Source organism: Equus asinus, chromosome 21, assembly GCF_041296235.1.
Source record: "Equus asinus isolate D_3611 breed Donkey chromosome 21, EquAss-T2T_v2, whole genome shotgun sequence".
Classification (NCBI taxonomy): domain Eukaryota; kingdom Metazoa; phylum Chordata; class Mammalia; order Perissodactyla; family Equidae; genus Equus; species Equus asinus.
Window position 1 is genome coordinate 6,417,334 of NC_091810.1, and position 288,358 is coordinate 6,705,691.

Genomic DNA, 288,358 nt, shown 5'->3' on the forward strand with positions numbered 1-288,358 from the left:
TGTAGCTGTTTAGAAACATCTTCATGTAAGACTTATTAAACATTCCTTTGCAGGAATGACAGAATCTCTAAACATTCACTCATTGAATGAACACAGGGATGAAAGCAGTTTTCTTGTAACTGTTGAGGAACATCTTCATATAAAGCTTTTCAAGCATTTCAGTATATGGCATACAGCATGGCCATACCCTTCTTACAAGGAAAGAAGGTTGTGTTTAATAGCTTTCAGGTAGATTATTAGGAGCATTTTTATGTAAGACCTATTGAACATTTAACTACAGGCATGACAGAATATCTATTACATCCATTCAATGAAAGAACACTATGGTGAAAGTGGCTTGGTTTGACTGTTAAGGAAGATCTTCATTTAAGTCCTTTTCAGCATTTCTGTATATGCCATACTAAACGGCTGTCACTATCTTATGATGAAATTATTCTGTCCTGAACACGTCTTGTTGGATTCTATTTAGGAACATCTTCATATAAGACCTCTCTAACATTTAAGCATATGCCATACAGAATGGCTCTCACTTACTTACAGTTAAAGGACACTGTGCTAAACCCGGCTTGCTGGCGGCTGTTTGAAACCTCTTCATATAAGACTTATTAAACATTTCACTACAGGCATGACAGACTAGCTATAACACTCGTTCACTGAAAGAACACTGTGGTGAAGCCAGATTACTTCTGGCGCCTTGGGAATGTCTTCGTATAAGGCTCTTCAAACACTTCATTATGCCTACAGAATGGCTATCGCTTCCATATCCAGAAAGAACGTTCTGATGAAACCAGTGGCTCTTTATGAGCATTTCATTTATGTCTTATCAAACGTTTCTCTACAGCCGCAACATGATATCCATAACATTCATTCAAGGAAACCACACTATGTTGAAAAAGCTTGCTTGTAGCTGTTCAGGAACACTCTCACCTAAGACATCAAATAGTTCTCTTGAGGCATGACAGAATACGTATAACATTCATTTTCTGAATGAACACTGTGGTGAAAACACCTTGCTTGCAGCTGTTTAGGGGAATCTTCAAATAAGTCCTATCAAACATTTCACTACGGGCATGATGGAATATCTATAACATTCACTCATTGAAAGAATGCTGTGGTGAAACCAACTTCCTTGTAGCTTTTAAGGAACATCTTCATGTAAGTCTTTTCTAGCATTTCAGTATGAGCCATAGAGAACAGCTATACTTTCTTAAAATGAACAAACATTGTACCTAACTCAGCTTTCAGGTAGACTTATAGTAACATTTTCATGTAAGATTTATTGAAAATTTCACAACATGTGCGACAGAATATCTATTACATTAATTCAATGAAAGATCACTATTGTGAAACCAGCTTGCTTGTATCTCTTTAGAAATACACTCATATAAGTCTTTTCTGACATTTCAGTGTATGCCATACAAAGTAACTATCACTTTATTACAATGAAAAGTCAGTGTGCTGATCCCAGCTTGCAGGTAGCTGTAGGAACCTTTTCATATATGATATAAAACATTTCACTACAGCTATAGGAGACTATATATATAAAGTTTATTAAATGAAAGAACACTGTGGTGTAACCAGATTGCTTGTAGCTATTTAGGAGTATCTTCATACAAGTCTTTTCAAACATTTCAGTGTATTCCATCCAGAATGGTTATCACTTCCATAAAATGAAAGAACGATGTTAAGAACCCAGCTGGAAAGTTGTCTTTTAGAAATATCTTTTTATAAGTCTTAACAAATATTGCGCTATGGTCATGACAGAATGATTTTAATATTCACTCAAGGAAAGAAGGATGAGCTGAACCCTTGTTTCCTAGTATCTGTTTAGGAAGAACTTCATAAAATACTTAAAAAATTACACTACAGACTTGAAAAATATCCATAAGATTCAGACACTAAAGGAACTCTGGTGAAACAAATGTGCTTACAGCTGTTTAGGGGCATATTCACATAAGACAGTTCAAACATTTCAGCATATGCCCTACAGATGACCTATCAATTACTAACAATGTGAGAACACTGTTCTAAGCCCAGTTTGCGGGTAGCTGTTTAGGAACATGTTCATATAAGACTTAACAAACATTTCATTGCATGTGGGACAGAATATATATAGCATTTGTTCACTGAGAGAAAACTGTGGTGAAACCATCTTACTTGCAGCCATTAAGGATCATCTTCGTATTAGTCATTATAACCATTTCAATATTTGCTGTTCTGATTGAATATGAGTTTCCAACAATGAAAGAAACACTGTGCTGAATCCAGCTTGCAAGTAAGTTTTAACTAACACTTCACTACAAGTGTCACAGAATATCTGCAATATTGTTTCACTGAAAGACCTCTGTGGTGAAAGCATCTTGAAGCTATTATTAGGAACATTTGTATTTAAGACATTTCTCACATTTCAGTATATGCCATAATGAATGGGTATCATTTTCCTACAATGAAAGAACACTGTGCTAAATAGAGCTCACAGATAGCTATCTAGGAACGTTTTTACATAAGACTTATCAAACATTTTACAATAGTCGTGACAGAATATACATAACATTCAGTCACTGAAAGAAAACTGTGGAGAAACAATCTTGCTTGTATATATTTAGAAACTTCTTCATGTTCACCATTTCAAGCATTTCCATATAAGACATACTGAATGAATATCACTTTGAGACAATGATATAACGTGCTGAAGCCAGATTGCAGGCAGCTGTTTAGGAACCTTTTCATAAGAGACTTATCATACATTTCACTACAAAGTATCTATTACATCCATTCAGTGAAAGAACACTATTGTGAAGCCAGATTGCTGGTAGCTAATTAGGAACATCTTGATATAAGGCTTTTCTAATATTTCAGTTTATGCCAAACAGAATGACTATCATTTTCTTAAAATGAAATAACACTGTGTTGAACTCATCTTGCAGGAAGCCATTTAGGGTTTCTTCATACAAAACACCAAACATGTCACTACTGCTCTGACAGAATCTCTGTAAGATTCCTTCACTGAGGAACACACTCTGGTGAAACCAGATTGCTCATAAGTTTTTAGGAATATCTTTATATAAGGCTATTCAAACACATCATATGCTATACAGAATGATGATCACTTCCATTAAATTAAACAACATTGCGATGCAACCAGCTGGCACATGCTATTTATGAACATTTTGTGTGTGTCTTATCAAACGTTTCTCTGCAGCCACAATGTGATAATTATTGCATTCATTCAATGAAATACTGTGTTGAAAAAGCCTGCTTGTGGCTGTTTAGAAACATCTTCATGTAAGTGTTCATGCAAGCCTTATCAAACATTTCACTACAGGCATGACAGAATATCTATAACATTCAATGTCTGTAAGAACACTGTTGTGAAACCATTTTGCTTGTAGCTACTTAGGGACATCTTCATAAAACTTATCCAGCATTTCACTACGGGTGTGATAGACTATCTATAACATCCATTCACTGAAAGAACATTGTCTGGCAAACACCTAGCAAGTAGCTCTTAAGGAACATCTTCACATATGCCATTTCAAACATTTCAGTATATGCCACAAGGAACGGCTATCACTTTCTTACAATGAAAGAGCATTGTGCTTAATCAAGCCAACAGGTAGCTGTTTAGGGATATTTTCACATAAATCATATCAAACATTTGACTACAGATGTGACAATGTCTATAACATTTGTTATCTGAAAGAAAATTATGCAAAAACCATCTTCTTTTCACTGTTTAGGAACATCTGCACATAGTACACTTCAAATACTTAAGTATATTCCACACAGAGCGACTATCATTTTCACAAAATGAAAGAACACATGCTGAATCCAGTTTATGGGTAGCTGTTTAGGAACATCATATATCAAATATTTCACCACAGATGTGACAATATCTAGAACATTCATTCACTGAAAGAACACTGTGAAGAAACCATCTTGCTTGTTAGCTGTTTAAGAATATAAATAAAAGGCTCTTCAAACATATCACTTTATGCCATACAGAATGGCTATCATCTCCATAGCCAGAAAAGAATACTGTGATGAACCCAGCTTGCAAGTAATTGTTTATTAATATTTTGCTCAAGTCTTATCAGACATTTGCCTACAGTCATGACAGGATATCTTTAATGTCTATTCAATGTAATAACACTGTATTTAAAAGAATTTCCTTGTAGCTGTTTAGAAACATCTTCATGTAAGACTTATTAAACATTCCTTTGCAGGAATGACAGAATCTCTAAACATTCACTCATTGAATGAACACAGGGATGAAAGCAGTTTTCTTGTAACTGTTGAGGAACATCTTCATATAAAGCTTTTCAAGCATTTCAGTATATGGCATACAGCATGGCCATACCCTTCTTACAAGGAAAGAAGGTTGTGTTTAATAGCTTTCAGGTAGATTATTAGGAGCATTTTTATGTAAGACCTATTGAACATTTAACTACAGGCATGACAGAATATCTATTACATCCATTCAATGAAAGAACACTATGGTGAAAGTGGCTTGGTTTGACTGTTAAGGAAGATCTTCATTTAAGTCCTTTTCAGCATTTCTGTATATGCCATACTAAACGGCTGTCACTATCTTATGATGAAATTATTCTGTCCTGAACACGTCTTGTTGGATTCTATTTAGGAACATCTTCATATAAGACCTCTCTAACATTTAAGCATATGCCATACAGAATGGCTCTCACTTACTTACAGTTAAAGGACACTGTGCTAAACCCGGCTTGCTGGCGGCTGTTTGAAACCTCTTCATATAAGACTTATTAAACATTTCACTACAGGCATGACAGACTAGCTATAACACTCGTTCACTGAAAGAACACTGTGGTGAAGCCAGATTACTTCTGGCGCCTTGGGAATGTCTTCGTATAAGGCTCTTCAAACACTTCATTATGCCTACAGAATGGCTATCGCTTCCATATCCAGAAAGAACGTTCTGATGAAACCAGTGGCTCTTTATGAGCATTTCATTTATGTCTTATCAAACGTTTCTCTACAGCCGCAACATGATATCCATAACATTCATTCAAGGAAACCACACTATGTTGAAAAAGCTTGCTTGTAGCTGTTCAGGAACACTCTCACCTAAGACATCAAATAGTTCTCTTGAGGCATGACAGAATACGTATAACATTCATTTTCTGAATGAACACTGTGGTGAAAACACCTTGCTTGCAGCTGTTTAGGGGAATCTTCAAATAAGTCCTATCAAACATTTCACTACGGGCATGATGGAATATCTATAACATTCACTCATTGAAAGAATGCTGTGGTGAAACCAACTTCCTTGTAGCTTTTAAGGAACATCTTCATGTAAGTCTTTTCTAGCATTTCAGTATGAGCCATAGAGAACAGCTATACTTTCTTAAAATGAACAAACATTGTACCTAACTCAGCTTTCAGGTAGACTTATAGTAACATTTTCATGTAAGATTTATTGAAAATTTCACAACATGTGCGACAGAATATCTATTACATTAATTCAATGAAAGATCACTATTGTGAAACCAGCTTGCTTGTATCTCTTTAGAAATACACTCATATAAGTCTTTTCTGACATTTCAGTGTATGCCATACAAAGTAACTATCACTTTATTACAATGAAAAGTCAGTGTGCTGATCCCAGCTTGCAGGTAGCTGTAGGAACCTTTTCATATATGATATAAAACATTTCACTACAGCTATAGGAGACTATATATATAAAGTTTATTAAATGAAAGAACACTGTGGTGTAACCAGATTGCTTGTAGCTATTTAGGAGTATCTTCATACAAGTCTTTTCAAACATTTCAGTGTATTCCATCCAGAATGGTTATCACTTCCATAAAATGAAAGAACGATGTTAAGAACCCAGCTGGAAAGTTGTCTTTTAGAAATATCTTTTTATAAGTCTTAACAAATATTGCGCTATGGTCATGACAGAATGATTTTAATATTCACTCAAGGAAAGAAGGATGAGCTGAACCCTTGTTTCCTAGTATCTGTTTAGGAAGAACTTCATAAAATACTTAAAAAATTACACTACAGACTTGAAAAATATCCATAAGATTCAGACACTAAAGGAACTCTGGTGAAACAAATGTGCTTACAGCTGTTTAGGGGCATATTCACATAAGACAGTTCAAACATTTCAGCATATGCCCTACAGATGACCTATCAATTACTAACAATGTGAGAACACTGTTCTAAGCCCAGTTTGCGGGTAGCTGTTTAGGAACATGTTCATATAAGACTTAACAAACATTTCATTGCATGTGGGACAGAATATATATAGCATTTGTTCACTGAGAGAAAACTGTGGTGAAACCATCTTACTTGCAGCCATTAAGGATCATCTTCGTATTAGTCATTATAACCATTTCAATATTTGCTGTTCTGATTGAATATGAGTTTCCAACAATGAAAGAAACACTGTGCTGAATCCAGCTTGCAAGTAAGTTTTAACTAACACTTCACTACAAGTGTCACAGAATATCTGCAATATTGTTTCACTGAAAGACCTCTGTGGTGAAAGCATCTTGAAGCTATTATTAGGAACATTTGTATTTAAGACATTTCTCACATTTCAGTATATGCCATAATGAATGGGTATCATTTTCCTACAATGAAAGAACACTGTGCTAAATAGAGCTCACAGATAGCTATCTAGGAACGTTTTTACATAAGACTTATCAAACATTTTACAATAGTCGTGACAGAATATACATAACATTCAGTCACTGAAAGAAAACTGTGGAGAAACAATCTTGCTTGTATATATTTAGAAACTTCTTCATGTTCACCATTTCAAGCATTTCCATATAAGACATACTGAATGAATATCACTTTGAGACAATGATATAACGTGCTGAAGCCAGATTGCAGGCAGCTGTTTAGGAACCTTTTCATAAGAGACTTATCATACATTTCACTACAAAGTATCTATTACATCCATTCAGTGAAAGAACACTATTGTGAAGCCAGATTGCTGGTAGCTAATTAGGAACATCTTGATATAAGGCTTTTCTAATATTTCAGTTTATGCCAAACAGAATGACTATCATTTTCTTAAAATGAAATAACACTGTGTTGAACTCATCTTGCAGGAAGCCATTTAGGGTTTCTTCATACAAAACACCAAACATGTCACTACTGCTCTGACAGAATCTCTGTAAGATTCCTTCACTGAGGAACACACTCTGGTGAAACCAGATTGCTCATAAGTTTTTAGGAATATCTTTATATAAGGCTATTCAAACACATCATATGCTATACAGAATGATGATCACTTCCATTAAATTAAACAACATTGCGATGCAACCAGCTGGCACATGCTATTTATGAACATTTTGTGTGTGTCTTATCAAACGTTTCTCTGCAGCCACAATGTGATAATTATTGCATTCATTCAATGAAATACTGTGTTGAAAAAGCCTGCTTGTGGCTGTTTAGAAACATCTTCATGTAAGTGTTCATGCAAGCCTTATCAAACATTTCACTACAGGCATGACAGAATATCTATAACATTCAATGTCTGTAAGAACACTGTTGTGAAACCATTTTGCTTGTAGCTACTTAGGGACATCTTCATAAAACTTATCCAGCATTTCACTACGGGTGTGATAGACTATCTATAACATCCATTCACTGAAAGAACATTGTCTGGCAAACACCTAGCAAGTAGCTCTTAAGGAACATCTTCACATATGCCATTTCAAACATTTCAGTATATGCCACAAGGAACGGCTATCACTTTCTTACAATGAAAGAGCATTGTGCTTAATCAAGCCAACAGGTAGCTGTTTAGGGATATTTTCACATAAATCATATCAAACATTTGACTACAGATGTGACAATGTCTATAACATTTGTTATCTGAAAGAAAATTATGCAAAAACCATCTTCTTTTCACTGTTTAGGAACATCTGCACATAGTACACTTCAAATACTTAAGTATATTCCACACAGAGCGACTATCATTTTCACAAAATGAAAGAACACATGCTGAATCCAGTTTATGGGTAGCTGTTTAGGAACATCATATATCAAATATTTCACCACAGATGTGACAATATCTAGAACATTCATTCACTGAAAGAACACTGTGAAGAAACCATCTTGCTTGTTAGCTGTTTAAGAATATAAATAAAAGGCTCTTCAAACATATCACTTTATGCCATACAGAATGGCTATCATCTCCATAGCCAGAAAAGAATACTGTGATGAACCCAGCTTGCAAGTAATTGTTTATTAATATTTTGCTCAAGTCTTATCAGACATTTGCCTACAGTCATGACAGGATATCTTTAATGTCTATTCAATGTAATAACACTGTATTTAAAAGAATTTCCTTGTAGCTGTTTAGAAACATCTTCATGTAAGACTTATTAAACATTCCTTTGCAGGAATGACAGAATCTCTAAACATTCACTCATTGAATGAACACAGGGATGAAAGCAGTTTTCTTGTAACTGTTGAGGAACATCTTCATATAAAGCTTTTCAAGCATTTCAGTATATGGCATACAGCATGGCCATACCCTTCTTACAAGGAAAGAAGGTTGTGTTTAATAGCTTTCAGGTAGATTATTAGGAGCATTTTTATGTAAGACCTATTGAACATTTAACTACAGGCATGACAGAATATCTATTACATCCATTCAATGAAAGAACACTATGGTGAAAGTGGCTTGGTTTGACTGTTAAGGAAGATCTTCATTTAAGTCCTTTTCAGCATTTCTGTATATGCCATACTAAACGGCTGTCACTATCTTATGATGAAATTATTCTGTCCTGAACACGTCTTGTTGGATTCTATTTAGGAACATCTTCATATAAGACCTCTCTAACATTTAAGCATATGCCATACAGAATGGCTCTCACTTACTTACAGTTAAAGGACACTGTGCTAAACCCGGCTTGCTGGCGGCTGTTTGAAACCTCTTCATATAAGACTTATTAAACATTTCACTACAGGCATGACAGACTAGCTATAACACTCGTTCACTGAAAGAACACTGTGGTGAAGCCAGATTACTTCTGGCGCCTTGGGAATGTCTTCGTATAAGGCTCTTCAAACACTTCATTATGCCTACAGAATGGCTATCGCTTCCATATCCAGAAAGAACGTTCTGATGAAACCAGTGGCTCTTTATGAGCATTTCATTTATGTCTTATCAAACGTTTCTCTACAGCCGCAACATGATATCCATAACATTCATTCAAGGAAACCACACTATGTTGAAAAAGCTTGCTTGTAGCTGTTCAGGAACACTCTCACCTAAGACATCAAATAGTTCTCTTGAGGCATGACAGAATACGTATAACATTCATTTTCTGAATGAACACTGTGGTGAAAACACCTTGCTTGCAGCTGTTTAGGGGAATCTTCAAATAAGTCCTATCAAACATTTCACTACGGGCATGATGGAATATCTATAACATTCACTCATTGAAAGAATGCTGTGGTGAAACCAACTTCCTTGTAGCTTTTAAGGAACATCTTCATGTAAGTCTTTTCTAGCATTTCAGTATGAGCCATAGAGAACAGCTATACTTTCTTAAAATGAACAAACATTGTACCTAACTCAGCTTTCAGGTAGACTTATAGTAACATTTTCATGTAAGATTTATTGAAAATTTCACAACATGTGCGACAGAATATCTATTACATTAATTCAATGAAAGATCACTATTGTGAAACCAGCTTGCTTGTATCTCTTTAGAAATACACTCATATAAGTCTTTTCTGACATTTCAGTGTATGCCATACAAAGTAACTATCACTTTATTACAATGAAAAGTCAGTGTGCTGATCCCAGCTTGCAGGTAGCTGTAGGAACCTTTTCATATATGATATAAAACATTTCACTACAGCTATAGGAGACTATATATATAAAGTTTATTAAATGAAAGAACACTGTGGTGTAACCAGATTGCTTGTAGCTATTTAGGAGTATCTTCATACAAGTCTTTTCAAACATTTCAGTGTATTCCATCCAGAATGGTTATCACTTCCATAAAATGAAAGAACGATGTTAAGAACCCAGCTGGAAAGTTGTCTTTTAGAAATATCTTTTTATAAGTCTTAACAAATATTGCGCTATGGTCATGACAGAATGATTTTAATATTCACTCAAGGAAAGAAGGATGAGCTGAACCCTTGTTTCCTAGTATCTGTTTAGGAAGAACTTCATAAAATACTTAAAAAATTACACTACAGACTTGAAAAATATCCATAAGATTCAGACACTAAAGGAACTCTGGTGAAACAAATGTGCTTACAGCTGTTTAGGGGCATATTCACATAAGACAGTTCAAACATTTCAGCATATGCCCTACAGATGACCTATCAATTACTAACAATGTGAGAACACTGTTCTAAGCCCAGTTTGCGGGTAGCTGTTTAGGAACATGTTCATATAAGACTTAACAAACATTTCATTGCATGTGGGACAGAATATATATAGCATTTGTTCACTGAGAGAAAACTGTGGTGAAACCATCTTACTTGCAGCCATTAAGGATCATCTTCGTATTAGTCATTATAACCATTTCAATATTTGCTGTTCTGATTGAATATGAGTTTCCAACAATGAAAGAAACACTGTGCTGAATCCAGCTTGCAAGTAAGTTTTAACTAACACTTCACTACAAGTGTCACAGAATATCTGCAATATTGTTTCACTGAAAGACCTCTGTGGTGAAAGCATCTTGAAGCTATTATTAGGAACATTTGTATTTAAGACATTTCTCACATTTCAGTATATGCCATAATGAATGGGTATCATTTTCCTACAATGAAAGAACACTGTGCTAAATAGAGCTCACAGATAGCTATCTAGGAACGTTTTTACATAAGACTTATCAAACATTTTACAATAGTCGTGACAGAATATACATAACATTCAGTCACTGAAAGAAAACTGTGGAGAAACAATCTTGCTTGTATATATTTAGAAACTTCTTCATGTTCACCATTTCAAGCATTTCCATATAAGACATACTGAATGAATATCACTTTGAGACAATGATATAACGTGCTGAAGCCAGATTGCAGGCAGCTGTTTAGGAACCTTTTCATAAGAGACTTATCATACATTTCACTACAAAGTATCTATTACATCCATTCAGTGAAAGAACACTATTGTGAAGCCAGATTGCTGGTAGCTAATTAGGAACATCTTGATATAAGGCTTTTCTAATATTTCAGTTTATGCCAAACAGAATGACTATCATTTTCTTAAAATGAAATAACACTGTGTTGAACTCATCTTGCAGGAAGCCATTTAGGGTTTCTTCATACAAAACACCAAACATGTCACTACTGCTCTGACAGAATCTCTGTAAGATTCCTTCACTGAGGAACACACTCTGGTGAAACCAGATTGCTCATAAGTTTTTAGGAATATCTTTATATAAGGCTATTCAAACACATCATATGCTATACAGAATGATGATCACTTCCATTAAATTAAACAACATTGCGATGCAACCAGCTGGCACATGCTATTTATGAACATTTTGTGTGTGTCTTATCAAACGTTTCTCTGCAGCCACAATGTGATAATTATTGCATTCATTCAATGAAATACTGTGTTGAAAAAGCCTGCTTGTGGCTGTTTAGAAACATCTTCATGTAAGTGTTCATGCAAGCCTTATCAAACATTTCACTACAGGCATGACAGAATATCTATAACATTCAATGTCTGTAAGAACACTGTTGTGAAACCATTTTGCTTGTAGCTACTTAGGGACATCTTCATAAAACTTATCCAGCATTTCACTACGGGTGTGATAGACTATCTATAACATCCATTCACTGAAAGAACATTGTCTGGCAAACACCTAGCAAGTAGCTCTTAAGGAACATCTTCACATATGCCATTTCAAACATTTCAGTATATGCCACAAGGAACGGCTATCACTTTCTTACAATGAAAGAGCATTGTGCTTAATCAAGCCAACAGGTAGCTGTTTAGGGATATTTTCACATAAATCATATCAAACATTTGACTACAGATGTGACAATGTCTATAACATTTGTTATCTGAAAGAAAATTATGCAAAAACCATCTTCTTTTCACTGTTTAGGAACATCTGCACATAGTACACTTCAAATACTTAAGTATATTCCACACAGAGCGACTATCATTTTCACAAAATGAAAGAACACATGCTGAATCCAGTTTATGGGTAGCTGTTTAGGAACATCATATATCAAATATTTCACCACAGATGTGACAATATCTAGAACATTCATTCACTGAAAGAACACTGTGAAGAAACCATCTTGCTTGTTAGCTGTTTAAGAATATAAATAAAAGGCTCTTCAAACATATCACTTTATGCCATACAGAATGGCTATCATCTCCATAGCCAGAAAAGAATACTGTGATGAACCCAGCTTGCAAGTAATTGTTTATTAATATTTTGCTCAAGTCTTATCAGACATTTGCCTACAGTCATGACAGGATATCTTTAATGTCTATTCAATGTAATAACACTATATTTAAAAGAATTTCCTTGTAGCTGTTTAGAAACATCTTCATGTAAGACTTATTAAACATTCCTTTGCAGGAATGACAGAATCTCTAAACATTCACTCATTGAATGAACACAGGGATGAAAGCAGTTTTCTTGTAACTGTTGAGGAACATCTTCATATAAAGCTTTTCAAGCATTTCAGTATATGGCATACAGCATGGCCATACCCTTCTTACAAGGAAAGAAGGTTGTGTTTAATAGCTTTCAGGTAGATTATTAGGAGCATTTTTATGTAAGACCTATTGAACATTTAACTACAGGCATGACAGAATATCTATTACATCCATTCAATGAAAGAACACTATGGTGAAAGTGGCTTGGTTTGACTGTTAAGGAAGATCTTCATTTAAGTCCTTTTCAGCATTTCTGTATATGCCATACTAAACGGCTGTCACTATCTTATGATGAAATTATTCTGTCCTGAACACGTCTTGTTGGATTCTATTTAGGAACATCTTCATATAAGACCTCTCTAACATTTAAGCATATGCCATACAGAATGGCTCTCACTTACTTACAGTTAAAGGACACTGTGCTAAACCCGGCTTGCTGGCGGCTGTTTGAAACCTCTTCATATAAGACTTATTAAACATTTCACTACAGGCATGACAGACTAGCTATAACACTCGTTCACTGAAAGAACACTGTGGTGAAGCCAGATTACTTCTGGCGCCTTGGGAATGTCTTCGTATAAGGCTCTTCAAACACTTCATTATGCCTACAGAATGGCTATCGCTTCCATATCCAGAAAGAACGTTCTGATGAAACCAGTGGCTCTTTATGAGCATTTCATTTATGTCTTATCAAACGTTTCTCTACAGCCGCAACATGATATCCATAACATTCATTCAAGGAAACCACACTATGTTGAAAAAGCTTGCTTGTAGCTGTTCAGGAACACTCTCACCTAAGACATCAAATAGTTCTCTTGAGGCATGACAGAATACGTATAACATTCATTTTCTGAATGAACACTGTGGTGAAAACACCTTGCTTGCAGCTGTTTAGGGGAATCTTCAAATAAGTCCTATCAAACATTTCACTACGGGCATGATGGAATATCTATAACATTCACTCATTGAAAGAATGCTGTGGTGAAACCAACTTCCTTGTAGCTTTTAAGGAACATCTTCATGTAAGTCTTTTCTAGCATTTCAGTATGAGCCATAGAGAACAGCTATACTTTCTTAAAATGAACAAACATTGTACCTAACTCAGCTTTCAGGTAGACTTATAGTAACATTTTCATGTAAGATTTATTGAAAATTTCACAACATGTGCGACAGAATATCTATTACATTAATTCAATGAAAGATCACTATTGTGAAACCAGCTTGCTTGTATCTCTTTAGAAATACACTCATATAAGTCTTTTCTGACATTTCAGTGTATGCCATACAAAGTAACTATCACTTTATTACAATGAAAAGTCAGTGTGCTGATCCCAGCTTGCAGGTAGCTGTAGGAACCTTTTCATATATGATATAAAACATTTCACTACAGCTATAGGAGACTATATATATAAAGTTTATTAAATGAAAGAACACTGTGGTGTAACCAGATTGCTTGTAGCTATTTAGGAGTATCTTCATACAAGTCTTTTCAAACATTTCAGTGTATTCCATCCAGAATGGTTATCACTTCCATAAAATGAAAGAACGATGTTAAGAACCCAGCTGGAAAGTTGTCTTTTAGAAATATCTTTTTATAAGTCTTAACAAATATTGCGCTATGGTCATGACAGAATGATTTTAATATTCACTCAAGGAAAGAAGGATGAGCTGAACCCTTGTTTCCTAGTATCTGTTTAGGAAGAACTTCATAAAATACTTAAAAAATTACACTACAGACTTGAAAAATATCCATAAGATTCAGACACTAAAGGAACTCTGGTGAAACAAATGTGCTTACAGCTGTTTAGGGGCATATTCACATAAGACAGTTCAAACATTTCAGCATATGCCCTACAGATGACCTATCAATTACTAACAATGTGAGAACACTGTTCTAAGCCCAGTTTGCGGGTAGCTGTTTAGGAACATGTTCATATAAGACTTAACAAACATTTCATTGCATGTGGGACAGAATATATATAGCATTTGTTCACTGAGAGAAAACTGTGGTGAAACCATCTTACTTGCAGCCATTAAGGATCATCTTCGTATTAGTCATTATAACCATTTCAATATTTGCTGTTCTGATTGAATATGAGTTTCCAACAATGAAAGAAACACTGTGCTGAATCCAGCTTGCAAGTAAGTTTTAACTAACACTTCACTACAAGTGTCACAGAATATCTGCAATATTGTTTCACTGAAAGACCTCTGTGGTGAAAGCATCTTGAAGCTATTATTAGGAACATTTGTATTTAAGACATTTCTCACATTTCAGTATATGCCATAATGAATGGGTATCATTTTCCTACAATGAAAGAACACTGTGCTAAATAGAGCTCACAGATAGCTATCTAGGAACGTTTTTACATAAGACTTATCAAACATTTTACAATAGTCGTGACAGAATATACATAACATTCAGTCACTGAAAGAAAACTGTGGAGAAACAATCTTGCTTGTATATATTTAGAAACTTCTTCATGTTCACCATTTCAAGCATTTCCATATAAGACATACTGAATGAATATCACTTTGAGACAATGATATAACGTGCTGAAGCCAGATTGCAGGCAGCTGTTTAGGAACCTTTTCATAAGAGACTTATCATACATTTCACTACAAAGTATCTATTACATCCATTCAGTGAAAGAACACTATTGTGAAGCCAGATTGCTGGTAGCTAATTAGGAACATCTTGATATAAGGCTTTTCTAATATTTCAGTTTATGCCAAACAGAATGACTATCATTTTCTTAAAATGAAATAACACTGTGTTGAACTCATCTTGCAGGAAGCCATTTAGGGTTTCTTCATACAAAACACCAAACATGTCACTACTGCTCTGACAGAATCTCTGTAAGATTCCTTCACTGAGGAACACACTCTGGTGAAACCAGATTGCTCATAAGTTTTTAGGAATATCTTTATATAAGGCTATTCAAACACATCATATGCTATACAGAATGATGATCACTTCCATTAAATTAAACAACATTGCGATGCAACCAGCTGGCACATGCTATTTATGAACATTTTGTGTGTGTCTTATCAAACGTTTCTCTGCAGCCACAATGTGATAATTATTGCATTCATTCAATGAAATACTGTGTTGAAAAAGCCTGCTTGTGGCTGTTTAGAAACATCTTCATGTAAGTGTTCATGCAAGCCTTATCAAACATTTCACTACAGGCATGACAGAATATCTATAACATTCAATGTCTGTAAGAACACTGTTGTGAAACCATTTTGCTTGTAGCTACTTAGGGACATCTTCATAAAACTTATCCAGCATTTCACTACGGGTGTGATAGACTATCTATAACATCCATTCACTGAAAGAACATTGTCTGGCAAACACCTAGCAAGTAGCTCTTAAGGAACATCTTCACATATGCCATTTCAAACATTTCAGTATATGCCACAAGGAACGGCTATCACTTTCTTACAATGAAAGAGCATTGTGCTTAATCAAGCCAACAGGTAGCTGTTTAGGGATATTTTCACATAAATCATATCAAACATTTGACTACAGATGTGACAATGTCTATAACATTTGTTATCTGAAAGAAAATTATGCAAAAACCATCTTCTTTTCACTGTTTAGGAACATCTGCACATAGTACACTTCAAATACTTAAGTATATTCCACACAGAGCGACTATCATTTTCACAAAATGAAAGAACACATGCTGAATCCAGTTTATGGGTAGCTGTTTAGGAACATCATATATCAAATATTTCACCACAGATGTGACAATATCTAGAACATTCATTCACTGAAAGAACACTGTGAAGAAACCATCTTGCTTGTTAGCTGTTTAAGAATATAAATAAAAGGCTCTTCAAACATATCACTTTATGCCATACAGAATGGCTATCATCTCCATAGCCAGAAAAGAATACTGTGATGAACCCAGCTTGCAAGTAATTGTTTATTAATATTTTGCTCAAGTCTTATCAGACATTTGCCTACAGTCATGACAGGATATCTTTAATGTCTATTCAATGTAATAACACTGTATTTAAAAGAATTTCCTTGTAGCTGTTTAGAAACATCTTCATGTAAGACTTATTAAACATTCCTTTGCAGGAATGACAGAATCTCTAAACATTCACTCATTGAATGAACACAGGGATGAAAGCAGTTTTCTTGTAACTGTTGAGGAACATCTTCATATAAAGCTTTTCAAGCATTTCAGTATATGGCATACAGCATGGCCATACCCTTCTTACAAGGAAAGAAGGTTGTGTTTAATAGCTTTCAGGTAGATTATTAGGAGCATTTTTATGTAAGACCTATTGAACATTTAACTACAGGCATGACAGAATATCTATTACATCCATTCAATGAAAGAACACTATGGTGAAAGTGGCTTGGTTTGACTGTTAAGGAAGATCTTCATTTAAGTCCTTTTCAGCATTTCTGTATATGCCATACTAAACGGCTGTCACTATCTTATGATGAAATTATTCTGTCCTGAACACGTCTTGTTGGATTCTATTTAGGAACATCTTCATATAAGACCTCTCTAACATTTAAGCATATGCCATACAGAATGGCTCTCACTTACTTACAGTTAAAGGACACTGTGCTAAACCCGGCTTGCTGGCGGCTGTTTGAAACCTCTTCATATAAGACTTATTAAACATTTCACTACAGGCATGACAGACTAGCTATAACACTCGTTCACTGAAAGAACACTGTGGTGAAGCCAGATTACTTCTGGCGCCTTGGGAATGTCTTCGTATAAGGCTCTTCAAACACTTCATTATGCCTACAGAATGGCTATCGCTTCCATATCCAGAAAGAACGTTCTGATGAAACCAGTGGCTCTTTATGAGCATTTCATTTATGTCTTATCAAACGTTTCTCTACAGCCGCAACATGATATCCATAACATTCATTCAAGGAAACCACACTATGTTGAAAAAGCTTGCTTGTAGCTGTTCAGGAACACTCTCACCTAAGACATCAAATAGTTCTCTTGAGGCATGACAGAATACGTATAACATTCATTTTCTGAATGAACACTGTGGTGAAAACACCTTGCTTGCAGCTGTTTAGGGGAATCTTCAAATAAGTCCTATCAAACATTTCACTACGGGCATGATGGAATATCTATAACATTCACTCATTGAAAGAATGCTGTGGTGAAACCAACTTCCTTGTAGCTTTTAAGGAACATCTTCATGTAAGTCTTTTCTAGCATTTCAGTATGAGCCATAGAGAACAGCTATACTTTCTTAAAATGAACAAACATTGTACCTAACTCAGCTTTCAGGTAGACTTATAGTAACATTTTCATGTAAGATTTATTGAAAATTTCACAACATGTGCGACAGAATATCTATTACATTAATTCAATGAAAGATCACTATTGTGAAACCAGCTTGCTTGTATCTCTTTAGAAATACACTCATATAAGTCTTTTCTGACATTTCAGTGTATGCCATACAAAGTAACTATCACTTTATTACAATGAAAAGTCAGTGTGCTGATCCCAGCTTGCAGGTAGCTGTAGGAACCTTTTCATATATGATATAAAACATTTCACTACAGCTATAGGAGACTATATATATAAAGTTTATTAAATGAAAGAACACTGTGGTGTAACCAGATTGCTTGTAGCTATTTAGGAGTATCTTCATACAAGTCTTTTCAAACATTTCAGTGTATTCCATCCAGAATGGTTATCACTTCCATAAAATGAAAGAACGATGTTAAGAACCCAGCTGGAAAGTTGTCTTTTAGAAATATCTTTTTATAAGTCTTAACAAATATTGCGCTATGGTCATGACAGAATGATTTTAATATTCACTCAAGGAAAGAAGGATGAGCTGAACCCTTGTTTCCTAGTATCTGTTTAGGAAGAACTTCATAAAATACTTAAAAAATTACACTACAGACTTGAAAAATATCCATAAGATTCAGACACTAAAGGAACTCTGGTGAAACAAATGTGCTTACAGCTGTTTAGGGGCATATTCACATAAGACAGTTCAAACATTTCAGCATATGCCCTACAGATGACCTATCAATTACTAACAATGTGAGAACACTGTTCTAAGCCCAGTTTGCGGGTAGCTGTTTAGGAACATGTTCATATAAGACTTAACAAACATTTCATTGCATGTGGGACAGAATATATATAGCATTTGTTCACTGAGAGAAAACTGTGGTGAAACCATCTTACTTGCAGCCATTAAGGATCATCTTCGTATTAGTCATTATAACCATTTCAATATTTGCTGTTCTGATTGAATATGAGTTTCCAACAATGAAAGAAACACTGTGCTGAATCCAGCTTGCAAGTAAGTTTTAACTAACACTTCACTACAAGTGTCACAGAATATCTGCAATATTGTTTCACTGAAAGACCTCTGTGGTGAAAGCATCTTGAAGCTATTATTAGGAACATTTGTATTTGAGACATTTCTCACATTTCAGTATATGCCATAATGAATGGGTATCATTTTCCTACAATGAAAGAACACTGTGCTAAATAGAGCTCACAGATAGCTATCTAGGAACGTTTTTACATAAGACTTATCAAACATTTTACAATAGTCGTGACAGAATATACATAACATTCAGTCACTGAAAGAAAACTGTGGAGAAACAATCTTGCTTGTATATATTTAGAAACTTCTTCATGTTCACCATTTCAAGCATTTCCATATAAGACATACTGAATGAATATCACTTTGAGACAATGATATAACGTGCTGAAGCCAGATTGCAGGCAGCTGTTTAGGAACCTTTTCCTAAGAGACTTATCATACATTTCACTACAAAGTATCTATTACATCCATTCAGTGAAAGAACACTATTGTGAAGCCAGATTGCTGGTAGCTAATTAGGAACATCTTGATATAAGGCTTTTCTAATATTTCAGTTTATGCCAAACAGAATGACTATCATTTTCTTAAAATGAAATAACACTGTGTTGAACTCATCTTGCAGGAAGCCATTTAGGGTTTCTTCATACAAAACACCAAACATGTCACTACTGCTCTGACAGAATCTCTGTAAGATTCCTTCACTGAGGAACACACTCTGGTGAAACCAGATTGCTCATAAGTTTTTAGGAATATCTTTATATAAGGCTATTCAAACACATCATATGCTATACAGAATGATGATCACTTCCATTAAATTAAACAACATTGCGATGCAACCAGCTGGCACATGCTATTTATGAACATTTTGTGTGTGTCTTATCAAACGTTTCTCTGCAGCCACAATGTGATAATTATTGCATTCATTCAATGAAATACTGTGTTGAAAAAGCCTGCTTGTGGCTGTTTAGAAACATCTTCATGTAAGTGTTCATGCAAGCCTTATCAAACATTTCACTACAGGCATGACAGAATATCTATAACATTCAATGTCTGTAAGAACACTGTTGTGAAACCATTTTGCTTGTAGCTACTTAGGGACATCTTCATAAAACTTATCCAGCATTTCACTACGGGTGTGATAGACTATCTATAACATCCATTCACTGAAAGAACATTGTCTGGCAAACACCTAGCAAGTAGCTCTTAAGGAACATCTTCACATATGCCATTTCAAACATTTCAGTATATGCCACAAGGAACGGCTATCACTTTCTTACAATGAAAGAGCATTGTGCTTAATCAAGCCAACAGGTAGCTGTTTAGGGATATTTTCACATAAATCATATCAAACATTTGACTACAGATGTGACAATGTCTATAACATTTGTTATCTGAAAGAAAATTATGCAAAAACCATCTTCTTTTCACTGTTTAGGAACATCTGCACATAGTACACTTCAAATACTTAAGTATATTCCACACAGAGCGACTATCATTTTCACAAAATGAAAGAACACATGCTGAATCCAGTTTATGGGTAGCTGTTTAGGAACATCATATATCAAATATTTCACCACAGATGTGACAATATCTAGAACATTCATTCACTGAAAGAACACTGTGAAGAAACCATCTTGCTTGTTAGCTGTTTAAGAATATAAATAAAAGGCTCTTCAAACATATCACTTTATGCCATACAGAATGGCTATCATCTCCATAGCCAGAAAAGAATACTGTGATGAACCCAGCTTGCAAGTAATTGTTTATTAATATTTTGCTCAAGTCTTATCAGACATTTGCCTACAGTCATGACAGGATATCTTTAATGTCTATTCAATGTAATAACACTGTATTTAAAAGAATTTCCTTGTAGCTGTTTAGAAACATCTTCATGTAAGACTTATTAAACATTCCTTTGCAGGAATGACAGAATCTCTAAACATTCACTCATTGAATGAACACAGGGATGAAAGCAGTTTTCTTGTAACTGTTGAGGAACATCTTCATATAAAGCTTTTCAAGCATTTCAGTATATGGCATACAGCATGGCCATACCCTTCTTACAAGGAAAGAAGGTTGTGTTTAATAGCTTTCAGGTAGATTATTAGGAGCATTTTTATGTAAGACCTATTGAACATTTAACTACAGGCATGACAGAATATCTATTACATCCATTCAATGAAAGAACACTATGGTGAAAGTGGCTTGGTTTGACTGTTAAGGAAGATCTTCATTTAAGTCCTTTTCAGCATTTCTGTATATGCCATACTAAACGGCTGTCACTATCTTATGATGAAATTATTCTGTCCTGAACACGTCTTGTTGGATTCTATTTAGGAACATCTTCATATAAGACCTCTCTAACATTTAAGCATATGCCATACAGAAGGGCTCTCACTTACTTACAGTTAAAGGACACTGTGCTAAACCCGGCTTGCTGGCGGCTGTTTGAAACCTCTTCATATAAGACTTATTAAACATTTCACTACAGGCATGACAGACTAGCTATAACACTCGTTCACTGAAAGAACACTGTGGTGAAGCCAGATTACTTCTGGCGCCTTGGGAATGTCTTCGTATAAGGCTCTTCAAACACTTCATTATGCCTACAGAATGGCTATCACTTCCATATCCAGAAAGAACGTTCTGATGAAACCAGTGGCTCTTTATGAGCATTTCATTTATGTCTTATCAAACGTTTCTCTACAGCCGCAACATGATATCCATAACATTCATTCAAGGAAACCACACTATGTTGAAAAAGCTTGCTTGTAGCTGTTCAGGAACACTCTCACCTAAGACATCAAATAGTTCTCTTGAGGCATGACAGAATACGTATAACATTCATTTTCTGAATGAACACTGTGGTGAAAACACCTTGCTTGCAGCTGTTTAGGGGAATCTTCAAATAAGTCCTATCAAACATTTCACTACGGGCATGATGGAATATCTATAACATTCACTCATTGAAAGAATGCTGTGGTGAAACCAACTTCCTTGTAGCTTTTAAGGAACATCTTCATGTAAGTCTTTTCTAGCATTTCAGTATGAGCCATAGAGAACAGCTATACTTTCTTAAAATGAACAAACATTGTACCTAACTCAGCTTTCAGGTAGACTTATAGTAACATTTTCATGTAAGATTTATTGAAAATTTCACAACATGTGCGACAGAATATCTATTACATTAATTCAATGAAAGATCACTATTGTGAAACCAGCTTGCTTGTATCTCTTTAGAAATACACTCATATAAGTCTTTTCTGACATTTCAGTGTATGCCATACAAAGTAACTATCACTTTATTACAATGAAAAGTCAGTGTGCTGATCCCAGCTTGCAGGTAGCTGTAGGAACCTTTTCATATATGATATAAAACATTTCACTACAGCTATAGGAGACTATATATATAAAGTTTATTAAATGAAAGAACACTGTGGTGTAACCAGATTGCTTGTAGCTATTTAGGAGTATCTTCATACAAGTCTTTTCAAACATTTCAGTGTATTCCATCCAGAATGGTTATCACTTCCATAAAATGAAAGAACGATGTTAAGAACCCAGCTGGAAAGTTGTCTTTTAGAAATATCTTTTTATAAGTCTTAACAAATATTGCGCTATGGTCATGACAGAATGATTTTAATATTCACTCAAGGAAAGAAGGATGAGCTGAACCCTTGTTTCCTAGTATCTGTTTAGGAAGAACTTCATAAAATACTTAAAAAATTACACTACAGACTTGAAAAATATCCATAAGATTCAGACACTAAAGGAACTCTGGTGAAACAAATGTGCTTACAGCTGTTTAGGGGCATATTCACATAAGACAGTTCAAACATTTCAGCATATGCCCTACAGATGACCTATCAATTACTAACAATGTGAGAACACTGTTCTAAGCCCAGTTTGCGGGTAGCTGTTTAGGAACATGTTCATATAAGACTTAACAAACATTTCATTGCATGTGGGACAGAATATATATAGCATTTGTTCACTGAGAGAAAACTGTGGTGAAACCATCTTACTTGCAGCCATTAAGGATCATCTTCGTATTAGTCATTATAACCATTTCAATATTTGCTGTTCTGATTGAATATGAGTTTCCAACAATGAAAGAAACACTGTGCTGAATCCAGCTTGCAAGTAAGTTTTAACTAACACTTCACTACAAGTGTCACAGAATATCTGCAATATTGTTTCACTGAAAGACCTCTGTGGTGAAAGCATCTTGAAGCTATTATTAGGAACATTTGTATTTAAGACATTTCTCACATTTCAGTATATGCCATAATGAATGGGTATCATTTTCCTACAATGAAAGAACACTGTGCTAAATAGAGCTCACAGATAGCTATCTAGGAACGTTTTTACATAAGACTTATCAAACATTTTACAATAGTCGTGACAGAATATACATAACATTCAGTCACTGAAAGAAAACTGTGGAGAAACAATCTTGCTTGTATATATTTAGAAACTTCTTCATGTTCACCATTTCAAGCATTTCCATATAAGACATACTGAATGAATATCACTTTGAGACAATGATATAACGTGCTGAAGCCAGATTGCAGGCAGCTGTTTAGGAACCTTTTCCTAAGAGACTTATCATACATTTCACTACAAAGTATCTATTACATCCATTCAGTGAAAGAACACTATTGTGAAGCCAGATTGCTGGTAGCTAATTAGGAACATCTTGATATAAGGCTTTTCTAATATTTCAGTTTATGCCAAACAGAATGACTATCATTTTCTTAAAATGAAATAACACTGTGTTGAACTCATCTTGCAGGAAGCCATTTAGGGTTTCTTCATACAAAACACCAAACATGTCACTACTGCTCTGACAGAATCTCTGTAAGATTCCTTCACTGAGGAACACACTCTGGTGAAACCAGATTGCTCATAAGTTTTTAGGAATATCTTTATATAAGGCTATTCAAACACATCATATGCTATACAGAATGATGATCACTTCCATTAAATTAAACAACATTGCGATGCAACCAGCTGGCACATGCTATTTATGAACATTTTGTGTGTGTCTTATCAAACGTTTCTCTGCAGCCACAATGTGATAATTATTGCATTCATTCAATGAAATACTGTGTTGAAAAAGCCTGCTTGTGGCTGTTTAGAAACATCTTCATGTAAGTGTTCATGCAAGCCTTATCAAACATTTCCCTACAGGCATGACAGAATATCTATAACATTCAATGTCTGTAAGAACACTGTTGTGAAACCATTTTGCTTGTAGCTACTTAGGGACATCTTCATAAAACTTATCCAGCATTTCACTACGGGTGTGATAGACTATCTATAACATCCATTCACTGAAAGAACATTGTCTGGAAAACACCTAGCAAGTAGCTCTTAAGGAACATCTTCACATATGCCATTTCAAACATTTCAGTATATGCCACAAGGAACGGCTATCACTTTCTTACAATGAAAGCGCATTGTGCTTAATCAAGCCAACAGGTAGCTGTTTAGGGATATTTTCACATAAATCATATCAAACATTTGACTACAGATGTGACAATGTCTATAACATTTGTTATCTGAAAGAAAATTATGCAAAAACCATCTTCTTTTCACTGTTTAGGAACATCTGCACATAGTACACTTCAAATACTTAAGTATATTCCACACAGAGCGACTATCATTTTCACAAAATGAAAGAACACATGCTGAATCCAGTTTATGGGTAGCTGTTTAGGAACATCATATATCAAATATTTCACCACAGATGTGACAATATCTAGAACATTCATTCACTGAAAGAACACTGTGAAGAAACCATCTTGCTTGTTAGGTGTTTAAGAATATAAATAAAAGGCTCTTCAAACATATCACTTTATGCCATACAGAATGGCTATCATCTCCATAGCCAGAAAAGAATACTGTGATGAACCCAGCTTGCAAGTAATTGTTTATTAATATTTTGCTCAAGTCTTATCAGACATTTGCCTACAGTCATGACAGGATATCTTTAATGTCTATTCAATGTAATAACACTGTATTTAAAAGAATTTCCTTGTAGCTGTTTAGAAACATCTTCATGTAAGACTTATTAAACATTCCTTTGCAGGAATGACAGAATCTCTAAACATTCACTCATTGAATGAACACAGGGATGAAAGCAGTTTTCTTGTAACTGTTGAGGAACATCTTCATATAAAGCTTTTCAAGCATTTCAGTATATGGCATACAGCATGGCCATACCCTTCTTACAAGGAAAGAAGGTTGTGTTTAATAGCTTTCAGGTAGATTATTAGGAGCATTTTTATGTAAGACCTATTGAACATTTAACTACAGGCATGACAGAATATCTATTACATCCATTCAATGAAAGAACACTATGGTGAAAGTGGCTTGGTTTGACTGTTAAGGAAGATCTTCATTTAAGTCCTTTTCAGCATTTCTGTATATGCCATACTAAACGGCTGTCACTATCTTATGATGAAATTATTCTGTCCTGAACACGTCTTGTTGGATTCTATTTAGGAACATCTTCATATAAGACCTCTCTAACATTTAAGCATATGCCATACAGAATGGCTCTCACTTACTTACAGTTAAAGGACACTGTGCTAAACCCGGCTTGCTGGCGGCTGTTTGAAACCTCTTCATATAAGACTTATTAAACATTTCACTACAGGCATGACAGACTAGCTATAACACTCGTTCACTGAAAGAACACTGTGGTGAAGCCAGATTACTTCTGGCGCCTTGGGAATGTCTTCGTATAAGGCTCTTCAAACACTTCATTATGCCTACAGAATGGCTATCACTTCCATATCCAGAAAGAACGTTCTGATGAAACCAGTGGCTCTTTATGAGCATTTCATTTATGTCTTATCAAACGTTTCTCTACAGCCGCAACATGATATCCATAACATTCATTCAAGGAAACCACACTATGTTGAAAAAGCTTGCTTGTAGCTGTTCAGGAACACTCTCACCTAAGACATCAAATAGTTCTCTTGAGGCATGACAGAATACGTATAACATTCATTTTCTGAATGAACACTGTGGTGAAAACACCTTGCTTGCAGCTGTTTAGGGGAATCTTCAAATAAGTCCTATCAAACATTTCACTACGGGCATGATGGAATATCTATAACATTCACTCATTGAAAGAATGCTGTGGTGAAACCAACTTCCTTGTAGCTTTTAAGGAACATCTTCATGTAAGTCTTTTCTAGCATTTCAGTATGAGCCATAGAGAACAGCTATACTTTCTTAAAATGAACAAACATTGTACCTAACTCAGCTTTCAGGTAGACTTATAGTAACATTTTCATGTAAGATTTATTGAAAATTTCACAACATGTGCGACAGAATATCTATTACATTAATTCAATGAAAGATCACTATTGTGAAACCAGCTTGCTTGTATCTCTTTAGAAATACACTCATATAAGTCTTTTCTGACATTTCAGTGTATGCCATACAAAGTAACTATCACTTTATTACAATGAAAAGTCAGTGTGCTGATCCCAGCTTGCAGGTAGCTGTAGGAACCTTTTCATATATGATATAAAACATTTCACTACAGCTATAGGAGACTATATATATAAAGTTTATTAAATGAAAGAACACTGTGGTGTAACCAGATTGCTTGTAGCTATTTAGGAGTATCTTCATACAAGTCTTTTCAAACATTTCAGTGTATTCCATCCAGAATGGTTATCACTTCCATAAAATGAAAGAACGATGTTAAGAACCCAGCTGGAAAGTTGTCTTTTAGAAATATCTTTTTATAAGTCTTAACAAATATTGCGCTATGGTCATGACAGAATGATTTTAATATTCACTCAAGGAAAGAAGGATGAGCTGAACCCTTGTTTCCTAGTATCTGTTTAGGAAGAACTTCATAAAATACTTAAAAAATTACACTACAGACTTGAAAAATATCCATAAGATTCAGACACTAAAGGAACTCTGGTGAAACAAATGTGCTTACAGCTGTTTAGGGGCATATTCACATAAGACAGTTCAAACATTTCAGCATATGCCCTACAGATGACCTATCAATTACTAACAATGTGAGAACACTGTTCTAAGCCCAGTTTGCGGGTAGCTGTTTAGGAACATGTTCATATAAGACTTAACAAACATTTCATTGCATGTGGGACAGAATATATATAGCATTTGTTCACTGAGAGAAAACTGTGGTGAAACCATCTTACTTGCAGCCATTAAGGATCATCTTCGTATTAGTCATTATAACCATTTCAATATTTGCTGTTCTGATTGAATATGAGTTTCCAACAATGAAAGAAACACTGTGCTGAATCCAGCTTGCAAGTAAGTTTTAACTAACACTTCACTACAAGTGTCACAGAATATCTGCAATATTGTTTCACTGAAAGACCTCTGTGGTGAAAGCATCTTGAAGCTATTATTAGGAACATTTGTATTTAAGACATTTCTCACATTTCAGTATATGCCATAATGAATGGGTATCATTTTCCTACAATGAAAGAACACTGTGCTAAATAGAGCTCACAGATAGCTATCTAGGAACGTTTTTACATAAGACTTATCAAACATTTTACAATAGTCGTGACAGAATATACATAACATTCAGTCACTGAAAGAAAACTGTGGAGAAACAATCTTGCTTGTATATATTTAGAAACTTCTTCATGTTCACCATTTCAAGCATTTCCATATAAGACATACTGAATGAATATCACTTTGAGACAATGATATAACGTGCTGAAGCCAGATTGCAGGCAGCTGTTTAGGAACCTTTTCATAAGAGACTTATCATACATTTCACTACAAAGTATCTATTACATCCATTCAGTGAAAGAACACTATTGTGAAGCCAGATTGCTGGTAGCTAATTAGGAACATCTTGATATAAGGCTTTTCTAATATTTCAGTTTATGCCAAACAGAATGACTATCATTTTCTTAAAATGAAATAACACTGTGTTGAACTCATCTTGCAGGAAGCCATTTAGGGTTTCTTCATACAAAACACCAAACATGTCACTACTGCTCTGACAGAATCTCTGTAAGATTCCTTCACTGAGGAACACACTCTGGTGAAACCAGATTGCTCATAAGTTTTTAGGAATATCTTTATATAAGGCTATTCAAACACATCATATGCTATACAGAATGATGATCACTTCCATTAAATTAAACAACATTGCGATGCAACCAGCTGGCACATGCTATTTATGAACATTTTGTGTGTGTCTTATCAAACGTTTCTCTGCAGCCACAATGTGATAATTATTGCATTCATTCAATGAAATACTGTGTTGAAAAAGCCTGCTTGTGGCTGTTTAGAAACATCTTCATGTAAGTGTTCATGCAAGCCTTATCAAACATTTCCCTACAGGCATGACAGAATATCTATAACATTCAATGTCTGTAAGAACACTGTTGTGAAACCATTTTGCTTGTAGCTACTTAGGGACATCTTCATAAAACTTATCCAGCATTTCACTACGGGTGTGATAGACTATCTATAACATCCATTCACTGAAAGAACATTGTCTGGCAAACACCTAGCAAGTAGCTCTTAAGGAACATCTTCACATATGCCATTTCAAACATTTCAGTATATGCCACAAGGAACGGCTATCACTTTCTTACAATGAAAGAGCATTGTGCTTAATCAAGCCAACAGGTAGCTGTTTAGGGATATTTTCACATAAATCATATCAAACATTTGACTACAGATGTGACAATGTCTATAACATTTGTTATCTGAAAGAAAATTATGCAAAAACCATCTTCTTTTCACTGTTTAGGAACATCTGCACATAGTACACTTCAAATACTTAAGTATATTCCACACAGAGCGACTATCATTTTCACAAAATGAAAGAACACATGCTGAATCCAGTTTATGGGTAGCTGTTTAGGAACATCATATATCAAATATTTCACCACAGATGTGACAATATCTAGAACATTCATTCACTGAAAGAACACTGTGAAGAAACCATCTTGCTTGTTAGCTGTTTAAGAATATAAATAAAAGGCTCTTCAAACATATCACTTTATGCCATACAGAATGGCTATCATCTCCATAGCCAGAAAAGAATACTGTGATGAACCCAGCTTGCAAGTAATTGTTTATTAATATTTTGCTCAAGTCTTATCAGACATTTGCCTACAGTCATGACAGGATATCTTTAATGTCTATTCAATGTAATAACACTGTATTTAAAAGAATTTCCTTGTAGCTGTTTAGAAACATCTTCATGTAAGACTTATTAAACATTCCTTTGCAGGAATGACAGAATCTCTAAACATTCACTCATTGAATGAACACAGGGATGAAAGCAGTTTTCTTGTAACTGTTGAGGAACATCTTCATATAAAGCTTTTCAAGCATTTCAGTATATGGCATACAGCATGGCCATACCCTTCTTACAAGGAAAGAAGGTTGTGTTTAATAGCTTTCAGGTAGATTATTAGGAGCATTTTTATGTAAGACCTATTGAACATTTAACTACAGGCATGACAGAATATCTATTACATCCATTCAATGAAAGAACACTATGGTGAAAGTGGCTTGGTTTGACTGTTAAGGAAGATCTTCATTTAAGTCCTTTTCAGCATTTCTGTATATGCCATACTAAACGGCTGTCACTATCTTATGATGAAATTATTCTGTCCTGAACACGTCTTGTTGGATTCTATTTAGGAACATCTTCATATAAGACCTCTCTAACATTTAAGCATATGCCATACAGAATGGCTCTCACTTACTTACAGTTAAAGGACACTGTGCTAAACCCGGCTTGCTGGCGGCTGTTTGAAACCTCTTCATATAAGACTTATTAAACATTTCACTACAGGCATGACAGACTAGCTATAACACTCGTTCACTGAAAGAACACTGTGGTGAAGCCAGATTACTTCTGGCGCCTTGGGAATGTCTTCGTATAAGGCTCTTCAAACACTTCATTATGCCTACAGAATGGCTATCGCTTCCATATCCAGAAAGAACGTTCTGATGAAACCAGTGGCTCTTTATGAGCATTTCATTTATGTCTTATCAAACGTTTCTCTACAGCCGCAACATGATATCCATAACATTCATTCAAGGAAACCACACTATGTTGAAAAAGCTTGCTTGTAGCTGTTCAGGAACACTCTCACCTAAGACATCAAATAGTTCTCTTGAGGCATGACAGAATACGTATAACATTCATTTTCTGAATGAACACTGTGGTGAAAACACCTTGCTTGCAGCTGTTTAGGGGAATCTTCAAATAAGTCCTATCAAACATTTCACTACGGGCATGATGGAATATCTATAACATTCACTCATTGAAAGAATGCTGTGGTGAAACCAACTTCCTTGTAGCTTTTAAGGAACATCTTCATGTAAGTCTTTTCTAGCATTTCAGTATGAGCCATAGAGAACAGCTATACTTTCTTAAAATGAACAAACATTGTACCTAACTCAGCTTTCAGGTAGACTTATAGTAACATTTTCATGTAAGATTTATTGAAAATTTCACAACATGTGCGACAGAATATCTATTACATTAATTCAATGAAAGATCACTATTGTGAAACCAGCTTGCTTGTATCTCTTTAGAAATACACTCATATAAGTCTTTTCTGACATTTCAGTGTATGCCATACAAAGTAACTATCACTTTATTACAATGAAAAGTCAGTGTGCTGATCCCAGCTTGCAGGTAGCTGTAGGAACCTTTTCATATATGATATAAAACATTTCACTACAGCTATAGGAGACTATATATATAAAGTTTATTAAATGAAAGAACACTGTGGTGTAACCAGATTGCTTGTAGCTATTTAGGAGTATCTTCATACAAGTCTTTTCAAACATTTCAGTGTATTCCATCCAGAATGGTTATCACTTCCATAAAATGAAAGAACGATGTTAAGAACCCAGCTGGAAAGTTGTCTTTTAGAAATATCTTTTTATAAGTCTTAACAAATATTGCGCTATGGTCATGACAGAATGATTTTAATATTCACTCAAGGAAAGAAGGATGAGCTGAACCCTTGTTTCCTAGTATCTGTTTAGGAAGAACTTCATAAAATACTTAAAAAATTACACTACAGACTTGAAAAATATCCATAAGATTCAGACACTAAAGGAACTCTGGTGAAACAAATGTGCTTACAGCTGTTTAGGGGCATATTCACATAAGACAGTTCAAACATTTCAGCATATGCCCTACAGATGACCTATCAATTACTAACAATGTGAGAACACTGTTCTAAGCCCAGTTTGCGGGTAGCTGTTTAGGAACATGTTCATATAAGACTTAACAAACATTTCATTGCATGTGGGACAGAATATATATAGCATTTGTTCACTGAGAGAAAACTGTGGTGAAACCATCTTACTTGCAGCCATTAAGGATCATCTTCGTATTAGTCATTATAACCATTTCAATATTTGCTGTTCTGATTGAATATGAGTTTCCAACAATGAAAGAAACACTGTGCTGAATCCAGCTTGCAAGTAAGTTTTAACTAACACTTCACTACAAGTGTCACAGAATATCTGCAATATTGTTTCACTGAAAGACCTCTGTGGTGAAAGCATCTTGAAGCTATTATTAGGAACATTTGTATTTAAGACATTTCTCACATTTCAGTATATGCCATAATGAATGGGTATCATTTTCCTACAATGAAAGAACACTGTGCTAAATAGAGCTCACAGATAGCTATCTAGGAACGTTTTTACATAAGACTTATCAAACATTTTACAATAGTCGTGACAGAATATACATAACATTCAGTCACTGAAAGAAAACTGTGGAGAAACAATCTTGCTTGTATATATTTAGAAACTTCTTCATGTTCACCATTTCAAGCATTTCCATATAAGACATACTGAATGAATATCACTTTGAGACAATGATATAACGTGCTGAAGCCAGATTGCAGGCAGCTGTTTAGGAACCTTTTCATAAGAGACTTATCATACATTTCACTACAAAGTATCTATTACATCCATTCAGTGAAAGAACACTATTGTGAAGCCAGATTGCTGGTAGCTAATTAGGAACATCTTGATATAAGGCTTTTCTAATATTTCAGTTTATGCCAAACAGAATGACTATCATTTTCTTAAAATGAAATAACACTGTGTTGAACTCATCTTGCAGGAAGCCATTTAGGGTTTCTTCATACAAAACACCAAACATGTCACTACTGCTCTGACAGAATCTCTGTAAGATTCCTTCACTGAGGAACACACTCTGGTGAAACCAGATTGCTCATAAGTTTTTAGGAATATCTTTATATAAGGCTATTCAAACACATCATATGCTATACAGAATGATGATCACTTCCATTAAATTAAACAACATTGCGATGCAACCAGCTGGCACATGCTATTTATGAACATTTTGTGTGTGTCTTATCAAACGTTTCTCTGCAGCCACAATGTGATAATTATTGCATTCATTCAATGAAATACTGTGTTGAAAAAGCCTGCTTGTGGCTGTTTAGAAACATCTTCATGTAAGTGTTCATGCAAGCCTTATCAAACATTTCCCTACAGGCATGACAGAATATCTATAACATTCAATGTCTGTAAGAACACTGTTGTGAAACCATTTTGCTTGTAGCTACTTAGGGACATCTTCATAAAACTTATCCAGCATTTCACTACGGGTGTGATAGACTATCTATAACATCCATTCACTGAAAGAACATTGTCTGGAAAACACCTAGCAAGTAGCTCTTAAGGAACATCTTCACATATGCCATTTCAAACATTTCAGTATATGCCACAAGGAACGGCTATCACTTTCTTACAATGAAAGAGCATTGTGCTTAATCAAGCCAACAGGTAGCTGTTTAGGGATATTTTCACATAAATCATATCAAACATTTGACTACAGATGTGACAATGTCTATAACATTTGTTATCTGAAAGAAAATTATGCAAAAACCATCTTCTTTTCACTGTTTAGGAACATCTGCACATAGTACACTTCAAATACTTAAGTATATTCCACACAGAGCGACTATCATTTTCACAAAATGAAAGAACACATGCTGAATCCAGTTTATGGGTAGCTGTTTAGGAACATCATATATCAAATATTTCACCACAGATGTGACAATATCTAGAACATTCATTCACTGAAAGAACACTGTGAAGAAACCATCTTGCTTGTTAGCTGTTTAAGAATATAAATAAAAGGCTCTTCAAACATATCACTTTATGCCATACAGAATGGCTATCATCTCCATAGCCAGAAAAGAATACTGTGATGAACCCAGCTTGCAAGTAATTGTTTATTAATATTTTGCTCAAGTCTTATCAGACATTTGCCTACAGTCATGACAGGATATCTTTAATGTCTATTCAATGTAATAACACTGTATTTAAAAGAATTTCCTTGTAGCTGTTTAGAAACATCTTCATGTAAGACTTATTAAACATTCCTTTGCAGGAATGACAGAATCTCTAAACATTCACTCATTGAATGAACACAGGGATGAAAGCAGTTTTCTTGTAACTGTTGAGGAACATCTTCATATAAAGCTTTTCAAGCATTTCAGTATATGGCATACAGCATGGCCATACCCTTCTTACAAGGAAAGAAGGTTGTGTTTAATAGCTTTCAGGTAGATTATTAGGAGCATTTTTATGTAAGACCTATTGAACATTTAACTACAGGCATGACAGAATATCTATTACATCCATTCAATGAAAGAACACTATGGTGAAAGTGGCTTGGTTTGACTGTTAAGGAAGATCTTCATTTAAGTCCTTTTCAGCATTTCTGTATATGCCATACTAAACGGCTGTCACTATCTTATGATGAAATTATTCTGTCCTGAACACGTCTTGTTGGATTCTATTTAGGAACATCTTCATATAAGACCTCTCTAACATTTAAGCATATGCCATACAGAATGGCTCTCACTTACTTACAGTTAAAGGACACTGTGCTAAACCCGGCTTGCTGGCGGCTGTTTGAAACCTCTTCATATAAGACTTATTAAACATTTCACTACAGGCATGACAGACTAGCTATAACACTCGTTCACTGAAAGAACACTGTGGTGAAGCCAGATTACTTCTGGCGCCTTGGGAATGTCTTCGTATAAGGCTCTTCAAACACTTCATTATGCCTACAGAATGGCTATCACTTCCATATCCAGAAAGAACGTTCTGATGAAACCAGTGGCTCTTTATGAGCATTTCATTTATGTCTTATCAAACGTTTCTCTACAGCCGCAACATGATATCCATAACATTCATTCAAGGAAACCACACTATGTTGAAAAAGCTTGCTTGTAGCTGTTCAGGAACACTCTCACCTAAGACATCAAATAGTTCTCTTGAGGCATGACAGAATACGTATAACATTCATTTTCTGAATGAACACTGTGGTGAAAACACCTTGCTTGCAGCTGTTTAGGGGAATCTTCAAATAAGTCCTATCAAACATTTCACTACGGGCATGATGGAATATCTATAACATTCACTCATTGAAAGAATGCTGTGGTGAAACCAACTTCCTTGTAGCTTTTAAGGAACATCTTCATGTAAGTCTTTTCTAGCATTTCAGTATGAGCCATAGAGAACAGCTATACTTTCTTAAAATGAACAAACATTGTACCTAACTCAGCTTTCAGGTAGACTTATAGTAACATTTTCATGTAAGATTTATTGAAAATTTCACAACATGTGCGACAGAATATCTATTACATTAATTCAATGAAAGATCACTATTGTGAAACCAGCTTGCTTGTATCTCTTTAGAAATACACTCATATAAGTCTTTTCTGACATTTCAGTGTATGCCATACAAAGTAACTATCACTTTATTACAATGAAAAGTCAGTGTGCTGATCCCAGCTTGCAGGTAGCTGTAGGAACATTTTCATATATGATATAAAACATTTCACTACAGCTATAGGAGACTATATATATAAAGTTTATTAAATGAAAGAACACTGTGGTGTAACCAGATTGCTTGTAGCTATTTAGGAGTATCTTCATACAAGTCTTTTCAAACATTTCAGTGTATTCCATCCAGAATGGTTATCACTTCCATAAAATGAAAGAACGATGTTAAGAACCCAGCTGGAAAGTTGTCTTTTAGAAATATCTTTTTATAAGTCTTAACAAATATTGCGCTATGGTCATGACAGAATGATTTTAATATTCACTCAAGGAAAGAAGGATGAGCTGAACCCTTGTTTCCTAGTATCTGTTTAGGAAGAACTTCATAAAATACTTAAAAAATTACACTACAGACTTGAAAAATATCCATAAGATTCAGACACTAAAGGAACTCTGGTGAAACAAATGTGCTTACAGCTGTTTAGGGGCATATTCACATAAGACAGTTCAAACATTTCAGCATATGCCCTACAGATGACCTATCAATTACTAACAATGTGAGAACACTGTTCTAAGCCCAGTTTGCGGGTAGCTGTTTAGGAACATGTTCATATAAGACTTAACAAACATTTCATTGCATGTGGGACAGAATATATATAGCATTTGTTCACTGAGAGAAAACTGTGGTGAAACCATCTTACTTGCAGCCATTAAGGATCATCTTCGTATTAGTCATTATAACCATTTCAATATTTGCTGTTCTGATTGAATATGAGTTTCCAACAATGAAAGAAACACTGTGCTGAATCCAGCTTGCAAGTAAGTTTTAACTAACACTTCACTACAAGTGTCACAGAATATCTGCAATATTGTTTCACTGAAAGACCTCTGTGGTGAAAGCATCTTGAAGCTATTATTAGGAACATTTGTATTTGAGACATTTCTCACATTTCAGTATATGCCATAATGAATGGGTATCATTTTCCTACAATGAAAGAACACTGTGCTAAATAGAGCTCACAGATAGCTATCTAGGAACGTTTTTACATAAGACTTATCAAACATTTTACAATAGTCGTGACAGACTATACATAACATTCAGTCACTGAAAGAAAACTGTGGAGAAACAATCTTGCTTGTATATATTTAGAAACTTCTTCATGTTCACCATTTCAAGCATTTCCATATAAGACATACTGAATGAATATCACTTTGAGACAATGATATAACGTGCTGAAGCCAGATTGCAGGCAGCTGTTTAGGAACCTTTTCCTAAGAGACTTATCATACATTTCACTACAAAGTATCTATTACATCCATTCAGTGAAAGAACACTATTGTGAAGCCAGATTGCTGGTAGCTAATTAGGAACATCTTGATATAAGGCTTTTCTAATATTTCAGTTTATGCCAAACAGAATGACTATCATTTTCTTAAAATGAAATAACACTGTGTTGAACTCATCTTGCAGGAAGCCATTTAGGGTTTCTTCATACAAAACACCAAACATGTCACTACTGCTCTGACAGAATCTCTGTAAGATTCCTTCACTGAGGAACACACTCTGGTGAAACCAGATTGCTCATAAGTTTTTAGGAATATCTTTATATAAGGCTATTCAAACACATCATATGCTATACAGAATGATGATCACTTCCATTAAATTAAACAACATTGCGATGCAACCAGCTGGCACATGCTATTTATGAACATTTTGTGTGTGTCTTATCAAACGTTTCTCTGCAGCCACAATGTGATAATTATTGCATTCATTCAATGAAATACTGTGTTGAAAAAGCCTGCTTGTGGCTGTTTAGAAACATCTTCATGTAAGTGTTCATGCAAGCCTTATCAAACATTTCACTACAGGCATGACAGAATATCTATAACATTCAATGTCTGTAAGAACACTGTTGTGAAACCATTTTGCTTGTAGCTACTTAGGGACATCTTCATAAAACTTATCCAGCATTTCACTACGGGTGTGATAGACTATCTATAACATCCATTCACTGAAAGAACATTGTCTGGCAAACACCTAGCAAGTAGCTCTTAAGGAACATCTTCACATATGCCATTTCAAACATTTCAGTATATGCCACAAGGAACGGCTATCACTTTCTTACAATGAAAGAGCATTGTGCTTAATCAAGCCAACAGGTAGCTGTTTAGGGATATTTTCACATAAATCATATCAAACATTTGACTACAGATGTGACAATGTCTATAACATTTGTTATCTGAAAGAAAATTATGCAAAAACCATCTTCTTTTCACTGTTTAGGAACATCTGCACATAGTACACTTCAAATACTTAAGTATATTCCACACAGAGCGACTATCATTTTCACAAAATGAAAGAACACATGCTGAATCCAGTTTATGGGTAGCTGTTTAGGAACATCATATATCAAATATTTCACCACAGATGTGACAATATCTAGAACATTCATTCACTGAAAGAACACTGTGAAGAAACCATCTTGCTTGTTAGCTGTTTAAGAATATAAATAAAAGGCTCTTCAAACATATCACTTTATGCCATACAGAATGGCTATCATCTCCATAGCCAGAAAAGAATACTGTGATGAACCCAGCTTGCAAGTAATTGTTTATTAATATTTTGCTCAAGTCTTATCAGACATTTGCCTACAGTCATGACAGGATATCTTTAATGCCTATTCAATGTAATAACACTATATTTAAAAGAATTTCCTTGTAGCTGTTTAGAAACATCTTCATGTAAGACCTATTAAACATTCCTTTGCAGGAATGACAGAATCTCTAAACATTCACTCATTGAATGAACACAGGGATGAAAGCAGTTTTCTTGTAACTGTTGAGGAACATCTTCATATAAAGCTTTTCAAGCATTTCAGTATATGGCATACAGCATGGCCATACCCTTCTTACAAGGAAAGAAGGTTGTGTTTAATAGCTTTCAGGTAGATTATTAGGAGCATTTTTATGTAAGACCTATTGAACATTTAACTACAGGCATGACAGAATATCTATTACATCCATTCAATGAAAGAACACTATGGTGAAAGTGGCTTGGTTTGACTGTTAAGGAAGATCTTCATTTAAGTCCTTTTCAGCATTTCTGTATATGCCATACTAAACGGCTGTCACTATCTTATGATGAAATTATTCTGTCCTGAACACGTCTTGTTGGATTCTATTTAGGAACATCTTCATATAAGACCTCTCTAACATTTAAGCATATGCCATACAGAAGGGCTCTCACTTACTTACAGTTAAAGGACACTGTGCTAAACCCGGCTTGCTGGCGGCTGTTTGAAACCTCTTCATATAAGACTTATTAAACATTTCACTACAGGCATGACAGACTAGCTATAACACTCGTTCACTGAAAGAACACTGTGGTGAAGCCAGATTACTTCTGGCGCCTTGGGAATGTCTTCGTATAAGGCTCTTCAAACACTTCATTATGCCTACAGAATGGCTATCACTTCCATATCCAGAAAGAACGTTCTGATGAAACCAGTGGCTCTTTATGAGCATTTCATTTATGTCTTATCAAACGTTTCTCTACAGCCGCAACATGATATCCATAACATTCATTCAAGGAAACCACACTATGTTGAAAAAGCTTGCTTGTAGCTGTTCAGGAACACTCTCACCTAAGACATCAAATAGTTCTCTTGAGGCATGACAGAATACGTATAACATTCATTTTCTGAATGAACACTGTGGTGAAAACACCTTGCTTGCAGCTGTTTAGGGGAATCTTCAAATAAGTCCTATCAAACATTTCACTACGGGCATGATGGAATATCTATAACATTCACTCATTGAAAGAATGCTGTGGTGAAACCAACTTCCTTGTAGCTTTTAAGGAACATCTTCATGTAAGTCTTTTCTAGCATTTCAGTATGAGCCATAGAGAACAGCTATACTTTCTTAAAATGAACAAACATTGTACCTAACTCAGCTTTCAGGTAGACTTATAGTAACATTTTCATGTAAGATTTATTGAAAATTTCACAACATGTGCGACAGAATATCTATTACATTAATTCAATGAAAGATCACTATTGTGAAACCAGCTTGCTTGTATCTCTTTAGAAATACACTCATATAAGTCTTTTCTGACATTTCAGTGTATGCCATACAAAGTAACTATCACTTTATTACAATGAAAAGTCAGTGTGCTGATCCCAGCTTGCAGGTAGCTGTAGGAACCTTTTCATATATGATATAAAACATTTCACTACAGCTATAGGAGACTATATATATAAAGTTTATTAAATGAAAGAACACTGTGGTGTAACCAGATTGCTTGTAGCTATTTAGGAGTATCTTCATACAAGTCTTTTCAAACATTTCAGTGTATTCCATCCAGAATGGTTATCACTTCCATAAAATGAAAGAACGATGTTAAGAACCCAGCTGGAAAGTTGTCTTTTAGAAATATCTTTTTATAAGTCTTAACAAATATTGCGCTATGGTCATGACAGAATGATTTTAATATTCACTCAAGGAAAGAAGGATGAGCTGAACCCTTGTTTCCTAGTATCTGTTTAGGAAGAACTTCATAAAATACTTAAAAAATTACACTACAGACTTGAAAAATATCCATAAGATTCAGACACTAAAGGAACTCTGGTGAAACAAATGTGCTTACAGCTGTTTAGGGGCATATTCACATAAGACAGTTCAAACATTTCAGCATATGCCCTACAGATGACCTATCAATTACTAACAATGTGAGAACACTGTTCTAAGCCCAGTTTGCGGGTAGCTGTTTAGGAACATGTTCATATAAGACTTAACAAACATTTCATTGCATGTGGGACAGAATATATATAGCATTTGTTCACTGAGAGAAAACTGTGGTGAAACCATCTTACTTGCAGCCATTAAGGATCATCTTCGTATTAGTCATTATAACCATTTCAATATTTGCTGTTCTGATTGAATATGAGTTTCCAACAATGAAAGAAACACTGTGCTGAATCCAGCTTGCAAGTAAGTTTTAACTAACACTTCACTACAAGTGTCACGGAATATCTGCAATATTGTTTCACTGAAAGACCTCTGTGGTGAAAGCATCTTGAAGCTATTATTAGGAACATTTGTATTTGAGACATTTCTCACATTTCAGTATATGCCATAATGAATGGGTATCATTTTCCTACAATGAAAGAACACTGTGCTAAATAGAGCTCACAGATAGCTATCTAGGAACGTTTTTACATAAGACTTATCAAACATTTTACAATAGTCGTGACAGAATATACATAACATTCAGTCACTGAAAGAAAACTGTGGAGAAACAATCTTGCTTGTATATATTTAGAAACTTCTTCATGTTCACCATTTCAAGCATTTCCATATAAGACATACTGAATGAATATCACTTTGAGACAATGATATAACGTGCTGAAGCCAGATTGCAGGCAGCTGTTTAGGAACCTTTTCCTAAGAGACTTATCATACATTTCACTACAAAGTATCTATTGCATCCATTCAGTGAAAGAACACTATTGTGAAGCCAGATTGCTGGTAGCTAATTAGGAACATCTTGATATAAGGCTTTTCTAATATTTCAGTTTATGCCAAACAGAATGACTATCATTTTCTTAAAATGAAATAACACTGTGTTGAACTCATCTTGCAGGAAGCCATTTAGGGTTTCTTCATACAAAACACCAAACATGTCACTACTGCTCTGACAGAATCTCTGTAAGATTCCTTCACTGAGGAACACACTCTGGTGAAACCAGATTGCTCATAAGTTTTTAGGAATATCTTTATATAAGGCTATTCAAACACATCATATGCTATACAGAATGATGATCACTTCCATTAAATTAAACAACATTGCGATGCAACCAGCTGGCACATGCTATTTATGAACATTTTGTGTGTGTCTTATCAAACGTTTCTCTGCAGCCACAATGTGATAATTATTGCATTCATTCAATGAAATACTGTGTTGAAAAAGCCTGCTTGTGGCTGTTTAGAAACATCTTCATGTAAGTGTTCATGCAAGCCTTATCAAACATTTCACTACAGGCATGACAGAATATCTATAACATTCAATGTCTGTAAGAACACTGTTGTGAAACCATTTTGCTTGTAGCTACTTAGGGACATCTTCATAAAACTTATCCAGCATTTCACTACGGGTGTGATAGACTATCTATAACATCCATTCACTGAAAGAACATTGTCTGGCAAACACCTAGCAAGTAGCTCTTAAGGAACATCTTCACATATGCCATTTCAAACATTTCAGTATATGCCACAAGGAACGGCTATCACTTTCTTACAATGAAAGAGCATTGTGCTTAATCAAGCCAACAGGTAGCTGTTTAGGGATATTTTCACATAAATCATATCAAACATTTGACTACAGATGTGACAATGTCTATAACATTTGTTATCTGAAAGAAAATTATGCAAAAACCATCTTCTTTTCACTGTTTAGGAACATCTGCACATAGTACACTTCAAATACTTAAGTATATTCCACACAGAGCGACTATCATTTTCACAAAATGAAAGAACACATGCTGAATCCAGTTTATGGGTAGCTGTTTAGGAACATCATATATCAAATATTTCACCACAGATGTGACAATATCTAGAACATTCATTCACTGAAAGAACACTGTGAAGAAACCATCTTGCTTGTTAGCTGTTTAAGAATATAAATAAAAGGCTCTTCAAACATATCACTTTATGCCATACAGAATGGCTATCATCTCCATAGCCAGAAAAGAATACTGTGATGAACCCAGCTTGCAAGTAATTGTTTATTAATATTTTGCTCAAGTCTTATCAGACATTTGCCTACAGTCATGACAGGATATCTTTAATGTCTATTCAATGTAATAACACTGTATTTAAAAGAATTTCCTTGTAGCTGTTTAGAAACATCTTCATGTAAGACTTATTAAACATTCCTTTGCAGGAATGACAGAATCTCTAAACATTCACTCATTGAATGAACACAGGGATGAAAGCAGTTTTCTTGTAACTGTTGAGGAACATCTTCATATAAAGCTTTTCAAGCATTTCAGTATATGGCATACAGCATGGCCATACCCTTCTTACAAGGAAAGAAGGTTGTGTTTAATAGCTTTCAGGTAGATTATTAGGAGCATTTTTATGTAAGACCTATTGAACATTTAACTACAGGCATGACAGAATATCTATTACATCCATTCAATGAAAGAACACTATGGTGAAAGTGGCTTGGTTTGACTGTTAAGGAAGATCTTCATTTAAGTCCTTTTCAGCATTTCTGTATATGCCATACTAAACGGCTGTCACTATCTTATGATGAAATTATTCTGTCCTGAACACGTCTTGTTGGATTCTATTTAGGAACATCTTCATATAAGACCTCTCTAACATTTAAGCATATGCCATACAGAAGGGCTCTCACTTACTTACAGTTAAAGGACACTGTGCTAAACCCGGCTTGCTGGCGGCTGTTTGAAACCTCTTCATATAAGACTTATTAAACATTTCACTACAGGCATGACAGACTAGCTATAACACTCGTTCACTGAAAGAACACTGTGGTGAAGCCAGATTACTTCTGGCGCCTTGGGAATGTCTTCGTATAAGGCTCTTCAAACACTTCATTATGCCTACAGAATGGCTATCGCTTCCATATCCAGAAAGAACGTTCTGATGAAACCAGTGGCTCTTTATGAGCATTTCATTTATGTCTTATCAAACGTTTCTCTACAGCCGCAACATGATATCCATAACATTCATTCAAGGAAACCACACTATGTTGAAAAAGCTTGCTTGTAGCTGTTCAGGAACACTCTCACCTAAGACATCAAATAGTTCTCTTGAGGCATGACAGAATACGTATAACATTCATTTTCTGAATGAACACTGTGGTGAAAACACCTTGCTTGCAGCTGTTTAGGGGAATCTTCAAATAAGTCCTATCAAACATTTCACTACGGGCATGATGGAATATCTATAACATTCACTCATTGAAAGAATGCTGTGGTGAAACCAACTTCCTTGTAGCTTTTAAGGAACATCTTCATGTAAGTCTTTTCTAGCATTTCAGTATGAGCCATAGAGAACAGCTATACTTTCTTAAAATGAACAAACATTGTACCTAACTCAGCTTTCAGGTAGACTTATAGTAACATTTTCATGTAAGATTTATTGAAAATTTCACAACATGTGCGACAGAATATCTATTACATTAATTCAATGAAAGATCACTATTGTGAAACCAGCTTGCTTGTATCTCTTTAGAAATACACTCATATAAGTCTTTTCTGACATTTCAGTGTATGCCATACAAAGTAACTATCACTTTATTACAATGAAAAGTCAGTGTGCTGATCCCAGCTTGCAGGTAGCTGTAGGAACCTTTTCATATATGATATAAAACATTTCACTACAGCTATAGGAGACTATATATATAAAGTTTATTAAATGAAAGAACACTGTGGTGTAACCAGATTGCTTGTAGCTATTTAGGAGTATCTTCATACAAGTCTTTTCAAACATTTCAGTGTATTCCATCCAGAATGGTTATCACTTCCATAAAATGAAAGAACGATGTTAAGAACCCAGCTGGAAAGTTGTCTTTTAGAAATATCTTTTTATAAGTCTTAACAAATATTGCGCTATGGTCATGACAGAATGATTTTAATATTCACTCAAGGAAAGAAGGATGAGCTGAACCCTTGTTTCCTAGTATCTGTTTAGGAAGAACTTCATAAAATACTTAAAAAATTACACTACAGACTTGAAAAATATCCATAAGATTCAGACACTAAAGGAACTCTGGTGAAACAAATGTGCTTACAGCTGTTTAGGGGCATATTCACATAAGACAGTTCAAACATTTCAGCATATGCCCTACAGATGACCTATCAATTACTAACAATGTGAGAACACTGTTCTAAGCCCAGTTTGCGGGTAGCTGTTTAGGAACATGTTCATATAAGACTTAACAAACATTTCATTGCATGTGGGACAGAATATATATAGCATTTGTTCACTGAGAGAAAACTGTGGTGAAACCATCTTACTTGCAGCCATTAAGGATCATCTTCGTATTAGTCATTATAACCATTTCAATATTTGCTGTTCTGATTGAATATGAGTTTCCAACAATGAAAGAAACACTGTGCTGAATCCAGCTTGCAAGTAAGTTTTAACTAACACTTCACTACAAGTGTCACGGAATATCTGCAATATTGTTTCACTGAAAGACCTCTGTGGTGAAAGCATCTTGAAGCTATTATTAGGAACATTTGTATTTGAGACATTTCTCACATTTCAGTATATGCCATAATGAATGGGTATCATTTTCCTACAATGAAAGAACACTGTGCTAAATAGAGCTCACAGATAGCTATCTAGGAACGTTTTTACATAAGACTTATCAAACATTTTACAATAGTCGTGACAGAATATACATAACATTCAGTCACTGAAAGAAAACTGTGGAGAAACAATCTTGCTTGTATATATTTAGAAACTTCTTCATGTTCACCATTTCAAGCATTTCCATATAAGACATACTGAATGAATATCACTTTGAGACAATGATATAACGTGCTGAAGCCAGATTGCAGGCAGCTGTTTAGGAACCTTTTCCTAAGAGACTTATCATACATTTCACTACAAAGTATCTATTACATCCATTCAGTGAAAGAACACTATTGTGAAGCCAGATTGCTGGTAGCTAATTAGGAACATCTTGATATAAGGCTTTTCTAATATTTCAGTTTATGCCAAACAGAATGACTATCATTTTCTTAAAATGAAATAACACTGTGTTGAACTCATCTTGCAGGAAGCCATTTAGGGTTTCTTCATACAAAACACCAAACATGTCACTACTGCTCTGACAGAATCTCTGTAAGATTCCTTCACTGAGGAACACACTCTGGTGAAACCAGATTGCTCATAAGTTTTTAGGAATATCTTTATATAAGGCTATTCAAACACATCATATGCTATACAGAATGATGATCACTTCCATTAAATTAAACAACATTGCGATGCAACCAGCTGGCACATGCTATTTATGAACATTTTGTGTGTGTCTTATCAAACGTTTCTCTGCAGCCACAATGTGATAATTATTGCATTCATTCAATGAAATACTGTGTTGAAAAAGCCTGCTTGTGGCTGTTTAGAAACATCTTCATGTAAGTGTTCATGCAAGCCTTATCAAACATTTCACTACAGGCATGACAGAATATCTATAACATTCAATGTCTGTAAGAACACTGTTGTGAAACCATTTTGCTTGTAGCTACTTAGGGACATCTTCATAAAACTTATCCAGCATTTCACTACGGGTGTGATAGACTATCTATAACATCCATTCACTGAAAGAACATTGTCTGGCAAACACCTAGCAAGTAGCTCTTAAGGAACATCTTCACATATGCCATTTCAAACATTTCAGTATATGCCACAAGGAACGGCTATCACTTTCTTACAATGAAAGAGCATTGTGCTTAATCAAGCCAACAGGTAGCTGTTTAGGGATATTTTCACATAAATCATATCAAACATTTGACTACAGATGTGACAATGTCTATAACATTTGTTATCTGAAAGAAAATTATGCAAAAACCATCTTCTTTTCACTGTTTAGGAACATCTGCACATAGTACACTTCAAATACTTAAGTATATTCCACACAGAGCGACTATCATTTTCACAAAATGAAAGAACACATGCTGAATCCAGTTTATGGGTAGCTGTTTAGGAACATCATATATCAAATATTTCACCACAGATGTGACAATATCTAGAACATTCATTCACTGAAAGAACACTGTGAAGAAACCATCTTGCTTGTTAGCTGTTTAAGAATATAAATAAAAGGCTCTTCAAACATATCACTTTATGCCATACAGAATGGCTATCATCTCCATAGCCAGAAAAGAATACTGTGATGAACCCAGCTTGCAAGTAATTGTTTATTAATATTTTGCTCAAGTCTTATCAGACATTTGCCTACAGTCATGACAGGATATCTTTAATGTCTATTCAATGTAATAACACTGTATTTAAAAGAATTTCCTTGTAGCTGTTTAGAAACATCTTCATGTAAGACTTATTAAACATTCCTTTGCAGGAATGACAGAATCTCTAAACATTCACTCATTGAATGAACACAGGGATGAAAGCAGTTTTCTTGTAACTGTTGAGGAACATCTTCATATAAAGCTTTTCAAGCATTTCAGTATATGGCATACAGCATGGCCATACCCTTCTTACAAGGAAAGAAGGTTGTGTTTAATAGCTTTCAGGTAGATTATTAGGAGCATTTTTATGTAAGACCTATTGAACATTTAACTACAGGCATGACAGAATATCTATTACATCCATTCAATGAAAGAACACTATGGTGAAAGTGGCTTGGTTTGACTGTTAAGGAAGATCTTCATTTAAGTCCTTTTCAGCATTTCTGTATATGCCATACTAAACGGCTGTCACTATCTTATGATGAAATTATTCTGTCCTGAACACGTCTTGTTGGATTCTATTTAGGAACATCTTCATATAAGACCTCTCTAACATTTAAGCATATGCCATACAGAATGGCTCTCACTTACTTACAGTTAAAGGACACTGTGCTAAACCCGGCTTGCTGGCGGCTGTTTGAAACCTCTTCATATAAGACTTATTAAACATTTCACTACAGGCATGACAGACTAGCTATAACACTCGTTCACTGAAAGAACACTGTGGTGAAGCCAGATTACTTCTGGCGCCTTGGGAATGTCTTCGTATAAGGCTCTTCAAACACTTCATTATGCCTACAGAATGGCTATCACTTCCATATCCAGAAAGAACGTTCTGATGAAACCAGTGGCTCTTTATGAGCATTTCATTTATGTCTTATCAAACGTTTCTCTACAGCCGCAACATGATATCCATAACATTCATTCAAGGAAACCACACTATGTTGAAAAAGCTTGCTTGTAGCTGTTCAGGAACACTCTCACCTAAGACATCAAATAGTTCTCTTGAGGCATGACAGAATACGTATAACATTCATTTTCTGAATGAACACTGTGGTGAAAACACCTTGCTTGCAGCTGTTTAGGGGAATCTTCAAATAAGTCCTATCAAACATTTCACTACGGGCATGATGGAATATCTATAACATTCACTCATTGAAAGAATGCTGTGGTGAAACCAACTTCCTTGTAGCTTTTAAGGAACATCTTCATGTAAGTCTTTTCTAGCATTTCAGTATGAGCCATAGAGAACAGCTATACTTTCTTAAAATGAACAAACATTGTACCTAACTCAGCTTTCAGGTAGACTTATAGTAACATTTTCATGTAAGATTTATTGAAAATTTCACAACATGTGCGACAGAATATCTATTACATTAATTCAATGAAAGATCACTATTGTGAAACCAGCTTGCTTGTATCTCTTTAGAAATACACTCATATAAGTCTTTTCTGACATTTCAGTGTATGCCATACAAAGTAACTATCACTTTATTACAATGAAAAGTCAGTGTGCTGATCCCAGCTTGCAGGTAGCTGTAGGAACCTTTTCATATATGATATAAAACATTTCACTACAGCTATAGGAGACTATATATATAAAGTTTATTAAATGAAAGAACACTGTGGTGTAACCAGATTGCTTGTAGCTATTTAGGAGTATCTTCATACAAGTCTTTTCAAACATTTCAGTGTATTCCATCCAGAATGGTTATCACTTCCATAAAATGAAAGAACGATGTTAAGAACCCAGCTGGAAAGTTGTCTTTTAGAAATATCTTTTTATAAGTCTTAACAAATATTGCGCTATGGTCATGACAGAATGATTTTAATATTCACTCAAGGAAAGAAGGATGAGCTGAACCCTTGTTTCCTAGTATCTGTTTAGGAAGAACTTCATAAAATACTTAAAAAATTACACTACAGACTTGAAAAATATCCATAAGATTCAGACACTAAAGGAACTCTGGTGAAACAAATGTGCTTACAGCTGTTTAGGGGCATATTCACATAAGACAGTTCAAACATTTCAGCATATGCCCTACAGATGACCTATCAATTACTAACAATGTGAGAACACTGTTCTAAGCCCAGTTTGCGGGTAGCTGTTTAGGAACATGTTCATATAAGACTTAACAAACATTTCATTGCATGTGGGACAGAATATATATAGCATTTGTTCACTGAGAGAAAACTGTGGTGAAACCATCTTACTTGCAGCCATTAAGGATCATCTTCGTATTAGTCATTATAACCATTTCAATATTTGCTGTTCTGATTGAATATGAGTTTCCAACAATGAAAGAAACACTGTGCTGAATCCAGCTTGCAAGTAAGTTTTAACTAACACTTCACTACAAGTGTCACGGAATATCTGCAATATTGTTTCACTGAAAGACCTCTGTGGTGAAAGCATCTTGAAGCTATTATTAGGAACATTTGTATTTGAGACATTTCTCACATTTCAGTATATGCCATAATGAATGGGTATCATTTTCCTACAATGAAAGAACACTGTGCTAAATAGAGCTCACAGATAGCTATCTAGGAACGTTTTTACATAAGACTTATCAAACATTTTACAATAGTCGTGACAGAATATACATAACATTCAGTCACTGAAAGAAAACTGTGGAGAAACAATCTTGCTTGTATATATTTAGAAACTTCTTCATGTTCACCATTTCAAGCATTTCCATATAAGACATACTGAATGAATATCACTTTGAGACAATGATATAACGTGCTGAAGCCAGATTGCAGGCAGCTGTTTAGGAACCTTTTCCTAAGAGACTTATCATACATTTCACTACAAAGTATCTATTACATCCATTCAGTGAAAGAACACTATTGTGAAGCCAGATTGCTGGTAGCTAATTAGGAACATCTTGATATAAGGCTTTTCTAATATTTCAGTTTATGCCAAACAGAATGACTATCATTTTCTTAAAATGAAATAACACTGTGTTGAACTCATCTTGCAGGAAGCCATTTAGGGTTTCTTCATACAAAACACCAAACATGTCACTACTGCTCTGACAGAATCTCTGTAAGATTCCTTCACTGAGGAACACACTCTGGTGAAACCAGATTGCTCATAAGTTTTTAGGAATATCTTTATATAAGGCTATTCAAACACATCATATGCTATACAGAATGATGATCACTTCCATTAAATTAAACAACATTGCGATGCAACCAGCTGGCACATGCTATTTATGAACATTTTGTGTGTGTCTTATCAAACGTTTCTCTGCAGCCACAATGTGATAATTATTGCATTCATTCAATGAAATACTGTGTTGAAAAAGCCTGCTTGTGGCTGTTTAGAAACATCTTCATGTAAGTGTTCATGCAAGCCTTATCAAACATTTCACTACAGGCATGACAGAATATCTATAACATTCAATGTCTGTAAGAACACTGTTGTGAAACCATTTTGCTTGTAGCTACTTAGGGACATCTTCATAAAACTTATCCAGCATTTCACTACGGGTGTGATAGACTATCTATAACATCCATTCACTGAAAGAACATTGTCTGGCAAACACCTAGCAAGTAGCTCTTAAGGAACATCTTCACATATGCCATTTCAAACATTTCAGTATATGCCACAAGGAACGGCTATCACTTTCTTACAATGAAAGAGCATTGTGCTTAATCAAGCCAACAGGTAGCTGTTTAGGGATATTTTCACATAAATCATATCAAACATTTGACTACAGATGTGACAATGTCTATAACATTTGTTATCTGAAAGAAAATTATGCAAAAACCATCTTCTTTTCACTGTTTAGGAACATCTGCACATAGTACACTTCAAATACTTAAGTATATTCCACACAGAGCGACTATCATTTTCACAAAATGAAAGAACACATGCTGAATCCAGTTTATGGGTAGCTGTTTAGGAACATCATATATCAAATATTTCACCACAGATGTGACAATATCTAGAACATTCATTCACTGAAAGAACACTGTGAAGAAACCATCTTGCTTGTTAGCTGTTTAAGAATATAAATAAAAGGCTCTTCAAACATATCACTTTATGCCATACAGAATGGCTATCATCTCCATAGCCAGAAAAGAATACTGTGATGAACCCAGCTTGCAAGTAATTGTTTATTAATATTTTGCTCAAGTCTTATCAGACATTTGCCTACAGTCATGACAGGATATCTTTAATGTCTATTCAATGTAATAACACTGTATTTAAAAGAATTTCCTTGTAGCTGTTTAGAAACATCTTCATGTAAGACTTATTAAACATTCCTTTGCAGGAATGACAGAATCTCTAAACATTCACTCATTGAATGAACACAGGGATGAAAGCAGTTTTCTTGTAACTGTTGAGGAACATCTTCATATAAAGCTTTTCAAGCATTTCAGTATATGGCATACAGCATGGCCATACCCTTCTTACAAGGAAAGAAGGTTGTGTTTAATAGCTTTCAGGTAGATTATTAGGAGCATTTTTATGTAAGACCTATTGAACATTTAACTACAGGCATGACAGAATATCTATTACATCCATTCAATGAAAGAACACTATGGTGAAAGTGGCTTGGTTTGACTGTTAAGGAAGATCTTCATTTAAGTCCTTTTCAGCATTTCTGTATATGCCATACTAAACGGCTGTCACTATCTTATGATGAAATTATTCTGTCCTGAACACGTCTTGTTGGATTCTATTTAGGAACATCTTCATATAAGACCTCTCTAACATTTAAGCATATGCCATACAGAAGGGCTCTCACTTACTTACAGTTAAAGGACACTGTGCTAAACCCGGCTTGCTGGCGGCTGTTTGAAACCTCTTCATATAAGACTTATTAAACATTTCACTACAGGCATGACAGACTAGCTATAACACTCGTTCACTGAAAGAACACTGTGGTGAAGCCAGATTACTTCTGGCGCCTTGGGAATGTCTTCGTATAAGGCTCTTCAAACACTTCATTATGCCTACAGAATGGCTATCACTTCCATATCCAGAAAGAACGTTCTGATGAAACCAGTGGCTCTTTATGAGCATTTCATTTATGTCTTATCAAACGTTTCTCTACAGCCGCAACATGATATCCATAACATTCATTCAAGGAAACCACACTATGTTGAAAAAGCTTGCTTGTAGCTGTTCAGGAACACTCTCACCTAAGACATCAAATAGTTCTCTTGAGGCATGACAGAATACGTATAACATTCATTTTCTGAATGAACACTGTGGTGAAAACACCTTGCTTGCAGCTGTTTAGGGGAATCTTCAAATAAGTCCTATCAAACATTTCACTACGGGCATGATGGAATATCTATAACATTCACACATTGAAAGAATGCTGTGGTGAAACCAACTTCCTTGTAGCTTTTAAGGAACATCTTCATGTAAGTCTTTTCTAGCATTTCAGTATGAGCCATAGAGAACAGCTATACTTTCTTAAAATGAACAAACATTGTACCTAACTCAGCTTTCAGGTAGACTTATAGTAACATTTTCATGTAAGATTTATTGAAAATTTCACAACATGTGCGACAGAATATCTATTACATTAATTCAATGAAAGATCACTATTGTGAAACCAGCTTGCTTGTATCTCTTTAGAAATACACTCATATAAGTCTTTTCTGACATTTCAGTGTATGCCATACAAAGTAACTATCACTTTATTACAATGAAAAGTCAGTGTGCTGATCCCAGCTTGCAGGTAGCTGTAGGAACCTTTTCATATATGATATAAAACATTTCACTACAGCTATAGGAGACTATATATATAAAGTTTATTAAATGAAAGAACACTGTGGTGTAACCAGATTGCTTGTAGCTATTTAGGAGTATCTTCATACAAGTCTTTTCAAACATTTCAGTGTATTCCATCCAGAATGGTTATCACTTCCATAAAATGAAAGAACGATGTTAAGAACCCAGCTGGAAAGTTGTCTTTTAGAAATATCTTTTTATAAGTCTTAACAAATATTGCGCTATGGTCATGACAGAATGATTTTAATATTCACTCAAGGAAAGAAGGATGAGCTGAACCCTTGTTTCCTAGTATCTGTTTAGGAAGAACTTCATAAAATACTTAAAAAATTACACTACAGACTTGAAAAATATCCATAAGATTCAGACACTAAAGGAACTCTGGTGAAACAAATGTGCTTACAGCTGTTTAGGGGCATATTCACATAAGACAGTTCAAACATTTCAGCATATGCCCTACAGATGACCTATCAATTACTAACAATGTGAGAACACTGTTCTAAGCCCAGTTTGCGGGTAGCTGTTTAGGAACATGTTCATATAAGACTTAACAAACATTTCATTGCATGTGGGACAGAATATATATAGCATTTGTTCACTGAGAGAAAACTGTGGTGAAACCATCTTACTTGCAGCCATTAAGGATCATCTTCGTATTAGTCATTATAACCATTTCAATATTTGCTGTTCTGATTGAATATGAGTTTCCAACAATGAAAGAAACACTGTGCTGAATCCAGCTTGCAAGTAAGTTTTAACTAACACTTCACTACAAGTGTCACAGAATATCTGCAATATTGTTTCACTGAAAGACCTCTGTGGTGAAAGCATCTTGAAGCTATTATTAGGAACATTTGTATTTAAGACATTTCTCACATTTCAGTATATGCCATAATGAATGGGTATCATTTTCCTACAATGAAAGAACACTGTGCTAAATAGAGCTCACAGATAGCTATCTAGGAACGTTTTTACATAAGACTTATCAAACATTTTACAATAGTCGTGACAGAATATACATAACATTCAGTCACTGAAAGAAAACTGTGGAGAAACAATCTTGCTTGTATATATTTAGAAACTTCTTCATGTTCACCATTTCAAGCATTTCCATATAAGACATACTGAATGAATATCACTTTGAGACAATGATATAACGTGCTGAAGCCAGATTGCAGGCAGCTGTTTAGGAACCTTTTCCTAAGAGACTTATCATACATTTCACTACAAAGTATCTATTACATCCATTCAGTGAAAGAACACTATTGTGAAGCCAGATTGCTGGTAGCTAATTAGGAACATCTTGATATAAGGCTTTTCTAATATTTCAGTTTATGCCAAACAGAATGACTATCATTTTCTTAAAATGAAATAACACTGTGTTGAACTCATCTTGCAGGAAGCCATTTAGGGTTTCTTCATACAAAACACCAAACATGTCACTACTGCTCTGACAGAATCTCTGTAAGATTCCTTCACTGAGGAACACACTCTGGTGAAACCAGATTGCTCATAAGTTTTTAGGAATATCTTTATATAAGGCTATTCAAACACATCATATGCTATACAGAATGATGATCACTTCCATTAAATTAAACAACATTGCGATGCAACCAGCTGGCACATGCTATTTATGAACATTTTGTGTGTGTCTTATCAAACGTTTCTCTGCAGCCACAATGTGATAATTATTGCATTCATTCAATGAAATACTGTGTTGAAAAAGCCTGCTTGTGGCTGTTTAGAAACATCTTCATGTAAGTGTTCATGCAAGCCTTAGCAAACATTTCACTACAGGCATGACAGAATATCTATAACATTCAATGTCTGTAAGAACACTGTTGTGAAACCATTTTGCTTGTAGCTACTTAGGGACATCTTCATAAAACTTATCCAGCATTTCACTACGGGTGTGATAGACTATCTATAACATCCATTCACTGAAAGAACATTGTCTGGCAAACACCTAGCAAGTAGCTCTTAAGGAACATCTTCACATATGCCATTTCAAACATTTCAGTATATGCCACAAGGAACGGCTATCACTTTCTTACAATGAAAGAGCATTGTGCTTAATCAAGCCAACAGGTAGCTGTTTAGGGATATTTTCACATAAATCATATCAAACATTTGACTACAGATGTGACAATGTCTATAACATTTGTTATCTGAAAGAAAATTATGCAAAAACCATCTTCTTTTCACTGTTTAGGAACATCTGCACATAGTACACTTCAAATACTTAAGTATATTCCACACAGAGCGACTATCATTTTCACAAAATGAAAGAACACATGCTGAATCCAGTTTATGGGTAGCTGTTTAGGAACATCATATATCAAATATTTCACCACAGATGTGACAATATCTAGAACATTCATTCACTGAAAGAACACTGTGAAGAAACCATCTTGCTTGTTAGCTGTTTAAGAATATAAATAAAAGGCTCTTCAAACATATCACTTTATGCCATACAGAATGGCTATCATCTCCATAGCCAGAAAAGAATACTGTGATGAACCCAGCTTGCAAGTAATTGTTTATTAATATTTTGCTCAAGTCTTATCAGACATTTGCCTACAGTCATGACAGGATATCTTTAATGTCTATTCAATGTAATAACACTGTATTTAAAAGAATTTCCTTGTAGCTGTTTAGAAACATCTTCATGTAAGACTTATTAAACATTCCTTTGCAGGAATGACAGAATCTCTAAACATTCACTCATTGAATGAACACAGGGATGAAAGCAGTTTTCTTGTAACTGTTGAGGAACATCTTCATATAAAGCTTTTCAAGCATTTCAGTATATGGCATACAGCATGGCCATACCCTTCTTACAAGGAAAGAAGGTTGTGTTTAATAGCTTTCAGGTAGATTATTAGGAGCATTTTTATGTAAGACCTATTGAACATTTAACTACAGGCATGACAGAATATCTATTACATCCATTCAATGAAAGAACACTATGGTGAAAGTGGCTTGGTTTGACTGTTAAGGAAGATCTTCATTTAAGTCCTTTTCAGCATTTCTGTATATGCCATACTAAACGGCTGTCACTATCTTATGATGAAATTATTCTGTCCTGAACACGTCTTGTTGGATTCTATTTAGGAACATCTTCATATAAGACCTCTCTAACATTTAAGCATATGCCATACAGAAGGGCTCTCACTTACTTACAGTTAAAGGACACTGTGCTAAACCCGGCTTGCTGGCGGCTGTTTGAAACCTCTTCATATAAGACTTATTAAACATTTCACTACAGGCATGACAGACTAGCTATAACACTCGTTCACTGAAAGAACACTGTGGTGAAGCCAGATTACTTCTGGCGCCTTGGGAATGTCTTCGTATAAGGCTCTTCAAACACTTCATTATGCCTACAGAATGGCTATCACTTCCATATCCAGAAAGAACGTTCTGATGAAACCAGTGGCTCTTTATGAGCATTTCATTTATGTCTTATCAAACGTTTCTCTACAGCCGCAACATGATATCCATAACATTCATTCAAGGAAACCACACTATGTTGAAAAAGCTTGCTTGTAGCTGTTCAGGAACACTCTCACCTAAGACATCAAATAGTTCTCTTGAGGCATGACAGAATACGTATAACATTCATTTTCTGAATGAACACTGTGGTGAAAACACCTTGCTTGCAGCTGTTTAGGGGAATCTTCAAATAAGTCCTATCAAACATTTCACTACGGGCATGATGGAATATCTATAACATTCACACATTGAAAGAATGCTGTGGTGAAACCAACTTCCTTGTAGCTTTTAAGGAACATCTTCATGTAAGTCTTTTCTAGCATTTCAGTATGAGCCATAGAGAACAGCTATACTTTCTTAAAATGAACAAACATTGTACCTAACTCAGCTTTCAGGTAGACTTATAGTAACATTTTCATGTAAGATTTATTGAAAATTTCACAACATGTGCGACAGAATATCTATTACATTAATTCAATGAAAGATCACTATTGTGAAACCAGCTTGCTTGTATCTCTTTAGAAATACACTCATATAAGTCTTTTCTGACATTTCAGTGTATGCCATACAAAGTAACTATCACTTTATTACAATGAAAAGTCAGTGTGCTGATCCCAGCTTGCAGGTAGCTGTAGGAACCTTTTCATATATGATATAAAACATTTCACTACAGCTATAGGAGACTATATATATAAAGTTTATTAAATGAAAGAACACTGTGGTGTAACCAGATTGCTTGTAGCTATTTAGGAGTATCTTCATACAAGTCTTTTCAAACATTTCAGTGTATTCCATCCAGAATGGTTATCACTTCCATAAAATGAAAGAACGATGTTAAGAACCCAGCTGGAAAGTTGTCTTTTAGAAATATCTTTTTATAAGTCTTAACAAATATTGCGCTATGGTCATGACAGAATGATTTTAATATTCACTCAAGGAAAGAAGGATGAGCTGAACCCTTGTTTCCTAGTATCTGTTTAGGAAGAACTTCATAAAATACTTAAAAAATTACACTACAGACTTGAAAAATATCCATAAGATTCAGACACTAAAGGAACTCTGGTGAAACAAATGTGCTTACAGCTGTTTAGGGGCATATTCACATAAGACAGTTCAAACATTTCAGCATATGCCCTACAGATGACCTATCAATTACTAACAATGTGAGAACACTGTTCTAAGCCCAGTTTGCGGGTAGCTGTTTAGGAACATGTTCATATAAGACTTAACAAACATTTCATTGCATGTGGGACAGAATATATATAGCATTTGTTCACTGAGAGAAAACTGTGGTGAAACCATCTTACTTGCAGCCATTAAGGATCATCTTCGTATTAGTCATTATAACCATTTCAATATTTGCTGTTCTGATTGAATATGAGTTTCCAACAATGAAAGAAACACTGTGCTGAATCCAGCTTGCAAGTAAGTTTTAACTAACACTTCACTACAAGTGTCACAGAATATCTGCAATATTGTTTCACTGAAAGACCTCTGTGGTGAAAGCATCTTGAAGCTATTATTAGGAACATTTGTATTTGAGACATTTCTCACATTTCAGTATATGCCATAATGAATGGGTATCATTTTCCTACAATGAAAGAACACTGTGCTAAATAGAGCTCACAGATAGCTATCTAGGAACGTTTTTACATAAGACTTATCAAACATTTTACAATAGTCGTGACAGAATATACATAACATTCAGTCACTGAAAGAAAACTGTGGAGAAACAATCTTGCTTGTATATATTTAGAAACTTCTTCATGTTCACCATTTCAAGCATTTCCATATAAGACATACTGAATGAATATCACTTTGAGACAATGATATAACGTGCTGAAGCCAGATTGCAGGCAGCTGTTTAGGAACCTTTTCCTAAGAGACTTATCATACATTTCACTACAAAGTATCTATTACATCCATTCAGTGAAAGAACACTATTGTGAAGCCAGATTGCTGGTAGCTAATTAGGAACATCTTGATATAAGGCTTTTCTAATATTTCAGTTTATGCCAAACAGAATGACTATCATTTTCTTAAAATGAAATAACACTGTGTTGAACTCATCTTGCAGGAAGCCATTTAGGGTTTCTTCATACAAAACACCAAACATGTCACTACTGCTCTGACAGAATCTCTGTAAGATTCCTTCACTGAGGAACACACTCTGGTGAAACCAGATTGCTCATAAGTTTTTAGGAATATCTTTATATAAGGCTATTCAAACACATCATATGCTATACAGAATGATGATCACTTCCATTAAATTAAACAACATTGCGATGCAACCAGCTGGCACATGCTATTTATGAACATTTTGTGTGTGTCTTATCAAACGTTTCTCTGCAGCCACAATGTGATAATTATTGCATTCATTCAATGAAATACTGTGTTGAAAAAGCCTGCTTGTGGCTGTTTAGAAACATCTTCATGTAAGTGTTCATGCAAGCCTTAGCAAACATTTCACTACAGGCATGACAGAATATCTATAACATTCAATGTCTGTAAGAACACTGTTGTGAAACCATTTTGCTTGTAGCTACTTAGGGACATCTTCATAAAACTTATCCAGCATTTCACTACGGGTGTGATAGACTATCTATAACATCCATTCACTGAAAGAACATTGTCTGGCAAACACCTAGCAAGTAGCTCTTAAGGAACATCTTCACATATGCCATTTCAAACATTTCAGTATATGCCACAAGGAACGGCTATCACTTTCTTACAATGAAAGAGCATTGTGCTTAATCAAGCCAACAGGTAGCTGTTTAGGGATATTTTCACATAAATCATATCAAACATTTGACTACAGATGTGACAATGTCTATAACATTTGTTATCTGAAAGAAAATTATGCAAAAACCATCTTCTTTTCACTGTTTAGGAACATCTGCACATAGTACACTTCAAATACTTAAGTATATTCCACACAGAGCGACTATCATTTTCACAAAATGAAAGAACACATGCTGAATCCAGTTTATGGGTAGCTGTTTAGGAACATCATATATCAAATATTTCACCACAGATGTGACAATATCTAGAACATTCATTCACTGAAAGAACACTGTGAAGAAACCATCTTGCTTGTTAGCTGTTTAAGAATATAAATAAAAGGCTCTTCAAACATATCACTTTATGCCATACAGAATGGCTATCATCTCCATAGCCAGAAAAGAATACTGTGATGAACCCAGCTTGCAAGTAATTGTTTATTAATATTTTGCTCAAGTCTTATCAGACATTTGCCTACAGTCATGACAGGATATCTTTAATGTCTATTCAATGTAATAACACTGTATTTAAAAGAATTTCCTTGTAGCTGTTTAGAAACATCTTCATGTAAGACTTATTAAACATTCCTTTGCAGGAATGACAGAATCTCTAAACATTCACTCATTGAATGAACACAGGGATGAAAGCAGTTTTCTTGTAACTGTTGAGGAACATCTTCATATAAAGCTTTTCAAGCATTTCAGTATATGGCATACAGCATGGCCATACCCTTCTTACAAGGAAAGAAGGTTGTGTTTAATAGCTTTCAGGTAGATTATTAGGAGCATTTTTATGTAAGACCTATTGAACATTTAACTACAGGCATGACAGAATATCTATTACATCCATTCAATGAAAGAACACTATGGTGAAAGTGGCTTGGTTTGACTGTTAAGGAAGATCTTCATTTAAGTCCTTTTCAGCATTTCTGTATATGCCATACTAAACGGCTGTCACTATCTTATGATGAAATAATTCTGTCCTGAACACGTCTTGTTGGATTCTATTTAGGAACATCTTCATATAAGACCTCTCTAACATTTAAGCATATGCCATACAGAAGGGCTCTCACTTACTTACAGTTAAAGGACACTGTGCTAAACCCGGCTTGCTGGCGGCTGTTTGAAACCTCTTCATATAAGACTTATTAAACATTTCACTACAGGCATGACAGACTAGCTATAACACTCGTTCACTGAAAGAACACTGTGGTGAAGCCAGATTACTTCTGGCGCCTTGGGAATGTCTTCGTATAAGGCTCTTCAAACACTTCATTATGCCTACAGAATGGCTATCACTTCCATATCCAGAAAGAACGTTCTGATGAAACCAGTGGCTCTTTATGAGCATTTCATTTATGTCTTATCAAACGTTTCTCTACAGCCGCAACATGATATCCATAACATTCATTCAAGGAAACCACACTATGTTGAAAAAGCTTGCTTGTAGCTGTTCAGGAACACTCTCACCTAAGACATCAAATAGTTCTCTTGAGGCATGACAGAATACGTATAACATTCATTTTCTGAATGAACACTGTGGTGAAAACACCTTGCTTGCAGCTGTTTAGGGGAATCTTCAAATAAGTCCTATCAAACATTTCACTACGGGCATGATGGAATATCTATAACATTCACTCATTGAAAGAATGCTGTGGTGAAACCAACTTCCTTGTAGCTTTTAAGGAACATCTTCATGTAAGTCTTTTCTAGCATTTCAGTATGAGCCATAGAGAACAGCTATACTTTCTTAAAATGAACAAACATTGTACCTAACTCAGCTTTCAGGTAGACTTATAGTAACATTTTCATGTAAGATTTATTGAAAATTTCACAACATGTGCGACAGAATATCTATTACATTAATTCAATGAAAGATCACTATTGTGAAACCAGCTTGCTTGTATCTCTTTAGAAATACACTCATATAAGTCTTTTCTGACATTTCAGTGTATGCCATACAAAGTAACTATCACTTTATTACAATGAAAAGTCAGTGTGCTGATCCCAGCTTGCAGGTAGCTGTAGGAACCTTTTCATATATGATATAAAACATTTCACTACAGCTATAGGAGACTATATATATAAAGTTTATTAAATGAAAGAACACTGTGGTGTAACCAGATTGCTTGTAGCTATTTAGGAGTATCTTCATACAAGTCTTTTCAAACATTTCAGTGTATTCCATCCAGAATGGTTATCACTTCCATAAAATGAAAGAACGATGTTAAGAACCCAGCTGGAAAGTTGTCTTTTAGAAATATCTTTTTATAAGTCTTAACAAATATTGCGCTATGGTCATGACAGAATGATTTTAATATTCACTCAAGGAAAGAAGGATGAGCTGAACCCTTGTTTCCTAGTATCTGTTTAGGAAGAACTTCATAAAATACTTAAAAAATTACACTACAGACTTGAAAAATATCCATAAGATTCAGACACTAAAGGAACTCTGGTGAAACAAATGTGCTTACAGCTGTTTAGGGGCATATTCACATAAGACAGTTCAAACATTTCAGCATATGCCCTACAGATGACCTATCAATTACTAACAATGTGAGAACACTGTTCTAAGCCCAGTTTGCGGGTAGCTGTTTAGGAACATGTTCATATAAGACTTAACAAACATTTCATTGCATGTGGGACAGAATATATATAGCATTTGTTCACTGAGAGAAAACTGTGGTGAAACCATCTTACTTGCAGCCATTAAGGATCATCTTCGTATTAGTCATTATAACCATTTCAATATTTGCTGTTCTGATTGAATATGAGTTTCCAACAATGAAAGAAACACTGTGCTGAATCCAGCTTGCAAGTAAGTTTTAACTAACACTTCACTACAAGTGTCACGGAATATCTGCAATATTGTTTCACTGAAAGACCTCTGTGGTGAAAGCATCTTGAAGCTATTATTAGGAACATTTGTATTTGAGACATTTCTCACATTTCAGTATATGCCATAATGAATGGGTATCATTTTCCTACAATGAAAGAACACTGTGCTAAATAGAGCTCACAGATAGCTATCTAGGAACGTTTTTACATAAGACTTATCAAACATTTTACAATAGTCGTGACAGACTATACATAACATTCAGTCACTGAAAGAAAACTGTGGAGAAACAATCTTGCTTGTATATATTTAGAAACTTCTTCATGTTCACCATTTCAAGCATTTCCATATAAGACATACTGAATGAATATCACTTTGAGACAATGATATAACGTGCTGAAGCCAGATTGCAGGCAGCTGTTTAGGAACCTTTTCCTAAGAGACTTATCATACATTTCACTACAAAGTATCTATTACATCCATTCAGTGAAAGAACACTATTGTGAAGCCAGATTGCTGGTAGCTAATTAGGAACATCTTGATATAAGGCTTTTCTAATATTTCAGTTTATGCCAAACAGAATGACTATCATTTTCTTAAAATGAAATAACACTGTGTTGAACTCATCTTGCAGGAAGCCATTTAGGGTTTCTTCATACAAAACACCAAACATGTCACTACTGCTCTGACAGAATCTCTGTAAGATTCCTTCACTGAGGAACACACTCTGGTGAAACCAGATTGCTCATAAGTTTTTAGGAATATCTTTATATAAGGCTATTCAAACACATCATATGCTATACAGAATGATGATCACTTCCATTAAATTAAACAACATTGCGATGCAACCAGCTGGCACATGCTATTTATGAACATTTTGTGTGTGTCTTATCAAACGTTTCTCTGCAGCCACAATGTGATAATTATTACATTCATTCAATGAAATACTGTGTTGAAAAAGCCTGCTTGTGGCTGTTTAGAAACATCTTCATGTAAGTGTTCATGCAAGCCTTATCAAACATTTCACTACAGGCATGACAGAATATCTATAACATTCAATGTCTGTAAGAAGACTGCTGTGAAACCATTTTGCTTGTAGCTACTTAGGGACATCTTCATAAAACTTATCCAGCATTTCACTACGGGTGTGATAGACTATCTATAACATCCATTCACTGAAAGAACATTGTCTGGCAAACACCTAGCAAGTAGCTCTTAAGGAACATCTTCACATATGCCATTTCAAACATTTCAGTATATGCCACAAGGAACGGCTATCACTTTCTTACAATGAAAGAGCATTGTGCTTAATCAAGCCAACAGGTAGCTGTTTAGGGATATTTTCACATAAATCATATCAAACATTTGACTACAGATGTGACAATGTCTATAACATTTGTTATCTGAAAGAAAATTATGCAAAAACCATCTTCTTTTCACTGTTTAGGAACATCTGCACATAGTACACTTCAAATACTTAAGTATATTCCACACAGAGCGACTATCATTTTCACAAAATGAAAGAACACATGCTGAATCCAGTTTATGGGTAGCTGTTTAGGAACATCATATATCAAATATTTCACCACAGATGTGACAATATCTAGAACATTCATTCACTGAAAGAACACTGTGAAGAAACCATCTTGCTTGTTAGCTGTTTAAGAATATAAATAAAAGGCTCTTCAAACATATCACTTTATGCCATACAGAATGGCTATCATCTCCATAGCCAGAAAAGAATACTGTGATGAACCCAGCTTGCAAGTAATTGTTTATTAATATTTTGCTCAAGTCTTATCAGACATTTGCCTACAGTCATGACAGGATATCTTTAATGTCTATTCAATGTAGTAACACTGTATTTAAAAGAATTTCCTTGTAGCTGTTTAGAAACATCTTCATGTAAGACTTATTAAACATTCCTTTGCAGGAATGACAGAATCTCTAAACATTCACTCATTGAATGAACACAGGGATGAAAGCAGTTTTCTTGTAACTGTTGAGGAACATCTTCATATAAAGCTTTTCAAGCATTTCAGTATATGGCATACAGCATGGCCATACCCTTCTTACAAGGAAAGAAGGTTGTGTTTAATAGCTTTCAGGTAGATTATTAGGAGCATTTTTATGTAAGACCTATTGAACTTTTAACTACAGGCATGACAGAATATCTATTACATCCATTCAATGAAAGAACACTATGGTGAAAGTGGCTTGGTTTGACTGTTAAGGAAGATCTTCATTTAAGTCCTTTTCAGCATTTCTGTATATGCCATACTAAACGGCTGTCACTATCTTATGATGAAATTATTCTGTCCTGAACACGTCTTGTTGGATTCTATTTAGGAACATCTTCATATAAGACCTCTCTAACATTTAAGCATATGCCATACAGAAGGGCTCTCACTTACTTACAGTTAAAGGACACTGTGCTAAACCCGGCTTGCTGGCGGCTGTTTGAAACCTCTTCATATAAGACTTATTAAACATTTCACTACAGGCATGACAGACTAGCTATAACACTCGTTCACTGAAAGAACACTGTGGTGAAGCCAGATTACTTCTGGCGCCTTGGGAATGTCTTCGTATAAGGCTCTTCAAACACTTCATTATGCCTACAGAATGGCTATCACTTCCATATCCAGAAAGAACGTTCTGATGAAACCAGTGGCTCTTTATGAGCATTTCATTTATGTCTTATCAAACGTTTCTCTACAGCCGCAACATGATATCCATAACATTCATTCAAGGAAACCACACTATGTTGAAAAAGCTTGCTTGTAGCTGTTCAGGAACACTCTCACCTAAGACATCAAATAGTTCTCTTGAGGCATGACAGAATACGTATAACATTCATTTTCTGAATGAACACTGTGGTGAAAACACCTTGCTTGCAGCTGTTTAGGGGAATCTTCAAATAAGTCCTATCAAACATTTCACTACGGGCATGATGGAATATCTATAACATTCACACATTGAAAGAATGCTGTGGTGAAACCAACTTCCTTGTAGCTTTTAAGGAACATCTTCATGTAAGTCTTTTCTAGCATTTCAGTATGAGCCATAGAGAACAGCTATACTTTCTTAAAATGAACAAACATTGTACCTAACTCAGCTTTCAGGTAGACTTATAGTAACATTTTCATGTAAGATTTATTGAAAATTTCACAACATGTGCGACAGAATATCTATTACATTAATTCAATGAAAGATCACTATTGTGAAACCAGCTTGCTTGTATCTCTTTAGAAATACACTCATATAAGTCTTTTCTGACATTTCAGTGTATGCCATACAAAGTAACTATCACTTTATTACAATGAAAAGTCAGTGTGCTGATCCCAGCTTGCAGGTAGCTGTAGGAACCTTTTCATATATGATATAAAACATTTCACTACAGCTATAGGAGACTATATATATAAAGTTTATTAAATGAAAGAACACTGTGGTGTAACCAGATTGCTTGTAGCTATTTAGGAGTATCTTCATACAAGTCTTTTCAAACATTTCAGTGTATTCCATCCAGAATGGTTATCACTTCCATAAAATGAAAGAACGATGTTAAGAACCCAGCTGGAAAGTTGTCTTTTAGAAATATCTTTTTATAAGTCTTAACAAATATTGCGCTATGGTCATGACAGAATGATTTTAATATTCACTCAAGGAAAGAAGGATGAGCTGAACCCTTGTTTCCTAGTATCTGTTTAGGAAGAACTTCATAAAATACTTAAAAAATTACACTACAGACTTGAAAAATATCCATAAGATTCAGACACTAAAGGAACTCTGGTGAAACAAATGTGCTTACAGCTGTTTAGGGGCATATTCACATAAGACAGTTCAAACATTTCAGCATATGCCCTACAGATGACCTATCAATTACTAACAATGTGAGAACACTGTTCTAAGCCCAGTTTGCGGGTAGCTGTTTAGGAACATGTTCATATAAGACTTAACAAACATTTCATTGCATGTGGGACAGAATATATATAGCATTTGTTCACTGAGAGAAAACTGTGGTGAAACCATCTTACTTGCAGCCATTAAGGATCATCTTCGTATTAGTCATTATAACCATTTCAATATTTGCTGTTCTGATTGAATATGAGTTTCCAACAATGAAAGAAACACTGTGCTGAATCCAGCTTGCAAGTAAGTTTTAACTAACACTTCACTACAAGTGTCACAGAATATCTGCAATATTGTTTCACTGAAAGACCTCTGTGGTGAAAGCATCTTGAAGCTATTATTAGGAACATTTGTATTTAAGACATTTCTCACATTTCAGTATATGCCATAATGAATGGGTATCATTTTCCTACAATGAAAGAACACTGTGCTAAATAGAGCTCACAGATAGCTATCTAGGAACGTTTTTACATAAGACTTATCAAACATTTTACAATAGTCGTGACAGAATATACATAACATTCAGTCACTGAAAGAAAACTGTGGAGAAACAATCTTGCTTGTATATATTTAGAAACTTCTTCATGTTCACCATTTCAAGCATTTCCATATAAGACATACTGAATGAATATCACTTTGAGACAATGATATAACGTGCTGAAGCCAGATTGCAGGCAGCTGTTTAGGAACCTTTTCCTAAGAGACTTATCATACATTTCACTACAAAGTATCTATTACATCCATTCAGTGAAAGAACACTATTGTGAAGCCAGATTGCTGGTAGCTAATTAGGAACATCTTGATATAAGGCTTTTCTAATATTTCAGTTTATGCCAAACAGAATGACTATCATTTTCTTAAAATGAAATAACACTGTGTTGAACTCATCTTGCAGGAAGCCATTTAGGGTTTCTTCATACAAAACACCAAACATGTCACTACTGCTCTGACAGAATCTCTGTAAGATTCCTTCACTGAGGAACACACTCTGGTGAAACCAGATTGCTCATAAGTTTTTAGGAATATCTTTATATAAGGCTATTCAAACACATCATATGCTATACAGAATGATGATCACTTCCATTAAATTAAACAACATTGCGATGCAACCAGCTGGCACATGCTATTTATGAACATTTTGTGTGTGTCTTATCAAACGTTTCTCTGCAGCCACAATGTGATAATTATTGCATTCATTCAATGAAATACTGTGTTGAAAAAGCCTGCTTGTGGCTGTTTAGAAACATCTTCATGTAAGTGTTCATGCAAGCCTTAGCAAACATTTCACTACAGGCATGACAGAATATCTATAACATTCAATGTCTGTAAGAACACTGTTGTGAAACCATTTTGCTTGTAGCTACTTAGGGACATCTTCATAAAACTTATCCAGCATTTCACTACGGGTGTGATAGACTATCTATAACATCCATTCACTGAAAGAACATTGTCTGGCAAACACCTAGCAAGTAGCTCTTAAGGAACATCTTCACATATGCCATTTCAAACATTTCAGTATATGCCACAAGGAACGGCTATCACTTTCTTACAATGAAAGAGCATTGTGCTTAATCAAGCCAACAGGTAGCTGTTTAGGGATATTTTCACATAAATCATATCAAACATTTGACTACAGATGTGACAATGTCTATAACATTTGTTATCTGAAAGAAAATTATGCAAAAACCATCTTCTTTTCACTGTTTAGGAACATCTGCACATAGTACACTTCAAATACTTAAGTATATTCCACACAGAGCGACTATCATTTTCACAAAATGAAAGAACACATGCTGAATCCAGTTTATGGGTAGCTGTTTAGGAACATCATATATCAAATATTTCACCACAGATGTGACAATATCTAGAACATTCATTCACTGAAAGAACACTGTGAAGAAACCATCTTGCTTGTTAGCTGTTTAAGAATATAAATAAAAGGCTCTTCAAACATATCACTTTATGCCATACAGAATGGCTATCATCTCCATAGCCAGAAAAGAATACTGTGATGAACCCAGCTTGCAAGTAATTGTTTATTAATATTTTGCTCAAGTCTTATCAGACATTTGCCTACAGTCATGACAGGATATCTTTAATGTCTATTCAATGTAATAACACTGTATTTAAAAGAATTTCCTTGTAGCTGTTTAGAAACATCTTCATGTAAGACTTATTAAACATTCCTTTGCAGGAATGACAGAATCTCTAAACATTCACTCATTGAATGAACACAGGGATGAAAGCAGTTTTCTTGTAACTGTTGAGGAACATCTTCATATAAAGCTTTTCAAGCATTTCAGTATATGGCATACAGCATGGCCATACCCTTCTTACAAGGAAAGAAGGTTGTGTTTAATAGCTTTCAGGTAGATTATTAGGAGCATTTTTATGTAAGACCTATTGAACATTTAACTACAGGCATGACAGAATATCTATTACATCCATTCAATGAAAGAACACTATGGTGAAAGTGGCTTGGTTTGACTGTTAAGGAAGATCTTCATTTAAGTCCTTTTCAGCATTTCTGTATATGCCATACTAAACGGCTGTCACTATCTTATGATGAAATAATTCTGTCCTGAACACGTCTTGTTGGATTCTATTTAGGAACATCTTCATATAAGACCTCTCTAACATTTAAGCATATGCCATACAGAAGGGCTCTCACTTACTTACAGTTAAAGGACACTGTGCTAAACCCGGCTTGCTGGCGGCTGTTTGAAACCTCTTCATATAAGACTTATTAAACATTTCACTACAGGCATGACAGACTAGCTATAACACTCGTTCACTGAAAGAACACTGTGGTGAAGCCAGATTACTTCTGGCGCCTTGGGAATGTCTTCGTATAAGGCTCTTCAAACACTTCATTATGCCTACAGAATGGCTATCACTTCCATATCCAGAAAGAACGTTCTGATGAAACCAGTGGCTCTTTATGAGCATTTCATTTATGTCTTATCAAACGTTTCTCTACAGCCGCAACATGATATCCATAACATTCATTCAAGGAAACCACACTATGTTGAAAAAGCTTGCTTGTAGCTGTTCAGGAACACTCTCACCTAAGACATCAAATAGTTCTCTTGAGGCATGACAGAATACGTATAACATTCATTTTCTGAATGAACACTGTGGTGAAAACACCTTGCTTGCAGCTGTTTAGGGGAATCTTCAAATAAGTCCTATCAAACATTTCACTACGGGCATGATGGAATATCTATAACATTCACTCATTGAAAGAATGCTGTGGTGAAACCAACTTCCTTGTAGCTTTTAAGGAACATCTTCATGTAAGTCTTTTCTAGCATTTCAGTATGAGCCATAGAGAACAGCTATACTTTCTTAAAATGAACAAACATTGTACCTAACTCAGCTTTCAGGTAGACTTATAGTAACATTTTCATGTAAGATTTATTGAAAATTTCACAACATGTGCGACAGAATATCTATTACATTAATTCAATGAAAGATCACTATTGTGAAACCAGCTTGCTTGTATCTCTTTAGAAATACACTCATATAAGTCTTTTCTGACATTTCAGTGTATGCCATACAAAGTAACTATCACTTTATTACAATGAAAAGTCAGTGTGCTGATCCCAGCTTGCAGGTAGCTGTAGGAACCTTTTCATATATGATATAAAACATTTCACTACAGCTATAGGAGACTATATATATAAAGTTTATTAAATGAAAGAACACTGTGGTGTAACCAGATTGCTTGTAGCTATTTAGGAGTATCTTCATACAAGTCTTTTCAAACATTTCAGTGTATTCCATCCAGAATGGTTATCACTTCCATAAAATGAAAGAACGATGTTAAGAACCCAGCTGGAAAGTTGTCTTTTAGAAATATCTTTTTATAAGTCTTAACAAATATTGCGCTATGGTCATGACAGAATGATTTTAATATTCACTCAAGGAAAGAAGGATGAGCTGAACCCTTGTTTCCTAGTATCTGTTTAGGAAGAACTTCATAAAATACTTAAAAAATTACACTACAGACTTGAAAAATATCCATAAGATTCAGACACTAAAGGAACTCTGGTGAAACAAATGTGCTTACAGCTGTTTAGGGGCATATTCACATAAGACAGTTCAAACATTTCAGCATATGCCCTACAGATGACCTATCAATTACTAACAATGTGAGAACACTGTTCTAAGCCCAGTTTGCGGGTAGCTGTTTAGGAACATGTTCATATAAGACTTAACAAACATTTCATTGCATGTGGGACAGAATATATATAGCATTTGTTCACTGAGAGAAAACTGTGGTGAAACCATCTTACTTGCAGCCATTAAGGATCATCTTCGTATTAGTCATTATAACCATTTCAATATTTGCTGTTCTGATTGAATATGAGTTTCCAACAATGAAAGAAACACTGTGCTGAATCCAGCTTGCAAGTAAGTTTTAACTAACACTTCACTACAAGTGTCACGGAATATCTGCAATATTGTTTCACTGAAAGACCTCTGTGGTGAAAGCATCTTGAAGCTATTATTAGGAACATTTGTATTTGAGACATTTCTCACATTTCAGTATATGCCATAATGAATGGGTATCATTTTCCTACAATGAAAGAACACTGTGCTAAATAGAGCTCACAGATAGCTATCTAGGAACGTTTTTACATAAGACTTATCAAACATTTTACAATAGTCGTGACAGACTATACATAACATTCAGTCACTGAAAGAAAACTGTGGAGAAACAATCTTGCTTGTATATATTTAGAAACTTCTTCATGTTCACCATTTCAAGCATTTCCATATAAGACATACTGAATGAATATCACTTTGAGACAATGATATAACGTGCTGAAGCCAGATTGCAGGCAGCTGTTTAGGAACCTTTTCCTAAGAGACTTATCATACATTTCACTACAAAGTATCTATTACATCCATTCAGTGAAAGAACACTATTGTGAAGCCAGATTGCTGGTAGCTAATTAGGAACATCTTGATATAAGGCTTTTCTAATATTTCAGTTTATGCCAAACAGAATGACTATCATTTTCTTAAAATGAAATAACACTGTGTTGAACTCATCTTGCAGGAAGCCATTTAGGGTTTCTTCATACAAAACACCAAACATGTCACTACTGCTCTGACAGAATCTCTGTAAGATTCCTTCACTGAGGAACACACTCTGGTGAAACCAGATTGCTCATAAGTTTTTAGGAATATCTTTATATAAGGCTATTCAAACACATCATATGCTATACAGAATGATGATCACTTCCATTAAATTAAACAACATTGCGATGCAACCAGCTGGCACATGCTATTTATGAACATTTTGTGTGTGTCTTATCAAACGTTTCTCTGCAGCCACAATGTGATAATTATTACATTCATTCAATGAAATACTGTGTTGAAAAAGCCTGCTTGTGGCTGTTTAGAAACATCTTCATGTAAGTGTTCATGCAAGCCTTATCAAACATTTCACTACAGGCATGACAGAATATCTATAACATTCAATGTCTGTAAGAAGACTGCTGTGAAACCATTTTGCTTGTAGCTACTTAGGGACATCTTCATAAAACTTATCCAGCATTTCACTACGGGTGTGATAGACTATCTATAACATCCATTCACTGAAAGAACATTGTCTGGAAAACACCTAGCAAGTAGCTCTTAAGGAACATCTTCACATATGCCATTTCAAACATTTCAGTATATGCCACAAGGAACGGCTATCACTTTCTTACAATGAAAGAGCATTGTGCTTAATCAAGCCAACAGGTAGCTGTTTAGGGATATTTTCACATAAATCATATCAAACATTTGACTACAGATGTGACAATGTCTATAACATTTGTTATCTGAAAGAAAATTATGCAAAAACCATCTTCTTTTCACTGTTTAGGAACATCTGCACATAGTACACTTCAAATACTTAAGTATATTCCACACAGAGCGACTATCATTTTCACAAAATGAAAGAACACATGCTGAATCCAGTTTATGGGTAGCTGTTTAGGAACATCATATATCAAATATTTCACCACAGATGTGACAATATCTAGAACATTCATTCACTGAAAGAACACTGTGAAGAAACCATCTTGCTTGTTAGCTGTTTAAGAATATAAATAAAAGGCTCTTCAAACATATCACTTTATGCCATACAGAATGGCTATCATCTCCATAGCCAGAAAAGAATACTGTGATGAACCCAGCTTGCAAGTAATTGTTTATTAATATTTTGCTCAAGTCTTATCAGACATTTGCCTACAGTCATGACAGGATATCTTTAATGTCTATTCAATGTAGTAACACTGTATTTAAAAGAATTTCCTTGTAGCTGTTTAGAAACATCTTCATGTAAGACTTATTAAACATTCCTTTGCAGGAATGACAGAATCTCTAAACATTCACTCATTGAATGAACACAGGGATGAAAGCAGTTTTCTTGTAACTGTTGAGGAACATCTTCATATAAAGCTTTTCAAGCATTTCAGTATATGGCATACAGCATGGCCATACCCTTCTTACAAGGAAAGAAGGTTGTGTTTAATAGCTTTCAGGTAGATTATTAGGAGCATTTTTATGTAAGACCTATTGAACTTTTAACTACAGGCATGACAGAATATCTATTACATCCATTCAATGAAAGAACACTATGGTGAAAGTGGCTTGGTTTGACTGTTAAGGAAGATCTTCATTTAAGTCCTTTTCAGCATTTCTGTATATGCCATACTAAACGGCTGTCACTATCTTATGATGAAATTATTCTGTCCTGAACACGTCTTGTTGGATTCTATTTAGGAACATCTTCATATAAGACCTCTCTAACATTTAAGCATATGCCATACAGAAGGGCTCTCACTTACTTACAGTTAAAGGACACTGTGCTAAACCCGGCTTGCTGGCGGCTGTTTGAAACCTCTTCATATAAGACTTATTAAACATTTCACTACAGGCATGACAGACTAGCTATAACACTCGTTCACTGAAAGAACACTGTGGTGAAGCCAGATTACTTCTGGCGCCTTGGGAATGTCTTCGTATAAGGCTCTTCAAACACTTCATTATGCCTACAGAATGGCTATCGCTTCCATATCCAGAAAGAACGTTCTGATGAAACCAGTGGCTCTTTATGAGCATTTCATTTATGTCTTATCAAACGTTTCTCTACAGCCGCAACATGATATCCATAACATTCATTCAAGGAAACCACACTATGTTGAAAAAGCTTGCTTGTAGCTGTTCAGGAACACTCTCACCTAAGACATCAAATAGTTCTCTTGAGGCATGACAGAATACGTATAACATTCATTTTCTGAATGAACACTGTGGTGAAAACACCTTGCTTGCAGCTGTTTAGGGGAATCTTCAAATAAGTCCTATCAAACATTTCACTACGGGCATGATGGAATATCTATAACATTCACTCATTGAAAGAATGCTGTGGTGAAACCAACTTCCTTGTAGCTTTTAAGGAACATCTTCATGTAAGTCTTTTCTAGCATTTCAGTATGAGCCATAGAGAACAGCTATACTTTCTTAAAATGAACAAACATTGTACCTAACTCAGCTTTCAGGTAGACTTATAGTAACATTTTCATGTAAGATTTATTGAAAATTTCACAACATGTGCGACAGAATATCTATTACATTAATTCAATGAAAGATCACTATTGTGAAACCAGCTTGCTTGTATCTCTTTAGAAATACACTCATATAAGTCTTTTCTGACATTTCAGTGTATGCCATACAAAGTAACTATCACTTTATTACAATGAAAAGTCAGTGTGCTGATCCCAGCTTGCAGGTAGCTGTAGGAACCTTTTCATATATGATATAAAACATTTCACTACAGCTATAGGAGACTATATATATAAAGTTTATTAAATGAAAGAACACTGTGGTGTAACCAGATTGCTTGTAGCTATTTAGGAGTATCTTCATACAAGTCTTTTCAAACATTTCAGTGTATTCCATCCAGAATGGTTATCACTTCCATAAAATGAAAGAACGATGTTAAGAACCCAGCTGGAAAGTTGTCTTTTAGAAATATCTTTTTATAAGTCTTAACAAATATTGCGCTATGGTCATGACAGAATGATTTTAATATTCACTCAAGGAAAGAAGGATGAGCTGAACCCTTGTTTCCTAGTATCTGTTTAGGAAGAACTTCATAAAATACTTAAAAAATTACACTACAGACTTGAAAAATATCCATAAGATTCAGACACTAAAGGAACTCTGGTGAAACAAATGTGCTTACAGCTGTTTAGGGGCATATTCACATAAGACAGTTCAAACATTTCAGCATATGCCCTACAGATGACCTATCAATTACTAACAATGTGAGAACACTGTTCTAAGCCCAGTTTGCGGGTAGCTGTTTAGGAACATGTTCATATAAGACTTAACAAACATTTCATTGCATGTGGGACAGAATATATATAGCATTTGTTCACTGAGAGAAAACTGTGGTGAAACCATCTTACTTGCAGCCATTAAGGATCATCTTCGTATTAGTCATTATAACCATTTCAATATTTGCTGTTCTGATTGAATATGAGTTTCCAACAATGAAAGAAACACTGTGCTGAATCCAGCTTGCAAGTAAGTTTTAACTAACACTTCACTACAAGTGTCACGGAATATCTGCAATATTGTTTCACTGAAAGACCTCTGTGGTGAAAGCATCTTGAAGCTATTATTAGGAACATTTGTATTTGAGACATTTCTCACATTTCAGTATATGCCATAATGAATGGGTATCATTTTCCTACAATGAAAGAACACTGTGCTAAATAGAGCTCACAGATAGCTATCTAGGAACGTTTTTACATAAGACTTATCAAACATTTTACAATAGTCGTGACAGACTATACATAACATTCAGTCACTGAAAGAAAACTGTGGAGAAACAATCTTGCTTGTATATATTTAGAAACTTCTTCATGTTCACCATTTCAAGCATTTCCATATAAGACATACTGAATGAATATCACTTTGAGACAATGATATAACGTGCTGAAGCCAGATTGCAGGCAGCTGTTTAGGAACCTTTTCCTAAGAGACTTATCATACATTTCACTACAAAGTATCTATTACATCCATTCAGTGAAAGAACACTATTGTGAAGCCAGATTGCTGGTAGCTAATTAGGAACATCTTGATATAAGGCTTTTCTAATATTTCAGTTTATGCCAAACAGAATGACTATCATTTTCTTAAAATGAAATAACACTGTGTTGAACTCATCTTGCAGGAAGCCATTTAGGGTTTCTTCATACAAAACACCAAACATGTCACTACTGCTCTGACAGAATCTCTGTAAGATTCCTTCACTGAGGAACACACTCTGGTGAAACCAGATTGCTCATAAGTTTTTAGGAATATCTTTATATAAGGCTATTCAAACACATCATATGCTATACAGAATGATGATCACTTCCATTAAATTAAACAACATTGCGATGCAACCAGCTGGCACATGCTATTTATGAACATTTTGTGTGTGTCTTATCAAACGTTTCTCTGCAGCCACAATGTGATAATTATTACATTCATTCAATGAAATACTGTGTTGAAAAAGCCTGCTTGTGGCTGTTTAGAAACATCTTCATGTAAGTGTTCATGCAAGCCTTATCAAACATTTCACTACAGGCATGACAGAATATCTATAACATTCAATGTCTGTAAGAAGACTGCTGTGAAACCATTTTGCTTGTAGCTACTTAGGGACATCTTCATAAAACTTATCCAGCATTTCACTACGGGTGTGATAGACTATCTATAACATCCATTCACTGAAAGAACATTGTCTGGAAAACACCTAGCAAGTAGCTCTTAAGGAACATCTTCACATATGCCATTTCAAACATTTCAGTATATGCCACAAGGAACGGCTATCACTTTCTTACAATGAAAGAGCATTGTGCTTAATCAAGCCAACAGGTAGCTGTTTAGGGATATTTTCACATAAATCATATCAAACATTTGACTACAGATGTGACAATGTCTATAACATTTGTTATCTGAAAGAAAATTATGCAAAAACCATCTTCTTTTCACTGTTTAGGAACATCTGCACATAGTACACTTCAAATACTTAAGTATATTCCACACAGAGCGACTATCATTTTCACAAAATGAAAGAACACATGCTGAATCCAGTTTATGGGTAGCTGTTTAGGAACATCATATATCAAATATTTCACCACAGATGTGACAATATCTAGAACATTCATTCACTGAAAGAACACTGTGAAGAAACCATCTTGCTTGTTAGCTGTTTAAGAATATAAATAAAAGGCTCTTCAAACATATCACTTTATGCCATACAGAATGGCTATCATCTCCATAGCCAGAAAAGAATACTGTGATGAACCCAGCTTGCAAGTAATTGTTTATTAATATTTTGCTCAAGTCTTATCAGACATTTGCCTACAGTCATGACAGGATATCTTTAATGTCTATTCAATGTAGTAACACTGTATTTAAAAGAATTTCCTTGTAGCTGTTTAGAAACATCTTCATGTAAGACTTATTAAACATTCCTTTGCAGGAATGACAGAATCTCTAAACATTCACTCATTGAATGAACACAGGGATGAAAGCAGTTTTCTTGTAACTGTTGAGGAACATCTTCATATAAAGCTTTTCAAGCATTTCAGTATATGGCATACAGCATGGCCATACCCTTCTTACAAGGAAAGAAGGTTGTGTTTAATAGCTTTCAGGTAGATTATTAGGAGCATTTTTATGTAAGACCTATTGAACATTTAACTACAGGCATGACAGAATATCTATTACATCCATTCAATGAAAGAACACTATGGTGAAAGTGGCTTGGTTTGACTGTTAAGGAAGATCTTCATTTAAGTCCTTTTCAGCATTTCTGTATATGCCATACTAAACGGCTGTCACTATCTTATGATGAAATTATTCTGTCCTGAACACGTCTTGTTGGATTCTATTTAGGAACATCTTCATATAAGACCTCTCTAACATTTAAGCATATGCCATACAGAATGGCTCTCACTTACTTACAGTTAAAGGACACTGTGCTAAACCCGGCTTGCTGGCGGCTGTTTGAAACCTCTTCATATAAGACTTATTAAACATTTCACTACAGGCATGACAGACTAGCTATAACACTCGTTCACTGAAAGAACACTGTGGTGAAGCCAGATTACTTCTGGCGCCTTGGGAATGTCTTCGTATAAGGCTCTTCAAACACTTCATTATGCCTACAGAATGGCTATCGCTTCCATATCCAGAAAGAACGTTCTGATGAAACCAGTGGCTCTTTATGAGCATTTCATTTATGTCTTATCAAACGTTTCTCTACAGCCGCAACATGATATCCATAACATTCATTCAAGGAAACCACACTATGTTGAAAAAGCTTGCTTGTAGCTGTTCAGGAACACTCTCACCTAAGACATCAAATAGTTCTCTTGAGGCATGACAGAATACGTATAACATTCATTTTCTGAATGAACACTGTGGTGAAAACACCTTGCTTGCAGCTGTTTAGGGGAATCTTCAAATAAGTCCTATCAAACATTTCACTACGGGCATGATGGAATATCTATAACATTCACTCATTGAAAGAATGCTGTGGTGAAACCAACTTCCTTGTAGCTTTTAAGGAACATCTTCATGTAAGTCTTTTCTAGCATTTCAGTATGAGCCATAGAGAACAGCTATACTTTCTTAAAATGAACAAACATTGTACCTAACTCAGCTTTCAGGTAGACTTATAGTAACATTTTCATGTAAGATTTATTGAAAATTTCACAACATGTGCGACAGAATATCTATTACATTAATTCAATGAAAGATCACTATTGTGAAACCAGCTTGCTTGTATCTCTTTAGAAATACACTCATATAAGTCTTTTCTGACATTTCAGTGTATGCCATACAAAGTAACTATCACTTTATTACAATGAAAAGTCAGTGTGCTGATCCCAGCTTGCAGGTAGCTGTAGGAACCTTTTCATATATGATATAAAACATTTCACTACAGCTATAGGAGACTATATATATAAAGTTTATTAAATGAAAGAACACTGTGGTGTAACCAGATTGCTTGTAGCTATTTAGGAGTATCTTCATACAAGTCTTTTCAAACATTTCAGTGTATTCCATCCAGAATGGTTATCACTTCCATAAAATGAAAGAACGATGTTAAGAACCCAGCTGGAAAGTTGTCTTTTAGAAATATCTTTTTATAAGTCTTAACAAATATTGCGCTATGGTCATGACAGAATGATTTTAATATTCACTCAAGGAAAGAAGGATGAGCTGAACCCTTGTTTCCTAGTATCTGTTTAGGAAGAACTTCATAAAATACTTAAAAAATTACACTACAGACTTGAAAAATATCCATAAGATTCAGACACTAAAGGAACTCTGGTGAAACAAATGTGCTTACAGCTGTTTAGGGGCATATTCACATAAGACAGTTCAAACATTTCAGCATATGCCCTACAGATGACCTATCAATTACTAACAATGTGAGAACACTGTTCTAAGCCCAGTTTGCGGGTAGCTGTTTAGGAACATGTTCATATAAGACTTAACAAACATTTCATTGCATGTGGGACAGAATATATATAGCATTTGTTCACTGAGAGAAAACTGTGGTGAAACCATCTTATTTGCAGCCATTAAGGATCATCTTCGTATTAGTCATTATAACCATTTCAATATTTGCTGTTCTGATTGAATATGAGTTTCCAACAATGAAAGAAACACTGTGCTGAATCCAGCTTGCAAGTAAGTTTTAACTAACACTTCACTACAAGTGTCACAGAATATCTGCAATATTGTTTCACTGAAAGACCTCTGTGGTGAAAGCATCTTGAAGCTATTATTAGGAACATTTGTATTTAAGACATTTCTCACATTTCAGTATATGCCATAATGAATGGGTATCATTTTCCTACAATGAAAGAACACTGTGCTAAATAGAGCTCACAGATAGCTATCTAGGAACGTTTTTACATAAGACTTATCAAACATTTTACAATAGTCGTGACAGAATATACATAACATTCAGTCACTGAAAGAAAACTGTGGAGAAACAATCTTGCTTGTATATATTTAGAAACTTCTTCATGTTCACCATTTCAAGCATTTCCATATAAGACATACTGAATGAATATCACTTTGAGACAATGATATAACGTGCTGAAGCCAGATTGCAGGCAGCTGTTTAGGAACCTTTTCCTAAGAGACTTATCATACATTTCACTACAAAGTATCTATTACATCCATTCAGTGAAAGAACACTATTGTGAAGCCAGATTGCTGGTAGCTAATTAGGAACATCTTGATATAAGGCTTTTCTAATATTTCAGTTTATGCCAAACAGAATGACTATCATTTTCTTAAAATGAAATAACACTGTGTTGAACTCATCTTGCAGGAAGCCATTTAGGGTTTCTTCATACAAAACACCAAACATGTCACTACTGCTCTGACAGAATCTCTGTAAGATTCCTTCACTGAGGAACACACTCTGGTGAAACCAGATTGCTCATAAGTTTTTAGGAATATCTTTATATAAGGCTATTCAAACACATCATATGCTATACAGAATGATGATCACTTCCATTAAATTAAACAACATTGCGATGCAACCAGCTGGCACATGCTATTTATGAACATTTTGTGTGTGTCTTATCAAACGTTTCTCTGCAGCCACAATGTGATAATTATTGCATTCATTCAATGAAATACTGTGTTGAAAAAGCCTGCTTGTGGCTGTTTAGAAACATCTTCATGTAAGTGTTCATGCAAGCCTTATCAAACATTTCACTACAGGCATGACAGAATATCTATAACATTCAATGTCTGTAAGAACACTGTTGTGAAACCATTTTGCTTGTAGCTACTTAGGGACATCTTCATAAAACTTATCCAGCATTTCACTACGGGTGTGATAGACTATCTATAACATCCATTCACTGAAAGAACATTGTCTGGCAAACACCTAGCAAGTAGCTCTTAAGGAACATCTTCACATATGCCATTTCAAACATTTCAGTATATGCCACAAGGAACGGCTATCACTTTCTTACAATGAAAGAGCATTGTGCTTAATCAAGCCAACAGGTAGCTGTTTAGGGATATTTTCACATAAATCATATCAAACATTTGACTACAGATGTGACAATGTCTATAACATTTGTTATCTGAAAGAAAATTATGCAAAAACCATCTTCTTTTCACTGTTTAGGAACATCTGCACATAGTACACTTCAAATACTTAAGTATATTCCACACAGAGCGACTATCATTTTCACAAAATGAAAGAACACATGCTGAATCCAGTTTATGGGTAGCTGTTTAGGAACATCATATATCAAATATTTCACCACAGATGTGACAATATCTAGAACATTCATTCACTGAAAGAACACTGTGAAGAAACCATCTTGCTTGTTAGCTGTTTAAGAATATAAATAAAAGGCTCTTCAAACATATCACTTTATGCCATACAGAATGGCTATCATCTCCATAGCCAGAAAAGAATACTGTGATGAACCCAGCTTGCAAGTAATTGTTTATTAATATTTTGCTCAAGTCTTATCAGACATTTGCCTACAGTCATGACAGGATATCTTTAATGTCTATTCAATGTAATAACACTGTATTTAAAAGAATTTCCTTGTAGCTGTTTAGAAACATCTTCATGTAAGACTTATTAAACATTCCTTTGCAGGAATGACAGAATCTCTAAACATTCACTCATTGAATGAACACAGGGATGAAAGCAGTTTTCTTGTAACTGTTGAGGAACATCTTCATATAAAGCTTTTCAAGCATTTCAGTATATGGCATACAGCATGGCCATACCCTTCTTACAAGGAAAGAAGGTTGTGTTTAATAGCTTTCAGGTAGATTATTAGGAGCATTTTTATGTAAGACCTATTGAACATTTAACTACAGGCATGACAGAATATCTATTACATCCATTCAATGAAAGAACACTATGGTGAAAGTGGCTTGGTTTGACTGTTAAGGAAGATCTTCATTTAAGTCCTTTTCAGCATTTCTGTATATGCCATACTAAACGGCTGTCACTATCTTATGATGAAATTATTCTGTCCTGAACACGTCTTGTTGGATTCTATTTAGGAACATCTTCATATAAGACCTCTCTAACATTTAAGCATATGCCATACAGAAGGGCTCTCACTTACTTACAGTTAAAGGACACTGTGCTAAACCCGGCTTGCTGGCGGCTGTTTGAAACCTCTTCATATAAGACTTATTAAACATTTCACTACAGGCATGACAGACTAGCTATAACACTCGTTCACTGAAAGAACACTGTGGTGAAGCCAGATTACTTCTGGCGCCTTGGGAATGTCTTCGTATAAGGCTCTTCAAACACTTCATTATGCCTACAGAATGGCTATCGCTTCCATATCCAGAAAGAACGTTCTGATGAAACCAGTGGCTCTTTATGAGCATTTCATTTATGTCTTATCAAACGTTTCTCTACAGCCGCAACATGATATCCATAACATTCATTCAAGGAAACCACACTATGTTGAAAAAGCTTGCTTGTAGCTGTTCAGGAACACTCTCACCTAAGACATCAAATAGTTCTCTTGAGGCATGACAGAATACGTATAACATTCATTTTCTGAATGAACACTGTGGTGAAAACACCTTGCTTGCAGCTGTTTAGGGGAATCTTCAAATAAGTCCTATCAAACATTTCACTACGGGCATGATGGAATATCTATAACATTCACTCATTGAAAGAATGCTGTGGTGAAACCAACTTCCTTGTAGCTTTTAAGGAACATCTTCATGTAAGTCTTTTCTAGCATTTCAGTATGAGCCATAGAGAACAGCTATACTTTCTTAAAATGAACAAACATTGTACCTAACTCAGCTTTCAGGTAGACTTATAGTAACATTTTCATGTAAGATTTATTGAAAATTTCACAACATGTGCGACAGAATATCTATTACATTAATTCAATGAAAGATCACTATTGTGAAACCAGCTTGCTTGTATCTCTTTAGAAATACACTCATATAAGTCTTTTCTGACATTTCAGTGTATGCCATACAAAGTAACTATCACTTTATTACAATGAAAAGTCAGTGTGCTGATCCCAGCTTGCAGGTAGCTGTAGGAACCTTTTCATATATGATATAAAACATTTCACTACAGCTATAGGAGACTATATATATAAAGTTTATTAAATGAAAGAACACTGTGGTGTAACCAGATTGCTTGTAGCTATTTAGGAGTATCTTCATACAAGTCTTTTCAAACATTTCAGTGTATTCCATCCAGAATGGTTATCACTTCCATAAAATGAAAGAACGATGTTAAGAACCCAGCTGGAAAGTTGTCTTTTAGAAATATCTTTTTATAAGTCTTAACAAATATTGCGCTATGGTCATGACAGAATGATTTTAATATTCACTCAAGGAAAGAAGGATGAGCTGAACCCTTGTTTCCTAGTATCTGTTTAGGAAGAACTTCATAAAATACTTAAAAAATTACACTACAGACTTGAAAAATATCCATAAGATTCAGACACTAAAGGAACTCTGGTGAAACAAATGTGCTTACAGCTGTTTAGGGGCATATTCACATAAGACAGTTCAAACATTTCAGCATATGCCCTACAGATGACCTATCAATTACTAACAATGTGAGAACACTGTTCTAAGCCCAGTTTGCGGGTAGCTGTTTAGGAACATGTTCATATAAGACTTAACAAACATTTCATTGCATGTGGGACAGAATATATATAGCATTTGTTCACTGAGAGAAAACTGTGGTGAAACCATCTTACTTGCAGCCATTAAGGATCATCTTCGTATTAGTCATTATAACCATTTCAATATTTGCTGTTCTGATTGAATATGAGTTTCCAACAATGAAAGAAACACTGTGCTGAATCCAGCTTGCAAGTAAGTTTTAACTAACACTTCACTACAAGTGTCACAGAATATCTGCAATATTGTTTCACTGAAAGACCTCTGTGGTGAAAGCATCTTGAAGCTATTATTAGGAACATTTGTATTTAAGACATTTCTCACATTTCAGTATATGCCATAATGAATGGGTATCATTTTCCTACAATGAAAGAACACTGTGCTAAATAGAGCTCACAGATAGCTATCTAGGAACGTTTTTACATAAGACTTATCAAACATTTTACAATAGTCGTGACAGAATATACATAACATTCAGTCACTGAAAGAAAACTGTGGAGAAACAATCTTGCTTGTATATATTTAGAAACTTCTTCATGTTCACCATTTCAAGCATTTCCATATAAGACATACTGAATGAATATCACTTTGAGACAATGATATAATGTGCTGAAGCCAGATTGCAGGCAGCTGTTTAGGAACCTTTTCATAAGAGACTTATCATACATTTCACTACAAAGTATCTGTTACATCCATTCAGTGAAAGAACACTATTGTGAAGCCAGATTGCTGGTAGCTAATTAGGAACATCTTGATATAAGGCTTTTCTAATATTTCAGTTTATGCCAAACAGAATGACTATCATTTTCTTAAAATGAAATAACACTGTGTTGAACTCATCTTGCAGGAAGCCATTTAGGGTTTCTTCATACAAAACACCAAACATGTCACTACTGCTCTGACAGAATCTCTGTAAGATTCCTTCACTGAGGAACACACTCTGGTGAAACCAGATTGCTCATAAGTTTTTAGGAATATCTTTATATGAGGCTATTCAAACACATCATATGCTGTACAGAATGATGATCACTTCCATTAAATTAAACAACATTGTGATGCAACCAGCTGGCACATGCTATTTATGAACATTTTGTGTGTGTCTTATCAAACGTTTCTCTGCAGCCACAATGTGATAATTATTGCATTCATTCAATGAAATACTGTGTTGAAAAAGCCTGCTTGTGGCTGTTTAGAAACATCTTCATGTAAGTGTTCATGCAAGCCTTATCAAACATTTCACTACAGGCATGACAGAATATCTATAACATTCAATGTCTGTAAGAACACTGTTGTGAAACCATTTTGCTTGTAGCTACTTAGGGACATCTTCATAAAACTTATCCAGCATTTCACTACGGGTGTGATAGACTATATATAACATCCATTCACTGAAAGAACATTGTCTGGAAAACACCTAGCAAGTAGCTCTTAAGGAACATCTTCACATATGCCATTTCAAACATTTCAGTATATGCCACAAGGAACGGCTATCACTTTCTTACAATGAAAGCGCATTGTGCTTAATCAAGCCAACAGGTAGCTGTTTAGGGATATTTTCACATAAATCATATCAAACATTTGACTACAGATGTGACAATGTCTATAACATTTGTTATCTGAAAGAAAATTATGCAAAAACCATCTTCTTTTCACTGTTTAGGAACATCTGCACATAGTACACTTCAAATACTTAAGTATATTCCACACAGAGCGACTATCATTTTCACAAAATGAAAGAACACATGCTGAATCCAGTTTATGGGTAGCTGTTTAGGAACATCATATATCAAATATTTCACCACAGATGTGACAATATCTAGAACATTCATTCACTGAAAGAACACTGTGAAGAAACCATCTTGCTTGTTAGCTGTTTAAGAATATAAATAAAAGGCTCTTCAAACATATCACTTTATGCCATACAGAATGGCTATCATCTCCATAGCCAGAAAAGAATACTGTGATGAACCCAGCTTGCAAGTAATTGTTTATTAATATTTTGCTCAAGTCTTATCAGACATTTGCCTACAGTCATGACAGGATATCTTTAATGTCTATTCAATGTAATAACACTATATTTAAAAGAATTTCCTTGTAGCTGTTTAGAAACATCTTCATGTAAGACTTATTAAACATTCCTTTGCAGGAATGACAGAATCTCTAAACATTCACTCATTGAATGAACACAGGGATGAAAGCAGTTTTCTTGTAACTGTTGAGGAACATCTTCATATAAAGCTTTTCAAGCATTTCAGTATATGGCATACAGCATGGCCATACCCTTCTTACAAGGAAAGAAGGTTGTGTTTAATAGCTTTCAGGTAGATTATTAGGAGCATTTTTATGTAAGACCTATTGAACTTTTAACTACAGGCATGACAGAATATCTATTACATCCATTCAATGAAAGAACACTATGGTGAAAGTGGCTTGGTTTGACTGTTAAGGAAGATCTTCATTTAAGTCCTTTTCAGCATTTCTGTATATGCCATACTAAACGGCTGTCACTATCTTATGATGAAATTATTCTGTCCTGAACACGTCTTGTTGGATTCTATTTAGGAACATCTTCATATAAGACCTCTCTAACATTTAAGCATATGCCATACAGAAGGGCTCTCACTTACTTACAGTTAAAGGACACTGTGCTAAACCCGGCTTGCTGGCGGCTGTTTGAAACCTCTTCATATAAGACTTATTAAACATTTCACTACAGGCATGACAGACTAGCTATAACACTCGTTCACTGAAAGAACACTGTGGTGAAGCCAGATTACTTCTGGCGCCTTGGGAATGTCTTCGTATAAGGCTCTTCAAACACTTCATTATGCCTACAGAATGGCTATCGCTTCCATATCCAGAAAGAACGTTCTGATGAAACCAGTGGCTCTTTATGAGCATTTCATTTATGTCTTATCAAACGTTTCTCTACAGCCGCAACATGATATCCATAACATTCATTCAAGGAAACCACACTATGTTGAAAAAGCTTGCTTGTAGCTGTTCAGGAACACTCTCACCTAAGACATCAAATAGTTCTCTTGAGGCATGACAGAATACGTATAACATTCATTTTCTGAATGAACACTGTGGTGAAAACACCTTGCTTGCAGCTGTTTAGGGGAATCTTCAAATAAGTCCTATCAAACATTTCACTACGGGCATGATGGAATATCTATAACATTCACTCATTGAAAGAATGCTGTGGTGAAACCAACTTCCTTGTAGCTTTTAAGGAACATCTTCATGTAAGTCTTTTCTAGCATTTCAGTATGAGCCATAGAGAACAGCTATACTTTCTTAAAATGAACAAACATTGTACCTAACTCAGCTTTCAGGTAGACTTATAGTAACATTTTCATGTAAGATTTATTGAAAATTTCACAACATGTGCGACAGAATATCTATTACATTAATTCAATGAAAGATCACTATTGTGAAACCAGCTTGCTTGTATCTCTTTAGAAATACACTCATATAAGTCTTTTCTGACATTTCAGTGTATGCCATACAAAGTAACTATCACTTTATTACAATGAAAAGTCAGTGTGCTGATCCCAGCTTGCAGGTAGCTGTAGGAACATTTTCATATATGATATAAAACATTTCACTACAGCTATAGGAGACTATATATATAAAGTTTATTAAATGAAAGAACACTGTGGTGTAACCAGATTGCTTGTAGCTATTTAGGAGTATCTTCATACAAGTCTTTTCAAACATTTCAGTGTATTCCATCCAGAATGGTTATCACTTCCATAAAATGAAAGAACGATGTTAAGAACCCAGCTGGAAAGTTGTCTTTTAGAAATATCTTTTTATAAGTCTTAACAAATATTGCGCTATGGTCATGACAGAATGATTTTAATATTCACTCAAGGAAAGAAGGATGAGCTGAACCCTTGTTTCCTAGTATCTGTTTAGGAAGAACTTCATAAAATACTTAAAAAATTACACTACAGACTTGAAAAATATCCATAAGATTCAGACACTAAAGGAACTCTGGTGAAACAAATGTGCTTACAGCTGTTTAGGGGCATATTCACATAAGACAGTTCAAACATTTCAGCATATGCCCTACAGATGACCTATCAATTACTAACAATGTGAGAACACTGTTCTAAGCCCAGTTTGCGGGTAGCTGTTTAGGAACATGTTCATATAAGACTTAACAAACATTTCATTGCATGTGGGACAGAATATATATAGCATTTGTTCACTGAGAGAAAACTGTGGTGAAACCATCTTACTTGCAGCCATTAAGGATCATCTTCGTATTAGTCATTATAACCATTTCAATATTTGCTGTTCTGATTGAATATGAGTTTCCAACAATGAAAGAAACACTGTGCTGAATCCAGCTTGCAAGTAAGTTTTAACTAACACTTCACTACAAGTGTCACAGAATATCTGCAATATTGTTTCACTGAAAGACCTCTGTGGTGAAAGCATCTTGAAGCTATTATTAGGAACATTTGTATTTAAGACATTTCTCACATTTCAGTATATGCCATAATGAATGGGTATCATTTTCCTACAATGAAAGAACACTGTGCTAAATAGAGCTCACAGATAGCTATCTAGGAACGTTTTTACATAAGACTTATCAAACATTTTACAATAGTCGTGACAGAATATACATAACATTCAGTCACTGAAAGAAAACTGTGGAGAAACAATCTTGCTTGTATATATTTAGAAACTTCTTCATGTTCACCATTTCAAGCATTTCCGTATAAGACATACTGAATGAATATCACTTTGAGACAATGATATAATGTGCTGAAGCCAGATTGCAGGCAGCTGTTTAGGAACCTTTTCATAAGAGACTTATCATACATTTCACTACAAAGTATCTGTTACATCCATTCAGTGAAAGAACACTATTGTGAAGCCAGATTGCTGGTAGCTAATTAGGAACATCTTGATATAAGGCTTTTCTAATATTTCAGTTTATGCCAAACAGAATGACTATCATTTTCTTAAAATGAAATAACACTGTGTTGAACTCATCTTGCAGGAAGCCATTTAGGGTTTCTTCATACAAAACACCAAACATGTCACTACTGCTCTGACAGAATCTCTGTAAGATTCCTTCACTGAGGAACACACTCTGGTGAAACCAGATTGCTCATAAGTTTTTAGGAATATCTTTATATAAGGCTATTCAAACACATCATATGCTATACAGAATGATGATCACTTCCATTAAATTAAACAACATTGTGATGCAACCAGCTGGCACATGCTATTTATGAACATTTTGTGTGTGTCTTATCAAACGTTTCTCTGCAGCCACAATGTGATAATTATTGCATTCATTCAATGAAATACTGTGTTGAAAAAGCCTGCTTGTGGCTGTTTAGAAACATCTTCATGTAAGTGTTCATGCAAGCCTTATCAAACATTTCACTACAGGCATGACAGAATATCTATAACATTCAATGTCTGTAAGAACACTGTTGTGAAACCATTTTGCTTGTAGCTACTTAGGGACATCTTCATAAAACTTATCCAGCATTTCACTACGGGTGTGATAGACTATCTATAACATCCATTCACTGAAAGAACATTGTCTGGAAAACACCTAGCAAGTAGCTCTTAAGGAACATCTTCACATATGCCATTTCAAACATTTCAGTATATGCCACAAGGAACGGCTATCACTTTCTTACAATGAAAGCGCATTGTGCTTAATCAAGCCAACAGGTAGCTGTTTAGGGATATTTTCACATAAATCATATCAAACATTTGACTACAGATGTGACAATGTCTATAACATTTGTTATCTGAAAGAAAATTATGCAAAAACCATCTTCTTTTCACTGTTTAGGAACATCTGCACATAGTACACTTCAAATACTTAAGTATATTCCACACAGAGCGACTATCATTTTCACAAAATGAAAGAACACATGCTGAATCCAGTTTATGGGTAGCTGTTTAGGAACATCATATATCAAATATTTCACCACAGATGTGACAATATCTAGAACATTCATTCACTGAAAGAACACTGTGAAGAAACCATCTTGCTTGTTAGCTGTTTAAGAATATAAATAAAAGGCTCTTCAAACATATCACTTTATGCCATACAGAATGGCTATCATCTCCATAGCCAGAAAAGAATACTGTGATGAACCCAGCTTGCAAGTAATTGTTTATTAATATTTTGCTCAAGTCTTATCAGACATTTGCCTACAGTCATGACAGGATATCTTTAATGTCTATTCAATGTAGTAACACTATATTTAAAAGAATTTCCTTGTAGCTGTTTAGAAACATCTTCATGTAAGACTTATTAAACATTCCTTTGCAGGAATGACAGAATCTCTAAACATTCACTCATTGAATGAACACAGGGATGAAAGCAGTTTTCTTGTAACTGTTGAGGAACATCTTCATATAAAGCTTTTCAAGCATTTCAGTATATGGCATACAGCATGGCCATACCCTTCTTACAAGGAAAGAAGGTTGTGTTTAATAGCTTTCAGGTAGATTATTAGGAGCATTTTTATGTAAGACCTATTGAACATTTAACTACAGGCATGACAGAATATCTATTACATCCATTCAATGAAAGAACACTATGGTGAAAGTGGCTTGGTTTGACTGTTAAGGAAGATCTTCATTTAAGTCCTTTTCAGCATTTCTGTATATGCCATACTAAACGGCTGTCACTATCTTATGATGAAATTATTCTGTCCTGAACACGTCTTGTTGGATTCTATTTAGGAACATCTTCATATAAGACCTCTCTAACATTTAAGCATATGCTATACAGAATGGCTCTCACTTACTTACAGTTAAAGGACACTGTGCTAAACCCGGCTTGCTGGCGGCTGTTTGAAACCTCTTCATATAAGACTTATTAAACATTTCACTACAGGCATGACAGACTAGCTATAACACTCGTTCACTGAAAGAACACTGTGGTGAAGCCAGATTACTTCTGGCGCCTTGGGAATGTCTTCGTATAAGGCTCTTCAAACACTTCATTATGCCTACAGAATGGCTATCACTTCCATATCCAGAAAGAACGTTCTGATGAAACCAGTGGCTCTTTATGAGCATTTCATTTATGTCTTATCAAACGTTTCTCTACAGCCGCAACATGATATCCATAATATTCATTCAAGGAAACCACACTATGTTGAAAAAGCTTGCTTGTAGCTGTTCAGGAACACTCTCACCTAAGACATCAAATAGTTCTCTTGAGGCATGACAGAATACGTATAACATTCATTTTCTGAATGAACACTGTGGTGAAAACACCTTGCTTGCAGCTGTTTAGGGGAATCTTCAAATAAGTCCTATCAAACATTTCACTACGGGCATGATGGAATATCTATAACATTCACTCATTGAAAGAATGCTGTGGTGAAACCAACTTCCTTGTAGCTTTTAAGGAACATCTTCATGTAAGTCTTTTCTAGCATTTCAGTATGAGCCATAGAGAACAGCTATACTTTCTTAAAATGAACAAACATTGTACCTAACTCAGCTTTCAGGTAGACTTATAGTAACATTTTCATGTAAGATTTATTGAAAATTTCACAACATGTGCGACAGAATATCTATTACATTAATTCAATGAAAGATCACTATTGTGAAACCAGCTTGCTTGTATCTCTTTAGAAATACACTCATATAAGTCTTTTCTGACATTTCAGTGTATGCCATACAAAGTAACTATCACTTTATTACAATGAAAAGTCAGTGTGCTGATCCCAGCTTGCAGGTAGCTGTAGGAACATTTTCATATATGATATAAAACATTTCACTACAGCTATAGGAGACTATATATATAAAGTTTATTAAATGAAAGAACACTGTGGTGTAACCAGATTGCTTGTAGCTATTTAGGAGTATCTTCATACAAGTCTTTTCAAACATTTCAGTGTATTCCATCCAGAATGGTTATCACTTCCATAAAATGAAAGAACGATGTTAAGAACCCAGCTGGAAAGTTGTCTTTTAGAAATATCTTTTTATAAGTCTTAACAAATATTGCGCTATGGTCATGACAGAATGATTTTAATATTCACTCAAGGAAAGAAGGATGAGCTGAACCCTTGTTTCCTAGTATCTGTTTAGGAAGAACTTCATAAAATACTTAAAAAAATTACACTACAGACTTGAAAAATATCCATAAGATTCAGACACTAAAGGAACTCTGGTGAAACAAATGTGCTTACAGCTGTTTAGGGGCATATTCACATAAGACAGTTCAAACATTTCAGCATATGCCCTACAGATGACCTATCAATTACTAACAATGTGAGAACACTGTTCTAAGCCCAGTTTGCGGGTAGCTGTTTAGGAACATGTTCATATAAGACTTAACAAACATTTCATTGCATGTGGGACAGAATATATATAGCATTTGTTCACTGAGAGAAAACTGTGGTGAAACCATCTTACTTGCAGCCATTAAGGATCATCTTCGTATTAGTCATTATAACCATTTCAATATTTGCTGTTCTGATTGAATATGAGTTTCCAACAATGAAAGAAACACTGTGCTGAATCCAGCTTGCAAGTAAGTTTTAACTAACACTTCACTACAAGTGTCACAGAATATCTGCAATATTGTTTCACTGAAAGACCTCTGTGGTGAAAGCATCTTGAAGCTATTATTAGGAACATTTGTATTTAAGACATTTCTCACATTTCAGTATATGCCATAATGAATGGGTATCATTTTCCTACAATGAAAGAACACTGTGCTAAATAGAGCTCACAGATAGCTATCTAGGAACGTTTTTACATAAGACTTATCAAACATTTTACAATAGTCGTGACAGAATATACATAACATTCAGTCACTGAAAGAAAACTGTGGAGAAACAATCTTGCTTGTATATATTTAGAAACTTCTTCATGTTCACCATTTCAAGCATTTCCGTATAAGACATACTGAATGAATATCACTTTGAGACAATGATATAATGTGCTGAAGCCAGATTGCAGGCAGCTGTTTAGGAACCTTTTCATAAGAGACTTATCATACATTTCACTACAAAGTATCTGTTACATCCATTCAGTGAAAGAACACTATTGTGAAGCCAGATTGCTGGTAGCTAATTAGGAACATCTTGATATAAGGCTTTTCTAATATTTCAGTTTATGCCAAACAGAATGACTATCATTTTCTTAAAATGAAATAACACTGTGTTGAACTCATCTTGCAGGAAGCCATTTAGGGTTTCTTCATACAAAACACCAAACATGTCACTACTGCTCTGACAGAATCTCTGTAAGATTCCTTCACTGAGGAACACACTCTGGTGAAACCAGATTGCTCATAAGTTTTTAGGAATATCTTTATATAAGGCTATTCAAACACATCATATGCTATACAGAATGATGATCACTTCCATTAAATTAAACAACATTGTGATGCAACCAGCTGGCACATGCTATTTATGAACATTTTGTGTGTGTCTTATCAAACGTTTCTCTGCAGCCACAATGTGATAATTATTGCATTCATTCAATGAAATACTGTGTTGAAAAAGCCTGCTTGTGGCTGTTTAGAAACATCTTCATGTAAGTGTTCATGCAAGCCTTATCAAACATTTCACTACAGGCATGACAGAATATCTATAACATTCAATGTCTGTAAGAACACTGTTGTGAAACCATTTTGCTTGTAGCTACTTAGGGACATCTTCATAAAACTTATCCAGCATTTCATTACGGGTGTGATAGACTATCTATAACATCCATTCACTGAAAGAACATTGTCTGGAAAACACCTAGCAAGTAGCTCTTAAGGAACATCTTCACATATGCCATTTCAAACATTTCAGTATATGCCACAAGGAACGGCTATCACTTTCTTACAATGAAAGCGCATTGTGCTTAATCAAGCCAACAGGTAGCTGTTTAGGGATATTTTCACATAAATCATATCAAACATTTGACTACAGATGTGACAATGTCTATAACATTTGTTATCTGAAAGAAAATTATGCAAAAACCATCTTCTTTTCACTGTTTAGGAACATCTGCACATAGTACACTTCAAATACTTAAGTATATTCCACACAGAGCGACTATCATTTTCACAAAATGAAAGAACACATGCTGAATCCAGTTTATGGGTAGCTGTTTAGGAACATCATATATCAAATATTTCACCACAGATGTGACAATATCTAGAACATTCATTCACTGAAAGAACACTGTGAAGAAACCATCTTGCTTGTTAGCTGTTTAAGAATATAAATAAAAGGCTCTTCAAACATATCACTTTATGCCATACAGAATGGCTATCATCTCCATAGCCAGAAAAGAATACTGTGATGAACCCAGCTTGCAAGTAATTGTTTATTAATATTTTGCTCAAGTCTTATCAGACATTTGCCTACAGTCATGACAGGATATCTTTAATGTCTATTCAATGTAGTAACACTATATTTAAAAGAATTTCCTTGTAGCTGTTTAGAAACATCTTCATGTAAGACTTATTAAACATTCCTTTGCAGGAATGACAGAATCTCTAAACATTCACTCATTGAATGAACACAGGGATGAAAGCAGTTTTCTTGTAACTGTTGAGGAACATCTTCATATAAAGCTTTTCAAGCATTTCAGTATATGGCATACAGCATGGCCATACCCTTCTTACAAGGAAAGAAGGTTGTGTTTAATAGCTTTCAGGTAGATTATTAGGAGCATTTTTATGTAAGACCTATTGAACATTTAACTACAGGCATGACAGAATATCTATTACATCCATTCAATGAAAGAACACTATGGTGAAAGTGGCTTGGTTTGACTGTTAAGGAAGATCTTCATTTAAGTCCTTTTCAGCATTTCTGTATATGCCATACTAAACGGCTGTCACTATCTTATGATGAAATTATTCTGTCCTGAACACGTCTTGTTGGATTCTATTTAGGAACATCTTCATATAAGACCTCTCTAACATTTAAGCATATGCTATACAGAATGGCTCTCACTTACTTACAGTTAAAGGACACTGTGCTAAACCCGGCTTGCTGGCGGCTGTTTGAAACCTCTTCATATAAGACTTATTAAACATTTCACTACAGGCATGACAGACTAGCTATAACACTCGTTCACTGAAAGAACACTGTGGTGAAGCCAGATTACTTCTGGCGCCTTGGGAATGTCTTCGTATAAGGCTCTTCAAACACTTCATTATGCCTACAGAATGGCTATCACTTCCATATCCAGAAAGAACGTTCTGATGAAACCAGTGGCTCTTTATGAGCATTTCATTTATGTCTTATCAAACGTTTCTCTACAGCCGCAACATGATATCCATAATATTCATTCAAGGAAACCACACTATGTTGAAAAAGCTTGCTTGTAGCTGTTCAGGAACACTCTCACATAAGACATCAAATAGTTCTCTTGAGGCATGACAGAATACGTATAACATTCATTTTCTGAATGAACACTGTGGTGAAAACACCTTGCTTGCAGCTGTTTAGGGGAATCTTCAAATAAGTCCTATCAAACATTTCACTACGGGCATGATGGAATATCTATAACATTCACACATTGAAAGAATGCTGTGGTGAAACCAACTTCCTTGTAGCTTTTAAGGAACATCTTCATGTAAGTCTTTTCTAGCATTTCAGTATGAGCCATAGAGAACAGCTATACTTTCTTAAAATGAAACAACATTGTACCTAACTCAGCTTTCAGGTAGACTTATAGTAACATTTTCATGTAAGATTTATTGAAAATTTCACAACATGTGCGACAGAATATCTATTACATTAATTCAATGAAAGATCACTATTGTGAAACCAGCTTGCTTGTATCTCTTTAGAAATACACTCATATAAGTCTTTTCTGACATTTCAGTGTATGCCATACAAAGTAACTATCACTTTATTACAATGAAAAGTCAGTGTGCTGATCCCAGCTTGCAGGTAGCTGTAGGAACCTTTTCATATATGATATAAAACATTTCACTACAGCTATAGGAGAATATATATAAAGTTTATTAAATGAAAGAACACTGTGGTGTAACCAGATTGCTTGTAGCTATTTAGGAGTATCTTCATACAAGTCTTTTCAAACATTTCAGTGTATTCCATCCAGAATGGTTATCACTTCCATAAAACGAAAGAACGATGTTAAGAACCCAGCTGGAAAGTTGTCTTTTAGAAATATCTTTTTATAAGTCTTAACAAATATTGCGCTATGGTCATGACAGAATGATTTTAATATTCACTCAAGGAAAGAAGGATGAGCTGAACCCTTGTTTCCTAGTATCTGTTTAGGAAGAACTTCATAAAATACTTAAAAAATTACACTACAGACTTGAAAAATATCCATAAGATTCAGACACTAAAGGAACTCTGGTGAAACAAATGTGCTTACAGCTGTTTAGGGGCATATTCACATAAGACAGTTCAAACATTTCAGCATATGCCCTACAGATGACCTATCAATTACTAACAATGTCAGAACACTGTTCTAAGCCCAGTTTGCGGGTAGCTGTTTAGGAACATGTTCATATAAGACTTAACAAACATTTCATTGCATGTGGGACAGAATATATATAGCATTTGTTCACTGAGAGAAAACTGTGGTGAAACCATCTTACTTGCAGCCATTAAGGATCATCTTCGTATTAGTCATTATAACCATTTCAATATTTGCTGTTCCGATTGAATATGAGTTTCCAACAATGAAAGAAACACTGTGCTGAATCCAGCTTGCAAGTAAGTTTTAACTAACACTTCACTACAAGTGTCACAGAATATCTGCAATATTGTTTCACTGAAAGACCTCTGTGGTGAAAGCATCTTGAAGCTATTATTAGGAACATTTTTATTTGAGACATTTCTCACATTTCAGTATATGCCATAATGAATGGGTATCATTTTCCTACAATGAAAGAACACTGTGCTAAATAGAGCTCACAGATAGCTATCTAGGAACGTTTTTACATAAGACTTATCAAACATTTTACAATAGTCGTGACAGACTATACATAACATTCAGTCACTGAAAGAAAACTGTGGAGAAACAATCTTGCTTGTATATATTTAGAAACTTCTTCATGTTCACCATTTCAAGCATTTCCGTATAAGACATACTGAATGAATATCACTTTGAGACAATGATATAACGTGCTGAAGCCAGATTGCAGGCAGCTGTTTAGGAACCTTTTCATAAGAGACTTATCATACATTTCACTACAAAGTATCTATTACATCCATTCAGTGAAAGAACACTATTGTGAAGCCAGATTGCTGGTAGCTAATTAGGAACATCTTGATATAAGGCTTTTCTAATATTTCAGTTTATGCCAAACAGAATGACTATCATTTTCTTAAAATGAAATAACACTGTGTTGAACTCATCTTGCAGGAAGCCATTTAGGGTTTCTTCATACAAAACACCAAACATGTCACTACTGCTCTGACAGAATCTCTGTAAGATTCCTTCACTGAGGAACACACTCTGGTGAAACCAGATTGCTCATAAGTTTTTAGGAATATCTTTATATAAGGCTATTCAAACACATCATATGCTGTACAGAATGATGATCACTTCCATTAAATTAAACAACATTGTGATGCAACCAGCTGGCACATGCTATTTATGAACATTTTGTGTGTGTCTTATCAAACGTTTCTCTGCAGCCACAATGTGATAATTATTGCATTCATTCAATGAAATACTGTGTTGAAAAAGCCTGCTTGTGGCTGTTTAGAAACATCTTCATGTAAGTGTTCATGCAAGCCTTATCAAACATTTCACTACAGGCATGACAGAATATCTATAACATTCAATGTCTGTAAGAAGACTGCTGTGAAACCATTTTGCTTGTAGCTACTTAGGGACATCTTCATAAAACTTATCCAGCATTTCACTACGGGTGTGATAGACTATCTATAACATCCATTCACTGAAAGAACATTGTCTGGAAAACACCTAGCAAGTAGCTCTTAAGGAACATCTTCACATATGCCATTTCAAACATTTCAGTATATGCCACAAGGAACGGCTATCACTTTCTTACAATGAAAGCGCATTGTGCTTAATCAAGCCAACAGGTAGCTGTTTAGGGATATTTTCACATAAATCATATCAAACATTTGACTACAGATGTGACAATGTCTATAACATTTGTTATCTGAAAGAAAATTATGCAAAAACCATCTTCTTTTCACTGTTTAGGAACATCTGCACATAGTACACTTCAAATACTTAAGTATATTCCACACAGAGCGACTATCATTTTCACAAAATGAAAGAACACATGCTGAATCCAGTTTATGGGTAGCTGTTTAGGAACATCATATATCAAATATTTCACCACAGATGTGACAATATCTAGAACATTCATTCACTGAAAGAACACTGTGAAGAAACCATCTTGCTTGTTAGCTGTTTAAGAATATAAATAAAAGGCTCTTCAAACATATCACTTTATGCCATACAGAATGGCTATCATCTCCATAGCCAGAAAAGAATACTGTGATGAACCCAGCTTGCAAGTAATTGTTTATTAATATTTTGCTCAAGTCTTATCAGACATTTGCCTACAGTCATGACAGGATATCTTTAATGTCTATTCAATGTAGTAACACTGTATTTAAAAGAATTTCCTTGTAGCTGTTTAGAAACATCTTCATGTAAGACTTATTAAGCATTCCTTTGCAGGAATGACAGAATCTCTAAACATTCACTCATTGAATGAACACAGGGATGAAAGCAGTTTTCTTGTAACTGTTGAGGAACATCTTCATATAAAGCTTTTCAAGCATTTCAGTATATGGCATACAGCATGGCCATACCCTTCTTACAAGGAAAGAAGGTTGTGTTTAATAGCTTTCAGGTAGATTATTAGGAGCATTTTTATGTAAGACCTATTGAACATTTAACTACAGGCATGACAGAATATCTATTACATCCATTCAATGAAAGAACACTATGGTGAAAGTGGCTTGGTTTGACTGTTAAGGAAGATCTTCATTTAAGTCCTTTTCAGCATTTCTGTATATGCCATACTAAACGGCTGTCACTATCTTATGATGAAATTATTCTGTCCTGAACACGTCTTGTTGGATTCTATTTAGGAACATCTTCATATAAGACCTCTCTAACATTTAAGCATATGCCATACAGAAGGGCTCTCACTTACTTACAGTTAAAGGACACTGTGCTAAACCCGGCTTGCTGGCGGCTGTTTGAAACCTCTTCATATAAGACTTATTAAACATTTCACTACAGGCATGACAGACTAGCTATAACACTCGTTCACTGAAAGAACACTGTGGTGAAGCCAGATTACTTCTGGCGCCTTGGGAATGTCTTCGTATAAGGCTCTTCAAACACTTCATTATGCCTACAGAATGGCTATCACTTCCATATCCAGAAAGAACGTTCTGATGAAACCAGTGGCTCTTTATGAGCATTTCATTTATGTCTTATCAAACGTTTCTCTACAGCCGCAACATGATATCCATAACATTCATTCAAGGAAACCACACTATGTTGAAAAAGCTTGCTTGTAGCTGTTCAGGAACACTCTCACCTAAGACATCAAATAGTTCTCTTGAGGCATGACAGAATACGTATAACATTCATTTTCTGAATGAACACTGTGGTGAAAACACCTTGCTTGCAGCTGTTTAGGGGAATCTTCAAATAAGTCCTATCAAACATTTCACTACGGGCATGATGGAATATCTATAACATTCACTCATTGAAAGAATGCTGTGGTGAAACCAACTTCCTTGTAGCTTTTAAGGAACATCTTCATGTAAGTCTTTTCTAGCATTTCAGTATGAGCCATAGAGAACAGCTATACTTTCTTAAAATGAACAAACATTGTACCTAACTCAGCTTTCAGGTAGACTTATAGTAACATTTTCATGTAAGATTTATTGAAAATTTCACAACATGTGCGACAGAATATCTATTACATTAATTCAATGAAAGATCACTATTGTGAAACCAGCTTGCTTGTATCTCTTTAGAAATACACTCATATAAGTCTTTTCTGACATTTCAGTGTATGCCATACAAAGTAACTATCACTTTATTACAATGAAAAGTCAGTGTGCTGATCCCAGCTTGCAGGTAGCTGTAGGAACCTTTTCATATATGATATAAAACATTTCACTACAGCTATAGGAGACTATATATATAAAGTTTATTAAATGAAAGAACACTGTGGTGTAACCAGATTGCTTGTAGCTATTTAGGAGTATCTTCATACAAGTCTTTTCAAACATTTCAGTGTATTCCATCCAGAATGGTTATCACTTCCATAAAACGAAAGAACGATGTTAAGAACCCAGCTGGAAAGTTGTCTTTTAGAAATATCTTTTTATAAGTCTTAACAAATATTGCGCTATGGTCATGACAGAATGATTTTAATATTCACTCAAGGAAAGAAGGATGAGCTGAACCCTTGTTTCCTAGTATCTGTTTAGGAAGAACTTCATAAAATACTTAAAAAATTACACTACAGACTTGAAAAATATCCATAAGATTCAGACACTAAAGGAACTCTGGTGAAACAAATGTGCTTACAGCTGTTTAGGGGCATATTCACATAAGACAGTTCAAACATTTCAGCATATGCCCTACAGATGACCTATCAATTACTAACAATGTGAGAACACTGTTCTAAGCCCAGTTTGCGGGTAGCTGTTTAGGAACATGTTCATATAAGACTTAACAAACATTTCATTGCATGTGGGACAGAATATATATAGCATTTGTTCACTGAGAGAAAACTGTGGTGAAACCATCTTACTTGCAGCCATTAAGGATCATCTTCGTATTAGTCATTATAACCATTTCAATATTTGCTGTTCTGATTGAATATGAGTTTCCAACAATGAAAGAAACACTGTGCTGAATCCAGCTTGCAAGTAAGTTTTAACTAACACTTCACTACAAGTGTCACAGAATATCTGCAATATTGTTTCACTGAAAGACCTCTGTGGTGAAAGCATCTTGAAGCTATTATTAGGAACATTTGTATTTGAGACATTTCTCACATTTCAGTATATGCCATAATGAATGGGTATCATTTTCCTACAATGAAAGAACACTGTGCTAAATAGAGCTCACAGATAGCTATCTAGGAACGTTTTTACATAAGACTTATCAAACATTTTACAATAGTCGTGACAGACTATACATGACATTCAGTCACTGAAAGAAAACTGTGGAGAAACAATCTTGCTTGTATATATTTAGAAACTTCTTCATGTTCACCATTTCAAGCATTTCCGTATAAGACATACTGAATGAATATCACTTTGAGACAATGATATAATGTGCTGAAGCCAGATTGCAGGCAGCTGTTTAGGAACCTTTTCCTAAGAGACTTATCATACATTTCACTACAAAGTATCTGTTACATCCATTCAGTGAAAGAACACTATTGTGAAGCCAGATTGCTGGTAGCTAATTAGGAACATCTTGATATAAGGCTTTTCTAATATTTCAGTTTATGCCAAACAGAATGACTATCATTTTCTTAAAATGAAATAACACTGTGTTGAACTCATCTTGCAGGAAGCCATTTAGGGTTTCTTCATACAAAACACCAAACATGTCACTACTGCTCTGACAGAATCTCTGTAAGATTCCTTCACTGAGGAACACACTCTGGTGAAACCAGATTGCTCATAAGTTTTTAGGAATATCTTTATATAAGGCTATTCAAACACATCATATGCTGTACAGAATGATGATCACTTCCATTAAATTAAACAACATTGTGATGCAACCAGCTGGCACATGCTATTTATGAACATTTTGTGTGTGTCTTATCAAACGTTTCTCTGCAGCCACAATGTGATAATTATTGCATTCATTCAATGAAATACTGTGTTGAAAAAGCCTGCTTGTGGCTGTTTAGAAACATCTTCATGTAAGTGTTCATGCAAGCCTTATCAAACATTTCACTACAGGCATGACAGAATATCTATAACATTCAATGTCTGTAAGAACACTGTTGTGAAACCATTTTGCTTGTAGCTACTTAGGGACATCTTCATAAAACTTATCCAGCATTTCACTACGGGTGTGATAGACTATCTATAACATCCATTCACTGAAAGAACATTGTCTGGAAAACACCTAGCAAGTAGCTCTTAAGGAACATCTTCACATATGCCATTTCAAACATTTCAGTATATGCCACAAGGAACGGCTATCACTTTCTTACAATGAAAGCGCATTGTGCTTAATCAAGCCAACAGGTAGCTGTTTAGGGATATTTTCACATAAATCATATCAAACATTTGACTACAGATGTGACAATGTCTATAACATTTGTTATCTGAAAGAAAATTATGCAAAAACCATCTTCTTTTCACTGTTTAGGAACATCTGCACATAGTACACTTCAAATACTTAAGTATATTCCACACAGAGCGACTATCATTTTCACAAAATGAAAGAACACATGCTGAATCCAGTTTATGGGTAGCTGTTTAGGAACATCATATATCAAATATTTCACCACAGATGTGACAATATCTAGAACATTCATTCACTGAAAGAACACTGTGAAGAAACCATCTTGCTTGTTAGCTGTTTAAGAATATAAATAAAAGGCTCTTCAAACATATCACTTTATGCCATACAGAATGGCTATCATCTCCATAGCCAGAAAAGAATACTGTGATGAACCCAGCTTGCAAGTAATTGTTTATTAATATTTTGCTCAAGTCTTATCAGACATTTGCCTACAGTCATGACAGGATATCTTTAATGTCTATTCAATGTAGTAACACTGTATTTAAAAGAATTTCCTTGTAGCTGTTTAGAAACATCTTCATGTAAGACTTATTAAGCATTCCTTTGCAGGAATGACAGAATCTCTAAACATTCACTCATTGAATGAACACAGGGATGAAAGCAGTTTTCTTGTAACTGTTGAGGAACATCTTCATATAAAGCTTTTCAAGCATTTCAGTATATGGCATACAGCATGGCCATACCCTTCTTACAAGGAAAGAAGGTTGTGTTTAATAGCTTTCAGGTAGATTATTAGGAGCATTTTTATGTAAGACCTATTGAACATTTAACTACAGGCATGACAGAATATCTATTACATCCATTCAATGAAAGAACACTATGGTGAAAGTGGCTTGGTTTGACTGTTAAGGAAGATCTTCATTTAAGTCCTTTTCAGCATTTCTGTATATGCCATACTAAACGGCTGTCACTATCTTATGATGAAATTATTCTGTCCTGAACACGTCTTGTTGGATTCTATTTAGGAACATCTTCATATAAGACCTCTCTAACATTTAAGCATATGCCATACAGAATGGCTCTCACTTACTTACAGTTAAAGGACACTGTGCTAAACCCGGCTTGCTGGCGGCTGTTTGAAACCTCTTCATATAAGACTTATTAAACATTTCACTACAGGCATGACAGACTAGCTATAACACTCGTTCACTGAAAGAACACTGTGGTGAAGCCAGATTACTTCTGGCGCCTTGGGAATGTCTTCGTATAAGGCTCTTCAAACACTTCATTATGCCTACAGAATGGCTATCACTTCCATATCCAGAAAGAACGTTCTGATGAAACCAGTGGCTCTTTATGAGCATTTCATTTATGTCTTATCAAACGTTTCTCTACAGCCGCAACATGATATCCATAACATTCATTCAAGGAAACCACACTATGTTGAAAAAGCTTGCTTGTAGCTGTTCAGGAACACTCTCACCTAAGACATCAAATAGTTCTCTTGAGGCATGACAGAATACGTATAACATTCATTTTCTGAATGAACACTGTGGTGAAAACACCTTGCTTGCAGCTGTTTAGGGGAATCTTCAAATAAGTCCTATCAAACATTTCACTACGGGCATGATGGAATATCTATAACATTCACTCATTGAAAGAATGCTGTGGTGAAACCAACTTCCTTGTAGCTTTTAAGGAACATCTTCATGTAAGTCTTTTCTAGCATTTCAGTATGAGCCATAGAGAACAGCTATACTTTCTTAAAATGAACAAACATTGTACCTAACTCAGCTTTCAGGTAGACTTATAGTAACATTTTCATGTAAGATTTATTGAAAATTTCACAACATGTGCGACAGAATATCTATTACATTAATTCAATGAAAGATCACTATTGTGAAACCAGCTTGCTTGTATCTCTTTAGAAATACACTCATATAAGTCTTTTCTGACATTTCAGTGTATGCCATACAAAGTAACTATCACTTTATTACAATGAAAAGTCAGTGTGCTGATCCCAGCTTGCAGGTAGCTGTAGGAACCTTTTCATATATGATATAAAACATTTCACTACAGCTATAGGAGACTATATATATAAAGTTTATTAAATGAAAGAACACTGTGGTGTAACCAGATTGCTTGTAGCTATTTAGGAGTATCTTCATACAAGTCTTTTCAAACATTTCAGTGTATTCCATCCAGAATGGTTATCACTTCCATAAAATGAAAGAACGATGTTAAGAACCCAGCTGGAAAGTTGTCTTTTAGAAATATCTTTTTATAAGTCTTAACAAATATTGCGCTATGGTCATGACAGAATGATTTTAATATTCACTCAAGGAAAGAAGGATGAGCTGAACCCTTGTTTCCTAGTATCTGTTTAGGAAGAACTTCATAAAATACTTAAAAAATTACACTACAGACTTGAAAAATATCCATAAGATTCAGACACTAAAGGAACTCTGGTGAAACAAATGTGCTTACAGCTGTTTAGGGGCATATTCACATAAGACAGTTCAAACATTTCAGCATATGCCCTACAGATGACCTATCAATTACTAACAATGTGAGAACACTGTTCTAAGCCCAGTTTGCGGGTAGCTGTTTAGGAACATGTTCATATAAGACTTAACAAACATTTCATTGCATGTGGGACAGAATATATATAGCATTTGTTCACTGAGAGAAAACTGTGGTGAAACCATCTTACTTGCAGCCATTAAGGATCATCTTCGTATTAGTCATTATAACCATTTCAATATTTGCTGTTCTGATTGAATATGAGTTTCCAACAATGAAAGAAACACTGTGCTGAATCCAGCTTGCAAGTAAGTTTTAACTAACACTTCACTACAAGTGTCACAGAATATCTGCAATATTGTTTCACTGAAAGACCTCTGTGGTGAAAGCATCTTGAAGCTATTATTAGGAACATTTGTATTTGAGACATTTCTCACATTTCAGTATATGCCATAATGAATGGGTATCATTTTCCTACAATGAAAGAACACTGTGCTAAATAGAGCTCACAGATAGCTATCTAGGAACGTTTTTACATAAGACTTATCAAACATTTTACAATAGTCGTGACAGACTATACATAACATTCAGTCACTGAAAGAAAACTGTGGAGAAACAATCTTGCTTGTATATATTTAGAAACTTCTTCATGTTCACCATTTCAAGCATTTCCATATAAGACATACTGAATGAATATCACTTTGAGACAATGATATAACGTGCTGAAGCCAGATTGCAGGCAGCTGTTTAGGAACCTTTTCCTAAGAGACTTATCATACATTTCACTACAAAGTATCTGTTACATCCATTCAGTGAAAGAACACTATTGTGAAGCCAGATTGCTGGTAGCTAATTAGGAACATCTTGATATAAGGCTTTTCTAATATTTCAGTTTATGCCAAACAGAATGACTATCATTTTCTTAAAATGAAATAACACTGTGTTGAACTCATCTTGCAGGAAGCCATTTAGGGTTTCTTCATACAAAACACCAAACATGTCACTACTGCTCTGACAGAATCTCTGTAAGATTCCTTCACTGAGGAACACACTCTGGTGAAACCAGATTGCTCATAAGTTTTTAGGAATATCTTTATATAAGGCTATTCAAACACATCATATGCTATACAGAATGATGATCACTTCCATTAAATTAAACAACATTGCGATGCAACCAGCTGGCACATGCTATTTATGAACATTTTGTGTGTGTCTTATCAAACGTTTCTCTGCAGCCACAATGTGATAATTATTGCATTCATTCAATGAAATACTGTGTTGAAAAAGCCTGCTTGTGGCTGTTTAGAAACATCTTCATGTAAGTGTTCATGCAAGCCTTATCAAACATTTCCCTACAGGCATGACAGAATATCTATAACATTCAATGTCTGTAAGAACACTGTTGTGAAACCATTTTGCTTGTAGCTACTTAGGGACATCTTCATAAAACTTATCCAGCATTTCACTACGGGTGTGATAGACTATCTATAACATCCATTCACTGAAAGAACATTGTCTGGAAAACACCTAGCAAGTAGCTCTTAAGGAACATCTTCACATATGCCATTTCAAACATTTCAGTATATGCCACAAGGAACGGCTATCACTTTCTTACAATGAAAGAGCATCGTGCTTAATCAAGCCAACAGGTAGCTGTTTAGGGATATTTTCACATAAATCATATCAAACATTTGACTACAGATGTGACAATGTCTATAACATTTGTTATCTGAAAGAAAATTATGCAAAAACCATCTTCTTTTCACTGTTTAGGAACATCTGCACATAGTACACTTCAAATACTTAAGTATATTCCACACAGAGCGACTATCATTTTCACAAAATGAAAGAACACATGCTGAATCCAGTTTATGGGTAGCTGTTTAGGAACATCATATATCAAATATTTCACCACAGATGTGACAATATCTAGAACATTCATTCACTGAAAGAACACTGTGAAGAAACCATCTTGCTTGTTAGCTGTTTAAGAATATAAATAAAAGGCTCTTCAAACATATCACTTTATGCCATACAGAATGGCTATCATCTCCATAGCCAGAAAAGAATACTGTGATGAACCCAGCTTGCAAGTAATTGTTTATTAATATTTTGCTCAAGTCTTATCAGACATTTGCCTACAGTCATGACAGGATATCTTTAATGCCTATTCAATGTAATAACACTATATTTAAAAGAATTTCCTTGTAGCTGTTTAGAAACATCTTCATGTAAGACTTATTAAACATTCCTTTGCAGGAATGACAGAATCTCTAAACATTCACTCATTGAATGAACACAGGGATGAAAGCAGTTTTCTTGTAACTGTTGAGGAACATCTTCATATAAAGCTTTTCAAGCATTTCAGTATATGGCATACAGCATGGCCATACCCTTCTTACAAGGAAAGAAGGTTGTGTTTAATAGCTTTCAGGTAGATTATTAGGAGCATTTTTATGTAAGACCTATTGAACATTTAACTACAGGCATGACAGAATATCTATTACATCCATTCAATGAAAGAACACTATGGTGAAAGTGGCTTGGTTTGACTGTTAAGGAAGATCTTCATTTAAGTCCTTTTCAGCATTTCTGTATATGCCATACTAAACGGCTGTCACTATCTTATGATGAAATTATTCTGTCCTGAACACGTCTTGTTGGATTCTATTTAGGAACATCTTCATATAAGACCTCTCTAACATTTAAGCATATGCCATACAGAATGGCTCTCACTTACTTACAGTTAAAGGACACTGTGCTAAACCCGGCTTGCTGGCGGCTGTTTGAAACCTCTTCATATAAGACTTATTAAACATTTCACTACAGGCATGACAGACTAGCTATAACACTCGTTCACTGAAAGAACACTGTGGTGAAGCCAGATTACTTCTGGCGCCTTGGGAATGTCTTCGTATAAGGCTCTTCAAACACTTCATTATGCCTACAGAATGGCTATCACTTCCATATCCAGAAAGAACGTTCTGATGAAACCAGTGGCTCTTTATGAGCATTTCATTTATGTCTTATCAAACGTTTCTCTACAGCCGCAACATGATATCCATAACATTCATTCAAGGAAACCACACTATGTTGAAAAAGCTTGCTTGTAGCTGTTCAGGAACACTCTCACCTAAGACATCAAATAGTTCTCTTGAGGCATGACAGAATACGTATAACATTCATTTTCTGAATGAACACTGTGGTGAAAACACCTTGCTTGCAGCTGTTTAGGGGAATCTTCAAATAAGTCCTATCAAACATTTCACTACGGGCATGATGGAATATCTATAACATTCACTCATTGAAAGAATGCTGTGGTGAAACCAACTTCCTTGTAGCTTTTAAGGAACATCTTCATGTAAGTCTTTTCTAGCATTTCAGTATGAGCCATAGAGAACAGCTATACTTTCTTAAAATGAACAAACATTGTACCTAACTCAGCTTTCAGGTAGACTTATAGTAACATTTTCATGTAAGATTTATTGAAAATTTCACAACATGTGCGACAGAATATCTATTACATTAATTCAATGAAAGATCACTATTGTGAAACCAGCTTGCTTGTATCTCTTTAGAAATACACTCATATAAGTCTTTTCTGACATTTCAGTGTATGCCATACAAAGTAACTATCACTTTATTACAATGAAAAGTCAGTGTGCTGATCCCAGCTTGCAGGTAGCTGTAGGAACCTTTTCATATATGATATAAAACATTTCACTACAGCTATAGGAGACTATATATATAAAGTTTATTAAATGAAAGAACACTGTGGTGTAACCAGATTGCTTGTAGCTATTTAGGAGTATCTTCATACAAGTCTTTTCAAACATTTCAGTGTATTCCATCCAGAATGGTTATCACTTCCATAAAATGAAAGAACGATGTTAAGAACCCAGCTGGAAAGTTGTCTTTTAGAAATATCTTTTTATAAGTCTTAACAAATATTGCGCTATGGTCATGACAGAATGATTTTAATATTCACTCAAGGAAAGAAGGATGAGCTGAACCCTTGTTTCCTAGTATCTGTTTAGGAAGAACTTCATAAAATACTTAAAAAATTACACTACAGACTTGAAAAATATCCATAAGATTCAGACACTAAAGGAACTCTGGTGAAACAAATGTGCTTACAGCTGTTTAGGGGCATATTCACATAAGACAGTTCAAACATTTCAGCATATGCCCTACAGATGACCTATCAATTACTAACAATGTGAGAACACTGTTCTAAGCCCAGTTTGCGGGTAGCTGTTTAGGAACATGTTCATATAAGACTTAACAAACATTTCATTGCATGTGGGACAGAATATATATAGCATTTGTTCACTGAGAGAAAACTGTGGTGAAACCATCTTACTTGCAGCCATTAAGGATCATCTTCGTATTAGTCATTATAACCATTTCAATATTTGCTGTTCTGATTGAATATGAGTTTCCAACAATGAAAGAAACACTGTGCTGAATCCAGCTTGCAAGTAAGTTTTAACTAACACTTCACTACAAGTGTCACAGAATATCTGCAATATTGTTTCACTGAAAGACCTCTGTGGTGAAAGCATCTTGAAGCTATTATTAGGAACATTTGTATTTAAGACATTTCTCACATTTCAGTATATGCCATAATGAATGGGTATCATTTTCCTACAATGAAAGAACACTGTGCTAAATAGAGCTCACAGATAGCTATCTAGGAACGTTTTTACATAAGACTTATCAAACATTTTACAATAGTCGTGACAGAATATACATAACATTCAGTCACTGAAAGAAAACTGTGGAGAAACAATCTTGCTTGTATATATTTAGAAACTTCTTCATGTTCACCATTTCAAGCATTTCCATATAAGACATACTGAATGAATATCACTTTGAGACAATGATATAACGTGCTGAAGCCAGATTGCAGGCAGCTGTTTAGGAACCTTTTCCTAAGAGACTTATCATACATTTCACTACAAAGTATCTGTTACATCCATTCAGTGAAAGAACACTATTGTGAAGCCAGATTGCTGGTAGCTAATTAGGAACATCTTGATATAAGGCTTTTCTAATATTTCAGTTTATGCCAAACAGAATGACTATCATTTTCTTAAAATGAAATAACACTGTGTTGAACTCATCTTGCAGGAAGCCATTTAGGGTTTCTTCATACAAAACACCAAACATGTCACTACTGCTCTGACAGAATCTCTGTAAGATTCCTTCACTGAGGAACACACTCTGGTGAAACCAGATTGCTCATAAGTTTTTAGGAATATCTTTATATAAGGCTATTCAAACACATCATATGCTATACAGAATGATGATCACTTCCATTAAATTAAACAACATTGCGATGCAACCAGCTGGCACATGCTATTTATGAACATTTTGTGTGTGTCTTATCAAACGTTTCTCTGCAGCCACAATGTGATAATTATTGCATTCATTCAATGAAATACTGTGTTGAAAAAGCCTGCTTGTGGCTGTTTAGAAACATCTTCATGTAAGTGTTCATGCAAGCCTTATCAAACATTTCCCTACAGGCATGACAGAATATCTATAACATTCAATGTCTGTAAGAACACTGTTGTGAAACCATTTTGCTTGTAGCTACTTAGGGACATCTTCATAAAACTTATCCAGCATTTCACTACGGGTGTGATAGACTATCTATAACATCCATTCACTGAAAGAACATTGTCTGGAAAACACCTAGCAAGTAGCTCTTAAGGAACATCTTCACATATGCCATTTCAAACATTTCAGTATATGCCACAAGGAACGGCTATCACTTTCTTACAATGAAAGAGCATCGTGCTTAATCAAGCCAACAGGTAGCTGTTTAGGGATATTTTCACATAAATCATATCAAACATTTGACTACAGATGTGACAATGTCTATAACATTTGTTATCTGAAAGAAAATTATGCAAAAACCATCTTCTTTTCACTGTTTAGGAACATCTGCACATAGTACACTTCAAATACTTAAGTATATTCCACACAGAGCGACTATCATTTTCACAAAATGAAAGAACACATGCTGAATCCAGTTTATGGGTAGCTGTTTAGGAACATCATATATCAAATATTTCACCACAGATGTGACAATATCTAGAACATTCATTCACTGAAAGAACACTGTGAAGAAACCATCTTGCTTGTTAGCTGTTTAAGAATATAAATAAAAGGCTCTTCAAACATATCACTTTATGCCATACAGAATGGCTATCATCTCCATAGCCAGAAAAGAATACTGTGATGAACCCAGCTTGCAAGTAATTGTTTATTAATATTTTGCTCAAGTCTTATCAGACATTTGCCTACAGTCATGACAGGATATCTTTAATGCCTATTCAATGTAATAACACTGTATTTAAAAGAATTTCCTTGTAGCTGTTTAGAAACATCTTCATGTAAGACTTATTAAACATTCCTTTGCAGGAATGACAGAATCTCTAAACATTCACTCATTGAATGAACACAGGGATGAAAGCAGTTTTCTTGTAACTGTTGAGGAACATCTTCATATAAAGCTTTTCAAGCATTTCAGTATATGGCATACAGCATGGCCATACCCTTCTTACAAGGAAAGAAGGTTGTGTTTAATAGCTTTCAGGTAGATTATTAGGAGCATTTTTATGTAAGACCTATTGAACATTTAACTACAGGCATGACAGAATATCTATTACATCCATTCAATGAAAGAACACTATGGTGAAAGTGGCTTGGTTTGACTGTTAAGGAAGATCTTCATTTAAGTCCTTTTCAGCATTTCTGTATATGCCATACTAAACGGCTGTCACTATCTTATGATGAAATTATTCTGTCCTGAACACGTCTTGTTGGATTCTATTTAGGAACATCTTCATATAAGACCTCTCTAACATTTAAGCATATGCCATACAGAAGGGCTCTCACTTACTTACAGTTAAAGGACACTGTGCTAAACCCGGCTTGCTGGCGGCTGTTTGAAACCTCTTCATATAAGACTTATTAAACATTTCACTACAGGCATGACAGACTAGCTATAACACTCGTTCACTGAAAGAACACTGTGGTGAAGCCAGATTACTTCTGGCGCCTTGGGAATGTCTTCGTATAAGGCTCTTCAAACACTTCATTATGCCTACAGAATGGCTATCACTTCCATATCCAGAAAGAACGTTCTGATGAAACCAGTGGCTCTTTATGAGCATTTCATTTATGTCTTATCAAACGTTTCTCTACAGCCGCAACATGATATCCATAACATTCATTCAAGGAAACCACACTATGTTGAAAAAGCTTGCTTGTAGCTGTTCAGGAACACTCTCACCTAAGACATCAAATAGTTCTCTTGAGGCATGACAGAATACGTATAACATTCATTTTCTGAATGAACACTGTGGTGAAAACACCTTGCTTGCAGCTGTTTAGGGGAATCTTCAAATAAGTCCTATCAAACATTTCACTACGGGCATGATGGAATATCTATAACATTCACTCATTGAAAGAATGCTGTGGTGAAACCAACTTCCTTGTAGCTTTTAAGGAACATCTTCATGTAAGTCTTTTCTAGCATTTCAGTATGAGCCATAGAGAACAGCTATACTTTCTTAAAATGAACAAACATTGTACCTAACTCAGCTTTCAGGTAGACTTATAGTAACATTTTCATGTAAGATTTATTGAAAATTTCACAACATGTGCGACAGAATATCTATTACATTAATTCAATGAAAGATCACTATTGTGAAACCAGCTTGCTTGTATCTCTTTAGAAATACACTCATATAAGTCTTTTCTGACATTTCAGTGTATGCCATACAAAGTAACTATCACTTTATTACAATGAAAAGTCAGTGTGCTGATCCCAGCTTGCAGGTAGCTGTAGGAACCTTTTCATATATGATATAAAACATTTCACTACAGCTATAGGAGACTATATATATAAAGTTTATTAAATGAAAGAACACTGTGGTGTAACCAGATTGCTTGTAGCTATTTAGGAGTATCTTCATACAAGTCTTTTCAAACATTTCAGTGTATTCCATCCAGAATGGTTATCACTTCCATAAAATGAAAGAACGATGTTAAGAACCCAGCTGGAAAGTTGTCTTTTAGAAATATCTTTTTATAAGTCTTAACAAATATTGCGCTATGGTCATGACAGAATGATTTTAATATTCACTCAAGGAAAGAAGGATGAGCTGAACCCTTGTTTCCTAGTATCTGTTTAGGAAGAACTTCATAAAATACTTAAAAAATTACACTACAGACTTGAAAAATATCCATAAGATTCAGACACTAAAGGAACTCTGGTGAAACAAATGTGCTTACAGCTGTTTAGGGGCATATTCACATAAGACAGTTCAAACATTTCAGCATATGCCCTACAGATGACCTATCAATTACTAACAATGTGAGAACACTGTTCTAAGCCCAGTTTGCGGGTAGCTGTTTAGGAACATGTTCATATAAGACTTAACAAACATTTCATTGCATGTGGGACAGAATATATATAGCATTTGTTCACTGAGAGAAAACTGTGGTGAAACCATCTTACTTGCAGCCATTAAGGATCATCTTCGTATTAGTCATTATAACCATTTCAATATTTGCTGTTCTGATTGAATATGAGTTTCCAACAATGAAAGAAACACTGTGCTGAATCCAGCTTGCAAGTAAGTTTTAACTAACACTTCACTACAAGTGTCACAGAATATCTGCAATATTGTTTCACTGAAAGACCTCTGTGGTGAAAGCATCTTGAAGCTATTATTAGGAACATTTGTATTTAAGACATTTCTCACATTTCAGTATATGCCATAATGAATGGGTATCATTTTCCTACAATGAAAGAACACTGTGCTAAATAGAGCTCACAGATAGCTATCTAGGAACGTTTTTACATAAGACTTATCAAACATTTTACAATAGTCGTGACAGAATATACATAACATTCAGTCACTGAAAGAAAACTGTGGAGAAACAATCTTGCTTGTATATATTTAGAAACTTCTTCATGTTCACCATTTCAAGCATTTCCATATAAGACATACTGAATGAATATCACTTTGAGACAATGATATAACGTGCTGAAGCCAGATTGCAGGCAGCTGTTTAGGAACCTTTTCCTAAGAGACTTATCATACATTTCACTACAAAGTATCTGTTACATCCATTCAGTGAAAGAACACTATTGTGAAGCCAGATTGCTGGTAGCTAATTAGGAACATCTTGATATAAGGCTTTTCTAATATTTCAGTTTATGCCAAACAGAATGACTATCATTTTCTTAAAATGAAATAACACTGTGTTGAACTCATCTTGCAGGAAGCCATTTAGGGTTTCTTCATACAAAACACCAAACATGTCACTACTGCTCTGACAGAATCTCTGTAAGATTCCTTCACTGAGGAACACACTCTGGTGAAACCAGATTGCTCATAAGTTTTTAGGAATATCTTTATATAAGGCTATTCAAACACATCATATGCTATACAGAATGATGATCACTTCCATTAAATTAAACAACATTGCGATGCAACCAGCTGGCACATGCTATTTATGAACATTTTGTGTGTGTCTTATCAAACGTTTCTCTGCAGCCACAATGTGATAATTATTGCATTCATTCAATGAAATACTGTGTTGAAAAAGCCTGCTTGTGGCTGTTTAGAAACATCTTCATGTAAGTGTTCATGCAAGCCTTATCAAACATTTCACTACAGGCATGACAGAATATCTATAACATTCAATGTCTGTAAGAACACTGTTGTGAAACCATTTTGCTTGTAGCTACTTAGGGACATCTTCATAAAACTTATCCAGCATTTCACTACGGGTGTGATAGACTATCTATAACATCCATTCACTGAAAGAACATTGTCTGGCAAACACCTAGCAAGTAGCTCTTAAGGAACATCTTCACATATGCCATTTCAAACATTTCAGTATATGCCACAAGGAACGGCTATCACTTTCTTACAATGAAAGAGCATTGTGCTTAATCAAGCCAACAGGTAGCTGTTTAGGGATATTTTCACATAAATCATATCAAACATTTGACTACAGATGTGACAATGTCTATAACATTTGTTATCTGAAAGAAAATTATGCAAAAACCATCTTCTTTTCACTGTTTAGGAACATCTGCACATAGTACACTTCAAATACTTAAGTATATTCCACACAGAGCGACTATCATTTTCACAAAATGAAAGAACACATGCTGAATCCAGTTTATGGGTAGCTGTTTAGGAACATCATATATCAAATATTTCACCACAGATGTGACAATATCTAGAACATTCATTCACTGAAAGAACACTGTGAAGAAACCATCTTGCTTGTTAGCTGTTTAAGAATATAAATAAAAGGCTCTTCAAACATATCACTTTATGCCATACAGAATGGCTATCATCTCCATAGCCAGAAAAGAATACTGTGATGAACCCAGCTTGCAAGTAATTGTTTATTAATATTTTGCTCAAGTCTTATCAGACATTTGCCTACAGTCATGACAGGATATCTTTAATGTCTATTCAATGTAATAACACTGTATTTAAAAGAATTTCCTTGTAGCTGTTTAGAAACATCTTCATGTAAGACTTATTAAACATTCCTTTGCAGGAATGACAGAATCTCTAAACATTCACTCATTGAATGAACACAGGGATGAAAGCAGTTTTCTTGTAACTGTTGAGGAACATCTTCATATAAAGCTTTTCAAGCATTTCAGTATATGGCATACAGCATGGCCATACCCTTCTTACAAGGAAAGAAGGTTGTGTTTAATAGCTTTCAGGTAGATTATTAGGAGCATTTTTATGTAAGACCTATTGAACATTTAACTACAGGCATGACAGAATATCTATTACATCCATTCAATGAAAGAACACTATGGTGAAAGTGGCTTGGTTTGACTGTTAAGGAAGATCTTCATTTAAGTCCTTTTCAGCATTTCTGTATATGCCATACTAAACGGCTGTCACTATCTTATGATGAAATTATTCTGTCCTGAACACGTCTTGTTGGATTCTATTTAGGAACATCTTCATATAAGACCTCTCTAACATTTAAGCATATGCCATACAGAATGGCTCTCACTTACTTACAGTTAAAGGACACTGTGCTAAACCCGGCTTGCTGGCGGCTGTTTGAAACCTCTTCATATAAGACTTATTAAACATTTCACTACAGGCATGACAGACTAGCTATAACACTCGTTCACTGAAAGAACACTGTGGTGAAGCCAGATTACTTCTGGCGCCTTGGGAATGTCTTCGTATAAGGCTCTTCAAACACTTCATTATGCCTACAGAATGGCTATCACTTCCATATCCAGAAAGAACGTTCTGATGAAACCAGTGGCTCTTTATGAGCATTTCATTTATGTCTTATCAAACGTTTCTCTACAGCCGCAACATGATATCCATAACATTCATTCAAGGAAACCACACTATGTTGAAAAAGCTTGCTTGTAGCTGTTCAGGAACACTCTCACCTAAGACATCAAATAGTTCTCTTGAGGCATGACAGAATACGTATAACATTCATTTTCTGAATGAACACTGTGGTGAAAACACCTTGCTTGCAGCTGTTTAGGGGAATCTTCAAATAAGTCCTATCAAACATTTCACTACGGGCATGATGGAATATCTATAACATTCACTCATTGAAAGAATGCTGTGGTGAAACCAACTTCCTTGTAGCTTTTAAGGAACATCTTCATGTAAGTCTTTTCTAGCATTTCAGTATGAGCCATAGAGAACAGCTATACTTTCTTAAAATGAACAAACATTGTACCTAACTCAGCTTTCAGGTAGACTTATAGTAACATTTTCATGTAAGATTTATTGAAAATTTCACAACATGTGCGACAGAATATCTATTACATTAATTCAATGAAAGATCACTATTGTGAAACCAGCTTGCTTGTATCTCTTTAGAAATACACTCATATAAGTCTTTTCTGACATTTCAGTGTATGCCATACAAAGTAACTATCACTTTATTACAATGAAAAGTCAGTGTGCTGATCCCAGCTTGCAGGTAGCTGTAGGAACCTTTTCATATATGATATAAAACATTTCACTACAGCTATAGGAGACTATATATATAAAGTTTATTAAATGAAAGAACACTGTGGTGTAACCAGATTGCTTGTAGCTATTTAGGAGTATCTTCATACAAGTCTTTTCAAACATTTCAGTGTATTCCATCCAGAATGGTTATCACTTCCATAAAATGAAAGAACGATGTTAAGAACCCAGCTGGAAAGTTGTCTTTTAGAAATATCTTTTTATAAGTCTTAACAAATATTGCGCTATGGTCATGACAGAATGATTTTAATATTCACTCAAGGAAAGAAGGATGAGCTGAACCCTTGTTTCCTAGTATCTGTTTAGGAAGAACTTCATAAAATACTTAAAAAATTACACTACAGACTTGAAAAATATCCATAAGATTCAGACACTAAAGGAACTCTGGTGAAACAAATGTGCTTACAGCTGTTTAGGGGCATATTCACATAAGACAGTTCAAACATTTCAGCATATGCCCTACAGATGACCTATCAATTACTAACAATGTGAGAACACTGTTCTAAGCCCAGTTTGCGGGTAGCTGTTTAGGAACATGTTCATATAAGACTTAACAAACATTTCATTGCATGTGGGACAGAATATATATAGCATTTGTTCACTGAGAGAAAACTGTGGTGAAACCATCTTACTTGCAGCCATTAAGGATCATCTTCGTATTAGTCATTATAACCATTTCAATATTTGCTGTTCTGATTGAATATGAGTTTCCAACAATGAAAGAAACACTGTGCTGAATCCAGCTTGCAAGTAAGTTTTAACTAACACTTCACTACAAGTGTCACAGAATATCTGCAATATTGTTTCACTGAAAGACCTCTGTGGTGAAAGCATCTTGAAGCTATTATTAGGAACATTTGTATTTAAGACATTTCTCACATTTCAGTATATGCCATAATGAATGGGTATCATTTTCCTACAATGAAAGAACACTGTGCTAAATAGAGCTCACAGATAGCTATCTAGGAACGTTTTTACATAAGACTTATCAAACATTTTACAATAGTCGTGACAGACTATACATAACATTCAGTCACTGAAAGAAAACTGTGGAGAAACAATCTTGCTTGTATATATTTAGAAACTTCTTCATGTTCACCATTTCAAGCATTTCCATATAAGACATACTGAATGAATATCACTTTGAGACAATGATATAACGTGCTGAAGCCAGATTGCAGGCAGCTGTTTAGGAACCTTTTCCTAAGAGACTTATCATACATTTCACTACAAAGTATCTGTTACATCCATTCAGTGAAAGAACACTATTGTGAAGCCAGATTGCTGGTAGCTAATTAGGAACATCTTGATATAAGGCTTTTCTAATATTTCAGTTTATGCCAAACAGAATGACTATCATTTTCTTAAAATGAAATAACACTGTGTTGAACTCATCTTGCAGGAAGCCATTTAGGGTTTCTTCATACAAAACACCAAACATGTCACTACTGCTCTGACAGAATCTCTGTAAGATTCCTTCACTGAGGAACACACTCTGGTGAAACCAGATTGCTCATAAGTTTTTAGGAATATCTTTATATGAGGCTATTCAAACACATCATATGCTATACAGAATGATGATCACTTCCATTAAATTAAACAACATTGCGATGCAACCAGCTGGCACATGCTATTTATGAACATTTTGTGTGTGTCTTATCAAACGTTTCTCTGCAGCCACAATGTGATAATTATTGCATTCATTCAATGAAATACTGTGTTGAAAAAGCCTGCTTGTGGCTGTTTAGAAACATCTTCATGTAAGTGTTCATGCAAGCCTTATCAAACATTTCACTACAGGCATGACAGAATATCTATAACATTCAATGTCTGTAAGAACACTGTTGTGAAACCATTTTGCTTGTAGCTACTTAGGGACATCTTCATAAAACTTATCCAGCATTTCACTACGGGTGTGATAGACTATCTATAACATCCATTCACTGAAAGAACATTGTCTGGCAAACACCTAGCAAGTAGCTCTTAAGGAACATCTTCACATATGCCATTTCAAACATTTCAGTATATGCCACAAGGAACGGCTATCACTTTCTTACAATGAAAGCGCATTGTGCTTAATCAAGCCAACAGGTAGCTGTTTAGGGATATTTTCACATAAATCATATCAAACATTTGACTACAGATGTGACAATGTCTATAACATTTGTTATCTGAAAGAAAATTATGCAAAAACCATCTTCTTTTCACTGTTTAGGAACATCTGCACATAGTACACTTCAAATACTTAAGTATATTCCACACAGAGCGACTATCATTTTCACAAAATGAAAGAACACATGCTGAATCCAGTTTATGGGTAGCTGTTTAGGAACATCATATATCAAATATTTCACCACAGATGTGACAATATCTAGAACATTCATTCACTGAAAGAACACTGTGAAGAAACCATCTTGCTTGTTAGCTGTTTAAGAATATAAATAAAAGGCTCTTCAAACATATCACTTTATGCCATACAGAATGGCTATCATCTCCATAGCCAGAAAAGAATACTGTGATGAACCCAGCTTGCAAGTAATTGTTTATTAATATTTTGCTCAAGTCTTATCAGACATTTGCCTACAGTCATGACAGGATATCTTTAATGTCTATTCAATGTAATAACACTGTATTTAAAAGAATTTCCTTGTAGCTGTTTAGAAACATCTTCATGTAAGACTTATTAAACATTCCTTTGCAGGAATGACAGAATCTCTAAACATTCACTCATTGAATGAACACAGGGATGAAAGCAGTTTTCTTGTAACTGTTGAGGAACATCTTCATATAAAGCTTTTCAAGCATTTCAGTATATGGCATACAGCATGGCCATACCCTTCTTACAAGGAAAGAAGGTTGTGTTTAATAGCTTTCAGGTAGATTATTAGGAGCATTTTTATGTAAGACCTATTGAACATTTAACTACAGGCATGACAGAATATCTATTACATCCATTCAATGAAAGAACACTATGGTGAAAGTGGCTTGGTTTGACTGTTAAGGAAGATCTTCATTTAAGTCCTTTTCAGCATTTCTGTATATGCCATACTAAACGGCTGTCACTATCTTATGATGAAATTATTCTGTCCTGAACACGTCTTGTTGGATTCTATTTAGGAACATCTTCATATAAGACCTCTCTAACATTTAAGCATATGCCATACAGAATGGCTCTCACTTACTTACAGTTAAAGGACACTGTGCTAAACCCGGCTTGCTGGCGGCTGTTTGAAACCTCTTCATATAAGACTTATTAAACATTTCACTACAGGCATGACAGACTAGCTATAACACTCGTTCACTGAAAGAACACTGTGGTGAAGCCAGATTACTTCTGGCGCCTTGGGAATGTCTTCGTATAAGGCTCTTCAAACACTTCATTATGCCTACAGAATGGCTATCGCTTCCATATCCAGAAAGAACGTTCTGATGAAACCAGTGGCTCTTTATGAGCATTTCATTTATGTCTTATCAAACGTTTCTCTACAGCCGCAACATGATATCCATAACATTCATTCAAGGAAACCACACTATGTTGAAAAAGCTTGCTTGTAGCTGTTCAGGAACACTCTCACCTAAGACATCAAATAGTTCTCTTGAGGCATGACAGAATACGTATAACATTCATTTTCTGAATGAACACTGTGGTGAAAACACCTTGCTTGCAGCTGTTTAGGGGAATCTTCAAATAAGTCCTATCAAACATTTCACTACGGGCATGATGGAATATCTATAACATTCACTCATTGAAAGAATGCTGTGGTGAAACCAACTTCCTTGTAGCTTTTAAGGAACATCTTCATGTAAGTCTTTTCTAGCATTTCAGTATGAGCCATAGAGAACAGCTATACTTTCTTAAAATGAACAAACATTGTACCTAACTCAGCTTTCAGGTAGACTTATAGTAACATTTTCATGTAAGATTTATTGAAAATTTCACAACATGTGCGACAGAATATCTATTACATTAATTCAATGAAAGATCACTATTGTGAAACCAGCTTGCTTGTATCTCTTTAGAAATACACTCATATAAGTCTTTTCTGACATTTCAGTGTATGCCATACAAAGTAACTATCACTTTATTACAATGAAAAGTCAGTGTGCTGATCCCAGCTTGCAGGTAGCTGTAGGAACCTTTTCATATATGATATAAAACATTTCACTACAGCTATAGGAGACTATATATATAAAGTTTATTAAATGAAAGAACACTGTGGTGTAACCAGATTGCTTGTAGCTATTTAGGAGTATCTTCATACAAGTCTTTTCAAACATTTCAGTGTATTCCATCCAGAATGGTTATCACTTCCATAAAATGAAAGAACGATGTTAAGAACCCAGCTGGAAAGTTGTCTTTTAGAAATATCTTTTTATAAGTCTTAACAAATATTGCGCTATGGTCATGACAGAATGATTTTAATATTCACTCAAGGAAAGAAGGATGAGCTGAACCCTTGTTTCCTAGTATCTGTTTAGGAAGAACTTCATAAAATACTTAAAAAATTACACTACAGACTTGAAAAATATCCATAAGATTCAGACACTAAAGGAACTCTGGTGAAACAAATGTGCTTACAGCTGTTTAGGGGCATATTCACATAAGACAGTTCAAACATTTCAGCATATGCCCTACAGATGACCTATCAATTACTAACAATGTGAGAACACTGTTCTAAGCCCAGTTTGCGGGTAGCTGTTTAGGAACATGTTCATATAAGACTTAACAAACATTTCATTGCATGTGGGACAGAATATATATAGCATTTGTTCACTGAGAGAAAACTGTGGTGAAACCATCTTACTTGCAGCCATTAAGGATCATCTTCGTATTAGTCATTATAACCATTTCAATATTTGCTGTTCTGATTGAATATGAGTTTCCAACAATGAAAGAAACACTGTGCTGAATCCAGCTTGCAAGTAAGTTTTAACTAACACTTCACTACAAGTGTCACAGAATATCTGCAATATTGTTTCACTGAAAGACCTCTGTGGTGAAAGCATCTTGAAGCTATTATTAGGAACATTTGTATTTAAGACATTTCTCACATTTCAGTATATGCCATAATGAATGGGTATCATTTTCCTACAATGAAAGAACACTGTGCTAAATAGAGCTCACAGATAGCTATCTAGGAACGTTTTTACATAAGACTTATCAAACATTTTACAATAGTCGTGACAGACTATACATAACATTCAGTCACTGAAAGAAAACTGTGGAGAAACAATCTTGCTTGTATATATTTAGAAACTTCTTCATGTTCACCATTTCAAGCATTTCCATATAAGACATACTGAATGAATATCACTTTGAGACAATGATATAACGTGCTGAAGCCAGATTGCAGGCAGCTGTTTAGGAACCTTTTCCTAAGAGACTTATCATACATTTCACTACAAAGTATCTGTTACATCCATTCAGTGAAAGAACACTATTGTGAAGCCAGATTGCTGGTAGCTAATTAGGAACATCTTGATATAAGGCTTTTCTAATATTTCAGTTTATGCCAAACAGAATGACTATCATTTTCTTAAAATGAAATAACACTGTGTTGAACTCATCTTGCAGGAAGCCATTTAGGGTTTCTTCATACAAAACACCAAACATGTCACTACTGCTCTGACAGAATCTCTGTAAGATTCCTTCACTGAGGAACACACTCTGGTGAAACCAGATTGCTCATAAGTTTTTAGGAATATCTTTATATGAGGCTATTCAAACACATCATATGCTGTACAGAATGATGATCACTTCCATTAAATTAAACAACATTGCGATGCAACCAGCTGGCACATGCTATTTATGAACATTTTGTGTGTGTCTTATCAAACGTTTCTCTGCAGCCACAATGTGATAATTATTGCATTCATTCAATGAAATACTGTGTTGAAAAAGCCTGCTTGTGGCTGTTTAGAAACATCTTCATGTAAGTGTTCATGCAAGCCTTATCAAACATTTCACTACAGGCATGACAGAATATCTATAACATTCAATGTCTGTAAGAACACTGTTGTGAAACCATTTTGCTTGTAGCTACTTAGGGACATCTTCATAAAACTTATCCAGCATTTCACTACGGGTGTGATAGACTATCTATAACATCCATTCACTGAAAGAACATTGTCTGGAAAACACCTAGCAAGTAGCTCTTAAGGAACATCTTCACATATGCCATTTCAAACATTTCAGTATATGCCACAAGGAACGGCTATCACTTTCTTACAATGAAAGCGCATTGTGCTTAATCAAGCCAACAGGTAGCTGTTTAGGGATATTTTCACATAAATCATATCAAACATTTGACTACAGATGTGACAATGTCTATAACATTTGTTATCTGAAAGAAAATTATGCAAAAACCATCTTCTTTTCACTGTTTAGGAACATCTGCACATAGTACACTTCAAATACTTAAGTATATTCCACACAGAGCGACTATCATTTTCACAAAATGAAAGAACACATGCTGAATCCAGTTTATGGGTAGCTGTTTAGGAACATCATATATCAAATATTTCACCACAGATGTGACAATATCTAGAACATTCATTCACTGAAAGAACACTGTGAAGAAACCATCTTGCTTGTTAGCTGTTTAAGAATATAAATAAAAGGCTCTTCAAACATATCACTTTATGCCATACAGAATGGCTATCATCTCCATAGCCAGAAAAGAATACTGTGATGAACCCAGCTTGCAAGTAATTGTTTATTAATATTTTGCTCAAGTCTTATCAGACATTTGCCTACAGTCATGACAGGATATCTTTAATGTCTATTCAATGTAATAACACTGTATTTAAAAGAATTTCCTTGTAGCTGTTTAGAAACATCTTCATGTAAGACTTATTAAACATTCCTTTGCAGGAATGACAGAATCTCTAAACATTCACTCATTGAATGAACACAGGGATGAAAGCAGTTTTCTTGTAACTGTTGAGGAACATCTTCATATAAAGCTTTTCAAGCATTTCAGTATATGGCATACAGCATGGCCATACCCTTCTTACAAGGAAAGAAGGTTGTGTTTAATAGCTTTCAGGTAGATTATTAGGAGCATTTTTATGTAAGACCTATTGAACTTTTAACTACAGGCATGACAGAATATCTATTACATCCATTCAATGAAAGAACACTATGGTGAAAGTGGCTTGGTTTGACTGTTAAGGAAGATCTTCATTTAAGTCCTTTTCAGCATTTCTGTATATGCCATACTAAACGGCTGTCACTATCTTATGATGAAATTATTCTGTCCTGAACACGTCTTGTTGGATTCTATTTAGGAACATCTTCATATAAGACCTCTCTAACATTTAAGCATATGCCATACAGAAGGGCTCTCACTTACTTACAGTTAAAGGACACTGTGCTAAACCCGGCTTGCTGGCGGCTGTTTGAAACCTCTTCATATAAGACTTATTAAACATTTCACTACAGGCATGACAGACTAGCTATAACACTCGTTCACTGAAAGAACACTGTGGTGAAGCCAGATTACTTCTGGCGCCTTGGGAATGTCTTCGTATAAGGCTCTTCAAACACTTCATTATGCCTACAGAATGGCTATCGCTTCCATATCCAGAAAGAACGTTCTGATGAAACCAGTGGCTCTTTATGAGCATTTCATTTATGTCTTATCAAACGTTTCTCTACAGCCGCAACATGATATCCATAACATTCATTCAAGGAAACCACACTATGTTGAAAAAGCTTGCTTGTAGCTGTTCAGGAACACTCTCACCTAAGACATCAAATAGTTCTCTTGAGGCATGACAGAATACGTATAACATTCATTTTCTGAATGAACACTGTGGTGAAAACACCTTGCTTGCAGCTGTTTAGGGGAATCTTCAAATAAGTCCTATCAAACATTTCACTACGGGCATGATGGAATATCTATAACATTCACTCATTGAAAGAATGCTGTGGTGAAACCAACTTCCTTGTAGCTTTTAAGGAACATCTTCATGTAAGTCTTTTCTAGCATTTCAGTATGAGCCATAGAGAACAGCTATACTTTCTTAAAATGAACAAACATTGTACCTAACTCAGCTTTCAGGTAGACTTATAGTAACATTTTCATGTAAGATTTATTGAAAATTTCACAACATGTGCGACAGAATATCTATTACATTAATTCAATGAAAGATCACTATTGTGAAACCAGCTTGCTTGTATCTCTTTAGAAATACACTCATATAAGTCTTTTCTGACATTTCAGTGTATGCCATACAAAGTAACTATCACTTTATTACAATGAAAAGTCAGTGTGCTGATCCCAGCTTGCAGGTAGCTGTAGGAACCTTTTCATATATGATATAAAACATTTCACTACAGCTATAGGAGACTATATATATAAAGTTTATTAAATGAAAGAACACTGTGGTGTAACCAGATTGCTTGTAGCTATTTAGGAGTATCTTCATACAAGTCTTTTCAAACATTTCAGTGTATTCCATCCAGAATGGTTATCACTTCCATAAAATGAAAGAACGATGTTAAGAACCCAGCTGGAAAGTTGTCTTTTAGAAATATCTTTTTATAAGTCTTAACAAATATTGCGCTATGGTCATGACAGAATGATTTTAATATTCACTCAAGGAAAGAAGGATGAGCTGAACCCTTGTTTCCTAGTATCTGTTTAGGAAGAACTTCATAAAATACTTAAAAAATTACACTACAGACTTGAAAAATATCCATAAGATTCAGACACTAAAGGAACTCTGGTGAAACAAATGTGCTTACAGCTGTTTAGGGGCATATTCACATAAGACAGTTCAAACATTTCAGCATATGCCCTACAGATGACCTATCAATTACTAACAATGTGAGAACACTGTTCTAAGCCCAGTTTGCGGGTAGCTGTTTAGGAACATGTTCATATAAGACTTAACAAACATTTCATTGCATGTGGGACAGAATATATATAGCATTTGTTCACTGAGAGAAAACTGTGGTGAAACCATCTTACTTGCAGCCATTAAGGATCATCTTCGTATTAGTCATTATAACCATTTCAATATTTGCTGTTCTGATTGAATATGAGTTTCCAACAATGAAAGAAACACTGTGCTGAATCCAGCTTGCAAGTAAGTTTTAACTAACACTTCACTACAAGTGTCACAGAATATCTGCAATATTGTTTCACTGAAAGACCTCTGTGGTGAAAGCATCTTGAAGCTATTATTAGGAACATTTGTATTTAAGACATTTCTCACATTTCAGTATATGCCATAATGAATGGGTATCATTTTCCTACAATGAAAGAACACTGTGCTAAATAGAGCTCACAGATAGCTATCTAGGAACGTTTTTACATAAGACTTATCAAACATTTTACAATAGTCGTGACAGAATATACATAACATTCAGTCACTGAAAGAAAACTGTGGAGAAACAATCTTGCTTGTATATATTTAGAAACTTCTTCATGTTCACCATTTCAAGCATTTCCATATAAGACATACTGAATGAATATCACTTTGAGACAATGATATAACGTGCTGAAGCCAGATTGCAGGCAGCTGTTTAGGAACCTTTTCCTAAGAGACTTATCATACATTTCACTACAAAGTATCTGTTACATCCATTCAGTGAAAGAACACTATTGTGAAGCCAGATTGCTGGTAGCTAATTAGGAACATCTTGATATAAGGCTTTTCTAATATTTCAGTTTATGCCAAACAGAATGACTATCATTTTCTTAAAATGAAATAACACTGTGTTGAACTCATCTTGCAGGAAGCCATTTAGGGTTTCTTCATACAAAACACCAAACATGTCACTACTGCTCTGACAGAATCTCTGTAAGATTCCTTCACTGAGGAACACACTCTGGTGAAACCAGATTGCTCATAAGTTTTTAGGAATATCTTTATATAAGGCTATTCAAACACATCATATGCTATACAGAATGATGATCACTTCCATTAAATTAAACAACATTGCGATGCAACCAGCTGGCACATGCTATTTATGAACATTTTGTGTGTGTCTTATCAAACGTTTCTCTGCAGCCACAATGTGATAATTATTGCATTCATTCAATGAAATACTGTGTTGAAAAAGCCTGCTTGTGGCTGTTTAGAAACATCTTCATGTAAGTGTTCATGCAAGCCTTATCAAACATTTCACTACAGGCATGACAGAATATCTATAACATTCAATGTCTGTAAGAACACTGTTGTGAAACCATTTTGCTTGTAGCTACTTAGGGACATCTTCATAAAACTTATCCAGCATTTCACTACGGGTGTGATAGACTATCTATAACATCCATTCACTGAAAGAACATTGTCTGGCAAACACCTAGCAAGTAGCTCTTAAGGAACATCTTCACATATGCCATTTCAAACATTTCAGTATATGCCACAAGGAACGGCTATCACTTTCTTACAATGAAAGCGCATTGTGCTTAATCAAGCCAACAGGTAGCTGTTTAGGGATATTTTCACATAAATCATATCAAACATTTGACTACAGATGTGACAATGTCTATAACATTTGTTATCTGAAAGAAAATTATGCAAAAACCATCTTCTTTTCACTGTTTAGGAACATCTGCACATAGTACACTTCAAATACTTAAGTATATTCCACACAGAGCGACTATCATTTTCACAAAATGAAAGAACACATGCTGAATCCAGTTTATGGGTAGCTGTTTAGGAACATCATATATCAAATATTTCACCACAGATGTGACAATATCTAGAACATTCATTCACTGAAAGAACACTGTGAAGAAACCATCTTGCTTGTTAGCTGTTTAAGAATATAAATAAAAGGCTCTTCAAACATATCACTTTATGCCATACAGAATGGCTATCATCTCCATAGCCAGAAAAGAATACTGTGATGAACCCAGCTTGCAAGTAATTGTTTATTAATATTTTGCTCAAGTCTTATCAGACATTTGCCTACAGTCATGACAGGATATCTTTAATGTCTATTCAATGTAATAACACTGTATTTAAAAGAATTTCCTTGTAGCTGTTTAGAAACATCTTCATGTAAGACTTATTAAACATTCCTTTGCAGGAATGACAGAATCTCTAAACATTCACTCATTGAATGAACACAGGGATGAAAGCAGTTTTCTTGTAACTGTTGAGGAACATCTTCATATAAAGCTTTTCAAGCATTTCAGTATATGGCATACAGCATGGCCATACCCTTCTTACAAGGAAAGAAGGTTGTGTTTAATAGCTTTCAGGTAGATTATTAGGAGCATTTTTATGTAAGACCTATTGAACATTTAACTACAGGCATGACAGAATATCTATTACATCCATTCAATGAAAGAACACTATGGTGAAAGTGGCTTGGTTTGACTGTTAAGGAAGATCTTCATTTAAGTCCTTTTCAGCATTTCTGTATATGCCATACTAAACGGCTGTCACTATCTTATGATGAAATTATTCTGTCCTGAACACGTCTTGTTGGATTCTATTTAGGAACATCTTCATATAAGACCTCTCTAACATTTAAGCATATGCCATACAGAATGGCTCTCACTTACTTACAGTTAAAGGACACTGTGCTAAACCCGGCTTGCTGGCGGCTGTTTGAAACCTCTTCATATAAGACTTATTAAACATTTCACTACAGGCATGACAGACTAGCTATAACACTCGTTCACTGAAAGAACACTGTGGTGAAGCCAGATTACTTCTGGCGCCTTGGGAATGTCTTCGTATAAGGCTCTTCAAACACTTCATTATGCCTACAGAATGGCTATCACTTCCATATCCAGAAAGAACGTTCTGATGAAACCAGTGGCTCTTTATGAGCATTTCATTTATGTCTTATCAAACGTTTCTCTACAGCCGCAACATGATATCCATAACATTCATTCAAGGAAACCACACTATGTTGAAAAAGCTTGCTTGTAGCTGTTCAGGAACACTCTCACCTAAGACATCAAATAGTTCTCTTGAGGCATGACAGAATACGTATAACATTCATTTTCTGAATGAACACTGTGGTGAAAACACCTTGCTTGCAGCTGTTTAGGGGAATCTTCAAATAAGTCCTATCAAACATTTCACTACGGGCATGATGGAATATCTATAACATTCACTCATTGAAAGAATGCTGTGGTGAAACCAACTTCCTTGTAGCTTTTAAGGAACATCTTCATGTAAGTCTTTTCTAGCATTTCAGTATGAGCCATAGAGAACAGCTATACTTTCTTAAAATGAACAAACATTGTACCTAACTCAGCTTTCAGGTAGACTTATAGTAACATTTTCATGTAAGATTTATTGAAAATTTCACAACATGTGCGACAGAATATCTATTACATTAATTCAATGAAAGATCACTATTGTGAAACCAGCTTGCTTGTATCTCTTTAGAAATACACTCATATAAGTCTTTTCTGACATTTCAGTGTATGCCATACAAAGTAACTATCACTTTATTACAATGAAAAGTCAGTGTGCTGATCCCAGCTTGCAGGTAGCTGTAGGAACCTTTTCATATATGATATAAAACATTTCACTACAGCTATAGGAGACTATATATATAAAGTTTATTAAATGAAAGAACACTGTGGTGTAACCAGATTGCTTGTAGCTATTTAGGAGTATCTTCATACAAGTCTTTTCAAACATTTCAGTGTATTCCATCCAGAATGGTTATCACTTCCATAAAATGAAAGAACGATGTTAAGAACCCAGCTGGAAAGTTGTCTTTTAGAAATATCTTTTTATAAGTCTTAACAAATATTGCGCTATGGTCATGACAGAATGATTTTAATATTCACTCAAGGAAAGAAGGATGAGCTGAACCCTTGTTTCCTAGTATCTGTTTAGGAAGAACTTCATAAAATACTTAAAAAATTACACTACAGACTTGAAAAATATCCATAAGATTCAGACACTAAAGGAACTCTGGTGAAACAAATGTGCTTACAGCTGTTTAGGGGCATATTCACATAAGACAGTTCAAACATTTCAGCATATGCCCTACAGATGACCTATCAATTACTAACAATGTGAGAACACTGTTCTAAGCCCAGTTTGCGGGTAGCTGTTTAGGAACATGTTCATATAAGACTTAACAAACATTTCATTGCATGTGGGACAGAATATATATAGCATTTGTTCACTGAGAGAAAACTGTGGTGAAACCATCTTACTTGCAGCCATTAAGGATCATCTTCGTATTAGTCATTATAACCATTTCAATATTTGCTGTTCTGATTGAATATGAGTTTCCAACAATGAAAGAAACACTGTGCTGAATCCAGCTTGCAAGTAAGTTTTAACTAACACTTCACTACAAGTGTCACAGAATATCTGCAATATTGTTTCACTGAAAGACCTCTGTGGTGAAAGCATCTTGAAGCTATTATTAGGAACATTTGTATTTGAGACATTTCTCACATTTCAGTATATGCCATAATGAATGGGTATCATTTTCCTACAATGAAAGAACACTGTGCTAAATAGAGCTCACAGATAGCTATCTAGGAACGTTTTTACATAAGACTTATCAAACATTTTACAATAGTCGTGACAGAATATACATAACATTCAGTCACTGAAAGAAAACTGTGGAGAAACAATCTTGCTTGTATATATTTAGAAACTTCTTCATGTTCACCATTTCAAGCATTTCCATATAAGACATACTGAATGAATATCACTTTGAGACAATGATATAACGTGCTGAAGCCAGATTGCAGGCAGCTGTTTAGGAACCTTTTCCTAAGAGACTTATCATACATTTCACTACAAAGTATCTGTTACATCCATTCAGTGAAAGAACACTATTGTGAAGCCAGATTGCTGGTAGCTAATTAGGAACATCTTGATATAAGGCTTTTCTAATATTTCAGTTTATGCCAAACAGAATGACTATCATTTTCTTAAAATGAAATAACACTGTGTTGAACTCATCTTGCAGGAAGCCATTTAGGGTTTCTTCATACAAAACACCAAACATGTCACTACTGCTCTGACAGAATCTCTGTAAGATTCCTTCACTGAGGAACACACTCTGGTGAAACCAGATTGCTCATAAGTTTTTAGGAATATCTTTATATAAGGCTATTCAAACACATCATATGCTATACAGAATGATGATCACTTCCATTAAATTAAACAACATTGCGATGCAACCAGCTGGCACATGCTATTTATGAACATTTTGTGTGTGTCTTATCAAACGTTTCTCTGCAGCCACAATGTGATAATTATTGCATTCATTCAATGAAATACTGTGTTGAAAAAGCCTGCTTGTGGCTGTTTAGAAACATCTTCATGTAAGTGTTCATGCAAGCCTTATCAAACATTTCACTACAGGCATGACAGAATATCTATAACATTCAATGTCTGTAAGAACACTGTTGTGAAACCATTTTGCTTGTAGCTACTTAGGGACATCTTCATAAAACTTATCCAGCATTTCACTACGGGTGTGATAGACTATCTATAACATCCATTCACTGAAAGAACATTGTCTGGCAAACACCTAGCAAGTAGCTCTTAAGGAACATCTTCACATATGCCATTTCAAACATTTCAGTATATGCCACAAGGAACGGCTATCACTTTCTTACAATGAAAGAGCATTGTGCTTAATCAAGCCAACAGGTAGCTGTTTAGGGATATTTTCACATAAATCATATCAAACATTTGACTACAGATGTGACAATGTCTATAACATTTGTTATCTGAAAGAAAATTATGCAAAAACCATCTTCTTTTCACTGTTTAGGAACATCTGCACATAGTACACTTCAAATACTTAAGTATATTCCACACAGAGCGACTATCATTTTCACAAAATGAAAGAACACATGCTGAATCCAGTTTATGGGTAGCTGTTTAGGAACATCATATATCAAATATTTCACCACAGATGTGACAATATCTAGAACATTCATTCACTGAAAGAACACTGTGAAGAAACCATCTTGCTTGTTAGCTGTTTAAGAATATAAATAAAAGGCTCTTCAAACATATCACTTTATGCCATACAGAATGGCTATCATCTCCATAGCCAGAAAAGAATACTGTGATGAACCCAGCTTGCAAGTAATTGTTTATTAATATTTTGCTCAAGTCTTATCAGACATTTGCCTACAGTCATGACAGGATATCTTTAATGTCTATTCAATGTAATAACACTGTATTTAAAAGAATTTCCTTGTAGCTGTTTAGAAACATCTTCATGTAAGACTTATTAAACATTCCTTTGCAGGAATGACAGAATCTCTAAACATTCACTCATTGAATGAACACAGGGATGAAAGCAGTTTTCTTGTAACTGTTGAGGAACATCTTCATATAAAGCTTTTCAAGCATTTCAGTATATGGCATACAGCATGGCCATACCCTTCTTACAAGGAAAGAAGGTTGTGTTTAATAGCTTTCAGGTAGATTATTAGGAGCATTTTTATGTAAGACCTATTGAACATTTAACTACAGGCATGACAGAATATCTATTACATCCATTCAATGAAAGAACACTATGGTGAAAGTGGCTTGGTTTGACTGTTAAGGAAGATCTTCATTTAAGTCCTTTTCAGCATTTCTGTATATGCCATACTAAACGGCTGTCACTATCTTATGATGAAATTATTCTGTCCTGAACACGTCTTGTTGGATTCTATTTAGGAACATCTTCATATAAGACCTCTCTAACATTTAAGCATATGCCATACAGAATGGCTCTCACTTACTTACAGTTAAAGGACACTGTGCTAAACCCGGCTTGCTGGCGGCTGTTTGAAACCTCTTCATATAAGACTTATTAAACATTTCACTACAGGCATGACAGACTAGCTATAACACTCGTTCACTGAAAGAACACTGTGGTGAAGCCAGATTACTTCTGGCGCCTTGGGAATGTCTTCGTATAAGGCTCTTCAAACACTTCATTATGCCTACAGAATGGCTATCACTTCCATATCCAGAAAGAACGTTCTGATGAAACCAGTGGCTCTTTATGAGCATTTCATTTATGTCTTATCAAACGTTTCTCTACAGCCGCAACATGATATCCATAACATTCATTCAAGGAAACCACACTATGTTGAAAAAGCTTGCTTGTAGCTGTTCAGGAACACTCTCACCTAAGACATCAAATAGTTCTCTTGAGGCATGACAGAATACGTATAACATTCATTTTCTGAATGAACACTGTGGTGAAAACACCTTGCTTGCAGCTGTTTAGGGGAATCTTCAAATAAGTCCTATCAAACATTTCACTACGGGCATGATGGAATATCTATAACATTCACTCATTGAAAGAATGCTGTGGTGAAACCAACTTCCTTGTAGCTTTTAAGGAACATCTTCATGTAAGTCTTTTCTAGCATTTCAGTATGAGCCATAGAGAACAGCTATACTTTCTTAAAATGAACAAACATTGTACCTAACTCAGCTTTCAGGTAGACTTATAGTAACATTTTCATGTAAGATTTATTGAAAATTTCACAACATGTGCGACAGAATATCTATTACATTAATTCAATGAAAGATCACTATTGTGAAACCAGCTTGCTTGTATCTCTTTAGAAATACACTCATATAAGTCTTTTCTGACATTTCAGTGTATGCCATACAAAGTAACTATCACTTTATTACAATGAAAAGTCAGTGTGCTGATCCCAGCTTGCAGGTAGCTGTAGGAACCTTTTCATATATGATATAAAACATTTCACTACAGCTATAGGAGACTATATATATAAAGTTTATTAAATGAAAGAACACTGTGGTGTAACCAGATTGCTTGTAGCTATTTAGGAGTATCTTCATACAAGTCTTTTCAAACATTTCAGTGTATTCCATCCAGAATGGTTATCACTTCCATAAAATGAAAGAACGATGTTAAGAACCCAGCTGGAAAGTTGTCTTTTAGAAATATCTTTTTATAAGTCTTAACAAATATTGCGCTATGGTCATGACAGAATGATTTTAATATTCACTCAAGGAAAGAAGGATGAGCTGAACCCTTGTTTCCTAGTATCTGTTTAGGAAGAACTTCATAAAATACTTAAAAAATTACACTACAGACTTGAAAAATATCCATAAGATTCAGACACTAAAGGAACTCTGGTGAAACAAATGTGCTTACAGCTGTTTAGGGGCATATTCACATAAGACAGTTCAAACATTTCAGCATATGCCCTACAGATGACCTATCAATTACTAACAATGTGAGAACACTGTTCTAAGCCCAGTTTGCGGGTAGCTGTTTAGGAACATGTTCATATAAGACTTAACAAACATTTCATTGCATGTGGGACAGAATATATATAGCATTTGTTCACTGAGAGAAAACTGTGGTGAAACCATCTTACTTGCAGCCATTAAGGATCATCTTCGTATTAGTCATTATAACCATTTCAATATTTGCTGTTCTGATTGAATATGAGTTTCCAACAATGAAAGAAACACTGTGCTGAATCCAGCTTGCAAGTAAGTTTTAACTAACACTTCACTACAAGTGTCACAGAATATCTGCAATATTGTTTCACTGAAAGACCTCTGTGGTGAAAGCATCTTGAAGCTATTATTAGGAACATTTGTATTTGAGACATTTCTCACATTTCAGTATATGCCATAATGAATGGGTATCATTTTCCTACAATGAAAGAACACTGTGCTAAATAGAGCTCACAGATAGCTATCTAGGAACGTTTTTACATAAGACTTATCAAACATTTTACAATAGTCGTGACAGAATATACATAACATTCAGTCACTGAAAGAAAACTGTGGAGAAACAATCTTGCTTGTATATATTTAGAAACTTCTTCATGTTCACCATTTCAAGCATTTCCATATAAGACATACTGAATGAATATCACTTTGAGACAATGATATAACGTGCTGAAGCCAGATTGCAGGCAGCTGTTTAGGAACCTTTTCCTAAGAGACTTATCATACATTTCACTACAAAGTATCTGTTACATCCATTCAGTGAAAGAACACTATTGTGAAGCCAGATTGCTGGTAGCTAATTAGGAACATCTTGATATAAGGCTTTTCTAATATTTCAGTTTATGCCAAACAGAATGACTATCATTTTCTTAAAATGAAATAACACTGTGTTGAACTCATCTTGCAGGAAGCCATTTAGGGTTTCTTCATACAAAACACCAAACATGTCACTACTGCTCTGACAGAATCTCTGTAAGATTCCTTCACTGAGGAACACACTCTGGTGAAACCAGATTGCTCATAAGTTTTTAGGAATATCTTTATATAAGGCTATTCAAACACATCATATGCTATACAGAATGATGATCACTTCCATTAAATTAAACAACATTGCGATGCAACCAGCTGGCACATGCTATTTATGAACATTTTGTGTGTGTCTTATCAAACGTTTCTCTGCAGCCACAATGTGATAATTATTGCATTCATTCAATGAAATACTGTGTTGAAAAAGCCTGCTTGTGGCTGTTTAGAAACATCTTCATGTAAGTGTTCATGCAAGCCTTATCAAACATTTCACTACAGGCATGACAGAATATCTATAACATTCAATGTCTGTAAGAACACTGTTGTGAAACCATTTTGCTTGTAGCTACTTAGGGACATCTTCATAAAACTTATCCAGCATTTCACTACGGGTGTGATAGACTATCTATAACATCCATTCACTGAAAGAACATTGTCTGGCAAACACCTAGCAAGTAGCTCTTAAGGAACATCTTCACATATGCCATTTCAAACATTTCAGTATATGCCACAAGGAACGGCTATCACTTTCTTACAATGAAAGAGCATTGTGCTTAATCAAGCCAACAGGTAGCTGTTTAGGGATATTTTCACATAAATCATATCAAACATTTGACTACAGATGTGACAATGTCTATAACATTTGTTATCTGAAAGAAAATTATGCAAAAACCATCTTCTTTTCACTGTTTAGGAACATCTGCACATAGTACACTTCAAATACTTAAGTATATTCCACACAGAGCGACTATCATTTTCACAAAATGAAAGAACACATGCTGAATCCAGTTTATGGGTAGCTGTTTAGGAACATCATATATCAAATATTTCACCACAGATGTGACAATATCTAGAACATTCATTCACTGAAAGAACACTGTGAAGAAACCATCTTGCTTGTTAGCTGTTTAAGAATATAAATAAAAGGCTCTTCAAACATATCACTTTATGCCATACAGAATGGCTATCATCTCCATAGCCAGAAAAGAATACTGTGATGAACCCAGCTTGCAAGTAATTGTTTATTAATATTTTGCTCAAGTCTTATCAGACATTTGCCTACAGTCATGACAGGATATCTTTAATGTCTATTCAATGTAATAACACTGTATTTAAAAGAATTTCCTTGTAGCTGTTTAGAAACATCTTCATGTAAGACTTATTAAACATTCCTTTGCAGGAATGACAGAATCTCTAAACATTCACTCATTGAATGAACACAGGGATGAAAGCAGTTTTCTTGTAACTGTTGAGGAACATCTTCATATAAAGCTTTTCAAGCATTTCAGTATATGGCATACAGCATGGCCATACCCTTCTTACAAGGAAAGAAGGTTGTGTTTAATAGCTTTCAGGTAGATTATTAGGAGCATTTTTATGTAAGACCTATTGAACATTTAACTACAGGCATGACAGAATATCTATTACATCCATTCAATGAAAGAACACTATGGTGAAAGTGGCTTGGTTTGACTGTTAAGGAAGATCTTCATTTAAGTCCTTTTCAGCATTTCTGTATATGCCATACTAAACGGCTGTCACTATCTTATGATGAAATTATTCTGTCCTGAACACGTCTTGTTGGATTCTATTTAGGAACATCTTCATATAAGACCTCTCTAACATTTAAGCATATGCCATACAGAATGGCTCTCACTTACTTACAGTTAAAGGACACTGTGCTAAACCCGGCTTGCTGGCGGCTGTTTGAAACCTCTTCATATAAGACTTATTAAACATTTCACTACAGGCATGACAGACTAGCTATAACACTCGTTCACTGAAAGAACACTGTGGTGAAGCCAGATTACTTCTGGCGCCTTGGGAATGTCTTCGTATAAGGCTCTTCAAACACTTCATTATGCCTACAGAATGGCTATCGCTTCCATATCCAGAAAGAACGTTCTGATGAAACCAGTGGCTCTTTATGAGCATTTCATTTATGTCTTATCAAACGTTTCTCTACAGCCGCAACATGATATCCATAACATTCATTCAAGGAAACCACACTATGTTGAAAAAGCTTGCTTGTAGCTGTTCAGGAACACTCTCACCTAAGACATCAAATAGTTCTCTTGAGGCATGACAGAATACGTATAACATTCATTTTCTGAATGAACACTGTGGTGAAAACACCTTGCTTGCAGCTGTTTAGGGGAATCTTCAAATAAGTCCTATCAAACATTTCACTACGGGCATGATGGAATATCTATAACATTCACTCATTGAAAGAATGCTGTGGTGAAACCAACTTCCTTGTAGCTTTTAAGGAACATCTTCATGTAAGTCTTTTCTAGCATTTCAGTATGAGCCATAGAGAACAGCTATACTTTCTTAAAATGAACAAACATTGTACCTAACTCAGCTTTCAGGTAGACTTATAGTAACATTTTCATGTAAGATTTATTGAAAATTTCACAACATGTGCGACAGAATATCTATTACATTAATTCAATGAAAGATCACTATTGTGAAACCAGCTTGCTTGTATCTCTTTAGAAATACACTCATATAAGTCTTTTCTGACATTTCAGTGTATGCCATACAAAGTAACTATCACTTTATTACAATGAAAAGTCAGTGTGCTGATCCCAGCTTGCAGGTAGCTGTAGGAACCTTTTCATATATGATATAAAACATTTCACTACAGCTATAGGAGACTATATATATAAAGTTTATTAAATGAAAGAACACTGTGGTGTAACCAGATTGCTTGTAGCTATTTAGGAGTATCTTCATACAAGTCTTTTCAAACATTTCAGTGTATTCCATCCAGAATGGTTATCACTTCCATAAAATGAAAGAACGATGTTAAGAACCCAGCTGGAAAGTTGTCTTTTAGAAATATCTTTTTATAAGTCTTAACAAATATTGCGCTATGGTCATGACAGAATGATTTTAATATTCACTCAAGGAAAGAAGGATGAGCTGAACCCTTGTTTCCTAGTATCTGTTTAGGAAGAACTTCATAAAATACTTAAAAAATTACACTACAGACTTGAAAAATATCCATAAGATTCAGACACTAAAGGAACTCTGGTGAAACAAATGTGCTTACAGCTGTTTAGGGGCATATTCACATAAGACAGTTCAAACATTTCAGCATATGCCCTACAGATGACCTATCAATTACTAACAATGTGAGAACACTGTTCTAAGCCCAGTTTGCGGGTAGCTGTTTAGGAACATGTTCATATAAGACTTAACAAACATTTCATTGCATGTGGGACAGAATATATATAGCATTTGTTCACTGAGAGAAAACTGTGGTGAAACCATCTTACTTGCAGCCATTAAGGATCATCTTCGTATTAGTCATTATAACCATTTCAATATTTGCTGTTCTGATTGAATATGAGTTTCCAACAATGAAAGAAACACTGTGCTGAATCCAGCTTGCAAGTAAGTTTTAACTAACACTTCACTACAAGTGTCACAGAATATCTGCAATATTGTTTCACTGAAAGACCTCTGTGGTGAAAGCATCTTGAAGCTATTATTAGGAACATTTGTATTTGAGACATTTCTCACATTTCAGTATATGCCATAATGAATGGGTATCATTTTCCTACAATGAAAGAACACTGTGCTAAATAGAGCTCACAGATAGCTATCTAGGAACGTTTTTACATAAGACTTATCAAACATTTTACAATAGTCGTGACAGAATATACATAACATTCAGTCACTGAAAGAAAACTGTGGAGAAACAATCTTGCTTGTATATATTTAGAAACTTCTTCATGTTCACCATTTCAAGCATTTCCATATAAGACATACTGAATGAATATCACTTTGAGACAATGATATAACGTGCTGAAGCCAGATTGCAGGCAGCTGTTTAGGAACCTTTTCCTAAGAGACTTATCATACATTTCACTACAAAGTATCTGTTACATCCATTCAGTGAAAGAACACTATTGTGAAGCCAGATTGCTGGTAGCTAATTAGGAACATCTTGATATAAGGCTTTTCTAATATTTCAGTTTATGCCAAACAGAATGACTATCATTTTCTTAAAATGAAATAACACTGTGTTGAACTCATCTTGCAGGAAGCCATTTAGGGTTTCTTCATACAAAACACCAAACATGTCACTACTGCTCTGACAGAATCTCTGTAAGATTCCTTCACTGAGGAACACACTCTGGTGAAACCAGATTGCTCATAAGTTTTTAGGAATATCTTTATATAAGGCTATTCAAACACATCATATGCTATACAGAATGATGATCACTTCCATTAAATTAAACAACATTGCGATGCAACCAGCTGGCACATGCTATTTATGAACATTTTGTGTGTGTCTTATCAAACGTTTCTCTGCAGCCACAATGTGATAATTATTGCATTCATTCAATGAAATACTGTGTTGAAAAAGCCTGCTTGTGGCTGTTTAGAAACATCTTCATGTAAGTGTTCATGCAAGCCTTATCAAACATTTCACTACAGGCATGACAGAATATCTATAACATTCAATGTCTGTAAGAACACTGTTGTGAAACCATTTTGCTTGTAGCTACTTAGGGACATCTTCATAAAACTTATCCAGCATTTCACTACGGGTGTGATAGACTATCTATAACATCCATTCACTGAAAGAACATTGTCTGGCAAACACCTAGCAAGTAGCTCTTAAGGAACATCTTCACATATGCCATTTCAAACATTTCAGTATATGCCACAAGGAACGGCTATCACTTTCTTACAATGAAAGAGCATTGTGCTTAATCAAGCCAACAGGTAGCTGTTTAGGGATATTTTCACATAAATCATATCAAACATTTGACTACAGATGTGACAATGTCTATAACATTTGTTATCTGAAAGAAAATTATGCAAAAACCATCTTCTTTTCACTGTTTAGGAACATCTGCACATAGTACACTTCAAATACTTAAGTATATTCCACACAGAGCGACTATCATTTTCACAAAATGAAAGAACACATGCTGAATCCAGTTTATGGGTAGCTGTTTAGGAACATCATATATCAAATATTTCACCACAGATGTGACAATATCTAGAACATTCATTCACTGAAAGAACACTGTGAAGAAACCATCTTGCTTGTTAGCTGTTTAAGAATATAAATAAAAGGCTCTTCAAACATATCACTTTATGCCATACAGAATGGCTATCATCTCCATAGCCAGAAAAGAATACTGTGATGAACCCAGCTTGCAAGTAATTGTTTATTAATATTTTGCTCAAGTCTTATCAGACATTTGCCTACAGTCATGACAGGATATCTTTAATGTCTATTCAATGTAATAACACTGTATTTAAAAGAATTTCCTTGTAGCTGTTTAGAAACATCTTCATGTAAGACTTATTAAACATTCCTTTGCAGGAATGACAGAATCTCTAAACATTCACTCATTGAATGAACACAGGGATGAAAGCAGTTTTCTTGTAACTGTTGAGGAACATCTTCATATAAAGCTTTTCAAGCATTTCAGTATATGGCATACAGCATGGCCATACCCTTCTTACAAGGAAAGAAGGTTGTGTTTAATAGCTTTCAGGTAGATTATTAGGAGCATTTTTATGTAAGACCTATTGAACATTTAACTACAGGCATGACAGAATATCTATTACATCCATTCAATGAAAGAACACTATGGTGAAAGTGGCTTGGTTTGACTGTTAAGGAAGATCTTCATTTAAGTCCTTTTCAGCATTTCTGTATATGCCATACTAAACGGCTGTCACTATCTTATGATGAAATTATTCTGTCCTGAACACGTCTTGTTGGATTCTATTTAGGAACATCTTCATATAAGACCTCTCTAACATTTAAGCATATGCCATACAGAATGGCTCTCACTTACTTACAGTTAAAGGACACTGTGCTAAACCCGGCTTGCTGGCGGCTGTTTGAAACCTCTTCATATAAGACTTATTAAACATTTCACTACAGGCATGACAGACTAGCTATAACACTCGTTCACTGAAAGAACACTGTGGTGAAGCCAGATTACTTCTGGCGCCTTGGGAATGTCTTCGTATAAGGCTCTTCAAACACTTCATTATGCCTACAGAATGGCTATCGCTTCCATATCCAGAAAGAACGTTCTGATGAAACCAGTGGCTCTTTATGAGCATTTCATTTATGTCTTATCAAACGTTTCTCTACAGCCGCAACATGATATCCATAACATTCATTCAAGGAAACCACACTATGTTGAAAAAGCTTGCTTGTAGCTGTTCAGGAACACTCTCACCTAAGACATCAAATAGTTCTCTTGAGGCATGACAGAATACGTATAACATTCATTTTCTGAATGAACACTGTGGTGAAAACACCTTGCTTGCAGCTGTTTAGGGGAATCTTCAAATAAGTCCTATCAAACATTTCACTACGGGCATGATGGAATATCTATAACATTCACTCATTGAAAGAATGCTGTGGTGAAACCAACTTCCTTGTAGCTTTTAAGGAACATCTTCATGTAAGTCTTTTCTAGCATTTCAGTATGAGCCATAGAGAACAGCTATACTTTCTTAAAATGAACAAACATTGTACCTAACTCAGCTTTCAGGTAGACTTATAGTAACATTTTCATGTAAGATTTATTGAAAATTTCACAACATGTGCGACAGAATATCTATTACATTAATTCAATGAAAGATCACTATTGTGAAACCAGCTTGCTTGTATCTCTTTAGAAATACACTCATATAAGTCTTTTCTGACATTTCAGTGTATGCCATACAAAGTAACTATCACTTTATTACAATGAAAAGTCAGTGTGCTGATCCCAGCTTGCAGGTAGCTGTAGGAACCTTTTCATATATGATATAAAACATTTCACTACAGCTATAGGAGACTATATATATAAAGTTTATTAAATGAAAGAACACTGTGGTGTAACCAGATTGCTTGTAGCTATTTAGGAGTATCTTCATACAAGTCTTTTCAAACATTTCAGTGTATTCCATCCAGAATGGTTATCACTTCCATAAAATGAAAGAACGATGTTAAGAACCCAGCTGGAAAGTTGTCTTTTAGAAATATCTTTTTATAAGTCTTAACAAATATTGCGCTATGGTCATGACAGAATGATTTTAATATTCACTCAAGGAAAGAAGGATGAGCTGAACCCTTGTTTCCTAGTATCTGTTTAGGAAGAACTTCATAAAATACTTAAAAAATTACACTACAGACTTGAAAAATATCCATAAGATTCAGACACTAAAGGAACTCTGGTGAAACAAATGTGCTTACAGCTGTTTAGGGGCATATTCACATAAGACAGTTCAAACATTTCAGCATATGCCCTACAGATGACCTATCAATTACTAACAATGTGAGAACACTGTTCTAAGCCCAGTTTGCGGGTAGCTGTTTAGGAACATGTTCATATAAGACTTAACAAACATTTCATTGCATGTGGGACAGAATATATATAGCATTTGTTCACTGAGAGAAAACTGTGGTGAAACCATCTTACTTGCAGCCATTAAGGATCATCTTCGTATTAGTCATTATAACCATTTCAATATTTGCTGTTCTGATTGAATATGAGTTTCCAACAATGAAAGAAACACTGTGCTGAATCCAGCTTGCAAGTAAGTTTTAACTAACACTTCACTACAAGTGTCACAGAATATCTGCAATATTGTTTCACTGAAAGACCTCTGTGGTGAAAGCATCTTGAAGCTATTATTAGGAACATTTGTATTTAAGACATTTCTCACATTTCAGTATATGCCATAATGAATGGGTATCATTTTCCTACAATGAAAGAACACTGTGCTAAATAGAGCTCACAGATAGCTATCTAGGAACGTTTTTACATAAGACTTATCAAACATTTTACAATAGTCGTGACAGAATATACATAACATTCAGTCACTGAAAGAAAACTGTGGAGAAACAATCTTGCTTGTATATATTTAGAAACTTCTTCATGTTCACCATTTCAAGCATTTCCATATAAGACATACTGAATGAATATCACTTTGAGACAATGATATAACGTGCTGAAGCCAGATTGCAGGCAGCTGTTTAGGAACCTTTTCCTAAGAGACTTATCATACATTTCACTACAAAGTATCTGTTACATCCATTCAGTGAAAGAACACTATTGTGAAGCCAGATTGCTGGTAGCTAATTAGGAACATCTTGATATAAGGCTTTTCTAATATTTCAGTTTATGCCAAACAGAATGACTATCATTTTCTTAAAATGAAATAACACTGTGTTGAACTCATCTTGCAGGAAGCCATTTAGGGTTTCTTCATACAAAACACCAAACATGTCACTACTGCTCTGACAGAATCTCTGTAAGATTCCTTCACTGAGGAACACACTCTGGTGAAACCAGATTGCTCATAAGTTTTTAGGAATATCTTTATATAAGGCTATTCAAACACATCATATGCTATACAGAATGATGATCACTTCCATTAAATTAAACAACATTGCGATGCAACCAGCTGGCACATGCTATTTATGAACATTTTGTGTGTGTCTTATCAAACGTTTCTCTGCAGCCACAATGTGATAATTATTGCATTCATTCAATGAAATACTGTGTTGAAAAAGCCTGCTTGTGGCTGTTTAGAAACATCTTCATGTAAGTGTTCATGCAAGCCTTATCAAACATTTCACTACAGGCATGACAGAATATCTATAACATTCAATGTCTGTAAGAACACTGTTGGGAAACCATTTTGCTTGTAGCTACTTAGGGACATCTTCATAAAACTTATCCAGCATTTCACTACGGGTGTGATAGACTATCTATAACATCCATTCACTGAAAGAACATTGTCTGGCAAACACCTAGCAAGTAGCTCTTAAGGAACATCTTCACATATGCCATTTCAAACATTTCAGTATATGCCACAAGGAACGGCTATCACTTTCTTACAATGAAAGAGCATTGTGCTTAATCAAGCCAACAGGTAGCTGTTTAGGGATATTTTCACATAAATCATATCAAACATTTGACTACAGATGTGACAATGTCTATAACATTTGTTATCTGAAAGAAAATTATGCAAAAACCATCTTCTTTTCACTGTTTAGGAACATCTGCACATAGTACACTTCAAATACTTAAGTATATTCCACACAGAGCGACTATCATTTTCACAAAATGAAAGAACACATGCTGAATCCAGTTTATGGGTAGCTGTTTAGGAACATCATATATCAAATATTTCACCACAGATGTGACAATATCTAGAACATTCATTCACTGAAAGAACACTGTGAAGAAACCATCTTGCTTGTTAGCTGTTTAAGAATATAAATAAAAGGCTCTTCAAACATATCACTTTATGCCATACAGAATGGCTATCATCTCCATAGCCAGAAAAGAATACTGTGATGAACCCAGCTTGCAAGTAATTGTTTATTAATATTTTGCTCAAGTCTTATCAGACATTTGCCTACAGTCATGACAGGATATCTTTAATGTCTATTCAATGTAATAACACTGTATTTAAAAGAATTTCCTTGTAGCTGTTTAGAAACATCTTCATGTAAGACTTATTAAACATTCCTTTGCAGGAATGACAGAATCTCTAAACATTCACTCATTGAATGAACACAGGGATGAAAGCAGTTTTCTTGTAACTGTTGAGGAACATCTTCATATAAAGCTTTTCAAGCATTTCAGTATATGGCATACAGCATGGCCATACCCTTCTTACAAGGAAAGAAGGTTGTGTTTAATAGCTTTCAGGTAGATTATTAGGAGCATTTTTATGTAAGACCTATTGAACATTTAACTACAGGCATGACAGAATATCTATTACATCCATTCAATGAAAGAACACTATGGTGAAAGTGGCTTGGTTTGACTGTTAAGGAAGATCTTCATTTAAGTCCTTTTCAGCATTTCTGTATATGCCATACTAAACGGCTGTCACTATCTTATGATGAAATTATTCTGTCCTGAACACGTCTTGTTGGATTCTATTTAGGAACATCTTCATATAAGACCTCTCTAACATTTAAGCATATGCCATACAGAATGGCTCTCACTTACTTACAGTTAAAGGACACTGTGCTAAACCCGGCTTGCTGGCGGCTGTTTGAAACCTCTTCATATAAGACTTATTAAACATTTCACTACAGGCATGACAGACTAGCTATAACACTCGTTCACTGAAAGAACACTGTGGTGAAGCCAGATTACTTCTGGCGCCTTGGGAATGTCTTCGTATAAGGCTCTTCAAACACTTCATTATGCCTACAGAATGGCTATCGCTTCCATATCCAGAAAGAACGTTCTGATGAAACCAGTGGCTCTTTATGAGCATTTCATTTATGTCTTATCAAACGTTTCTCTACAGCCGCAACATGATATCCATAACATTCATTCAAGGAAACCACACTATGTTGAAAAAGCTTGCTTGTAGCTGTTCAGGAACACTCTCACCTAAGACATCAAATAGTTCTCTTGAGGCATGACAGAATACGTATAACATTCATTTTCTGAATGAACACTGTGGTGAAAACACCTTGCTTGCAGCTGTTTAGGGGAATCTTCAAATAAGTCCTATCAAACATTTCACTACGGGCATGATGGAATATCTATAACATTCACTCATTGAAAGAATGCTGTGGTGAAACCAACTTCCTTGTAGCTTTTAAGGAACATCTTCATGTAAGTCTTTTCTAGCATTTCAGTATGAGCCATAGAGAACAGCTATACTTTCTTAAAATGAACAAACATTGTACCTAACTCAGCTTTCAGGTAGACTTATAGTAACATTTTCATGTAAGATTTATTGAAAATTTCACAACATGTGCGACAGAATATCTATTACATTAATTCAATGAAAGATCACTATTGTGAAACCAGCTTGCTTGTATCTCTTTAGAAATACACTCATATAAGTCTTTTCTGACATTTCAGTGTATGCCATACAAAGTAACTATCACTTTATTACAATGAAAAGTCAGTGTGCTGATCCCAGCTTGCAGGTAGCTGTAGGAACCTTTTCATATATGATATAAAACATTTCACTACAGCTATAGGAGACTATATATATAAAGTTTATTAAATGAAAGAACACTGTGGTGTAACCAGATTGCTTGTAGCTATTTAGGAGTATCTTCATACAAGTCTTTTCAAACATTTCAGTGTATTCCATCCAGAATGGTTATCACTTCCATAAAATGAAAGAACGATGTTAAGAACCCAGCTGGAAAGTTGTCTTTTAGAAATATCTTTTTATAAGTCTTAACAAATATTGCGCTATGGTCATGACAGAATGATTTTAATATTCACTCAAGGAAAGAAGGATGAGCTGAACCCTTGTTTCCTAGTATCTGTTTAGGAAGAACTTCATAAAATACTTAAAAAATTACACTACAGACTTGAAAAATATCCATAAGATTCAGACACTAAAGGAACTCTGGTGAAACAAATGTGCTTACAGCTGTTTAGGGGCATATTCACATAAGACAGTTCAAACATTTCAGCATATGCCCTACAGATGACCTATCAATTACTAACAATGTGAGAACACTGTTCTAAGCCCAGTTTGCGGGTAGCTGTTTAGGAACATGTTCATATAAGACTTAACAAACATTTCATTGCATGTGGGACAGAATATATATAGCATTTGTTCACTGAGAGAAAACTGTGGTGAAACCATCTTACTTGCAGCCATTAAGGATCATCTTCGTATTAGTCATTATAACCATTTCAATATTTGCTGTTCTGATTGAATATGAGTTTCCAACAATGAAAGAAACACTGTGCTGAATCCAGCTTGCAAGTAAGTTTTAACTAACACTTCACTACAAGTGTCACAGAATATCTGCAATATTGTTTCACTGAAAGACCTCTGTGGTGAAAGCATCTTGAAGCTATTATTAGGAACATTTGTATTTAAGACATTTCTCACATTTCAGTATATGCCATAATGAATGGGTATCATTTTCCTACAATGAAAGAACACTGTGCTAAATAGAGCTCACAGATAGCTATCTAGGAACGTTTTTACATAAGACTTATCAAACATTTTACAATAGTCGTGACAGAATATACATAACATTCAGTCACTGAAAGAAAACTGTGGAGAAACAATCTTGCTTGTATATATTTAGAAACTTCTTCATGTTCACCATTTCAAGCATTTCCATATAAGACATACTGAATGAATATCACTTTGAGACAATGATATAACGTGCTGAAGCCAGATTGCAGGCAGCTGTTTAGGAACCTTTTCCTAAGAGACTTATCATACATTTCACTACAAAGTATCTGTTACATCCATTCAGTGAAAGAACACTATTGTGAAGCCAGATTGCTGGTAGCTAATTAGGAACATCTTGATATAAGGCTTTTCTAATATTTCAGTTTATGCCAAACAGAATGACTATCATTTTCTTAAAATGAAATAACACTGTGTTGAACTCATCTTGCAGGAAGCCATTTAGGGTTTCTTCATACAAAACACCAAACATGTCACTACTGCTCTGACAGAATCTCTGTAAGATTCCTTCACTGAGGAACACACTCTGGTGAAACCAGATTGCTCATAAGTTTTTAGGAATATCTTTATATAAGGCTATTCAAACACATCATATGCTATACAGAATGATGATCACTTCCATTAAATTAAACAACATTGCGATGCAACCAGCTGGCACATGCTATTTATGAACATTTTGTGTGTGTCTTATCAAACGTTTCTCTGCAGCCACAATGTGATAATTATTGCATTCATTCAATGAAATACTGTGTTGAAAAAGCCTGCTTGTGGCTGTTTAGAAACATCTTCATGTAAGTGTTCATGCAAGCCTTATCAAACATTTCACTACAGGCATGACAGAATATCTATAACATTCAATGTCTGTAAGAACACTGTTGGGAAACCATTTTGCTTGTAGCTACTTAGGGACATCTTCATAAAACTTATCCAGCATTTCACTACGGGTGTGATAGACTATCTATAACATCCATTCACTGAAAGAACATTGTCTGGCAAACACCTAGCAAGTAGCTCTTAAGGAACATCTTCACATATGCCATTTCAAACATTTCAGTATATGCCACAAGGAACGGCTATCACTTTCTTACAATGAAAGAGCATTGTGCTTAATCAAGCCAACAGGTAGCTGTTTAGGGATATTTTCACATAAATCATATCAAACATTTGACTACAGATGTGACAATGTCTATAACATTTGTTATCTGAAAGAAAATTATGCAAAAACCATCTTCTTTTCACTGTTTAGGAACATCTGCACATAGTACACTTCAAATACTTAAGTATATTCCACACAGAGCGACTATCATTTTCACAAAATGAAAGAACACATGCTGAATCCAGTTTATGGGTAGCTGTTTAGGAACATCATATATCAAATATTTCACCACAGATGTGACAATATCTAGAACATTCATTCACTGAAAGAACACTGTGAAGAAACCATCTTGCTTGTTAGCTGTTTAAGAATATAAATAAAAGGCTCTTCAAACATATCACTTTATGCCATACAGAATGGCTATCATCTCCATAGCCAGAAAAGAATACTGTGATGAACCCAGCTTGCAAGTAATTGTTTATTAATATTTTGCTCAAGTCTTATCAGACATTTGCCTACAGTCATGACAGGATATCTTTAATGTCTATTCAATGTAATAACACTGTATTTAAAAGAATTTCCTTGTAGCTGTTTAGAAACATCTTCATGTAAGACTTATTAAACATTCCTTTGCAGGAATGACAGAATCTCTAAACATTCACTCATTGAATGAACACAGGGATGAAAGCAGTTTTCTTGTAACTGTTGAGGAACATCTTCATATAAAGCTTTTCAAGCATTTCAGTATATGGCATACAGCATGGCCATACCCTTCTTACAAGGAAAGAAGGTTGTGTTTAATAGCTTTCAGGTAGATTATTAGGAGCATTTTTATGTAAGACCTATTGAACATTTAACTACAGGCATGACAGAATATCTATTACATCCATTCAATGAAAGAACACTATGGTGAAAGTGGCTTGGTTTGACTGTTAAGGAAGATCTTCATTTAAGTCCTTTTCAGCATTTCTGTATATGCCATACTAAACGGCTGTCACTATCTTATGATGAAATTATTCTGTCCTGAACACGTCTTGTTGGATTCTATTTAGGAACATCTTCATATAAGACCTCTCTAACATTTAAGCATATGCCATACAGAATGGCTCTCACTTACTTACAGTTAAAGGACACTGTGCTAAACCCGGCTTGCTGGCGGCTGTTTGAAACCTCTTCATATAAGACTTATTAAACATTTCACTACAGGCATGACAGACTAGCTATAACACTCGTTCACTGAAAGAACACTGTGGTGAAGCCAGATTACTTCTGGCGCCTTGGGAATGTCTTCGTATAAGGCTCTTCAAACACTTCATTATGCCTACAGAATGGCTATCGCTTCCATATCCAGAAAGAACGTTCTGATGAAACCAGTGGCTCTTTATGAGCATTTCATTTATGTCTTATCAAACGTTTCTCTACAGCCGCAACATGATATCCATAACATTCATTCAAGGAAACCACACTATGTTGAAAAAGCTTGCTTGTAGCTGTTCAGGAACACTCTCACCTAAGACATCAAATAGTTCTCTTGAGGCATGACAGAATACGTATAACATTCATTTTCTGAATGAACACTGTGGTGAAAACACCTTGCTTGCAGCTGTTTAGGGGAATCTTCAAATAAGTCCTATCAAACATTTCACTACGGGCATGATGGAATATCTATAACATTCACTCATTGAAAGAATGCTGTGGTGAAACCAACTTCCTTGTAGCTTTTAAGGAACATCTTCATGTAAGTCTTTTCTAGCATTTCAGTATGAGCCATAGAGAACAGCTATACTTTCTTAAAATGAACAAACATTGTACCTAACTCAGCTTTCAGGTAGACTTATAGTAACATTTTCATGTAAGATTTATTGAAAATTTCACAACATGTGCGACAGAATATCTATTACATTAATTCAATGAAAGATCACTATTGTGAAACCAGCTTGCTTGTATCTCTTTAGAAATACACTCATATAAGTCTTTTCTGACATTTCAGTGTATGCCATACAAAGTAACTATCACTTTATTACAATGAAAAGTCAGTGTGCTGATCCCAGCTTGCAGGTAGCTGTAGGAACCTTTTCATATATGATATAAAACATTTCACTACAGCTATAGGAGACTATATATATAAAGTTTATTAAATGAAAGAACACTGTGGTGTAACCAGATTGCTTGTAGCTATTTAGGAGTATCTTCATACAAGTCTTTTCAAACATTTCAGTGTATTCCATCCAGAATGGTTATCACTTCCATAAAATGAAAGAACGATGTTAAGAACCCAGCTGGAAAGTTGTCTTTTAGAAATATCTTTTTATAAGTCTTAACAAATATTGCGCTATGGTCATGACAGAATGATTTTAATATTCACTCAAGGAAAGAAGGATGAGCTGAACCCTTGTTTCCTAGTATCTGTTTAGGAAGAACTTCATAAAATACTTAAAAAATTACACTACAGACTTGAAAAATATCCATAAGATTCAGACACTAAAGGAACTCTGGTGAAACAAATGTGCTTACAGCTGTTTAGGGGCATATTCACATAAGACAGTTCAAACATTTCAGCATATGCCCTACAGATGACCTATCAATTACTAACAATGTGAGAACACTGTTCTAAGCCCAGTTTGCGGGTAGCTGTTTAGGAACATGTTCATATAAGACTTAACAAACATTTCATTGCATGTGGGACAGAATATATATAGCATTTGTTCACTGAGAGAAAACTGTGGTGAAACCATCTTACTTGCAGCCATTAAGGATCATCTTCGTATTAGTCATTATAACCATTTCAATATTTGCTGTTCTGATTGAATATGAGTTTCCAACAATGAAAGAAACACTGTGCTGAATCCAGCTTGCAAGTAAGTTTTAACTAACACTTCACTACAAGTGTCACAGAATATCTGCAATATTGTTTCACTGAAAGACCTCTGTGGTGAAAGCATCTTGAAGCTATTATTAGGAACATTTGTATTTGAGACATTTCTCACATTTCAGTATATGCCATAATGAATGGGTATCATTTTCCTACAATGAAAGAACACTGTGCTAAATAGAGCTCACAGATAGCTATCTAGGAACGTTTTTACATAAGACTTATCAAACATTTTACAATAGTCGTGACAGAATATACATAACATTCAGTCACTGAAAGAAAACTGTGGAGAAACAATCTTGCTTGTATATATTTAGAAACTTCTTCATGTTCACCATTTCAAGCATTTCCATATAAGACATACTGAATGAATATCACTTTGAGACAATGATATAACGTGCTGAAGCCAGATTGCAGGCAGCTGTTTAGGAACCTTTTCCTAAGAGACTTATCATACATTTCACTACAAAGTATCTGTTACATCCATTCAGTGAAAGAACACTATTGTGAAGCCAGATTGCTGGTAGCTAATTAGGAACATCTTGATATAAGGCTTTTCTAATATTTCAGTTTATGCCAAACAGAATGACTATCATTTTCTTAAAATGAAATAACACTGTGTTGAACTCATCTTGCAGGAAGCCATTTAGGGTTTCTTCATACAAAACACCAAACATGTCACTACTGCTCTGACAGAATCTCTGTAAGATTCCTTCACTGAGGAACACACTCTGGTGAAACCAGATTGCTCATAAGTTTTTAGGAATATCTTTATATAAGGCTATTCAAACACATCATATGCTATACAGAATGATGATCACTTCCATTAAATTAAACAACATTGCGATGCAACCAGCTGGCACATGCTATTTATGAACATTTTGTGTGTGTCTTATCAAACGTTTCTCTGCAGCCACAATGTGATAATTATTGCATTCATTCAATGAAATACTGTGTTGAAAAAGCCTGCTTGTGGCTGTTTAGAAACATCTTCATGTAAGTGTTCATGCAAGCCTTATCAAACATTTCACTACAGGCATGACAGAATATCTATAACATTCAATGTCTGTAAGAACACTGTTGGGAAACCATTTTGCTTGTAGCTACTTAGGGACATCTTCATAAAACTTATCCAGCATTTCACTACGGGTGTGATAGACTATCTATAACATCCATTCACTGAAAGAACATTGTCTGGCAAACACCTAGCAAGTAGCTCTTAAGGAACATCTTCACATATGCCATTTCAAACATTTCAGTATATGCCACAAGGAACGGCTATCACTTTCTTACAATGAAAGAGCATTGTGCTTAATCAAGCCAACAGGTAGCTGTTTAGGGATATTTTCACATAAATCATATCAAACATTTGACTACAGATGTGACAATGTCTATAACATTTGTTATCTGAAAGAAAATTATGCAAAAACCATCTTCTTTTCACTGTTTAGGAACATCTGCACATAGTACACTTCAAATACTTAAGTATATTCCACACAGAGCGACTATCATTTTCACAAAATGAAAGAACACATGCTGAATCCAGTTTATGGGTAGCTGTTTAGGAACATCATATATCAAATATTTCACCACAGATGTGACAATATCTAGAACATTCATTCACTGAAAGAACACTGTGAAGAAACCATCTTGCTTGTTAGCTGTTTAAGAATATAAATAAAAGGCTCTTCAAACATATCACTTTATGCCATACAGAATGGCTATCATCTCCATAGCCAGAAAAGAATACTGTGATGAACCCAGCTTGCAAGTAATTGTTTATTAATATTTTGCTCAAGTCTTATCAGACATTTGCCTACAGTCATGACAGGATATCTTTAATGTCTATTCAATGTAATAACACTGTATTTAAAAGAATTTCCTTGTAGCTGTTTAGAAACATCTTCATGTAAGACTTATTAAACATTCCTTTGCAGGAATGACAGAATCTCTAAACATTCACTCATTGAATGAACACAGGGATGAAAGCAGTTTTCTTGTAACTGTTGAGGAACATCTTCATATAAAGCTTTTCAAGCATTTCAGTATATGGCATACAGCATGGCCATACCCTTCTTACAAGGAAAGAAGGTTGTGTTTAATAGCTTTCAGGTAGATTATTAGGAGCATTTTTATGTAAGACCTATTGAACATTTAACTACAGGCATGACAGAATATCTATTACATCCATTCAATGAAAGAACACTATGGTGAAAGTGGCTTGGTTTGACTGTTAAGGAAGATCTTCATTTAAGTCCTTTTCAGCATTTCTGTATATGCCATACTAAACGGCTGTCACTATCTTATGATGAAATTATTCTGTCCTGAACACGTCTTGTTGGATTCTATTTAGGAACATCTTCATATAAGACCTCTCTAACATTTAAGCATATGCCATACAGAATGGCTCTCACTTACTTACAGTTAAAGGACACTGTGCTAAACCCGGCTTGCTGGCGGCTGTTTGAAACCTCTTCATATAAGACTTATTAAACATTTCACTACAGGCATGACAGACTAGCTATAACACTCGTTCACTGAAAGAACACTGTGGTGAAGCCAGATTACTTCTGGCGCCTTGGGAATGTCTTCGTATAAGGCTCTTCAAACACTTCATTATGCCTACAGAATGGCTATCACTTCCATATCCAGAAAGAACGTTCTGATGAAACCAGTGGCTCTTTATGAGCATTTCATTTATGTCTTATCAAACGTTTCTCTACAGCCGCAACATGATATCCATAACATTCATTCAAGGAAACCACACTATGTTGAAAAAGCTTGCTTGTAGCTGTTCAGGAACACTCTCACCTAAGACATCAAATAGTTCTCTTGAGGCATGACAGAATACGTATAACATTCATTTTCTGAATGAACACTGTGGTGAAAACACCTTGCTTGCAGCTGTTTAGGGGAATCTTCAAATAAGTCCTATCAAACATTTCACTACGGGCATGATGGAATATCTATAACATTCACTCATTGAAAGAATGCTGTGGTGAAACCAACTTCCTTGTAGCTTTTAAGGAACATCTTCATGTAAGTCTTTTCTAGCATTTCAGTATGAGCCATAGAGAACAGCTATACTTTCTTAAAATGAACAAACATTGTACCTAACTCAGCTTTCAGGTAGACTTATAGTAACATTTTCATGTAAGATTTATTGAAAATTTCACAACATGTGCGACAGAATATCTATTACATTAATTCAATGAAAGATCACTATTGTGAAACCAGCTTGCTTGTATCTCTTTAGAAATACACTCATATAAGTCTTTTCTGACATTTCAGTGTATGCCATACAAAGTAACTATCACTTTATTACAATGAAAAGTCAGTGTGCTGATCCCAGCTTGCAGGTAGCTGTAGGAACCTTTTCATATATGATATAAAACATTTCACTACAGCTATAGGAGACTATATATATAAAGTTTATTAAATGAAAGAACACTGTGGTGTAACCAGATTGCTTGTAGCTATTTAGGAGTATCTTCATACAAGTCTTTTCAAACATTTCAGTGTATTCCATCCAGAATGGTTATCACTTCCATAAAATGAAAGAACGATGTTAAGAACCCAGCTGGAAAGTTGTCTTTTAGAAATATCTTTTTATAAGTCTTAACAAATATTGCGCTATGGTCATGACAGAATGATTTTAATATTCACTCAAGGAAAGAAGGATGAGCTGAACCCTTGTTTCCTAGTATCTGTTTAGGAAGAACTTCATAAAATACTTAAAAAATTACACTACAGACTTGAAAAATATCCATAAGATTCAGACACTAAAGGAACTCTGGTGAAACAAATGTGCTTACAGCTGTTTAGGGGCATATTCACATAAGACAGTTCAAACATTTCAGCATATGCCCTACAGATGACCTATCAATTACTAACAATGTGAGAACACTGTTCTAAGCCCAGTTTGCGGGTAGCTGTTTAGGAACATGTTCATATAAGACTTAACAAACATTTCATTGCATGTGGGACAGAATATATATAGCATTTGTTCACTGAGAGAAAACTGTGGTGAAACCATCTTACTTGCAGCCATTACGGATCATCTTCGTATTAGTCATTATAACCATTTCAATATTTGCTGTTCTGATTGAATATGAGTTTCCAACAATGAAAGAAACACTGTGCTGAATCCAGCTTGCAAGTAAGTTTTAACTAACACTTCACTACAAGTGTCACAGAATATCTGCAATATTGTTTCACTGAAAGACCTCTGTGGTGAAAGCATCTTGAAGCTATTATTAGGAACATTTGTATTTAAGACATTTCTCACATTTCAGTATATGCCATAATGAATGGGTATCATTTTCCTACAATGAAAGAACACTGTGCTAAATAGAGCTCACAGATAGCTATCTAGGAACGTTTTTACATAAGACTTATCAAACATTTTACAATAGTCGTGACAGAATATACATAACATTCAGTCACTGAAAGAAAACTGTGGAGAAACAATCTTGCTTGTATATATTTAGAAACTTCTTCATGTTCACCATTTCAAGCATTTCCATATAAGACATACTGAATGAATATCACTTTGAGACAATGATATAACGTGCTGAAGCCAGATTGCAGGCAGCTGTTTAGGAACCTTTTCCTAAGAGACTTATCATACATTTCACTACAAAGTATCTATTACATCCATTCAGTGAAAGAACACTATTGTGAAGCCAGATTGCTGGTAGCTAATTAGGAACATCTTGATATAAGGCTTTTCTAATATTTCAGTTTATGCCAAACAGAATGACTATCATTTTCTTAAAATGAAATAACACTGTGTTGAACTCATCTTGCAGGAAGCCATTTAGGGTTTCTTCATACAAAACACCAAACATGTCACTACTGCTCTGACAGAATCTCTGTAAGATTCCTTCACTGAGGAACACACTCTGGTGAAACCAGATTGCTCATAAGTTTTTAGGAATATCTTTATATAAGGCTATTCAAACACATCATATGCTATACAGAATGATGATCACTTCCATTAAATTAAACAACATTGCGATGCAACCAGCTGGCACATGCTATTTATGAACATTTTGTGTGTGTCTTATCAAACGTTTCTCTGCAGCCACAATGTGATAATTATTGCATTCATTCAATGAAATACTGTGTTGAAAAAGCCTGCTTGTGGCTGTTTAGAAACATCTTCATGTAAGTGTTCATGCAAGCCTTATCAAACATTTCACTACAGGCATGACAGAATATCTATAACATTCAATGTCTGTAAGAACACTGTTGTGAAACCATTTTGCTTGTAGCTACTTAGGGACATCTTCATAAAACTTATCCAGCATTTCACTACGGGTGTGATAGACTATCTATAACATCCATTCACTGAAAGAACATTGTCTGGCAAACACCTAGCAAGTAGCTCTTAAGGAACATCTTCACATACGCCATTTCAAACATTTCAGTATATGCCACAAGGAACGGCTATCACTTTCTTACAATGAAAGAGCATTGTGCTTAATCAAGCCAACAGGTAGCTGTTTAGGGATATTTTCACATAAATCATATCAAACATTTGACTACAGATGTGACAATGTCTATAACATTTGTTATCTGAAAGAAAATTATGCAAAAACCATCTTCTTTTCACTGTTTAGGAACATCTGCACATAGTACACTTCAAATACTTAAGTATATTCCACACAGAGCGACTATCATTTTCACAAAATGAAAGAACACATGCTGAATCCAGTTTATGGGTAGCTGTTTAGGAACATCATATATCAAATATTTCACCACAGATGTGACAATATCTAGAACATTCATTCACTGAAAGAACACTGTGAAGAAACCATCTTGCTTGTTAGCTGTTTAAGAATATAAATAAAAGGCTCTTCAAACATATCACTTTATGCCATACAGAATGGCTATCATCTCCATAGCCAGAAAAGAATACTGTGATGAACCCAGCTTGCAAGTAATTGTTTATTAATATTTTGCTCAAGTCTTATCAGACATTTGCCTACAGTCATGACAGGATATCTTTAATGTCTATTCAATGTAATAACACTGTATTTAAAAGAATTTCCTTGTAGCTGTTTAGAAACATCTTCATGTAAGACTTATTAAACATTCCTTTGCAGGAATGACAGAATCTCTAAACATTCACTCATTGAATGAACACAGGGATGAAAGCAGTTTTCTTGTAACTGTTGAGGAACATCTTCATATAAAGCTTTTCAAGCATTTCAGTATATGGCATACAGCATGGCCATACCCTTCTTACAAGGAAAGAAGGTTGTGTTTAATAGCTTTCAGGTAGATTATTAGGAGCATTTTTATGTAAGACCTATTGAACATTTAACTACAGGCATGACAGAATATCTATTACATCCATTCAATGAAAGAACACTATGGTGAAAGTGGCTTGGTTTGACTGTTAAGGAAGATCTTCATTTAAGTCCTTTTCAGCATTTCTGTATATGCCATACTAAACGGCTGTCACTATCTTATGATGAAATTATTCTGTCCTGAACACGTCTTGTTGGATTCTATTTAGGAACATCTTCATATAAGACCTCTCTAACATTTAAGCATATGCCATACAGAATGGCTCTCACTTACTTACAGTTAAAGGACACTGTGCTAAACCCGGCTTGCTGGCGGCTGTTTGAAACCTCTTCATATAAGACTTATTAAACATTTCACTACAGGCATGACAGACTAGCTATAACACTCGTTCACTGAAAGAACACTGTGGTGAAGCCAGATTACTTCTGGCGCCTTGGGAATGTCTTCGTATAAGGCTCTTCAAACACTTCATTATGCCTACAGAATGGCTATCACTTCCATATCCAGAAAGAACGTTCTGATGAAACCAGTGGCTCTTTATGAGCATTTCATTTATGTCTTATCAAACGTTTCTCTACAGCCGCAACATGATATCCATAACATTCATTCAAGGAAACCACACTATGTTGAAAAAGCTTGCTTGTAGCTGTTCAGGAACACTCTCACCTAAGACATCAAATAGTTCTCTTGAGGCATGACAGAATACGTATAACATTCATTTTCTGAATGAACACTGTGGTGAAAACACCTTGCTTGCAGCTGTTTAGGGGAATCTTCAAATAAGTCCTATCAAACATTTCACTACGGGCATGATGGAATATCTATAACATTCACTCATTGAAAGAATGCTGTGGTGAAACCAACTTCCTTGTAGCTTTTAAGGAACATCTTCATGTAAGTCTTTTCTAGCATTTCAGTATGAGCCATAGAGAACAGCTATACTTTCTTAAAATGAACAAACATTGTACCTAACTCAGCTTTCAGGTAGACTTATAGTAACATTTTCATGTAAGATTTATTGAAAATTTCACAACATGTGCGACAGAATATCTATTACATTAATTCAATGAAAGATCACTATTGTGAAACCAGCTTGCTTGTATCTCTTTAGAAATACACTCATATAAGTCTTTTCTGACATTTCAGTGTATGCCATACAAAGTAACTATCACTTTATTACAATGAAAAGTCAGTGTGCTGATCCCAGCTTGCAGGTAGCTGTAGGAACCTTTTCATATATGATATAAAACATTTCACTACAGCTATAGGAGACTATATATATAAAGTTTATTAAATGAAAGAACACTGTGGTGTAACCAGATTGCTTGTAGCTATTTAGGAGTATCTTCATACAAGTCTTTTCAAACATTTCAGTGTATTCCATCCAGAATGGTTATCACTTCCATAAAATGAAAGAACGATGTTAAGAACCCAGCTGGAAAGTTGTCTTTTAGAAATATCTTTTTATAAGTCTTAACAAATATTGCGCTATGGTCATGACAGAATGATTTTAATATTCACTCAAGGAAAGAAGGATGAGCTGAACCCTTGTTTCCTAGTATCTGTTTAGGAAGAACTTCATAAAATACTTAAAAAATTACACTACAGACTTGAAAAATATCCATAAGATTCAGACACTAAAGGAACTCTGGTGAAACAAATGTGCTTACAGCTGTTTAGGGGCATATTCACATAAGACAGTTCAAACATTTCAGCATATGCCCTACAGATGACCTATCAATTACTAACAATGTGAGAACACTGTTCTAAGCCCAGTTTGCGGGTAGCTGTTTAGGAACATGTTCATATAAGACTTAACAAACATTTCATTGCATGTGGGACAGAATATATATAGCATTTGTTCACTGAGAGAAAACTGTGGTGAAACCATCTTACTTGCAGCCATTACGGATCATCTTCGTATTAGTCATTATAACCATTTCAATATTTGCTGTTCTGATTGAATATGAGTTTCCAACAATGAAAGAAACACTGTGCTGAATCCAGCTTGCAAGTAAGTTTTAACTAACACTTCACTACAAGTGTCACAGAATATCTGCAATATTGTTTCACTGAAAGACCTCTGTGGTGAAAGCATCTTGAAGCTATTATTAGGAACATTTGTATTTAAGACATTTCTCACATTTCAGTATATGCCATAATGAATGGGTATCATTTTCCTACAATGAAAGAACACTGTGCTAAATAGAGCTCACAGATAGCTATCTAGGAACGTTTTTACATAAGACTTATCAAACATTTTACAATAGTCGTGACAGAATATACATAACATTCAGTCACTGAAAGAAAACTGTGGAGAAACAATCTTGCTTGTATATATTTAGAAACTTCTTCATGTTCACCATTTCAAGCATTTCCATATAAGACATACTGAATGAATATCACTTTGAGACAATGATATAACGTGCTGAAGCCAGATTGCAGGCAGCTGTTTAGGAACCTTTTCCTAAGAGACTTATCATACATTTCACTACAAAGTATCTATTACATCCATTCAGTGAAAGAACACTATTGTGAAGCCAGATTGCTGGTAGCTAATTAGGAACATCTTGATATAAGGCTTTTCTAATATTTCAGTTTATGCCAAACAGAATGACTATCATTTTCTTAAAATGAAATAACACTGTGTTGAACTCATCTTGCAGGAAGCCATTTAGGGTTTCTTCATACAAAACACCAAACATGTCACTACTGCTCTGACAGAATCTCTGTAAGATTCCTTCACTGAGGAACACACTCTGGTGAAACCAGATTGCTCATAAGTTTTTAGGAATATCTTTATATAAGGCTATTCAAACACATCATATGCTATACAGAATGATGATCACTTCCATTAAATTAAACAACATTGCGATGCAACCAGCTGGCACATGCTATTTATGAACATTTTGTGTGTGTCTTATCAAACGTTTCTCTGCAGCCACAATGTGATAATTATTGCATTCATTCAATGAAATACTGTGTTGAAAAAGCCTGCTTGTGGCTGTTTAGAAACATCTTCATGTAAGTGTTCATGCAAGCCTTATCAAACATTTCACTACAGGCATGACAGAATATCTATAACATTCAATGTCTGTAAGAACACTGTTGTGAAACCATTTTGCTTGTAGCTACTTAGGGACATCTTCATAAAACTTATCCAGCATTTCACTACGGGTGTGATAGACTATCTATAACATCCATTCACTGAAAGAACATTGTCTGGCAAACACCTAGCAAGTAGCTCTTAAGGAACATCTTCACATATGCCATTTCAAACATTTCAGTATATGCCACAAGGAACGGCTATCACTTTCTTACAATGAAAGAGCATTGTGCTTAATCAAGCCAACAGGTAGCTGTTTAGGGATATTTTCACATAAATCATATCAAACATTTGACTACAGATGTGACAATGTCTATAACATTTGTTATCTGAAAGAAAATTATGCAAAAACCATCTTCTTTTCACTGTTTAGGAACATCTGCACATAGTACACTTCAAATACTTAAGTATATTCCACACAGAGCGACTATCATTTTCACAAAATGAAAGAACACATGCTGAATCCAGTTTATGGGTAGCTGTTTAGGAACATCATATATCAAATATTTCACCACAGATGTGACAATATCTAGAACATTCATTCACTGAAAGAACACTGTGAAGAAACCATCTTGCTTGTTAGCTGTTTAAGAATATAAATAAAAGGCTCTTCAAACATATCACTTTATGCCATACAGAATGGCTATCATCTCCATAGCCAGAAAAGAATACTGTGATGAACCCAGCTTGCAAGTAATTGTTTATTAATATTTTGCTCAAGTCTTATCAGACATTTGCCTACAGTCATGACAGGATATCTTTAATGTCTATTCAATGTAATAACACTGTATTTAAAAGAATTTCCTTGTAGCTGTTTAGAAACATCTTCATGTAAGACTTATTAAACATTCCTTTGCAGGAATGACAGAATCTCTAAACATTCACTCATTGAATGAACACAGGGATGAAAGCAGTTTTCTTGTAACTGTTGAGGAACATCTTCATATAAAGCTTTTCAAGCATTTCAGTATATGGCATACAGCATGGCCATACCCTTCTTACAAGGAAAGAAGGTTGTGTTTAATAGCTTTCAGGTAGATTATTAGGAGCATTTTTATGTAAGACCTATTGAACATTTAACTACAGGCATGACAGAATATCTATTACATCCATTCAATGAAAGAACACTATGGTGAAAGTGGCTTGGTTTGACTGTTAAGGAAGATCTTCATTTAAGTCCTTTTCAGCATTTCTGTATATGCCATACTAAACGGCTGTCACTATCTTATGATGAAATTATTCTGTCCTGAACACGTCTTGTTGGATTCTATTTAGGAACATCTTCATATAAGACCTCTCTAACATTTAAGCATATGCCATACAGAATGGCTCTCACTTACTTACAGTTAAAGGACACTGTGCTAAACCCGGCTTGCTGGCGGCTGTTTGAAACCTCTTCATATAAGACTTATTAAACATTTCACTACAGGCATGACAGACTAGCTATAACACTCGTTCACTGAAAGAACACTGTGGTGAAGCCAGATTACTTCTGGCGCCTTGGGAATGTCTTCGTATAAGGCTCTTCAAACACTTCATTATGCCTACAGAATGGCTATCACTTCCATATCCAGAAAGAACGTTCTGATGAAACCAGTGGCTCTTTATGAGCATTTCATTTATGTCTTATCAAACGTTTCTCTACAGCCGCAACATGATATCCATAACATTCATTCAAGGAAACCACACTATGTTGAAAAAGCTTGCTTGTAGCTGTTCAGGAACACTCTCACCTAAGACATCAAATAGTTCTCTTGAGGCATGACAGAATACGTATAACATTCATTTTCTGAATGAACACTGTGGTGAAAACACCTTGCTTGCAGCTGTTTAGGGGAATCTTCAAATAAGTCCTATCAAACATTTCACTACGGGCATGATGGAATATCTATAACATTCACTCATTGAAAGAATGCTGTGGTGAAACCAACTTCCTTGTAGCTTTTAAGGAACATCTTCATGTAAGTCTTTTCTAGCATTTCAGTATGAGCCATAGAGAACAGCTATACTTTCTTAAAATGAACAAACATTGTACCTAACTCAGCTTTCAGGTAGACTTATAGTAACATTTTCATGTAAGATTTATTGAAAATTTCACAACATGTGCGACAGAATATCTATTACATTAATTCAATGAAAGATCACTATTGTGAAACCAGCTTGCTTGTATCTCTTTAGAAATACACTCATATAAGTCTTTTCTGACATTTCAGTGTATGCCATACAAAGTAACTATCACTTTATTACAATGAAAAGTCAGTGTGCTGATCCCAGCTTGCAGGTAGCTGTAGGAACCTTTTCATATATGATATAAAACATTTCACTACAGCTATAGGAGACTATATATATAAAGTTTATTAAATGAAAGAACACTGTGGTGTAACCAGATTGCTTGTAGCTATTTAGGAGTATCTTCATACAAGTCTTTTCAAACATTTCAGTGTATTCCATCCAGAATGGTTATCACTTCCATAAAATGAAAGAACGATGTTAAGAACCCAGCTGGAAAGTTGTCTTTTAGAAATATCTTTTTATAAGTCTTAACAAATATTGCGCTATGGTCATGACAGAATGATTTTAATATTCACTCAAGGAAAGAAGGATGAGCTGAACCCTTGTTTCCTAGTATCTGTTTAGGAAGAACTTCATAAAATACTTAAAAAATTACACTACAGACTTGAAAAATATCCATAAGATTCAGACACTAAAGGAACTCTGGTGAAACAAATGTGCTTACAGCTGTTTAGGGGCATATTCACATAAGACAGTTCAAACATTTCAGCATATGCCCTACAGATGACCTATCAATTACTAACAATGTGAGAACACTGTTCTAAGCCCAGTTTGCGGGTAGCTGTTTAGGAACATGTTCATATAAGACTTAACAAACATTTCATTGCATGTGGGACAGAATATATATAGCATTTGTTCACTGAGAGAAAACTGTGGTGAAACCATCTTACTTGCAGCCATTAAGGATCATCTTCGTATTAGTCATTATAACCATTTCAATATTTGCTGTTCTGATTGAATATGAGTTTCCAACAATGAAAGAAACACTGTGCTGAATCCAGCTTGCAAGTAAGTTTTAACTAACACTTCACTACAAGTGTCACAGAATATCTGCAATATTGTTTCACTGAAAGACCTCTGTGGTGAAAGCATCTTGAAGCTATTATTAGGAACATTTGTATTTAAGACATTTCTCACATTTCAGTATATGCCATAATGAATGGGTATCATTTTCCTACAATGAAAGAACACTGTGCTAAATAGAGCTCACAGATAGCTATCTAGGAACGTTTTTACATAAGACTTATCAAACATTTTACAATAGTCGTGACAGAATATACATAACATTCAGTCACTGAAAGAAAACTGTGGAGAAACAATCTTGCTTGTATATATTTAGAAACTTCTTCATGTTCACCATTTCAAGCATTTCCATATAAGACATACTGAATGAATATCACTTTGAGACAATGATATAACGTGCTGAAGCCAGATTGCAGGCAGCTGTTTAGGAACCTTTTCCTAAGAGACTTATCATACATTTCACTACAAAGTATCTATTACATCCATTCAGTGAAAGAACACTATTGTGAAGCCAGATTGCTGGTAGCTAATTAGGAACATCTTGATATAAGGCTTTTCTAATATTTCAGTTTATGCCAAACAGAATGACTATCATTTTCTTAAAATGAAATAACACTGTGTTGAACTCATCTTGCAGGAAGCCATTTAGGGTTTCTTCATACAAAACACCAAACATGTCACTACTGCTCTGACAGAATCTCTGTAAGATTCCTTCACTGAGGAACACACTCTGGTGAAACCAGATTGCTCATAAGTTTTTAGGAATATCTTTATATAAGGCTATTCAAACACATCATATGCTATACAGAATGATGATCACTTCCATTAAATTAAACAACATTGCGATGCAACCAGCTGGCACATGCTATTTATGAACATTTTGTGTGTGTCTTATCAAACGTTTCTCTGCAGCCACAATGTGATAATTATTGCATTCATTCAATGAAATACTGTGTTGAAAAAGCCTGCTTGTGGCTGTTTAGAAACATCTTCATGTAAGTGTTCATGCAAGCCTTATCAAACATTTCACTACAGGCATGACAGAATATCTAACATTCAATGTCTGTAAGAACACTGTTGTGAAACCATTTTGCTTGTAGCTACTTAGGGACATCTTCATAAAACTTATCCAGCATTTCACTACGGGTGTGATAGACTATCTATAACATCCATTCACTGAAAGAACATTGTCTGGCAAACACCTAGCAAGTAGCTCTTAAGGAACATCTTCACATACGCCATTTCAAACATTTCAGTATATGCCACAAGGAACGGCTATCACTTTCTTACAATGAAAGAGCATTGTGCTTAATCAAGCCAACAGGTAGCTGTTTAGGGATATTTTCACATAAATCATATCAAACATTTGACTACAGATGTGACAATGTCTATAACATTTGTTATCTGAAAGAAAATTATGCAAAAACCATCTTCTTTTCACTGTTTAGGAACATCTGCACATAGTACACTTCAAATACTTAAGTATATTCCACACAGAGCGACTATCATTTTCACAAAATGAAAGAACACATGCTGAATCCAGTTTATGGGTAGCTGTTTAGGAACATCATATATCAAATATTTCACCACAGATGTGACAATATCTAGAACATTCATTCACTGAAAGAACACTGTGAAGAAACCATCTTGCTTGTTAGCTGTTTAAGAATATAAATAAAAGGCTCTTCAAACATATCACTTTATGCCATACAGAATGGCTATCATCTCCATAGCCAGAAAAGAATACTGTGATGAACCCAGCTTGCAAGTAATTGTTTATTAATATTTTGCTCAAGTCTTATCAGACATTTGCCTACAGTCATGACAGGATATCTTTAATGTCTATTCAATGTAATAACACTGTATTTAAAAGAATTTCCTTGTAGCTGTTTAGAAACATCTTCATGTAAGACTTATTAAACATTCCTTTGCAGGAATGACAGAATCTCTAAACATTCACTCATTGAATGAACACAGGGATGAAAGCAGTTTTCTTGTAACTGTTGAGGAACATCTTCATATAAAGCTTTTCAAGCATTTCAGTATATGGCATACAGCATGGCCATACCCTTCTTACAAGGAAAGAAGGTTGTGTTTAATAGCTTTCAGGTAGATTATTAGGAGCATTTTTATGTAAGACCTATTGAACATTTAACTACAGGCATGACAGAATATCTATTACATCCATTCAATGAAAGAACACTATGGTGAAAGTGGCTTGGTTTGACTGTTAAGGAAGATCTTCATTTAAGTCCTTTTCAGCATTTCTGTATATGCCATACTAAACGGCTGTCACTATCTTATGATGAAATTATTCTGTCCTGAACACGTCTTGTTGGATTCTATTTAGGAACATCTTCATATAAGACCTCTCTAACATTTAAGCATATGCCATACAGAATGGCTCTCACTTACTTACAGTTAAAGGACACTGTGCTAAACCCGGCTTGCTGGCGGCTGTTTGAAACCTCTTCATATAAGACTTATTAAACATTTCACTACAGGCATGACAGACTAGCTATAACACTCGTTCACTGAAAGAACACTGTGGTGAAGCCAGATTACTTCTGGCGCCTTGGGAATGTCTTCGTATAAGGCTCTTCAAACACTTCATTATGCCTACAGAATGGCTATCACTTCCATATCCAGAAAGAACGTTCTGATGAAACCAGTGGCTCTTTATGAGCATTTCATTTATGTCTTATCAAACGTTTCTCTACAGCCGCAACATGATATCCATAACATTCATTCAAGGAAACCACACTATGTTGAAAAAGCTTGCTTGTAGCTGTTCAGGAACACTCTCACCTAAGACATCAAATAGTTCTCTTGAGGCATGACAGAATACGTATAACATTCATTTTCTGAATGAACACTGTGGTGAAAACACCTTGCTTGCAGCTGTTTAGGGGAATCTTCAAATAAGTCCTATCAAACATTTCACTACGGGCATGATGGAATATCTATAACATTCACTCATTGAAAGAATGCTGTGGTGAAACCAACTTCCTTGTAGCTTTTAAGGAACATCTTCATGTAAGTCTTTTCTAGCATTTCAGTATGAGCCATAGAGAACAGCTATACTTTCTTAAAATGAACAAACATTGTACCTAACTCAGCTTTCAGGTAGACTTATAGTAACATTTTCATGTAAGATTTATTGAAAATTTCACAACATGTGCGACAGAATATCTATTACATTAATTCAATGAAAGATCACTATTGTGAAACCAGCTTGCTTGTATCTCTTTAGAAATACACTCATATAAGTCTTTTCTGACATTTCAGTGTATGCCATACAAAGTAACTATCACTTTATTACAATGAAAAGTCAGTGTGCTGATCCCAGCTTGCAGGTAGCTGTAGGAACCTTTTCATATATGATATAAAACATTTCACTACAGCTATAGGAGACTATATATATAAAGTTTATTAAATGAAAGAACACTGTGGTGTAACCAGATTGCTTGTAGCTATTTAGGAGTATCTTCATACAAGTCTTTTCAAACATTTCAGTGTATTCCATCCAGAATGGTTATCACTTCCATAAAATGAAAGAACGATGTTAAGAACCCAGCTGGAAAGTTGTCTTTTAGAAATATCTTTTTATAAGTCTTAACAAATATTGCGCTATGGTCATGACAGAATGATTTTAATATTCACTCAAGGAAAGAAGGATGAGCTGAACCCTTGTTTCCTAGTATCTGTTTAGGAAGAACTTCATAAAATACTTAAAAAATTACACTACAGACTTGAAAAATATCCATAAGATTCAGACACTAAAGGAACTCTGGTGAAACAAATGTGCTTACAGCTGTTTAGGGGCATATTCACATAAGACAGTTCAAACATTTCAGCATATGCCCTACAGATGACCTATCAATTACTAACAATGTGAGAACACTGTTCTAAGCCCAGTTTGCGGGTAGCTGTTTAGGAACATGTTCATATAAGACTTAACAAACATTTCATTGCATGTGGGACAGAATATATATAGCATTTGTTCACTGAGAGAAAACTGTGGTGAAACCATCTTACTTGCAGCCATTACGGATCATCTTCGTATTAGTCATTATAACCATTTCAATATTTGCTGTTCTGATTGAATATGAGTTTCCAACAATGAAAGAAACACTGTGCTGAATCCAGCTTGCAAGTAAGTTTTAACTAACACTTCACTACAAGTGTCACAGAATATCTGCAATATTGTTTCACTGAAAGACCTCTGTGGTGAAAGCATCTTGAAGCTATTATTAGGAACATTTGTATTTAAGACATTTCTCACATTTCAGTATATGCCATAATGAATGGGTATCATTTTCCTACAATGAAAGAACACTGTGCTAAATAGAGCTCACAGATAGCTATCTAGGAACGTTTTTACATAAGACTTATCAAACATTTTACAATAGTCGTGACAGAATATACATAACATTCAGTCACTGAAAGAAAACTGTGGAGAAACAATCTTGCTTGTATATATTTAGAAACTTCTTCATGTTCACCATTTCAAGCATTTCCATATAAGACATACTGAATGAATATCACTTTGAGACAATGATATAACGTGCTGAAGCCAGATTGCAGGCAGCTGTTTAGGAACCTTTTCCTAAGAGACTTATCATACATTTCACTACAAAGTATCTATTACATCCATTCAGTGAAAGAACACTATTGTGAAGCCAGATTGCTGGTAGCTAATTAGGAACATCTTGATATAAGGCTTTTCTAATATTTCAGTTTATGCCAAACAGAATGACTATCATTTTCTTAAAATGAAATAACACTGTGTTGAACTCATCTTGCAGGAAGCCATTTAGGGTTTCTTCATACAAAACACCAAACATGTCACTACTGCTCTGACAGAATCTCTGTAAGATTCCTTCACTGAGGAACACACTCTGGTGAAACCAGATTGCTCATAAGTTTTTAGGAATATCTTTATATAAGGCTATTCAAACACATCATATGCTATACAGAATGATGATCACTTCCATTAAATTAAACAACATTGCGATGCAACCAGCTGGCACATGCTATTTATGAACATTTTGTGTGTGTCTTATCAAACGTTTCTCTGCAGCCACAATGTGATAATTATTGCATTCATTCAATGAAATACTGTGTTGAAAAAGCCTGCTTGTGGCTGTTTAGAAACATCTTCATGTAAGTGTTCATGCAAGCCTTATCAAACATTTCACTACAGGCATGACAGAATATCTATAACATTCAATGTCTGTAAGAACACTGTTGTGAAACCATTTTGCTTGTAGCTACTTAGGGACATCTTCATAAAACTTATCCAGCATTTCACTACGGGTGTGATAGACTATCTATAACATCCATTCACTGAAAGAACATTGTCTGGCAAACACCTAGCAAGTAGCTCTTAAGGAACATCTTCACATACGCCATTTCAAACATTTCAGTATATGCCACAAGGAACGGCTATCACTTTCTTACAATGAAAGAGCATTGTGCTTAATCAAGCCAACAGGTAGCTGTTTAGGGATATTTTCACATAAATCATATCAAACATTTGACTACAGATGTGACAATGTCTATAACATTTGTTATCTGAAAGAAAATTATGCAAAAACCATCTTCTTTTCACTGTTTAGGAACATCTGCACATAGTACACTTCAAATACTTAAGTATATTCCACACAGAGCGACTATCATTTTCACAAAATGAAAGAACACATGCTGAATCCAGTTTATGGGTAGCTGTTTAGGAACATCATATATCAAATATTTCACCACAGATGTGACAATATCTAGAACATTCATTCACTGAAAGAACACTGTGAAGAAACCATCTTGCTTGTTAGCTGTTTAAGAATATAAATAAAAGGCTCTTCAAACATATCACTTTATGCCATACAGAATGGCTATCATCTCCATAGCCAGAAAAGAATACTGTGATGAACCCAGCTTGCAAGTAATTGTTTATTAATATTTTGCTCAAGTCTTATCAGACATTTGCCTACAGTCATGACAGGATATCTTTAATGTCTATTCAATGTAATAACACTGTATTTAAAAGAATTTCCTTGTAGCTGTTTAGAAACATCTTCATGTAAGACTTATTAAACATTCCTTTGCAGGAATGACAGAATCTCTAAACATTCACTCATTGAATGAACACAGGGATGAAAGCAGTTTTCTTGTAACTGTTGAGGAACATCTTCATATAAAGCTTTTCAAGCATTTCAGTATATGGCATACAGCATGGCCATACCCTTCTTACAAGGAAAGAAGGTTGTGTTTAATAGCTTTCAGGTAGATTATTAGGAGCATTTTTATGTAAGACCTATTGAACATTTAACTACAGGCATGACAGAATATCTATTACATCCATTCAATGAAAGAACACTATGGTGAAAGTGGCTTGGTTTGACTGTTAAGGAAGATCTTCATTTAAGTCCTTTTCAGCATTTCTGTATATGCCATACTAAACGGCTGTCACTATCTTATGATGAAATTATTCTGTCCTGAACACGTCTTGTTGGATTCTATTTAGGAACATCTTCATATAAGACCTCTCTAACATTTAAGCATATGCCATACAGAATGGCTCTCACTTACTTACAGTTAAAGGACACTGTGCTAAACCCGGCTTGCTGGCGGCTGTTTGAAACCTCTTCATATAAGACTTATTAAACATTTCACTACAGGCATGACAGACTAGCTATAACACTCGTTCACTGAAAGAACACTGTGGTGAAGCCAGATTACTTCTGGCGCCTTGGGAATGTCTTCGTATAAGGCTCTTCAAACACTTCATTATGCCTACAGAATGGCTATCACTTCCATATCCAGAAAGAACGTTCTGATGAAACCAGTGGCTCTTTATGAGCATTTCATTTATGTCTTATCAAACGTTTCTCTACAGCCGCAACATGATATCCATAACATTCATTCAAGGAAACCACACTATGTTGAAAAAGCTTGCTTGTAGCTGTTCAGGAACACTCTCACCTAAGACATCAAATAGTTCTCTTGAGGCATGACAGAATACGTATAACATTCATTTTCTGAATGAACACTGTGGTGAAAACACCTTGCTTGCAGCTGTTTAGGGGAATCTTCAAATAAGTCCTATCAAACATTTCACTACGGGCATGATGGAATATCTATAACATTCACTCATTGAAAGAATGCTGTGGTGAAACCAACTTCCTTGTAGCTTTTAAGGAACATCTTCATGTAAGTCTTTTCTAGCATTTCAGTATGAGCCATAGAGAACAGCTATACTTTCTTAAAATGAACAAACATTGTACCTAACTCAGCTTTCAGGTAGACTTATAGTAACATTTTCATGTAAGATTTATTGAAAATTTCACAACATGTGCGACAGAATATCTATTACATTAATTCAATGAAAGATCACTATTGTGAAACCAGCTTGCTTGTATCTCTTTAGAAATACACTCATATAAGTCTTTTCTGACATTTCAGTGTATGCCATACAAAGTAACTATCACTTTATTACAATGAAAAGTCAGTGTGCTGATCCCAGCTTGCAGGTAGCTGTAGGAACCTTTTCATATATGATATAAAACATTTCACTACAGCTATAGGAGACTATATATATAAAGTTTATTAAATGAAAGAACACTGTGGTGTAACCAGATTGCTTGTAGCTATTTAGGAGTATCTTCATACAAGTCTTTTCAAACATTTCAGTGTATTCCATCCAGAATGGTTATCACTTCCATAAAATGAAAGAACGATGTTAAGAACCCAGCTGGAAAGTTGTCTTTTAGAAATATCTTTTTATAAGTCTTAACAAATATTGCGCTATGGTCATGACAGAATGATTTTAATATTCACTCAAGGAAAGAAGGATGAGCTGAACCCTTGTTTCCTAGTATCTGTTTAGGAAGAACTTCATAAAATACTTAAAAAATTACACTACAGACTTGAAAAATATCCATAAGATTCAGACACTAAAGGAACTCTGGTGAAACAAATGTGCTTACAGCTGTTTAGGGGCATATTCACATAAGACAGTTCAAACATTTCAGCATATGCCCTACAGATGACCTATCAATTACTAACAATGTGAGAACACTGTTCTAAGCCCAGTTTGCGGGTAGCTGTTTAGGAACATGTTCATATAAGACTTAACAAACATTTCATTGCATGTGGGACAGAATATATATAGCATTTGTTCACTGAGAGAAAACTGTGGTGAAACCATCTTACTTGCAGCCATTACGGATCATCTTCGTATTAGTCATTATAACCATTTCAATATTTGCTGTTCTGATTGAATATGAGTTTCCAACAATGAAAGAAACACTGTGCTGAATCCAGCTTGCAAGTAAGTTTTAACTAACACTTCACTACAAGTGTCACAGAATATCTGCAATATTGTTTCACTGAAAGACCTCTGTGGTGAAAGCATCTTGAAGCTATTATTAGGAACATTTGTATTTAAGACATTTCTCACATTTCAGTATATGCCATAATGAATGGGTATCATTTTCCTACAATGAAAGAACACTGTGCTAAATAGAGCTCACAGATAGCTATCTAGGAACGTTTTTACATAAGACTTATCAAACATTTTACAATAGTCGTGACAGAATATACATAACATTCAGTCACTGAAAGAAAACTGTGGAGAAACAATCTTGCTTGTATATATTTAGAAACTTCTTCATGTTCACCATTTCAAGCATTTCCATATAAGACATACTGAATGAATATCACTTTGAGACAATGATATAACGTGCTGAAGCCAGATTGCAGGCAGCTGTTTAGGAACCTTTTCCTAAGAGACTTATCATACATTTCACTACAAAGTATCTATTACATCCATTCAGTGAAAGAACACTATTGTGAAGCCAGATTGCTGGTAGCTAATTAGGAACATCTTGATATAAGGCTTTTCTAATATTTCAGTTTATGCCAAACAGAATGACTATCATTTTCTTAAAATGAAATAACACTGTGTTGAACTCATCTTGCAGGAAGCCATTTAGGGTTTCTTCATACAAAACACCAAACATGTCACTACTGCTCTGACAGAATCTCTGTAAGATTCCTTCACTGAGGAACACACTCTGGTGAAACCAGATTGCTCATAAGTTTTTAGGAATATCTTTATATAAGGCTATTCAAACACATCATATGCTATACAGAATGATGATCACTTCCATTAAATTAAACAACATTGCGATGCAACCAGCTGGCACATGCTATTTATGAACATTTTGTGTGTGTCTTATCAAACGTTTCTCTGCAGCCACAATGTGATAATTATTGCATTCATTCAATGAAATACTGTGTTGAAAAAGCCTGCTTGTGGCTGTTTAGAAACATCTTCATGTAAGTGTTCATGCAAGCCTTATCAAACATTTCACTACAGGCATGACAGAATATCTATAACATTCAATGTCTGTAAGAACACTGTTGTGAAACCATTTTGCTTGTAGCTACTTAGGGACATCTTCATAAAACTTATCCAGCATTTCACTACGGGTGTGATAGACTATCTATAACATCCATTCACTGAAAGAACATTGTCTGGCAAACACCTAGCAAGTAGCTCTTAAGGAACATCTTCACATATGCCATTTCAAACATTTCAGTATATGCCACAAGGAACGGCTATCACTTTCTTACAATGAAAGAGCATTGTGCTTAATCAAGCCAACAGGTAGCTGTTTAGGGATATTTTCACATAAATCATATCAAACATTTGACTACAGATGTGACAATGTCTATAACATTTGTTATCTGAAAGAAAATTATGCAAAAACCATCTTCTTTTCACTGTTTAGGAACATCTGCACATAGTACACTTCAAATACTTAAGTATATTCCACACAGAGCGACTATCATTTTCACAAAATGAAAGAACACATGCTGAATCCAGTTTATGGGTAGCTGTTTAGGAACATCATATATCAAATATTTCACCACAGATGTGACAATATCTAGAACATTCATTCACTGAAAGAACACTGTGAAGAAACCATCTTGCTTGTTAGCTGTTTAAGAATATAAATAAAAGGCTCTTCAAACATATCACTTTATGCCATACAGAATGGCTATCATCTCCATAGCCAGAAAAGAATACTGTGATGAACCCAGCTTGCAAGTAATTGTTTATTAATATTTTGCTCAAGTCTTATCAGACATTTGCCTACAGTCATGACAGGATATCTTTAATGTCTATTCAATGTAATAACACTGTATTTAAAAGAATTTCCTTGTAGCTGTTTAGAAACATCTTCATGTAAGACTTATTAAACATTCCTTTGCAGGAATGACAGAATCTCTAAACATTCACTCATTGAATGAACACAGGGATGAAAGCAGTTTTCTTGTAACTGTTGAGGAACATCTTCATATAAAGCTTTTCAAGCATTTCAGTATATGGCATACAGCATGGCCATACCCTTCTTACAAGGAAAGAAGGTTGTGTTTAATAGCTTTCAGGTAGATTATTAGGAGCATTTTTATGTAAGACCTATTGAACATTTAACTACAGGCATGACAGAATATCTATTACATCCATTCAATGAAAGAACACTATGGTGAAAGTGGCTTGGTTTGACTGTTAAGGAAGATCTTCATTTAAGTCCTTTTCAGCATTTCTGTATATGCCATACTAAACGGCTGTCACTATCTTATGATGAAATTATTCTGTCCTGAACACGTCTTGTTGGATTCTATTTAGGAACATCTTCATATAAGACCTCTCTAACATTTAAGCATATGCCATACAGAATGGCTCTCACTTACTTACAGTTAAAGGACACTGTGCTAAACCCGGCTTGCTGGCGGCTGTTTGAAACCTCTTCATATAAGACTTATTAAACATTTCACTACAGGCATGACAGACTAGCTATAACACTCGTTCACTGAAAGAACACTGTGGTGAAGCCAGATTACTTCTGGCGCCTTGGGAATGTCTTCGTATAAGGCTCTTCAAACACTTCATTATGCCTACAGAATGGCTATCACTTCCATATCCAGAAAGAACGTTCTGATGAAACCAGTGGCTCTTTATGAGCATTTCATTTATGTCTTATCAAACGTTTCTCTACAGCCGCAACATGATATCCATAACATTCATTCAAGGAAACCACACTATGTTGAAAAAGCTTGCTTGTAGCTGTTCAGGAACACTCTCACCTAAGACATCAAATAGTTCTCTTGAGGCATGACAGAATACGTATAACATTCATTTTCTGAATGAACACTGTGGTGAAAACACCTTGCTTGCAGCTGTTTAGGGGAATCTTCAAATAAGTCCTATCAAACATTTCACTACGGGCATGATGGAATATCTATAACATTCACTCATTGAAAGAATGCTGTGGTGAAACCAACTTCCTTGTAGCTTTTAAGGAACATCTTCATGTAAGTCTTTTCTAGCATTTCAGTATGAGCCATAGAGAACAGCTATACTTTCTTAAAATGAACAAACATTGTACCTAACTCAGCTTTCAGGTAGACTTATAGTAACATTTTCATGTAAGATTTATTGAAAATTTCACAACATGTGCGACAGAATATCTATTACATTAATTCAATGAAAGATCACTATTGTGAAACCAGCTTGCTTGTATCTCTTTAGAAATACACTCATATAAGTCTTTTCTGACATTTCAGTGTATGCCATACAAAGTAACTATCACTTTATTACAATGAAAAGTCAGTGTGCTGATCCCAGCTTGCAGGTAGCTGTAGGAACCTTTTCATATATGATATAAAACATTTCACTACAGCTATAGGAGACTATATATATAAAGTTTATTAAATGAAAGAACACTGTGGTGTAACCAGATTGCTTGTAGCTATTTAGGAGTATCTTCATACAAGTCTTTTCAAACATTTCAGTGTATTCCATCCAGAATGGTTATCACTTCCATAAAATGAAAGAACGATGTTAAGAACCCAGCTGGAAAGTTGTCTTTTAGAAATATCTTTTTATAAGTCTTAACAAATATTGCGCTATGGTCATGACAGAATGATTTTAATATTCACTCAAGGAAAGAAGGATGAGCTGAACCCTTGTTTCCTAGTATCTGTTTAGGAAGAACTTCATAAAATACTTAAAAAATTACACTACAGACTTGAAAAATATCCATAAGATTCAGACACTAAAGGAACTCTGGTGAAACAAATGTGCTTACAGCTGTTTAGGGGCATATTCACATAAGACAGTTCAAACATTTCAGCATATGCCCTACAGATGACCTATCAATTACTAACAATGTGAGAACACTGTTCTAAGCCCAGTTTGCGGGTAGCTGTTTAGGAACATGTTCATATAAGACTTAACAAACATTTCATTGCATGTGGGACAGAATATATATAGCATTTGTTCACTGAGAGAAAACTGTGGTGAAACCATCTTACTTGCAGCCATTAAGGATCATCTTCGTATTAGTCATTATAACCATTTCAATATTTGCTGTTCTGATTGAATATGAGTTTCCAACAATGAAAGAAACACTGTGCTGAATCCAGCTTGCAAGTAAGTTTTAACTAACACTTCACTACAAGTGTCACAGAATATCTGCAATATTGTTTCACTGAAAGACCTCTGTGGTGAAAGCATCTTGAAGCTATTATTAGGAACATTTGTATTTAAGACATTTCTCACATTTCAGTATATGCCATAATGAATGGGTATCATTTTCCTACAATGAAAGAACACTGTGCTAAATAGAGCTCACAGATAGCTATCTAGGAACGTTTTTACATAAGACTTATCAAACATTTTACAATAGTCGTGACAGAATATACATAACATTCAGTCACTGAAAGAAAACTGTGGAGAAACAATCTTGCTTGTATATATTTAGAAACTTCTTCATGTTCACCATTTCAAGCATTTCCATATAAGACATACTGAATGAATATCACTTTGAGACAATGATATAACGTGCTGAAGCCAGATTGCAGGCAGCTGTTTAGGAACCTTTTCCTAAGAGACTTATCATACATTTCACTACAAAGTATCTATTACATCCATTCAGTGAAAGAACACTATTGTGAAGCCAGATTGCTGGTAGCTAATTAGGAACATCTTGATATAAGGCTTTTCTAATATTTCAGTTTATGCCAAACAGAATGACTATCATTTTCTTAAAATGAAATAACACTGTGTTGAACTCATCTTGCAGGAAGCCATTTAGGGTTTCTTCATACAAAACACCAAACATGTCACTACTGCTCTGACAGAATCTCTGTAAGATTCCTTCACTGAGGAACACACTCTGGTGAAACCAGATTGCTCATAAGTTTTTAGGAATATCTTTATATAAGGCTATTCAAACACATCATATGCTATACAGAATGATGATCACTTCCATTAAATTAAACAACATTGCGATGCAACCAGCTGGCACATGCTATTTATGAACATTTTGTGTGTGTCTTATCAAACGTTTCTCTGCAGCCACAATGTGATAATTATTGCATTCATTCAATGAAATACTGTGTTGAAAAAGCCTGCTTGTGGCTGTTTAGAAACATCTTCATGTAAGTGTTCATGCAAGCCTTATCAAACATTTCACTACAGGCATGACAGAATATCTATAACATTCAATGTCTGTAAGAACACTGTTGTGAAACCATTTTGCTTGTAGCTACTTAGGGACATCTTCATAAAACTTATCCAGCATTTCACTACGGGTGTGATAGACTATCTATAACATCCATTCACTGAAAGAACATTGTCTGGCAAACACCTAGCAAGTAGCTCTTAAGGAACATCTTCACATATGCCATTTCAAACATTTCAGTATATGCCACAAGGAACGGCTATCACTTTCTTACAATGAAAGAGCATTGTGCTTAATCAAGCCAACAGGTAGCTGTTTAGGGATATTTTCACATAAATCATATCAAACATTTGACTACAGATGTGACAATGTCTATAACATTTGTTATCTGAAAGAAAATTATGCAAAAACCATCTTCTTTTCACTGTTTAGGAACATCTGCACATAGTACACTTCAAATACTTAAGTATATTCCACACAGAGCGACTATCATTTTCACAAAATGAAAGAACACATGCTGAATCCAGTTTATGGGTAGCTGTTTAGGAACATCATATATCAAATATTTCACCACAGATGTGACAATATCTAGAACATTCATTCACTGAAAGAACACTGTGAAGAAACCATCTTGCTTGTTAGCTGTTTAAGAATATAAATAAAAGGCTCTTCAAACATATCACTTTATGCCATACAGAATGGCTATCATCTCCATAGCCAGAAAAGAATACTGTGATGAACCCAGCTTGCAAGTAATTGTTTATTAATATTTTGCTCAAGTCTTATCAGACATTTGCCTACAGTCATGACAGGATATCTTTAATGTCTATTCAATGTAATAACACTGTATTTAAAAGAATTTCCTTGTAGCTGTTTAGAAACATCTTCATGTAAGACTTATTAAACATTCCTTTGCAGGAATGACAGAATCTCTAAACATTCACTCATTGAATGAACACAGGGATGAAAGCAGTTTTCTTGTAACTGTTGAGGAACATCTTCATATAAAGCTTTTCAAGCATTTCAGTATATGGCATACAGCATGGCCATACCCTTCTTACAAGGAAAGAAGGTTGTGTTTAATAGCTTTCAGGTAGATTATTAGGAGCATTTTTATGTAAGACCTATTGAACATTTAACTACAGGCATGACAGAATATCTATTACATCCATTCAATGAAAGAACACTATGGTGAAAGTGGCTTGGTTTGACTGTTAAGGAAGATCTTCATTTAAGTCCTTTTCAGCATTTCTGTATATGCCATACTAAACGGCTGTCACTATCTTATGATGAAATTATTCTGTCCTGAACACGTCTTGTTGGATTCTATTTAGGAACATCTTCATATAAGACCTCTCTAACATTTAAGCATATGCCATACAGAATGGCTCTCACTTACTTACAGTTAAAGGACACTGTGCTAAACCCGGCTTGCTGGCGGCTGTTTGAAACCTCTTCATATAAGACTTATTAAACATTTCACTACAGGCATGACAGACTAGCTATAACACTCGTTCACTGAAAGAACACTGTGGTGAAGCCAGATTACTTCTGGCGCCTTGGGAATGTCTTCGTATAAGGCTCTTCAAACACTTCATTATGCCTACAGAATGGCTATCGCTTCCATATCCAGAAAGAACGTTCTGATGAAACCAGTGGCTCTTTATGAGCATTTCATTTATGTCTTATCAAACGTTTCTCTACAGCCGCAACATGATATCCATAACATTCATTCAAGGAAACCACACTATGTTGAAAAAGCTTGCTTGTAGCTGTTCAGGAACACTCTCACCTAAGACATCAAATAGTTCTCTTGAGGCATGACAGAATACGTATAACATTCATTTTCTGAATGAACACTGTGGTGAAAACACCTTGCTTGCAGCTGTTTAGGGGAATCTTCAAATAAGTCCTATCAAACATTTCACTACGGGCATGATGGAATATCTATAACATTCACTCATTGAAAGAATGCTGTGGTGAAACCAACTTCCTTGTAGCTTTTAAGGAACATCTTCATGTAAGTCTTTTCTAGCATTTCAGTATGAGCCATAGAGAACAGCTATACTTTCTTAAAATGAACAAACATTGTACCTAACTCAGCTTTCAGGTAGACTTATAGTAACATTTTCATGTAAGATTTATTGAAAATTTCACAACATGTGCGACAGAATATCTATTACATTAATTCAATGAAAGATCACTATTGTGAAACCAGCTTGCTTGTATCTCTTTAGAAATACACTCATATAAGTCTTTTCTGACATTTCAGTGTATGCCATACAAAGTAACTATCACTTTATTACAATGAAAAGTCAGTGTGCTGATCCCAGCTTGCAGGTAGCTGTAGGAACCTTTTCATATATGATATAAAACATTTCACTACAGCTATAGGAGACTATATATATAAAGTTTATTAAATGAAAGAACACTGTGGTGTAACCAGATTGCTTGTAGCTATTTAGGAGTATCTTCATACAAGTCTTTTCAAACATTTCAGTGTATTCCATCCAGAATGGTTATCACTTCCATAAAATGAAAGAACGATGTTAAGAACCCAGCTGGAAAGTTGTCTTTTAGAAATATCTTTTTATAAGTCTTAACAAATATTGCGCTATGGTCATGACAGAATGATTTTAATATTCACTCAAGGAAAGAAGGATGAGCTGAACCCTTGTTTCCTAGTATCTGTTTAGGAAGAACTTCATAAAATACTTAAAAAATTACACTACAGACTTGAAAAATATCCATAAGATTCAGACACTAAAGGAACTCTGGTGAAACAAATGTGCTTACAGCTGTTTAGGGGCATATTCACATAAGACAGTTCAAACATTTCAGCATATGCCCTACAGATGACCTATCAATTACTAACAATGTGAGAACACTGTTCTAAGCCCAGTTTGCGGGTAGCTGTTTAGGAACATGTTCATATAAGACTTAACAAACATTTCATTGCATGTGGGACAGAATATATATAGCATTTGTTCACTGAGAGAAAACTGTGGTGAAACCATCTTACTTGCAGCCATTAAGGATCATCTTCGTATTAGTCATTATAACCATTTCAATATTTGCTGTTCTGATTGAATATGAGTTTCCAACAATGAAAGAAACACTGTGCTGAATCCAGCTTGCAAGTAAGTTTTAACTAACACTTCACTACAAGTGTCACAGAATATCTGCAATATTGTTTCACTGAAAGACCTCTGTGGTGAAAGCATCTTGAAGCTATTATTAGGAACATTTGTATTTAAGACATTTCTCACATTTCAGTATATGCCATAATGAATGGGTATCATTTTCCTACAATGAAAGAACACTGTGCTAAATAGAGCTCACAGATAGCTATCTAGGAACGTTTTTACATAAGACTTATCAAACATTTTACAATAGTCGTGACAGACTATACATAACATTCAGTCACTGAAAGAAAACTGTGGAGAAACAATCTTGCTTGTATATATTTAGAAACTTCTTCATGTTCACCATTTCAAGCATTTCCATATAAGACATACTGAATGAATATCACTTTGAGACAATGATATAACGTGCTGAAGCCAGATTGCAGGCAGCTGTTTAGGAACCTTTTCCTAAGAGACTTATCATACATTTCACTACAAAGTATCTATTACATCCATTCAGTGAAAGAACACTATTGTGAAGCCAGATTGCTGGTAGCTAATTAGGAACATCTTGATATAAGGCTTTTCTAATATTTCAGTTTATGCCAAACAGAATGACTATCATTTTCTTAAAATGAAATAACACTGTGTTGAACTCATCTTGCAGGAAGCCATTTAGGGTTTCTTCATACAAAACACCAAACATGTCACTACTGCTCTGACAGAATCTCTGTAAGATTCCTTCACTGAGGAACACACTCTGGTGAAACCAGATTGCTCATAAGTTTTTAGGAATATCTTTATATAAGGCTATTCAAACACATCATATGCTATACAGAATGATGATCACTTCCATTAAATTAAACAACATTGCGATGCAACCAGCTGGCACATGCTATTTATGAACATTTTGTGTGTGTCTTATCAAACGTTTCTCTGCAGCCACAATGTGATAATTATTGCATTCATTCAATGAAATACTGTGTTGAAAAAGCCTGCTTGTGGCTGTTTAGAAACATCTTCATGTAAGTGTTCATGCAAGCCTTATCAAACATTTCACTACAGGCATGACAGAATATCTATAACATTCAATGTCTGTAAGAACACTGTTGTGAAACCATTTTGCTTGTAGCTACTTAGGGACATCTTCATAAAACTTATCCAGCATTTCACTACGGGTGTGATAGACTATCTATAACATCCATTCACTGAAAGAACATTGTCTGGCAAACACCTAGCAAGTAGCTCTTAAGGAACATCTTCACATATGCCATTTCAAACATTTCAGTATATGCCACAAGGAACGGCTATCACTTTCTTACAATGAAAGAGCATTGTGCTTAATCAAGCCAACAGGTAGCTGTTTAGGGATATTTTCACATAAATCATATCAAACATTTGACTACAGATGTGACAATGTCTATAACATTTGTTATCTGAAAGAAAATTATGCAAAAACCATCTTCTTTTCACTGTTTAGGAACATCTGCACATAGTACACTTCAAATACTTAAGTATATTCCACACAGAGCGACTATCATTTTCACAAAATGAAAGAACACATGCTGAATCCAGTTTATGGGTAGCTGTTTAGGAACATCATATATCAAATATTTCACCACAGATGTGACAATATCTAGAACATTCATTCACTGAAAGAACACTGTGAAGAAACCATCTTGCTTGTTAGCTGTTTAAGAATATAAATAAAAGGCTCTTCAAACATATCACTTTATGCCATACAGAATGGCTATCATCTCCATAGCCAGAAAAGAATACTGTGATGAACCCAGCTTGCAAGTAATTGTTTATTAATATTTTGCTCAAGTCTTATCAGACATTTGCCTACAGTCATGACAGGATATCTTTAATGTCTATTCAATGTAATAACACTGTATTTAAAAGAATTTCCTTGTAGCTGTTTAGAAACATCTTCATGTAAGACTTATTAAACATTCCTTTGCAGGAATGACAGAATCTCTAAACATTCACTCATTGAATGAACACAGGGATGAAAGCAGTTTTCTTGTAACTGTTGAGGAACATCTTCATATAAAGCTTTTCAAGCATTTCAGTATATGGCATACAGCATGGCCATACCCTTCTTACAAGGAAAGAAGGTTGTGTTTAATAGCTTTCAGGTAGATTATTAGGAGCATTTTTATGTAAGACCTATTGAACATTTAACTACAGGCATGACAGAATATCTATTACATCCATTCAATGAAAGAACACTATGGTGAAAGTGGCTTGGTTTGACTGTTAAGGAAGATCTTCATTTAAGTCCTTTTCAGCATTTCTGTATATGCCATACTAAACGGCTGTCACTATCTTATGATGAAATTATTCTGTCCTGAACACGTCTTGTTGGATTCTATTTAGGAACATCTTCATATAAGACCTCTCTAACATTTAAGCATATGCCATACAGAATGGCTCTCACTTACTTACAGTTAAAGGACACTGTGCTAAACCCGGCTTGCTGGCGGCTGTTTGAAACCTCTTCATATAAGACTTATTAAACATTTCACTACAGGCATGACAGACTAGCTATAACACTCGTTCACTGAAAGAACACTGTGGTGAAGCCAGATTACTTCTGGCGCCTTGGGAATGTCTTCGTATAAGGCTCTTCAAACACTTCATTATGCCTACAGAATGGCTATCACTTCCATATCCAGAAAGAACGTTCTGATGAAACCAGTGGCTCTTTATGAGCATTTCATTTATGTCTTATCAAACGTTTCTCTACAGCCGCAACATGATATCCATAACATTCATTCAAGGAAACCACACTATGTTGAAAAAGCTTGCTTGTAGCTGTTCAGGAACACTCTCACCTAAGACATCAAATAGTTCTCTTGAGGCATGACAGAATACGTATAACATTCATTTTCTGAATGAACACTGTGGTGAAAACACCTTGCTTGCAGCTGTTTAGGGGAATCTTCAAATAAGTCCTATCAAACATTTCACTACGGGCATGATGGAATATCTATAACATTCACTCATTGAAAGAATGCTGTGGTGAAACCAACTTCCTTGTAGCTTTTAAGGAACATCTTCATGTAAGTCTTTTCTAGCATTTCAGTATGAGCCATAGAGAACAGCTATACTTTCTTAAAATGAACAAACATTGTACCTAACTCAGCTTTCAGGTAGACTTATAGTAACATTTTCATGTAAGATTTATTGAAAATTTCACAACATGTGCGACAGAATATCTATTACATTAATTCAATGAAAGATCACTATTGTGAAACCAGCTTGCTTGTATCTCTTTAGAAATACACTCATATAAGTCTTTTCTGACATTTCAGTGTATGCCATACAAAGTAACTATCACTTTATTACAATGAAAAGTCAGTGTGCTGATCCCAGCTTGCAGGTAGCTGTAGGAACCTTTTCATATATGATATAAAACATTTCACTACAGCTATAGGAGACTATATATATAAAGTTTATTAAATGAAAGAACACTGTGGTGTAACCAGATTGCTTGTAGCTATTTAGGAGTATCTTCATACAAGTCTTTTCAAACATTTCAGTGTATTCCATCCAGAATGGTTATCACTTCCATAAAATGAAAGAACGATGTTAAGAACCCAGCTGGAAAGTTGTCTTTTAGAAATATCTTTTTATAAGTCTTAACAAATATTGCGCTATGGTCATGACAGAATGATTTTAATATTCACTCAAGGAAAGAAGGATGAGCTGAACCCTTGTTTCCTAGTATCTGTTTAGGAAGAACTTCATAAAATACTTAAAAAATTACACTACAGACTTGAAAAATATCCATAAGATTCAGACACTAAAGGAACTCTGGTGAAACAAATGTGCTTACAGCTGTTTAGGGGCATATTCACATAAGACAGTTCAAACATTTCAGCATATGCCCTACAGATGACCTATCAATTACTAACAATGTGAGAACACTGTTCTAAGCCCAGTTTGCGGGTAGCTGTTTAGGAACATGTTCATATAAGACTTAACAAACATTTCATTGCATGTGGGACAGAATATATATAGCATTTGTTCACTGAGAGAAAACTGTGGTGAAACCATCTTACTTGCAGCCATTAAGGATCATCTTCGTATTAGTCATTATAACCATTTCAATATTTGCTGTTCTGATTGAATATGAGTTTCCAACAATGAAAGAAACACTGTGCTGAATCCAGCTTGCAAGTAAGTTTTAACTAACACTTCACTACAAGTGTCACAGAATATCTGCAATATTGTTTCACTGAAAGACCTCTGTGGTGAAAGCATCTTGAAGCTATTATTAGGAACATTTGTATTTAAGACATTTCTCACATTTCAGTATATGCCATAATGAATGGGTATCATTTTCCTACAATGAAAGAACACTGTGCTAAATAGAGCTCACAGATAGCTATCTAGGAACGTTTTTACATAAGACTTATCAAACATTTTACAATAGTCGTGACAGAATATACATAACATTCAGTCACTGAAAGAAAACTGTGGAGAAACAATCTTGCTTGTATATATTTAGAAACTTCTTCATGTTCACCATTTCAAGCATTTCCATATAAGACATACTGAATGAATATCACTTTGAGACAATGATATAACGTGCTGAAGCCAGATTGCAGGCAGCTGTTTAGGAACCTTTTCCTAAGAGACTTATCATACATTTCACTACAAAGTATCTATTACATCCATTCAGTGAAAGAACACTATTGTGAAGCCAGATTGCTGGTAGCTAATTAGGAACATCTTGATATAAGGCTTTTCTAATATTTCAGTTTATGCCAAACAGAATGACTATCATTTTCTTAAAATGAAATAACACTGTGTTGAACTCATCTTGCAGGAAGCCATTTAGGGTTTCTTCATACAAAACACCAAACATGTCACTACTGCTCTGACAGAATCTCTGTAAGATTCCTTCACTGAGGAACACACTCTGGTGAAACCAGATTGCTCATAAGTTTTTAGGAATATCTTTATATAAGGCTATTCAAACACATCATATGCTATACAGAATGATGATCACTTCCATTAAATTAAACAACATTGCGATGCAACCAGCTGGCACATGCTATTTATGAACATTTTGTGTGTGTCTTATCAAACGTTTCTCTGCAGCCACAATGTGATAATTATTGCATTCATTCAATGAAATACTGTGTTGAAAAAGCCTGCTTGTGGCTGTTTAGAAACATCTTCATGTAAGTGTTCATGCAAGCCTTATCAAACATTTCACTACAGGCATGACAGAATATCTATAACATTCAATGTCTGTAAGAACACTGTTGTGAAACCATTTTGCTTGTAGCTACTTAGGGACATCTTCATAAAACTTATCCAGCATTTCACTACGGGTGTGATAGACTATCTATAACATCCATTCACTGAAAGAACATTGTCTGGCAAACACCTAGCAAGTAGCTCTTAAGGAACATCTTCACATATGCCATTTCAAACATTTCAGTATATGCCACAAGGAACGGCTATCACTTTCTTACAATGAAAGAGCATTGTGCTTAATCAAGCCAACAGGTAGCTGTTTAGGGATATTTTCACATAAATCATATCAAACATTTGACTACAGATGTGACAATGTCTATAACATTTGTTATCTGAAAGAAAATTATGCAAAAACCATCTTCTTTTCACTGTTTAGGAACATCTGCACATAGTACACTTCAAATACTTAAGTATATTCCACACAGAGCGACTATCATTTTCACAAAATGAAAGAACACATGCTGAATCCAGTTTATGGGTAGCTGTTTAGGAACATCATATATCAAATATTTCACCACAGATGTGACAATATCTAGAACATTCATTCACTGAAAGAACACTGTGAAGAAACCATCTTGCTTGTTAGCTGTTTAAGAATATAAATAAAAGGCTCTTCAAACATATCACTTTATGCCATACAGAATGGCTATCATCTCCATAGCCAGAAAAGAATACTGTGATGAACCCAGCTTGCAAGTAATTGTTTATTAATATTTTGCTCAAGTCTTATCAGACATTTGCCTACAGTCATGACAGGATATCTTTAATGTCTATTCAATGTAATAACACTGTATTTAAAAGAATTTCCTTGTAGCTGTTTAGAAACATCTTCATGTAAGACTTATTAAACATTCCTTTGCAGGAATGACAGAATCTCTAAACATTCACTCATTGAATGAACACAGGGATGAAAGCAGTTTTCTTGTAACTGTTGAGGAACATCTTCATATAAAGCTTTTCAAGCATTTCAGTATATGGCATACAGCATGGCCATACCCTTCTTACAAGGAAAGAAGGTTGTGTTTAATAGCTTTCAGGTAGATTATTAGGAGCATTTTTATGTAAGACCTATTGAACATTTAACTACAGGCATGACAGAATATCTATTACATCCATTCAATGAAAGAACACTATGGTGAAAGTGGCTTGGTTTGACTGTTAAGGAAGATCTTCATTTAAGTCCTTTTCAGCATTTCTGTATATGCCATACTAAACGGCTGTCACTATCTTATGATGAAATTATTCTGTCCTGAACACGTCTTGTTGGATTCTATTTAGGAACATCTTCATATAAGACCTCTCTAACATTTAAGCATATGCCATACAGAATGGCTCTCACTTACTTACAGTTAAAGGACACTGTGCTAAACCCGGCTTGCTGGCGGCTGTTTGAAACCTCTTCATATAAGACTTATTAAACATTTCACTACAGGCATGACAGACTAGCTATAACACTCGTTCACTGAAAGAACACTGTGGTGAAGCCAGATTACTTCTGGCGCCTTGGGAATGTCTTCGTATAAGGCTCTTCAAACACTTCATTATGCCTACAGAATGGCTATCGCTTCCATATCCAGAAAGAACGTTCTGATGAAACCAGTGGCTCTTTATGAGCATTTCATTTATGTCTTATCAAACGTTTCTCTACAGCCGCAACATGATATCCATAACATTCATTCAAGGAAACCACACTATGTTGAAAAAGCTTGCTTGTAGCTGTTCAGGAACACTCTCACCTAAGACATCAAATAGTTCTCTTGAGGCATGACAGAATACGTATAACATTCATTTTCTGAATGAACACTGTGGTGAAAACACCTTGCTTGCAGCTGTTTAGGGGAATCTTCAAATAAGTCCTATCAAACATTTCACTACGGGCATGATGGAATATCTATAACATTCACTCATTGAAAGAATGCTGTGGTGAAACCAACTTCCTTGTAGCTTTTAAGGAACATCTTCATGTAAGTCTTTTCTAGCATTTCAGTATGAGCCATAGAGAACAGCTATACTTTCTTAAAATGAACAAACATTGTACCTAACTCAGCTTTCAGGTAGACTTATAGTAACATTTTCATGTAAGATTTATTGAAAATTTCACAACATGTGCGACAGAATATCTATTACATTAATTCAATGAAAGATCACTATTGTGAAACCAGCTTGCTTGTATCTCTTTAGAAATACACTCATATAAGTCTTTTCTGACATTTCAGTGTATGCCATACAAAGTAACTATCACTTTATTACAATGAAAAGTCAGTGTGCTGATCCCAGCTTGCAGGTAGCTGTAGGAACCTTTTCATATATGATATAAAACATTTCACTACAGCTATAGGAGACTATATATATAAAGTTTATTAAATGAAAGAACACTGTGGTGTAACCAGATTGCTTGTAGCTATTTAGGAGTATCTTCATACAAGTCTTTTCAAACATTTCAGTGTATTCCATCCAGAATGGTTATCACTTCCATAAAATGAAAGAACGATGTTAAGAACCCAGCTGGAAAGTTGTCTTTTAGAAATATCTTTTTATAAGTCTTAACAAATATTGCGCTATGGTCATGACAGAATGATTTTAATATTCACTCAAGGAAAGAAGGATGAGCTGAACCCTTGTTTCCTAGTATCTGTTTAGGAAGAACTTCATAAAATACTTAAAAAATTACACTACAGACTTGAAAAATATCCATAAGATTCAGACACTAAAGGAACTCTGGTGAAACAAATGTGCTTACAGCTGTTTAGGGGCATATTCACATAAGACAGTTCAAACATTTCAGCATATGCCCTACAGATGACCTATCAATTACTAACAATGTGAGAACACTGTTCTAAGCCCAGTTTGCGGGTAGCTGTTTAGGAACATGTTCATATAAGACTTAACAAACATTTCATTGCATGTGGGACAGAATATATATAGCATTTGTTCACTGAGAGAAAACTGTGGTGAAACCATCTTACTTGCAGCCATTAAGGATCATCTTCGTATTAGTCATTATAACCATTTCAATATTTGCTGTTCTGATTGAATATGAGTTTCCAACAATGAAAGAAACACTGTGCTGAATCCAGCTTGCAAGTAAGTTTTAACTAACACTTCACTACAAGTGTCACAGAATATCTGCAATATTGTTTCACTGAAAGACCTCTGTGGTGAAAGCATCTTGAAGCTATTATTAGGAACATTTGTATTTAAGACATTTCTCACATTTCAGTATATGCCATAATGAATGGGTATCATTTTCCTACAATGAAAGAACACTGTGCTAAATAGAGCTCACAGATAGCTATCTAGGAACGTTTTTACATAAGACTTATCAAACATTTTACAATAGTCGTGACAGACTATACATAACATTCAGTCACTGAAAGAAAACTGTGGAGAAACAATCTTGCTTGTATATATTTAGAAACTTCTTCATGTTCACCATTTCAAGCATTTCCATATAAGACATACTGAATGAATATCACTTTGAGACAATGATATAACGTGCTGAAGCCAGATTGCAGGCAGCTGTTTAGGAACCTTTTCCTAAGAGACTTATCATACATTTCACTACAAAGTATCTATTACATCCATTCAGTGAAAGAACACTATTGTGAAGCCAGATTGCTGGTAGCTAATTAGGAACATCTTGATATAAGGCTTTTCTAATATTTCAGTTTATGCCAAACAGAATGACTATCATTTTCTTAAAATGAAATAACACTGTGTTGAACTCATCTTGCAGGAAGCCATTTAGGGTTTCTTCATACAAAACACCAAACATGTCACTACTGCTCTGACAGAATCTCTGTAAGATTCCTTCACTGAGGAACACACTCTGGTGAAACCAGATTGCTCATAAGTTTTTAGGAATATCTTTATATAAGGCTATTCAAACACATCATATGCTATACAGAATGATGATCACTTCCATTAAATTAAACAACATTGCGATGCAACCAGCTGGCACATGCTATTTATGAACATTTTGTGTGTGTCTTATCAAACGTTTCTCTGCAGCCACAATGTGATAATTATTGCATTCATTCAATGAAATACTGTGTTGAAAAAGCCTGCTTGTGGCTGTTTAGAAACATCTTCATGTAAGTGTTCATGCAAGCCTTATCAAACATTTCACTACAGGCATGACAGAATATCTATAACATTCAATGTCTGTAAGAACACTGTTGTGAAACCATTTTGCTTGTAGCTACTTAGGGACATCTTCATAAAACTTATCCAGCATTTCACTACGGGTGTGATAGACTATCTATAACATCCATTCACTGAAAGAACATTGTCTGGCAAACACCTAGCAAGTAGCTCTTAAGGAACATCTTCACATATGCCATTTCAAACATTTCAGTATATGCCACAAGGAACGGCTATCACTTTCTTACAATGAAAGAGCATTGTGCTTAATCAAGCCAACAGGTAGCTGTTTAGGGATATTTTCACATAAATCATATCAAACATTTGACTACAGATGTGACAATGTCTATAACATTTGTTATCTGAAAGAAAATTATGCAAAAACCATCTTCTTTTCACTGTTTAGGAACATCTGCACATAGTACACTTCAAATACTTAAGTATATTCCACACAGAGCGACTATCATTTTCACAAAATGAAAGAACACATGCTGAATCCAGTTTATGGGTAGCTGTTTAGGAACATCATATATCAAATATTTCACCACAGATGTGACAATATCTAGAACATTCATTCACTGAAAGAACACTGTGAAGAAACCATCTTGCTTGTTAGCTGTTTAAGAATATAAATAAAAGGCTCTTCAAACATATCACTTTATGCCATACAGAATGGCTATCATCTCCATAGCCAGAAAAGAATACTGTGATGAACCCAGCTTGCAAGTAATTGTTTATTAATATTTTGCTCAAGTCTTATCAGACATTTGCCTACAGTCATGACAGGATATCTTTAATGTCTATTCAATGTAATAACACTGTATTTAAAAGAATTTCCTTGTAGCTGTTTAGAAACATCTTCATGTAAGACTTATTAAACATTCCTTTGCAGGAATGACAGAATCTCTAAACATTCACTCATTGAATGAACACAGGGATGAAAGCAGTTTTCTTGTAACTGTTGAGGAACATCTTCATATAAAGCTTTTCAAGCATTTCAGTATATGGCATACAGCATGGCCATACCCTTCTTACAAGGAAAGAAGGTTGTGTTTAATAGCTTTCAGGTAGATTATTAGGAGCATTTTTATGTAAGACCTATTGAACATTTAACTACAGGCATGACAGAATATCTATTACATCCATTCAATGAAAGAACACTATGGTGAAAGTGGCTTGGTTTGACTGTTAAGGAAGATCTTCATTTAAGTCCTTTTCAGCATTTCTGTATATGCCATACTAAACGGCTGTCACTATCTTATGATGAAATTATTCTGTCCTGAACACGTCTTGTTGGATTCTATTTAGGAACATCTTCATATAAGACCTCTCTAACATTTAAGCATATGCCATACAGAATGGCTCTCACTTACTTACAGTTAAAGGACACTGTGCTAAACCCGGCTTGCTGGCGGCTGTTTGAAACCTCTTCATATAAGACTTATTAAACATTTCACTACAGGCATGACAGACTAGCTATAACACTCGTTCACTGAAAGAACACTGTGGTGAAGCCAGATTACTTCTGGCGCCTTGGGAATGTCTTCGTATAAGGCTCTTCAAACACTTCATTATGCCTACAGAATGGCTATCACTTCCATATCCAGAAAGAACGTTCTGATGAAACCAGTGGCTCTTTATGAGCATTTCATTTATGTCTTATCAAACGTTTCTCTACAGCCGCAACATGATATCCATAACATTCATTCAAGGAAACCACACTATGTTGAAAAAGCTTGCTTGTAGCTGTTCAGGAACACTCTCACCTAAGACATCAAATAGTTCTCTTGAGGCATGACAGAATACGTATAACATTCATTTTCTGAATGAACACTGTGGTGAAAACACCTTGCTTGCAGCTGTTTAGGGGAATCTTCAAATAAGTCCTATCAAACATTTCACTACGGGCATGATGGAATATCTATAACATTCACTCATTGAAAGAATGCTGTGGTGAAACCAACTTCCTTGTAGCTTTTAAGGAACATCTTCATGTAAGTCTTTTCTAGCATTTCAGTATGAGCCATAGAGAACAGCTATACTTTCTTAAAATGAACAAACATTGTACCTAACTCAGCTTTCAGGTAGACTTATAGTAACATTTTCATGTAAGATTTATTGAAAATTTCACAACATGTGCGACAGAATATCTATTACATTAATTCAATGAAAGATCACTATTGTGAAACCAGCTTGCTTGTATCTCTTTAGAAATACACTCATATAAGTCTTTTCTGACATTTCAGTGTATGCCATACAAAGTAACTATCACTTTATTACAATGAAAAGTCAGTGTGCTGATCCCAGCTTGCAGGTAGCTGTAGGAACCTTTTCATATATGATATAAAACATTTCACTACAGCTATAGGAGACTATATATATAAAGTTTATTAAATGAAAGAACACTGTGGTGTAACCAGATTGCTTGTAGCTATTTAGGAGTATCTTCATACAAGTCTTTTCAAACATTTCAGTGTATTCCATCCAGAATGGTTATCACTTCCATAAAATGAAAGAACGATGTTAAGAACCCAGCTGGAAAGTTGTCTTTTAGAAATATCTTTTTATAAGTCTTAACAAATATTGCGCTATGGTCATGACAGAATGATTTTAATATTCACTCAAGGAAAGAAGGATGAGCTGAACCCTTGTTTCCTAGTATCTGTTTAGGAAGAACTTCATAAAATACTTAAAAAATTACACTACAGACTTGAAAAATATCCATAAGATTCAGACACTAAAGGAACTCTGGTGAAACAAATGTGCTTACAGCTGTTTAGGGGCATATTCACATAAGACAGTTCAAACATTTCAGCATATGCCCTACAGATGACCTATCAATTACTAACAATGTGAGAACACTGTTCTAAGCCCAGTTTGCGGGTAGCTGTTTAGGAACATGTTCATATAAGACTTAACAAACATTTCATTGCATGTGGGACAGAATATATATAGCATTTGTTCACTGAGAGAAAACTGTGGTGAAACCATCTTACTTGCAGCCATTAAGGATCATCTTCGTATTAGTCATTATAACCATTTCAATATTTGCTGTTCTGATTGAATATGAGTTTCCAACAATGAAAGAAACACTGTGCTGAATCCAGCTTGCAAGTAAGTTTTAACTAACACTTCACTACAAGTGTCACAGAATATCTGCAATATTGTTTCACTGAAAGACCTCTGTGGTGAAAGCATCTTGAAGCTATTATTAGGAACATTTGTATTTAAGACATTTCTCACATTTCAGTATATGCCATAATGAATGGGTATCATTTTCCTACAATGAAAGAACACTGTGCTAAATAGAGCTCACAGATAGCTATCTAGGAACGTTTTTACATAAGACTTATCAAACATTTTACAATAGTCGTGACAGACTATACATAACATTCAGTCACTGAAAGAAAACTGTGGAGAAACAATCTTGCTTGTATATATTTAGAAACTTCTTCATGTTCACCATTTCAAGCATTTCCATATAAGACATACTGAATGAATATCACTTTGAGACAATGATATAACGTGCTGAAGCCAGATTGCAGGCAGCTGTTTAGGAACCTTTTCCTAAGAGACTTATCATACATTTCACTACAAAGTATCTATTACATCCATTCAGTGAAAGAACACTATTGTGAAGCCAGATTGCTGGTAGCTAATTAGGAACATCTTGATATAAGGCTTTTCTAATATTTCAGTTTATGCCAAACAGAATGACTATCATTTTCTTAAAATGAAATAACACTGTGTTGAACTCATCTTGCAGGAAGCCATTTAGGGTTTCTTCATACAAAACACCAAACATGTCACTACTGCTCTGACAGAATCTCTGTAAGATTCCTTCACTGAGGAACACACTCTGGTGAAACCAGATTGCTCATAAGTTTTTAGGAATATCTTTATATAAGGCTATTCAAACACATCATATGCTATACAGAATGATGATCACTTCCATTAAATTAAACAACATTGCGATGCAACCAGCTGGCACATGCTATTTATGAACATTTTGTGTGTGTCTTATCAAACGTTTCTCTGCAGCCACAATGTGATAATTATTGCATTCATTCAATGAAATACTGTGTTGAAAAAGCCTGCTTGTGGCTGTTTAGAAACATCTTCATGTAAGTGTTCATGCAAGCCTTATCAAACATTTCACTACAGGCATGACAGAATATCTATAACATTCAATGTCTGTAAGAACACTGTTGTGAAACCATTTTGCTTGTAGCTACTTAGGGACATCTTCATAAAACTTATCCAGCATTTCACTACGGGTGTGATAGACTATCTATAACATCCATTCACTGAAAGAACATTGTCTGGCAAACACCTAGCAAGTAGCTCTTAAGGAACATCTTCACATATGCCATTTCAAACATTTCAGTATATGCCACAAGGAACGGCTATCACTTTCTTACAATGAAAGAGCATTGTGCTTAATCAAGCCAACAGGTAGCTGTTTAGGGATATTTTCACATAAATCATATCAAACATTTGACTACAGATGTGACAATGTCTATAACATTTGTTATCTGAAAGAAAATTATGCAAAAACCATCTTCTTTTCACTGTTTAGGAACATCTGCACATAGTACACTTCAAATACTTAAGTATATTCCACACAGAGCGACTATCATTTTCACAAAATGAAAGAACACATGCTGAATCCAGTTTATGGGTAGCTGTTTAGGAACATCATATATCAAATATTTCACCACAGATGTGACAATATCTAGAACATTCATTCACTGAAAGAACACTGTGAAGAAACCATCTTGCTTGTTAGCTGTTTAAGAATATAAATAAAAGGCTCTTCAAACATATCACTTTATGCCATACAGAATGGCTATCATCTCCATAGCCAGAAAAGAATACTGTGATGAACCCAGCTTGCAAGTAATTGTTTATTAATATTTTGCTCAAGTCTTATCAGACATTTGCCTACAGTCATGACAGGATATCTTTAATGTCTATTCAATGTAATAACACTGTATTTAAAAGAATTTCCTTGTAGCTGTTTAGAAACATCTTCATGTAAGACTTATTAAACATTCCTTTGCAGGAATGACAGAATCTCTAAACATTCACTCATTGAATGAACACAGGGATGAAAGCAGTTTTCTTGTAACTGTTGAGGAACATCTTCATATAAAGCTTTTCAAGCATTTCAGTATATGGCATACAGCATGGCCATACCCTTCTTACAAGGAAAGAAGGTTGTGTTTAATAGCTTTCAGGTAGATTATTAGGAGCATTTTTATGTAAGACCTATTGAACATTTAACTACAGGCATGACAGAATATCTATTACATCCATTCAATGAAAGAACACTATGGTGAAAGTGGCTTGGTTTGACTGTTAAGGAAGATCTTCATTTAAGTCCTTTTCAGCATTTCTGTATATGCCATACTAAACGGCTGTCACTATCTTATGATGAAATTATTCTGTCCTGAACACGTCTTGTTGGATTCTATTTAGGAACATCTTCATATAAGACCTCTCTAACATTTAAGCATATGCCATACAGAATGGCTCTCACTTACTTACAGTTAAAGGACACTGTGCTAAACCCGGCTTGCTGGCGGCTGTTTGAAACCTCTTCATATAAGACTTATTAAACATTTCACTACAGGCATGACAGACTAGCTATAACACTCGTTCACTGAAAGAACACTGTGGTGAAGCCAGATTACTTCTGGCGCCTTGGGAATGTCTTCGTATAAGGCTCTTCAAACACTTCATTATGCCTACAGAATGGCTATCACTTCCATATCCAGAAAGAACGTTCTGATGAAACCAGTGGCTCTTTATGAGCATTTCATTTATGTCTTATCAAACGTTTCTCTACAGCCGCAACATGATATCCATAACATTCATTCAAGGAAACCACACTATGTTGAAAAAGCTTGCTTGTAGCTGTTCAGGAACACTCTCACCTAAGACATCAAATAGTTCTCTTGAGGCATGACAGAATACGTATAACATTCATTTTCTGAATGAACACTGTGGTGAAAACACCTTGCTTGCAGCTGTTTAGGGGAATCTTCAAATAAGTCCTATCAAACATTTCACTACGGGCATGATGGAATATCTATAACATTCACTCATTGAAAGAATGCTGTGGTGAAACCAACTTCCTTGTAGCTTTTAAGGAACATCTTCATGTAAGTCTTTTCTAGCATTTCAGTATGAGCCATAGAGAACAGCTATACTTTCTTAAAATGAACAAACATTGTACCTAACTCAGCTTTCAGGTAGACTTATAGTAACATTTTCATGTAAGATTTATTGAAAATTTCACAACATGTGCGACAGAATATCTATTACATTAATTCAATGAAAGATCACTATTGTGAAACCAGCTTGCTTGTATCTCTTTAGAAATACACTCATATAAGTCTTTTCTGACATTTCAGTGTATGCCATACAAAGTAACTATCACTTTATTACAATGAAAAGTCAGTGTGCTGATCCCAGCTTGCAGGTAGCTGTAGGAACCTTTTCATATATGATATAAAACATTTCACTACAGCTATAGGAGACTATATATATAAAGTTTATTAAATGAAAGAACACTGTGGTGTAACCAGATTGCTTGTAGCTATTTAGGAGTATCTTCATACAAGTCTTTTCAAACATTTCAGTGTATTCCATCCAGAATGGTTATCACTTCCATAAAATGAAAGAACGATGTTAAGAACCCAGCTGGAAAGTTGTCTTTTAGAAATATCTTTTTATAAGTCTTAACAAATATTGCGCTATGGTCATGACAGAATGATTTTAATATTCACTCAAGGAAAGAAGGATGAGCTGAACCCTTGTTTCCTAGTATCTGTTTAGGAAGAACTTCATAAAATACTTAAAAAATTACACTACAGACTTGAAAAATATCCATAAGATTCAGACACTAAAGGAACTCTGGTGAAACAAATGTGCTTACAGCTGTTTAGGGGCATATTCACATAAGACAGTTCAAACATTTCAGCATATGCCCTACAGATGACCTATCAATTACTAACAATGTGAGAACACTGTTCTAAGCCCAGTTTGCGGGTAGCTGTTTAGGAACATGTTCATATAAGACTTAACAAACATTTCATTGCATGTGGGACAGAATATATATAGCATTTGTTCACTGAGAGAAAACTGTGGTGAAACCATCTTACTTGCAGCCATTAAGGATCATCTTCGTATTAGTCATTATAACCATTTCAATATTTGCTGTTCTGATTGAATATGAGTTTCCAACAATGAAAGAAACACTGTGCTGAATCCAGCTTGCAAGTAAGTTTTAACTAACACTTCACTACAAGTGTCACAGAATATCTGCAATATTGTTTCACTGAAAGACCTCTGTGGTGAAAGCATCTTGAAGCTATTATTAGGAACATTTGTATTTAAGACATTTCTCACATTTCAGTATATGCCATAATGAATGGGTATCATTTTCCTACAATGAAAGAACACTGTGCTAAATAGAGCTCACAGATAGCTATCTAGGAACGTTTTTACATAAGACTTATCAAACATTTTACAATAGTCGTGACAGACTATACATAACATTCAGTCACTGAAAGAAAACTGTGGAGAAACAATCTTGCTTGTATATATTTAGAAACTTCTTCATGTTCACCATTTCAAGCATTTCCATATAAGACATACTGAATGAATATCACTTTGAGACAATGATATAACGTGCTGAAGCCAGATTGCAGGCAGCTGTTTAGGAACCTTTTCATAAGAGACTTATCATACATTTCACTACAAAGTATCTATTACATCCATTCAGTGAAAGAACACTATTGTGAAGCCAGATTGCTGGTAGCTAATTAGGAACATCTTGATATAAGGCTTTTCTAATATTTCAGTTTATGCCAAACAGAATGACTATCATTTTCTTAAAATGAAATAACACTGTGTTGAACTCATCTTGCAGGAAGCCATTTAGGGTTTCTTCATACAAAACACCAAACATGTCACTACTGCTCTGACAGAATCTCTGTAAGATTCCTTCACTGAGGAACACACTCTGGTGAAACCAGATTGCTCATAAGTTTTTAGGAATATCTTTATATAAGGCTATTCAAACACATCATATGCTATACAGAATGATGATCACTTCCATTAAATTAAACAACATTGCGATGCAACCAGCTGGCACATGCTATTTATGAACATTTTGTGTGTGTCTTATCAAACGTTTCTCTGCAGCCACAATGTGATAATTATTGCATTCATTCAATGAAATACTGTGTTGAAAAAGCCTGCTTGTGGCTGTTTAGAAACATCTTCATGTAAGTGTTCATGCAAGCCTTATCAAACATTTCACTACAGGCATGACAGAATATCTATAACATTCAATGTCTGTAAGAACACTGTTGTGAAACCATTTTGCTTGTAGCTACTTAGGGACATCTTCATAAAACTTATCCAGCATTTCACTACGGGTGTGATAGACTATCTATAACATCCATTCACTGAAAGAACATTGTCTGGCAAACACCTAGCAAGTAGCTCTTAAGGAACATCTTCACATATGCCATTTCAAACATTTCAGTATATGCCACAAGGAACGGCTATCACTTTCTTACAATGAAAGAGCATTGTGCTTAATCAAGCCAACAGGTAGCTGTTTAGGGATATTTTCACATAAATCATATCAAACATTTGACTACAGATGTGACAATGTCTATAACATTTGTTATCTGAAAGAAAATTATGCAAAAACCATCTTCTTTTCACTGTTTAGGAACATCTGCACATAGTACACTTCAAATACTTAAGTATATTCCACACAGAGCGACTATCATTTTCACAAAATGAAAGAACACATGCTGAATCCAGTTTATGGGTAGCTGTTTAGGAACATCATATATCAAATATTTCACCACAGATGTGACAATATCTAGAACATTCATTCACTGAAAGAACACTGTGAAGAAACCATCTTGCTTGTTAGCTGTTTAAGAATATAAATAAAAGGCTCTTCAAACATATCACTTTATGCCATACAGAATGGCTATCATCTCCATAGCCAGAAAAGAATACTGTGATGAACCCAGCTTGCAAGTAATTGTTTATTAATATTTTGCTCAAGTCTTATCAGACATTTGCCTACAGTCATGACAGGATATCTTTAATGTCTATTCAATGTAATAACACTGTATTTAAAAGAATTTCCTTGTAGCTGTTTAGAAACATCTTCATGTAAGACTTATTAAACATTCCTTTGCAGGAATGACAGAATCTCTAAACATTCACTCATTGAATGAACACAGGGATGAAAGCAGTTTTCTTGTAACTGTTGAGGAACATCTTCATATAAAGCTTTTCAAGCATTTCAGTATATGGCATACAGCATGGCCATACCCTTCTTACAAGGAAAGAAGGTTGTGTTTAATAGCTTTCAGGTAGATTATTAGGAGCATTTTTATGTAAGACCTATTGAACATTTAACTACAGGCATGACAGAATATCTATTACATCCATTCAATGAAAGAACACTATGGTGAAAGTGGCTTGGTTTGACTGTTAAGGAAGATCTTCATTTAAGTCCTTTTCAGCATTTCTGTATATGCCATACTAAACGGCTGTCACTATCTTATGATGAAATTATTCTGTCCTGAACACGTCTTGTTGGATTCTATTTAGGAACATCTTCATATAAGACCTCTCTAACATTTAAGCATATGCCATACAGAATGGCTCTCACTTACTTACAGTTAAAGGACACTGTGCTAAACCCGGCTTGCTGGCGGCTGTTTGAAACCTCTTCATATAAGACTTATTAAACATTTCACTACAGGCATGACAGACTAGCTATAACACTCGTTCACTGAAAGAACACTGTGGTGAAGCCAGATTACTTCTGGCGCCTTGGGAATGTCTTCGTATAAGGCTCTTCAAACACTTCATTATGCCTACAGAATGGCTATCACTTCCATATCCAGAAAGAACGTTCTGATGAAACCAGTGGCTCTTTATGAGCATTTCATTTATGTCTTATCAAACGTTTCTCTACAGCCGCAACATGATATCCATAACATTCATTCAAGGAAACCACACTATGTTGAAAAAGCTTGCTTGTAGCTGTTCAGGAACACTCTCACCTAAGACATCAAATAGTTCTCTTGAGGCATGACAGAATACGTATAACATTCATTTTCTGAATGAACACTGTGGTGAAAACACCTTGCTTGCAGCTGTTTAGGGGAATCTTCAAATAAGTCCTATCAAACATTTCACTACGGGCATGATGGAATATCTATAACATTCACTCATTGAAAGAATGCTGTGGTGAAACCAACTTCCTTGTAGCTTTTAAGGAACATCTTCATGTAAGTCTTTTCTAGCATTTCAGTATGAGCCATAGAGAACAGCTATACTTTCTTAAAATGAACAAACATTGTACCTAACTCAGCTTTCAGGTAGACTTATAGTAACATTTTCATGTAAGATTTATTGAAAATTTCACAACATGTGCGACAGAATATCTATTACATTAATTCAATGAAAGATCACTATTGTGAAACCAGCTTGCTTGTATCTCTTTAGAAATACACTCATATAAGTCTTTTCTGACATTTCAGTGTATGCCATACAAAGTAACTATCACTTTATTACAATGAAAAGTCAGTGTGCTGATCCCAGCTTGCAGGTAGCTGTAGGAACCTTTTCATATATGATATAAAACATTTCACTACAGCTATAGGAGACTATATATATAAAGTTTATTAAATGAAAGAACACTGTGGTGTAACCAGATTGCTTGTAGCTATTTAGGAGTATCTTCATACAAGTCTTTTCAAACATTTCAGTGTATTCCATCCAGAATGGTTATCACTTCCATAAAATGAAAGAACGATGTTAAGAACCCAGCTGGAAAGTTGTCTTTTAGAAATATCTTTTTATAAGTCTTAACAAATATTGCGCTATGGTCATGACAGAATGATTTTAATATTCACTCAAGGAAAGAAGGATGAGCTGAACCCTTGTTTCCTAGTATCTGTTTAGGAAGAACTTCATAAAATACTTAAAAAATTACACTACAGACTTGAAAAATATCCATAAGATTCAGACACTAAAGGAACTCTGGTGAAACAAATGTGCTTACAGCTGTTTAGGGGCATATTCACATAAGACAGTTCAAACATTTCAGCATATGCCCTACAGATGACCTATCAATTACTAACAATGTGAGAACACTGTTCTAAGCCCAGTTTGCGGGTAGCTGTTTAGGAACATGTTCATATAAGACAACAAACATTTCATTGCATGTGGGACAGAATATATATAGCATTTGTTCACTGAGAGAAAACTGTGGTGAAACCATCTTACTTGCAGCCATTAAGGATCATCTTCGTATTAGTCATTATAACCATTTCAATATTTGCTGTTCTGATTGAATATGAGTTTCCAACAATGAAAGAAACACTGTGCTGAATCCAGCTTGCAAGTAAGTTTTAACTAACACTTCACTACAAGTGTCACAGAATATCTGCAATATTGTTTCACTGAAAGACCTCTGTGGTGAAAGCATCTTGAAGCTATTATTAGGAACATTTGTATTTAAGACATTTCTCACATTTCAGTATATGCCATAATGAATGGGTATCATTTTCCTACAATGAAAGAACACTGTGCTAAATAGAGCTCACAGATAGCTATCTAGGAACGTTTTTACATAAGACTTATCAAACATTTTACAATAGTCGTGACAGAATATACATAACATTCAGTCACTGAAAGAAAACTGTGGAGAAACAATCTTGCTTGTATATATTTAGAAACTTCTTCATGTTCACCATTTCAAGCATTTCCATATAAGACATACTGAATGAATATCACTTTGAGACAATGATATAACGTGCTGAAGCCAGATTGCAGGCAGCTGTTTAGGAACCTTTTCATAAGAGACTTATCATACATTTCACTACAAAGTATCTATTACATCCATTCAGTGAAAGAACACTATTGTGAAGCCAGATTGCTGGTAGCTAATTAGGAACATCTTGATATAAGGCTTTTCTAATATTTCAGTTTATGCCAAACAGAATGACTATCATTTTCTTAAAATGAAATAACACTGTGTTGAACTCATCTTGCAGGAAGCCATTTAGGGTTTCTTCATACAAAACACCAAACATGTCACTACTGCTCTGACAGAATCTCTGTAAGATTCCTTCACTGAGGAACACACTCTGGTGAAACCAGATTGCTCATAAGTTTTTAGGAATATCTTTATATAAGGCTATTCAAACACATCATATGCTATACAGAATGATGATCACTTCCATTAAATTAAACAACATTGCGATGCAACCAGCTGGCACATGCTATTTATGAACATTTTGTGTGTGTCTTATCAAACGTTTCTCTGCAGCCACAATGTGATAATTATTGCATTCATTCAATGAAATACTGTGTTGAAAAAGCCTGCTTGTGGCTGTTTAGAAACATCTTCATGTAAGTGTTCATGCAAGCCTTATCAAACATTTCACTACAGGCATGACAGAATATCTATAACATTCAATGTCTGTAAGAACACTGTTGTGAAACCATTTTGCTTGTAGCTACTTAGGGACATCTTCATAAAACTTATCCAGCATTTCACTACGGGTGTGATAGACTATCTATAACATCCATTCACTGAAAGAACATTGTCTGGCAAACACCTAGCAAGTAGCTCTTAAGGAACATCTTCACATATGCCATTTCAAACATTTCAGTATATGCCACAAGGAACGGCTATCACTTTCTTACAATGAAAGAGCATTGTGCTTAATCAAGCCAACAGGTAGCTGTTTAGGGATATTTTCACATAAATCATATCAAACATTTGACTACAGATGTGACAATGTCTATAACATTTGTTATCTGAAAGAAAATTATGCAAAAACCATCTTCTTTTCACTGTTTAGGAACATCTGCACATAGTACACTTCAAATACTTAAGTATATTCCACACAGAGCGACTATCATTTTCACAAAATGAAAGAACACATGCTGAATCCAGTTTATGGGTAGCTGTTTAGGAACATCATATATCAAATATTTCACCACAGATGTGACAATATCTAGAACATTCATTCACTGAAAGAACACTGTGAAGAAACCATCTTGCTTGTTAGCTGTTTAAGAATATAAATAAAAGGCTCTTCAAACATATCACTTTATGCCATACAGAATGGCTATCATCTCCATAGCCAGAAAAGAATACTGTGATGAACCCAGCTTGCAAGTAATTGTTTATTAATATTTTGCTCAAGTCTTATCAGACATTTGCCTACAGTCATGACAGGATATCTTTAATGTCTATTCAATGTAATAACACTGTATTTAAAAGAATTTCCTTGTAGCTGTTTAGAAACATCTTCATGTAAGACTTATTAAACATTCCTTTGCAGGAATGACAGAATCTCTAAACATTCACTCATTGAATGAACACAGGGATGAAAGCAGTTTTCTTGTAACTGTTGAGGAACATCTTCATATAAAGCTTTTCAAGCATTTCAGTATATGGCATACAGCATGGCCATACCCTTCTTACAAGGAAAGAAGGTTGTGTTTAATAGCTTTCAGGTAGATTATTAGGAGCATTTTTATGTAAGACCTATTGAACATTTAACTACAGGCATGACAGAATATCTATTACATCCATTCAATGAAAGAACACTATGGTGAAAGTGGCTTGGTTTGACTGTTAAGGAAGATCTTCATTTAAGTCCTTTTCAGCATTTCTGTATATGCCATACTAAACGGCTGTCACTATCTTATGATGAAATTATTCTGTCCTGAACACGTCTTGTTGGATTCTATTTAGGAACATCTTCATATAAGACCTCTCTAACATTTAAGCATATGCCATACAGAATGGCTCTCACTTACTTACAGTTAAAGGACACTGTGCTAAACCCGGCTTGCTGGCGGCTGTTTGAAACCTCTTCATATAAGACTTATTAAACATTTCACTACAGGCATGACAGACTAGCTATAACACTCGTTCACTGAAAGAACACTGTGGTGAAGCCAGATTACTTCTGGCGCCTTGGGAATGTCTTCGTATAAGGCTCTTCAAACACTTCATTATGCCTACAGAATGGCTATCACTTCCATATCCAGAAAGAACGTTCTGATGAAACCAGTGGCTCTTTATGAGCATTTCATTTATGTCTTATCAAACGTTTCTCTACAGCCGCAACATGATATCCATAACATTCATTCAAGGAAACCACACTATGTTGAAAAAGCTTGCTTGTAGCTGTTCAGGAACACTCTCACCTAAGACATCAAATAGTTCTCTTGAGGCATGACAGAATACGTATAACATTCATTTTCTGAATGAACACTGTGGTGAAAACACCTTGCTTGCAGCTGTTTAGGGGAATCTTCAAATAAGTCCTATCAAACATTTCACTACGGGCATGATGGAATATCTATAACATTCACTCATTGAAAGAATGCTGTGGTGAAACCAACTTCCTTGTAGCTTTTAAGGAACATCTTCATGTAAGTCTTTTCTAGCATTTCAGTATGAGCCATAGAGAACAGCTATACTTTCTTAAAATGAACAAACATTGTACCTAACTCAGCTTTCAGGTAGACTTATAGTAACATTTTCATGTAAGATTTATTGAAAATTTCACAACATGTGCGACAGAATATCTATTACATTAATTCAATGAAAGATCACTATTGTGAAACCAGCTTGCTTGTATCTCTTTAGAAATACACTCATATAAGTCTTTTCTGACATTTCAGTGTATGCCATACAAAGTAACTATCACTTTATTACAATGAAAAGTCAGTGTGCTGATCCCAGCTTGCAGGTAGCTGTAGGAACCTTTTCATATATGATATAAAACATTTCACTACAGCTATAGGAGACTATATATATAAAGTTTATTAAATGAAAGAACACTGTGGTGTAACCAGATTGCTTGTAGCTATTTAGGAGTATCTTCATACAAGTCTTTTCAAACATTTCAGTGTATTCCATCCAGAATGGTTATCACTTCCATAAAATGAAAGAACGATGTTAAGAACCCAGCTGGAAAGTTGTCTTTTAGAAATATCTTTTTATAAGTCTTAACAAATATTGCGCTATGGTCATGACAGAATGATTTTAATATTCACTCAAGGAAAGAAGGATGAGCTGAACCCTTGTTTCCTAGTATCTGTTTAGGAAGAACTTCATAAAATACTTAAAAAATTACACTACAGACTTGAAAAATATCCATAAGATTCAGACACTAAAGGAACTCTGGTGAAACAAATGTGCTTACAGCTGTTTAGGGGCATATTCACATAAGACAGTTCAAACATTTCAGCATATGCCCTACAGATGACCTATCAATTACTAACAATGTGAGAACACTGTTCTAAGCCCAGTTTGCGGGTAGCTGTTTAGGAACATGTTCATATAAGACTTAACAAACATTTCATTGCATGTGGGACAGAATATATATAGCATTTGTTCACTGAGAGAAAACTGTGGTGAAACCATCTTACTTGCAGCCATTAAGGATCATCTTCGTATTAGTCATTATAACCATTTCAATATTTGCTGTTCTGATTGAATATGAGTTTCCAACAATGAAAGAAACACTGTGCTGAATCCAGCTTGCAAGTAAGTTTTAACTAACACTTCACTACAAGTGTCACAGAATATCTGCAATATTGTTTCACTGAAAGACCTCTGTGGTGAAAGCATCTTGAAGCTATTATTAGGAACATTTGTATTTAAGACATTTCTCACATTTCAGTATATGCCATAATGAATGGGTATCATTTTCCTACAATGAAAGAACACTGTGCTAAATAGAGCTCACAGATAGCTATCTAGGAACGTTTTTACATAAGACTTATCAAACATTTTACAATAGTCGTGACAGACTATACATAACATTCAGTCACTGAAAGAAAACTGTGGAGAAACAATCTTGCTTGTATATATTTAGAAACTTCTTCATGTTCACCATTTCAAGCATTTCCATATAAGACATACTGAATGAATATCACTTTGAGACAATGATATAACGTGCTGAAGCCAGATTGCAGGCAGCTGTTTAGGAACCTTTTCATAAGAGACTTATCATACATTTCACTACAAAGTATCTATTACATCCATTCAGTGAAAGAACACTATTGTGAAGCCAGATTGCTGGTAGCTAATTAGGAACATCTTGATATAAGGCTTTTCTAATATTTCAGTTTATGCCAAACAGAATGACTATCATTTTCTTAAAATGAAATAACACTGTGTTGAACTCATCTTGCAGGAAGCCATTTAGGGTTTCTTCATACAAAACACCAAACATGTCACTACTGCTCTGACAGAATCTCTGTAAGATTCCTTCACTGAGGAACACACTCTGGTGAAACCAGATTGCTCATAAGTTTTTAGGAATATCTTTATATAAGGCTATTCAAACACATCATATGCTATACAGAATGATGATCACTTCCATTAAATTAAACAACATTGCGATGCAACCAGCTGGCACATGCTATTTATGAACATTTTGTGTGTGTCTTATCAAACGTTTCTCTGCAGCCACAATGTGATAATTATTGCATTCATTCAATGAAATACTGTGTTGAAAAAGCCTGCTTGTGGCTGTTTAGAAACATCTTCATGTAAGTGTTCATGCAAGCCTTATCAAACATTTCCCTACAGGCATGACAGAATATCTATAACATTCAATGTCTGTAAGAACACTGTTGTGAAACCATTTTGCTTGTAGCTACTTAGGGACATCTTCATAAAACTTATCCAGCATTTCACTACGGGTGTGATAGACTATCTATAACATCCATTCACTGAAAGAACATTGTCTGGCAAACACCTAGCAAGTAGCTCTTAAGGAACATCTTCACATATGCCATTTCAAACATTTCAGTATATGCCACAAGGAACGGCTATCACTTTCTTACAATGAAAGAGCATTGTGCTTAATCAAGCCAACAGGTAGCTGTTTAGGGATATTTTCACATAAATCATATCAAACATTTGACTACAGATGTGACAATGTCTATAACATTTGTTATCTGAAAGAAAATTATGCAAAAACCATCTTCTTTTCACTGTTTAGGAACATCTGCACATAGTACACTTCAAATACTTAAGTATATTCCACACAGAGCGACTATCATTTTCACAAAATGAAAGAACACATGCTGAATCCAGTTTATGGGTAGCTGTTTAGGAACATCATATATCAAATATTTCACCACAGATGTGACAATATCTAGAACATTCATTCACTGAAAGAACACTGTGAAGAAACCATCTTGCTTGTTAGCTGTTTAAGAATATAAATAAAAGGCTCTTCAAACATATCACTTTATGCCATACAGAATGGCTATCATCTCCATAGCCAGAAAAGAATACTGTGATGAACCCAGCTTGCAAGTAATTGTTTATTAATATTTTGCTCAAGTCTTATCAGACATTTGCCTACAGTCATGACAGGATATCTTTAATGTCTATTCAATGTAATAACACTGTATTTAAAAGAATTTCCTTGTAGCTGTTTAGAAACATCTTCATGTAAGACTTATTAAACATTCCTTTGCAGGAATGACAGAATCTCTAAACATTCACTCATTGAATGAACACAGGGATGAAAGCAGTTTTCTTGTAACTGTTGAGGAACATCTTCATATAAAGCTTTTCAAGCATTTCAGTATATGGCATACAGCATGGCCATACCCTTCTTACAAGGAAAGAAGGTTGTGTTTAATAGCTTTCAGGTAGATTATTAGGAGCATTTTTATGTAAGACCTATTGAACATTTAACTACAGGCATGACAGAATATCTATTACATCCATTCAATGAAAGAACACTATGGTGAAAGTGGCTTGGTTTGACTGTTAAGGAAGATCTTCATTTAAGTCCTTTTCAGCATTTCTGTATATGCCATACTAAACGGCTGTCACTATCTTATGATGAAATTATTCTGTCCTGAACACGTCTTGTTGGATTCTATTTAGGAACATCTTCATATAAGACCTCTCTAACATTTAAGCATATGCCATACAGAATGGCTCTCACTTACTTACAGTTAAAGGACACTGTGCTAAACCCGGCTTGCTGGCGGCTGTTTGAAACCTCTTCATATAAGACTTATTAAACATTTCACTACAGGCATGACAGACTAGCTATAACACTCGTTCACTGAAAGAACACTGTGGTGAAGCCAGATTACTTCTGGCGCCTTGGGAATGTCTTCGTATAAGGCTCTTCAAACACTTCATTATGCCTACAGAATGGCTATCGCTTCCATATCCAGAAAGAACGTTCTGATGAAACCAGTGGCTCTTTATGAGCATTTCATTTATGTCTTATCAAACGTTTCTCTACAGCCGCAACATGATATCCATAACATTCATTCAAGGAAACCACACTATGTTGAAAAAGCTTGCTTGTAGCTGTTCAGGAACACTCTCACCTAAGACATCAAATAGTTCTCTTGAGGCATGACAGAATACGTATAACATTCATTTTCTGAATGAACACTGTGGTGAAAACACCTTGCTTGCAGCTGTTTAGGGGAATCTTCAAATAAGTCCTATCAAACATTTCACTACGGGCATGATGGAATATCTATAACATTCACTCATTGAAAGAATGCTGTGGTGAAACCAACTTCCTTGTAGCTTTTAAGGAACATCTTCATGTAAGTCTTTTCTAGCATTTCAGTATGAGCCATAGAGAACAGCTATACTTTCTTAAAATGAACAAACATTGTACCTAACTCAGCTTTCAGGTAGACTTATAGTAACATTTTCATGTAAGATTTATTGAAAATTTCACAACATGTGCGACAGAATATCTATTACATTAATTCAATGAAAGATCACTATTGTGAAACCAGCTTGCTTGTATCTCTTTAGAAATACACTCATATAAGTCTTTTCTGACATTTCAGTGTATGCCATACAAAGTAACTATCACTTTATTACAATGAAAAGTCAGTGTGCTGATCCCAGCTTGCAGGTAGCTGTAGGAACCTTTTCATATATGATATAAAACATTTCACTACAGCTATAGGAGACTATATATATAAAGTTTATTAAATGAAAGAACACTGTGGTGTAACCAGATTGCTTGTAGCTATTTAGGAGTATCTTCATACAAGTCTTTTCAAACATTTCAGTGTATTCCATCCAGAATGGTTATCACTTCCATAAAATGAAAGAACGATGTTAAGAACCCAGCTGGAAAGTTGTCTTTTAGAAATATCTTTTTATAAGTCTTAACAAATATTGCGCTATGGTCATGACAGAATGATTTTAATATTCACTCAAGGAAAGAAGGATGAGCTGAACCCTTGTTTCCTAGTATCTGTTTAGGAAGAACTTCATAAAATACTTAAAAAATTACACTACAGACTTGAAAAATATCCATAAGATTCAGACACTAAAGGAACTCTGGTGAAACAAATGTGCTTACAGCTGTTTAGGGGCATATTCACATAAGACAGTTCAAACATTTCAGCATATGCCCTACAGATGACCTATCAATTACTAACAATGTGAGAACACTGTTCTAAGCCCAGTTTGCGGGTAGCTGTTTAGGAACATGTTCATATAAGACTTAACAAACATTTCATTGCATGTGGGACAGAATATATATAGCATTTGTTCACTGAGAGAAAACTGTGGTGAAACCATCTTACTTGCAGCCATTAAGGATCATCTTCGTATTAGTCATTATAACCATTTCAATATTTGCTGTTCTGATTGAATATGAGTTTCCAACAATGAAAGAAACACTGTGCTGAATCCAGCTTGCAAGTAAGTTTTAACTAACACTTCACTACAAGTGTCACAGAATATCTGCAATATTGTTTCACTGAAAGACCTCTGTGGTGAAAGCATCTTGAAGCTATTATTAGGAACATTTGTATTTAAGACATTTCTCACATTTCAGTATATGCCATAATGAATGGGTATCATTTTCCTACAATGAAAGAACACTGTGCTAAATAGAGCTCACAGATAGCTATCTAGGAACGTTTTTACATAAGACTTATCAAACATTTTACAATAGTCGTGACAGACTATACATAACATTCAGTCACTGAAAGAAAACTGTGGAGAAACAATCTTGCTTGTATATATTTAGAAACTTCTTCATGTTCACCATTTCAAGCATTTCCATATAAGACATACTGAATGAATATCACTTTGAGACAATGATATAACGTGCTGAAGCCAGATTGCAGGCAGCTGTTTAGGAACCTTTTCATAAGAGACTTATCATACATTTCACTACAAAGTATCTATTACATCCATTCAGTGAAAGAACACTATTGTGAAGCCAGATTGCTGGTAGCTAATTAGGAACATCTTGATATAAGGCTTTTCTAATATTTCAGTTTATGCCAAACAGAATGACTATCATTTTCTTAAAATGAAATAACACTGTGTTGAACTCATCTTGCAGGAAGCCATTTAGGGTTTCTTCATACAAAACACCAAACATGTCACTACTGCTCTGACAGAATCTCTGTAAGATTCCTTCACTGAGGAACACACTCTGGTGAAACCAGATTGCTCATAAGTTTTTAGGAATATCTTTATATAAGGCTATTCAAACACATCATATGCTATACAGAATGATGATCACTTCCATTAAATTAAACAACATTGCGATGCAACCAGCTGGCACATGCTATTTATGAACATTTTGTGTGTGTCTTATCAAACGTTTCTCTGCAGCCACAATGTGATAATTATTGCATTCATTCAATGAAATACTGTGTTGAAAAAGCCTGCTTGTGGCTGTTTAGAAACATCTTCATGTAAGTGTTCATGCAAGCCTTATCAAACATTTCACTACAGGCATGACAGAATATCTATAACATTCAATGTCTGTAAGAACACTGTTGTGAAACCATTTTGCTTGTAGCTACTTAGGGACATCTTCATAAAACTTATCCAGCATTTCACTACGGGTGTGATAGACTATCTATAACATCCATTCACTGAAAGAACATTGTCTGGCAAACACCTAGCAAGTAGCTCTTAAGGAACATCTTCACATATGCCATTTCAAACATTTCAGTATATGCCACAAGGAACGGCTATCACTTTCTTACAATGAAAGAGCATTGTGCTTAATCAAGCCAACAGGTAGCTGTTTAGGGATATTTTCACATAAATCATATCAAACATTTGACTACAGATGTGACAATGTCTATAACATTTGTTATCTGAAAGAAAATTATGCAAAAACCATCTTCTTTTCACTGTTTAGGAACATCTGCACATAGTACACTTCAAATACTTAAGTATATTCCACACAGAGCGACTATCATTTTCACAAAATGAAAGAACACATGCTGAATCCAGTTTATGGGTAGCTGTTTAGGAACATCATATATCAAATATTTCACCACAGATGTGACAATATCTAGAACATTCATTCACTGAAAGAACACTGTGAAGAAACCATCTTGCTTGTTAGCTGTTTAAGAATATAAATAAAAGGCTCTTCAAACATATCACTTTATGCCATACAGAATGGCTATCATCTCCATAGCCAGAAAAGAATACTGTGATGAACCCAGCTTGCAAGTAATTGTTTATTAATATTTTGCTCAAGTCTTATCAGACATTTGCCTACAGTCATGACAGGATATCTTTAATGTCTATTCAATGTAATAACACTGTATTTAAAAGAATTTCCTTGTAGCTGTTTAGAAACATCTTCATGTAAGACTTATTAAACATTCCTTTGCAGGAATGACAGAATCTCTAAACATTCACTCATTGAATGAACACAGGGATGAAAGCAGTTTTCTTGTAACTGTTGAGGAACATCTTCATATAAAGCTTTTCAAGCATTTCAGTATATGGCATACAGCATGGCCATACCCTTCTTACAAGGAAAGAAGGTTGTGTTTAATAGCTTTCAGGTAGATTATTAGGAGCATTTTTATGTAAGACCTATTGAACATTTAACTACAGGCATGACAGAATATCTATTACATCCATTCAATGAAAGAACACTATGGTGAAAGTGGCTTGGTTTGACTGTTAAGGAAGATCTTCATTTAAGTCCTTTTCAGCATTTCTGTATATGCCATACTAAACGGCTGTCACTATCTTATGATGAAATTATTCTGTCCTGAACACGTCTTGTTGGATTCTATTTAGGAACATCTTCATATAAGACCTCTCTAACATTTAAGCATATGCCATACAGAAGGGCTCTCACTTACTTACAGTTAAAGGACACTGTGCTAAACCCGGCTTGCTGGCGGCTGTTTGAAACCTCTTCATATAAGACTTATTAAACATTTCACTACAGGCATGACAGACTAGCTATAACACTCGTTCACTGAAAGAACACTGTGGTGAAGCCAGATTACTTCTGGCGCCTTGGGAATGTCTTCGTATAAGGCTCTTCAAACACTTCATTATGCCTACAGAATGGCTATCACTTCCATATCCAGAAAGAACGTTCTGATGAAACCAGTGGCTCTTTATGAGCATTTCATTTATGTCTTATCAAACGTTTCTCTACAGCCGCAACATGATATCCATAACATTCATTCAAGGAAACCACACTATGTTGAAAAAGCTTGCTTGTAGCTGTTCAGGAACACTCTCACCTAAGACATCAAATAGTTCTCTTGAGGCATGACAGAATACGTATAACATTCATTTTCTGAATGAACACTGTGGTGAAAACACCTTGCTTGCAGCTGTTTAGGGGAATCTTCAAATAAGTCCTATCAAACATTTCACTACGGGCATGATGGAATATCTATAACATTCACTCATTGAAAGAATGCTGTGGTGAAACCAACTTCCTTGTAGCTTTTAAGGAACATCTTCATGTAAGTCTTTTCTAGCATTTCAGTATGAGCCATAGAGAACAGCTATACTTTCTTAAAATGAACAAACATTGTACCTAACTCAGCTTTCAGGTAGACTTATAGTAACATTTTCATGTAAGATTTATTGAAAATTTCACAACATGTGCGACAGAATATCTATTACATTAATTCAATGAAAGATCACTATTGTGAAACCAGCTTGCTTGTATCTCTTTAGAAATACACTCATATAAGTCTTTTCTGACATTTCAGTGTATGCCATACAAAGTAACTATCACTTTATTACAATGAAAAGTCAGTGTGCTGATCCCAGCTTGCAGGTAGCTGTAGGAACCTTTTCATATATGATATAAAACATTTCACTACAGCTATAGGAGACTATATATATAAAGTTTATTAAATGAAAGAACACTGTGGTGTAACCAGATTGCTTGTAGCTATTTAGGAGTATCTTCATACAAGTCTTTTCAAACATTTCAGTGTATTCCATCCAGAATGGTTATCACTTCCATAAAATGAAAGAACGATGTTAAGAACCCAGCTGGAAAGTTGTCTTTTAGAAATATCTTTTTATAAGTCTTAACAAATATTGCGCTATGGTCATGACAGAATGATTTTAATATTCACTCAAGGAAAGAAGGATGAGCTGAACCCTTGTTTCCTAGTATCTGTTTAGGAAGAACTTCATAAAATACTTAAAAAATTACACTACAGACTTGAAAAATATCCATAAGATTCAGACACTAAAGGAACTCTGGTGAAACAAATGTGCTTACAGCTGTTTAGGGGCATATTCACATAAGACAGTTCAAACATTTCAGCATATGCCCTACAGATGACCTATCAATTACTAACAATGTGAGAACACTGTTCTAAGCCCAGTTTGCGGGTAGCTGTTTAGGAACATGTTCATATAAGACTTAACAAACATTTCATTGCATGTGGGACAGAATATATATAGCATTTGTTCACTGAGAGAAAACTGTGGTGAAACCATCTTACTTGCAGCCATTAAGGATCATCTTCGTATTAGTCATTATAACCATTTCAATATTTGCTGTTCTGATTGAATATGAGTTTCCAACAATGAAAGAAACACTGTGCTGAATCCAGCTTGCAAGTAAGTTTTAACTAACACTTCACTACAAGTGTCACGGAATATCTGCAATATTGTTTCACTGAAAGACCTCTGTGGTGAAAGCATCTTGAAGCTATTATTAGGAACATTTGTATTTGAGACATTTCTCACATTTCAGTATATGCCATAATGAATGGGTATCATTTTCCTACAATGAAAGAACACTGTGCTAAATAGAGCTCACAGATAGCTATCTAGGAACGTTTTTACATAAGACTTATCAAACATTTTACAATAGTCGTGACAGAATATACATAACATTCAGTCACTGAAAGAAAACTGTGGAGAAACAATCTTGCTTGTATATATTTAGAAACTTCTTCATGTTCACCATTTCAAGCATTTCCATATAAGACATACTGAATGAATATCACTTTGAGACAATGATATAACGTGCTGAAGCCAGATTGCAGGCAGCTGTTTAGGAACCTTTTCCTAAGAGACTTATCATACATTTCACTACAAAGTATCTATTACATCCATTCAGTGAAAGAACACTATTGTGAAGCCAGATTGCTGGTAGCTAATTAGGAACATCTTGATATAAGGCTTTTCTAATATTTCAGTTTATGCCAAACAGAATGACTATCATTTTCTTAAAATGAAATAACACTGTGTTGAACTCATCTTGCAGGAAGCCATTTAGGGTTTCTTCATACAAAACACCAAACATGTCACTACTGCTCTGACAGAATCTCTGTAAGATTCCTTCACTGAGGAACACACTCTGGTGAAACCAGATTGCTCATAAGTTTTTAGGAATATCTTTATATAAGGCTATTCAAACACATCATATGCTATACAGAATGATGATCACTTCCATTAAATTAAACAACATTGCGATGCAACCAGCTGGCACATGCTATTTATGAACATTTTGTGTGTGTCTTATCAAACGTTTCTCTGCAGCCACAATGTGATAATTATTGCATTCATTCAATGAAATACTGTGTTGAAAAAGCCTGCTTGTGGCTGTTTAGAAACATCTTCATGTAAGTGTTCATGCAAGCCTTATCAAACATTTCACTACAGGCATGACAGAATATCTATAACATTCAATGTCTGTAAGAACACTGTTGTGAAACCATTTTGCTTGTAGCTACTTAGGGACATCTTCATAAAACTTATCCAGCATTTCACTACGGGTGTGATAGACTATCTATAACATCCATTCACTGAAAGAACATTGTCTGGCAAACACCTAGCAAGTAGCTCTTAAGGAACATCTTCACATATGCCATTTCAAACATTTCAGTATATGCCACAAGGAACGGCTATCACTTTCTTACAATGAAAGAGCATTGTGCTTAATCAAGCCAACAGGTAGCTGTTTAGGGATATTTTCACATAAATCATATCAAACATTTGACTACAGATGTGACAATGTCTATAACATTTGTTATCTGAAAGAAAATTATGCAAAAACCATCTTCTTTTCACTGTTTAGGAACATCTGCACATAGTACACTTCAAATACTTAAGTATATTCCACACAGAGCGACTATCATTTTCACAAAATGAAAGAACACATGCTGAATCCAGTTTATGGGTAGCTGTTTAGGAACATCATATATCAAATATTTCACCACAGATGTGACAATATCTAGAACATTCATTCACTGAAAGAACACTGTGAAGAAACCATCTTGCTTGTTAGCTGTTTAAGAATATAAATAAAAGGCTCTTCAAACATATCACTTTATGCCATACAGAATGGCTATCATCTCCATAGCCAGAAAAGAATACTGTGATGAACCCAGCTTGCAAGTAATTGTTTATTAATATTTTGCTCAAGTCTTATCAGACATTTGCCTACAGTCATGACAGGATATCTTTAATGTCTATTCAATGTAATAACACTATATTTAAAAGAATTTCCTTGTAGCTGTTTAGAAACATCTTCATGTAAGACTTATTAAACATTCCTTTGCAGGAATGACAGAATCTCTAAACATTCACTCATTGAATGAACACAGGGATGAAAGCAGTTTTCTTGTAACTGTTGAGGAACATCTTCATATAAAGCTTTTCAAGCATTTCAGTATATGGCATACAGCATGGCCATACCCTTCTTACAAGGAAAGAAGGTTGTGTTTAATAGCTTTCAGGTAGATTATTAGGAGCATTTTTATGTAAGACCTATTGAACATTTAACTACAGGCATGACAGAATATCTATTACATCCATTCAATGAAAGAACACTATGGTGAAAGTGGCTTGGTTTGACTGTTAAGGAAGATCTTCATTTAAGTCCTTTTCAGCATTTCTGTATATGCCATACTAAACGGCTGTCACTATCTTATGATGAAATTATTCTGTCCTGAACACGTCTTGTTGGATTCTATTTAGGAACATCTTCATATAAGACCTCTCTAACATTTAAGCATATGCCATACAGAAGGGCTCTCACTTACTTACAGTTAAAGGACACTGTGCTAAACCCGGCTTGCTGGCGGCTGTTTGAAACCTCTTCATATAAGACTTATTAAACATTTCACTACAGGCATGACAGACTAGCTATAACACTCGTTCACTGAAAGAACACTGTGGTGAAGCCAGATTACTTCTGGCGCCTTGGGAATGTCTTCGTATAAGGCTCTTCAAACACTTCATTATGCCTACAGAATGGCTATCACTTCCATATCCAGAAAGAACGTTCTGATGAAACCAGTGGCTCTTTATGAGCATTTCATTTATGTCTTATCAAACGTTTCTCTACAGCCGCAACATGATATCCATAACATTCATTCAAGGAAACCACACTATGTTGAAAAAGCTTGCTTGTAGCTGTTCAGGAACACTCTCACCTAAGACATCAAATAGTTCTCTTGAGGCATGACAGAATACGTATAACATTCATTTTCTGAATGAACACTGTGGTGAAAACACCTTGCTTGCAGCTGTTTAGGGGAATCTTCAAATAAGTCCTATCAAACATTTCACTACGGGCATGATGGAATATCTATAACATTCACTCATTGAAAGAATGCTGTGGTGAAACCAACTTCCTTGTAGCTTTTAAGGAACATCTTCATGTAAGTCTTTTCTAGCATTTCAGTATGAGCCATAGAGAACAGCTATACTTTCTTAAAATGAACAAACATTGTACCTAACTCAGCTTTCAGGTAGACTTATAGTAACATTTTCATGTAAGATTTATTGAAAATTTCACAACATGTGCGACAGAATATCTATTACATTAATTCAATGAAAGATCACTATTGTGAAACCAGCTTGCTTGTATCTCTTTAGAAATACACTCATATAAGTCTTTTCTGACATTTCAGTGTATGCCATACAAAGTAACTATCACTTTATTACAATGAAAAGTCAGTGTGCTGATCCCAGCTTGCAGGTAGCTGTAGGAACCTTTTCATATATGATATAAAACATTTCACTACAGCTATAGGAGACTATATATATAAAGTTTATTAAATGAAAGAACACTGTGGTGTAACCAGATTGCTTGTAGCTATTTAGGAGTATCTTCATACAAGTCTTTTCAAACATTTCAGTGTATTCCATCCAGAATGGTTATCACTTCCATAAAATGAAAGAACGATGTTAAGAACCCAGCTGGAAAGTTGTCTTTTAGAAATATCTTTTTATAAGTCTTAACAAATATTGCGCTATGGTCATGACAGAATGATTTTAATATTCACTCAAGGAAAGAAGGATGAGCTGAACCCTTGTTTCCTAGTATCTGTTTAGGAAGAACTTCATAAAATACTTAAAAAATTACACTACAGACTTGAAAAATATCCATAAGATTCAGACACTAAAGGAACTCTGGTGAAACAAATGTGCTTACAGCTGTTTAGGGGCATATTCACATAAGACAGTTCAAACATTTCAGCATATGCCCTACAGATGACCTATCAATTACTAACAATGTGAGAACACTGTTCTAAGCCCAGTTTGCGGGTAGCTGTTTAGGAACATGTTCATATAAGACTTAACAAACATTTCATTGCATGTGGGACAGAATATATATAGCATTTGTTCACTGAGAGAAAACTGTGGTGAAACCATCTTACTTGCAGCCATTAAGGATCATCTTCGTATTAGTCATTATAACCATTTCAATATTTGCTGTTCTGATTGAATATGAGTTTCCAACAATGAAAGAAACACTGTGCTGAATCCAGCTTGCAAGTAAGTTTTAACTAACACTTCACTACAAGTGTCACAGAATATCTGCAATATTGTTTCACTGAAAGACCTCTGTGGTGAAAGCATCTTGAAGCTATTATTAGGAACATTTGTATTTAAGACATTTCTCACATTTCAGTATATGCCATAATGAATGGGTATCATTTTCCTACAATGAAAGAACACTGTGCTAAATAGAGCTCACAGATAGCTATCTAGGAACGTTTTTACATAAGACTTATCAAACATTTTACAATAGTCGTGACAGACTATACATAACATTCAGTCACTGAAAGAAAACTGTGGAGAAACAATCTTGCTTGTATATATTTAGAAACTTCTTCATGTTCACCATTTCAAGCATTTCCATATAAGACATACTGAATGAATATCACTTTGAGACAATGATATAACGTGCTGAAGCCAGATTGCAGGCAGCTGTTTAGGAACCTTTTCATAAGAGACTTATCATACATTTCACTACAAAGTATCTATTACATCCATTCAGTGAAAGAACACTATTGTGAAGCCAGATTGCTGGTAGCTAATTAGGAACATCTTGATATAAGGCTTTTCTAATATTTCAGTTTATGCCAAACAGAATGACTATCATTTTCTTAAAATGAAATAACACTGTGTTGAACTCATCTTGCAGGAAGCCATTTAGGGTTTCTTCATACAAAACACCAAACATGTCACTACTGCTCTGACAGAATCTCTGTAAGATTCCTTCACTGAGGAACACACTCTGGTGAAACCAGATTGCTCATAAGTTTTTAGGAATATCTTTATATAAGGCTATTCAAACACATCATATGCTATACAGAATGATGATCACTTCCATTAAATTAAACAACATTGCGATGCAACCAGCTGGCACATGCTATTTATGAACATTTTGTGTGTGTCTTATCAAACGTTTCTCTGCAGCCACAATGTGATAATTATTGCATTCATTCAATGAAATACTGTGTTGAAAAAGCCTGCTTGTGGCTGTTTAGAAACATCTTCATGTAAGTGTTCATGCAAGCCTTATCAAACATTTCACTACAGGCATGACAGAATATCTATAACATTCAATGTCTGTAAGAACACTGTTGTGAAACCATTTTGCTTGTAGCTACTTAGGGACATCTTCATAAAACTTATCCAGCATTTCACTACGGGTGTGATAGACTATCTATAACATCCATTCACTGAAAGAACATTGTCTGGCAAACACCTAGCAAGTAGCTCTTAAGGAACATCTTCACATATGCCATTTCAAACATTTCAGTATATGCCACAAGGAACGGCTATCACTTTCTTACAATGAAAGAGCATTGTGCTTAATCAAGCCAACAGGTAGCTGTTTAGGGATATTTTCACATAAATCATATCAAACATTTGACTACAGATGTGACAATGTCTATAACATTTGTTATCTGAAAGAAAATTATGCAAAAACCATCTTCTTTTCACTGTTTAGGAACATCTGCACATAGTACACTTCAAATACTTAAGTATATTCCACACAGAGCGACTATCATTTTCACAAAATGAAAGAACACATGCTGAATCCAGTTTATGGGTAGCTGTTTAGGAACATCATATATCAAATATTTCACCACAGATGTGACAATATCTAGAACATTCATTCACTGAAAGAACACTGTGAAGAAACCATCTTGCTTGTTAGCTGTTTAAGAATATAAATAAAAGGCTCTTCAAACATATCACTTTATGCCATACAGAATGGCTATCATCTCCATAGCCAGAAAAGAATACTGTGATGAACCCAGCTTGCAAGTAATTGTTTATTAATATTTTGCTCAAGTCTTATCAGACATTTGCCTACAGTCATGACAGGATATCTTTAATGTCTATTCAATGTAATAACACTGTATTTAAAAGAATTTCCTTGTAGCTGTTTAGAAACATCTTCCTGTAAGACTTATTAAACATTCCTTTGCAGGAATGACAGAATCTCTAAACATTCACTCATTGAATGAACACAGGGATGAAAGCAGTTTTCTTGTAACTGTTGAGGAACATCTTCATATAAAGCTTTTCAAGCATTTCAGTATATGGCATACAGCATGGCCATACCCTTCTTACAAGGAAAGAAGGTTGTGTTTAATAGCTTTCAGGTAGATTATTAGGAGCATTTTTATGTAAGACCTATTGAACATTTAACTACAGGCATGACAGAATATCTATTACATCCATTCAATGAAAGAACACTATGGTGAAAGTGGCTTGGTTTGACTGTTAAGGAAGATCTTCATTTAAGTCCTTTTCAGCATTTCTGTATATGCCATACTAAACGGCTGTCACTATCTTATGATGAAATTATTCTGTCCTGAACACGTCTTGTTGGATTCTATTTAGGAACATCTTCATATAAGACCTCTCTAACATTTAAGCATATGCCATACAGAAGGGCTCTCACTTACTTACAGTTAAAGGACACTGTGCTAAACCCGGCTTGCTGGCGGCTGTTTGAAACCTCTTCATATAAGACTTATTAAACATTTCACTACAGGCATGACAGACTAGCTATAACACTCGTTCACTGAAAGAACACTGTGGTGAAGCCAGATTACTTCTGGCGCCTTGGGAATGTCTTCGTATAAGGCTCTTCAAACACTTCATTATGCCTACAGAATGGCTATCACTTCCATATCCAGAAAGAACGTTCTGATGAAACCAGTGGCTCTTTATGAGCATTTCATTTATGTCTTATCAAACGTTTCTCTACAGCCGCAACATGATATCCATAACATTCATTCAAGGAAACCACACTATGTTGAAAAAGCTTGCTTGTAGCTGTTCAGGAACACTCTCACCTAAGACATCAAATAGTTCTCTTGAGGCATGACAGAATACGTATAACATTCATTTTCTGAATGAACACTGTGGTGAAAACACCTTGCTTGCAGCTGTTTAGGGGAATCTTCAAATAAGTCCTATCAAACATTTCACTACGGGCATGATGGAATATCTATAACATTCACTCATTGAAAGAATGCTGTGGTGAAACCAACTTCCTTGTAGCTTTTAAGGAACATCTTCATGTAAGTCTTTTCTAGCATTTCAGTATGAGCCATAGAGAACAGCTATACTTTCTTAAAATGAACAAACATTGTACCTAACTCAGCTTTCAGGTAGACTTATAGTAACATTTTCATGTAAGATTTATTGAAAATTTCACAACATGTGCGACAGAATATCTATTACATTAATTCAATGAAAGATCACTATTGTGAAACCAGCTTGCTTGTATCTCTTTAGAAATACACTCATATAAGTCTTTTCTGACATTTCAGTGTATGCCATACAAAGTAACTATCACTTTATTACAATGAAAAGTCAGTGTGCTGATCCCAGCTTGCAGGTAGCTGTAGGAACCTTTTCATATATGATATAAAACATTTCACTACAGCTATAGGAGACTATATATATAAAGTTTATTAAATGAAAGAACACTGTGGTGTAACCAGATTGCTTGTAGCTATTTAGGAGTATCTTCATACAAGTCTTTTCAAACATTTCAGTGTATTCCATCCAGAATGGTTATCACTTCCATAAAATGAAAGAACGATGTTAAGAACCCAGCTGGAAAGTTGTCTTTTAGAAATATCTTTTTATAAGTCTTAACAAATATTGCGCTATGGTCATGACAGAATGATTTTAATATTCACTCAAGGAAAGAAGGATGAGCTGAACCCTTGTTTCCTAGTATCTGTTTAGGAAGAACTTCATAAAATACTTAAAAAATTACACTACAGACTTGAAAAATATCCATAAGATTCAGACACTAAAGGAACTCTGGTGAAACAAATGTGCTTACAGCTGTTTAGGGGCATATTCACATAAGACAGTTCAAACATTTCAGCATATGCCCTACAGATGACCTATCAATTACTAACAATGTGAGAACACTGTTCTAAGCCCAGTTTGCGGGTAGCTGTTTAGGAACATGTTCATATAAGACTTAACAAACATTTCATTGCATGTGGGACAGAATATATATAGCATTTGTTCACTGAGAGAAAACTGTGGTGAAACCATCTTACTTGCAGCCATTAAGGATCATCTTCGTATTAGTCATTATAACCATTTCAATATTTGCTGTTCTGATTGAATATGAGTTTCCAACAATGAAAGAAACACTGTGCTGAATCCAGCTTGCAAGTAAGTTTTAACTAACACTTCACTACAAGTGTCACAGAATATCTGCAATATTGTTTCACTGAAAGACCTCTGTGGTGAAAGCATCTTGAAGCTATTATTAGGAACATTTGTATTTAAGACATTTCTCACATTTCAGTATATGCCATAATGAATGGGTATCATTTTCCTACAATGAAAGAACACTGTGCTAAATAGAGCTCACAGATAGCTATCTAGGAACGTTTTTACATAAGACTTATCAAACATTTTACAATAGTCGTGACAGACTATACATAACATTCAGTCACTGAAAGAAAACTGTGGAGAAACAATCTTGCTTGTATATATTTAGAAACTTCTTCATGTTCACCATTTCAAGCATTTCCATATAAGACATACTGAATGAATATCACTTTGAGACAATGATATAACGTGCTGAAGCCAGATTGCAGGCAGCTGTTTAGGAACCTTTTCATAAGAGACTTATCATACATTTCACTACAAAGTATCTATTACATCCATTCAGTGAAAGAACACTATTGTGAAGCCAGATTGCTGGTAGCTAATTAGGAACATCTTGATATAAGGCTTTTCTAATATTTCAGTTTATGCCAAACAGAATGACTATCATTTTCTTAAAATGAAATAACACTGTGTTGAACTCATCTTGCAGGAAGCCATTTAGGGTTTCTTCATACAAAACACCAAACATGTCACTACTGCTCTGACAGAATCTCTGTAAGATTCCTTCACTGAGGAACACACTCTGGTGAAACCAGATTGCTCATAAGTTTTTAGGAATATCTTTATATAAGGCTATTCAAACACATCATATGCTATACAGAATGATGATCACTTCCATTAAATTAAACAACATTGCGATGCAACCAGCTGGCACATGCTATTTATGAACATTTTGTGTGTGTCTTATCAAACGTTTCTCTGCAGCCACAATGTGATAATTATTGCATTCATTCAATGAAATACTGTGTTGAAAAAGCCTGCTTGTGGCTGTTTAGAAACATCTTCATGTAAGTGTTCATGCAAGCCTTATCAAACATTTCCCTACAGGCATGACAGAATATCTATAACATTCAATGTCTGTAAGAACACTGTTGTGAAACCATTTTGCTTGTAGCTACTTAGGGACATCTTCATAAAACTTATCCAGCATTTCACTACGGGTGTGATAGACTATCTATAACATCCATTCACTGAAAGAACATTGTCTGGCAAACACCTAGCAAGTAGCTCTTAAGGAACATCTTCACATATGCCATTTCAAACATTTCAGTATATGCCACAAGGAACGGCTATCACTTTCTTACAATGAAAGAGCATTGTGCTTAATCAAGCCAACAGGTAGCTGTTTAGGGATATTTTCACATAAATCATATCAAACATTTGACTACAGATGTGACAATGTCTATAACATTTGTTATCTGAAAGAAAATTATGCAAAAACCATCTTCTTTTCACTGTTTAGGAACATCTGCACATAGTACACTTCAAATACTTAAGTATATTCCACACAGAGCGACTATCATTTTCACAAAATGAAAGAACACATGCTGAATCCAGTTTATGGGTAGCTGTTTAGGAACATCATATATCAAATATTTCACCACAGATGTGACAATATCTAGAACATTCATTCACTGAAAGAACACTGTGAAGAAACCATCTTGCTTGTTAGCTGTTTAAGAATATAAATAAAAGGCTCTTCAAACATATCACTTTATGCCATACAGAATGGCTATCATCTCCATAGCCAGAAAAGAATACTGTGATGAACCCAGCTTGCAAGTAATTGTTTATTAATATTTTGCTCAAGTCTTATCAGACATTTGCCTACAGTCATGACAGGATATCTTTAATGTCTATTCAATGTAATAACACTGTATTTAAAAGAATTTCCTTGTAGCTGTTTAGAAACATCTTCCTGTAAGACTTATTAAACATTCCTTTGCAGGAATGACAGAATCTCTAAACATTCACTCATTGAATGAACACAGGGATGAAAGCAGTTTTCTTGTAACTGTTGAGGAACATCTTCATATAAAGCTTTTCAAGCATTTCAGTATATGGCATACAGCATGGCCATACCCTTCTTACAAGGAAAGAAGGTTGTGTTTAATAGCTTTCAGGTAGATTATTAGGAGCATTTTTATGTAAGACCTATTGAACTTTTAACTACAGGCATGACAGAATATCTATTACATCCATTCAATGAAAGAACACTATGGTGAAAGTGGCTTGGTTTGACTGTTAAGGAAGATCTTCATTTAAGTCCTTTTCAGCATTTCTGTATATGCCATACTAAACGGCTGTCACTATCTTATGATGAAATTATTCTGTCCTGAACACGTCTTGTTGGATTCTATTTAGGAACATCTTCATATAAGACCTCTCTAACATTTAAGCATATGCCATACAGAAGGGCTCTCACTTACTTACAGTTAAAGGACACTGTGCTAAACCCGGCTTGCTGGCGGCTGTTTGAAACCTCTTCATATAAGACTTATTAAACATTTCACTACAGGCATGACAGACTAGCTATAACACTCGTTCACTGAAAGAACACTGTGGTGAAGCCAGATTACTTCTGGCGCCTTGGGAATGTCTTCGTATAAGGCTCTTCAAACACTTCATTATGCCTACAGAATGGCTATCACTTCCATATCCAGAAAGAACGTTCTGATGAAACCAGTGGCTCTTTATGAGCATTTCATTTATGTCTTATCAAACGTTTCTCTACAGCCGCAACATGATATCCATAACATTCATTCAAGGAAACCACACTATGTTGAAAAAGCTTGCTTGTAGCTGTTCAGGAACACTCTCACCTAAGACATCAAATAGTTCTCTTGAGGCATGACAGAATACGTATAACATTCATTTTCTGAATGAACACTGTGGTGAAAACACCTTGCTTGCAGCTGTTTAGGGGAATCTTCAAATAAGTCCTATCAAACATTTCACTACGGGCATGATGGAATATCTATAACATTCACTCATTGAAAGAATGCTGTGGTGAAACCAACTTCCTTGTAGCTTTTAAGGAACATCTTCATGTAAGTCTTTTCTAGCATTTCAGTATGAGCCATAGAGAACAGCTATACTTTCTTAAAATGAACAAACATTGTACCTAACTCAGCTTTCAGGTAGACTTATAGTAACATTTTCATGTAAGATTTATTGAAAATTTCACAACATGTGCGACAGAATATCTATTACATTAATTCAATGAAAGATCACTATTGTGAAACCAGCTTGCTTGTATCTCTTTAGAAATACACTCATATAAGTCTTTTCTGACATTTCAGTGTATGCCATACAAAGTAACTATCACTTTATTACAATGAAAAGTCAGTGTGCTGATCCCAGCTTGCAGGTAGCTGTAGGAACATTTTCATATATGATATAAAACATTTCACTACAGCTATAGGAGACTATATATATAAAGTTTATTAAATGAAAGAACACTGTGGTGTAACCAGATTGCTTGTAGCTATTTAGGAGTATCTTCATACAAGTCTTTTCAAACATTTCAGTGTATTCCATCCAGAATGGTTATCACTTCCATAAAATGAAAGAACGATGTTAAGAACCCAGCTGGAAAGTTGTCTTTTAGAAATATCTTTTTATAAGTCTTAACAAATATTGCGCTATGGTCATGACAGAATGATTTTAATATTCACTCAAGGAAAGAAGGATGAGCTGAACCCTTGTTTCCTAGTATCTGTTTAGGAAGAACTTCATAAAATACTTAAAAAATTACACTACAGACTTGAAAAATATCCATAAGATTCAGACACTAAAGGAACTCTGGTGAAACAAATGTGCTTACAGCTGTTTAGGGGCATATTCACATAAGACAGTTCAAACATTTCAGCATATGCCCTACAGATGACCTATCAATTACTAACAATGTGAGAACACTGTTCTAAGCCCAGTTTGCGGGTAGCTGTTTAGGAACATGTTCATATAAGACTTAACAAACATTTCATTGCATGTGGGACAGAATATATATAGCATTTGTTCACTGAGAGAAAACTGTGGTGAAACCATCTTACTTGCAGCCATTAAGGATCATCTTCGTATTAGTCATTATAACCATTTCAATATTTGCTGTTCTGATTCAATATGAGTTTCCAACAATGAAAGAAACACTGTGCTGAATCCAGCTTGCAAGTAAGTTTTAACTAACACTTCACTACAAGTGTCACAGAATATCTGCAATATTGTTTCACTGAAAGACCTCTGTGGTGAAAGCATCTTGAAGCTATTATTAGGAACATTTGTATTTGAGACATTTCTCACATTTCAGTATATGCCATAATGAATGGGTATCATTTTCCTACAATGAAAGAACACTGTGCTAAATAGAGCTCACAGATAGCTATCTAGGAACGTTTTTACATAAGACTTATCAAACATTTTACAATAGTCGTGACAGACTATACATAACATTCAGTCACTGAAAGAAAACTGTGGAGAAACAATCTTGCTTGTATATATTTAGAAACTTCTTCATGTTCACCATTTCAAGCATTTCCATATAAGACATACTGAATGAATATCACTTTGAGACAATGATATAACGTGCTGAAGCCAGATTGCAGGCAGCTGTTTAGGAACCTTTTCATAAGAGACTTATCATACATTTCACTACAAAGTATCTATTACATCCATTCAGTGAAAGAACACTATTGTGAAGCCAGATTGCTGGTAGCTAATTAGGAACATCTTGATATAAGGCTTTTCTAATATTTCAGTTTATGCCAAACAGAATGACTATCATTTTCTTAAAATGAAATAACACTGTGTTGAACTCATCTTGCAGGAAGCCATTTAGGGTTTCTTCATACAAAACACCAAACATGTCACTACTGCTCTGACAGAATCTCTGTAAGATTCCTTCACTGAGGAACACACTCTGGTGAAACCAGATTGCTCATAAGTTTTTAGGAATATCTTTATATAAGGCTATTCAAACACATCATATGCTATACAGAATGATGATCACTTCCATTAAATTAAACAACATTGCGATGCAACCAGCTGGCACATGCTATTTATGAACATTTTGTGTGTGTCTTATCAAACGTTTCTCTGCAGCCACAATGTGATAATTATTGCATTCATTCAATGAAATACTGTGTTGAAAAAGCCTGCTTGTGGCTGTTTAGAAACATCTTCATGTAAGTGTTCATGCAAGCCTTATCAAACATTTCCCTACAGGCATGACAGAATATCTATAACATTCAATGTCTGTAAGAACACTGTTGTGAAACCATTTTGCTTGTAGCTACTTAGGGACATCTTCATAAAACTTATCCAGCATTTCACTACGGGTGTGATAGACTATCTATAACATCCATTCACTGAAAGAACATTGTCTGGCAAACACCTAGCAAGTAGCTCTTAAGGAACATCTTCACATATGCCATTTCAAACATTTCAGTATATGCCACAAGGAACGGCTATCACTTTCTTACAATGAAAGAGCATTGTGCTTAATCAAGCCAACAGGTAGCTGTTTAGGGATATTTTCACATAAATCATATCAAACATTTGACTACAGATGTGACAATGTCTATAACATTTGTTATCTGAAAGAAAATTATGCAAAAACCATCTTCTTTTCACTGTTTAGGAACATCTGCACATAGTACACTTCAAATACTTAAGTATATTCCACACAGAGCGACTATCATTTTCACAAAATGAAAGAACACATGCTGAATCCAGTTTATGGGTAGCTGTTTAGGAACATCATATATCAAATATTTCACCACAGATGTGACAATATCTAGAACATTCATTCACTGAAAGAACACTGTGAAGAAACCATCTTGCTTGTTAGCTGTTTAAGAATATAAATAAAAGGCTCTTCAAACATATCACTTTATGCCATACAGAATGGCTATCATCTCCATAGCCAGAAAAGAATACTGTGATGAACCCAGCTTGCAAGTAATTGTTTATTAATATTTTGCTCAAGTCTTATCAGACATTTGCCTACAGTCATGACAGGATATCTTTAATGTCTATTCAATGTAATAACACTGTATTTAAAAGAATTTCCTTGTAGCTGTTTAGAAACATCTTCATGTAAGACTTATTAAACATTCCTTTGCAGGAATGACAGAATCTCTAAACATTCACTCATTGAATGAACACAGGGATGAAAGCAGTTTTCTTGTAACTGTTGAGGAACATCTTCATATAAAGCTTTTCAAGCATTTCAGTATATGGCATACAGCATGGCCATACCCTTCTTACAAGGAAAGAAGGTTGTGTTTAATAGCTTTCAGGTAGATTATTAGGAGCATTTTTATGTAAGACCTATTGAACTTTTAACTACAGGCATGACAGAATATCTATTACATCCATTCAATGAAAGAACACTATGGTGAAAGTGGCTTGGTTTGACTGTTAAGGAAGATCTTCATTTAAGTCCTTTTCAGCATTTCTGTATATGCCATACTAAACGGCTGTCACTATCTTATGATGAAATTATTCTGTCCTGAACACGTCTTGTTGGATTCTATTTAGGAACATCTTCATATAAGACCTCTCTAACATTTAAGCATATGCCATACAGAAGGGCTCTCACTTACTTACAGTTAAAGGACACTGTGCTAAACCCGGCTTGCTGGCGGCTGTTTGAAACCTCTTCATATAAGACTTATTAAACATTTCACTACAGGCATGACAGACTAGCTATAACACTCGTTCACTGAAAGAACACTGTGGTGAAGCCAGATTACTTCTGGCGCCTTGGGAATGTCTTCGTATAAGGCTCTTCAAACACTTCATTATGCCTACAGAATGGCTATCACTTCCATATCCAGAAAGAACGTTCTGATGAAACCAGTGGCTCTTTATGAGCATTTCATTTATGTCTTATCAAACGTTTCTCTACAGCCGCAACATGATATCCATAACATTCATTCAAGGAAACCACACTATGTTGAAAAAGCTTGCTTGTAGCTGTTCAGGAACACTCTCACCTAAGACATCAAATAGTTCTCTTGAGGCATGACAGAATACGTATAACATTCATTTTCTGAATGAACACTGTGGTGAAAACACCTTGCTTGCAGCTGTTTAGGGGAATCTTCAAATAAGTCCTATCAAACATTTCACTACGGGCATGATGGAATATCTATAACATTCACTCATTGAAAGAATGCTGTGGTGAAACCAACTTCCTTGTAGCTTTTAAGGAACATCTTCATGTAAGTCTTTTCTAGCATTTCAGTATGAGCCATAGAGAACAGCTATACTTTCTTAAAATGAACAAACATTGTACCTAACTCAGCTTTCAGGTAGACTTATAGTAACATTTTCATGTAAGATTTATTGAAAATTTCACAACATGTGCGACAGAATATCTATTACATTAATTCAATGAAAGATCACTATTGTGAAACCAGCTTGCTTGTATCTCTTTAGAAATACACTCATATAAGTCTTTTCTGACATTTCAGTGTATGCCATACAAAGTAACTATCACTTTATTACAATGAAAAGTCAGTGTGCTGATCCCAGCTTGCAGGTAGCTGTAGGAACATTTTCATATATGATATAAAACATTTCACTACAGCTATAGGAGACTATATATATAAAGTTTATTAAATGAAAGAACACTGTGGTGTAACCAGATTGCTTGTAGCTATTTAGGAGTATCTTCATACAAGTCTTTTCAAACATTTCAGTGTATTCCATCCAGAATGGTTATCACTTCCATAAAATGAAAGAACGATGTTAAGAACCCAGCTGGAAAGTTGTCTTTTAGAAATATCTTTTTATAAGTCTTAACAAATATTGCGCTATGGTCATGACAGAATGATTTTAATATTCACTCAAGGAAAGAAGGATGAGCTGAACCCTTGTTTCCTAGTATCTGTTTAGGAAGAACTTCATAAAATACTTAAAAAATTACACTACAGACTTGAAAAATATCCATAAGATTCAGACACTAAAGGAACTCTGGTGAAACAAATGTGCTTACAGCTGTTTAGGGGCATATTCACATAAGACAGTTCAAACATTTCAGCATATGCCCTACAGATGACCTATCAATTACTAACAATGTGAGAACACTGTTCTAAGCCCAGTTTGCGGGTAGCTGTTTAGGAACATGTTCATATAAGACTTAACAAACATTTCATTGCATGTGGGACAGAATATATATAGCATTTGTTCACTGAGAGAAAACTGTGGTGAAACCATCTTACTTGCAGCCATTAAGGATCATCTTCGTATTAGTCATTATAACCATTTCAATATTTGCTGTTCTGATTCAATATGAGTTTCCAACAATGAAAGAAACACTGTGCTGAATCCAGCTTGCAAGTAAGTTTTAACTAACACTTCACTACAAGTGTCACAGAATATCTGCAATATTGTTTCACTGAAAGACCTCTGTGGTGAAAGCATCTTGAAGCTATTATTAGGAACATTTGTATTTGAGACATTTCTCACATTTCAGTATATGCCATAATGAATGGGTATCATTTTCCTACAATGAAAGAACACTGTGCTAAATAGAGCTCACAGATAGCTATCTAGGAACGTTTTTACATAAGACTTATCAAACATTTTACAATAGTCGTGACAGACTATACATAACATTCAGTCACTGAAAGAAAACTGTGGAGAAACAATCTTGCTTGTATATATTTAGAAACTTCTTCATGTTCACCATTTCAAGCATTTCCATATAAGACATACTGAATGAATATCACTTTGAGACAATGATATAACGTGCTGAAGCCAGATTGCAGGCAGCTGTTTAGGAACCTTTTCATAAGAGACTTATCATACATTTCACTACAAAGTATCTATTACATCCATTCAGTGAAAGAACACTATTGTGAAGCCAGATTGCTGGTAGCTAATTAGGAACATCTTGATATAAGGCTTTTCTAATATTTCAGTTTATGCCAAACAGAATGACTATCATTTTCTTAAAATGAAATAACACTGTGTTGAACTCATCTTGCAGGAAGCCATTTAGGGTTTCTTCATACAAAACACCAAACATGTCACTACTGCTCTGACAGAATCTCTGTAAGATTCCTTCACTGAGGAACACACTCTGGTGAAACCAGATTGCTCATAAGTTTTTAGGAATATCTTTATATAAGGCTATTCAAACACATCATATGCTATACAGAATGATGATCACTTCCATTAAATTAAACAACATTGCGATGCAACCAGCTGGCACATGCTATTTATGAACATTTTGTGTGTGTCTTATCAAACGTTTCTCTGCAGCCACAATGTGATAATTATTGCATTCATTCAATGAAATACTGTGTTGAAAAAGCCTGCTTGTGGCTGTTTAGAAACATCTTCATGTAAGTGTTCATGCAAGCCTTATCAAACATTTCCCTACAGGCATGACAGAATATCTATAACATTCAATGTCTGTAAGAACACTGTTGTGAAACCATTTTGCTTGTAGCTACTTAGGGACATCTTCATAAAACTTATCCAGCATTTCACTACGGGTGTGATAGACTATCTATAACATCCATTCACTGAAAGAACATTGTCTGGCAAACACCTAGCAAGTAGCTCTTAAGGAACATCTTCACATATGCCATTTCAAACATTTCAGTATATGCCACAAGGAACGGCTATCACTTTCTTACAATGAAAGAGCATTGTGCTTAATCAAGCCAACAGGTAGCTGTTTAGGGATATTTTCACATAAATCATATCAAACATTTGACTACAGATGTGACAATGTCTATAACATTTGTTATCTGAAAGAAAATTATGCAAAAACCATCTTCTTTTCACTGTTTAGGAACATCTGCACATAGTACACTTCAAATACTTAAGTATATTCCACACAGAGCGACTATCATTTTCACAAAATGAAAGAACACATGCTGAATCCAGTTTATGGGTAGCTGTTTAGGAACATCATATATCAAATATTTCACCACAGATGTGACAATATCTAGAACATTCATTCACTGAAAGAACACTGTGAAGAAACCATCTTGCTTGTTAGCTGTTTAAGAATATAAATAAAAGGCTCTTCAAACATATCACTTTATGCCATACAGAATGGCTATCATCTCCATAGCCAGAAAAGAATACTGTGATGAACCCAGCTTGCAAGTAATTGTTTATTAATATTTTGCTCAAGTCTTATCAGACATTTGCCTACAGTCATGACAGGATATCTTTAATGTCTATTCAATGTAATAACACTGTATTTAAAAGAATTTCCTTGTAGCTGTTTAGAAACATCTTCATGTAAGACTTATTAAACATTCCTTTGCAGGAATGACAGAATCTCTAAACATTCACTCATTGAATGAACACAGGGATGAAAGCAGTTTTCTTGTAACTGTTGAGGAACATCTTCATATAAAGCTTTTCAAGCATTTCAGTATATGGCATACAGCATGGCCATACCCTTCTTACAAGGAAAGAAGGTTGTGTTTAATAGCTTTCAGGTAGATTATTAGGAGCATTTTTATGTAAGACCTATTGAACTTTTAACTACAGGCATGACAGAATATCTATTACATCCATTCAATGAAAGAACACTATGGTGAAAGTGGCTTGGTTTGACTGTTAAGGAAGATCTTCATTTAAGTCCTTTTCAGCATTTCTGTATATGCCATACTAAACGGCTGTCACTATCTTATGATGAAATTATTCTGTCCTGAACACGTCTTGTTGGATTCTATTTAGGAACATCTTCATATAAGACCTCTCTAACATTTAAGCATATGCCATACAGAAGGGCTCTCACTTACTTACAGTTAAAGGACACTGTGCTAAACCCGGCTTGCTGGCGGCTGTTTGAAACCTCTTCATATAAGACTTATTAAACATTTCACTACAGGCATGACAGACTAGCTATAACACTCGTTCACTGAAAGAACACTGTGGTGAAGCCAGATTACTTCTGGCGCCTTGGGAATGTCTTCGTATAAGGCTCTTCAAACACTTCATTATGCCTACAGAATGGCTATCACTTCCATATCCAGAAAGAACGTTCTGATGAAACCAGTGGCTCTTTATGAGCATTTCATTTATGTCTTATCAAACGTTTCTCTACAGCCGCAACATGATATCCATAACATTCATTCAAGGAAACCACACTATGTTGAAAAAGCTTGCTTGTAGCTGTTCAGGAACACTCTCACCTAAGACATCAAATAGTTCTCTTGAGGCATGACAGAATACGTATAACATTCATTTTCTGAATGAACACTGTGGTGAAAACACCTTGCTTGCAGCTGTTTAGGGGAATCTTCAAATAAGTCCTATCAAACATTTCACTACGGGCATGATGGAATATCTATAACATTCACTCATTGAAAGAATGCTGTGGTGAAACCAACTTCCTTGTAGCTTTTAAGGAACATCTTCATGTAAGTCTTTTCTAGCATTTCAGTATGAGCCATAGAGAACAGCTATACTTTCTTAAAATGAACAAACATTGTACCTAACTCAGCTTTCAGGTAGACTTATAGTAACATTTTCATGTAAGATTTATTGAAAATTTCACAACATGTGCGACAGAATATCTATTACATTAATTCAATGAAAGATCACTATTGTGAAACCAGCTTGCTTGTATCTCTTTAGAAATACACTCATATAAGTCTTTTCTGACATTTCAGTGTATGCCATACAAAGTAACTATCACTTTATTACAATGAAAAGTCAGTGTGCTGATCCCAGCTTGCAGGTAGCTGTAGGAACATTTTCATATATGATATAAAACATTTCACTACAGCTATAGGAGACTATATATATAAAGTTTATTAAATGAAAGAACACTGTGGTGTAACCAGATTGCTTGTAGCTATTTAGGAGTATCTTCATACAAGTCTTTTCAAACATTTCAGTGTATTCCATCCAGAATGGTTATCACTTCCATAAAATGAAAGAACGATGTTAAGAACCCAGCTGGAAAGTTGTCTTTTAGAAATATCTTTTTATAAGTCTTAACAAATATTGCGCTATGGTCATGACAGAATGATTTTAATATTCACTCAAGGAAAGAAGGATGAGCTGAACCCTTGTTTCCTAGTATCTGTTTAGGAAGAACTTCATAAAATACTTAAAAAATTACACTACAGACTTGAAAAATATCCATAAGATTCAGACACTAAAGGAACTCTGGTGAAACAAATGTGCTTACAGCTGTTTAGGGGCATATTCACATAAGACAGTTCAAACATTTCAGCATATGCCCTACAGATGACCTATCAATTACTAACAATGTGAGAACACTGTTCTAAGCCCAGTTTGCGGGTAGCTGTTTAGGAACATGTTCATATAAGACTTAACAAACATTTCATTGCATGTGGGACAGAATATATATAGCATTTGTTCACTGAGAGAAAACTGTGGTGAAACCATCTTACTTGCAGCCATTAAGGATCATCTTCGTATTAGTCATTATAACCATTTCAATATTTGCTGTTCTGATTCAATATGAGTTTCCAACAATGAAAGAAACACTGTGCTGAATCCAGCTTGCAAGTAAGTTTTAACTAACACTTCACTACAAGTGTCACAGAATATCTGCAATATTGTTTCACTGAAAGACCTCTGTGGTGAAAGCATCTTGAAGCTATTATTAGGAACATTTGTATTTGAGACATTTCTCACATTTCAGTATATGCCATAATGAATGGGTATCATTTTCCTACAATGAAAGAACACTGTGCTAAATAGAGCTCACAGATAGCTATCTAGGAACGTTTTTACATAAGACTTATCAAACATTTTACAATAGTCGTGACAGACTATACATAACATTCAGTCACTGAAAGAAAACTGTGGAGAAACAATCTTGCTTGTATATATTTAGAAACTTCTTCATGTTCACCATTTCAAGCATTTCCATATAAGACATACTGAATGAATATCACTTTGAGACAATGATATAACGTGCTGAAGCCAGATTGCAGGCAGCTGTTTAGGAACCTTTTCATAAGAGACTTATCATACATTTCACTACAAAGTATCTATTACATCCATTCAGTGAAAGAACACTATTGTGAAGCCAGATTGCTGGTAGCTAATTAGGAACATCTTGATATAAGGCTTTTCTAATATTTCAGTTTATGCCAAACAGAATGACTATCATTTTCTTAAAATGAAATAACACTGTGTTGAACTCATCTTGCAGGAAGCCATTTAGGGTTTCTTCATACAAAACACCAAACATGTCACTACTGCTCTGACAGAATCTCTGTAAGATTCCTTCACTGAGGAACACACTCTGGTGAAACCAGATTGCTCATAAGTTTTTAGGAATATCTTTATATAAGGCTATTCAAACACATCATATGCTATACAGAATGATGATCACTTCCATTAAATTAAACAACATTGCGATGCAACCAGCTGGCACATGCTATTTATGAACATTTTGTGTGTGTCTTATCAAACGTTTCTCTGCAGCCACAATGTGATAATTATTGCATTCATTCAATGAAATACTGTGTTGAAAAAGCCTGCTTGTGGCTGTTTAGAAACATCTTCATGTAAGTGTTCATGCAAGCCTTATCAAACATTTCACTACAGGCATGACAGAATATCTATAACATTCAATGTCTGTAAGAACACTGTTGTGAAACCATTTTGCTTGTAGCTACTTAGGGACATCTTCATAAAACTTATCCAGCATTTCACTACGGGTGTGATAGACTATCTATAACATCCATTCACTGAAAGAACATTGTCTGGCAAACACCTAGCAAGTAGCTCTTAAGGAACATCTTCACATATGCCATTTCAAACATTTCAGTATATGCCACAAGGAACGGCTATCACTTTCTTACAATGAAAGAGCATTGTGCTTAATCAAGCCAACAGGTAGCTGTTTAGGGATATTTTCACATAAATCATATCAAACATTTGACTACAGATGTGACAATGTCTATAACATTTGTTATCTGAAAGAAAATTATGCAAAAACCATCTTCTTTTCACTGTTTAGGAACATCTGCACATAGTACACTTCAAATACTTAAGTATATTCCACACAGAGCGACTATCATTTTCACAAAATGAAAGAACACATGCTGAATCCAGTTTATGGGTAGCTGTTTAGGAACATCATATATCAAATATTTCACCACAGATGTGACAATATCTAGAACATTCATTCACTGAAAGAACACTGTGAAGAAACCATCTTGCTTGTTAGCTGTTTAAGAATATAAATAAAAGGCTCTTCAAACATATCACTTTATGCCATACAGAATGGCTATCATCTCCATAGCCAGAAAAGAATACTGTGATGAACCCAGCTTGCAAGTAATTGTTTATTAATATTTTGCTCAAGTCTTATCAGACATTTGCCTACAGTCATGACAGGATATCTTTAATGTCTATTCAATGTAATAACACTGTATTTAAAAGAATTTCCTTGTAGCTGTTTAGAAACATCTTCATGTAAGACTTATTAAACATTCCTTTGCAGGAATGACAGAATCTCTAAACATTCACTCATTGAATGAACACAGGGATGAAAGCAGTTTTCTTGTAACTGTTGAGGAACATCTTCATATAAAGCTTTTCAAGCATTTCAGTATATGGCATACAGCATGGCCATACCCTTCTTACAAGGAAAGAAGGTTGTGTTTAATAGCTTTCAGGTAGATTATTAGGAGCATTTTTATGTAAGACCTATTGAACTTTTAACTACAGGCATGACAGAATATCTATTACATCCATTCAATGAAAGAACACTATGGTGAAAGTGGCTTGGTTTGACTGTTAAGGAAGATCTTCATTTAAGTCCTTTTCAGCATTTCTGTATATGCCATACTAAACGGCTGTCACTATCTTATGATGAAATTATTCTGTCCTGAACACGTCTTGTTGGATTCTATTTAGGAACATCTTCATATAAGACCTCTCTAACATTTAAGCATATGCCATACAGAAGGGCTCTCACTTACTTACAGTTAAAGGACACTGTGCTAAACCCGGCTTGCTGGCGGCTGTTTGAAACCTCTTCATATAAGACTTATTAAACATTTCACTACAGGCATGACAGACTAGCTATAACACTCGTTCACTGAAAGAACACTGTGGTGAAGCCAGATTACTTCTGGCGCCTTGGGAATGTCTTCGTATAAGGCTCTTCAAACACTTCATTATGCCTACAGAATGGCTATCACTTCCATATCCAGAAAGAACGTTCTGATGAAACCAGTGGCTCTTTATGAGCATTTCATTTATGTCTTATCAAACGTTTCTCTACAGCCGCAACATGATATCCATAACATTCATTCAAGGAAACCACACTATGTTGAAAAAGCTTGCTTGTAGCTGTTCAGGAACACTCTCACCTAAGACATCAAATAGTTCTCTTGAGGCATGACAGAATACGTATAACATTCATTTTCTGAATGAACACTGTGGTGAAAACACCTTGCTTGCAGCTGTTTAGGGGAATCTTCAAATAAGTCCTATCAAACATTTCACTACGGGCATGATGGAATATCTATAACATTCACTCATTGAAAGAATGCTGTGGTGAAACCAACTTCCTTGTAGCTTTTAAGGAACATCTTCATGTAAGTCTTTTCTAGCATTTCAGTATGAGCCATAGAGAACAGCTATACTTTCTTAAAATGAACAAACATTGTACCTAACTCAGCTTTCAGGTAGACTTATAGTAACATTTTCATGTAAGATTTATTGAAAATTTCACAACATGTGCGACAGAATATCTATTACATTAATTCAATGAAAGATCACTATTGTGAAACCAGCTTGCTTGTATCTCTTTAGAAATACACTCATATAAGTCTTTTCTGACATTTCAGTGTATGCCATACAAAGTAACTATCACTTTATTACAATGAAAAGTCAGTGTGCTGATCCCAGCTTGCAGGTAGCTGTAGGAACATTTTCATATATGATATAAAACATTTCACTACAGCTATAGGAGACTATATATATAAAGTTTATTAAATGAAAGAACACTGTGGTGTAACCAGATTGCTTGTAGCTATTTAGGAGTATCTTCATACAAGTCTTTTCAAACATTTCAGTGTATTCCATCCAGAATGGTTATCACTTCCATAAAATGAAAGAACGATGTTAAGAACCCAGCTGGAAAGTTGTCTTTTAGAAATATCTTTTTATAAGTCTTAACAAATATTGCGCTATGGTCATGACAGAATGATTTTAATATTCACTCAAGGAAAGAAGGATGAGCTGAACCCTTGTTTCCTAGTATCTGTTTAGGAAGAACTTCATAAAATACTTAAAAAATTACACTACAGACTTGAAAAATATCCATAAGATTCAGACACTAAAGGAACTCTGGTGAAACAAATGTGCTTACAGCTGTTTAGGGGCATATTCACATAAGACAGTTCAAACATTTCAGCATATGCCCTACAGATGACCTATCAATTACTAACAATGTGAGAACACTGTTCTAAGCCCAGTTTGCGGGTAGCTGTTTAGGAACATGTTCATATAAGACTTAACAAACATTTCATTGCATGTGGGACAGAATATATATAGCATTTGTTCACTGAGAGAAAACTGTGGTGAAACCATCTTACTTGCAGCCATTAAGGATCATCTTCATATTAGTCATTATAACCATTTCAATATTTGCTGTTCCGATTGAATATGAGTTTCCAACAATGAAAGAAACACTGTGCTGAATCCAGCTTGCAAGTAAGTTTTAACTAACACTTCACTACAAGTGTCACAGAATATCTGCAATATTGTTTCACTGAAAGACCTCTGTGGTGAAAGCATCTTGAAGCTATTATTAGGAACATTTGTATTTGAGACATTTCTCACATTTCAGTATATGCCATAATGAATGGGTATCATTTTCCTACAATGAAAGAACACTGTGCTAAATAGAGCTCACAGATAGCTATCTAGGAACGTTTTTACATAAGACTTATCAAACATTTTACAATAGTCGTGACAGACTATACATAACATTCAGTCACTGAAAGAAAACTGTGGAGAAACAATCTTGCTTGTATATATTTAGAAACTTCTTCATGTTCACCATTTCAAGCATTTCCATATAAGACATACTGAATGAATATCACTTTGAGACAATGATATAACGTGCTGAAGCCAGATTGCAGGCAGCTGTTTAGGAACCTTTTCATAAGAGACTTATCATACATTTCACTACAAAGTATCTATTACATCCATTCAGTGAAAGAACACTATTGTGAAGCCAGATTGCTGGTAGCTAATTAGGAACATCTTGATATAAGGCTTTTCTAATATTTCAGTTTATGCCAAACAGAATGACTATCATTTTCTTAAAATGAAATAACACTGTGTGAACTCATCTTGCAGGAAGCCATTTAGGGTTTCTTCATACAAAACACCAAACATGTCACTACTGCTCTGACAGAATCTCTGTAAGATTCCTTCACTGAGGAACACACTCTGGTGAAACCAGATTGCTCATAAGTTTTTAGGAATATCTTTATATAAGGCTATTCAAACACATCATATGCTGTACAGAATGATTATCACTTCCATTAAATTAAACAACATTGTGATGCAACCAGCTGGCACATGCTATTTATGAACATTTTGTGTGTGTCTTATCAAACGTTTCTCTGCAGCCACAATGTGATAATTATTGCATTCATTCAATGAAATACTGTGTTGAAAAAGCCTGCTTGTGGCTGTTTAGAAACATCTTCATGTAAGTGTTCATGCAAGCCTTATCAAACATTTCACTACAGGCATGACAGAATATCTATAACATTCAATGTCTGTAAGAACACTGTTGTGAAACCATTTTGCTTGTAGCTACTTAGGGACATCTTCATAAAACTTATCCAGCATTTCACTACGGGTGTGATAGACTATCTATAACATCCATTCACTGAAAGAACATTGTCTGGCAAACACCTAGCAAGTAGCTCTTAAGGAACATCTTCACATATGCCATTTCAAACATTTCAGTATATGCCACAAGGAACGGCTATCACTTTCTTACAATGAAAGAGCATTGTGCTTAATCAAGCCAACAGGTAGCTGTTTAGGGATATTTTCACATAAATCATATCAAACATTTGACTACAGATGTGACAATGTCTATAACATTTGTTATCTGAAAGAAAATTATGCAAAAACCATCTTCTTTTCACTGTTTAGGAACATCTGCACATAGTACACTTCAAATACTTAAGTATATTCCACACAGAGCGACTATCATTTTCACAAAATGAAAGAACACATGCTGAATCCAGTTTATGGGTAGCTGTTTAGGAACATCATATATCAAATATTTCACCACAGATGTGACAATATCTAGAACATTCATTCACTGAAAGAACACTGTGAAGAAACCATCTTGCTTGTTAGCTGTTTAAGAATATAAATAAAAGGCTCTTCAAACATATCACTTTATGCCATACAGAATGGCTATCATCTCCATAGCCAGAAAAGAATACTGTGATGAACCCAGCTTGCAAGTAATTGTTTATTAATATTTTGCTCAAGTCTTATCAGACATTTGCCTACAGTCATGACAGGATATCTTTAATGTCTATTCAATGTAATAACACTGTATTTAAAAGAATTTCCTTGTAGCTGTTTAGAAACATCTTCATGTAAGACTTATTAAACATTCCTTTGCAGGAATGACAGAATCTCTAAACATTCACTCATTGAATGAACACAGGGATGAAAGCAGTTTTCTTGTAACTGTTGAGGAACATCTTCATATAAAGCTTTTCAAGCATTTCAGTATATGGCATACAGCATGGCCATACCCTTCTTACAAGGAAAGAAGGTTGTGTTTAATAGCTTTCAGGTAGATTATTAGGAGCATTTTTATGTAAGACCTATTGAACTTTTAACTACAGGCATGACAGAATATCTATTACATCCATTCAATGAAAGAACACTATGGTGAAAGTGGCTTGGTTTGACTGTTAAGGAAGATCTTCATTTAAGTCCTTTTCAGCATTTCTGTATATGCCATACTAAACGGCTGTCACTATCTTATGATGAAATTATTCTGTCCTGAACACGTCTTGTTGGATTCTATTTAGGAACATCTTCATATAAGACCTCTCTAACATTTAAGCATATGCCATACAGAAGGGCTCTCACTTACTTACAGTTAAAGGACACTGTGCTAAACCCGGCTTGCTGGCGGCTGTTTGAAACCTCTTCATATAAGACTTATTAAACATTTCACTACAGGCATGACAGACTAGCTATAACACTCGTTCACTGAAAGAACACTGTGGTGAAGCCAGATTACTTCTGGCGCCTTGGGAATGTCTTCGTATAAGGCTCTTCAAACACTTCATTATGCCTACAGAATGGCTATCACTTCCATATCCAGAAAGAACGTTCTGATGAAACCAGTGGCTCTTTATGAGCATTTCATTTATGTCTTATCAAACGTTTCTCTACAGCCGCAACATGATATCCATAACATTCATTCAAGGAAACCACACTATGTTGAAAAAGCTTGCTTGTAGCTGTTCAGGAACACTCTCACCTAAGACATCAAATAGTTCTCTTGAGGCATGACAGAATACGTATAACATTCATTTTCTGAATGAACACTGTGGTGAAAACACCTTGCTTGCAGCTGTTTAGGGGAATCTTCAAATAAGTCCTATCAAACATTTCACTACGGGCATGATGGAATATCTATAACATTCACTCATTGAAAGAATGCTGTGGTGAAACCAACTTCCTTGTAGCTTTTAAGGAACATCTTCATGTAAGTCTTTTCTAGCATTTCAGTATGAGCCATAGAGAACAGCTATACTTTCTTAAAATGAACAAACATTGTACCTAACTCAGCTTTCAGGTAGACTTATAGTAACATTTTCATGTAAGATTTATTGAAAATTTCACAACATGTGCGACAGAATATCTATTACATTAATTCAATGAAAGATCACTATTGTGAAACCAGCTTGCTTGTATCTCTTTAGAAATACACTCATATAAGTCTTTTCTGACATTTCAGTGTATGCCATACAAAGTAACTATCACTTTATTACAATGAAAAGTCAGTGTGCTGATCCCAGCTTGCAGGTAGCTGTAGGAACATTTTCATATATGATATAAAACATTTCACTACAGCTATAGGAGACTATATATATAAAGTTTATTAAATGAAAGAACACTGTGGTGTAACCAGATTGCTTGTAGCTATTTAGGAGTATCTTCATACAAGTCTTTTCAAACATTTCAGTGTATTCCATCCAGAATGGTTATCACTTCCATAAAATGAAAGAACGATGTTAAGAACCCAGCTGGAAAGTTGTCTTTTAGAAATATCTTTTTATAAGTCTTAACAAATATTGCGCTATGGTCATGACAGAATGATTTTAATATTCACTCAAGGAAAGAAGGATGAGCTGAACCCTTGTTTCCTAGTATCTGTTTAGGAAGAACTTCATAAAATACTTAAAAAATTACACTACAGACTTGAAAAATATCCATAAGATTCAGACACTAAAGGAACTCTGGTGAAACAAATGTGCTTACAGCTGTTTAGGGGCATATTCACATAAGACAGTTCAAACATTTCAGCATATGCCCTACAGATGACCTATCAATTACTAACAATGTGAGAACACTGTTCTAAGCCCAGTTTGCGGGTAGCTGTTTAGGAACATGTTCATATAAGACTTAACAAACATTTCATTGCATGTGGGACAGAATATATATAGCATTTGTTCACTGAGAGAAAACTGTGGTGAAACCATCTTACTTGCAGCCATTAAGGATCATCTTCATATTAGTCATTATAACCATTTCAATATTTGCTGTTCCGATTGAATATGAGTTTCCAACAATGAAAGAAACACTGTGCTGAATCCAGCTTGCAAGTAAGTTTTAACTAACACTTCACTACAAGTGTCACAGAATATCTGCAATATTGTTTCACTGAAAGACCTCTGTGGTGAAAGCATCTTGAAGCTATTATTAGGAACATTTGTATTTGAGACATTTCTCACATTTCAGTATATGCCATAATGAATGGGTATCATTTTCCTACAATGAAAGAACACTGTGCTAAATAGAGCTCACAGATAGCTATCTAGGAACGTTTTTACATAAGACTTATCAAACATTTTACAATAGTCGTGACAGACTATACATAACATTCAGTCACTGAAAGAAAACTGTGGAGAAACAATCTTGCTTGTATATATTTAGAAACTTCTTCATGTTCACCATTTCAAGCATTTCCATATAAGACATACTGAATGAATATCACTTTGAGACAATGATATAACGTGCTGAAGCCAGATTGCAGGCAGCTGTTTAGGAACCTTTTCATAAGAGACTTATCATACATTTCACTACAAAGTATCTATTACATCCATTCAGTGAAAGAACACTATTGTGAAGCCAGATTGCTGGTAGCTAATTAGGAACATCTTGATATAAGGCTTTTCTAATATTTCAGTTTATGCCAAACAGAATGACTATCATTTTCTTAAAATGAAATAACACTGTGTGAACTCATCTTGCAGGAAGCCATTTAGGGTTTCTTCATACAAAACACCAAACATGTCACTACTGCTCTGACAGAATCTCTGTAAGATTCCTTCACTGAGGAACACACTCTGGTGAAACCAGATTGCTCATAAGTTTTTAGGAATATCTTTATATAAGGCTATTCAAACACATCATATGCTGTACAGAATGATTATCACTTCCATTAAATTAAACAACATTGTGATGCAACCAGCTGGCACATGCTATTTATGAACATTTTGTGTGTGTCTTATCAAACGTTTCTCTGCAGCCACAATGTGATAATTATTGCATTCATTCAATGAAATACTGTGTTGAAAAAGCCTGCTTGTGGCTGTTTAGAAACATCTTCATGTAAGTGTTCATGCAAGCCTTATCAAACATTTCACTACAGGCATGACAGAATATCTATAACATTCAATGTCTGTAAGAAGACTGCTGTGAAACCATTTTGCTTGTAGCTACTTAGGGACATCTTCATAAAACTTATCCAGCATTTCACTACGGGTGTGATAGACTATCTATAACATCCATTCACTGAAAGAACATTGTCTGGAAAACACCTAGCAAGTAGCTCTTAAGGAACATCTTCACATATGCCATTTCAAACATTTCAGTATATGCCACAAGGAACGGCTATCACTTTCTTACAATGAAAGAGCATTGTGCTTAATCAAGCCAACAGGTAGCTGTTTAGGGATATTTTCACATAAATCATATCAAACATTTGACTACAGATGTGACAATGTCTATAACATTTGTTATCTGAAAGAAAATTATGCAAAAACCATCTTCTTTTCACTGTTTAGGAACATCTGCACATAGTACACTTCAAATACTTAAGTATATTCCACACAGAGCGACTATCATTTTCACAAAATGAAAGAACACATGCTGAATCCAGTTTATGGGTAGCTGTTTAGGAACATCATATATCAAATATTTCACCACAGATGTGACAATATCTAGAACATTCATTCACTGAAAGAACACTGTGAAGAAACCATCTTGCTTGTTAGCTGTTTAAGAATATAAATAAAAGGCTCTTCAAACATATCACTTTATGCCATACAGAATGGCTATCATCTCCATAGCCAGAAAAGAATACTGTGATGAACCCAGCTTGCAAGTAATTGTTTATTAATATTTTGCTCAAGTCTTATCAGACATTTGCCTACAGTCATGACAGGATATCTTTAATGTCTATTCAATGTAATAACACTATATTTAAAAGAATTTCCTTGTAGCTGTTTAGAAACATCTTCATGTAAGACTTATTAAACATTCCTTTGCAGGAATGACAGAATCTCTAAACATTCACTCATTGAATGAACACAGGGATGAAAGCAGTTTTCTTGTAACTGTTGAGGAACATCTTCATATAAAGCTTTTCAAGCATTTCAGTATATGGCATACAGCATGGCCATACCCTTCTTACAAGGAAAGAAGGTTGTGTTTAATAGCTTTCAGGTAGATTATTAGGAGCATTTTTATGTAAGACCTATTGAACATTTAACTACAGGCATGACAGAATATCTATTACATCCATTCAATGAAAGAACACTATGGTGAAAGTGGCTTGGTTTGACTGTTAAGGAAGATCTTCATTTAAGTCCTTTTCAGCATTTCTGTATATGCCATACTAAACGGCTGTCACTATCTTATGATGAAATTATTCTGTCCTGAACACGTCTTGTTGGATTCTATTTAGGAACATCTTCATATAAGACCTCTCTAACATTTAAGCATATGCCATACAGAATGGCTCTCACTTACTTACAGTTAAAGGACACTGTGCTAAACCCGGCTTGCTGGCGGCTGTTTGAAACCTCTTCATATAAGACTTATTAAACATTTCACTACAGGCATGACAGACTAGCTATAGCACTCGTTCACTGAAAGAACACTGTGGTGAAGCCAGATTACTTCTGGCGCCTTGGGAATGTCTTCGTATAAGGCTCTTCAAACACTTCATTATGCCTACAGAATGGCTATCGCTTCCATATCCAGAAAGAACGTTCTGATGAAACCAGTGGCTCTTTATGAGCATTTCATTTATGTCTTATCAAACGTTTCTCTACAGCCGCAACATGATATCCATAACATTCATTCAAGGAAACCACACTATGTTGAAAAAGCTTGCTTGTAGCTGTTCAGGAACACTCTCACCTAAGACATCAAATAGTTCTCTTGAGGCATGACAGAATACGTATAACATTCATTTTCTGAATGAACACTGTGGTGAAAACACCTTGCTTGCAGCTGTTTAGGGGAATCTTCAAATAAGTCCTATCAAACATTTCACTACGGGCATGATGGAATATCTATAACATTCACTCATTGAAAGAATGCTGTGGTGAAACCAACTTCCTTGTAGCTTTTAAGGAACATCTTCATGTAAGTCTTTTCTAGCATTTCAGTATGAGCCATAGAGAACAGCTATACTTTCTTAAAATGAACAAACATTGTACCTAACTCAGCTTTCAGGTAGACTTATAGTAACATTTTCATGTAAGATTTATTGAAAATTTCACAACATGTGCGACAGAATATCTATTACATTAATTCAATGAAAGATCACTATTGTGAAACCAGCTTGCTTGTATCTCTTTAGAAATACACTCATATAAGTCTTTTCTGACATTTCAGTGTATGCCATACAAAGTAACTATCACTTTATTACAATGAAAAGTCAGTGTGCTGATCCCAGCTTGCAGGTAGCTGTAGGAACATTTTCATATATGATATAAAACATTTCACTACAGCTATAGGAGACTATATATATAAAGTTTATTAAATGAAAGAACACTGTGGTGTAACCAGATTGCTTGTAGCTATTTAGGAGTATCTTCATACAAGTCTTTTCAAACATTTCAGTGTATTCCATCCAGAATGGTTATCACTTCCATAAAATGAAAGAACGATGTTAAGAACCCAGCTGGAAAGTTGTCTTTTAGAAATATCTTTTTATAAGTCTTAACAAATATTGCGCTATGGTCATGACAGAATGATTTTAATATTCACTCAAGGAAAGAAGGATGAGCTGAACCCTTGTTTCCTAGTATCTGTTTAGGAAGAACTTCATAAAATACTTAAAAAATTACACTACAGACTTGAAAAATATCCATAAGATTCAGACACTAAAGGAACTCTGGTGAAACAAATGTGCTTACAGCTGTTTAGGGGCATATTCACATAAGACAGTTCAAACATTTCAGCATATGCCCTACAGATGACCTATCAATTACTAACAATGTGAGAACACTGTTCTAAGCCCAGTTTGCGGGTAGCTGTTTAGGAACATGTTCATATAAGACTTAACAAACATTTCATTGCATGTGGGACAGAATATATATAGCATTTGTTCACTGAGAGAAAACTGTGGTGAAACCATCTTACTTGCAGCCATTAAGGATCATCTTCATATTAGTCATTATAACCATTTCAATATTTGCTGTTCCGATTGAATATGAGTTTCCAACAATGAAAGAAACACTGTGCTGAATCCAGCTTGCAAGTAAGTTTTAACTAACACTTCACTACAAGTGTCACAGAATATCTGCAATATTGTTTCACTGAAAGACCTCTGTGGTGAAAGCATCTTGAAGCTATTATTAGGAACATTTTTATTTGAGACATTTCTCACATTTCAGTATATGCCATAATGAATGGGTATCATTTTCCTACAATGAAAGAACACTGTGCTAAATAGAGCTCACAGATAGCTATCTAGGAACGTTTTTACATAAGACTTATCAAACATTTTACAATAGTCGTGACAGACTATACATAACATTCAGTCACTGAAAGAAAACTGTGGAGAAACAATCTTGCTTGTATATATTTAGAAACTTCTTCATGTTCACCATTTCAAGCATTTCCGTATAAGACATACTGAATGAATATCACTTTGAGACAATGATATAACGTGCTGAAGCCAGATTGCAGGCAGCTGTTTAGGAACCTTTTCATAAGAGACTTATCATACATTTCACTACAAAGTATCTATTACATCCATTCAGTGAAAGAACACTATTGTGAAGCCAGATTGCTGGTAGCTAATTAGGAACATCTTGATATAAGGCTTTTCTAATATTTCAGTTTATGCCAAACAGAATGACTATCATTTTCTTAAAATGAAATAACACTGTGTTGAACTCATCTTGCAGGAAGCCATTTAGGGTTTCTTCATACAAAACACCAAACATGTCACTACTGCTCTGACAGAATCTCTGTAAGATTCCTTCACTGAGGAACACACTCTGGTGAAACCAGATTGCTCATAAGTTTTTAGGAATATCTTTATATAAGGCTATTCAAACACATCATATGCTGTACAGAATGATTATCACTTCCATTAAATTAAACAACATTGTGATGCAACCAGCTGGCACATGCTATTTATGAACATTTTGTGTGTGTCTTATCAAACGTTTCTCTGCAGCCACAATGTGATAATTATTGCATTCATTCAATGAAATACTGTGTTGAAAAAGCCTGCTTGTGGCTGTTTAGAAACATCTTCATGTAAGTGTTCATGCAAGCCTTATCAAACATTTCACTACAGGCATGACAGAATATCTATAACATTCAATGTCTGTAAGAAGACTGCTGTGAAACCATTTTGCTTGTAGCTACTTAGGGACATCTTCATAAAACTTATCCAGCATTTCACTACGGGTGTGATAGACTATCTATAACATCCATTCACTGAAAGAACATTGTCTGGAAAACACCTAGCAAGTAGCTCTTAAGGAACATCTTCACATATGCCATTTCAAACATTTCAGTATATGCCACAAGGAACGGCTATCACTTTCTTACAATGAAAGAGCATTGTGCTTAATCAAGCCAACAGGTAGCTGTTTAGGGATATTTTCACATAAATCATATCAAACATTTGACTACAGATGTGACAATGTCTATAACATTTGTTATCTGAAAGAAAATTATGCAAAAACCATCTTCTTTTCACTGTTTAGGAACATCTGCACATAGTACACTTCAAATACTTAAGTATATTCCACACAGAGCGACTATCATTTTCACAAAATGAAAGAACACATGCTGAATCCAGTTTATGGGTAGCTGTTTAGGAACATCATATATCAAATATTTCACCACAGATGTGACAATATCTAGAACATTCATTCACTGAAAGAACACTGTGAAGAAACCATCTTGCTTGTTAGCTGTTTAAGAATATAAATAAAAGGCTCTTCAAACATATCACTTTATGCCATACAGAATGGCTATCATCTCCCTAGCCAGAAAAGAATACTGTGATGAACCCAGCTTGCAAGTAATTGTTTATTAATATTTTGCTCAAGTCTTATCAGACATTTGCCTACAGTCATGACAGGATATCTTTAATGTCTATTCAATGTAATAACACTATATTTAAAAGAATTTCCTTGTAGCTGTTTAGAAACATCTTCATGTAAGACTTATTAAACATTCCTTTGCAGGAATGACAGAATCTCTAAACATTCACTCATTGAATGAACACAGGGATGAAAGCAGTTTTCTTGTAACTGTTGAGGAACATCTTCATATAAAGCTTTTCAAGCATTTCAGTATATGGCATACAGCATGGCCATACCCTTCTTACAAGGAAAGAAGGTTGTGTTTAATAGCTTTCAGGTAGATTATTAGGAGCATTTTTATGTAAGACCTATTGAACATTTAACTACAGGCATGACAGAATATCTATTACATCCATTCAATGAAAGAACACTATGGTGAAAGTGGCTTGGTTTGACTGTTAAGGAAGATCTTCATTTAAGTCCTTTTCAGCATTTCTGTATATGCCATACTAAACGGCTGTCACTATCTTATGATGAAATTATTCTGTCCTGAACACGTCTTGTTGGATTCTATTTAGGAACATCTTCATATAAGACCTCTCTAACATTTAAGCATATGCCATACAGAAGGGCTCTCACTTACTTACAGTTAAAGGACACTGTGCTAAACCCGGCTTGCTGGCGGCTGTTTGAAACCTCTTCATATAAGACTTATTAAACATTTCACTACAGGCATGACAGACTAGCTATAACACTCGTTCACTGAAAGAACACTGTGGTGAAGCCAGATTACTTCTGGCGCCTTGGGAATGTCTTCGTATAAGGCTCTTCAAACACTTCATTATGCCTACAGAATGGCTATCGCTTCCATATCCAGAAAGAACGTTCTGATGAAACCAGTGGCTCTTTATGAGCATTTCATTTATGTCTTATCAAACGTTTCTCTACAGCCGCAACATGATATCCATAACATTCATTCAAGGAAACCACACTATGTTGAAAAAGCTTGCTTGTAGCTGTTCAGGAACACTCTCACCTAAGACATCAAATAGTTCTCTTGAGGCATGACAGAATACGTATAACATTCATTTTCTGAATGAACACTGTGGTGAAAACACCTTGCTTGCAGCTGTTTAGGGGAATCTTCAAATAAGTCCTATCAAACATTTCACTACGGGCATGATGGAATATCTATAACATTCACTCATTGAAAGAATGCTGTGGTGAAACCAACTTCCTTGTAGCTTTTAAGGAACATCTTCATGTAAGTCTTTTCTAGCATTTCAGTATGAGCCATAGAGAACAGCTATACTTTCTTAAAATGAACAAACATTGTACCTAACTCAGCTTTCAGGTAGACTTATAGTAACATTTTCATGTAAGATTTATTGAAAATTTCACAACATGTGCGACAGAATATCTATTACATTAATTCAATGAAAGATCACTATTGTGAAACCAGCTTGCTTGTATCTCTTTAGAAATACACTCATATAAGTCTTTTCTGACATTTCAGTGTATGCCATACAAAGTAACTATCACTTTATTACAATGAAAAGTCAGTGTGCTGATCCCAGCTTGCAGGTAGCTGTAGGAACCTTTTCATATATGATATAAAACATTTCACTACAGCTATAGGAGACTATATATATAAAGTTTATTAAATGAAAGAACACTGTGGTGTAACCAGATTTCTTGTAGCTATTTAGGAGTATCTTCATACAAGTCTTTTCAAACATTTCAGTGTATTCCATCCAGAATGGTTATCACTTCCATAAAATGAAAGAACGATGTTAAGAACCCAGCTGGAAAGTTGTCTTTTAGAAATATCTTTTTATAAGTCTTAACAAATATTGCGCTATGGTCATGACAGAATGATTTTAATATTCACTCAAGGAAAGAAGGATGAGCTGAACCCTTGTTTCCTAGTATCTGTTTAGGAAGAACTTCATAAAATACTTAAAAAATTACACTACAGACTTGAAAAATATCCATAAGATTCAGACACTAAAGGAACTCTGGTGAAACAAATGTGCTTACAGCTGTTTAGGGGCATATTCACATAAGACAGTTCAAACATTTCAGCATATGCCCTACAGATGACCTATCAATTACTAACAATGTGAGAACACTGTTCTAAGCCCAGTTTGCGGGTAGCTGTTTAGGAACATGTTCATATAAGACTTAACAAACATTTCATTGCATGTGGGACAGAATATATATAGCATTTGTTCACTGAGAGAAAACTGTGGTGAAACCATCTTACTTGCAGCCATTAAGGATCATCTTCGTATTAGTCATTATAACCATTTCAATATTTGCTGTTCTGATTGAATATGAGTTTCCAACAATGAAAGAAACACTGTGCTGAATCCAGCTTGCAAGTAAGTTTTAACTAACACTTCACTACAAGTGTCACAGAATATCTGCAATATTGTTTCACTGAAAGACCTCTGTGGTGAAAGCATCTTGAAGCTATTATTAGGAACATTTGTATTTAAGACATTTCTCACATTTCAGTATATGCCATAATGAATGGGTATCATTTTCCTACAATGAAAGAACACTGTGCTAAATAGAGCTCACAGATAGCTATCTAGGAACGTTTTTACATAAGACTTATCAAACATTTTACAATAGTCGTGACAGACTATACATAACATTCAGTCACTGAAAGAAAACTGTGGAGAAACAATCTTGCTTGTATATATTTAGAAACTTCTTCATGTTCACCATTTCAAGCATTTCCATATAAGACATACTGAATGAATATCACTTTGAGACAATGATATAACGTGCTGAAGCCAGATTGCAGGCAGCTGTTTAGGAACCTTTTCCTAAGAGACTTATCATACATTTCACTACAAAGTATCTGTTACATCCATTCAGTGAAAGAACACTATTGTGAAGCCAGATTGCTGGTAGCTAATTAGGAACATCTTGATATAAGGCTTTTCTAATATTTCAGTTTATGCCAAACAGAATGACTATCATTTTCTTAAAATGAAATAACACTGTGTTGAACTCATCTTGCAGGAAGCCATTTAGGGTTTCTTCATACAAAACACCAAACATGTCACTACTGCTCTGACAGAATCTCTGTAAGATTCCTTCACTGAGGAACACACTCTGGTGAAACCAGATTGCTCATAAGTTTTTAGGAATATCTTTATATAAGGCTATTCAAACACATCATATGCTGTACAGAATGATTATCACTTCCATTAAATTAAACAACATTGTGATGCAACCAGCTGGCACATGCTATTTATGAACATTTTGTGTGTGTCTTATCAAACGTTTCTCTGCAGCCACAATGTGATAATTATTACATTCATTCAATGAAATACTGTGTTGAAAAAGCCTGCTTGTGGCTGTTTAGAAACATCTTCATGTAAGTGTTCATGCAAGCCTTATCAAACATTTCCCTACAGGCATGACAGAATATCTATAACATTCAATGTCTGTAAGAACACTGTTGTGAAACCATTTTGCTTGTAGCTACTTAGGGACATCTTCATAAAACTTATCCAGCATTTCACTACGGGTGTGATAGACTATCTATAACATCCATTCACTGAAAGAACATTGTCTGGAAAACACCTAGCAAGTAGCTCTTAAGGAACATCTTCACATATGCCATTTCAAACATTTCAGTATATGCCACAAGGAACGGCTATCACTTTCTTACAATGAAAGAGCATCGTGCTTAATCAAGCCAACAGGTAGCTGTTTAGGGATATTTTCACATAAATCATATCAAACATTTGACTACAGATGTGACAATGTCTATAACATTTGTTATCTGAAAGAAAATTATGCAAAAACCATCTTCTTTTCACTGTTTAGGAACATCTGCACATAGTACACTTCAAATACTTAAGTATATTCCACACAGAGCGACTATCATTTTCACAAAATGAAAGAACACATGCTGAATCCAGTTTATGGGTAGCTGTTTAGGAACATCATATATCAAATATTTCACCACAGATGTGACAATATCTAGAACATTCATTCACTGAAAGAACACTGTGAAGAAACCATCTTGCTTGTTAGCTGTTTAAGAATATAAATAAAAGGCTCTTCAAACATATCACTTTATGCCATACAGAATGGCTATCATCTCCATAGCCAGAAAAGAATACTGTGATGAACCCAGCTTGCAAGTAATTGTTTATTAATATTTTGCTCAAGTCTTATCAGACATTTGCCTACAGTCATGACAGGATATCTTTAATGTCTATTCAATGTAGTAACACTGTATTTAAAAGAATTTCCTTGTAGCTGTTTAGAAACATCTTCATGTAAGACTTATTAAACATTCCTTTGCAGGAATGACAGAATCTCTAAACATTCACTCATTGAATGAACACAGGGATGAAAGCAGTTTTCTTGTAACTGTTGAGGAACATCTTCATATAAAGCTTTTCAAGCATTTCAGTATATGGCATACAGCATGGCCATACCCTTCTTACAAGGAAAGAAGGTTGTGTTTAATAGCTTTCAGGTAGATTATTAGGAGCATTTTTATGTAAGACCTATTGAACATTTAACTACAGGCATGACAGAATATCTATTACATCCATTCAATGAAAGAACACTATGGTGAAAGTGGCTTGGTTTGACTGTTAAGGAAGATCTTCATTTAAGTCCTTTTCAGCATTTCTGTATATGCCATACTAAACGGCTGTCACTATCTTATGATGAAATTATTCTGTCCTGAACACGTCTTGTTGGATTCTATTTAGGAACATCTTCATATAAGACCTCTCTAACATTTAAGCATATGCCATACAGAAGGGCTCTCACTTACTTACAGTTAAAGGACACTGTGCTAAACCCGGCTTGCTGGCGGCTGTTTGAAACCTCTTCATATAAGACTTATTAAACATTTCACTACAGGCATGACAGACTAGCTATAACACTCGTTCACTGAAAGAACACTGTGGTGAAGCCAGATTACTTCTGGCGCCTTGGGAATGTCTTCGTATAAGGCTCTTCAAACACTTCATTATGCCTACAGAATGGCTATCGCTTCCATATCCAGAAAGAACGTTCTGATGAAACCAGTGGCTCTTTATGAGCATTTCATTTATGTCTTATCAAACGTTTCTCTACAGCCGCAACATGATATCCATAACATTCATTCAAGGAAACCACACTATGTTGAAAAAGCTTGCTTGTAGCTGTTCAGGAACACTCTCACCTAAGACATCAAATAGTTCTCTTGAGGCATGACAGAATACGTATAACATTCATTTTCTGAATGAACACTGTGGTGAAAACACCTTGCTTGCAGCTGTTTAGGGGAATCTTCAAATAAGTCCTATCAAACATTTCACTACGGGCATGATGGAATATCTATAACATTCACTCATTGAAAGAATGCTGTGGTGAAACCAACTTCCTTGTAGCTTTTAAGGAACATCTTCATGTAAGTCTTTTCTAGCATTTCAGTATGAGCCATAGAGAACAGCTATACTTTCTTAAAATGAACAAACATTGTACCTAACTCAGCTTTCAGGTAGACTTATAGTAACATTTTCATGTAAGATTTATTGAAAATTTCACAACATGTGCGACAGAATATCTATTACATTAATTCAATGAAAGATCACTATTGTGAAACCAGCTTGCTTGTATCTCTTTAGAAATACACTCATATAAGTCTTTTCTGACATTTCAGTGTATGCCATACAAAGTAACTATCACTTTATTACAATGAAAAGTCAGTGTGCTGATCCCAGCTTGCAGGTAGCTGTAGGAACATTTTCATATATGATATAAAACATTTCACTACAGCTATAGGAGACTATATATATAAAGTTTATTAAATGAAAGAACACTGTGGTGTAACCAGATTGCTTGTAGCTATTTAGGAGTATCTTCATACAAGTCTTTTCAAACATTTCAGTGTATTCCATCCAGAATGGTTATCACTTCCATAAAATGAAAGAACGATGTTAAGAACCCAGCTGGAAAGTTGTCTTTTAGAAATATCTTTTTATAAGTCTTAACAAATATTGCGCTATGGTCATGACAGAATGATTTTAATATTCACTCAAGGAAAGAAGGATGAGCTGAACCCTTGTTTCCTAGTATCTGTTTAGGAAGAACTTCATAAAATACTTAAAAAATTACACTACAGACTTGAAAAATATCCATAAGATTCAGACACTAAAGGAACTCTGGTGAAACAAATGTGCTTACAGCTGTTTAGGGGCATATTCACATAAGACAGTTCAAACATTTCAGCATATGCCCTACAGATGACCTATCAATTACTAACAATGTGAGAACACTGTTCTAAGCCCAGTTTGCGGGTAGCTGTTTAGGAACATGTTCATATAAGACTTAACAAACATTTCATTGCATGTGGGACAGAATATATATAGCATTTGTTCACTGAGAGAAAACTGTGGTGAAACCATCTTACTTGCAGCCATTAAGGATCATCTTCGTATTAGTCATTATAACCATTTCAATATTTGCTGTTCTGATTGAATATGAGTTTCCAACAATGAAAGAAACACTGTGCTGAATCCAGCTTGCAAGTAAGTTTTAACTAACACTTCACTACAAGTGTCACAGAATATCTGCAATATTGTTTCACTGAAAGACCTCTGTGGTGAAAGCATCTTGAAGCTATTATTAGGAACATTTGTATTTAAGACATTTCTCACATTTCAGTATATGCCATAATGAATGGGTATCATTTTCCTACAATGAAAGAACACTGTGCTAAATAGAGCTCACAGATAGCTATCTAGGAACGTTTTTACATAAGACTTATCAAACATTTTACAATAGTCGTGACAGACTATACATAACATTCAGTCACTGAAAGAAAACTGTGGAGAAACAATCTTGCTTGTATATATTTAGAAACTTCTTCATGTTCACCATTTCAAGCATTTCCATATAAGACATACTGAATGAATATCACTTTGAGACAATGATATAACGTGCTGAAGCCAGATTGCAGGCAGCTGTTTAGGAACCTTTTCCTAAGAGACTTATCATACATTTCACTACAAAGTATCTGTTACATCCATTCAGTGAAAGAACACTATTGTGAAGCCAGATTGCTGGTAGCTAATTAGGAACATCTTGATATAAGGCTTTTCTAATATTTCAGTTTATGCCAAACAGAATGACTATCATTTTCTTAAAATGAAATAACACTGTGTTGAACTCATCTTGCAGGAAGCCATTTAGGGTTTCTTCATACAAAACACCAAACATGTCACTACTGCTCTGACAGAATCTCTGTAAGATTCCTTCACTGAGGAACACACTCTGGTGAAACCAGATTGCTCATAAGTTTTTAGGAATATCCTTATATAAGGCTATTCAAACACATCATATGCTGTACAGAATGATTATCACTTCCATTAAATTAAACAACATTGTGATGCAACCAGCTGGCACATGCTATTTATGAACATTTTGTGTGTGTCTTATCAAACGTTTCTCTGCAGCCACAATGTGATAATTATTACATTCATTCAATGAAATACTGTGTTGAAAAAGCCTGCTTGTGGCTGTTTAGAAACATCTTCATGTAAGTGTTCATGCAAGCCTTATCAAACATTTCCCTACAGGCATGACAGAATATCTATAACATTCAATGTCTGTAAGAACACTGTTGTGAAACCATTTTGCTTGTAGCTACTTAGGGACATCTTCATAAAACTTATCCAGCATTTCACTACGGGTGTGATAGACTATCTATAACATCCATTCACTGAAAGAACATTGTCTGGAAAACACCTAGCAAGTAGCTCTTAAGGAACATCTTCACATATGCCATTTCAAACATTTCAGTATATGCCACAAGGAACGGCTATCACTTTCTTACAATGAAAGAGCATCGTGCTTAATCAAGCCAACAGGTAGCTGTTTAGGGATATTTTCACATAAATCATATCAAACATTTGACTACAGATGTGACAATGTCTATAACATTTGTTATCTGAAAGAAAATTATGCAAAAACCATCTTCTTTTCACTGTTTAGGAACATCTGCACATAGTACACTTCAAATACTTAAGTATATTCCACACAGAGCGACTATCATTTTCACAAAATGAAAGAACACATGCTGAATCCAGTTTATGGGTAGCTGTTTAGGAACATCATATATCAAATATTTCACCACAGATGTGACAATATCTAGAACATTCATTCACTGAAAGAACACTGTGAAGAAACCATCTTGCTTGTTAGCTGTTTAAGAATATAAATAAAAGGCTCTTCAAACATATCACTTTATGCCATACAGAATGGCTATCATCTCCATAGCCAGAAAAGAATACTGTGATGAACCCAGCTTGCAAGTAATTGTTTATTAATATTTTGCTCAAGTCTTATCAGACATTTGCCTACAGTCATGACAGGATATCTTTAATGCCTATTCAATGTAGTAACACTGTATTTAAAAGAATTTCCTTGTAGCTGTTTAGAAACATCTTCATGTAAGACTTATTAAACATTCCTTTGCAGGAATGACAGAATCTCTAAACATTCACTCATTGAATGAACACAGGGATGAAAGCAGTTTTCTTGTAACTGTTGAGGAACATCTTCATATAAAGCTTTTCAAGCATTTCAGTATATGGCATACAGCATGGCCATACCCTTCTTACAAGGAAAGAAGGTTGTGTTTAATAGCTTTCAGGTAGATTATTAGGAGCATTTTTATGTAAGACCTATTGAACATTTAACTACAGGCATGACAGAATATCTATTACATCCATTCAATGAAAGAACACTATGGTGAAAGTGGCTTGGTTTGACTGTTAAGGAAGATCTTCATTTAAGTCCTTTTCAGCATTTCTGTATATGCCATACTAAACGGCTGTCACTATCTTATGATGAAATTATTCTGTCCTGAACACGTCTTGTTGGATTCTATTTAGGAACATCTTCATATAAGACCTCTCTAACATTTAAGCATATGCCATACAGAAGGGCTCTCACTTACTTACAGTTAAAGGACACTGTGCTAAACCCGGCTTGCTGGCGGCTGTTTGAAACCTCTTCATATAAGACTTATTAAACATTTCACTACAGGCATGACAGACTAGCTATAACACTCGTTCACTGAAAGAACACTGTGGTGAAGCCAGATTACTTCTGGCGCCTTGGGAATGTCTTCGTATAAGGCTCTTCAAACACTTCATTATGCCTACAGAATGGCTATCGCTTCCATATCCAGAAAGAACGTTCTGATGAAACCAGTGGCTCTTTATGAGCATTTCATTTATGTCTTATCAAACGTTTCTCTACAGCCGCAACATGATATCCATAACATTCATTCAAGGAAACCACACTATGTTGAAAAAGCTTGCTTGTAGCTGTTCAGGAACACTCTCACCTAAGACATCAAATAGTTCTCTTGAGGCATGACAGAATACGTATAACATTCATTTTCTGAATGAACACTGTGGTGAAAACACCTTGCTTGCAGCTGTTTAGGGGAATCTTCAAATAAGTCCTATCAAACATTTCACTACGGGCATGATGGAATATCTATAACATTCACTCATTGAAAGAATGCTGTGGTGAAACCAACTTCCTTGTAGCTTTTAAGGAACATCTTCATGTAAGTCTTTTCTAGCATTTCAGTATGAGCCATAGAGAACAGCTATACTTTCTTAAAATGAACAAACATTGTACCTAACTCAGCTTTCAGGTAGACTTATAGTAACATTTTCATGTAAGATTTATTGAAAATTTCACAACATGTGCGACAGAATATCTATTACATTAATTCAATGAAAGATCACTATTGTGAAACCAGCTTGCTTGTATCTCTTTAGAAATACACTCATATAAGTCTTTTCTGACATTTCAGTGTATGCCATACAAAGTAACTATCACTTTATTACAATGAAAAGTCAGTGTGCTGATCCCAGCTTGCAGGTAGCTGTAGGAACCTTTTCATATATGATATAAAACATTTCACTACAGCTATAGGAGACTATATATATAAAGTTTATTAAATGAAAGAACACTGTGGTGTAACCAGATTGCTTGTAGCTATTTAGGAGTATCTTCATACAAGTCTTTTCAAACATTTCAGTGTATTCCATCCAGAATGGTTATCACTTCCATAAAATGAAAGAACGATGTTAAGAACCCAGCTGGAAAGTTGTCTTTTAGAAATATCTTTTTATAAGTCTTAACAAATATTGCGCTATGGTCATGACAGAATGATTTTAATATTCACTCAAGGAAAGAAGGATGAGCTGAACCCTTGTTTCCTAGTATCTGTTTAGGAAGAACTTCATAAAATACTTAAAAAATTACACTACAGACTTGAAAAATATCCATAAGATTCAGACACTAAAGGAACTCTGGTGAAACAAATGTGCTTACAGCTGTTTAGGGGCATATTCACATAAGACAGTTCAAACATTTCAGCATATGCCCTACAGATGACCTATCAATTACTAACAATGTGAGAACACTGTTCTAAGCCCAGTTTGCGGGTAGCTGTTTAGGAACATGTTCATATAAGACTTAACAAACATTTCATTGCATGTGGGACAGAATATATATAGCATTTGTTCACTGAGAGAAAACTGTGGTGAAACCATCTTACTTGCAGCCATTAAGGATCATCTTCGTATTAGTCATTATAACCATTTCAATATTTGCTGTTCTGATTGAATATGAGTTTCCAACAATGAAAGAAACACTGTGCTGAATCCAGCTTGCAAGTAAGTTTTAACTAACACTTCACTACAAGTGTCACAGAATATCTGCAATATTGTTTCACTGAAAGACCTCTGTGGTGAAAGCATCTTGAAGCTATTATTAGGAACATTTGTATTTAAGACATTTCTCACATTTCAGTATATGCCATAATGAATGGGTATCATTTTCCTACAATGAAAGAACACTGTGCTAAATAGAGCTCACAGATAGCTATCTAGGAACGTTTTTACATAAGACTTATCAAACATTTTACAATAGTCGTGACAGACTATACATAACATTCAGTCACTGAAAGAAAACTGTGGAGAAACAATCTTGCTTGTATATATTTAGAAACTTCTTCATGTTCACCATTTCAAGCATTTCCATATAAGACATACTGAATGAATATCACTTTGAGACAATGATATAACGTGCTGAAGCCAGATTGCAGGCAGCTGTTTAGGAACCTTTTCCTAAGAGACTTATCATACATTTCACTACAAAGTATCTGTTACATCCATTCAGTGAAAGAACACTATTGTGAAGCCAGATTGCTGGTAGCTAATTAGGAACATCTTGATATAAGGCTTTTCTAATATTTCAGTTTATGCCAAACAGAATGACTATCATTTTCTTAAAATGAAATAACACTGTGTTGAACTCATCTTGCAGGAAGCCATTTAGGGTTTCTTCATACAAAACACCAAACATGTCACTACTGCTCTGACAGAATCTCTGTAAGATTCCTTCACTGAGGAACACACTCTGGTGAAACCAGATTGCTCATAAGTTTTTAGGAATATCCTTATATAAGGCTATTCAAACACATCATATGCTGTACAGAATGATGATCACTTCCATTAAATTAAACAACATTGTGATGCAACCAGCTGGCACATGCTATTTATGAACATTTTGTGTGTGTCTTATCAAACGTTTCTCTGCAGCCACAATGTGATAATTATTGCATTCATTCAATGAAATACTGTGTTGAAAAAGCCTGCTTGTGGCTGTTTAGAAACATCTTCATGTAAGTGTTCATGCAAGCCTTATCAAACATTTCCCTACAGGCATGACAGAATATCTATAACATTCAATGTCTGTAAGAACACTGTTGTGAAACCATTTTGCTTGTAGCTACTTAGGGACATCTTCATAAAACTTATCCAGCATTTCACTACGGGTGTGATAGACTATCTATAACATCCATTCACTGAAAGAACATTGTCTGGCAAACACCTAGCAAGTAGCTCTTAAGGAACATCTTCACATATGCCATTTCAAACATTTCAGTATATGCCACAAGGAACGGCTATCACTTTCTTACAATGAAAGAGCATCGTGCTTAATCAAGCCAACAGGTAGCTGTTTAGGGATATTTTCACATAAATCATATCAAACATTTGACTACAGATGTGACAATGTCTATAACATTTGTTATCTGAAAGAAAATTATGCAAAAACCATCTTCTTTTCACTGTTTAGGAACATCTGCACATAGTACACTTCAAATACTTAAGTATATTCCACACAGAGCGACTATCATTTTCACAAAATGAAAGAACACATGCTGAATCCAGTTTATGGGTAGCTGTTTAGGAACATCATATATCAAATATTTCACCACAGATGTGACAATATCTAGAACATTCATTCACTGAAAGAACACTGTGAAGAAACCATCTTGCTTGTTAGCTGTTTAAGAATATAAATAAAAGGCTCTTCAAACATATCACTTTATGCCATACAGAATGGCTATCATCTCCATAGCCAGAAAAGAATACTGTGATGAACCCAGCTTGCAAGTAATTGTTTATTAATATTTTGCTCAAGTCTTATCAGACATTTGCCTACAGTCATGACAGGATATCTTTAATGCCTATTCAATGTAATAACACTGTATTTAAAAGAATTTCCTTGTAGCTGTTTAGAAACATCTTCATGTAAGACTTATTAAACATTCCTTTGCAGGAATGACAGAATCTCTAAACATTCACTCATTGAATGAACACAGGGATGAAAGCAGTTTTCTTGTAACTGTTGAGGAACATCTTCATATAAAGCTTTTCAAGCATTTCAGTATATGGCATACAGCATGGCCATACCCTTCTTACAAGGAAAGAAGGTTGTGTTTAATAGCTTTCAGGTAGATTATTAGGAGCATTTTTATGTAAGACCTATTGAACATTTAACTACAGGCATGACAGAATATCTATTACATCCATTCAATGAAAGAACACTATGGTGAAAGTGGCTTGGTTTGACTGTTAAGGAAGATCTTCATTTAAGTCCTTTTCAGCATTTCTGTATATGCCATACTAAACGGCTGTCACTATCTTATGATGAAATTATTCTGTCCTGAACACGTCTTGTTGGATTCTATTTAGGAACATCTTCATATAAGACCTCTCTAACATTTAAGCATATGCCATACAGAATGGCTCTCACTTACTTACAGTTAAAGGACACTGTGCTAAACCCGGCTTGCTGGCGGCTGTTTGAAACCTCTTCATATAAGACTTATTAAACATTTCACTACAGGCATGACAGACTAGCTATAACACTCGTTCACTGAAAGAACACTGTGGTGAAGCCAGATTACTTCTGGCGCCTTGGGAATGTCTTCGTATAAGGCTCTTCAAACACTTCATTATGCCTACAGAATGGCTATCGCTTCCATATCCAGAAAGAACGTTCTGATGAAACCAGTGGCTCTTTATGAGCATTTCATTTATGTCTTATCAAACGTTTCTCTACAGCCGCAACATGATATCCATAACATTCATTCAAGGAAACCACACTATGTTGAAAAAGCTTGCTTGTAGCTGTTCAGGAACACTCTCACCTAAGACATCAAATAGTTCTCTTGAGGCATGACAGAATACGTATAACATTCATTTTCTGAATGAACACTGTGGTGAAAACACCTTGCTTGCAGCTGTTTAGGGGAATCTTCAAATAAGTCCTATCAAACATTTCACTACGGGCATGATGGAATATCTATAACATTCACTCATTGAAAGAATGCTGTGGTGAAACCAACTTCCTTGTAGCTTTTAAGGAACATCTTCATGTAAGTCTTTTCTAGCATTTCAGTATGAGCCATAGAGAACAGCTATACTTTCTTAAAATGAACAAACATTGTACCTAACTCAGCTTTCAGGTAGACTTATAGTAACATTTTCATGTAAGATTTATTGAAAATTTCACAACATGTGCGACAGAATATCTATTACATTAATTCAATGAAAGATCACTATTGTGAAACCAGCTTGCTTGTATCTCTTTAGAAATACACTCATATAAGTCTTTTCTGACATTTCAGTGTATGCCATACAAAGTAACTATCACTTTATTACAATGAAAAGTCAGTGTGCTGATCCCAGCTTGCAGGTAGCTGTAGGAACCTTTTCATATATGATATAAAACATTTCACTACAGCTATAGGAGACTATATATATAAAGTTTATTAAATGAAAGAACACTGTGGTGTAACCAGATTGCTTGTAGCTATTTAGGAGTATCTTCATACAAGTCTTTTCAAACATTTCAGTGTATTCCATCCAGAATGGTTATCACTTCCATAAAATGAAAGAACGATGTTAAGAACCCAGCTGGAAAGTTGTCTTTTAGAAATATCTTTTTATAAGTCTTAACAAATATTGCGCTATGGTCATGACAGAATGATTTTAATATTCACTCAAGGAAAGAAGGATGAGCTGAACCCTTGTTTCCTAGTATCTGTTTAGGAAGAACTTCATAAAATACTTAAAAAATTACACTACAGACTTGAAAAATATCCATAAGATTCAGACACTAAAGGAACTCTGGTGAAACAAATGTGCTTACAGCTGTTTAGGGGCATATTCACATAAGACAGTTCAAACATTTCAGCATATGCCCTACAGATGACCTATCAATTACTAACAATGTGAGAACACTGTTCTAAGCCCAGTTTGCGGGTAGCTGTTTAGGAACATGTTCATATAAGACTTAACAAACATTTCATTGCATGTGGGACAGAATATATATAGCATTTGTTCACTGAGAGAAAACTGTGGTGAAACCATCTTACTTGCAGCCATTAAGGATCATCTTCGTATTAGTCATTATAACCATTTCAATATTTGCTGTTCTGATTGAATATGAGTTTCCAACAATGAAAGAAACACTGTGCTGAATCCAGCTTGCAAGTAAGTTTTAACTAACACTTCACTACAAGTGTCACAGAATATCTGCAATATTGTTTCACTGAAAGACCTCTGTGGTGAAAGCATCTTGAAGCTATTATTAGGAACATTTGTATTTAAGACATTTCTCACATTTCAGTATATGCCATAATGAATGGGTATCATTTTCCTACAATGAAAGAACACTGTGCTAAATAGAGCTCACAGATAGCTATCTAGGAACGTTTTTACATAAGACTTATCAAACATTTTACAATAGTCGTGACAGAATATACATAACATTCAGTCACTGAAAGAAAACTGTGGAGAAACAATCTTGCTTGTATATATTTAGAAACTTCTTCATGTTCACCATTTCAAGCATTTCCATATAAGACATACTGAATGAATATCACTTTGAGACAATGATATAACGTGCTGAAGCCAGATTGCAGGCAGCTGTTTAGGAACCTTTTCCTAAGAGACTTATCATACATTTCACTACAAAGTATCTATTACATCCATTCAGTGAAAGAACACTATTGTGAAGCCAGATTGCTGGTAGCTAATTAGGAACATCTTGATATAAGGCTTTTCTAATATTTCAGTTTATGCCAAACAGAATGACTATCATTTTCTTAAAATGAAATAACACTGTGTTGAACTCATCTTGCAGGAAGCCATTTAGGGTTTCTTCATACAAAACACCAAACATGTCACTACTGCTCTGACAGAATCTCTGTAAGATTCCTTCACTGAGGAACACACTCTGGTGAAACCAGATTGCTCATAAGTTTTTAGGAATATCTTTATATAAGGCTATTCAAACACATCATATGCTATACAGAATGATGATCACTTCCATTAAATTAAACAACATTGCGATGCAACCAGCTGGCACATGCTATTTATGAACATTTTGTGTGTGTCTTATCAAACGTTTCTCTGCAGCCACAATGTGATAATTATTGCATTCATTCAATGAAATACTGTGTTGAAAAAGCCTGCTTGTGGCTGTTTAGAAACATCTTCATGTAAGTGTTCATGCAAGCCTTATCAAACATTTCACTACAGGCATGACAGAATATCTATAACATTCAATGTCTGTAAGAACACTGTTGTGAAACCATTTTGCTTGTAGCTACTTAGGGACATCTTCATAAAACTTATCCAGCATTTCACTACGGGTGTGATAGACTATCTATAACATCCATTCACTGAAAGAACATTGTCTGGCAAACACCTAGCAAGTAGCTCTTAAGGAACATCTTCACATACGCCATTTCAAACATTTCAGTATATGCCACAAGGAACGGCTATCACTTTCTTACAATGAAAGAGCATTGTGCTTAATCAAGCCAACAGGTAGCTGTTTAGGGATATTTTCACATAAATCATATCAAACATTTGACTACAGATGTGACAATGTCTATAACATTTGTTATCTGAAAGAAAATTATGCAAAAACCATCTTCTTTTCACTGTTTAGGAACATCTGCACATAGTACACTTCAAATACTTAAGTATATTCCACACAGAGCGACTATCATTTTCACAAAATGAAAGAACACATGCTGAATCCAGTTTATGGGTAGCTGTTTAGGAACATCATATATCAAATATTTCACCACAGATGTGACAATATCTAGAACATTCATTCACTGAAAGAACACTGTGAAGAAACCATCTTGCTTGTTAGCTGTTTAAGAATATAAATAAAAGGCTCTTCAAACATATCACTTTATGCCATACAGAATGGCTATCATCTCCATAGCCAGAAAAGAATACTGTGATGAACCCAGCTTGCAAGTAATTGTTTATTAATATTTTGCTCAAGTCTTATCAGACATTTGCCTACAGTCATGACAGGATATCTTTAATGTCTATTCAATGTAATAACACTGTATTTAAAAGAATTTCCTTGTAGCTGTTTAGAAACATCTTCATGTAAGACTTATTAAACATTCCTTTGCAGGAATGACAGAATCTCTAAACATTCACTCATTGAATGAACACAGGGATGAAAGCAGTTTTCTTGTAACTGTTGAGGAACATCTTCATATAAAGCTTTTCAAGCATTTCAGTATATGGCATACAGCATGGCCATACCCTTCTTACAAGGAAAGAAGGTTGTGTTTAATAGCTTTCAGGTAGATTATTAGGAGCATTTTTATGTAAGACCTATTGAACATTTAACTACAGGCATGACAGAATATCTATTACATCCATTCAATGAAAGAACACTATGGTGAAAGTGGCTTGGTTTGACTGTTAAGGAAGATCTTCATTTAAGTCCTTTTCAGCATTTCTGTATATGCCATACTAAACGGCTGTCACTATCTTATGATGAAATTATTCTGTCCTGAACACGTCTTGTTGGATTCTATTTAGGAACATCTTCATATAAGACCTCTCTAACATTTAAGCATATGCCATACAGAATGGCTCTCACTTACTTACAGTTAAAGGACACTGTGCTAAACCCGGCTTGCTGGCGGCTGTTTGAAACCTCTTCATATAAGACTTATTAAACATTTCACTACAGGCATGACAGACTAGCTATAACACTCGTTCACTGAAAGAACACTGTGGTGAAGCCAGATTACTTCTGGCGCCTTGGGAATGTCTTCGTATAAGGCTCTTCAAACACTTCATTATGCCTACAGAATGGCTATCACTTCCATATCCAGAAAGAACGTTCTGATGAAACCAGTGGCTCTTTATGAGCATTTCATTTATGTCTTATCAAACGTTTCTCTACAGCCGCAACATGATATCCATAACATTCATTCAAGGAAACCACACTATGTTGAAAAAGCTTGCTTGTAGCTGTTCAGGAACACTCTCACCTAAGACATCAAATAGTTCTCTTGAGGCATGACAGAATACGTATAACATTCATTTTCTGAATGAACACTGTGGTGAAAACACCTTGCTTGCAGCTGTTTAGGGGAATCTTCAAATAAGTCCTATCAAACATTTCACTACGGGCATGATGGAATATCTATAACATTCACTCATTGAAAGAATGCTGTGGTGAAACCAACTTCCTTGTAGCTTTTAAGGAACATCTTCATGTAAGTCTTTTCTAGCATTTCAGTATGAGCCATAGAGAACAGCTATACTTTCTTAAAATGAACAAACATTGTACCTAACTCAGCTTTCAGGTAGACTTATAGTAACATTTTCATGTAAGATTTATTGAAAATTTCACAACATGTGCGACAGAATATCTATTACATTAATTCAATGAAAGATCACTATTGTGAAACCAGCTTGCTTGTATCTCTTTAGAAATACACTCATATAAGTCTTTTCTGACATTTCAGTGTATGCCATACAAAGTAACTATCACTTTATTACAATGAAAAGTCAGTGTGCTGATCCCAGCTTGCAGGTAGCTGTAGGAACCTTTTCATATATGATATAAAACATTTCACTACAGCTATAGGAGACTATATATATAAAGTTTATTAAATGAAAGAACACTGTGGTGTAACCAGATTGCTTGTAGCTATTTAGGAGTATCTTCATACAAGTCTTTTCAAACATTTCAGTGTATTCCATCCAGAATGGTTATCACTTCCATAAAATGAAAGAACGATGTTAAGAACCCAGCTGGAAAGTTGTCTTTTAGAAATATCTTTTTATAAGTCTTAACAAATATTGCGCTATGGTCATGACAGAATGATTTTAATATTCACTCAAGGAAAGAAGGATGAGCTGAACCCTTGTTTCCTAGTATCTGTTTAGGAAGAACTTCATAAAATACTTAAAAAATTACACTACAGACTTGAAAAATATCCATAAGATTCAGACACTAAAGGAACTCTGGTGAAACAAATGTGCTTACAGCTGTTTAGGGGCATATTCACATAAGACAGTTCAAACATTTCAGCATATGCCCTACAGATGACCTATCAATTACTAACAATGTGAGAACACTGTTCTAAGCCCAGTTTGCGGGTAGCTGTTTAGGAACATGTTCATATAAGACTTAACAAACATTTCATTGCATGTGGGACAGAATATATATAGCATTTGTTCACTGAGAGAAAACTGTGGTGAAACCATCTTACTTGCAGCCATTAAGGATCATCTTCGTATTAGTCATTATAACCATTTCAATATTTGCTGTTCTGATTGAATATGAGTTTCCAACAATGAAAGAAACACTGTGCTGAATCCAGCTTGCAAGTAAGTTTTAACTAACACTTCACTACAAGTGTCACAGAATATCTGCAATATTGTTTCACTGAAAGACCTCTGTGGTGAAAGCATCTTGAAGCTATTATTAGGAACATTTGTATTTGAGACATTTCTCACATTTCAGTATATGCCATAATGAATGGGTATCATTTTCCTACAATGAAAGAACACTGTGCTAAATAGAGCTCACAGATAGCTATCTAGGAACGTTTTTACATAAGACTTATCAAACATTTTACAATAGTCGTGACAGAATATACATAACATTCAGTCACTGAAAGAAAACTGTGGAGAAACAATCTTGCTTGTATATATTTAGAAACTTCTTCATGTTCACCATTTCAAGCATTTCCATATAAGACATACTGAATGAATATCACTTTGAGACAATGATATAACGTGCTGAAGCCAGATTGCAGGCAGCTGTTTAGGAACCTTTTCCTAAGAGACTTATCATACATTTCACTACAAAGTATCTATTACATCCATTCAGTGAAAGAACACTATTGTGAAGCCAGATTGCTGGTAGCTAATTAGGAACATCTTGATATAAGGCTTTTCTAATATTTCAGTTTATGCCAAACAGAATGACTATCATTTTCTTAAAATGAAATAACACTGTGTTGAACTCATCTTGCAGGAAGCCATTTAGGGTTTCTTCATACAAAACACCAAACATGTCACTACTGCTCTGACAGAATCTCTGTAAGATTCCTTCACTGAGGAACACACTCTGGTGAAACCAGATTGCTCATAAGTTTTTAGGAATATCTTTATATAAGGCTATTCAAACACATCATATGCTATACAGAATGATGATCACTTCCATTAAATTAAACAACATTGCGATGCAACCAGCTGGCACATGCTATTTATGAACATTTTGTGTGTGTCTTATCAAACGTTTCTCTGCAGCCACAATGTGATAATTATTGCATTCATTCAATGAAATACTGTGTTGAAAAAGCCTGCTTGTGGCTGTTTAGAAACATCTTCATGTAAGTGTTCATGCAAGCCTTATCAAACATTTCACTACAGGCATGACAGAATATCTATAACATTCAATGTCTGTAAGAACACTGTTGTGAAACCATTTTGCTTGTAGCTACTTAGGGACATCTTCATAAAACTTATCCAGCATTTCACTACGGGTGTGATAGACTATCTATAACATCCATTCACTGAAAGAACATTGTCTGGCAAACACCTAGCAAGTAGCTCTTAAGGAACATCTTCACATACGCCATTTCAAACATTTCAGTATATGCCACAAGGAACGGCTATCACTTTCTTACAATGAAAGCGCATTGTGCTTAATCAAGCCAACAGGTAGCTGTTTAGGGATATTTTCACATAAATCATATCAAACATTTGACTACAGATGTGACAATGTCTATAACATTTGTTATCTGAAAGAAAATTATGCAAAAACCATCTTCTTTTCACTGTTTAGGAACATCTGCACATAGTACACTTCAAATACTTAAGTATATTCCACACAGAGCGACTATCATTTTCACAAAATGAAAGAACACATGCTGAATCCAGTTTATGGGTAGCTGTTTAGGAACATCATATATCAAATATTTCACCACAGATGTGACAATATCTAGAACATTCATTCACTGAAAGAACACTGTGAAGAAACCATCTTGCTTGTTAGCTGTTTAAGAATATAAATAAAAGGCTCTTCAAACATATCACTTTATGCCATACAGAATGGCTATCATCTCCATAGCCAGAAAAGAATACTGTGATGAACCCAGCTTGCAAGTAATTGTTTATTAATATTTTGCTCAAGTCTTATCAGACATTTGCCTACAGTCATGACAGGATATCTTTAATGTCTATTCAATGTAATAACACTGTATTTAAAAGAATTTCCTTGTAGCTGTTTAGAAACATCTTCATGTAAGACTTATTAAACATTCCTTTGCAGGAATGACAGAATCTCTAAACATTCACTCATTGAATGAACACAGGGATGAAAGCAGTTTTCTTGTAACTGTTGAGGAACATCTTCATATAAAGCTTTTCAAGCATTTCAGTATATGGCATACAGCATGGCCATACCCTTCTTACAAGGAAAGAAGGTTGTGTTTAATAGCTTTCAGGTAGATTATTAGGAGCATTTTTATGTAAGACCTATTGAACTTTTAACTACAGGCATGACAGAATATCTATTACATCCATTCAATGAAAGAACACTATGGTGAAAGTGGCTTGGTTTGACTGTTAAGGAAGATCTTCATTTAAGTCCTTTTCAGCATTTCTGTATATGCCATACTAAACGGCTGTCACTATCTTATGATGAAATTATTCTGTCCTGAACACGTCTTGTTGGATTCTATTTAGGAACATCTTCATATAAGACCTCTCTAACATTTAAGCATATGCCATACAGAAGGGCTCTCACTTACTTACAGTTAAAGGACACTGTGCTAAACCCGGCTTGCTGGCGGCTGTTTGAAACCTCTTCATATAAGACTTATTAAACATTTCACTACAGGCATGACAGACTAGCTATAACACTCGTTCACTGAAAGAACACTGTGGTGAAGCCAGATTACTTCTGGCGCCTTGGGAATGTCTTCGTATAAGGCTCTTCAAACACTTCATTATGCCTACAGAATGGCTATCACTTCCATATCCAGAAAGAACGTTCTGATGAAACCAGTGGCTCTTTATGAGCATTTCATTTATGTCTTATCAAACGTTTCTCTACAGCCGCAACATGATATCCATAACATTCATTCAAGGAAACCACACTATGTTGAAAAAGCTTGCTTGTAGCTGTTCAGGAACACTCTCACCTAAGACATCAAATAGTTCTCTTGAGGCATGACAGAATACGTATAACATTCATTTTCTGAATGAACACTGTGGTGAAAACACCTTGCTTGCAGCTGTTTAGGGGAATCTTCAAATAAGTCCTATCAAACATTTCACTACGGGCATGATGGAATATCTATAACATTCACTCATTGAAAGAATGCTGTGGTGAAACCAACTTCCTTGTAGCTTTTAAGGAACATCTTCATGTAAGTCTTTTCTAGCATTTCAGTATGAGCCATAGAGAACAGCTATACTTTCTTAAAATGAACAAACATTGTACCTAACTCAGCTTTCAGGTAGACTTATAGTAACATTTTCATGTAAGATTTATTGAAAATTTCACAACATGTGCGACAGAATATCTATTACATTAATTCAATGAAAGATCACTATTGTGAAACCAGCTTGCTTGTATCTCTTTAGAAATACACTCATATAAGTCTTTTCTGACATTTCAGTGTATGCCATACAAAGTAACTATCACTTTATTACAATGAAAAGTCAGTGTGCTGATCCCAGCTTGCAGGTAGCTGTAGGAACCTTTTCATATATGATATAAAACATTTCACTACAGCTATAGGAGACTATATATATAAAGTTTATTAAATGAAAGAACACTGTGGTGTAACCAGATTGCTTGTAGCTATTTAGGAGTATCTTCATACAAGTCTTTTCAAACATTTCAGTGTATTCCATCCAGAATGGTTATCACTTCCATAAAATGAAAGAACGATGTTAAGAACCCAGCTGGAAAGTTGTCTTTTAGAAATATCTTTTTATAAGTCTTAACAAATATTGCGCTATGGTCATGACAGAATGATTTTAATATTCACTCAAGGAAAGAAGGATGAGCTGAACCCTTGTTTCCTAGTATCTGTTTAGGAAGAACTTCATAAAATACTTAAAAAATTACACTACAGACTTGAAAAATATCCATAAGATTCAGACACTAAAGGAACTCTGGTGAAACAAATGTGCTTACAGCTGTTTAGGGGCATATTCACATAAGACAGTTCAAACATTTCAGCATATGCCCTACAGATGACCTATCAATTACTAACAATGTGAGAACACTGTTCTAAGCCCAGTTTGCGGGTAGCTGTTTAGGAACATGTTCATATAAGACTTAACAAACATTTCATTGCATGTGGGACAGAATATATATAGCATTTGTTCACTGAGAGAAAACTGTGGTGAAACCATCTTACTTGCAGCCATTAAGGATCATCTTCGTATTAGTCATTATAACCATTTCAATATTTGCTGTTCTGATTGAATATGAGTTTCCAACAATGAAAGAAACACTGTGCTGAATCCAGCTTGCAAGTAAGTTTTAACTAACACTTCACTACAAGTGTCACAGAATATCTGCAATATTGTTTCACTGAAAGACCTCTGTGGTGAAAGCATCTTGAAGCTATTATTAGGAACATTTGTATTTAAGACATTTCTCACATTTCAGTATATGCCATAATGAATGGGTATCATTTTCCTACAATGAAAGAACACTGTGCTAAATAGAGCTCACAGATAGCTATCTAGGAACGTTTTTACATAAGACTTATCAAACATTTTACAATAGTCGTGACAGAATATACATAACATTCAGTCACTGAAAGAAAACTGTGGAGAAACAATCTTGCTTGTATATATTTAGAAACTTCTTCATGTTCACCATTTCAAGCATTTCCATATAAGACATACTGAATGAATATCACTTTGAGACAATGATATAACGTGCTGAAGCCAGATTGCAGGCAGCTGTTTAGGAACCTTTTCATAAGAGACTTATCATACATTTCACTACAAAGTATCTATTACATCCATTCAGTGAAAGAACACTATTGTGAAGCCAGATTGCTGGTAGCTAATTAGGAACATCTTGATATAAGGCTTTTCTAATATTTCAGTTTATGCCAAACAGAATGACTATCATTTTCTTAAAATGAAATAACACTGTGTTGAACTCATCTTGCAGGAAGCCATTTAGGGTTTCTTCATACAAAACACCAAACATGTCACTACTGCTCTGACAGAATCTCTGTAAGATTCCTTCACTGAGGAACACACTCTGGTGAAACCAGATTGCTCATAAGTTTTTAGGAATATCTTTATATAAGGCTATTCAAACACATCATATGCTATACAGAATGATGATCACTTCCATTAAATTAAACAACATTGCGATGCAACCAGCTGGCACATGCTATTTATGAACATTTTGTGTGTGTCTTATCAAACGTTTCTCTGCAGCCACAATGTGATAATTATTGCATTCATTCAATGAAATACTGTGTTGAAAAAGCCTGCTTGTGGCTGTTTAGAAACATCTTCATGTAAGTGTTCATGCAAGCCTTATCAAACATTTCACTACAGGCATGACAGAATATCTATAACATTCAATGTCTGTAAGAACACTGTTGTGAAACCATTTTGCTTGTAGCTACTTAGGGACATCTTCATAAAACTTATCCAGCATTTCACTACGGGTGTGATAGACTATCTATAACATCCATTCACTGAAAGAACATTGTCTGGCAAACACCTAGCAAGTAGCTCTTAAGGAACATCTTCACATATGCCATTTCAAACATTTCAGTATATGCCACAAGGAACGGCTATCACTTTCTTACAATGAAAGCGCATTGTGCTTAATCAAGCCAACAGGTAGCTGTTTAGGGATATTTTCACATAAATCATATCAAACATTTGACTACAGATGTGACAATGTCTATAACATTTGTTATCTGAAAGAAAATTATGCAAAAACCATCTTCTTTTCACTGTTTAGGAACATCTGCACATAGTACACTTCAAATACTTAAGTATATTCCACACAGAGCGACTATCATTTTCACAAAATGAAAGAACACATGCTGAATCCAGTTTATGGGTAGCTGTTTAGGAACATCATATATCAAATATTTCACCACAGATGTGACAATATCTAGAACATTCATTCACTGAAAGAACACTGTGAAGAAACCATCTTGCTTGTTAGCTGTTTAAGAATATAAATAAAAGGCTCTTCAAACATATCACTTTATGCCATACAGAATGGCTATCATCTCCATAGCCAGAAAAGAATACTGTGATGAACCCAGCTTGCAAGTAATTGTTTATTAATATTTTGCTCAAGTCTTATCAGACATTTGCCTACAGTCATGACAGGATATCTTTAATGTCTATTCAATGTAATAACACTGTATTTAAAAGAATTTCCTTGTAGCTGTTTAGAAACATCTTCATGTAAGACTTATTAAACATTCCTTTGCAGGAATGACAGAATCTCTAAACATTCACTCATTGAATGAACACAGGGATGAAAGCAGTTTTCTTGTAACTGTTGAGGAACATCTTCATATAAAGCTTTTCAAGCATTTCAGTATATGGCATACAGCATGGCCATACCCTTCTTACAAGGAAAGAAGGTTGTGTTTAATAGCTTTCAGGTAGATTATTAGGAGCATTTTTATGTAAGACCTATTGAACATTTAACTACAGGCATGACAGAATATCTATTACATCCATTCAATGAAAGAACACTATGGTGAAAGTGGCTTGGTTTGACTGTTAAGGAAGATCTTCATTTAAGTCCTTTTCAGCATTTCTGTATATGCCATACTAAACGGCTGTCACTATCTTATGATGAAATTATTCTGTCCTGAACACGTCTTGTTGGATTCTATTTAGGAACATCTTCATATAAGACCTCTCTAACATTTAAGCATATGCCATACAGAATGGCTCTCACTTACTTACAGTTAAAGGACACTGTGCTAAACCCGGCTTGCTGGCGGCTGTTTGAAACCTCTTCATATAAGACTTATTAAACATTTCACTACAGGCATGACAGACTAGCTATAACACTCGTTCACTGAAAGAACACTGTGGTGAAGCCAGATTACTTCTGGCGCCTTGGGAATGTCTTCGTATAAGGCTCTTCAAACACTTCATTATGCCTACAGAATGGCTATCACTTCCATATCCAGAAAGAACGTTCTGATGAAACCAGTGGCTCTTTATGAGCATTTCATTTATGTCTTATCAAACGTTTCTCTACAGCCGCAACATGATATCCATAACATTCATTCAAGGAAACCACACTATGTTGAAAAAGCTTGCTTGTAGCTGTTCAGGAACACTCTCACCTAAGACATCAAATAGTTCTCTTGAGGCATGACAGAATACGTATAACATTCATTTTCTGAATGAACACTGTGGTGAAAACACCTTGCTTGCAGCTGTTTAGGGGAATCTTCAAATAAGTCCTATCAAACATTTCACTACGGGCATGATGGAATATCTATAACATTCACTCATTGAAAGAATGCTGTGGTGAAACCAACTTCCTTGTAGCTTTTAAGGAACATCTTCATGTAAGTCTTTTCTAGCATTTCAGTATGAGCCATAGAGAACAGCTATACTTTCTTAAAATGAACAAACATTGTACCTAACTCAGCTTTCAGGTAGACTTATAGTAACATTTTCATGTAAGATTTATTGAAAATTTCACAACATGTGCGACAGAATATCTATTACATTAATTCAATGAAAGATCACTATTGTGAAACCAGCTTGCTTGTATCTCTTTAGAAATACACTCATATAAGTCTTTTCTGACATTTCAGTGTATGCCATACAAAGTAACTATCACTTTATTACAATGAAAAGTCAGTGTGCTGATCCCAGCTTGCAGGTAGCTGTAGGAACCTTTTCATATATGATATAAAACATTTCACTACAGCTATAGGAGACTATATATATAAAGTTTATTAAATGAAAGAACACTGTGGTGTAACCAGATTGCTTGTAGCTATTTAGGAGTATCTTCATACAAGTCTTTTCAAACATTTCAGTGTATTCCATCCAGAATGGTTATCACTTCCATAAAATGAAAGAACGATGTTAAGAACCCAGCTGGAAAGTTGTCTTTTAGAAATATCTTTTTATAAGTCTTAACAAATATTGCGCTATGGTCATGACAGAATGATTTTAATATTCACTCAAGGAAAGAAGGATGAGCTGAACCCTTGTTTCCTAGTATCTGTTTAGGAAGAACTTCATAAAATACTTAAAAAATTACACTACAGACTTGAAAAATATCCATAAGATTCAGACACTAAAGGAACTCTGGTGAAACAAATGTGCTTACAGCTGTTTAGGGGCATATTCACATAAGACAGTTCAAACATTTCAGCATATGCCCTACAGATGACCTATCAATTACTAACAATGTGAGAACACTGTTCTAAGCCCAGTTTGCGGGTAGCTGTTTAGGAACATGTTCATATAAGACTTAACAAACATTTCATTGCATGTGGGACAGAATATATATAGCATTTGTTCACTGAGAGAAAACTGTGGTGAAACCATCTTACTTGCAGCCATTAAGGATCATCTTCGTATTAGTCATTATAACCATTTCAATATTTGCTGTTCTGATTGAATATGAGTTTCCAACAATGAAAGAAACACTGTGCTGAATCCAGCTTGCAAGTAAGTTTTAACTAACACTTCACTACAAGTGTCACAGAATATCTGCAATATTGTTTCACTGAAAGACCTCTGTGGTGAAAGCATCTTGAAGCTATTATTAGGAACATTTGTATTTAAGACATTTCTCACATTTCAGTATATGCCATAATGAATGGGTATCATTTTCCTACAATGAAAGAACACTGTGCTAAATAGAGCTCACAGATAGCTATCTAGGAACGTTTTTACATAAGACTTATCAAACATTTTACAATAGTCGTGACAGAATATACATAACATTCAGTCACTGAAAGAAAACTGTGGAGAAACAATCTTGCTTGTATATATTTAGAAACTTCTTCATGTTCACCATTTCAAGCATTTCCATATAAGACATACTGAATGAATATCACTTTGAGACAATGATATAACGTGCTGAAGCCAGATTGCAGGCAGCTGTTTAGGAACCTTTTCATAAGAGACTTATCATACATTTCACTACAAAGTATCTATTACATCCATTCAGTGAAAGAACACTATTGTGAAGCCAGATTGCTGGTAGCTAATTAGGAACATCTTGATATAAGGCTTTTCTAATATTTCAGTTTATGCCAAACAGAATGACTATCATTTTCTTAAAATGAAATAACACTGTGTTGAACTCATCTTGCAGGAAGCCATTTAGGGTTTCTTCATACAAAACACCAAACATGTCACTACTGCTCTGACAGAATCTCTGTAAGATTCCTTCACTGAGGAACACACTCTGGTGAAACCAGATTGCTCATAAGTTTTTAGGAATATCTTTATATAAGGCTATTCAAACACATCATATGCTATACAGAATGATGATCACTTCCATTAAATTAAACAACATTGCGATGCAACCAGCTGGCACATGCTATTTATGAACATTTTGTGTGTGTCTTATCAAACGTTTCTCTGCAGCCACAATGTGATAATTATTGCATTCATTCAATGAAATACTGTGTTGAAAAAGCCTGCTTGTGGCTGTTTAGAAACATCTTCATGTAAGTGTTCATGCAAGCCTTAGCAAACATTTCACTACAGGCATGACAGAATATCTATAACATTCAATGTCTGTAAGAACACTGTTGTGAAACCATTTTGCTTGTAGCTACTTAGGGACATCTTCATAAAACTTATCCAGCATTTCACTACGGGTGTGATAGACTATCTATAACATCCATTCACTGAAAGAACATTGTCTGGCAAACACCTAGCAAGTAGCTCTTAAGGAACATCTTCACATATGCCATTTCAAACATTTCAGTATATGCCACAAGGAACGGCTATCACTTTCTTACAATGAAAGAGCATTGTGCTTAATCAAGCCAACAGGTAGCTGTTTAGGGATATTTTCACATAAATCATATCAAACATTTGACTACAGATGTGACAATGTCTATAACATTTGTTATCTGAAAGAAAATTATGCAAAAACCATCTTCTTTTCACTGTTTAGGAACATCTGCACATAGTACACTTCAAATACTTAAGTATATTCCACACAGAGCGACTATCATTTTCACAAAATGAAAGAACACATGCTGAATCCAGTTTATGGGTAGCTGTTTAGGAACATCATATATCAAATATTTCACCACAGATGTGACAATATCTAGAACATTCATTCACTGAAAGAACACTGTGAAGAAACCATCTTGCTTGTTAGCTGTTTAAGAATATAAATAAAAGGCTCTTCAAACATATCACTTTATGCCATACAGAATGGCTATCATCTCCATAGCCAGAAAAGAATACTGTGATGAACCCAGCTTGCAAGTAATTGTTTATTAATATTTTGCTCAAGTCTTATCAGACATTTGCCTACAGTCATGACAGGATATCTTTAATGTCTATTCAATGTAATAACACTGTATTTAAAAGAATTTCCTTGTAGCTGTTTAGAAACATCTTCATGTAAGACTTATTAAACATTCCTTTGCAGGAATGACAGAATCTCTAAACATTCACTCATTGAATGAACACAGGGATGAAAGCAGTTTTCTTGTAACTGTTGAGGAACATCTTCATATAAAGCTTTTCAAGCATTTCAGTATATGGCATACAGCATGGCCATACCCTTCTTACAAGGAAAGAAGGTTGTGTTTAATAGCTTTCAGGTAGATTATTAGGAGCATTTTTATGTAAGACCTATTGAACATTTAACTACAGGCATGACAGAATATCTATTACATCCATTCAATGAAAGAACACTATGGTGAAAGTGGCTTGGTTTGACTGTTAAGGAAGATCTTCATTTAAGTCCTTTTCAGCATTTCTGTATATGCCATACTAAACGGCTGTCACTATCTTATGATGAAATTATTCTGTCCTGAACACGTCTTGTTGGATTCTATTTAGGAACATCTTCATATAAGACCTCTCTAACATTTAAGCATATGCCATACAGAATGGCTCTCACTTACTTACAGTTAAAGGACACTGTGCTAAACCCGGCTTGCTGGCGGCTGTTTGAAACCTCTTCATATAAGACTTATTAAACATTTCACTACAGGCATGACAGACTAGCTATAACACTCGTTCACTGAAAGAACACTGTGGTGAAGCCAGATTACTTCTGGCGCCTTGGGAATGTCTTCGTATAAGGCTCTTCAAACACTTCATTATGCCTACAGAATGGCTATCGCTTCCATATCCAGAAAGAACGTTCTGATGAAACCAGTGGCTCTTTATGAGCATTTCATTTATGTCTTATCAAACGTTTCTCTACAGCCGCAACATGATATCCATAACATTCATTCAAGGAAACCACACTATGTTGAAAAAGCTTGCTTGTAGCTGTTCAGGAACACTCTCACCTAAGACATCAAATAGTTCTCTTGAGGCATGACAGAATACGTATAACATTCATTTTCTGAATGAACACTGTGGTGAAAACACCTTGCTTGCAGCTGTTTAGGGGAATCTTCAAATAAGTCCTATCAAACATTTCACTACGGGCATGATGGAATATCTATAACATTCACTCATTGAAAGAATGCTGTGGTGAAACCAACTTCCTTGTAGCTTTTAAGGAACATCTTCATGTAAGTCTTTTCTAGCATTTCAGTATGAGCCATAGAGAACAGCTATACTTTCTTAAAATGAACAAACATTGTACCTAACTCAGCTTTCAGGTAGACTTATAGTAACATTTTCATGTAAGATTTATTGAAAATTTCACAACATGTGCGACAGAATATCTATTACATTAATTCAATGAAAGATCACTATTGTGAAACCAGCTTGCTTGTATCTCTTTAGAAATACACTCATATAAGTCTTTTCTGACATTTCAGTGTATGCCATACAAAGTAACTATCACTTTATTACAATGAAAAGTCAGTGTGCTGATCCCAGCTTGCAGGTAGCTGTAGGAACCTTTTCATATATGATATAAAACATTTCACTACAGCTATAGGAGACTATATATATAAAGTTTATTAAATGAAAGAACACTGTGGTGTAACCAGATTGCTTGTAGCTATTTAGGAGTATCTTCATACAAGTCTTTTCAAACATTTCAGTGTATTCCATCCAGAATGGTTATCACTTCCATAAAATGAAAGAACGATGTTAAGAACCCAGCTGGAAAGTTGTCTTTTAGAAATATCTTTTTATAAGTCTTAACAAATATTGCGCTATGGTCATGACAGAATGATTTTAATATTCACTCAAGGAAAGAAGGATGAGCTGAACCCTTGTTTCCTAGTATCTGTTTAGGAAGAACTTCATAAAATACTTAAAAAATTACACTACAGACTTGAAAAATATCCATAAGATTCAGACACTAAAGGAACTCTGGTGAAACAAATGTGCTTACAGCTGTTTAGGGGCATATTCACATAAGACAGTTCAAACATTTCAGCATATGCCCTACAGATGACCTATCAATTACTAACAATGTGAGAACACTGTTCTAAGCCCAGTTTGCGGGTAGCTGTTTAGGAACATGTTCATATAAGACTTAACAAACATTTCATTGCATGTGGGACAGAATATATATAGCATTTGTTCACTGAGAGAAAACTGTGGTGAAACCATCTTACTTGCAGCCATTAAGGATCATCTTCGTATTAGTCATTATAACCATTTCAATATTTGCTGTTCTGATTGAATATGAGTTTCCAACAATGAAAGAAACACTGTGCTGAATCCAGCTTGCAAGTAAGTTTTAACTAACACTTCACTACAAGTGTCACAGAATATCTGCAATATTGTTTCACTGAAAGACCTCTGTGGTGAAAGCATCTTGAAGCTATTATTAGGAACATTTGTATTTAAGACATTTCTCACATTTCAGTATATGCCATAATGAATGGGTATCATTTTCCTACAATGAAAGAACACTGTGCTAAATAGAGCTCACAGATAGCTATCTAGGAACGTTTTTACATAAGACTTATCAAACATTTTACAATAGTCGTGACAGAATATACATAACATTCAGTCACTGAAAGAAAACTGTGGAGAAACAATCTTGCTTGTATATATTTAGAAACTTCTTCATGTTCACCATTTCAAGCATTTCCATATAAGACATACTGAATGAATATCACTTTGAGACAATGATATAACGTGCTGAAGCCAGATTGCAGGCAGCTGTTTAGGAACCTTTTCCTAAGAGACTTATCATACATTTCACTACAAAGTATCTATTACATCCATTCAGTGAAAGAACACTATTGTGAAGCCAGATTGCTGGTAGCTAATTAGGAACATCTTGATATAAGGCTTTTCTAATATTTCAGTTTATGCCAAACAGAATGACTATCATTTTCTTAAAATGAAATAACACTGTGTTGAACTCATCTTGCAGGAAGCCATTTAGGGTTTCTTCATACAAAACACCAAACATGTCACTACTGCTCTGACAGAATCTCTGTAAGATTCCTTCACTGAGGAACACACTCTGGTGAAACCAGATTGCTCATAAGTTTTTAGGAATATCTTTATATAAGGCTATTCAAACACATCATATGCTATACAGAATGATGATCACTTCCATTAAATTAAACAACATTGCGATGCAACCAGCTGGCACATGCTATTTATGAACATTTTGTGTGTGTCTTATCAAACGTTTCTCTGCAGCCACAATGTGATAATTATTGCATTCATTCAATGAAATACTGTGTTGAAAAAGCCTGCTTGTGGCTGTTTAGAAACATCTTCATGTAAGTGTTCATGCAAGCCTTAGCAAACATTTCACTACAGGCATGACAGAATATCTATAACATTCAATGTCTGTAAGAACACTGTTGTGAAACCATTTTGCTTGTAGCTACTTAGGGACATCTTCATAAAACTTATCCAGCATTTCACTACGGGTGTGATAGACTATCTATAACATCCATTCACTGAAAGAACATTGTCTGGCAAACACCTAGCAAGTAGCTCTTAAGGAACATCTTCACATATGCCATTTCAAACATTTCAGTATATGCCACAAGGAACGGCTATCACTTTCTTACAATGAAAGAGCATTGTGCTTAATCAAGCCAACAGGTAGCTGTTTAGGGATATTTTCACATAAATCATATCAAACATTTGACTACAGATGTGACAATGTCTATAACATTTGTTATCTGAAAGAAAATTATGCAAAAACCATCTTCTTTTCACTGTTTAGGAACATCTGCACATAGTACACTTCAAATACTTAAGTATATTCCACACAGAGCGACTATCATTTTCACAAAATGAAAGAACACATGCTGAATCCAGTTTATGGGTAGCTGTTTAGGAACATCATATATCAAATATTTCACCACAGATGTGACAATATCTAGAACATTCATTCACTGAAAGAACACTGTGAAGAAACCATCTTGCTTGTTAGCTGTTTAAGAATATAAATAAAAGGCTCTTCAAACATATCACTTTATGCCATACAGAATGGCTATCATCTCCATAGCCAGAAAAGAATACTGTGATGAACCCAGCTTGCAAGTAATTGTTTATTAATATTTTGCTCAAGTCTTATCAGACATTTGCCTACAGTCATGACAGGATATCTTTAATGTCTATTCAATGTAATAACACTGTATTTAAAAGAATTTCCTTGTAGCTGTTTAGAAACATCTTCATGTAAGACTTATTAAACATTCCTTTGCAGGAATGACAGAATCTCTAAACATTCACTCATTGAATGAACACAGGGATGAAAGCAGTTTTCTTGTAACTGTTGAGGAACATCTTCATATAAAGCTTTTCAAGCATTTCAGTATATGGCATACAGCATGGCCATACCCTTCTTACAAGGAAAGAAGGTTGTGTTTAATAGCTTTCAGGTAGATTATTAGGAGCATTTTTATGTAAGACCTATTGAACATTTAACTACAGGCATGACAGAATATCTATTACATCCATTCAATGAAAGAACACTATGGTGAAAGTGGCTTGGTTTGACTGTTAAGGAAGATCTTCATTTAAGTCCTTTTCAGCATTTCTGTATATGCCATACTAAACGGCTGTCACTATCTTATGATGAAATTATTCTGTCCTGAACACGTCTTGTTGGATTCTATTTAGGAACATCTTCATATAAGACCTCTCTAACATTTAAGCATATGCCATACAGAATGGCTCTCACTTACTTACAGTTAAAGGACACTGTGCTAAACCCGGCTTGCTGGCGGCTGTTTGAAACCTCTTCATATAAGACTTATTAAACATTTCACTACAGGCATGACAGACTAGCTATAACACTCGTTCACTGAAAGAACACTGTGGTGAAGCCAGATTACTTCTGGCGCCTTGGGAATGTCTTCGTATAAGGCTCTTCAAACACTTCATTATGCCTACAGAATGGCTATCACTTCCATATCCAGAAAGAACGTTCTGATGAAACCAGTGGCTCTTTATGAGCATTTCATTTATGTCTTATCAAACGTTTCTCTACAGCCGCAACATGATATCCATAACATTCATTCAAGGAAACCACACTATGTTGAAAAAGCTTGCTTGTAGCTGTTCAGGAACACTCTCACCTAAGACATCAAATAGTTCTCTTGAGGCATGACAGAATACGTATAACATTCATTTTCTGAATGAACACTGTGGTGAAAACACCTTGCTTGCAGCTGTTTAGGGGAATCTTCAAATAAGTCCTATCAAACATTTCACTACGGGCATGATGGAATATCTATAACATTCACTCATTGAAAGAATGCTGTGGTGAAACCAACTTCCTTGTAGCTTTTAAGGAACATCTTCATGTAAGTCTTTTCTAGCATTTCAGTATGAGCCATAGAGAACAGCTATACTTTCTTAAAATGAACAAACATTGTACCTAACTCAGCTTTCAGGTAGACTTATAGTAACATTTTCATGTAAGATTTATTGAAAATTTCACAACATGTGCGACAGAATATCTATTACATTAATTCAATGAAAGATCACTATTGTGAAACCAGCTTGCTTGTATCTCTTTAGAAATACACTCATATAAGTCTTTTCTGACATTTCAGTGTATGCCATACAAAGTAACTATCACTTTATTACAATGAAAAGTCAGTGTGCTGATCCCAGCTTGCAGGTAGCTGTAGGAACCTTTTCATATATGATATAAAACATTTCACTACAGCTATAGGAGACTATATATATAAAGTTTATTAAATGAAAGAACACTGTGGTGTAACCAGATTGCTTGTAGCTATTTAGGAGTATCTTCATACAAGTCTTTTCAAACATTTCAGTGTATTCCATCCAGAATGGTTATCACTTCCATAAAATGAAAGAACGATGTTAAGAACCCAGCTGGAAAGTTGTCTTTTAGAAATATCTTTTTATAAGTCTTAACAAATATTGCGCTATGGTCATGACAGAATGATTTTAATATTCACTCAAGGAAAGAAGGATGAGCTGAACCCTTGTTTCCTAGTATCTGTTTAGGAAGAACTTCATAAAATACTTAAAAAATTACACTACAGACTTGAAAAATATCCATAAGATTCAGACACTAAAGGAACTCTGGTGAAACAAATGTGCTTACAGCTGTTTAGGGGCATATTCACATAAGACAGTTCAAACATTTCAGCATATGCCCTACAGATGACCTATCAATTACTAACAATGTGAGAACACTGTTCTAAGCCCAGTTTGCGGGTAGCTGTTTAGGAACATGTTCATATAAGACTTAACAAACATTTCATTGCATGTGGGACAGAATATATATAGCATTTGTTCACTGAGAGAAAACTGTGGTGAAACCATCTTACTTGCAGCCATTAAGGATCATCTTCGTATTAGTCATTATAACCATTTCAATATTTGCTGTTCTGATTGAATATGAGTTTCCAACAATGAAAGAAACACTGTGCTGAATCCAGCTTGCAAGTAAGTTTTAACTAACACTTCACTACAAGTGTCACAGAATATCTGCAATATTGTTTCACTGAAAGACCTCTGTGGTGAAAGCATCTTGAAGCTATTATTAGGAACATTTGTATTTAAGACATTTCTCACATTTCAGTATATGCCATAATGAATGGGTATCATTTTCCTACAATGAAAGAACACTGTGCTAAATAGAGCTCACAGATAGCTATCTAGGAACGTTTTTACATAAGACTTATCAAACATTTTACAATAGTCGTGACAGAATATACATAACATTCAGTCACTGAAAGAAAACTGTGGAGAAACAATCTTGCTTGTATATATTTAGAAACTTCTTCATGTTCACCATTTCAAGCATTTCCATATAAGACATACTGAATGAATATCACTTTGAGACAATGATATAACGTGCTGAAGCCAGATTGCAGGCAGCTGTTTAGGAACCTTTTCCTAAGAGACTTATCATACATTTCACTACAAAGTATCTATTACATCCATTCAGTGAAAGAACACTATTGTGAAGCCAGATTGCTGGTAGCTAATTAGGAACATCTTGATATAAGGCTTTTCTAATATTTCAGTTTATGCCAAACAGAATGACTATCATTTTCTTAAAATGAAATAACACTGTGTTGAACTCATCTTGCAGGAAGCCATTTAGGGTTTCTTCATACAAAACACCAAACATGTCACTACTGCTCTGACAGAATCTCTGTAAGATTCCTTCACTGAGGAACACACTCTGGTGAAACCAGATTGCTCATAAGTTTTTAGGAATATCTTTATATAAGGCTATTCAAACACATCATATGCTATACAGAATGATGATCACTTCCATTAAATTAAACAACATTGCGATGCAACCAGCTGGCACATGCTATTTATGAACATTTTGTGTGTGTCTTATCAAACGTTTCTCTGCAGCCACAATGTGATAATTATTGCATTCATTCAATGAAATACTGTGTTGAAAAAGCCTGCTTGTGGCTGTTTAGAAACATCTTCATGTAAGTGTTCATGCAAGCCTTAGCAAACATTTCACTACAGGCATGACAGAATATCTATAACATTCAATGTCTGTAAGAACACTGTTGTGAAACCATTTTGCTTGTAGCTACTTAGGGACATCTTCATAAAACTTATCCAGCATTTCACTACGGGTGTGATAGACTATCTATAACATCCATTCACTGAAAGAACATTGTCTGGCAAACACCTAGCAAGTAGCTCTTAAGGAACATCTTCACATATGCCATTTCAAACATTTCAGTATATGCCACAAGGAACGGCTATCACTTTCTTACAATGAAAGAGCATTGTGCTTAATCAAGCCAACAGGTAGCTGTTTAGGGATATTTTCACATAAATCATATCAAACATTTGACTACAGATGTGACAATGTCTATAACATTTGTTATCTGAAAGAAAATTATGCAAAAACCATCTTCTTTTCACTGTTTAGGAACATCTGCACATAGTACACTTCAAATACTTAAGTATATTCCACACAGAGCGACTATCATTTTCACAAAATGAAAGAACACATGCTGAATCCAGTTTATGGGTAGCTGTTTAGGAACATCATATATCAAATATTTCACCACAGATGTGACAATATCTAGAACATTCATTCACTGAAAGAACACTGTGAAGAAACCATCTTGCTTGTTAGCTGTTTAAGAATATAAATAAAAGGCTCTTCAAACATATCACTTTATGCCATACAGAATGGCTATCATCTCCATAGCCAGAAAAGAATACTGTGATGAACCCAGCTTGCAAGTAATTGTTTATTAATATTTTGCTCAAGTCTTATCAGACATTTGCCTACAGTCATGACAGGATATCTTTAATGTCTATTCAATGTAATAACACTGTATTTAAAAGAATTTCCTTGTAGCTGTTTAGAAACATCTTCATGTAAGACTTATTAAACATTCCTTTGCAGGAATGACAGAATCTCTAAACATTCACTCATTGAATGAACACAGGGATGAAAGCAGTTTTCTTGTAACTGTTGAGGAACATCTTCATATAAAGCTTTTCAAGCATTTCAGTATATGGCATACAGCATGGCCATACCCTTCTTACAAGGAAAGAAGGTTGTGTTTAATAGCTTTCAGGTAGATTATTAGGAGCATTTTTATGTAAGACCTATTGAACATTTAACTACAGGCATGACAGAATATCTATTACATCCATTCAATGAAAGAACACTATGGTGAAAGTGGCTTGGTTTGACTGTTAAGGAAGATCTTCATTTAAGTCCTTTTCAGCATTTCTGTATATGCCATACTAAACGGCTGTCACTATCTTATGATGAAATTATTCTGTCCTGAACACGTCTTGTTGGATTCTATTTAGGAACATCTTCATATAAGACCTCTCTAACATTTAAGCATATGCCATACAGAATGGCTCTCACTTACTTACAGTTAAAGGACACTGTGCTAAACCCGGCTTGCTGGCGGCTGTTTGAAACCTCTTCATATAAGACTTATTAAACATTTCACTACAGGCATGACAGACTAGCTATAACACTCGTTCACTGAAAGAACACTGTGGTGAAGCCAGATTACTTCTGGCGCCTTGGGAATGTCTTCGTATAAGGCTCTTCAAACACTTCATTATGCCTACAGAATGGCTATCGCTTCCATATCCAGAAAGAACGTTCTGATGAAACCAGTGGCTCTTTATGAGCATTTCATTTATGTCTTATCAAACGTTTCTCTACAGCCGCAACATGATATCCATAACATTCATTCAAGGAAACCACACTATGTTGAAAAAGCTTGCTTGTAGCTGTTCAGGAACACTCTCACCTAAGACATCAAATAGTTCTCTTGAGGCATGACAGAATACGTATAACATTCATTTTCTGAATGAACACTGTGGTGAAAACACCTTGCTTGCAGCTGTTTAGGGGAATCTTCAAATAAGTCCTATCAAACATTTCACTACGGGCATGATGGAATATCTATAACATTCACTCATTGAAAGAATGCTGTGGTGAAACCAACTTCCTTGTAGCTTTTAAGGAACATCTTCATGTAAGTCTTTTCTAGCATTTCAGTATGAGCCATAGAGAACAGCTATACTTTCTTAAAATGAACAAACATTGTACCTAACTCAGCTTTCAGGTAGACTTATAGTAACATTTTCATGTAAGATTTATTGAAAATTTCACAACATGTGCGACAGAATATCTATTACATTAATTCAATGAAAGATCACTATTGTGAAACCAGCTTGCTTGTATCTCTTTAGAAATACACTCATATAAGTCTTTTCTGACATTTCAGTGTATGCCATACAAAGTAACTATCACTTTATTACAATGAAAAGTCAGTGTGCTGATCCCAGCTTGCAGGTAGCTGTAGGAACCTTTTCATATATGATATAAAACATTTCACTACAGCTATAGGAGACTATATATATAAAGTTTATTAAATGAAAGAACACTGTGGTGTAACCAGATTGCTTGTAGCTATTTAGGAGTATCTTCATACAAGTCTTTTCAAACATTTCAGTGTATTCCATCCAGAATGGTTATCACTTCCATAAAATGAAAGAACGATGTTAAGAACCCAGCTGGAAAGTTGTCTTTTAGAAATATCTTTTTATAAGTCTTAACAAATATTGCGCTATGGTCATGACAGAATGATTTTAATATTCACTCAAGGAAAGAAGGATGAGCTGAACCCTTGTTTCCTAGTATCTGTTTAGGAAGAACTTCATAAAATACTTAAAAAATTACACTACAGACTTGAAAAATATCCATAAGATTCAGACACTAAAGGAACTCTGGTGAAACAAATGTGCTTACAGCTGTTTAGGGGCATATTCACATAAGACAGTTCAAACATTTCAGCATATGCCCTACAGATGACCTATCAATTACTAACAATGTGAGAACACTGTTCTAAGCCCAGTTTGCGGGTAGCTGTTTAGGAACATGTTCATATAAGACTTAACAAACATTTCATTGCATGTGGGACAGAATATATATAGCATTTGTTCACTGAGAGAAAACTGTGGTGAAACCATCTTACTTGCAGCCATTAAGGATCATCTTCGTATTAGTCATTATAACCATTTCAATATTTGCTGTTCTGATTGAATATGAGTTTCCAACAATGAAAGAAACACTGTGCTGAATCCAGCTTGCAAGTAAGTTTTAACTAACACTTCACTACAAGTGTCACAGAATATCTGCAATATTGTTTCACTGAAAGACCTCTGTGGTGAAAGCATCTTGAAGCTATTATTAGGAACATTTGTATTTAAGACATTTCTCACATTTCAGTATATGCCATAATGAATGGGTATCATTTTCCTACAATGAAAGAACACTGTGCTAAATAGAGCTCACAGATAGCTATCTAGGAACGTTTTTACATAAGACTTATCAAACATTTTACAATAGTCGTGACAGAATATACATAACATTCAGTCACTGAAAGAAAACTGTGGAGAAACAATCTTGCTTGTATATATTTAGAAACTTCTTCATGTTCACCATTTCAAGCATTTCCATATAAGACATACTGAATGAATATCACTTTGAGACAATGATATAACGTGCTGAAGCCAGATTGCAGGCAGCTGTTTAGGAACCTTTTCCTAAGAGACTTATCATACATTTCACTACAAAGTATCTATTACATCCATTCAGTGAAAGAACACTATTGTGAAGCCAGATTGCTGGTAGCTAATTAGGAACATCTTGATATAAGGCTTTTCTAATATTTCAGTTTATGCCAAACAGAATGACTATCATTTTCTTAAAATGAAATAACACTGTGTTGAACTCATCTTGCAGGAAGCCATTTAGGGTTTCTTCATACAAAACACCAAACATGTCACTACTGCTCTGACAGAATCTCTGTAAGATTCCTTCACTGAGGAACACACTCTGGTGAAACCAGATTGCTCATAAGTTTTTAGGAATATCTTTATATAAGGCTATTCAAACACATCATATGCTATACAGAATGATGATCACTTCCATTAAATTAAACAACATTGCGATGCAACCAGCTGGCACATGCTATTTATGAACATTTTGTGTGTGTCTTATCAAACGTTTCTCTGCAGCCACAATGTGATAATTATTGCATTCATTCAATGAAATACTGTGTTGAAAAAGCCTGCTTGTGGCTGTTTAGAAACATCTTCATGTAAGTGTTCATGCAAGCCTTATCAAACATTTCACTACAGGCATGACAGAATATCTATAACATTCAATGTCTGTAAGAACACTGTTGTGAAACCATTTTGCTTGTAGCTACTTAGGGACATCTTCATAAAACTTATCCAGCATTTCACTACGGGTGTGATAGACTATCTATAACATCCATTCACTGAAAGAACATTGTCTGGAAAACACCTAGCAAGTAGCTCTTAAGGAACATCTTCACATATGCCATTTCAAACATTTCAGTATATGCCACAAGGAACGGCTATCACTTTCTTACAATGAAAGCGCATTGTGCTTAATCAAGCCAACAGGTAGCTGTTTAGGGATATTTTCACATAAATCATATCAAACATTTGACTACAGATGTGACAATGTCTATAACATTTGTTATCTGAAAGAAAATTATGCAAAAACCATCTTCTTTTCACTGTTTAGGAACATCTGCACATAGTACACTTCAAATACTTAAGTATATTCCACACAGAGCGACTATCATTTTCACAAAATGAAAGAACACATGCTGAATCCAGTTTATGGGTAGCTGTTTAGGAACATCATATATCAAATATTTCACCACAGATGTGACAATATCTAGAACATTCATTCACTGAAAGAACACTGTGAAGAAACCATCTTGCTTGTTAGCTGTTTAAGAATATAAATAAAAGGCTCTTCAAACATATCACTTTATGCCATACAGAATGGCTATCATCTCCATAGCCAGAAAAGAATACTGTGATGAACCCAGCTTGCAAGTAATTGTTTATTAATATTTTGCTCAAGTCTTATCAGACATTTGCCTACAGTCATGACAGGATATCTTTAATGTCTATTCAATGTAATAACACTGTATTTAAAAGAATTTCCTTGTAGCTGTTTAGAAACATCTTCATGTAAGACTTATTAAACATTCCTTTGCAGGAATGACAGAATCTCTAAACATTCACTCATTGAATGAACACAGGGATGAAAGCAGTTTTCTTGTAACTGTTGAGGAACATCTTCATATAAAGCTTTTCAAGCATTTCAGTATATGGCATACAGCATGGCCATACCCTTCTTACAAGGAAAGAAGGTTGTGTTTAATAGCTTTCAGGTAGATTATTAGGAGCATTTTTATGTAAGACCTATTGAACATTTAACTACAGGCATGACAGAATATCTATTACATCCATTCAATGAAAGAACACTATGGTGAAAGTGGCTTGGTTTGACTGTTAAGGAAGATCTTCATTTAAGTCCTTTTCAGCATTTCTGTATATGCCATACTAAACGGCTGTCACTATCTTATGATGA